At 38.2% G+C, this 284,629-nt stretch overlaps 8 protein-coding genes across 17 annotated transcripts; 3 read left to right on the top strand and 5 right to left on the bottom strand.

The window, feature by feature from the left end:
- Positions 1 to 36,956: 36,956 nt before the first annotated feature.
- Positions 36,957 to 65,357, bottom strand: LOC145977947 (large ribosomal subunit protein mL62). Its single transcript, XM_083110286.1, has 5 exons — positions 65,082 to 65,357; positions 59,522 to 59,567; positions 45,467 to 45,609; positions 44,079 to 44,248; positions 36,957 to 37,201 (listed from the first exon to the last, which is right to left on the bottom strand). Exons 1-5 carry the CDS (start codon positions 65,229 to 65,231, stop codon positions 37,111 to 37,113), a joined length of 600 nt encoding a protein of 199 aa, XP_082966412.1. The 5' UTR covers positions 65,232 to 65,357; the 3' UTR covers positions 36,957 to 37,110.
- An 11,698-nt stretch (positions 65,358 to 77,055) lies between these two features.
- Positions 77,056 to 118,633, bottom strand: gb (solute carrier family 7 member genderblind). 5 transcript variants are annotated; one of them, XM_083110282.1, is made up of 14 exons: positions 118,460 to 118,627; positions 109,821 to 109,893; positions 108,185 to 108,345; positions 103,752 to 103,974; positions 103,243 to 103,358; positions 102,608 to 102,733; positions 100,729 to 100,828; positions 98,922 to 98,966; positions 96,922 to 97,045; positions 91,600 to 91,703; positions 88,624 to 88,720; positions 82,224 to 82,373; positions 78,536 to 78,713; positions 77,056 to 77,503 (listed from the first exon to the last, which is right to left on the bottom strand). In XM_083110282.1, the coding sequence occupies exons 3-14, from the start codon at positions 108,339 to 108,341 to the stop codon at positions 77,451 to 77,453; spliced, it is 1,473 nt and encodes a 490-aa protein (XP_082966408.1). In that variant the 5' UTR covers positions 108,342 to 108,345; positions 109,821 to 109,893; positions 118,460 to 118,627; the 3' UTR covers positions 77,056 to 77,450. The 5 variants fall into 5 exon arrangements, 4 of the variants coding, with proteins under 4 accessions (XP_082966408.1, XP_082966410.1, XP_082966411.1 ...); XM_083110284.1 differs by lacking the exon at positions 118,460 to 118,627 and adding an exon at positions 118,424 to 118,445; XM_083110285.1 differs by lacking the exon at positions 118,460 to 118,627 and adding an exon at positions 118,229 to 118,414.
- A 5,533-nt stretch (positions 118,634 to 124,166) lies between these two features.
- On the bottom strand, positions 124,167 to 130,022 carry LOC145977988 (coiled-coil domain-containing protein 12). The gene is made up of 3 exons (XM_083110342.1): positions 129,300 to 130,022; positions 126,779 to 126,917; positions 124,167 to 124,954 (listed from the first exon to the last, which is right to left on the bottom strand). Exons 1-3 carry the CDS (start codon positions 129,449 to 129,451, stop codon positions 124,760 to 124,762), a joined length of 486 nt encoding a protein of 161 aa, XP_082966468.1. The 5' UTR covers positions 129,452 to 130,022; the 3' UTR covers positions 124,167 to 124,759.
- Positions 130,023 to 130,500: 478 nt separating this feature from the next.
- Positions 130,501 to 144,207, top strand: boca (LDLR chaperone boca). Its single transcript, XM_083110341.1, has 5 exons — positions 130,501 to 130,717; positions 135,457 to 135,531; positions 135,868 to 136,028; positions 142,203 to 142,344; positions 143,848 to 144,207. Exons 1-5 carry the CDS (start codon positions 130,562 to 130,564, stop codon positions 143,911 to 143,913), a joined length of 600 nt encoding a protein of 199 aa, XP_082966467.1. The 5' UTR covers positions 130,501 to 130,561; the 3' UTR covers positions 143,914 to 144,207.
- Positions 144,208 to 150,708: 6,501 nt separating this feature from the next.
- Mzt1 (Mitotic spindle organizing protein 1) lies at positions 150,709 to 157,848 on the bottom strand. 3 transcript variants are annotated; one of them, XM_083111038.1, is made up of 2 exons: positions 157,619 to 157,848; positions 150,709 to 151,073 (listed from the first exon to the last, which is right to left on the bottom strand). In XM_083111038.1, the coding sequence occupies exon 2, from the start codon at positions 151,064 to 151,066 to the stop codon at positions 150,842 to 150,844; it is 225 nt and encodes a 74-aa protein (XP_082967164.1). In that variant the 5' UTR covers positions 151,067 to 151,073; positions 157,619 to 157,848; the 3' UTR covers positions 150,709 to 150,841. The 3 variants fall into 3 exon arrangements, with proteins under 3 accessions (XP_082967164.1, XP_082967165.1, XP_082967166.1); XM_083111039.1 differs by lacking the exon at positions 157,619 to 157,848 and adding an exon at positions 157,338 to 157,535; XM_083111040.1 differs by lacking the exon at positions 157,619 to 157,848 and adding an exon at positions 156,629 to 156,785.
- Positions 157,849 to 158,242: 394 nt separating this feature from the next.
- On the top strand, positions 158,243 to 172,956 carry LOC145978410 (D-ribitol-5-phosphate cytidylyltransferase-like). Of its 2 annotated transcripts, none has more exons than XM_083111030.1 (6): positions 158,243 to 158,324; positions 160,057 to 160,149; positions 160,568 to 160,766; positions 166,522 to 166,769; positions 169,892 to 170,042; positions 170,842 to 172,956. In XM_083111030.1, the coding sequence occupies exons 1-6, from the start codon at positions 158,316 to 158,318 to the stop codon at positions 171,264 to 171,266; spliced, it is 1,125 nt and encodes a 374-aa protein (XP_082967156.1). In that variant the 5' UTR covers positions 158,243 to 158,315; the 3' UTR covers positions 171,267 to 172,956. The 2 variants fall into 2 exon arrangements, with proteins under 2 accessions (XP_082967156.1, XP_082967155.1); XM_083111029.1 differs by lacking the exon at positions 158,243 to 158,324 and adding an exon at positions 158,367 to 158,547.
- A 1,457-nt stretch (positions 172,957 to 174,413) lies between these two features.
- On the bottom strand, positions 174,414 to 189,791 carry Vha14-1 (V-type proton ATPase subunit Vha14-1). Its single transcript, XM_083111031.1, has 5 exons — positions 189,634 to 189,791; positions 183,104 to 183,185; positions 181,424 to 181,506; positions 176,080 to 176,202; positions 174,414 to 174,620 (listed from the first exon to the last, which is right to left on the bottom strand). The coding sequence occupies exons 1-5, from the start codon at positions 189,685 to 189,687 to the stop codon at positions 174,591 to 174,593; spliced, it is 372 nt and encodes a 123-aa protein (XP_082967157.1). The 5' UTR covers positions 189,688 to 189,791; the 3' UTR covers positions 174,414 to 174,590.
- A 552-nt stretch (positions 189,792 to 190,343) lies between these two features.
- LOC145978338 (serine/threonine-protein kinase 11-interacting protein-like) lies at positions 190,344 to 244,131 on the top strand. 3 transcript variants are annotated; one of them, XM_083110922.1, is made up of 19 exons: positions 190,344 to 190,430; positions 190,849 to 191,593; positions 194,192 to 194,385; positions 200,620 to 200,779; positions 203,674 to 203,799; positions 207,070 to 207,450; positions 212,981 to 213,083; positions 215,204 to 215,378; positions 218,203 to 218,353; positions 219,684 to 219,860; positions 222,107 to 222,211; positions 224,027 to 224,168; positions 226,148 to 226,266; positions 227,509 to 227,981; positions 234,282 to 234,379; positions 235,818 to 235,999; positions 237,021 to 237,167; positions 238,789 to 238,934; positions 240,019 to 244,131. In XM_083110922.1, the coding sequence occupies exons 2-19, from the start codon at positions 190,870 to 190,872 to the stop codon at positions 240,217 to 240,219; spliced, it is 3,804 nt and encodes a 1,267-aa protein (XP_082967048.1). In that variant the 5' UTR covers positions 190,344 to 190,430; positions 190,849 to 190,869; the 3' UTR covers positions 240,220 to 244,131. The 3 variants fall into 3 exon arrangements, with proteins under 3 accessions (XP_082967048.1, XP_082967047.1, XP_082967049.1); XM_083110921.1 differs by having other exon boundaries at positions 194,192 to 194,394; XM_083110923.1 differs by lacking the exon at positions 222,107 to 222,211 and having other exon boundaries at positions 194,192 to 194,394.
- The last annotated feature ends 40,498 nt before the right edge of the window (positions 244,132 to 284,629 follow it).

Here is a 284,629-nt window from a genome sequence, read left to right as displayed (position 1 = left end):
AATCGGTAGAAAGTTGTGGGGCACAAATAAAGCAAATGTTCCGCATTGTAGTCGACAAATCATCTAAAATTTTCTCTGTTCAATGTTGAACGCATCTCGGAAAGTACCGTGCGTTCGTTTTGATAAGATCATAGGATAAGATGGCCAACTGCATTCACACATTCCCGGCATAATTTTATTGACACGCAAAAGTTCCTCTTCCGTAATTAGTAAGTTCTGCTCTTATCATGGACGTCCGCAGGATTTTTTCCAAGGAGGGGCAAGAAAGGTTTTTTCCAGGGGGGGGGGGGGCAACATGGCATATTTTCCCCAATAATAGCGTTCATCCCTCAAAAAACATTGCTTAAATTTGAATTTATCATGTTCGTACAATAATTAACACACATTATTGTGGCTGAAATTAAATTATATGTGTGAAATATGCAATTTTTGGTTGACTTTCGATTTCCAGGGGTGCCACGGCCCCCCTTGCCCCCCCTTCCGGACGCCCATGGCTCTTATATTGTATTTCAGTTCGTCGACAGAGTGAGGGTTGTCTCTATAGACTATTTTTAGGAGTCCTCACAAATAATAAAAATTTTCTACAAAGGTCTCGACATGATTCGGTTCCTGCCGGGATAACATGGGAAATAAATATAACAAAATATTCCGGGAATGTGTGAAGGCAATTGACCACACCACTTTCAACAACTCTTATAACACAGGTTAGTACTCGTTATGCAATATAAATACAATTTTCTGCATGCTAAAGATATGTGCGTAAAAATAAGGGGGACGTACGTCACTGGCCTGGTCGAAAATGTCAGCATCCGCGCCTCGCCGTTCTGCAGTCACGCACAGCGCTATTTCGGACAGGAACCAAAACTAACGCACTGTAAATGCATAACTTAAAATTACAAACATCCGAAAATTAATTATAATAATATTTACTATTACTAATTATCAATAATAGTAATAATTAATTATTATGTAGGTTCTAGCCCAATTTAGGTGGCCGCGGTGGCTCAGTCGGTAACGCGCGTCTGACTACCATGCTCAAGGTCCCGGGTTCTATCCCCGGCCGGTTCAAATCCGGAAACTTTTCTAACGGTGGAAGCGGCCCCAGCGTCGAATAACATGGGTACCTGGGGGGTAAAGGCGGTCAGGGGCGTGATGCTGATCACATCACTCCCACTCACGACCGGATCAAGAAAGTGTGGGGCGTTACCCCCACACCCCCTATACGCCTTCATGGCGTGGTGCTATGCACAGGGGAACACTTTACCATTTTTTTTGGTTCTAGCACAATTTATCATCATTACCATAATTTCACAGATTAAACAGCACTTTTCTTATCGGCTGGTTGGCAACGATGAGAGGGATTCACCTACAGCTGAATTCAACCAGACTAGCTGGTTCAGCCGTCATCACAGGGGCCATATAATTGGGTGGGGGACATAAAATTCTTTCTTGGGACAGGATTTTTTTTTTTTTTTTTTTAGAAATGGCGAATCTTTCCAGTCTCGAACGTCGAGATTTTAATAAATTGCAGTCCCGAATTAAAAAAAAAATCTGTCCGACACACGCCTAATTTATAGTGCGGAAATCAGAGAGAATTAAACACTTTTAAACATGATCATTTGGAATTTCCTGACCAGTGGCGGTGATTAGGTTCCAAAACTGGGAGGGCAAGGATTTCTTCGTTTAGCAAAGTGCGGGGCAAAAGTGACAAAAAGTATGTGGCAAATGACCCCCCCCACACACACACACATACACTGTTCCTGACTGTTGGGATCACAAAAAGTTGAGAAATCATTTCACATTAGCCCCTTCTAGTTGGCTGCACTTTTTGACTCGCTATCACTATCTTTGCACCGAAGTACAGCACCCTGAATAACGTAGTGTGGAAAACGACCGAAGAAACTAGTTCCCGAGACGCATGACAACATAGATGACAGTGCGATCAATACGACTGCTAATTTTCTTATGAAAGTAATTCGGCTTAGATTTTGGAATATATTGTGTAATTTTCTTTGTCTTGAATTGGCATTAATTTGGAAAGAAAAGTAAAAAATTAATAAATAAATAGCATGCGTAAAACAAGAAGAAACATTGCAAAGTGATTCCGGATGTCGGGTGTTGGATTGTGTACTAGCGTTTTATTTTTCTATGTTGTTAGAATATAAATAGTATCCTGAGAGATATTTCATACCAAGGCGACAAACCACAAGTGTCGCTTGGAAGGGAGCAGCCTTTCGAACCATAGGGACACAAGCTCTGACTGCACCGTTTCCTCAACGAGATTTTACACCAAAGCAAAACGGGTCCTTCAGTCCAAGGCAACTTTCATACCGAAGCAACATGCGCCACAAGAGCAACACTTCACATCGTAGCGGCATGATGGGAAGCACAGGCCAGTGTTCGGTTGTTGAAATCCTCAAGCGATGAGTGTCGCGTGTTGCTTGTCGCTTTGATGCGCAATCTCCCTAAAGCAAGACACTCATTGTATCGCGCATGCACGAACAGCAAACCACGGCAACATGTTGCAAGCTATTAAGGAAATGGCCCAGTTTGAGCGACGCACAAGCGACAAAGCGACACATGTGGCTTATCGTGTCACCTAGATCTGTTGTTGTAACATGCGGTTTATCGTGTCGCCTATCTGTTGTTCGCACAATTAGCAGCAAACGCTTGCTAATAGACTGAAGCACCATGTCGCTTGTCACTTAGTTGGGTACTCCCCCTGTAGCATGTCGCTTCGGTCTGAGCACCCTTCCTTAAAGGAGCTTTACGACCGAAGTAACAAGTAGCATGCAAATACGCCATATGAATGTGTTGTTCGCTGTTTGGACCCTCATGTGCAATCAATGCGATTTTAGTCTGGAAGTGTGTGTCACTAGTGTGACAGTGTGAGCATGCCGTGTCGCTTGTCCCATTGGCCTGAAAGTTTCCTTACACTCATGTCGATGGCACTAAGAAAGTTTTGTGGGGTTCCCCTTGTCGTTTCATGCAATCATGATTAATATTAGCGCCGCGATTAGTTTAAAGCGGAAGAAGAGACACAGTAAATATCAAAAATACAAATATTTCAGTGTTTATATCTTTAAAAGAAATGATGATGATGATATAATAATGAACATAATTCATACACAAAAATTTAGTTGCCAAGAGCATTCCACACGTATTTTTTCTCCTGTATTATTAACGAAAGTATGACGATAACAGGAAGTGGTCGACTGTCTAGAATGTTCATTAATATCTTCGCGACCACTGTACAGGGACGTAGCTAGGTTGATCAGTTCGGGGGGGGGGGGCAAAACTTAAGATTTTGTTTTCTATCAAACCACATTAAAAACTAACAAACTATTAATAATAATAAAATCGCCTTTATTGGAGCGGGCGTGTTTCGGCCTCTAGGGCCGTTCTTACAACAGACCATATAAGCAATATACCATATAGGCCTACATAAGTATCTGTACAGTATGTGTGTGTGTGTGTGTGTGTGTGTATATAAGTAGATTCGAAAATACTTGGGAGCTGTTTTCATCGATTATCTGTCATTTTTAATTATGATTAATGTTTTTTTAATTCAGTATCGAGGGTGATGCTATTGTTAATTAATCAAGCGACACGTGTCGTGGGTGGAGGAGGAGATGAGTCATCGATGACTCATGCACACGTGGGAGTTTGAAATTAATGGTTTTCCATTAGTGCACAAAAGATACTATTATGTATTCCGTTTTCGGCCTAAGCTAACCCTATATATGCGTTTCTGCCGGATATGAGTCATGGGTGCTTTATACAGACGTGGGAACTTGGAATTAATGGTTTTTCCATTAATGTACAAAAGACATTTTCGGCCTATTCTAAGGCGTCACGTCCGGCCATTTTGGCGTCGGTGGTGAGTCATATTAGCTATAATTAAGGATCCGGATTTACCCGTATTCAACCGGTGTCGACGCGTTCGATCGGAGGTAGAAGATATTATAACACATGTTCGCTTTAAAGGCGAAGAAATTGAACGATGTAGCCTATATGAAAACGAAGTATGCGGGCAGAATCCATGTTATTAATATTAACCTGTTACGGAAGAACCTGTCATGAGTTTGCATTCTTCGCCACCCCATTCCGCGAACGATCATTGATGCGCGTGGGGGAAGAAAGGTTCTCCATTGTTACGGCCCCCATCACTCTTCTTCCGGAGTTGAATGGAAGTCAAGTGTCGCCAAATTTTTACACACGGGTATTGATTTTCTTTGAGGTTCCAATTTTATTTGGTGGAAGTAATATAGGCGATGTTTTCTTCCGCCTTTCGTAACATTGCAAAGACTATTTGACCAAAACCGTAAGGAATTTGGCTGAACTAGGAACAATCAGTTCCTGTATCTACAGGTTAAAGTGGATGCGAACCACTATTTGCTCTTATTTCTGGGTTGCGAACCACGGACCATTTGATTATTGCCTTATAAACATCAGGATTCACGTAAAATTGACCAGATGTTTTTACTGTTAGGGACAATATTTCGCATTTTTTGTGTATTTTTACTCAGAAAACGCTATTTGAACGATTCAAGCAAGAGTTCGCATGGCAATTTAGACACACAAACTGTGTTTCTTCAACTTTAGTTGAAATTTAGGTTTATTTTTTACTCTAATATCACAATTTCATCTATTCAGGCAACATTTTTTATTAAATTTTGGACTCACAAAGACATTTTTCAACTTTTAACTTGTTATTTTAAAAGTTTATTTCCATTTTTTACTCTAACATCACAATTTCTTCTATTCAGACAACATTTTTTATTAAATTTTGGACTCACAAAGACATTTTTCAACTTTAACTTGCTATTTTAAAAGTTTATTTCCATTTTTTACTCTAATATCACAATTTCATCTATTCTGGCAGGAGTGTTTATTGCAGTTTAGACTTGCAAAGATAATTTTTTCAACATCTTTTATTAATTTTTCTATTTATTGCTTTTTGTATCTTATATTTTTAATTCTTAACTTTGAGTTTTGTTCTTTATTTAAAAAATTTCTCTAATCACTATGGAAGAAGTACTTTTAAGTAAAACTGTACCCACAAACTTTATTATTACTATTATTATTAGTATTATTATTATTGTTGTTTTTGTTTTGATGTAGTTGTTGAATCTTATTGTTGTTAGGGTTTATTGACTTCCACTACGCTATTTTTGGTTTGCTTCGTAGGAAAGTTTGTTTATTTTAGAGTTTCCTCGGTATTTTCTTACTGTTAGGGTAGGTAAAGTTTCTTAAATATATGAGTAGGGTTCCATATATTCTTGTTCTTGCATGTTTTTCATATGATGTGATCACCACAACTCTCCAAGTGCTTTTACTGCATGTTTCCATTTTTATTGAGGCTTAGTGATTCCTAGAGCCACTTTATGCATGAGAGAAAGCTTGAAAATTTCGATCTCAGATAGCCGTCAACCTTATGTCAGAGTATTTTCGAGTATATTTTAGAGTTATTATGGGCCACTAGAATATCACGGCTTTCTTATCTTTTAAGTATGTTGCGCAGTTATTGTATTTTTGCTTTTGCTTTCTAGATAAACTGTATGAAATGTTTAATATTTGTACTTTTTTTGCACTTATAAGAGGCCAAACTTTTACTGTAACTAAAATTATTATGTCTCTAAGCACTGAAACCCCTTTACCAAGAGTACTATAACTGAATGTTTATTAATATTGTTTCTTTCTTCCCTTAAATATAACTACTTAACAATATAATGACAAATCACAGGACAAGACGATGTTAGCAGATGACTACTTGGCTCTTAAGTCCACCGGCCAAACTTTTCTTACCATGCTATTTACCCTTATAGTCTTTTATTCTGGGTACGTTTCAAGTACTATTGACTTTTTGAGTGTTTGATTAACACCAGGGGTTATTTGTATCTGTTATGCTGTATTATTTGAGGCTTCTTTTTTATTCTACAATCACTATATGTCCCTGAGAACTAAATTCCACTGACTGAAGCTTAAAGCTTAGGCTCTACAGCATGTTGAATGGTTAAGCACTGGTCAATATGAATTTTACAGAGGCTAGTAGGAGGCATAGGAACACACGCCAGAGCCTTATTAGCGTGCAAGAAGCACTTTCAGGGAGTACTACGAGGAAACGAAGTTGATTTTTTGAGTGCTTTACCAGTTACTCAGCCAATATTTGCTATTTCAAGTAACTACAGGTACCAAAACATTTTACAGCCCAACACTAACTAGACTTCAATTTATACTTTATTAGGTGCTAAATGTAGCAAGAACACTGATTGTACATACTTTTGAGAATCCAACTATTTCAGGATTTTTTCTATGTAAGCATATTTTTATTGATTACTAACTTTAACAGACCAATCAGGAAGACGCCAAAATTCACTAAACTTAGTACTATAGTGTAGGTGATTGCATGAAAAGTAGAAATTATAACAACCACAAGATTTCGCTTCTTTTGCTTTTGTGACTAATCGTGACGCTGAGGATGAATGGATGGCCAAAAATCTTAAGGACTGGATGTATTTTACCACTACAGACGCCTATGTAGAAACACTAGAGTACTGTTAGCTTAAATATTTCGTATTTGGCACGCTTAACAAGTTACATTTATATCCATTTCAGGACAAATATTGCTAAAACTCTCAAATTAATGTGTACAAGTTGATATTTCTGCTATCAGAGGAATTAACAACCCTATTTTACAAACAAAGGGTATTGTTTACACTTTATTTACTTCAATCTGAGACTAATATTTTACAGTAATTGAATCATTCAGCCCTAGTCAATATTTTACTGCATCAGAAAGTTTGTTATTAATCTAATAAGTATGCTATTTTGTGCTATTCTAACGCAAACGTTGTTTAATTCACTGGTTATAATGCAAACGTTTGCACATTTTCCGATATATTCACTACCTTCAAACCAAACAATTGTACTTATTTAGCGCATTTCATTTATATTTCTTGTAATTAACTTATGTTTCTTTTAATTAACAAACTAAACTAATTACTTTGGCATGTTAAAAACCTTATTTTTTACTATTTCCTATTCTATCAGGTTTTATATTGCTGTTTGTATCAATTTATGTAAGACCACACTCTGGTAAATGCACATATATTCTCTTTTATACACTCGCAGGCACGCTACACACACCCACACACACACACACATTTACACACTTATACGAACATACATCTGACGTTTTTCAATATTTTGCTATGAAGTTTGCATCCACGCTATTCAAACAAGGGCAGGCAATGTAGTATTTATGAGTATTAGTAATCCCAAAGTGGTGTTTTTGGTTTCCAAGTTCAGATGAGAGTCTGCTATGTGCCTTTTGCAGGGGATTGCATGTGAAGTGTATGCATATTGAGCATTATTGAGTGTGTATGCTTCCAAGTTTTGCTGTTATTTTCCTATAATTCTGCGAGACTGTAGAGAGTTCTCCCTTTTCAAGCAGTTTTCTTTCATTGATTGGATACTTTTTGGGAACTTAGCAGTTTTTTATGTTATGAAGCAGATTGTTGTAGAATATATTGCATGTTCTTTTGTGATATTGAGTGGCTGCTGTAACGGTAGTAAGTATCTTTCCTTCTTGTGTTGATGTTCTCGTGTAGGTTTCCTATTTTCGGTCAAGTTGCAGTAGGGAACTTAGCAGTTTTTATGTTATGAAGCAGATTGTTGTAGAATATTTTGCATGGTCTTTTGTGATATTGAGTGGGTGCTGTAATGGTAGTAAGTATCTTTCCTTTTTGTGTTGATGTTCTTGTGTAGGTTTCCTATTTTCGGTCAAGTTGCAGTACTTAGAATAATTGCTATTGTCTTATTGATCTACGAAGCTCCTTTGAATAATCATTTGCATGTGACCCTAAACTCCACGCTGTACTTTGTTCTGGGAGCTATCTTTTGAAGCCTTGGCATTCTGCTAGTACAGTATTATTATCGTAGAGGTAAATTAGTTCGTGAAAATATGTATTTCTCTGATTAACTATAGTCGCTTAGTTGTTCTAGCAGGTATAAGTAGTTACTGCTGATGTTGTTAATTTTCTATTCGCAGGGGCTATGTATGATGTAGCGTATTTGTGTTGGCTGTCCCTTTTATTCCTATGTTGTTGAGTTTCTCCATAAGCATGTCCTGTTTTACTCTATTCTAGGCCTTGTTGCTGCTAGATATCTGAGGTATGTTGCTGGTTCATATCTGAAAAATGTCTTTGTGAGTCCACAATTTAATAAAAAATGTTGCCTGAATAGATGAAATTGTGATATTAGAGTAAAAAATAAACCTAAATTTCAGCTAAAGTTGAAGAAACACAGTTTGTGTGTCTAAATTGCCATGCGAACTCTTGCTTGAATCGTTCAAATAGCGTTTTCTGAGTAAAAATACACAAAAAATGCGAAATATTGTCCCTAACAGTAAAAACATCTGGTCAATTTTACGTGAATCCTGATGTTTATAAGGCAATAATCAAATGGTCCGTGGTTCGCAACCCAGAAATAAGAGCAAATAGTGGTTCGCATCCACTTTAACCTGTAGATACAGGAACTGATTGTTCCTAGTTCAGCCAAATTCCTTACGGTTTTGGTCAAATAGTCTTTGCAATGTTACGAAAGGCGGAAGAAAACATCGCCTATATTACTTCCACCAAATAAAATTGGAACCTCAAAGAAAATCAATACCCGTGTGTAAAAATTTGGCGACACTTGACTTCCATTCAACTCCGGAAGAAGAGTGATGGGGGCCGTAACAATGGAGAACCTTTCTTCCCCCACGCGCATCAATGATCGTTCGCGGAATGGGGTGGCGAAGAATGCAAACTCATGACAGGTTCTTCCGTAACAGGTTAATATTAATAACATGGATTCTGCCCGCATACTTCGTTTTCATATAGGCTACATCGTTCAATTTCTTCGCCTTTAAAGCGAACATGTGTTATAATATCTTCTACCTCCGATCGAACGCGTCGACACCGGTTGAATACGGGTAAATCCGGATCCTTAATTATAGCTAATATGACTCACCACCGACGCCAAAATGGCCGGACGTGACGCCTTAGAATAGGCCGAAAATGTCTTTTGTACATTAATGGAAAAACCATTAATTCCAAGTTCCCACGTCTGTATAAAGCACCCATGACTCATATCCGGCAGAAACGCATATATAGGGTTAGCTTAGGCCGAAAACGGAATACATAATAGTATCTTTTGTGCACTAATGGAAAACCATTAATTTCAAACTCCCACGTGTGCATGAGTCATCGATGACTCATCTCCTCCTCCACCCACGACACGTGTCGCTCGATTAATTAACAATAGCATCACCCTCGATACTGAATTAAAAAAACATTAATCATAATTAAAAATGACAGATAATCGATGAAAACAGCTCCCAAGTATTTTCGAATCTACTTATATATATATATATATATAATTTTGTTGGAAGAGAACATTATTTTCTCCTCTAGCCCCCAAAAATTTCTAGACAGTCTTATGTCAGATTTTTGAGACACCAAGAACAATTTCATTAGTCCTTACTCCTTAGATTTGTAAATCTGCTCGAAGAAAATTGAGAAGAATCAGGTGTTCAAGTATGACAACGGTGCGAAAATGAAATGTTTGTGTAATGAGTTCAAGATAGGCATCACATGTATATTGTTTATACATTTAGTGCAAGGCGACACCGTTAACCACTATTCTATGGGATATGCACGAGTCTTTTGTGGCGTCGTACTGTACACATTGGAGAATGATGACGATATATAAGAAAATTTATGAACACGTGTAACTTCTTAAAAGTAATCTTCTTTGGACGTGCAAAACTGAATATATGATGGCAATAGAAACAACAAAATTTCCGCACGCTCAAATTATTCCGCTCTATTGAGAAGCTACTTGAAATCAATATGTAAGCGAATTCCACTCTCAAAACTAGATGGGACTCGATGTGATAACCACACGTCACCGAATGGAAAAACACTTCGGAGGCTTTGTCCTTCAAAATTAATTTTACTGAATAACTGTAGTTTTCTTTAAAGGACCTAAACATGGTTTTTTTGCACAGTACAATTTGTTTTCTTTCACCCTACTTTTATAGTTTTTCATTCAAAGGATTCCACTCTCGAAGCATGAGCATGACACACTACGAAACCAGAGGTCCAAGGTTCGGACCTTGGACAGGTGTGGTTGCATCATGTCTCGCATCGCTATTCCTTCGGATCATCATTCAATGTCATCGTCGCATTTAACCCAAGAGGTGAAAAAACGGCGTAAAATAACGAAATAGAAATTATTGATTGACTTGGTTCATTTTACTTCACTTTTCTGACACTTTTTGGCTAATCGTGAAGATGAGAATGAGTTAAGATTAACTTGATGAAAGGACCATCACAAAGAAGACACATTCTCAGGCCGGGATTCGAACACGGGACATTAGCGTAACCTGCTAACCACTCAGTAGTTATGGTACCGCGTTGAGTCCGAAAAATCAATTGATTGGAAAAGATCGATCAAAGAACAATTGATGACGCAGCAGTTTTTTACGTCATAAAAGGGGCGGGCCTTATTTTGTAAGGATGATTTTGATTGGTTGTGACGTCATAAATGGGCGTGGCTTATTTTGTAAGGAGTGTTTTGATTGGTTGGAGGAGGGAATTCGGGTTTTTCCCGCGGTAGTTTCCGGTGTCAGTAGTGTAATTGGCTATACTACTGGCGCGAGAAAGTATGAACCCCCCTCAGGCAGATTTGGCTACACTTAAAACAAGCTCAACATGCCCATATGAGCTTTTTGCTCAAGTGTGGAACCCTGTCTAATCCAAGATTTTTGTAAAAATGCCCTCGGGAATTTCCCGTGAAAGTATGACCCCCCTCAGATTGATTTGCCTACACTTATAAAAGGCACTTCTGTGAGATTGTTGTCCATAAATTTGTTAAAAATATGCCCTTCTTGATATTTTTTTGGCTACACTTAAAACTAGGCCAAACGTATTAACACACACACACACACATATTTACTTCCGGTCCACTTCAGGTCCACTTCCGGTCCACTTGCGGTCCACTTCCCGTTCACTTCCGGTTCACTTCCGGTCCACTTCCGGTCCACTTCCGGTTTGCCTACTTCCGGTCCACTTGTGGCCTATTTCTGGTTTATTTATATTGCATTATGTTTTGCAACAAATTATTACCCAATATTAAGCAATAAATTATTAAACATGTGTTATATTCTGATTGGTTGGTTAAGACATAATGTGATGATGTGTTATATTCTGATTGACTTATTGTTTCAGATGTTTTCAATGCGGTCTGTGTTTAGGCTATATAAAGAGATTTTGCATTGCATATCAGCCAGTATTGTGAGAGTTGTTGAAGAGTAAGGGTGTGTTGTTGCAGTGCTGCTCATATTTTTTTAAACACAAAAATATTGCAAATTTATATAAATTGAATTACAAATCTATTTGATTTAATAGACAGAATTTTTGACAACCTGTCATAGGTTTATTAAGTATAGAGTTTTGATTTGAACCCCAAGAAATTTTATATAAATACCAAAGCCAAAAATATTCACACACATACACACACACACACTAAATATACAAAACACACTGCCGAACCCAACTGTTTTTTTTATTAAGCATAGAATTTTGATTTGAACCCCAAGAAATTTTATATAATAAACATAACAAAATTCTAATATTTATTTTTGTTTAACAGGAACAACAAGTTCTGAGCACATAAGCAGTTTCTGAGGAATACAAGGCAGCAGCAGCAGCAAGCAAATAACTTATAGAAGGCAGTGTGTATCATATCTAATTGCATGGATAATCTTGACACAGGATTTTTTTAGAGAAGATGTATTTCAAAACACATAAAATCTAAGTCACTTGTTGATGATTTAAAGCTTAGATTCTTTGGCCTGTCCGAGTATGACCTGTTTGCTGTGCAGAATGAAACTGAAATGCAGTGGGTGCTTGCCAGTGACAGGCTATTCCAATGCCTGTATCTCAACTTTATCAGCGAGTTTGAAAGGCTTGTATACAACAAGTACAAGAGAATTGTTGGATTGTTTGTTAATTTTTATACAGACAGGTGCCATTATGATTTAAGGTTGAAATTGTTTGACAATTATTGGTTCAACAATTGCTATGAGCATTGTTTAGAGTATAGGATGTGCATGATTGCATCTCAGAGTTTAAATTGGAGACATTATAAATATTCAAATAAAATTATTAACAAGATATCTAAAAATAAGAAGATTGACTTTGTTACAACTGATAATGGGAATTTGTACAGTGGTGAAGATTTCAATCCAGAGTTTGTATCTTATTCCGACTATATATATTTGAATGAGCTTGTCATGTATTTTATAAGGCAAAAATTTAGAGATTGCACTTATGATTGTATTGTTGAGGCACTGGGGCAGAATAATTTGCATAACATATGCAACTGTGGGAGAGTTTTGTCCAGCCTCTCAGTGTGATTTCAGGCACAGGAATCTGGCAGTTGGGAATCAACCCGCAGCAGGCAGCCCTGATTATTTCAGCAGAGACAGCAATCAAGGTAAATAAATATTTGCTGCAAGTGTAATTTAATTCTCTTCTCATCAGTGTAACACATTTCCTGTCTTATGCAGTTATGCAGTCAGAGGATAGGGACATTGAGTATAAAATCTGTAATCAATAAGTCAGTAATCAATTCTAACAAGTTTAATTCTCTTCTCATCAGTGTAACAAATTTCCTGTCTTGTTTCACATTCAGTTCCAAATCCCTGCCCCATCAGTGCTGTAGAAATATGAGCCAGGCTCGGGTCTGTATGTAGGAAGAGGCAAGACATTTGTTTGAAATCTGCTTGGGTATAATTTTCTGAAGCCTGTACCTAATCACAGCACAGCTCTGACAGAGATAGGGACATTGAGTATAAAATCTGTAATCAATATTGTCAGTAATCAATTCTAACAAGTTTAATTTTTAATAGGTTCTTCTCATCAGTGTAACAAATTTCCTGTCTCATGCAGTTCCAAATCCCTACCCATCATCAGTGCTGTAGAAATATCAGCCAGGCTCGGGTCTGTGTGCAGGAAGAGGCAAGATATTTGTTTGAAATCTGCTTGGGTATAATTTTCTGAAGCCCGTACCTAATAATAGCATCACAGCATAGCTCTGATAGAGAAGCAGCCATTATAAATATACATATAATGCAGATATTTGTGAAAACATTGACAGGCAAGACAGTGACCCTGGAAGTAAATCCAGAAGAGACTGTTGCTGCTTTATAGCTGCTGCTGATAATCTGATTCTGATATTTTCCACCATTGTTCCTATATAAACGTTTCAACGTATGTATGTATGTTTCAACATATGTTTTGTCTGTCAATGTTTTCACAAATATCTGCATTATATGTATATTTATAATGGCTGCTTCTCTATCAGAGCTATGCTGTGATGCTATTATTAGGTACGGGCTTCAGAAAATTATACTCAAGCAGATTTCAAACAAATATCTTGCCTCTTCCTGCACACAGACCCGAGCCTGGCTGATATTTCTACAGCACTGATGGGCAGGGATTTGGAAATGTGAAACAAGACAGGAAATTTGTTACACTGATGAGTTAGAATTAATTACTGACAAGATTATTATTGATTACAGATATGTTTTCAGGTTTATTTTTTTGCATCGATTATGAAGTTGTTAGATAGAACATGTGGCAGATATTATTATAGTGAAGGCAATGTTGCAGAGAGAAACAAGATTGTAACAAGAGAGCCTGAAAAATACAGAAACAAAACATCTCATACATCCAGATTGTTGCAGGTTGTCATATCTTATAGAGGTTTGTTCTGAATATAATTAAATTTATACTCAATGTCCCTATCTCTGAGAGAGCTGTGCTGTGATGAGGTACAGGCTTCAGAGCAGATTTCAAACAAATATCTTGCCTCTTCCTGCATACAGACCCGAGCCAAGCTGAGCACTGATGTGAAGGGATTTGGAACTGCATGTAAAACAAGAAGGAAATTTGTTACACTGATGAGAAGAAAATTAAACTTGTTAGAATTGATTATTGATAATTATTGATTATAGATATATGTCCCTATCTCTGACAGAGCTGTGCTGTGATGAGGTACAGGCTTCAGAGCAGATTTCAAACAAATATCTTGCCTCTTCCTGCAAACAGACCCGAGCCTGGCTGAGCACTGATGTGAAGGGATTTGGAAATGCGAAACAAGACAGAAAATTTGTTACACTGATGAGAAGAAAATTAAACTTGTTAGAATTGATTACTGACTTATTGATTACAGATATGTTTTCAATTAAATTTATACTCAATGTCCCTATCTCTGACAAAGTTATGCTGTGATGCTGTTATTAGGTACAGGCTTCAGAGCAGATTTCAAACAAATATCTTGCCTCTTCCTACATACAGACCCGAGCCTGGCTGAGCACTGATGGGTAGGGATTTGGAACATGTGCATGTGAAACAAGACAGGAAATTTGTTTTATTAGAATTGATTACTGACAAAAATAATTATTATTGATTACAAATATGTTTTCAGGTTTGAATAGTGATGGCAATGTTTCAGAGAGAAACAAGATTGTAACAAGAGAGCCTGAAAAATACAGAAACATAAAATTCAATAAAACATCTCATACATCCAGATTGTTGCAGGTTGTCATATCTTATAGAGGTTTATTCTGAATATTTTATTGATTTATGAAGAAGCACAGCAACATGTCAGATGGGGCAGGTTTTGCAGTAATAATACAATATCCCTATCCTCTGACAGAGCAATGCTGTGATGAGGTACAGGCTTCAAAAAATTATACCCAAGCTGATTTCAAACAAATATCTTGCCTCTTCCTGCACACAGACCCGAGCCTGGCTGATATTTCTACAGCACTGATGGGCATTTGGAACTGTATGTAAAACAAGACAGGAAGAGCCTATTACAAATTAAACTTGTTAGATTTGATTACTGACAAGAATAATTATTAATTGTTGATTACAAATATTACTCAATGTTCTTATCTCTGACAGAGCTATGCTCTGATTCTGTTATTAGGTACAGGCTTCAGAAAATTATACCCAAGCAGATTTCAAACAAATATCTTGCCTGTTCCTACACACAGACCCCCGAGCCTAGCTAATATTTCCACAGCACTGATGAGCAGGGATGGAACTGTATGTAAAACAAGACAGGAGAAGAGCCTATTGAAAATTAAATGTTAGAATTAATTAGATTACAGATATGTTTTCAGGTTTATTTTTTTGCATCGATTATGAAGTTGTTAACATAGAACATATAGTGCAGTAATAATTTTATACTCAATGTCCCTATCTCTGACAGAGCTATGCTGTGATGAGGTACAGGCTTCAAAAAATTATACCCAAGCAGATTTCAACTACAAACGTCCTGCACACAGACCCAGAGCCTGGCTGCAGCACTGATGGGCAGGGATTTAGAACTGCATGTGAAACAAGACAGGGCACTGATGAGAAGAACCTATTAAAAATTAAATATTAGAATTGATTACTGACAATAATAATTATTAATTATTAATTACAGATATGTTTTCAGGTTTGAAGTTGTTAGCATAGAACATGTGGAATTATTGTGATGGCAATGTTGGATAGAGAAACAAGATTCTAACAAGAGAGCCTGAAAAATACAAAAAATAAAACATCTCTTACATCCAGATTGGTGCAGGTTGTCATATCTTATAGAGGTTTGTTCTGAATATTTTATTGATTATGACTAATGTATTGAAGAAACACAGCAACATGTTAGATGGGGCAGGTGCAGTAATAATACATACTCAATGTCCCTATCTCTGACAGAGCTATGCTGTGATGGGTACAGGCTTCAAAAAATTATGCCCAAGCAGATATCTTGCCTGTTCCTACACACAGACCCAAGCCTGGAAGATATTTCTACAGCACTGATGGGCAGGGATTTGGAACTGCATGTGAAACAAGACAGGAGAAGAGCCTTTTAAAAATTAAACTTGTTAGAATTGATTACTAACAAGAATAATTATTAATTATTGATTATAGATATTACTCAATGTCCCTATCTCTGACAGAGCTGTGCTGTGATGGGTACAGGCTTCAGAAAATTATACCCAAGCAGATTTCACAAATATTATGCCTGTTCCTGCATACAGACCCGAGCCTGGCTGCAGCACTGCTGGGCAGGGATTTGGAACTGCATGTGAAACAAGACAGGAAATTTGTTACACTCTGACAGAGCTGTGCTGTGATTAGGTACAGGCTTCAGAAAATTATACCCAAGCAGATTTCAAACAAATGTCTTGCCTCTTCCTGCATACAGACCCGAGCCTGGCTGATATTTCTACAGCACTGATGATGGGTAGGGATTTGGAACTGCATGAGACAGGAAATTTGTTACACTGATGAGAAGAACCTATTAAAAATTAAACTTGTTAGGATTGATTACTGACAATATTGATTACAGATTTTATACTCAATGTCCCTATCTCTGACAGAGCTGTGCTGTGATTAGGTACAGGCTTCAGAAAATTATACCCAAGCAGATTTCAAACAAATGTCTTGCCTCTTCCTACATACAGACCCGAGCCTGGCTCATATTTCTACAGCACTGATGGGGCAGGGATTTGGAGCTGCATGTGAAACAAGACAGGAAATTTGATACACTGATGAGAAGAGAATTAAACTTGTTAGAATTGATTACTGACTTATTGATTACAGATTTTATACTCAATGTCCCTATCCTCTGACAGAGCTATGCTGTGATGAGGTACAGGCTTCAAAAAATTATACCCAAGCAGATTTCAACTATGCCTCTTCCTACATACAGACCCGAGCCTGGCTACAGCACTGCTATGCAGGGATTTGGAACTGCATAAGACAGGAAATGTGTTACACTGATGAGAAGAGCCTATTGAAAATTAAACTTGTTAGAAATGATTACTGAATTATTAATTACAGATATTACTCATTGTCCCTATCTCTGACAGAGCTGTGCTGTGATTAGGTACAGGCTTCAAAACAGATTTCAAACAAATGTCTTGCCTCTTCCTGCATACAGACCCGAGCCTGGCTGATATTTCTACAGCACTGATGGGGCAGGGATTTGGAACTGCATAAGACAGGAAATGTGTTACACTGATGAGAAGAGAATTAAATTACACTTGCAGCAAATATTTATTTACCTTGATTGCTGTCTCTGCTGAAATAATCAGGGCTGCCTGCTGCGGGTTGATTCCCAACTGCCAGATTCCTGTGCCTGAAATCACACTGAGAGGCTGGACAAAACTCTCCCACAGTTGCATATGTTATGCAAATTATTCTGCCCCAGTGCCTCAACAATACAATCATAAGTGCAATCTCTAAATTTTTGCCTTATAAAATACATGACAAGCTCATTCAAATATATATAGTCGGAATAAGATACAAACTCTGGATTGAAATCTTCACCACTGTACAAATTCCCATTATCAGTTGTAACAAAGCCAATCTTCTTATTTTTAGATATCTTGTTAATAATTTTATTTGAATATTTATAATGTCTCCAATTTAAACTCTGAGATGCAATCATGCACATCCTATACTCTAAACAATGCTCATAGCAATTGTTGAACCAATAATTGTCAAACAATTTCAACCTTAAATCATAATGGCACCTGTCTGTATAAAAATTAACAAACAATCCAACAATTCTCTTGTACTTGTTGTATACAAGCCTTTCAAACTCGCTGATAAAGTTGAGATACAGGCATTGGAATAGCCTGTCACTGGCAAGCACCCACTGCATTTCAGTTTCATTCTGCACAGCAAACAGGTCATACTCGGACAGGCCAAAGAATCTAAGCTTTAAATCATCAACAAGTGACTTAGATTTTATGTATTTTGAAATACATCTTCTCTCAAAAAATCCTGTGTCAAGATTATCCATGCAATTAGATATGATACACACTGCCTTCTATAAGTTATTTGCTTGCTGCTGCTGCTGCCTTGTATTCCTCAGAAACTGCTTATGTGCTCAGAACTTGTTGTTCCTGTTAAACAAAAATAAATATTAGAATTTTGTTATGTTTATTATATAAAATTTCTTGGGGTTCAAATCAAAATTCTATGCTTAATAAAAAAAAACAGTTGGGTTCGGCAGTGTGTTTTGTATATTTAGTGTGTGTGTGTGTGTATGTGTGTGAATATTTTTGGCTTTGGTATTTATATAAAATTTCTTGGGGTTCAAATCAAAACTCTATACTTAATAAACCTATGACAGGTTGTCAAAAATTCTGTCTATTAAATCAAATAGATTTGTAATTCAATTTATATAAATTTGCAATATTTTTGTGTTTAAAAAAATATGAGCAGCACTGCAACAACACACCCTTACTCTTCAACAACTCTCACAATACTGGCTGATATGTAATGCAAAATCTCTTTATATAGCCTAAACACAGACCGCATTGAAAACATCTGAAACAATAAGTCAATCAGAATATAACACATCATCACATTATGTCTTAACCAACCAATCAGAATATAACACATGTTTAATAATTTATTGCTTAATATTGGGTAATAATTTGTTGCAAAACATAATGCAATATAAATAAACCAGAAATAGGCCACAAGTGGACCGGAAGTAGGCAAACCGGAAGTGGACCGGAAGTGGACCGGAAGTGAACCGGAAGTGAACGGGAAGTGGACCGCAAGTGGACCGGAAGTGGACCTGAAGTGGACCGGAAGTAAATATGTGTGTGTGTGTGTGTTAATACGTTTGGCCTAGTTTTAAGTGTAGCCAAAAAAATATCAAGAAGGGCATATTTTTAACAAATTTATGGACAACAATCTCACAGAAGTGCCTTTTATAAGTGTAGGCAAATCAATCTGAGGGGGGTCATACTTTCACGGGAAATTCCCGAGGGCATTTTTACAAAAATCTTGGATTAGACAGGGTTCCACACTTGAGCAAAAAGCTCATATGGGCATGTTGAGCTTGTTTTAAGTGTAGCCAAATCTGCCTGAGGGGGGTTCATACTTTCTCGCGCCAGTAGTATAGCCAATTACACTACTGGTGTCTGAAAACAGATGGCGTTGATGAGTCAGAAAGTCTGGGTTGGGGAGGAGGAAAAGTAGGCGACGCGGTGACGGTTGGTTTTCTCGTAAATGGAGTACGTGTTTCCGGTGTCTGAAAACAGATGGCGTTGATGAGTCACGGGTTTTTCCCGTGACGGTTGGTCGGTAGTTTCCGGTATCTGAAAACAGATGGCGTTGATGAGTCAGAAAGTCTGGGTTGGGAGGAGGAAGTTTTTGTTATGTTATTTTGGCATGTGACGTCATATATAAATTGGAGTACGTGTTTCCGGTGTTTGAAAACAGATGGCGTTGATGAGTCTGAAATTCTCGGAATTTGATACGTGTATCCGGTGTTTGAGGAGAGATGGCGTTGATGAGTCATTCTAGGAAATTCCAGGAATTGTGCGTGTCTGTTTTCTGCCTGAAAGGAACATGTTCGAACATGTTTTAAGTTGATGAGCCATTCTTGGAAATTCTTGGAATCGGGTGTGGTTATTTTCTGTCTGAAAGGAACATGTTCGAACATGTTTTAGGCTCGGTCTTCTAGAGGACTATTTGAAGTGTGTTTAACGGAAATCGTGACGTAGAAAAAAGAAGGTATAAATAGAAGGGATACATGATAATAGCGTCATGCGAGGATGGATGTGTGCGGTACAAGACTGTCTGATAATGGCGTGAATTTCTACGAGGTTAGCTACGAGGAGTTCTGGGAACTTCTTCGATCTTGCGGCGACCTGGACAACGATCGAACGGCCCTGCATCGGGTGCTGAGTTATTTCCCGTTTATGTATGTAGCGATACCTGATTCTCCCTGGTGTGGATGTTACCTGTTCAACGGATTAGGAAAAGGAGTCCATCATCACTGCGAGACGTTGAAGGAGATAGAAGAGAGGAAAAGAAGAGCGGACGAGAGAACAGGATTTCCAAGTCACGGGTGTATGTGCGAACTACGTCGCAGGAAGGAAGAGGACAAGATCGGTGAAGCTTTGAAGGAGAGAGTGAAAGAGTGGCTTTCTTTGTTGGCGAACAGAAATTCCTTGTGGTGTTCTGGCTGTGATCGTCCTTTGTTACGTAAATTAGAAGGACATCCCTATTTCCCTGTGGTTCCTGCAGAAGGTTTCGGTGTCCGCAGACGTCTGTTCCCCGACGATCCTCTGGCTGTTCCTTTATCGCCGATACCTGGGACGCCGTCACCTACAGTATCCGATTACTTCACCTTTTATGACGTATGAGAGTGTTTACTTATCACGTCTGCAGGACTCACGCCGAGCCGTATGTTATCAATTACTTATCAGTGAATTCGAGATACAGAACATACAGAAAGTGGCCTATAGGATTACGTCAGACTCCGGAAGAATTAGTGACTGCAGGCTTTTACTATTAAGGCTTTAGCGACAGAGTATTATGTTTTCATTGTTCTTACGGACTTTGCGATTGGACATCCAAAGATTGCCCGATTCTAGGACATTACATGTTGGTACCCCAGTGTCCTTTTATACAGAGAGTTGCGGCGTTACATCGTAACTCCAAGAGCTGCAAGTATTGCGACAGTATAGAGACTCCTGAGAAAACGTCCGATAAACCTAGTGTGGATTCTGTGTGCAAAATATGTTTTGAGAATCCTATGTTGTAATTCTCCCGTGTCGACATTTTGTCTCCTGCGGATCCTGTGCTTCCCAATTGGACAAGTGCGCCGTATGTCGGGGTAGCATCGAAGATACGTTGACTGTTTTCACCTGATGAACAAAATGGATGTCTGTTTTTTGGACGTTCAAGGGCTTCGAGGAGCAGGAGGAGAATTTGTGTGGAAAGAAGTCGGAATTTTAAAATTTCCTTTTGACAATGCATTTGACTGTATAGTGAAATCTCCATATGGTTTACACTGTTTGAGTGAAAAGTATCGCCGAGTGAATGACTGGCTCCGTGCCAACAAACACTGTCTCAACTGGGGAGATGGATGGCTGCCGTATGAGAAAGTAGGAGATCTGTTATATGTTGTGCTTATGAATCAAATAGTGTACGTCAAAGGGACGGAGAAAGTGAAATGGTTTGAAAAATTACCTGGAAAAAAAGGTAAGGGTAAAATATCCGTACGTAACATCGAAGAACTTGAATGTCCAAAATTGAATAGTGTGAAAAACACTTCAGAAAGATGCAAAGAATATAGCAAATGTGAAAATGTAAAAAAAACCTGTGCAGTTGAAAATGTCTGGAAGATGAACAGTTTCTATTGTAATAAGTACAAGAAATAAAAGAGTTTTTTAAAATATACAAATGTTTTATTTACAATCGAGAATATGGATATAGGTTTACAATACATAGAATAACAGAAATGTTGTATTTACAATTGAATATGAAAGGTTTACAATACCTGAAGGGTTATATTACAATACATAAAATAACAATACACAGAAAGAACAATGGTTCATTTACAACATCAGATACATAAAAGTAACAGAACTTATTTACAATGTCTGTCCAAGATTGTTCTCAAGATATATTTCAATCATCAGTTCGTTGTACCAAAGAATATAAAAATAGTTCACTAAATTGGGCACTTCTTTTTTTTCTGAAACCATATTGTTCTTGATACAATATACAAAAGCCTCCATTTCGGGTTGCAATTTATGATAACGTTCGTTCTTTAATTTCTGCAGAGGCCAAAAAAGGTTACACAAAAATAAGTGTAGTTCAGAGGCTGTGAAAATAAAAGCATCGGATGAATGATGCTGATACATCGAGATACAACGTTTCCCGAAAAAATTTACACCACTGACGGTGATATTTCCCGTAACCAAGTAATTGAATCGTCGACCTGTTTCGACGTAATTCAGTAAGTCAGATTTCAAAGTCCACAGTTCTCTAATCTGCTTAGAATCGATGCGTACGGGTGATCTCCCCTGTTGCGAAAACTCCCACACCAAATTGAAAGGGGATTGTTTTTCGAATCCTATTGCTACGCACTTGTTTTTTTCCTTGTTCAGAAAATATGTGTTAGCAAGATAGAGATCTAAACATGCCTCTACGTCGTGTAGTCCAGGACATTCGATTGCATCTGGGGAAAAGCCGATCTCCCTACGCCGTTTTATGAAATCACAGTCTGTAGTCACATCTATTCCCTCGTCCATCGGTTCGTTCTTGATAGGGACAGTTTCGATTTTGATAGGTTGCACACGTTTGCGAGTTTTACGTTTGGAAGCATCATCCTTATGGATCATGCGTTTCACTAGTTTGTCGTGTTTTTCCATTGTAGAATCCCTAGCAGGCTCCATGATGTTTTCACTAGAGCTGTCTCGACGGCACTGAGAGAAAGATACAGCAGCACACATTTATATAGCTTTTCTCATAACACGACACCGGATCGCATGGATAGAGCAACACGATTGATCCCCTCTCGGACACTTGGAATGGGGTAAACATTTGAAGATCTGACGAAAACGGTGTAGGATATATCCATCTTTACTGACACCGGGTGGAAATGCTTGAATGAAATCCTTGGTCGTAACATGGCGTGCTTTGTAATAAGCATACACGCAATAGTAATGTCCGCACGTCGTGGCCAATACCTCCTGTAAGGGAATGTTGTTGTAAGTCCAGACCGAGGAATGACGATTCAGGAAAGTTACGAATTCTGGATAGAAAGGATTAAATCCGTATGAATCGAAATATTCAGCAATATTGTTTTTGCCAAAATAGAAGGCCACCCAGTGTGTACCCTGGAAGTTGGAAGTGTCAGTGTTAGCGATTATCAAGGCAGGGGTAGGAAACGTCCGAGGTAAAAGATCTCTCGAGTAAACACCGTAGAAAATGTTCTTGGTGAAACAGTTTCGAGATAGAATCTCCCTGATCTGCGACGTGTTCATGTTGCCTATGTTTTCGAAAACGTAAAATGAGAGTACAGTGTTCTAATATTTGGGGAGACGGTTGCGTGTCAACAGGTTTGGCGGACAGTACTTCCAAAGAATCACTATTATAAATATCATCACAGGTTAACAGTTCGATGAGTTTTCCCATCTCACGTTACATATGTTTTCATATGTTTATAATAATATTTCTGTCTTTGGTCATTTCTATGAGTCCAGGGTAAAATCTGGCGTCTGGCAGTCGTGGAAGCAAACGTGTGTCAACAGGTTTGGAAGCTGTCACTTTCGAAGAAACACTTTTATGAGTAATATCACGAGTTTTCCGTTCGGCTGGTTTTTCCATCACAGGTAGTATAATGTCTACATCAGAACTGTCTCGATAACACTGCGAGCCAGAAACACGAGCACACATATTTATAGACAATTCGGTCTCACTGATGGAGAACAACACTTCTGTCTTTTGTTATATCTACTGCACATTCGAATTCAGCATACAGAAGGCATGTTATATTTTCCGACAGCTGGGGAGAAAATTGCATCTCGGCTCCGATGATACCTTGTTCCTGGAGACTGGTGTGCGTGTCGTTTCCTGAAGAGTCAGGCGTTATGTCGAAAATTAGGAAAAAGGACCCGTTCTCGAACATTTTCCTTGTGATCTGGTGTCCGTAATTGGCGTGGTGAATGCCTGTACCGGAAAATAGAGTTTGATAGGCACGTGTTATCAATCCGCCGTTTCCTCCTGTGGTGACCCGCAAGGGTTCGTAAGGTACGAGTTCTCCATTTTTCACAAGATGGAAAGAAGATAGGTTAAAACTTCTAAAGTCGAACGGATTTTTCTTACTGTCTCCGAGAAAGCTGGCGGTGGATACCATAGCAAAAAGAACAACATTCGGAAAAGGACCTTGAAAAGCATTATCGATCGAAATCTGCTGCGTTCCGGCAACGTAAGAATAAGCTTTGATGACGCTTCTGGTGAACGGATAATGGGCAGGAGCGTAAGAGAGTGCTCTGTCTATGGCCAAACTGGTGGTAGGAGTAGGAATGATGTGATTTATTTCGAGAACAGCCTTTAAAATTTTTATTCTGGTGGTTGGTGAAGTCTGATCTCCCCAGATGTAAAAAGCATCACGTGACCTGGCTAGATCGATACGTACTTCAACGCCGTTGATCAGGTATTTAGGCTGGTGGAAAAAATCTGTATGCAGTTTTCCCATAAGTTCGACTACGGCAGACACTTCCGTAGGATTTCCGGTTGTCGGAACGTGCTGGAAAAAGTCTTTTCTGGCGGTAAAACCTTTGTTGTCGGCTGTGATTTGATCTTGATGTCCGGGTGTGTCCAAGTACCACAAGGCATTTGTGAGATGCGTGTTCGCAGCATCGCTGCCGTAATTGATTTCTGCTTCGAAGATTGATTTATATGCGTAATTGTTATCGGGAACTGTTACAGCGATACCGTTGAGAGCCACTGTAACTTGTGAAAAAAGTGAATGGAGAGGATAATTTACGACCCCGCAGTTTTTTGTGAGGGCGTTGGAAGGTTCGGAAGCACTCATGGGAGACCCATCTTGATTGACCATCTGCGTTAGCAGACGAAGATAGGCAGATGAAAGATCTAGGTGTTATTCTCCATTATTATCCAAAAAAATCTTTTCCTGCCGCCTTCTGTTTAATTTTCCTTTTGCGTGTTGTCCTAGATTTTGTGGATGTTTTTCTCTGCTTTTTGGATGCGCTTTTTTTACGGATCGTAGATGTTCTAATACGGGTGGCTGAACGTTTTAACATCGACTGAGCAATTTTTGTTGCAGGTTTTGTTCTTATACCGGAACCTACCAGAGAGTCGATTTTGCGTTGTGCTTTACTTTGAAGATTTTGACCCGCTTCACGTACACGTTGACGAACGATAGTTCTCGGAGTCTGTTGGCTTGTTGCAATGTCGGTGATAATGTTAGCGCCTGTTTTTAAAGCTTCTTTCCCGATTGCTTTTGCACCGCTCCAGAGTAGAGGTTTCACTATTCTAAAGAGTCCTGCGAGAAGTGAGCCCAATCCTCTCCCTTTTTTAATTCTAGTTGAACGGTAGATGGGTCCAATTCCCCCACGGATTTGATTACTGTAATATTCGGTCTGCGAATTCATGGTGATTCATTCGCTTTTCGGCATAGACTGAGAAAAATAAAGGCCTACTGTTTTTTAAAAGGACTTTGCTTTTCTACGAAAATGTAAAACAGCAATTGTAGGTACAGAGCCGTTCCTCAAAGGTAGGAGATCTCCTTTTCTATCGTACATCGCAATTTCTATTGTTTCGAAAGAACCTTTATCCAGAGAAACGTAATGAATCGGATTGAAAGTATGATGGGCTACGGGTACTGTGCAAGATGAATCTGTTTCCGAATATAGTTTTCGGGTAAGACGTAGAAGACGTAGCATTTCTCCTCCGACCAATTGCGCTTTCACTAGATCGGAGTAAATGAATATGTAGGGGTTTTTATCCACGACGTTGTTGGACACAGCGTGCGTAGAATAAATAGATTTCAATATGTCATATCGAAATTTAGCATAGTCATCAGTCTCGTCTATGGGTGTAACAGTATTTGTTGGAGCATCGTTAGATTCAGGCTTTGGAACCCCTATCAAGGACAGATGTTTGTACACAGCCTCTTTAAAGAAAAACCTGAGATGAGTAGGAACAGCGACGTTAGCAGGGTTTGTTTTCAGGAAATTAATCAGATCCTCTATTGTGTATGTTGCTGCAGGGAAATAGAATGGTTGTTCGTTAATATAGAGTGTATTATCTGTAGAAACAGAAGATCCCGACGAGTCCCATTGCGGTTCCAACAAAAAATGCCAGAATGTCTCGAGAACGGTTCTCCTTATTTCCAGGTCGTTGGGGAGAGATTCTTCGATGGAAGAGATCAGGTCCTCAGCACTCGCATACGTCCGAACAGGAAAGGTTACCGCTCCAGAATCTGTTTCCAAAACATTGTCGTATAGAGTTGAATAATGCAGTTCTGCTAATCCGACTTCCCACAATTCTGGAGACAGATCGATCCGTTTTGCAAGTTTTACGTTGAAATGGGTCAGCGTGTTGTTCGGAAAATAATTCTCCGATGCAGATGATGGAAGGTAAACCTAGAAATTATCGTCCATTCTCGCCGAACACAAAGAATTCACTGGATCGTGGTGACGATATATTTTGATATAAATATGTTTTGGAAATTATTTTTCTGATAACTGTTTTACGGAAGATGCCTTGATCCACGAATCGAAACTAGGTGGATATCCTAGCCAGCGAACCAGGTATTCCAAATTTTTACCTTTTCCCCGGCTGTTCAAAATCTTATCAATTTTATATTCTTCGTCAGGATCCGAATAAACTTTTTGCAGTTCATGTTTGTAAAATGTACCTTTTACAGGTTCTTCATTTAAATCGTTTAATATGTATACAGGTACAGGTGATCGCTGAACGAGGGAGTGGATTTTGAAAAGTTCTCGTGACCACGATTGTTCGTATCCCTTCTCGAAATGTCCTTTGACGACGGAGATTCGTACGATATCACCAACATTCAGATCTGAAGATGGCTGTGAAATATGTTTGTCAGCTTTGTTGAGACGTTTCCATGCGATGTAAACGTTAGACTCGTTCACATCTCGAGGTGCCATTCCTATGGAACTGTGGATAGTTGTATTGTAACCTTCGAGAAGTTGCGGTAAAATGTCTACGTAACGTCTTGTTTGTTTCGACGTGAAATATTTCCACATTCGTTCTTTCAATGTTCTGTTGAAACGTTCCACTACACTTGCTTTCACAGGATAATTTGAAGCGATCGAAAAATTTACATTTTCATTTTTTAAGAACTTCTGGAATGTAGAATTCGTGAATTCCCTTCCTTGGTCTGTCTGCAGTGTGACGGGTTTTCGCCTGCTTTGTCCGAAAATAGTTTTGAAAGCTTCGGTTACCGAATTGCTTGTTTTATTTTTTAGCGGTAATGCAAAAACATATTTTGAGAATACATCGATCACTGTCAGAAGATATCTGTATCCATCGTTATGTTTTCGTATCGAAGTCATGTCGTTGAGATCAGCTTCCCAAAGCATGTCTATGTTCCACACATTGTAATGATTCCGGAGGAACCTTTTTCTCGCAGGTTTGTGGAGAGTGTACGTTTCCTGGTGCATCAGCCATTTTTCACCGTATTGCGGGATATATTTTTATCCCGTACCGCGTTCCATAAACGATCTACAGATGAGAATGAAGCCCGGTGTCGGGGATCGTAATATATTTTGGTGAGGATTTTATCGTGTTTTAACTTAGGGACTCCCATGACTGATCTCTCTGTCTACGGCTTTTTCTCAGAGGAACCAGCTTGTATGCGTCAGGTGTTCTCAAAAAAGGTGTAGTTTTTCTGGAAACACGGACAGCCACTTTCTTCTTCTTTTTCTGTTTCTGACGATGAGACGGTCCAGGGCTTTCCGTTGACGACGCTGAGAAGTTCAACGTCTTCGGATCAGGAAGTGTTTTTTCCTGACGTTCGTCTATCAAATGTTGAGCCGTAGATTGGTACTCGTCGATGATATTTTGTAACTGATGACGTGTATTACGGGGTAACGTCTCTGCTAGGTTCGGAGGAAAATACGTCGATCCTGGCGAAATAGTAGAAGAACCGTCGTTATCTTGAACAATAGGAATTTGTAATGGTTCTTTGGATTTTCGACTCAGCCATAAATACTCGTCCAGTTCTTTTCTGTAAAGCCGCCATTTTTGATCGTGTTATATTTTTCTTTTTCAGAATATCATTCATTTTTTTATCCAGAACAGATAATTTTTGAGTTACAGATAAGTCGGAACCACGAATACGTGCTAACTGTTCCGGTGAAAGGACGATCATCTTTTTGTAGGAAGATGTCATTTCTCAATGAGGAATGAGGGTACCGAGAAGACCCGATAACAAAGAACCTAGAAGTAAGGGTAGAAATCCTCCTTTTTGCACAAGAAGTTTTCTTCGTTTTTCGATGTTCAGTTTCGGTTTCACGAGATTGCGTAAGACCGACTTGTAAGGTGTCAGACGACGTTTTGTGGACAGTTTAATTTTCACGTTTCCTTTTAAAACGTTCAGGCAGCATTCGCTGATGAAACGAATTGTCTTTTTCGGAGCACTTTTCAATAATGATTTACGGATTTTGGTCGGTGAATTTTTCAACATGTGCAAGAAAGGTGAATGTTTCTTGAAAGAAGACGAATTCCTGTTAGAACGTGATTTGGTACGTGTCTTCCTCGTTCTCCTCATCTCGATGCTTTAAACATTCCTGAGGAAGATATGCAGTTGAGTAATTCTGGTTAAAAATGTCTGTCTGATAACGTAAAGGATCCGGTGTTGACTGTGAAAGATCAATATACAAATAACTGAAAGGTTGAGTGGTAGCATCTATATATACTTTTTCGAGTTCCTTCATGCGGTGAGGATGAAGTTGTCGTGCAAACACAGTGAATTGGTTCATATCTCGCGGATTCTTAAAAATAACGAAATGCTTTACGTTCAGCGAAATGTCTCTGCAATTTTTCCCTTGATGAAAAAGATTCTGTGTTATGAAACCACCGAAATGTTTTTGTGATGACTGCCTTTTGTGAAAAGGCCTTCGACTTTTTCTCCTTGAGCAACCATCATAAGATCATCCATGATTATGAGAGTAGGGGTTTTTCCGTTCCACGACTGCCAATCGACGATACCTTTATGATATTGCACATCTCGAAGATTTTGCGGAATACTGTTTTCGTGATCGTAACACCATACGATTTTCTTGACGGGTCCTTCGACAAGATGAACGATGGAGTCGACCATATTTGTCACAAAAGTAGTTTTTCCACTTCCTGATGCTTCGCAGACCATCATGGTGAAAGGATGGGAAAGTTTAGGAAACATGTTTTATACTGGAGATTTGTAGAAAAATGAAGATCTGACACATTGTAAACACATTTTATACACTGACGGTCCGAAGAAGGGTTCAAACTCTGGACCACTACAGGCATATTTTAGTCAGCACAGCATCCGAAGGGATACGATAAATGTTCATCGTCGAAACGTCGTTTCAACAGTACTGGCTGAAACAGCTTTTTTTCATATGTACTGATTACTTGGAACTGTTTTGTTCTTCTGATCCTGAAAATATTTTCGACCATAACTTCAGGTTGCTCATTGTTTATCATGTCGCACATGGTATCAAAATTGACCAATTCCGATGTGGAGGTATTCAATGTGATTCCTTTCACTTTACAGATATACTGCGGTTCGGAGAACGCTTTTGTTATTTTCATGCTGTAACTTTTCGGTCTCGTTGAAACAAACTGTTCACAAACTGCATCGGGTCCGAAATCTACCAATTCATCGGTGAGTTCTCCTAGTGCGTCACCTGTCTGGGGATGATATTCCATTTCAGGACTATCTACGTAAATTACAGAGTCTGTATCACAATAACATATCCTATCACCCAACTTTTCGAGAAGTTCGTACAGTTTCAGACGAGCATGGCATGTTGTGAAGTCTCCGATAGGAACTTTTACTTTCCTGTTCAGACTGACAGCCTCTTCAACATATTTCCAGTTCACTAAAACTGTGTCCTGATTGATGAATACGACTCCTCCAATCATTATATTTGGATCAGTCATTTTATCGAGAAAATCTTTCGATTCCTTGATGATGGTTGTCTGGGAAAGGTTGTCCCGTTGGCAAAACTTGCCCCATAAAGAATTAAGGCAGAGTTTAGCCAGAGTACGTTTACCAGGATTGACTTCGATACTGTTTTCTTCCAATAGAATACCCTCCTTATCGAAATATTTCTGTATGTACTTCTTATCCTCGTCGTTCTGACACCATGAAGGCTAGCCGCTCGCTCCCGTTTTATTTTTAAAAAGGTGTTGACATAACCAGCAAAAAGTCCTCCAGTTTTTGTGACAGCGTCGTACATCGATGTTTCATACTTCCACACTTCCGACACTGACACTACTCTGTAGCCTAAACTGCAAGCTTTACGCACCTCGGCGATGACCCAAGTCCCCGAAAATGCGCGTTGTTCATCGGAATGGTTGCATGTACCTTCACATTTTAATCTGATAGCACATTTGTTACACAAGACAAACATCAGTTTTCCATGCATTTTTGTAGGTAAAACAGGATGTAAAAGGGCTTTTGGTGGCAGAATAGTACATTTTATGAGCCCCTCCATGTTCAAAACCTCATTCACCGAAGGAATAGAAGTTCCTAGAAATATGGTAGGATGTCCGACAGGATAGGCACAGTATTTGTTCACATAAGGGTACAAACTTGTAAAATCATAGTACTGTAATTTCTCATTTTCCTTGATTTTGTAATACGTCCTGACTGTTTCAACTCTTCCTCCATATAAGGCGTCTCGTGGATTTAAAGGAATGCAGCAAACGATAGGATGCGTCGATAGATGTCTATCGAGTTCAGGATCTGCTTGCAATATTTTTTTGAAATCGCATTCCCACATTGTGACAACATGGTATCCTTCAGAACGTAGAGCCTCAAGTTTACGACACGTTGTCTCGTATCTGAAGGCTGCAGTGTTCAACATGTCACTATGTTTGTCACTGTTACTATCCTGAACGGTTTCATCTTCTTCGTCACCTTTCGGATACATATCCCTGTTAATTGATATGCAGCGTCGACAACCATGCCAGTAGCATCCAAGCGCCTCGTACACCGTCTGCGTCTCCCCGTGATACCCGTCCACTCTGTAACGCCCTCCTATGACATATTTTTCACGAGTACGTCCGCCGTGAAGAAGTATTACATCATTTTGTTCTTCCACGTAGGTTAACCATTTCAATGCGAACTTGGACATCTGATCTGCATGATGGTAACCTCCTTTAGGTATTATTCCTATAGTGTTAGCCGGCATAAATTTCTGCCTGTAAATTAGTGAACAGGCAGATGCTATTGTGAGGCAATCCTTGAAAATGTCGATCTTGCATATGTCTAGGAAATTCTGTCTCAGCTTCAAACACCCTTGTCTCAACAGGGTAACATCCTTGATGCAGTATTGGAGTAGTTGGTTTTTGTTGTTCAAAGGTACATTTTTGCTGCATTCAATGTCATACCAAGACATAAAACGGTGCTGATCTTCAACTGTTTTCATATATTCATAGCCGTATGCAGAAGGAGGAGGCATCGGTCCTATGTAATTTCTATTCTTGTAGGTGTTCCACAGATGCGGATAATAGCCTTTCTGAACAGGCAAACCGAAAAGTTTGGAAAATCCAGCAAGATTTGTCTGAACGTAGTTGAGACTGTCTACAAAATGAAGATTTTGGTATGACATACTGATGATTTTGGTACCGTCTAAGATCACACGAGGTTTAATTTCTCTTTCCAGCATTCTTCGTAATAGAAACGTGCAATCGTAACCTCGTGCATTGTGTGCACAAATGGTTATGTTTGAAAACTTATGTTGCAATTCCAGGTAGGACAGGAATGTGTCTACAGGGTCATCCCAGAATATAAACTCTCTTGTTCCACAAACAGAACATGGAACCGTTAGATCCTCTTTCTTGTAACATGCGTGACAGGCCGTCTGCACCACAATAAGATTAGGAACATGAAGAAAAGTTTTCTCTTTCTCGGAGTGAGGAATATCTGTGTAACATTCAAAATCGTAAAAAATATATAGAAATTTAGAATTCTGCTTAGGTTTGGGGATAGCCATGTAGCAGAAATGATTTATAGGTTTCACGCAGTTGCATACAGTACAGTATTTCATGTTACATTTATGCACTTTTTCATATGTATTGTGTGTTACAATAATTCTGAAACATCGGGGACACTGCTGGATTTCACTACAGACTGTACCGTTTCGGAATGGTGTAGAAACATGATTTGTGAAGCAGTTCTCATTTTTGAAAATTCTGTGACAGTTCTTTTCTGGATCAGTTTAAATAGGGTCAAAGTTCAATATTGAAATGAAACAATTCGCAACTTGGTACGAATTTAGATTGTGCGAAAGAAAAGGTTCCGGTCCTATAACGGAATCCTATAGAACAAATTAGAATGTATGCGTTCCCTCATCTTTAACAATCCCAGGGTTGTTAATGGTCCAGGTATTGTAAATAAATTCATTTCACATCCGGGAGAGAAAAACAGCAAGTGTAAATGGGTTCTAGGCCTCAATTCGGTCCAGGAACATTTTTTCCGTATGAATTTAAATACGGTGCAGGAACTCTTTTTTCCGTAAAATTTAAATACGGTCCAGGAACCTTGTTTTACGGCTGAATTTAAACACTGTCCAAGAACCTTTTTTCCAGGATCAATTTATATTCGGTGCAGGAATATTTTCCGGATGAATTTAAATACGATCCAGTAACCTTTTTTTAATGGAACAATACACTACTAAGACCGAATTTAAAATTATGCGAGAAGAAAGGTTCCGGTCCTGCAACGGAACCCAATAAAACCCATAGAACTTATGGGTAGATGAACCTTTGACAACCCTGGTGGAGGCTAAATGAAGAAAAATCACGAAATATGCAGAATTTTGAAATGTATTATTTCTAGAGCATGCACACTATGTAAAGTTGACTACATACCTCGTTTCCTTCCTTAATTGAAATGTGACTTATTCTTCATCACATGTGAGCAACCGCCCTGGGAGTCAAACCCGGTCTCCTGTGTGGCACCAATTTAGAAAGTCAATGTGTTGGACATTTGGTCGATCAGTCGATCCTACTTCAATTTTTTCGAGAGGGAAACGAGCTGGTAGCTTCACACTCGAAATTTCACTTCGCCTAACACCGTGGCGGAGTGGTTAGGACATCGTGCTACGATGCCAGGTGTGCCGGGTTCGAATTCCGGACTGAGCATGGGTGTTTGTTGTGTCCATTGATCAATTTAATCATATCATCACTCATCCACATCTTCGCAATTAGCCAAATGTGGCATAGGAGCAAAGTAAAATGAACCAAATCAATCGAAATTTCACTCACAATGCATGAAAATGAGATCTCAAGCACTCCGTGATCCTACCGGAATCTCACGTTTACAGAAGCTAACTATGAAACCACTTCTTGGATCAAACTGTTTCTCGAACTAGCTGACAGTCATCAATTGTCGACCAATCAACACAGTAGGGCAAAAAGAAGCAGATGTTTCCTTGAAAATGAGTGGAAAGTTACCAAGGAAGGATATAAAGTCCCTTCCTTGCAGGTTATGAGCACAAGGGTTGAGTGTGGGAAACTGAAGGAACCGCCACATCTTTGCCATTCATCTCCCGCCAGAAAAGAGACAAACAGTAGAATTTTGTCTCTTGCAATTTGAAAAGCCTATGTCCACGCTGAACCATAAAGTAATTAACCCAGAAAGTCCTAGCTACCTGCAGTGCGTTTCGGCGCGGCCGATAACCAGAGCCAGATGAAGAGAAGATTTTGTGGGAAGGGGTGACCTGGCTTAGGCCCCCTGGTGTGAATGAAGGGAAAGTGTGTTTTCAAAAGGTCCCCTACTTCCCAGAAAGGGACGGCCCATAAAATCACTGCATTTCCTACCACTTCATCCGTTTGTGTTCAACCAAAGTGTATGTCACCGTAGGATCCGAGCGCTTAGAGTTCTGTCGGTTGCGGGACTTCTTGAGTCTTTTGTCAACATGGTGCCAATCAGAGTTTCTTTCTGCCAAGGTCGTTGCACCTATGAATCTGCTTTTCAGCTTGAGTGGCAAAAGACATGTTGTACGGAGGAAAGTTGCACCGGAAAAATTACCTTCTTAAATACGATGAAACCTGTAAAACATCCACAGATATTTATTTGGGGGTGGTCCCTTTGACAAAACACGAATATTCTCAAAATTCTTCGAACGGTACTCCAAAAACTGAACCTGCTCTGCAACACAAGGAAAATGCCTCATTTAGCAATAAATGTGCCATTGTTAAGTTGGTAAGTTCAGTACGGCACTACATTTTAAATAATGCTGATGGAATAAATCAATAAAGTTTGTTAAATGACAACGACTCCTTACCACAAGAATATAATTATTCTTTACGAATATCCCCTATAACGGTTGGGGGTTCGACGTGCTGACCCCACGTCACCCCATTACTGGTTAAAGATCTCCACACCTCTAGGTAGGATTGTGGGAGGGACTGGCAGTCGGGAGATAGACCAAGGCCCTTCCGGGATTGTCGAACCACGGGTTATTATTTATTTATAGATGCTTAAATATATGTGCAACCTCACATGTCTTTCCAGTGACTTATTGCAAGGGTTTGTTAATGTACTTGACTCAACAAAATAACCTTACTGTGTGAGGCTGATTCATACGAACCAAAAATACCCAAAATAATAACAATAATAATAATAAGTTACTTCAAAATTACAAAAATGTATTTACTTGTTCTTGTTTAAATTTTCGATTCTTCGAAAAGTTTGTTAGGGAGTTGAGTTGGTGTTTTTAAGTCCACTTTATGCACAGTAAGGCTAATCGGGACTGAACCTACAGTTTAAAGTAAGATCCGGACCACTGTGTACCTCCACCCATGTATCGAACCCGGGACCCCTCGATTACAAGGCAACAACGCTATCACTGCGCAATCGGGGAGGCATCGTTAGTTAAGGAGGATTCTCAAAATCTGTCTTCACGATATCGAGAAAAATATGCGACTCGAGAAATCGTACAGTTTGTGAAGATAATTACTTTTAACACGTTGCGTGTTTTAGACTGTTTTAATAGTAGAATAGATATTTGGTGCGAATAATACTACTTACCCGGAGATATGCGGCATCTTGCCACCATTATACTTATTTAGCATGTATTGCGCTCTGATTCGGGACCAGTTGTAACTGTTTGCATATATGTGGTTTACCTCTGCACAAGCGGTCGTTCTTCAATCTTCTCAAGCTCAAAACATTGTTTGGACGCAACGGCAACACTCAACGCCCAACCCTGCCTGTTGTTGACCTGCGACTGCTAGGGGTGGAAAGACCGCTCCCTCAAAATTCCGAGAAACAACGAAGTTCTAGGTTCGTACACTGACATCCACTATAGCTAGAACCAGGAAAACGAGAAAGAAATGTGGTTTTGGGTTCGTGCCACTCAAATTAAGAACAGTGTTTCTAACTGAAAAACTATTTTGCAATATTTGTCATGAAAGTAAAATTTTCAGCAAATTTAGAACAGTTTGCCGGGGCCACGTGAACGTTTCGTGCCGTTTTCCACACTACATTATTCAAGGTGCTGTAACCGAAGCGTCTAGTTGATTGCACGGTGCAACACAGAGTCGTCTAGTTCATTGATTTCAAGTCAAGTAGTGTATTTGGTGTCTGCACTACCTTCCGGACCAGTGCAAGTGTAGTGTATGGTCATGTGGTTTGTGCTAACTAATCAAATGATCATTTAAAGCAGCAGGCAGGCATTTGTTGAATCTTCTGAACTTGAACACTGCTTTCCGTCTAGTTGGTTGAACAGAATTTCCTTGCACTGGATACACCTGCACTGCTCAGAGTGTCATAAAGTGCAGCCAACTAGACGGGGCTATTAGCACAGTGCAGGAGCAACTGCGCTCCGTAATTGCCGCCACAATGACTGGAAGTTCGTGCCGACTACACATCACCCTGTAAACTGGTTGGATGATCTTCTACCTTGGGTGACTGAATGAGTAGAATCAGGTGAGAGCAAGGCTCAGGTCCCTCAATGAGCTGTTGCACCACACGTTATTATTACACTCCTCACAAAAAGTTTTGTATATTTCTATATTAGACAATAGGAGATAACACGCAGCCTTGGAATTCAACAACAGATGGTATCTGTCTGGTGGACGTCTCATCTTTTCACCGACATATGCCAAACACAATAATATTCCAAACTTTTTGTGAGGAGTGTATATTATATTATTATATGTAAGAGACAACTTCATTCCCTGGGTGTGCTGGTGGTATCAAAGAAAGAAAGGGTGCAAACCTCTGATTACTTCAGTAATGAACATCCAGTACTCCATGAAAGCAGATGAGGAAGAAATTATAGCTTACCTTGACCTGACCATTGACAAACAAAAAGTGTGTGTCAAGTGGTTGACTTTCGATCTTGCCAACAAAGGTCTCAGGTTCAAGACCCGGCCTGGGTATAGGTGTTCCACTGTAGCATTCCAATTTCCTCACAATGGTGGGTGGCCACCGTTCCCATACATACGCCGATAGTTCAGGAGAAAAGTTGTTACGCTATCCCCAGGAGACTCGAACCTGCTTGTATTCCATAGCCTGAGTCCACCTTAGACTGCACAGCCATGGTGTAATGTAGTAATTCCGTAATGGTCTTCTCCAGGTAATGGTTGAATATGATCTCCATTATTTCAGATTCATGATTTCACGTTACTAGTATCTCCTGTGATGGTAAGATATATAAATGAGAAAACACTAGCAAAGAGGAATTCTGCATGTAGGAATTATCCAGAATTGACAGAAAAGAGAATTACTTTGTATAACTGGCCATGTGACACAGTGTGAATCGGGATTATTTAGCTTCTTGCAGAATGTAAGCATTCAAGAAGACAGGTGTAATCTCACAGGTACTTTGTAAAACAATACAGTTAGGTAGCAAACAGTATTGATGAGATGCAAATGTTATGGTTCCAAAGAGCTGTAGAACATATTGTGTTTGATAACAAACCCTGGAGTGACCCAGTGCAGCATTGCAGCACCATTGTGTCTTTTAAGAAAGTGCACATCATGATTGCCAATAATGTAGGGAAAGCAGCAGCATGTGCTGTTTGTACTTTGTCCATCTTTGGTAACTTTGAGCATTGAAACATTATAATTGCACATCCAATTTGTGCTGAACAGCTGTGAATTTTAACTATAGTTATATTCAAATTATATAAATGAAGGAAATACAGTACACTCGCTGGATAATTCAAGGCACTGCAATCATGGTCAGGTTGCTGCATATATCTCATTTCCATGATTTGTTTATATTTACTAACACCCCTACTTCTCTTACTAATTTCTATTATATTTAACACATTGAAGGGTTAAAATAAAATAAAAATATGTTTACATAAAAAATAACATTTATTCCACACTGAAAGAGCCTTATTATGGAAATTTAATGGCCAACCAGTCTTCATAAATTACAGGAAGTATTGCTTCATGCTAAATCATGTTCTACATGTACAAAATTCTTATCTAAAGTTTAAGTTCCTCATTTTAGAAATGTATCTGTGGACTCTGCCTATCTTGTTTAGTTGTTGATCTTACCCTCTTCTCAATCAGCCTCTCTCGAGCTCTCTTCTCTTGCCTAGAAGTAATACAATGGAATTAATGAACGTTTCTCCATCTCTCTCAGGCAGAGGTTGTTTTAGCAAATGAAAGGAGCAAATAATTGAGAAACATGTTAAAATTTTCATCACCTGGTTTTATTAAGAAAGCAATACTTATCTACAAATAATATTTAAAAATTGTCATAGGATGAAAATTTCATCAACACTGAAAAATAAGATCAATGCATGGCTAGCAAAGTAATCAAATATAGATTACTTTTACAAATGTTTCACCTTTTTCTAGCGGGGTTTCTACAATTTTGTAAAAACAAAATTCCCTTACTTTTCCAGGTTTTCCAAACCAAGAACAAAAATTTTCCAGACCAAGTCATTAGAGCATTTTTAGAAGAGGGACACTACATTTTAGCAAAACAAGACATAGAAACCCACGAACGAAGTTAAAGTGATAACAATTACAGACGAAGAAAAAATATCTCCATTCAAATGTGGATTTGACCCAAAACTGAACAGAAATTTACTGTTGGATAGGGGCATCAGGGGTGAACTTCTACATAATACTTGCCACGTATTGACTAATGATAAACACAGACTTGTTTTATATGATCTAATCAACTTCATCTCAATTCTAACTTATAGGCAAAACTATACAACCAAAAATTAAAATGCATTATTTCTTTTTATAATTAGCAATTCTACACTGGATAAGATAAATAAAAAATAAAACACTATCATAAACTGAAAAAAAAGTTGTTAATCTGCTACTGAATTTGTGAAGTTGAGACATGCATTAAAATCGAACTAATGTTATAGACAGGCTATGATAGAGAGAAATTTAGAAGAGCTGCTGTTTTTTATTACTTTAACCCACATTTTTTTTTGTGTAAAAATAAGAAAATGGGCGTCAATCACATTTATGAGCATATATTCTAATAAAATTAAACCATCAAGTGTGATCATCATAACTAGTTTAAGCTGAAATCTGTACAGGAACTAGATTACTTGTATGATGTTGCACTTGAGCAAACTCCATTCTTTTGGTATCAATTGAAGGGCTCGGGTGTAAAACATGGTAAGTGACAAAATGCAGGTTTCGAGATATTGAAAGTTGATGTTTAAATAAAAGTCTGATTTACAAATTAAAATAAATTTCTAAATTATTTACAGCAAATATGATTCACACTTCACTTATTCACGCTAACTTGTGATGTCAGTTCAATAATAATATTTTGACATTAGACTTTTTATAGCAAACATTACAATTTGTAACACAAAAATGAAAGCCTTTAAAAATAATAATTTTATTCAATAAACAATACCTGAGCTACTTGTTGTAACAAGTTTTTACTGTGTCTATGACTGAAATGAACATAATTAGAAAAGTAGATTTCATCATTTTATTACTTTAGTATTTAAAAAAATAAGTTCTGAATAACTGTGATTAAAAATAACTTCCTTATATCTATATGGAGATCAATATTCGTAAAAGAATGTTTATACAGGGTGTTGCAAAATACCTGTTACAACGCTTGGGAGGTGATTCGACAAGTAAAAAAAAGGAAAAAATGCCATGTGAAAAAATGTCGAAATCGGCACCGTTTTCGAGTGACAGGCGTGCGAAAATCGCCTCACACCATGTTTAAAACACAATAACTCAAGAAGGAAGAAAGATATCAATGTCGGAATAAAATAATACAAACAAAATCGTACCTGGCGAATACAATGGTGCATCAATTGAGGCCCAGTGTAAATTGCGCAAGGGGACTCTCAAAGACAGTGGGGAATCCCCTGATGGAAAATACAAGAAATTTACTACTATCTTCTACATAATGTTGAGATCGGAATGTAGTCAGTAAAAAATGACGACGTATGTCCACATGTCCCACTACTGCTGGGACACCGTCCCACACCCGGGAAATAGGAAAATAACTGCAAATCTCCTGTTGTACACGGTTCACATTGCGGTACGAAGATGAAAAAAAAACAATTTGTCGCATGTCTCACTACTGCTGGGACACCATCCCAAATGGAAAAAAATACGGGAAAATCATAAAAAAACGTTTTCAATCCCTTAATGTTGACACACTACTTTGCAGTACGAGAAACAAAAGTTAAACAATGTCGTCAGGCTGTACATATACATATACTACAAGAGAGCTCCCCAAAGAAAGTGGGTAATCCTCGAAGGCATGTAACATTTCCAGGCACAGCACATCTGGAAGGGATTCCACTGAGAAGCGCACAACCTCCGCACATGCAGATCAACGGTATGAAGTACAGCGATATCCAGCATCTTCACTCGCACCTTTCACTAAAGGACACTATGCGGTGCTGATAGGGGATCACAAACACCGGTATACTCAGAGACGTTGTTGAAAATGTCCGCCATTGACTTCAAGACAAAGATGGCATCGGCGAAGCACTGATTGTCTGGTACGCGTAAATACCTCTGGCATGTCAACAATTGTACCAGCAGCGGCACTAACACGAGCAACGAGATCCTCAGCACTTTCCACAGGGGTTTCATACACGAGCCTTTCATTTCTTCCCACACAAAGAAATCCAGTGGTGTGAGGTCGGGGGAACGAGGTGGCCACGGTAAAGGTCCACACCTCCCAATCCAACGATCGTCGAAAATATCGTTGAGTAAGGCCCTGGCTCCCCGGTCGAAATGTGCGGGGGCGCCGTCGTGTTGAAACCTAATACGTTGTCTACCTGCCAGTGGCACGTTTTCCAAAAGTTCAGGTAATACGTCATGTAGAAACACCCGATAATTTCCACCACACAAAGTAGAGGGCAAAATGTACGGGCCTATCAAGTGGTCACCTACTACGCCACACCACACATTCACTGCGAACCTATGTTGATGATGGCGCACAATGATTGCATGCGGATTGTCCATATCCAAGACGTGGCTGTTGTGGCTATTGAACATGCCGTCCCTGGTGAATATTGCCTCATCGGTCCACAAAACTCTTGTTGGGAAATCTGGAATGGCAAGAGTTTGTTGCACGTACCATTGGCAGAAATCCATGTGTAGGGGAAAGTCCGTGGGCAGTATGTGGTGCACCTTATGCAATTTGTATGGGTGCAATCCCTCCTCCTGAAGAACGCGGAACACATTGCTATGGTGGGTTTGTTGAGTACGAGCAATGACACGTGTGCTGGTGTCAGGACGGTCTCGTATCGCGTCCAACAACTCGTCTGCAAATTGCAGTCCGCACAGTGCGGGGTCTTCCACAATCACACCAACGGGGTAGTAGAGATCCAGTTTCACGCAGTCGAGCATCAAGTCTTTGAAAGAGTGCATGTGTTGGTAACCGCCTATTGGGAAAACGTTCGTGATACGAACGCCGTGCTTCACGGCTGTTTCGGTTTGCCTCTCCATAAACGAGATGCATATCAGCAAGCTCGTGGGTAGAGTACTCCACCATTGTCCTGTTCGAGAACTGCCCAGCAACAGGGTACTTTCCCTCCGAGTGACGGGTCACAACTACCATGATTAGCACCCACGTAATGTCACACGCAGTTGTTGCAAACCGAGAAAGAACACGGGAATACGTACTCTACGTGTAATATTCATTGGCGCAATTCAACCACACACACACAAGCCAGACTAAACTCCACACTGCGACATGCAGAACAAATAGGAAGAACAACGGTCGACTACACTCTCTATGTAGTATCCACCAACGCTAATACGTAACAGGTGACCTACACTCCCAGTGCCCCTAGTGGGGCTTTCTGTATCAATTAGCTGAAATCAATCTCAGCGTAATCTGATGGCATAGCGTCATTTTTGGGTGAATTTCCTATTTCCCGAGTGTGGGACGGTGTCCCAGCAGTAGTGGGACATGTGGACATACGTCGTCATTTTTTACTGCCTACATTCCGATCTCAACATTATGTAGAAAATAGTAGTAAATTTCTTGTATTTTCCATCAGGGGATTCCCCATTTTCTTTGAGAGTCCCCTTGCGCAATTTACACTGGGCTTCAATTGCTGCACCATTGTATTCGTCAGGCACGACTTTCTTTGTATTCTTTTAATCCGACATTGATATCTTTCTTCCTTCTTGAGTTATTGTGCTTTACACATGGTGTGAGGCGATTTTCGCACGCCTGTCACTCGCAAACGGTGCCGATTTCGACATTTTTTCACATGGCATTTTTTCCTTGTTTTTACTTGTCGAATCACCTCCCAAGCGTTGTAACAGGTATTTTGCAACACCCTGTATATGAGAGGTTTGTCAGCTTCACATATCTACTTCACACACACAGAGGCTCTATTTATTATCTCAGCATGCCAAGCAGAATGCGATTCACAAGTCTCTCTTGATACAAAGCTATCCAACTTGCATTCAATGGCAATATTAGATTTTTGTGATTCAATAAGCAATTTATACATCAAATAGGGATGGCCTCTTTTCTTTAGGAAAAACTGAAAATCTAAAAATATTATTTTCGAAAATGAAAAGTGGAAGTACGAAAAAATTTCGAAAAACAATTTTTCTTTTGAAATACGATTTTATTAAAAAAATGAAAAACTATTTTTTTTCTTCGAAAAACAAGAAAGCGAGATACGAAATTTTTTTTCCATAAATGAAAAATGATTTTTTTCTCGAAAAATGAAAAATTTCATTTTAGAAAAGGCCATCCCTAGTATAGTTTAAATCTCTATCTTCAAGATAACAATTACCGGCCTTGTGGCGGAGTGGTTAGGAAATCGTGCTATAATGCCAGGGGTCTCGGGGTTCGAATCCCAGCCTGGGCATGGATGTTTTTGAGTGCTTATTCATCAATTTCATCATACCATCATTCATCTCCATCTTCGCAAATAAGCCAAAAGTGACACAAGACACGAAGTAAAATAAAGCAAATCAATGAAGACACAATTATGACCTTCTACACTTTCTGTTGTATTTTCCTTTAACTGGACAGGTTTGTAAAGAATGATTTCAAATGTACACTGGGCTTAAGTTTTTAATAGTTTTCACTGATATTTAGCTCTTATGGATTAAAATAGTTATAATTTCGAACCAAGAAGAAGACATATTTGCAATATCAACAATAAAATAATTTGCTTTCTTCAAAGTCACACATATCATAAATACGAAAGTTAATTAAATTACAAATATGTTATTAGGTCCACCATTAAAATATCATAACTTTTAAAATGCGCATTAAAGATTTATGAAAGAAATATTTTATAAAAAAATTAAACTGTTCCCAATAATTGATATGATTAAGATCAAATTATATATTCCTTAAGTGTAATCCATTTTTGACGTTGCTTGTAAGGCATGATATCTTAAAGCAGCATACCCCATTAAAAATCAAACGAATTTCTATGTGACTACACTTATTTATATCTAGTAGAAGAAAAGTATGTGCTTCTTTACTAGATCGCAGTTCACATCCAGGTACGACAGTACAATTTAATTTGAAACTGCCATTATGACCACTGCTGCATGTAAACAACGGTATCTACAGTAGATACCACGTTTTACATGAAATAGAATGTACGTGGCCATGCTCAGTTTTAGTCGCATTTTTGATTGGCAACCTCTTCATCCTCCTCATTCTTACTCGGTGGTACATATTCCGGGTTATTATGGGAATCATACACTTTCTAACTCGTTCTCATCTTTGCTGTTGCCTCAATACTCGCGAACTTTCTGACACGTTGCAATTCAGTAACATCCGTTTCGCCGCCATCTTTGCTACTTACCATACTTGTACATGAAACAAATGGTAGATACCATAACTTTCAACATGTCTGGCTGTGTCATCTGTTGACGAAACAAAACACTTCGAGTACGATTCGACTCCATTTACGATGGACTACACGATGCACATTGTAACTTCAAAATGACCAAAATGTCACTTACCATGTTTTACACCCGAGCCCTTCAATTCCCAGTTTTCAGTGATTTAAAAAAATATATATAATAATTTCATAAGTATACTGTATTTAAAGAAGGAATGAAAACAAAACAACTTTATTACTAGGTAAATTAGGTGCCATCTTCAAGTTTATTTTAAAAATATTTATCTTGGTGTTGTACCTTTCCCTCACCACAAAGATAATTCACATTTTAGTAACCCATGTTTTCGGCACAAAAGTGTAATTCATATTTTATTGACTTCTTAGTGTGATGTCATATTTTTTCTCAAGTGTGATTCACACTGTTGCGCAATTTCAAAAAGGCAATGATTTAGAAGAGTTATTTTGCTCTTTCACTCATTCACTTTCTCAAGCCTTCAGGAACAGAAGGAAACTGGAAATCACTAAAAGTTTTGGCAGCTATAAAACTGAAACCAGATACATAACAGTTAACTGTACTGTACTGAATTTCACCAAAATGAGAGACCACAGGTGTTATGGTCTGGTCAGCTATTGTGAAATAATCTGATTGATTGAATTGTTGTTTTAAGTCCACTTTATGCACAGAGAGGCTAATCGGGACTGGACCTACAGTTTAAAGTGGGATCCGAACCACTATGTGCCTCCACCGGCTATCGAACCCGGGACTCCTTAATTACAAGGCGACGACGCTACCACTGCGCCATCGGGGAGGCCCACTGAAATAAATCTGAATATACCAAATAGAAATATATATTTGAAAGATTCAAAATAACATTCAATTTTTCCATCACAGTTCTAGAAATTTCAATCACATAGTCACCAAAATGAAAATTGGGTGGTTCCATCATGTGACTTGTGACCTCTAATATTGGAGACTGATGTAAAACATGGTATTCATTAAATCTTATATAACTAAAATCTTCAATAGACAACATTAAATAAATGCTAAATATGGTAAAGTGCATACAAGGTGAACAAGCTGTATGGTGTAAAGATAAGATGGGGAAACAATTTCCATTCCTCACTCACCTGTGTCTTTTCAATTCTTCAGATTCTGGTGAAGGTTCAGAGCCTACTTTTTCTACATTCCATATGGTACTTCGTAGTTTCTCCATTGCATCAGCAAGGTTCAACTGCTGCGACCGGGTCACATCAGATCGAATCACTAAGAAACCATCCTTTGTTATTTTTGTTTTGTTCTGCAAAAAACAATCAAATCACCATTGAAAAATGTATGTTATGTCGTGATGAATTTTAAAAATTAACTAAAGATAATTAATGGATATATGGGCAAGAAAATCACAAAATTTGCAACCTCTAATGTTACTCACTTAATTCTATATACTTATATGTCTTGTTTATTGAAATCTGAAATGAAAATATACCAGGTGGTTATAATTAAAGTGACGGTGTTCAGAGTGGTACAGCACGGGCTGTAATGAGAGTAGCAGTCTGAAACTTCGTAGATATGCTAATGAAGCAATGCGCTCGCGAATTATACAAAAAAAAAAAATAGTTCCAATTCTCGCCACCAGGGTAAAAAATGGCGCTGTAAGCAGTCGAAACGTGGAATTTTCCGTAACTCTGACGTCAAAGTCGGTGACATTGCCTAACCATTGTGTGAGCTCCCTGGTTGTCATTGGTGACGCTTGTTGCTTTTTCCTTTAGTAATGTTCATGTAATTCGAATAGTGAAATTGTAGCGATATTTTATTACAAAGAGTATTGTTTTCTGCGATTTATAGTGTTTTTCCTGTAACTATACCACGTTTCGACTGCTTACAGCGCCATTTTTTACCCTGGTGGCGAGAATTGGAACTTTTTTTTTTTTTTTTTTTTTTTTTTTGCATAATTCGCGAGCGCATTGCTTCATTAGCATATCTACGAAGTTTCAGACTGCTACTCTCATTACAGCCCGTGCTGTACCACTCTGAACACCGTCACTTTAATTATAACCACCTTGTATTTATAAAGGAATTAAAGTGTCTATAAATGAGTTTCGAACAATGAAGTCAAATGTGAGTTTTCAGTTGAATATCGCACCCCATGCACTGGGAGATTACAGTGAATGTGTGTCTCAATGAGGTATTCCCAGGTAGGTGCGACAGCCCTATATCATGCCCATTCCCCCTAGACTCGTGCCGGACATAAATGACCAGGATCAAGGAGTCTGTGATAACAATAAGCATGATCTGCATCATGTGGAGTGAATTTGCCAATAGGCTTGGTGTTGTGAACACTACTCAGGGTGCCCACGTAGAGGTTTATTGATGAGGGGAACATGTTCACTAAAAACTGTTTGAGTCTACTAACGTAATGACGTTTCTTTCTAAGCACTTTTTACAGTAAAAATATTTTGATCTGTTATCCTGTGACTAATTTATCACCACCCTGTACATGCTGTAAAGAAGTAATCACCTTTTCTATCAACTTCCTTCTGGTATCATCAGACAGCCATTCAGCAGATTCCACATGGAAGCGGAGATCGACCTTTGTATTCACTGTATTTACATTCTGACCCCCTGGACCACTGCTTCTGCTATAAGTTATCTGCAACTTATCTGAAATTAAAGATTTTTTCTATTTATTTTACATCTACTACACCTTTGGGACATTCCACATCAAATCAAAACACGGAAAAGTGAAAATTTACAGCATATTGGTTGCTGATTTGATTTAAAAAAAAGTAAAAAACTAGTGTTCCCCTGTGCTTAGCACCACGCCATGAAGGCGTATAGGGGGTGTGGGGGTAATGCCCCACTCATTCTTGATCCGGTCATGAGTGGGGGTGATGTGATCAGCATAACGCCCCTGACCACCTTTACCCCCCAGGGTTTCCCCCAGGTACCCATGTTATTCGACGCTGGGTGGGCACCAAGGCTGCTTCCGTTAGAAAAGTTCCCGGATTTGAACCGGCCGGGGATCAAACCCGGGACCTTGAGCATGGTAGTCAGATGCGTTACCGACTGAGCCACCGCGGCCACTCTTATTTGATTAAAGAATATGCAATACTAATACTCTCTGATTAAAGAATATGCAATACTAATACTTTTTGCATGGTTTAGAAATACATATGGAAAATCAATCCTGCCATCCTATCACCAATATGCACATGTAGACAGTGTCTCCAGCCCAGAAAGTATCCACAAGACATCAAAAACAAAATAACTGTTTTTGTCCCATGTTAGGTCACATGACAAACAATTTTAGTGTCATTTTTTTATAATTTGTGTTGTATACGGTTTTGAACAAACATTATTTTTGTCAGAAGCCTTCCCCCATGTGTTTGGTTTTCACAGAGAAGGCATCATGTATCCCTCACAATGCAGTTACAAAAACAAACAAACAAAATCACCAATTGCAGTCATGGGCCCAAGTTCCTTTTGTTTTATTGTGATTTCATCATGCTACGAATGACATGGTTCGATTTCGATGTACGTCTGTTAACACATACTGTGGAGTCTTAGCGATTACTTAAGGTTTTGTTCAATATATGTGTTGAAGATTGTATATAGTACTGCTTTCCATTCGTCATTTGTTATAATTTTACTCCCGCTGGGAGCTTCTTGCAACAACGTGCAATTCTGGGACTGTGATATTCTAACACAGCAGCATGGTGCATGTCGGCTCGCGACAGTAGAAAGGACATTTTTTCAGCTAGCCTATAGGATGTGGGCTTTAGTGTATTTTATCAGTGTGCAAACGCATTTTATTACTGTATAATGCCAAGTGAAAGGACCTGTATGATAGACAAATTTGTTACTATATCAGTTGTTCCAGCCCTATGGTAAGGTATTCAATATGGCATCATCCCCAGAGGTGCTAGTTTTCTTTGATGGTGATACCTGGAAGGAATCTACAGACATTTATGGTCCTCCGCATTCCGGATATAGTAACAGTTTGTTTCGTGCAGGTCAGTGATCATCAGTTGTGACAGTGCTAATTGTGATAGTGTTACAGAACAAACAGTGTTTTTGGTTTGCACGCATACAGGTTTTCCGCACTTTCGTAACAAACATTGTTTCAATGCATTTTGCAGTGACCTTGAACTCAGTTGCGATTACAGTACCATTAATCGTCACGGTACGGTGGAATCAGCTGTTTCAGGAACTCTCGTTCGCGAACGCATGAAGCAATAGCTGACCTTGAACTTTTCTTCCGTTCTACGATTTTCTTCGGAATCAACAATGAAGCTCTGCGGAGAAAAACACAATCAACTCCCCGTGAAGTGTGTTAGCTTTGGCAGCGGTGAGTACAAAAGTCTGGTTTCCTATAACATTCCTTTTTCTTCATTGTTTCATGCATTCTTGTGTTTATATCTGCATTCAGTTTCGTTTCTCAGCAAGCATGGCAAATGTAAGAGCATTGATCAAAGAAAAAAGCTCCAACAAAGGGAAACTTATACGCATTCAATCGTATGTCAGTACTTACGACGATTCCTCAGCTAAAATACAACAATTAAAAACCCACGTGGATCATGTAAATGATATCTGGAGTAAACTGGAAAGCGTGCTCGACACAATAGAATCAGAAACAACCAAGGGTGAGCACGATGCGGAAAGGAATGAAATCGAAGAAATGTATTTTGATTTAAAGTCACAGATGCAAACATTAATTGACAACCATGATAAAGCAACATGTGTAGAAAACAAATGTGTATCTAAAACTTCAAATATGCAGGTGAAACTGCCGGCAATTGCATTATCACATTTTAGCGGTAATTACACGCAGCAGTGGGTGTCTTTCAAGGACACGTTCATGTCGCTGATACACAACAATGTAGATATTTCAAATGTTCAGAAGTTTCAGTATTTGCACATATCGTTGAAAGGCGAGGCCTTACATCTAATTCAAAATTTGCCAATGACAGAAGCAAATTACGCTATTGCTTGGGAGCAACTCAATGAGCGATACGACAATAAAAGGTTGATTGCAGTCTCACATGTAAATGATATTTTACATATCAATCCAGTTGTGAAGGAGAATTGTCAGGAACTTTGTGCATTTACGAACACTGCAGTTAGCTCTATTTCAGCTGACGACACGTCGTTAACTGAAATAATTTTAGTTCAGCATCTTGTTTCAAATCTCGATCCTGCAACGAGAAGAGCATTTGAACTAGAAAGTAATGATACTGAATTTAGCACATTAGATCAGCTCTTTAGTTTTTTAGAGCACAGATGCCAGGCTCTTGAAAAGATTAATCCAGTTACGAGTGAAGGTAACAAGGTAGCAACAAAATCATCTACAAATATGCACAAACAGTACAGTGCTAAATTTCAACAATCTTCGAAGTCATATGTTACAACAGATTCTTCATTGTGCATGTTTTGTAAAGCAAACCAACATCGCTTATTTTCGTGTGAAGCCTTTAAGAAAGCTATTTCACAGAAGTATAAATTTTTACGTGAGAATCACGTATGTTTTAACTGTCTTAGCAGCAATAATCACGTTTCGGCACAGTGTAAATATGGAGCGTGCAACCAATGAAATCAGAAGCATAGTACTTTACTTCACGTAGATGAAGGTAAATTCAATGTAAACCAGCAGCGTGAAACGTCATCTGGAGGTCACGTGAACCCATCAATGGTAAATAATACAAGCGATTCTTCATAGCATTCAGATCATGCACCTCAAGTTTCTTATTGTTCAATTAAGCAGAAAAGTGCGTCACAGGTGTTACTTGCTACGGCAATTATTCAAGTACAAGATATAGCAGGCAATTGGGTCAATTGTCATGGTCTCTTGGACACGGCGAGTCAGAATAATTTCATTGTTGAAGATGTTGTTCAAAGTAATCGTCTTCGAAAAGTGAAGCATCGAGTTCCCATTCAGGGAATCAGCAATTCCTCAGCTGAATTGAGTTATTCAGTAGAGATCCGTCTGAGATCTAATAATAGCAATTTTACGACAAGTATTTCGTGCTCAGTGTTGCCAACCATCACAGGACTAATGCCTTCAGAAAAGGTTGATGCATCTGAATGGAAAATTCCAACAGATATTCGTTTAGCAGACCCAAACTTTTGTTCGCCGGGCAAAATACAGATTCTGCTTGGTGCAGAGGTTTTCTTTACCATCATGAAGCCTGAAAAGAGAACAAAACCAGGAAATTTCCCCATTCTTCAAGATACAGAGTTTGGATGGATTATTGCAGGGAAGATTCCAGCAACATCTTCTAGCAACAGTGTTACTAGGTCATTTTTCACGAGAAAGGAAGATTCTCTCAGCTCGTAACTGCAACAGTTCTGGATCATTGAGGAGATCCACACAAAACTGCAATCACCAGAAGAAATTGCTTGAAGAGCAACATTTTCAGCACAATGTAACACGAGATGAAAGTGGCCGTTATACGGTCAGGCTGCCATTATGTAAGGATCGTTCAGTGTTAGGTTACTCCTCACACTCGGCATTAACTCGATTTCACCAATTAGAAACGAGGCTTCAACGTCAACCACAATTAAAGGCTGATTATACAGAATTTATGCAAGAATATTACCAGTTGGGACACATGGGAGCCCATAGGAAATTTAAATGATGCACAAACGAATGACGGCACAAAATTTTTCATTCCGCATCATTGTGTTTTCAAGGATTCCAGTACAACGAAAATACATGTTGTTTTTGATGGGAGTTCGCCATCAACAAGCGGTGAATCAATAAATAGCATACAAATGGTTGGATTTACCATACAGGAAGATTTGTTTTCCATTGTTCTGAGATTTCGAACTCACAAGGTGGCATTAGTTTCTGATGTAACAAAAATGTATAGAATCATACACATACATCCTGAGGACAGGCCACTGCAATGCATTCTGTGGAGAAACTCTCCTCAGGAAAACCACTCTTCCTAGATTGGAACTGTGCGCTTCAGTCTTATTGGCCAAATTACTAAACAAGACTCTGACAATTTTGAGACTTAATATTGACAATGTTTATTTGTGGACAGATTCACAAATAGTTCTGGCATGGCTCAGATCGCCAGCAAGCAGATTTAAGCCTTTTGTATCCAACAGAGTAGCGCAAATTCAAGAATTTACTCAAACTTATCAATGGAGACATGTTTCGTCCAAGGATAATCCAGCAGATTTAAACCTAAAGATCTTCATCATCATTCGCTATGGTTTCATGGTCCAGCTTGGTTGTAAGAAAATGAAACGTGCTGGCCATCATCATCATTTGACACAAGTCTTAACAACAAAGATGTTCCTGAACAACGAAAACTCCCTGTAACCACACTGGTGTCTCATCTGCAATCAGAGGCAATAATAAACAATTTTTCTACATTTTTCAAATTGTTAAGGATTGTAGCGCTCTGTAAAAGATTCATTCACAATTGTAAAAATGCAAGTAACAAACAATGCTATCCACTTACTTCAATTGACATTGAAGATGCCACTCAAACGTGCATCATTATGACACAAATTTCGTTCTTTCATCAAGAGATAAATGATCTCACTGCCAAAGGGCAAGTATCCAACAAAATTATCCTCAAGGACTTACACTCCTTTATGGATAATCAGGGAATTCTTCGTGTCGGAGGTAGGCTAGAAAATAGCAACTTGGAATTCAGCAGCAAGCATCAAATCATTTTGCATCCAAAGAGTCACTTTGCCTGTCTACTAATTGCATCAGAGCATGAACGACTGATGCACGCAGCACACCACAGTTGTTAACAGTGGCGGAGCGTGAGCTTTCCAACAGTGTAAGCCTAGCATGATGAAGGCTATTTCCTGTTGTGCTTATTTTGGGGCTGGCAAAATGACCCCCCCCCCCTTTCCAATTTCTTCAGTTCCCTAGAATTGTTCATAAAAGCCTAATTTTTGCACTAAATTTAACCTTACACCCCTTAAAAACAAAGTGACACTACACCAGATTAAAAGTTATGGAAACATCCATGAGCGTGGTGTTTTCATTGCTAGGCTGTGTTTTTCTACATTGAGAGGAATGGTTGGTTGATTTGGTGTTTTAAGTCAGCTTTATGCACATTAAGTATAATCGGGATTGGACCTACAGTTTAAAGTGGGATCCGAACCACTATGTGCCTCCACCAGGTATCGAATACATTGAGAGGAGAACTAATAATTACGTCAGTCTTATTCCTATCTATGAGTAACCTAACAATAAAAAATATGCAAAGTTAGGTAAAATATAGAACGAAAATAGTTCGATTCAGAACCTCTTATCTAAATGAATTTTAAAATAAACATACCTCTTACATGCTACTGTTCCATTACAACTTGTAGTTCAAATCCAGGCAGCGATTTTTTTCGGCAAAGACGTCAATCACAGCATCATGGAAGGTAGGGCTCTTCTTTAAATCCTTCAAGAGTGTTCTCTCTATTGCCATCAGCGATAGCTTAGTAAGTCTCTCCTGGGTCTGTGTGCTGCGCAGGTAGGTGTGTATCCTCTTCAAGGCAGAGAATGTTCTTTCAACAGATGCACTAGTTGCAGGTATGGTTAAAATTAAGGCAGAAAGCTTTGTTGTTTCCGGAAGAGCATTGCACAAGTTTGTTGAAATTAAATATTTATGGAGGTCTAACACTGAAGGTTTCAAAAACTCCTGCGACGAATAAATAGCAGTAAGTTCTGTTTCCAAAATTAGAGGATCAAAATATCGTCCATATGATTTCAATAATGATTCGTAAGCATTTATTGGAAATTTCAGAGAATAATTTTGAAAATTATCAAAATCTAGCAAGGAGAGAAATTCTAGTTTCTGGATATCGAAGAATCTGTTGGCTAATTGGACTTTCATGGTGTCAATAATTTCATAGTAAAGTCTTCGATAAGAAGCTTTGCTCTCATTACTGATGAGAACAATTCTCTGTATTTTGCTTGGCACCTTTAAGTGTTCTTCTCCCAACCTGGCACTGTCACTTTCGGACCACACTTTTTCAAAGTCTTCCCTCTTAGTACTCAACAAACTTTGATACTCTTCTACCTTTCGAGTACAGTAGCCGATGTCATTCACTCTGGTTTGCAAAATTTCGAAAAGTATTTTGTAGCAAAATATCCACGAGAAGAGAGATGCGTTTCTCCACCCCACTACTCTTGGTTCTGTATCACTGATTCAAAGAAATTAATTAGATCTGTTTTCAACTGGGAAACAACTTCAACCAATCTCTCTGCATAGAGCCATCGAGTAGGAGCAACTGATGGCAGACGTCTGCTTACCATTTTGTCCAGCGCTGCTTTCCTCTTTGAAGATTTAGAAAAGAATGCTGCAAAAGCTGACAAAGTTTCAAAAAATACTTTACATTCTTTGATGCCCTCCACAAATTGTTTGAGAACTAAGTTTAACTTGTGAGCATAGCAATGGACAAACAGCGCTGTCTTATACCAGTCTCTTATCAACTTTTGCAAACCATTGTGTTCTCCAGCCATGACAGCTGCTGCATCATAGGTTTGAGCGACTAATTTCTCGCCACACTGGAAGTAATTTATTACACCAAAAACATGGTCTGCCAGGGCAGCAGCCGTGCGATCCCCACTGACATCCTAAAACCGCTTAAACCGCTCCTCTACGTTACCATTTGAAGTTACATAACGTAGCACCGATGAAAGTTGGGATATCTGAGAGGCGTCTACTGTTTCATCTTCGATGACAGACACAAATAATGCTTCTTTCACTTCACTTTTTATTTTGTTCATCATCAAAGTTGCAATTGCGTCAATCAACTCATTTTGGATATCGTGAGAAGTGCCAGCAAAAACTGTAGATGATTCCAAATGATGACGTAGTTTTTCATCATAGCTTGCCCTATAATGAAGCATTTCTACGTAATTACCTCTATTGTTTGAATCTGAACCCTCCAAATGACCTCTGAAAGGGAGCTCTTGTTCCGCCAAAAAACAAGCAGTGTCGATTAAACAACCAACGATGTATCTATTTGCTTTGACTTTTTCGTTGCGTTTCTCTCGGTTTAATTTGAAGGCAAGGTTTAAACAATCTTCAATTCGAGTATTTCCAAATTTCAACAACGCTGAATACTTTTTACAACCACATAACCAAGTATCAGCTTCGTACCATGAGTCACAAAACCGGCGCACTTTATTTTTTGTTTCCGTTACCATGCCTCCTAGAGGACGAGTGGACCTACCTACATCCACAAGTTTCTTCTTTGCAGCAAAATTCTTGCTGGAAAACGGCGTCTTTACAAGTTCTCCACCACACAATCACACTCGTTTTCTTCCATAATGCAGTTCGTATCACACCACAGTACAGAGACAACTGCACCACACCGCCCACTTTTCAATAGATGGAATTCGCAAAAAAAAAAACAAAAAAAAAAAACAAGAGAATTTAACGATGCACACAACAAGAAAGGGGAAACAAACCAAACCCAAAAGCAGCCACTGCCCAAAGCAGTGATATTCTGGACTCAGAGTGAAATATCCATTTTGGAAATAAAAATAAATTCCCTCTCTGGCCTTAAAATTCCCTATAATCCGTAAAAAAAAAAAAAAGAGAGAGAGAGAGAGAGAGAGAGAGAGAGAGAGAAAATAAATTCAAAAATAAAATATAAAATAAATGCTCACTAATTGTAGAAGTTTATATAGAAATTTCTATCAAAGGAGATGTAAGTGATTTCTAAGGGGAGTGTAAAAGAGAGACAGACCATAAATAAGCTTTTCGTGCATTTTCAGAGAGTGTTTAAATTACGTACTATGTAATTAATGAATGATATTTCGTTCACATTTGATATGATAATTTGCAAAACTGGTTCAATCTTAAGTTTTCATCAAACATTTAACTTAAAAAAACAACTTTTTGCACTATTTAGCTCAATTACTACAAGCAGAGTTCAAATTAAAACCAGAGATCTTAATATTTCCTATGTATATACTAATCCTACAAGCAAAAACAAGTGTTAACACATTAATGTATATATTATTATATTTTTTCATTTTCTCGTTTTTTGCTCATTTTAGGTGTTTCTCTTTTTCCCATTCCTGTTAGTTTCTTTGCTTCAAAATTCCCTTTTCCTGTAAAAAAAAAAACTCCTTGAAACACCACCGTCTCAAATTTCCTTTGCAACCACCTCTTCATACATAGTTGCCAGATGCTGCAATTACGATAGAGACTTAGAAAGTCGTCTGCTACTCTTTGACTGAGTGCACTGCATACAGTTCTTGAAGTGAGGAGGGGAGGTGGTGCGGTGGTTGCAAGCTTTCCGATCTTTCCTTCATGGGGATATGCTTATTGGTCTTTGTCAAGTGTGGTCTTGAACAATGTGAGTTGCTAAGACGCCAGCAATATCAAGATCGCCTTACTACAGAATGCACATCTGGCCAGTTTCCACTGTTTCCTGGCTAAAACCTGACAACGCTGTAGCTCTTTCCTCTTGCAGGGCAATCGGTGTCTCGCTGGCCCGTATTCACGGTTAGTCAGTGATGCCACTCAAGCATAATGGTGCTAAATATCGCACAAGTAAGAAGTCGTTGGACAGTTGGAGATATAGTCGTGGGGTGAGTTTTCTCAATCTTTTCATGTTAACGTCGAACCCACCCCGTTGGTTGAACCATTCTAATTTATATTATACAGAAGAAATTCCATATTTTACTTAACTATAGTATGTAGCTAATTAATAATGCAATTTTAAAACTCTAAAATAGATGCATAAATTGAACTTGAAACTAGTCTTCGGAAAATAATAAATTATTGTTTTCTTTATAAATTAATATTAATAATATATAGAGCCTAGAACAATATAGTAGCATGTAGCATAATTTCAGACTATAAACGACACCATCGATGTTCGGAAAGGGTAAGGAGGGGAGGCCCCTCCTGAAAAATGAATGTCAACCATAAATTATATATTTCACACATAGAATTTCATTTCAGTCACAGCAAATTATGTTAATTATTGTAAGGGCATTGCAGAAAAATGTTAAACTTCAAATTGAATTAGTATCTTCTGAGGAGGCAACTCTATTGAGGGGGAAATATGCCTAGTTTACCCTCATCCCCTGGAAAAAATACTTTGCTTAATCCTCCCTGGTGGAAAGAAATACTGCGGACGTCCCTGAACAACACTTTTTCTAAACATGAGGTTTGCAACGCTGCTGTAAGCCTCTGACCGAAGGTCTACAGACCTAGGGTTCTGGCCCGCTCTTCTCCACGCAGATAGGGTAGGCAGAGAGAAGGAGGGTAGGCACTGCTCGCTCGCGGTCAGCAACTTGTAAGGCAAAATTCAGAAGGCTTACAGCTTCCCACAGGCAGAAGGCGGGAGTTTTCCCATGTGCTGTGCCGCCTTGTGCTGAAGTGTTGCAATCTAACAAACAGAATCTTGAACACTGGTGTTGACCCGAGTTGAACTTTTAACTTGTTTAGGAATTTTGCCACATAATTACATACATTTTACTAGATGTATTAAACTGTATGACCGGCTTACATGGACGCTCCGTGCCTGGTTGTTAATCTCATCCATTCGAGAATGGTACTGGATACCTAGATTACGACAAGTTATTAAGCAAATCATTCATCAGTGTTAACTTGTTATTGTTTGAAGGCATCCGCAGCACAACAGCTAATGGGACAGCTCCCATCCATCAGAGTTACACCTAAAGTCGCTCTGGCTAGAGTTTAGACTTGAGGAACCCGAGATTTTTCGTCTCCACTTGTGCTAGTGTGAAAGGGGAGAAAGCAGTGTTGCCAAACGTCTTTTTTTTGTCCAGTCGTACAGGACATCTTTTCCTGTCAACATGCACCCTTCGCTCGCTTGCATTTCAGGCAGAGGCAGGGAGGCGGAGACCCACGCATTCGCTTGCTACACCGCGGCAACCGACTTCGCCGTGCTTGGCCTTTTTGGGGGTGGACTCTCTCGAGGGTGGGTAGGGGGGGGGGGGCGATGAGCCGAAAACTCGGAATTATTGCGGAGGGTTGGAATTCAGGGTATTGTGGAGACTGTTCGTATGAACATCTGCACTGCAATCAAATTTTAGGGTCCAGTTACTTCTCGTGGCATATTTCGTTTTGCTCGCCAGTTGAAATGGCACGTCGAGTTCAGATTACTCAATATTATCCATCCTTTATACTTTATATTAATTTCATTGTTGTCTACACAGCGATATCAAATAGTGAATTGTAAATTGATTGGAAGTGCACTTGTTTTTTACCAGTTATGATAAATCAAATGTCAAATATCATATTAATCAACCGTTCCATGTACAAGGTACATTTTCTGAATGACTACAATTTCATCACATAATGAATAACCAAACATAATGTAAAGTCCCGTACTACACATGTATGTTTTATTAAGAAAAAAGCTTAATCCTAAGCTGTTTCTGGTAATGTAGTTTCGTGCATGAACATTGTAAAAGTATGCATATTTGTTTGTAAAACACAGTACCACGCATTCGGAAATTATTCTTTGCACGGTACATTCGTACAAGTTTTGAGGATACTGTCTAACAGTATACTTGTCCTTTTTACCATTTATGATAAATCAAATATAAAATATCGTATTGTGTTATATATATTTTTTCTTTGAAAAATATTTGTACAAAACAAAAACACAACCATTCAGAAACGTCAGAAACATATGCATGAACGGTAATCATACTGGTAAATATTTTACGTGCCTTCTTTTTTTGTCAGTGATTATTTGGAAACAGTAGATTTCTTGTTTGCAATGCCCCATTCACATGTGACTTGCAATATCTACATATTATTTAATTGCCATGGCACAGTAAGTTAAGTTATGCATGGTGTACATTTTGTGAAATGTTCTCTTTTGTTGAGGAAAATTATTATAGCAAACACACGTTCATTTCCACCTTTAGGCCTCTTTTGCAATGCCATTTTAATATAATTAAATCAACCTCCCAAATATCATTTTTGTCTTTAAACCACTTTTAACCGTGGTATCAGTATCGGAAGATATCGGTTGGATTATATTTACCGACACCGGCCGATACTTTTCCAACATTTTAATCTTTCGCGAGGCTTGCAAATATGCAGCAAGCACTTTCAGGGTGTCCTTGAATTTATGCATAATTCCAAGTTTCCGTTATTTTGAACCAATGTTGTATGGAAAAGTGTATTTTGTGATTACGTAATAGTATTTTCAGAATTTGATGTAATTCTTACGTTTAAAGCACAACCCTAATAAATTGATACACACAATTGGAAGTATTTACTTACACACTAATATTAGTCAATATTTTAAACAGCTTTTAATTAATACGCGTCATTTTCAAACAAGGGTATCGGTGAGATAGGTAAGAGAATCAGCATGGGTGTGGATATCCGTTCAACTCTAATAATTATGAAATGTTTTATTACTTATTCCGCCCCACGGGGAAAAATGCAGCTTTGTAACATCCCCATTTACAATTCCAACCCTCCGAAATAAAATCCTGCTTACTCCAGTGGTACTATAGCATGTTATGATGCGTCTGTTTCCATTAAGCGGGACTTTTCCTTCCCGATGGATATCACGGACGTTCTGATAATTCCCAGAGCAGCTGCTGTTCTCCCAATCACTTTTTTTAAATGGAATCAAGGGGCTATTATTATCTCTTTCATTTTTAAAATAAACTCGCACTGCAGATACTAATTCACGAGTCTGGCCACACAGAGGAATACCATGCCCGACAACTTTTTTTTCTTCCGATTTCGCCAGTGTATTCGCGTTAGGCTCATCATCTTTCAGTATAAAAATCACAGATACAAAAAAAAAAGCACAAAGAAACCGCACAATAACGCCGAACTTTTGCTGTCAGGCATACACTTGACAACGCAGAATACCACGAGAAGTCCCCCGCACCACGACAACTGGTCAAAACAGATTGGTTCAGCGGTTCACGTGACCCTCCCTAACTTTCGACAGAAAAGACAAAAATAGAATTTCCAAGTCCAAACTCTGGGCGGAAGAATTTTAGCAAGGCATTTAATCATGTGGGCATAGACTATGTCGGACCATACGTCATCAAACTAGGGTCAATCAGGAGTAAAATCGCTCTTTTTACGTGCCTAGCCACAAGAGCAATACATCTTGAGCTAGTAACAGACCTTACTTCTGAAGCTTTAAAAGCAGCATTGTGATGCTTTACAGCAAGGCGAGGCAAGTGTTCCACCATTATCAGCAATAATGCTACAACATGTCAAGGAGCTAAGAATGAACTTCAAAAACTTCAATTGCTATTTCAATCACAAGTATTCAGTGAAGACATTCAAAGGTATGCAGCACACGAAAACTTTCAGTGGAAAAACTCACCTCCACGCAGCCCATCATTCGGTGATGTCTGGGAAAGCGCCATAAAATCCATGAAGTACCATCTTCGTAGAGTCGCCAAGAATGCTGTACTGACATACGAAGAGCGGTCAACTCTTTTGTGCCAAATCGAAGCTTGCTTAAACTCTTGACCTCTTACATCCTTACCTGACTTTCATGAAGAATTTAATTACCTCACTCCAGGCTACTTTCTTATTGGTGGTCCACTAACTTCCTTTCCTCAACCAGACTTAACTGATCTCAAGGAAAATAGACTTTCCAGGTGGCAACGAGTTCAACAGTTTCAACAAAGGATTTGGAAAACTGGTCCCGAGATTATCTTCATGGTATGCAACAGCGTCAGAAGTGGACAACCACGCAGCCCAACCTGCAACCAGGACTACTTGTGCTTCTGAAAGAAGACAACCTGCCCCCATTATCCTGGAAAATGGGCATTATAGAAGAAGTGTTTCCAGGGAAAGACAATTTAGTTCGTGTAGCCGTGGTTCGCACCAAGGATGGAGTGTACCGAAGGGCTCTCAGTAAGATTGTGCCTCTTCGAGATGGGAAGATCAATTGAACTTTCATGATTTAGTTTGGATGCTGCGCAAGGGAGGGGGGGGGGAGAATGTTGAAGATTGTATATAGTATTGCTTTCCGCTCGTCATTTGTTTTTATTTTACTCCCGCTGGGAGCTTCTTTCAAGAACGTGCAATTCTGGGACTGTGATATTCTAACACAGCAGCATGATGCATGTTTGCTCGCGGCAGCAGAAAGGCCATTTTTTCAGCTAGCCTATCGGATGTGGGCTTTAGTGTATTTTATCAGTGTGCAAACACATTTAATTACTGTATAGTTCCAAGTGAATTAAAGGACTTGTATCATATACAAATTTGTTGCTGTATCTGTTGTTCCAGCCCTATGGTAAGGTATTCAATATGGCATCATCCCCAGAGGTGCTAGTTTCTTTCATGGTGTTACATGGAAGGAATCTACAGACAATATGCTTTCGTGGTTACGTTTGGTTCCCTTAGCATTAAAACAAAGTCCCTAAATGCATTCTACTAAGATTCTGATTTACTTCTACATTCATTCCCACGGTTCTAGGATATTTACTGTTGCTTGTCGACAATCTTTTTAAAGTGACCAAGATGTAAAAACTGACTTTTACTAACTTTCCTGACTATTTTCTACCCCTGGACACATTTATTTAGTTTATTACATAGCAAATACTCAAAGTCTGAGAACCTACCGATTGGTATAATACCTCCAAATGTCTCTGATGCTTGCACAGGGACCTGAAAAAAGTAATGAATAAGCCCAAATAATAACTTAATACATACAAGTAATTTTAGCAAAGAACAAATGACACTCATTCACCATAAACTGTTGTAAAGCCTTCCCCTACACATTGCAACATGCCATTAAGGCATGTGGAGAGGGAGAGAAAGTGGAGGTAGGGATCCCACACAGCTCTGGTAGAGGTGGTGATCAGCACCATGCGCTGGCTACCTTCAGGTTCCCATGACATTAGAGACTGAGTGAAGCACAGAGCCACTTTATGCAGGGGCATGTTCACATACATTCCCACTGAGATGGACTACCCTAGGAATTGAACCTGATCTCATGTGTGTAGGTGGCATTGTACTACTGTGACTGTACTACTCTGCCTCCTCCACAAACTGTTGTACTTATGTGCTTTATGATCACTAGACAAGAATACATGACAAACAAGGAAATAGAATCTGACCCACGAGCGGTACAACACAATGCGAGAACCAGTGTTGCTAACTGAACAAATAGAAAAATCTCCGAGCCACAGGAAATTAAAGAGCTCTATGTAACGTTGAGTTCTAAACGCCATGCATTATAACCAGGGCTGGGATTAATATGTGCTAATAAGTGGCTTTATATGTACATACATATAACTAAAACTTCGCTAAATATGGACTAACACATGCGTAAAATTACCCAAAATGATGCAAAGAAGACTTCTTCATAGTGCTTCATTATTTGTGTGATTTCAAATAAAGTAAACAATTTTAATTTTTCCATTGCATAATGGACCTGCTGGCATTTTAACTGTTCACTCCCAATAAGCCCGGCCACACTGGTACTGGAACTGCACCGACATGTGATACACGACTGACACTACTACTGGCTTGAAAACTAATAACATGTGATGCGAATATGTTAAACCTTGACAATTGGACCACAAACACCCCTCCTTAAGCAGTATTATTGCCTCTCTGTGGTGGGCGACAGTCTCTGCCTTTGTTGTACATTCACAAACGATGCCGGCTTCCGCAACAATAACAAGTACATATATCACACGATAAGCTGTGTGGCTTTTTTTTTTTTTTTGTTATGAACTTGTCAGCAATCAAAGCATGCCAATTTTAACAAAGAAAACAATATGCATCGCATTAAGCAGCAAAAATAACAGCTTCCTTCATACAATTCCTACAAGAACTCGTGCCGGAGCCGAGAGTTGAAATTCTCATGCATCCACATAATTTATTTCTTTTGAGCAATTATAACGTGATGAAATATGAACAATAGTACTTGAGGCATTATGGAATTTAACATTCACTAACCAAACACATGCACTTTCACACCCACACAACGTCAAACTGGCCAAGTACTTAAAATATTATTTTGGTGCTTCCAATCTAACAAAACTCACTGTCACTTTGTCCTTCTGTGATTGAAATAGTGCTTCATTAATACAGTTGGCAACACTAGTTACTAACTAGCCAATGAAAATGCAATGCATAGAAGAAGCAAGCATTACGCCATGCTATAGTGCCACATTAACATCCCTGTCGAACGGTGTGAACCATGAACTGGAGCACTATTCAATTGCTTTCAATTATGTTTGTGCCAGTGTGTCCAGGAATTGGCAACAATGGCAAGAACAAGTAATGCTAAGAGGGAGGGTGACGAAAATTGGGATCTTATCCCAGAGACTGGTGTGTCGGCCTCTACAAGGGGTAAAAAAATTGGAAGCTACAGAAATGAGTAAAAAATATTGTTATATTAACCCTTACCTACAATCGTATGTCACTTAAGCCATGGGTATCTCAAACCAGGGTCCAAGGTCATAGTATATTTTATACAATTGGTAGGGCTCGGAAGTTCAGGAAAAGTCCTTTTTTCCCCTAGTGTCCATAGATGATGCCCAACATAATATGTGTTCATTTTGGGTCATTGTAGGCCAGAAAAAGGGGGTTTTATTTGTCCTTTTTCGGCTTATTGGTTCTTTTTTACCCTTTTTTTTTTTAGGTCTTAATGGCTTTTTTTTGCAACTTCACCTTCTTTCGACTACGTTTTTACTGCCCTTTCTCAATTCGAATCATCATCAATTCATCACCTCTTAAGCATCCTTTCTGTAGTAAAGAAATAAAAATAAATAAATATATTTGAACTATCCCTGAAACGAGAGAAAAACATCTTTGGACTGAAAGAAGATGCATTTCATTCATATAGTTTTTTGCACTGTGTGTTCCATACCACCAGAATTTTGTACTTTTTTTATTCATTAAATATGTATATGTAATTAAAACTGAATTTATTTATTAATTTGGATCACATTTATATGTCCTTTATTCCGTTTTTAGGTCTTTTTTTGGCAATTTATAGGTCTTCAACTTCCAAGCCCTAACAATTAGCATTGGACTCCAATTTTATTCCACAATTGATTTTAAATGATTGATTTGTTGTTTTCTAAGTACACTTTATGCACAGAAAGGCTAATCAGGACCGGGCCTACAGTTTAAAGTGGGATTTGAACCACTGTGTGCCTCCATCGGGTATCGAACCCAGGACCCCTTTTTTTATTCCACAAACTTCTACATCTACCAGCAGTATTATTGTACCAAATAGGAAAATTGAGAAGTCCCCTCCTCCTTCTTCTCTCTCTTATTTTAACTATGTTTGGGGTCCCATAATACTTTTGATGGGCAAATTGCTACAAGTATGACTTTTTCCTACATTGAAGTACAATTTGGTAGCAAACTCCAGTCTAAAAATAGACCTTGAGACTTCTATTTATCAAGCAAATTTCAAAAACTCCTTAGTGTATCATAATAATGGACTTGGGGGCTCAAAACTTACTATTGTTTGTTTCTTAAGTCACTGAAAATATTGACCCATCTTCGTACTACATTACCTGTTTTTACCACAATCACACACACCTGCTGAATGCAAAACATGCAAGATCTTGCAGTCAATTTGAAGTTTTGCAAGGCTCATATTATCAGAATGAACTCATCTTCATTGCTAATGAAATACGTGGGAGAAACAGAATATCAATATGAGAGCCAGGAGGATCCAAGAAAAATTTGCTTTAATATGAAAGTTTCTGAAAAATACGGCAGATTTTGTCAACCATGAAAATTTTGTAGTTTAAGAATATTGTTGTTGTTATTCATTTACAATTGTTGTTCATTAACATTTTTTGTTGTTTCTGGTTCATATGTTATAGAGGAGTAATATGTGGTTTTGTGTGGTTCTATTTGGATCAAATATCTCGGTTATTTATGAATCCCGCACCCTGAAACAAATTTTAAGTCACATAAAATATTAAAATCTATTAGTTAAAAATATTTGCATATGTGTTTTAAAACATTTTTAGGGTGCATACAATTGTTTTTTTTAATAATAAAAACAGTGAGTCATTTGTGGGTCCTTTCACCCACTGCTCCCCCTTGACAGATTTACGTAATATAAAATTGGTTCCAGCATGCAGAAAACACAAATAATAGAGAGATTTGATTACCAGTTCCATATATTAAAATCCGATATTTTGCGTTTTTCATGGTTCGTACTAACGAATTGTGTAACATTGTTCAAGGTACCATTATGTTTTTTACATGAAAACAAACACAATTTTTCACATAAGAGTAGTTTTTGATATTCCTTTTTTCGCTTCCTAACACACAATATGGTGGGCACAGGTTGACTATCGTTGTCGGTATGCAGTGTTTCCAACCTTATTCCAAGAAAAATACCTACTATTGTGTTAGTCACGTGTGCAAATTGTACATTATGCATGGGTAGCCGACGGATAACACCACGACCCATTTCCGATAAGGTTAGGTTAGGCAAGCATAGTTTAAAAAGAAAGGAGGTTACGTCATCAAACGTATGGAGCATCTGGTTCACGTAGGAAAGCAACGGCAATTGTGCATCGGTGAGATATTTCTCTTGCAAAATACATGATTTCCGGGTCAAATAGATTCCACGATGAAAGAAAATAAGTTGACGAACGTTATAAACCTTAGAGAAACTCATTTCCGTAAGTAGTTTGTTGTGTAAATGAAGAAATGTGTCTCCGATATAAAATACTGTTACCAAAAGGGTTTGTGCGAGATCACACCAGTACCGCCATTGTTTTCATTTGCCTCCCGTACCTAAACCGGATGCAGCGTACGTTTCATGACATAACCCCCTGTCAGTGCTTCCAACCCCTTTTGTTTTCACTATGCTTGCCTAACCTTATCGGAAATGGTCATGGGGCTATCCGTCAGCATAATGTACAATTTCCACCGGTAACTAACACGATAGTAGGTATTTTTCGGTGAAGAAGGTTGGAAACCCTGCATACCCAGAACATGAGTCGACATGTGGCCGCCATATTGTGTTTGTTTTCATGTAAAAAGCATAATGGCACCTTCAACTATGTTCCGCAATACATTTTTGGTAAGAACGAACCATGCAAAACACAAAATATCCGATTTTAATGTGTTTCCGATATACTAAACGGTTACTGTCAAAACTGTTTGGGAGCGAATTTACAATATAGAGAAAGTCTCCAATTTTGTTAATTTTCGGTATACTAACTAATTTTGACCTCCTAATCATGAATCTGTTAAAAAAAAAACGGGGGTCACATCTGAAATTTTGAAAAATAGCAGATTGAATTTTTTATATATATAGGTGTATATGCGTAGTTTTACGAACAAAAATGTAATCTCCTGTCATTGTGTCCAACCACGCTGTTGTTTTACAAGAAAATGATTTATGATGTTCAATTCTAGTACGATCCCTATTTTTTTGATGAATTTAGGGGTGAAATGAGTGCTAATGGAACCTAACCTAACAGGCCTAACCTAACCTCATGTGAATGGTTCGTGGGGCTACCCGTGGATGGATTTTGGGGCTAACGTCAATGGTTTGTGGGGCTACCCGTGGATGGTTTTTGGGGCTAACGTCAATGGTTTGTGGGGCTACCCGTGGATTGTTTTTAGCGCTAACGAACAATTTTTCATCAAAATGTACAATTTCCAGACGTGACCCCCGGTTTTTTACAACAGATTCGTGATTAGGAGGCCAAAATTAGTTAGTATACCGAAAATTAACGAAATTGGAGACTTTCTCTATATTGTAAATTCTTACCACTGTTTGTATGTACACTAAAATAGCGAAAGAACACGCCGAAAGTAACTAGATATCAATACCAATCCTAACCTAACTACGTAAAATTATAGCTGCTGTTGTGACAAGACGTTTTGGGTGCTACATTCACTTGGGTGAAGCCATTGGGCTGTTCTGCTTCACAGTAAAGTAACGTGCTAATGTAACAGGCGTACTTTACTTCACAATAACACATTTCCGAGAGCTAAAATAGACTGAAAACGTTCACAAACCATGCAAGATATTTCACGTTCTCTAGGGGGTACAGAGGGTCAAGGGTACCGCTATGTTTATGCATGAAATGTCATGCTGTCGAAAAAATTAATCGTGCACATAATGCAATTTAAATAGTTAATACTTACAAAGACAAGTGTAATACTGAAATAAATAAATACCTTTTTCGGAGTGTAAAGTTTTAAGCTTGAATTCGGATATATATTTTCCAAACTTAGATTGCTTTGAAAGGCATGTCTCTGTAATAGTAGGAGAGTTTTCAAATTATTTTTATGCACAAGCGCACCAAATCTTCCTACGGATACTGACATTACTCAGTATAGCACAGATATAATGCTTGCATAGAGATATTATGCAAAAGAATTCTCTGCACGAGTGCAGACTACCAAGAAGAATAAACTTGTAAATAAACTTTGCAGGAAGAAGGTGAGTTCAGTGTTGCCAATGCCCAACCGGAATGGAATAATTCAGCTATTTCTGCCAACTGCAGCTGTAATCTGTGGTTTCGATTCACGGGTTGAAAAGAGTAGCTGTATTGTATCCGTGCGCAGGGGGGGGGGACCTCTTATAGGTCTTCAGTGTAGAGGTTCTTATCGTCGTTATTAAACAATATTACGTTCCAAGGAACGATAGGAGGAAATTATTCTGGCAAATTCTTTGCTAGCACACTCACTTTCTCCATTGGTTTGCAGACTGCAGTTTAAAGCGGGATTCAAATCCTGTGCTCCCGTACCCTTCCCGGGGATCAAAGTGGGATCTCTCGATTTCAAGGCGGTAGCGATGTGAACCATCCAACTCGTAAGCACATGTGTCGTAAAAGTTTTGGTTTAAGTTTTTTGTTAAGAGCCATGACTTTTGTATAGATTCGGCTTTCCTTTACTTGGAATGTGTTCCATTTCGGTACCGGAGGTATGGCGTGTATGAGATGGGGATGAGTGATGTTATGATGTATGGACACTCACAAACATCCATGCCCACGCCAGGATTCGAACTGGGGACCGCTGGCGACGTAGCCCGATGTGATAACCACTCCGCCACGGGGGGCGGCCCCTCCACAAGAGGAAGAGAAAAGTGTAGGGTAGTTACGAGAGAAAGAGAGACCCTACAGAGGAACGGTAGGTTGGTGCTCTTCTTTCGCATTCCCGAGTCTCTCTCTGGGACGATGTCGGGGATTCATATGGCGAGAAAGAGGGCAATTCTTCCTTTCTCTTTCCGATTCCCACCACCCGAACGGAAAAGAAAGGGATTTGGGGACAAGGGAAAACGAAGGGGGTGTCCCTCTCCGAGAGGACCCCCGCCTTCTCTCTCCTTAGTGGGAGGCGAGAATAAGAGAGATTCTCATTTTCTCTCCCTCTAGGGTGTTCCTGTTTTGCTCGCTCTCTTTTTCCACCATCTTTTTCTTTATTGTACGTGCGTGTGAGAAATAGATTGATTTGGTTTATTTCTAGCTTTTCTGCCACGTTTGGCTATTCACGGAGATGAGGATGAATGATATAATGAAATTGATGAAGGGACACCCACAAACAACGCCCATGCCGGGATTCGAACCTGGGAGTTCTGGAGTCTTGCTAACCACTCCGCTATGGAGGTTAGCGAGAGAGACACTTATCTCCCGATGCAAATAGAATGGCGCCTTAGTTTCGAAAAGAAAAAAACGAGAGGGGGTGGAGATGGGAAGAAACCACCACCTCTTCCCTCTCTCATTTGGAGGGGGAGGAAGAGAAAGAGAGAGCTTCCACTGCTCCCCTTTTCTTTTTTCCTCTGTTCTCCCTTTGGCCCCGCAACCTTTTTTTTTTTTTATCTCCTCCTTTCTTTCTCTCTGGATCCTCCTCATCCAAAGGGTGGGATGTTTTGTAGATGCTTGTGTCTCTATTGCAGGGGATTAGCAGGAAGGACTATCTTGTCAATAAAGTAGGAGGAGTAAATGCACATCTTGGGATGTGTTCTACATCAAGGTAGATAGAGATTAGGTAAAGCCATCCGAAGATTGCCGATCTTGCACGAACGCGTGACGTCACCAGAGAGGGAGTGAGCTCGGCTGAAGCAGACGGCGTCTAGCATTTATCATGGGGTGGGCAGTCTTACGCATCCACTTTGACGCATCTTTGAGTGCCGGGGTCATCCCCCCTTCTAAAAGTATATTATTACTTTTAGAAGGGGGGAAATATTAATTGTCATCCTCCAAGATGGTATTGAGGCATCCTTTTAATGATTAGTAACATAAATGAAAACGCGCTACTTTTAAAAGGGGGCAAAGTACATGTGAAAAAATGTATTTTGAAAATCCATATTCCTGAAACTTTCTGACCGATGCGCTACAAATAAAGTTGCGTGTTCTCCTTTACAATTTCGTCATTTTACAAATCGTAATATAATTTTAACAAAAACGTAGCATGCTAAAGAAGAATTAAAGAGTTTAAAAAAATAATTGATTAATAGACTTAGTTTATTTTACTTCGCTTATCTGTCACATATGGCTAATCGTAAAGATGAGGATGCGTGATGATATGATGAAATTGAAGAAAGGAAAGTAGGCCCATGCCCGGGCGGGGATTCGAACCTCGGGACCCTTGGCATCGTAAAGTGTTGTGCTAACCACTTCGCCATGGAGGTCAGCATTACAAGGAAATAAACAGAAAATGACAATCATATGGCATCTATCTTTTAATATGCGAGAAACATTTGCGAGGAGGTTATTGAAGTAACAAATAATTATTACTAGACGTTGTATTGAAAATTATTAATATATCTGAAATATCCAGAGTTGACCTTGCAGTCTCTAAATGTACTTTTAGGATTACGCAAAACCTTTACTCAAAATTGCTAGTGTAAATTTATAAGCTATTAAAATTTAGAAGTTATTCCTGTTCGAAAAAAGAAACTGCCAAGTAAAATTAATATTTCATATAAATACATATATTTTTCTTTCATGAGGCCAGGACAGTATTTGGAGGGGGCGGTGGCTTGGGAAGGCTATAGCCCCGGATCTCGATCTTCAAAGGGGCTTCCAGTGGGAAAACATCGTCCAGAAGAAGGGGCGAAATGATTATTTTTAAATGGCTCAAAAAAACAAAGATATAAGTGGACATTTGACAAGCGTAGTCTAAAACTTACAACTGAAATCGTAGATTTGTGTGTGTGTGGGGGGGGGGGGGGTGGCTACGTGAGGTAACACAGTGGAATATGATTCACAATACTAAAATTAAAATATATATGTGGGAACAATAGAAATCAAAATATGTCGTAGCTAGTGACGGCGCAATAGAAAATATGGAGGGGTAAATCGTATTTTCTCGGGGCAATCATCTTTATTATTCCGTTACATACGACACAAAAAAGCATATTTTGGCTAAAAGAGCATTCATTCATTTATTTATTTTTGTCGTTTTACTGGGGGCAGATAAGAGAGAGAGAGAGAGAGAGAGAGAGAAATTGTCGAACGAGAATAGGGGGTCGTTCCTGCCCCCCCCCTGTAGTGTGGTCACTGCCTATAGCTATGCTGGAGAAGAATGCACCAATTAATACGTTATTAAATAAAACAGATACTTTTAAAACTTTTAATCAAATTATTTGTGAACTATGTTTTAAATTTAGAGAGGGCACATACCTGTTTAATTTAATTTGGATGAGTTAACTTCTGAAACCTGCCATTTCCGAGCCTTCTTCCGGTGTAACTGCACTGCCCTAGCTGCTGCGTTCAGGTGGCGGAACGAGCAGAATACTAATTAAAACAAATATGTAACAAATATATATATAAAAAACAACGTGTTGAAGCTATTGACGGCGCCAAAGAAAGACAGAAGAGAAACGTGGAGAGTGCAGTGATATTTTACGGGAAGCAGTCACGTTTATTACACCCTTACATTTACATACCATATTAAAATGTTCTGGTTTTAGATCTCGCACAATGCCTTTTTCACAAAAATGGGCAATCCCGCATTTTTTATAACAATCTTGTCTTTACGTTTACTTACGCAATTACCGACTGGAAAGGCTGTGATATTTTAGATTTCTTCCGTTAGTTTTCTGATAATAGTTTTCACAGCAAGAACAAAATAATCTTATTTTAAAACATACAGCAAAAAGAAATCCAACGCGCTTAAGTTAAAACTCCCTTACATTGGAAGCCTGGAGAGAACAAAGCAGGGGTTCCTTCGTAACACGATTTCTTGAAAACAATTTTACACATTTGAATCAACTTTGTGATAAATTGATTAGAAAGGATGAATCTTAACAGTAAAAGTTGTAACTTGTCAAATATCTCAATATTTGCATAAGGAACCAGCCCTTTCCGTGCCGAGCTTCCACAATTTTTTTGTCCAGGTGGACAGGACAGGTAGACAAGGTGTATATTGTACAAGTTTCACAAACATATCGGTCATTTGCTAAAAGAATGGCAAAACTCAAAACCAAGATTGTTAAATTTTAAATAAATCCAATTCTGGCCCAGGAGAGAAAATCAGCAAACGTAAATGGGTTCTGGACCTTAAAGAACCTTTTTATCTGTAAAGAATTCCAATTCGGTCCAGGAACCTTTTTTCCGGATCAATTTAGATACGGTCCAGGAATCTTTTTTCAATGAAACAATACGCAACTTGGACAGAATTTAAATTGTGAGAAAAAAGGATCCAGTCCTGAAGCGGAATCAAATACAACCCAGTAGAATTTATGGGTTCCTGGATCTTTATCAACCATGCTCAAAACCCACAATTTTGACGAGGTGTTTGCAAATTTTTAATGAATTCTTTAAAAAAAGGGGGGGGGGAAAAACAAGACTAAAAATTTGAATAGTGTTCGATACCATATTTTATTACACAAAACTTTGACAAAGAACGCAGAACCGCTCTTTCTGTAAATGTATCTTTTGATTAATGTAGTATTTGAGGTTATGCCATTGTTGATAATGATACATTTAATTTTTTCTCAGGTTTAAATTTATTCTGAATTGACATTTTTGGGAACATACTGCTACAGAGGAGTGCCCAAGGGGGTTATAACCCAGTATTCCTAAAAAAACATCAAAGGTAGGAATATATGACAAAATGGGGGCAGACTACCAAGAAAAAGTATACATAACCCATCCCTTTCGAACATCCTGGGCATGCCACTGTACTGCTATATACGTACACACATATGTAATGTATGGACATATTGGCTCAACTAGAGGGTCCAATCAGTGTTAAATGGTGGGACCAAATTCAAAATGCATCAATTACATGTATGAATAGAACTATCAAAGTCCATATTTCTACTTGTAGCATAATTTTGTGCACTAAAATTTCATAAAGTACAATAAAGTTAATATCATTAGCTAGAGAGCTTTTTTCTTTCCAAAGTAATCAGTGCTATAGTGGAACCACAAGCAAAACAACCTGCGCAGACCAGCGACTCCTGTGCACCGTACTCCTGCGAGTAGGGGAGGGGGAGAGTTGACCATGCTTCCTTATGGCCCGAGGTGGAGGGAAGAAGGCAAAGCTGCACGGGGACATTTCGTCTCAAGGTTTTTTTCCTTGTGGTCGAACTATATAAGTCAGTCACGCCCCTCAGCAGAAAATAGTTGTACCAATTAATAAGTAAAAAAAAAAAAAAATCCCTAGTTTTTGTCGTCCAGGTCTTGTAGAATTTCCTCCATCCCCTCATTTCAGGATACATTTCGGAGCCGTGTGTTTTCCACCAGAGAGAGGCAGCCCTTTCAATAACACTTCCTTCCTTACCTGTTCCCCTACATCCTTCCATACAGGCATAATATGGGAACAGCAACAATTCTCAACATTCAGTGTAAAAAATAAAATCCTGTCTGGATTAATTTTCTTTGCACTACTATGCATCACATAGACAGAAGTTCTGGTAGCAACCTCGGTATAAGTGGTTCTATTACTATAGTGTCTAGTATTTGAACACTTTTCATGCGATATATTTCACTATTTTTAAAGAAACTTAGAAAATAGCTTAATCATGGAGAATAATATAATAATGCAAAGAGTGCAATAGGCTGAGAATAAATCTGTTGAATTACTGCTCGATATACAGGGAATGGACAAAATATGGAAACACCACGACATCGGAACAGGTGATATCAATGCAATTTCTCCACTTAAAATCGAACACTGTGTGACAGTCTTTTGTTTTGCACCGTGAGATAGGACTCTGTCGGACTGGTAGGAGTAGACAGTTGCACTGTAGATAGTATGCAGTGCAGTTGATACTGAATCATGTTCAAGCTGACAGTGTTTCACAGAGAGCAAGTTGTTGGTGCCCGCCTTGCAGGTGCCTCTGTTACCAAAGTAGCCATGTTATTTGGCATATCGAGAGGAGAACTGACTATCCAAGATCATGACGACATAATAGTGTGTACGGAAAGACATCAAATCAACACCTGCGTGGACGAAAATGTACACTGAGTAACAGAGATAGGACACTGAGAAGAACATGTGACCATGTTTTGCATGAAGAATGGTGCAAGATCCCATTATCCACCATCCAGGACTTGTATTTGTCAGTGGCGATGCTACATAAAGGGCAACTAGGGCACTGCCCCACAACAATTTTAACATAAAAAGTTCATCTGAAGAGACGATCGGTATATACGAGTAACTAAATTTTTTGTTTTTTTCCCTCAACCCCTACGTTGCTGCAACCAGACTTACAGGGTATGCACCCTGTGCGAGGTTAATATATTTCTCCGTCCTGTTGGAGAGTCTCCAATCTCAGCTCTGCCCGGAGACGTGACGTCACTGACTGATCCAAACATTTACAGCATAGGCAAGGGACCCAAGGGACGGTCCCCTCACAATGGAGAAGCGCAAAATTCGTAGCCGTTTCTGGGCAGTGAACGAGGTGCCCTGCCCATTCATGTTTGCCTCGTTCACCGTTCAGTGTTTCCAACGCTTGGCAGGCAGTTTATTCGTTTTTCCAGCCTGCAGCAATAAGATAGAAAAAAATCCCTCGAATGCTCTTCTTCGAGCTTGTTCCGGCGACCTGAAAAGTTAACAACACTTTTTATTGCACAAACTAGTCCCTCGTATTTTAAAAAAGATCCTCCTTTCTTCCCATTGTAATACGGATTTGGATTTGGATTTGAGTTAGTGTGTGAGTTTGCGTTGCGTTCCGTCTGTGCGTATTGGTCGATTATGAAATAATTAGTTTTTCGCGAGTTTATAGTTACTGTACTTCTTTATTTATTTGTGTAATTGTGTTTGTGTTCCAGCAACTTGACATGCAGAATATCTTCGTAAGTATAAACAAACTTTTTGGGGGTACATGGCCAATGTAAAGTGTTGTAACTGAACTTAACGCTGCATCATCTTCATAGTTAGTCATTGATATTAGTGGATACTTGGTGAATATGACATTGAATCATGTAGAAACTTTAATATCTATGCCTTTCAATTCATTGACAATGGAAGAGAAACTGCAGTGTAACATTTTCCTAATCATTCCAGTATCTACCCAAAGTTTAGTTACTGCAAGCGTATAGGGTTCCGACGTCAGTATTAGAGTTTTTTTTTTATTCATGTAATTTGTTCCATACGTTGCTGATTTTTCGTATTCCTACATAGTGAGTATTTAATGCTCTTTGGAGAGATATCTTGATCAGAATGTTAATTTTATTCCAAATTGTTCGAACAATTTACTTCCTCCATATTAAGGAACTCCCCTCAAAAACCTTAAAGAGGAATATAGAGGTTAACTGCCCCCCCCCTCCCCACCCAAAATAAATATGTGCCCTGCCTGACGGAAAAGGAACGCGCCGCCCCTGGTATTTGTCCATTCCTCAGAGTCTGCAGGCCGTTTTGGAAGCTAAAGGCAGTCCTGCACCTTATTAGCTACAGCATTCAGACTTTTCTTCGCAGGTGTTTCCATATTTGTGTCCTTCCCCTGTACATGGATATAGGAATATATTACATCTTTCGAAATTTCAACAGTGGCTGTAGCTAGTTGAAGTTGCTCATTTACTTAAGAGATTTTAATAATGTTTAATTCACTTACTTTTCTATCTTCTTCCATATTGCAATGAACTTGGATTATTTCATCAAATTTATATTTTTCGTTAATCCTTACAGTTAAAAGTTTTCTCTTGTCATCTTAAAGATTTCCATCGCAGTGAAAACTCACGTGAATGTTATACTTGTAATGGTATAATGAAGTTTCTGTTGCAAACAACGAACGTGAACTAAAGTAAAACTAACCGGAGAGCTGCCTGATATTTGCCCATAGGAAACATATATCCCAAACTTACCTAAAGATTCAAAAGAAAGCTTGCTGGAAAAATAAAAACTCACATGATAATTCAAACTGGGAACACCAAATATTCATGTTGTAGTTGTGTTAACCAAAGCTGACTTGTTCATGCGACTGTTTCATTTACAGGGCTGCAGCTAGATATTTCTAAGTCTGGGGCAAAACCAGAATTTGGTGCCTTCTGCAATGAATTTTCATCGTATGCTTATGGTAAACATTATTCTCCTTGATACAGCAAAAATTAAATGGATTTCATCACAAGTGCAAAATTCCCTTTCTGAAGTAAAATTGTTATGGTACAAATTAAAGTACGGACGTGATAAGAAGCGGCGTGCAATCAGAACGCAGAACGTGACCAAATTCTGTCTCCTCATTGGCTGCCATGTGGCTGGGGGGTTTCTACGTTGCCACGTTCGCACAAACACACGGACAGGCTAGTCAGCTGTTGGCAAGCTCGGGAAAAAAGCATCAGGCAAAATTAAGCACGTACGTATCAGTATGCTAATATGTTATTTCCATCATAAAGTGATAAATTTACGAATCTAGAAGTTTGAATCTGAAGTTTCTTGTAGGTTGACGTTAACTTCCAGTGTGAATTTTACATTCTGGCAAGCATGAAACATTGTATCTTCCTGCTCTACACAGCAACCGAAAACCTTCACTGAAAGAACCTTTGTTGTGTTTTTATTATGGTACATTGCAAGCATCAGCTACCGGCATCTTTTTACTTATGTTGTATCGTATCACAATTACCAACAAAAGAAAATGCATCTTGTGTTATGAACAACACTGTGGCAAATCGTTCTCCTTTGATTTCATGCCGCCTCTCTTTGCCTTCTTTGTCACGCCGCGATTGTTGAAGCTTCAGAACGTACAAATGAAATGTATTTCTTGAAAATTAGGGCAAATTACGTATAAACAAATTACTTACAACTTAGTTTCGTTAACACGGTTTTAAATTATATTTCGAGGAACCTACAAAAGTTCACCTCTAAAACAGAATTTTACAGAACTGAGTTACTGTATTACGGAGAAGAATTTATCAAGAACAAATCAATTGTGTGTGAATTGATTGATTGAGTTGGTGTTTTAAAGTCCACTTTGTGCACACTACGGCTAATCTGGAATGGACCTACAGTTGGAAGTGGGATCCGAACCACTATGTGCCTCGACAGGGTATCAAACCCAGGACTACTTGATTACAAGGCGACAACACTTACCCTACCACTGTGCCATCGGGGAGGCACATGTGGGTGTGTGAAGTGAGATAATTTGGGAGCTATATGAGAATACAGGCTCTGGCAATACAGAGTTCAATAAATTACAACGAAACGCTTGGCAATTGCTCGATTTCCTTAACATTAATGATACATTTGGTACATGTGTTATTAATGCTTTGAGCTACCTGTATGTAAAAACATAAAAAATGAATGAAAGAACAGAAGTAGTAGTTAAAGAATCGGTTGTTTTTGCTTACCGGCTACCATTGCAGTGGCACTATCCCAAGATCATCTTCATTGTTGGTTGGTAAAGCAACATCATCTGAGCTACTACTGTCACTGTTGTCTTCCCACCCAAGTGAAATTACAAAATCCTTCATTTGCTGCTCTTCAACTCCCTCCTTTTCCCATGCTTCGGAAATAATCTTCCTTGCATGTTCTATAGCCGAACGCCACCTATCTGCTGTCACATCCCCGATAGCCTGTTCTGACAATTGCAAAATTTTAGACGGTGTAAAAGGAGGCAAAGTGTTCCTCTGTGCTACCAGCCCTTCGACCTGTGCCCAAATAAGTTTGATTGCATTGTACATACAATGATAAGGCGGGAGACGGACCACCGTATGTCCCGCTTCTTCTGCAAGCTTGTCTATTCGATATATGGGGAACTAGGGTTTGTGTAACATAAGGAGCTGCAGTAGTTCAGCCTTCCTCATGTTTCTGTGAGTTCGCGAAAATCCTGAAGTAGGTCAATCCGGCAACAGCGCGTCGCTACCAGAGTGGGTGGTTCCACGCCGCTTGCTAGCGCGTCCCGACTGTAGATATGCACCTTTGATATTATTGGAAAGCCTCAGTGGCCTAGTTAGTAGGGCATCTGACTGCCACGTGGGAGACCCAGGTTCAATTCCTGGGATGGATGATCTAAGGTTGAAATTTTTCCAATTCCTGGGATGGATGATCTAAGGTTGGAATTTTTCCGGCCTTGTCCCAGCACAAATTGGCTCTGGGGCTCAAATCAATGGGCAACCCTAGGGGATAAAGACAGCCAGATCACGGTGCTGATCACATCACCCCCAAATGGCCAAGATCGAGAATGTGTGTTACCCTACTCCCACCTTCCAAATCCCCTATAATGTGCCTTCATGGCATGGTGCATGGGGAACTTTACCTTTGAAGTTATTTTTTTTTATCAGGTAATTTGCAAGGCAACAGTAGTACATGTAGTTCAATTATTACAGCAAATATAAAGGTATTTCTAATAGAAGAACATTTTTAAAAATCATGCTTTAAATACAGTACAACACTAAGTATAATAATTTTAAAACTCATATTATTAACCAATATCAAGAATATTGTTTATGTTTCATAATGTAGCTATTTTCTTAATGTAGTAGTGTGAGCGAAATGAGTAAGAATTTTTTAGCTCTATTTCTTTGCAAACTTACGACACCAGAAATGAACAACGTATACATCATCCTAAATTATAACACCATTAAGCCTTGTTTCCATGATATGAAAAACTCAATATGCTGACCAAGGCAGTAATTTATTTTATTATAAAACAAACTAAACGTAACGTTTCAACTTTCTAGCAAGGTCTTCTTCAGACTCTGCACCAAGTACAAATGTAACAAGATACAAAAACAGGATGATATATATACACACAAACATTACTCCCCTCCAGACTATCAGAAAGTTGTTCTGGAACATTCTAGCAGGTGGCTTTCCCTTGTCAACTGTACTTTCACCTAAAAGGCTAAACATAATTACTTCCATATAGAATGTGGTTGGACTCTTTATCTCACGCTCTTTTTCCTTCATTCTTCTTCCTTCTTCTCTCTTGTCCTTTCCACTCTTTCTAACACCTTCTTCCATTCTTTTTAACATCAGTCCCCCATTCCAGTTCATTGTGTCTTATTCACCTTTCTTCTTTATTTCCTTGGCCTCCTTTCATTTTCTCACTAGTATTCTCTTCTCCCTTCCTGTCTGCTTAGCCTCATCCCACTCTATGTCATGTTCTGTTTCTCTCGTGTGTTTAAATATCGCATTTCTCTCTCTCTCCTAAGTCGCACATCATCCCTATGTTGTTTCAACCTGTCTTTCAGCCTCTTTTTCGTTTCTCCTATGAAATGTTAAGTTTAGTTTATGTTTTATAATAAAATAAATTACTGCCTTGGTCAGCATATTGAGTTTTTCATCATCCTACACTGGCATGGAAAGTTGGTACAATATCATGTGAATTCTAAGACAACAAAAAACTTGATGCTTGTGTGCCAGTTTGAATAGTAGTTCTAGGAAGACAGATCTCAAATATGATGACCATCTTTTACCTGTACGCAAAATAATAACAATAAAAAATAGTGCATTATATGCACTAACCATTGAAACAGAATTATTTAGATTTGCTACAGATTTGTACCAGAACATTGACATCTTATTCCAGGGAGGGAGGGAGAGAGGGGGAGAGAGAGAGGGAGAGGAGAGAGAGAGAGAGAGAGAGAGAGAGAGAGAGAGAGAGAGAGAGAGAGAGAGAGAGAGACACACAGACAGAGACAAGACACAGAGAGAGAGAGAGAGAGAACAAAAAACCCACTTCATTTAAGATGTTATCTTTCAGGAGTTGTAATAATGTTTTCAAAGGGTAGAACTAAACATATATTTCTGCGAAAACTTGTAATGAAAAGCAACAATTTTATTAAAATGCATTTTTGTGTTAAATACAATAAATACATCTCTCACAACCACATGACTGAAACAATCCAAAATCTTCATCATAATACTCTTTCATGTTACTCTTTTTTCTTTAAAAGTTAACTTCTCTGTTGTTATTTTTCAACCCTTCACAAATAAGTGCTGTAGTTAACATGTTTTAAAAAATTAAACCCAAAAAAATACTGTACAAAAAATACTGCACAGATGTCTCACTCTACAACAATAAGTGCCAACATTGTTCTTTTACCAACACTACAATGAGATATTCATGGAGATTCTTGGTCTTAGTGGCAGTATTGTCATTGGTTCCTTGCACCACTAGATCCCAAGATATTGATAAGTATCATAAGACCACGATCTTCACTCTTCCTTCGCAGACAAAAACAGCTTCTGAACTCCACACGTCAAGGAACCTGAGAGAAATATTAAAATTAGAAAAGGCATTTTGAAAAAAGAATATCTCAACTTTTTCCAGGCAATTCTAAAGTATATTTCATACGCATCTTCCCTCACCATCAGGGAAGCCCAGTTAAAGTTTCATAAAAAAAAGGAGATCAACACATCTTCGTTGGTGCGTTTCGTTTTTCAAGGAGGGGGGGATATGACATTTTAGTTATGTCATTTCAGTGCATTTTAAACATTATTTTTTTTCTCACAACAGAAGAGGCACTTTTTAGAATTTACATTTCTTAAAAGCAATATAATTGTTTCTTGCCATTACAAAGTTTCCAAACAACAAATTTGGTGGGAAAAAAAGTAGTCAAGAAAATACTCATTTTGAACACAAATTAAGGGTATGGAATGCTTCCTTCAAGTGTAAATATTTTTACTAGAGAACAACTTGAAAGCTAGTGACAGTTTACTTTAAGTAGGTTCCTCTAGTGTCCATAGAAATTGACAAGGCTCCTCATTGAGCAAGTTTTTGTTGAGAGAAGTAAGTGGTTACATATTCTGAAAGGCCTGAATTTGGGCCTAACAGAGAAATGCAATTAAATAAGGCATAATTTTATCTTCCAATGTTAAAAAAACAAGAATTCAATAAAATATTGAAAATAAATACTGCAACTCTTTCTTTTAATCCAGGTTGATTATCAAATTTCCCTGACATACTGTTCTTTCAAATATGATATTTGATATGTAATTTTATTCTTATTTTCTACCAAAAAAATACACTCATTTATGGCAATGTTGAGACAACAAATTTCAAGACAACATCATAAATAAAATGTTTAATATTACAATTGACTACAATATAAATTATATGTAAAAATAAAGAATAATAATTGGGTATGTTTTCCTGAAGAGCAAAAAATAAGATAGAAAAAAATATTCTGTTGTAGTGTTGACTTGCACAAAGAAAGAAGGATAACATTCTTTTTTAATGTCTCTGGATCAATAATTGGAAAAGAAAACATTTAAAGCAGGTGTCTGGCCATACCACTTACCGAGTATTCTCTGGAACCAGCTTGGCTTATTCTGCCAACACACCCCCAACAAATAGACAGGAACACCAGTCACAGTAATGAGAACACCCATCCCAACTTCCACGGGCCGTACACTGATTGGGAGGATCACAAGGAAGGCACAGATGATGATAAAAACAACAGGAATCCACAACGACACCTGTGGAGAAAGGAAAAAACTGCTTAAAATTTAAGGTACTAACAATATATCTGTATCTCAACTGTATACAAATGAAGTACACAGTATTAAAGATGGAATAAAATGAACATAACAATCCACAATGTATGGAATAAGGCTAAATACAAATTGAACTTTGACACTGAACAATCTGGAAAATTCAACTATTCATACTTGGATTATGGAAGAAACAAAAAATGTAGTATATTGATACATTAATATACTCAAAACAAGTACCCAACTTGTCTGTGAAACTATTAATTTAGTGGCCACTGCCACTATCAATGTAGAAATGTGTTGTTTCAGTGTTTTGTACACTTCCAGTTTCAACTGTTTTGCATGAGAAACACATGCCATAATGGACTGTCACCATGAGTAAAGATTGATATTGAACAGAAGTTTTTTTTGTATATATATACTTTTAAGTGTTACTGCAACAATAAAAACCAAATGGTTACAGACGAACTATCTGCAATAGTGCACCCACCAGTTCTCAGCAAAGCATTTCCACTGGAAAGGTTGCTAAGCATTGAAACAAAGGTTTCGGGTGTCTACCAAAATAACAAATCCAAAATTCTTGACTTTTTTACCTTTTCCCCCCATATACTGTTTGGCAACAACGGGGGACATGGAATGCCAACTGTGGATCCTACCTCCTAAATTAGGATGAAGTACAAGTGTTCAGACGAGATACATTTGTCCAGTGACATTATACCATCTCAAAGTTGTATTCGCAGAAATAATGAGTGTTTGAGTATATTAGTGTTTGGAATATTGTTTCGTCTTTAAAAGAGCAGAATTCTAATACCCTCATTCCAACTACAAACCTCAAGATGGAAGGATTCTTTATGCCTGCTTGTGGAATCGACAAACATATGGAAATTAGCAATGGAAAACTAATCTAATTTTCTTATTGTGAACCGTAACCATGTGTGTCTTCACCACCTTCAAAAATCTGACAACTCCCTTTCTTCCATGCAACCATCACCAACAATTGTTCCTTTTCTCCCCATTGTTGCAGATTCATTCCCACTTGAAAGACGAGGAACACAATTACACAGAACAACCCATATATTAGGAATTGGACAAATTAACTAGCATCATACTGATTTATTGGAAAAATTAAATTTATTGATCTGTAACATATGCAAAATTCTGTAATTTTGTTGATATTCTGAATATGTATCATCTTTTTTTCTAATCTTGTTACATACCTTAAACAACAAGTTGCAATTTTTAACTGGATTTTATTTAACTGGTATCCATAAAATTTATATCAGCACTTAAGAACCTGAATGTATTCATAGCCTTCATAAATGCATGATTTCTTTCTTTAAAAAACAAACTGGAAATTTTGTAAAGGATTTTTCATTAAAAAAATTGACACAAATTTTTGCTTTTTACTTTAACATTATTACAATTGTGGGATCAATATATTGATACACCACTAAAATATGCTTTTATCGTCCTTCATGTTTCATATTTAATCAGGAAATAATTCATTGCTTACGGAGATTAAATCCTACGTTACCTGAATAAAAAAACACCACTTACTTTCACAGTAATTGTGTCCCAACTTCAAGTAATGAGAACTCCAGTCCATCAACTACCATATCTCATCTGAACCAATCCATCCATGCTATTCTAAATCAATCTATTTCCGCATACAAACCACAAGCAGTGAATTTTCAATGTGAAGTACATACCAGAAGCTTTTCAGCAATTTCTTACAACAAATGTCTTCAACTCTAGTCACAGAATATTGCAATTGCCATTCCATGTATTCTACAGGTACCAATTAATATCCTCCTTTATGCATGAATTTCTTTGAACATCACTTTCCATCGAACTACAAGAGATTCTTGCCAGTTGACTACAGAGAAAGGCACAGCTAATAAAAATAACATAAAAGCAATAGTTATTGTCACAAAAAAAATACTAATTGTGTATATGCTATCAATGTCTAGGCTACAGTAATTTCATCCACAATATTTTTTTCTGAAGTGCGAAAAACACTATGGAGATCGATGGAACTAAAGTATACTTGCAAACATAGTCAAGTTTCACACTAGTCATCAAGTGTGGAGTTTTAGGGGGTTTATGCCTATTTTTATCTATCTACGTTAATTGTAATAAGGATACATAAATAGTGAACTTTACTTCCTGGTGCGACAGCTGCATTGAGGGCCTCGCCAATGGCATAAACTGTATGTCCAGTCCCAATTAGCCTATCTGTGCATAAGTGGACTTAAAACAAAAACTTCAACTCCAACAGTCCCTTTGAGGGTGAAGACCTGCCATGAAGATTATCACTGTCTGATGCATGGTTGCATCAAATCCTGTTGCTGCAGGCCATCAAGTCCACTAGTTCTTTTCAATTAGCTACCACCAAGAAATCAAACCTGGGACCCCTCACATCAGAGGCACTAATCATTTGGTTTCATGCGAGTCCTGAACTTGTGAAACAGATGAGAAAAACTCCTAGCAAGTTCACAATCAGAGGTGCAAATCGCAAAATGTGACTGAATTGTATTTTTTTTAACACCCATTCTGAATTACGGTTGCAAATTTTGGTGATTAGTAACACACTGAAAATATGCAGAGAATACTGGAATATAAAGCAACACATTTCATCAATAACTCAATTTGACTCTCCAACACCTCATACAGTGAAACTTCAATTTTACACTTTTCAGTGGACCAAGATAAAAAAAAACAACATGAAATGTTGAATATGTCAAATCCGGGATCATAAACCGAGGTTCTGCTGTATATCTTTTATTTGGTCTATTATACTTCGCTTTTCTGCCACTTTCGGCTAATCGCAAAAGCTGTATACCTAATATAGTAGACATTGCACACTGCAGTTTTAGAGCAGTTTGCTTTTTTTTAAAAAAAGGGTCCTACATATTTTGCAAGAGATGCAACAATTTTGAACATTAAACATTTGAAACTTGATTAAATATATTGCAAATGTACCTCACCACAAAAAGGTGCATATTTGTAGCACAAAAAGGTTGAGTATATAGAAAAGTTTTACTACAGAAGGGATGTTATTTTTATATCCAAATAAAAGTTCGTAAAACATACATGCCAGTATTTAATAAAATATTTATATAATTTTTCTTTGATTTGAAATGGCTTTTTATGTTCTCTTGCCCATTGTGGAATTTGTTGCTTATGAAGTTGGTGAAGTTTGAATTTTGGAACATGATTGCAATACTTTAGGTGAAAAATTGTTCTGAAATGTAATAATACAGTCTCAAACTCCCAAAGCAGCTTTTGATCAGTCTGATATTAGAAATTCTACAAATAAACAAACAGTAAAGGCTGGAATTATGCACTCAATTACAAATGCTACAAGTGAGAGCCACTGTCTTTAAATATACAGTAAGATAGAAAACAAAAACCAAGTGATATTTAAATGCTACAAATTACACACACACACACGATTCGACCAGCAATTAGAAATGAACTAAGAAAGGAACATACTTTTATAGGTCTCTCCATGTCGGGCCTTTTCCACCGCAGCCAAAGGATGCCACCGACTGACAACATGATGAAGAAAGACTCGACGAAACTTGAGTAATCTATCAGAGCATAGATGTCGCTCGTACACAGCATCACCAGGGACAAAAGATTCTGTGGAGATAAATACAAAAGGAATTATTTTAGTCAGAAAATGAACCCCTTTCAAACAGACATGTTTTCAAGTGCACTCTAATTCTGTAAAAAAAACCTATGCAAGTCCCCTTTCACAAATATAATCATAATGTAATCACAGATGTATTTCACAATCAGTGGAGAGGCGTGACATTTTTAAGTAGTCATCGCAAAATTTGCCGAATGTCACGATCGATATTTTAACCGGGAAGAGGGGGATTGCAATAATTCTGCAGGATGATAAACGGCAAGATCATTGCCCTTTCAAATTTAAAAGCTCACTGCAATACAATAGACATTTAAACGACAAAGGAATAATAGAATAAAATAAGCTGTCCCATACAATGAGAATAATCATGAAACAGCAAATATTTGTAGAGGGGGGGGGGGAAGAATAATCTTAACAGGGATGAAGGAAATTTAGAAGAAGGGTGGATCAATTTCCTCAAAAAATGGGACAAAGCCTGGAAGATTGCACCCAATATCGGTTTCCACGTCACTCCTGAAATTATCCAAGCTGCTCGAGAAGAACGATAATTTATGTTGGATTTGTGACGCGATAAGGGGAAATAGGAAAATAAAGGGGAGAGGAAAGCGTTCGTGGAGGAGTCACCTTCATGTAGATTAGGAAGCACAGTTGAACAGGAACCTGCAAGTTAAGTTGTGTATAGTGATACACACGGTGTTTTAGTTTTTTAATGTTTTTAACATGAGAATAGGTTAATTGTGTAAGTTTTTAGTGAACGACGAGCTTTTTATATACGTCTGGGGTGGGGATATAATATTTTAAATGTATCCACACCAACCCTTGTCCACAATCCTTCTATTACATTTCGACGTGGTCCTATGCTAAGTACCTAATTTTTTCATATGAACCTGAAGAAGGGGATAGTTAATCTCCGAAACGTAGTTCTAACGAAAGAAAAATAGGAACAACATACTCGCATACGTAAGTATAGTTTTTAACGTTAATTTTTAACATCTTTTTATATTCTGGAATTGTGAGTAATACGCACCAAACCTGCAAAATGCTATGTACTTGAATATAAAAAAAAGGCCTAATTAAGTTAAAATCTTACTTGTACAAACTTTAGCCTCCCTGCTTTTTTGGCGAATTTGTGAAATCTACGACTCGTACATTTCTTTATTTCCTCTTATTACTCGAAGAAAGGTCCTTTTCAGTGGATCATATGGCCAAACTGCCCATCAGCAGTAATAATAATTTAGCTAAATGGAAAAATTTCTTTAAAAATGTTGTCTAAATTTTCGCTTATAAATGTTACCAATTTACATGGTGATTTATCGTAGTGCAGTTCTATAAAACACTATCAGTTCATTTCTAAGACCTTGTGAATCAAAAACATCTGGATTAAACTCTAGGCTATTTTCAAGTCAGCAATTCAATTCAATTCAAATTTTCTTTATTAAAGGGCGAGGTTCAGCCTGTGGCTGTTCTCCCACCTAACCCTGTTTGACATTTACCTAGTGTACATAAACAAAATCATAAAAAAGAGAAGAAAATACAATAAAAAATGGTTACAAGGAAAGAACAAAGATGAGATTTAAAAAATAAAAAAATCAATAAAAAAATCAAGACAACACGTAAAAAAGAAAGAGAAAAAAACGCATTCACGCACACACACACACACATTAAAACACACATACTAAACATTTCTGAGCAGGACATTCACGCATGGATGTTGAGATTGATGTACATGATTATGGTAGTTTTGTGAGATACGATAGAACAACGCATACGTAAATATTACAATATAGCTGTAGATTTGTCAAGAATTGGATTGGATTGACGAGGCTCGTATGTAATCTAAACTGTATTGTGTAGTGTTACTCGTGGGAGCTTGAACAGAGATATTGTTCATCTAACAGAAAATTCTTTAGGTTATTCTTAAATTTGTTAGGACTGGGGAGGGAGGTAATGGAGGGCGGAAGTTCATTCCATGTTTTTGCCGCTGAAAGTGTAAAAGACGATTTGAAAATTTCCAGTGAGTGTTTGAAGAGTTCAAGTTTCGCTGTTCCTCTTGTTTTGTAGTTGTGTATTTCCCTTCTGGTTTTTAGTCTCTCGAATAAATTTTCGGGAATTTTTTTATGCAAAAGATTCTGTATAAAGCAACAGAAATGAAGTCTGCGATGTCTGTTCATGTTTAGAAGTTTGCACCGTATACTATATCACAGTAGTCTAGAAGAGGGAGAATCAGTGTTTGCACAAGTTTCATTTTAATATTTGTATTTAAGTATTCATTAAATTTATAGAGGGATCTTAGTGCTGCGTAGGCTTTCTTAGTTTGCTCTTGAACATGAAGGTCCCAGTTCAAGTGTTCGTCTAACATAACTCCTAAATTCTTTATACTTTTTGAATGTGGAATTTCGGATGTCTCTATTTTGACGCGTGGATTATTCGGGTTTATCATTGCGAGGCTATTCTTGGAACCCATGACGGTGAAAACAGACTTTTGAGGATTTATTTTCAGACCATTTGCATTACACCAGGTATTGATGGCTGCCAAATCTTTGTTAAGTAATGCTATTGCATAATCTGGTGATTTTGGTGGAAATGGGATTTGAATTTGGGTGTCATCTGCATAAAAGTGTACGGTACTATGCTCTATGTTGGTTTCTAAATCTGCTGTGAAGATTGTATATAGGAGAGGAGCTAGAATTGATCCTTGCGGAACGCCAGTTTCTAGCGGAAGCGTGTTCGAGAGAGAGGGCGTGGCAGTTTTTAGGAACACGTTCTGTTGCCTGTTTGTCAAGTACGATCTGAACCATTTGAGTGCAGGGTGTGAAAAATTATAATATTTCAACTTGCTTAAGAGTAGGTCGTGATGAACCTTGTCAAAAGCCTTTGTCAGATCCAGTGAAACCAGAGCAACTGTCATACCCTTGTCCATTGAGCGAAATATATCATCCGTGACTTTTAGCAACGCCGTCGCCGTGCTGTGAGCAGGGCGGAAACCCGATTGGCATTTCGGAAGGAGATTGAGGCTGTTCACATGATTTCTGACTTGATTGTAAACAATTTTTTCGGTGATCTTGGAAAGGGTGGGTAGTAGACTTATAGGACGAAGATCGTTTAAGGACTATGTTACTTTTTTCTTAGGTAGACGGATCACGCGCGCTGTTTTCCAGCTGATTGGATATTGTCCAGTCCGAAAGGAGAAATTTATTATATGTGTCAGGTGACTTAAGATAAACGGAAGTGATAGTTTGAGCATTTTTATTGTTATTCCATCATTGCCAGAGGCATTGGATCGTATATTATTTACTGCTTTAATTGTGTCATATTCACTGATTTCTTTAAGATGAAATTGTTGTGCACTTTCATTAAATATTTTGGAGTTAAAAAAATTACTGGTTTTATTTAAGGCTGATTTCGAGCAGTCGGCCTCACGACAAATGTTTGAAAAATGTTAGTTTATTTTATCTACGTCTCGTATATCAGAGGGTATTTCATTAGTAGTTTTACTATATACTCCCCACGCCTTGAGTTTGCTCCACAGGTCTTTGTTGTTTTCATTAGATCCTAGGTGATGGTTAAAGAATGCTTTTTTCTCTTGTCGTTGCACCGTAGTTGTAAAGTTTCTTAGTTCCTTGTAATGTTCCCAGTTGTTGTTTGTCTTTTCGCGTTTATATTTTAATAAAGCTCTGTCGCGGAGTTTCATGAGTAATTTCGTGTTTTCGGATATCCACGGAACACTTTTATGCTTAACCGGTTTAGTGTGGAGAGGTGCATGTTTGTCAAAAAGGTGGATAATATTGGTAGATGTATACTGTACCTTATCTTCGATGTTGTCGGAGCTGTTAATTTGTGCCCAATCAATTTTTGCAGCATCATCTTCAAATTTCTCCTTATTGAATTTTGAGAAATTACGGTATGTGACATAATGTTTTTCTCTTTTCGGTTTTTCAATGGCAAGGGTGACACTTACCATGCAGTGATCTGAGATTCCGATAGGTACGGTTACATTTGATGAACGTACAATGGCAGGGTCATCTGTTATTACGACATCCAGTAGTGATTCGCTATTTTCCGTTATTCTAGTCAGTTTATTGATAATTTGCGTAAGGCCGACAGAATTAAGAATTGATCGAAAGTATTTTGTCTCCGGTTTGTGTGGCGAAAGAAAGTCGACGTTTGTATCTCCTAAAATAATCAATTTGTCAACACGCGGGAAAACTTCAGAGATTGCGGTTTCTAAACGTGATAATTTTGTGTAGGATATATTGGGTGCTTTGTATATCCCGATTATTCCCAGGGTTGTGTTTCGAATCTTTATCGCTACGCTTATAATTTCAACTTCATCGTTATTTTCATAATTGGTGGATGTTGAAAGGACCTTGACATTTAAGTCTTCGCGATGATATAAGATAATACCACCTCCACCCTTCGTAGTCCTGTTTTCAGGAAAAATGTTTCTTTCCGAATATGATTTGAATTTTGTTAAATTTTAAAGTTAAAATGAAGCAAGTTCGGCAACAATTAAAAATACCCAGCTGCATGACGTGTTGTCAATAATAAAAAAAGAAAAAAAAAGGCTTCTGTATCTTCATTCAGGCACTAGAAGCCATGCCTGGCTCCGCGTGCCACAACTGCCGAGATCAGCAGAACCATGTCGAACACTACCGAAACATCATGGATGCTCCAGTCTCGGCGCATCGGATTTTGCCTTGGCCGCCGGAATGGCCGCATTGCACTCAAGAGGAACCGTAGCGGGCCTGGGCTCTTATTTCGATGTGCTAAACTTTGCAAATCCCTTGCATATTTCTAGTAGTTTTATGCTGCCATTTGACTAATTTCGCACAAATTTGGGAATATTTTGACTCCATTTTTTGGTTCTTCCCTAACATATTTAAAAAATAATATTTTTATTATTTTTCTTGGTGATGATAATAAAAATATTATTTTTCTTGGTCATCGCCACTTCGCCTCTGTTCACAATCTTTTGCATGAAAAGTTTCTTTTATGACAAGCTGTACCCTATAAACCGTGGATGCTTTTGAATAATAAACATTTCAAATTCCTTATTAACATTACTTTCAGTTTATAATATATGTCTCTCTTTGATTTTTCTTCTCATTTTATTTTTTGTCAGTAGCAAAGACTGACATTTCCAAAGGAGGATTTGTGGATGGTTTCTAAAAACAGCTTTGCCAAACTGGGTTATTTTCTTTATTATTTCTAAAGCTGAAAATGTAAAGTAATAATGCATGTACATTGAAAAAAAAACAACATTCATGCACATAACTTAGAAGCTGTTAGGTCTAAAAAGACTGAAATGACTTATTATGACGAGTGAACGCAGAAAAATTTACAAACCACAATTGATGTGGTTCTGACATTTGGACTGAATGAACTTAAATGCATATACGTAAAAATATTCCACCATAAGTTAGTTTAACAACCCACTGTCAATTCGATTTAAATCCTATACACATCCAACAACATAAAAATAACCAATCTACTGTAGCATACACATTCTAAAGTATGCATGTTTAAGGCTGACTCATTCTAACCAACATACAGGGTAATTTGAAATGAATGGTGTAACTTTACAGTTATTATGACGTTACTATTTATGATATAAAATCAGACAAGGCCTCAATATAAAGAAAAACTCTGGAAGTTTTCTTCTCACTAAGTGGGCTTATGCTGCTTTGCCAGGATCGCCAGTGTTGCAAAATGGCTAGAGACCAGTAGAAGGTGTATTGTGTGTTGGAAGTATCAAGAACTGATTCACTCACAATGGTGCAAAGACATTTCCACATGCGTTTTGGTAGTAATGCACATGTTTCACCTTTCCGAAAGATTTGCCAAAGTTACAACTGTGAATTGTTAGTGTCTTCGAAACCATGGACAATGACTTGCTGTCTCATGCATAGAATGTACTTCATTATCGTTTGGATGTTTCCGCATTACATGTGGTTCCCATGTTGAATCTTTGTAATGTGAGTTATGTGAGTAAAACTTCCACAGTTTTTCATGTTGATGCCTTGTCTGATTTTCTATCATAAATAGTAACATCATAATAACTGTGTAAAGTTGACCATTCATTTTGAATTACCCTGTACATCATAAAACTATGATCAGATATTCCTAAAAAAGACAATTGTAGCAGAGCAATTTACAGAATTATTGGACCAGTAAAATTATCAGCAGTCTACTTCTAGTTCTAACTTAGCACTAGCTTGTAATTCCACATCAAATACTTACAAGAAACACCAAAGAAGGAGTTGGTGTAAACCTGCGGATGTTGATGAAACTTAACATGGTTGGCAAGTGACCCTGTCTGGCACCCACAAAGCACAACCTGGAAGAATAACATTATCAAATTATTATTATTATTTTGAGAAAGGGCTCAGCTAGCACATCTAAGGGAATACTATTTGGTGTAATAAAAAATAGTAACAATTTTTACTGCAACAATGTAGGTGATGTAACGGTGATGACAAAATAGTGAACTTTTCCTCATAAAAGTCTATTCCCTTCATTGCCATTACATTATGTAAAAATTTCCCTTTTAACCAAATAAATCCCACTAGGTTAATTCGATGTTTCGGAAATGTATCGATAGAGGTCTCTGCAATCAGCCTGCAAACCTACTCCTTTCGTCTCGATACCAACAGTACAACACACTCTTATCATTGTGATTTGGCACAGGAGAACTGGTTGCCTGCCGTCGAAACATTGTTAAGTGCTTCGTAACTTGGTACTGCATTTCGATAAGATGATGCGTTGGAGCATAGCGGATTGATTCGTGAAACAAGACTTACAAGCTGCAACTTATGTTCTGAGTTCCTACCAGCCTCGAAAGGATATTGGGTACAATTTCCAGCATGCAGAGTTGAATCCAAGGACGGCGAGTGCATGCTGAGAAGGAAACCTGTAAGCAGAAGAATTCAGAGAACTACGAGACACTGTTTGCCCGAACCCATTCAACTCAAAGTTATCCATGTTCACATAGTGCAGATTGGAAAAGGAAAGGAACGTCAATTAAGAAATGAATGTTGAAGTACTTTTTTTTCTAAATTACTAGTGTCAGAAAACAAGTGAACTTACAAGCAACCCAGTATGGTCTCTATGGTCAAACTAAATAGTTTCTGATCTCCCTCTTACATGAACATAAATGTTGCAATATGTAGAACATGCAGATCCTGACATTTTTGTTTGCAAAAAGCAAGCTTTTAAGATGTGAGTGTTCCTTTATTCTCAAAGTGTATGAAGTCGTCAAAACTGACTCGTACAATTGTTGCGGCAACTGAGAATTGAGAGAATATTCAAATCGAATTATTTTACCATTGTGAGCGAAGACTATTAACGAGACGTTTTCCTTTTCCCAGATTACCTTTCAATTTTCATAATAAGAAGATCTGATACCCACGAAGAGAGCATCTAAAATCGTCAATATTGGAAGAGACATATTTATGCATATTTTAACTGTTGAATTATTGTTTTAATATTCGTAAACTATTGTACAACGTTCTTAAAAGTGGTAATTAACTTGATGTGAATATTACACGTTATTTCAAATTTATGAATTTTAATATTAACTACTTGACGAGTAAAAATGAACTTAAGAATATCCTAATTGTCACATGCTTGAACAAATTAATATGAACCACAATTTCATTGTAATCTATAACCAAACCAATCATGTTGATCTGTCTAGATGGAAAATAAACCAATTAAACCAATGTATTTCCTTTAATCAGAATTCTGGCTGCTGGGTAGTACGTAAGGGCATGTTTGAGGTAAAAGCTTATTGTGGTGTATATGTTGTAGCAATTTTCGGTAATAAACCTAGTTTATTTGTATAAATTACCAAAAATTCTACAATCTTCACCACTGTGTGGTATTTGCGGTCATTCCGCTCTGATTATGAACGTAAAGTGACGTAGTTCACTAAACTCCCTGTAGGTGTCAGCACCTGTTACGCTGTTCAGGTGATTCCTTAATCACACCAGGTTCGCATGACGTAACTTGGAAGTGCCGTGCGAAGCGAGCAGTCACAGCCGAAACAGAACACAGTTCGTATCACGCATCACAAGAGGAAGCAGCAATTGCCAGTAACGGCAGTTCAATTGGTATCGCGAGGACTTTGCCATTCTAGGCAATAGCGATACATGGGGAGTACTATTCAAGCATTTTTTTTTTATAAGCAGCGTCATGAACTAATTCATAACAGGAACGTCTGACTTAACACATAAAATCCAGATGCATGGAGAATATGCGGGGACGGAAACAAGAAAGATTGGTCAAATAATAATAAAAATAATAATAATTTTGGTAGCTTATTATTTTTGATCCATCAAAGCAGAACGTTACAATGTTATCCTGCGGGCTTATTTCTCTAATTATTAAACTAGGAGCTTATCTTGCATTAATTAGATGTAACCCCATTGCAAGAACAACTTTGAATATGTGGTTTCTTGGTCGTGATTATATTCTTACCATCTATAGTTCATTTTTTGGGTCCCAGCATTTATACCTTCCACCGACCAAGGATCGACGTTACAGTGAACAGAGAAAATTACAGACTATAAGATGACTATTTTGTAACAAAATAGTGAATTATGGAAAAAATCCTCTAGCATATGGAATATGCTACCAACATCACACAAAGAAATAAACTCAAATTACTTAATGAGAAAAGTTAGAAGATATATTTAATGTCACTTAGGTTTCCAAATAAATTTCAACTGATACAAAAACAAAGTATGTACATATATTTCAATGTGTAAACTAGTGCTGGGCCAATACCACTGTGAAGAGATACCACTGCAGATACTTGATATTTGCAACTGTGACAATTTAAAGTAGTTCAGAATATTTATTAATTCTAAGATATAAATTTTCCATTAATTTCATAAATTCCAACCAAGCAATATTCCAAAGTTTTGCTTTAAAATATTAATAATTTCAAATTAGATAATTATTTAATCACAAAGTCCATTTCTCCTGACAATAATGTTATGAAAACAATGAAAAATTTACAGGATATTTAGACATGGTATTTTTGCGGGCTCTGGTACCAGTGGTAATTCCAACTGGTACTCATACTGTATTGGCTCAGCCGAAGGTTCCTTTGTTTGTGGTTGCTCTATAAACAACAACTGTAGTAACAAATTGTAAATAAGGTTAACGGTAGCTTTAAACACTCAAAACAAACCAAAGATGAGGATACATTACCTGGAAGAAGTCATTATGTGCACGCTGAGTCCACCAAACGCTGACATGGCCACAAACAATGGCATAATCCAAGCCATGACTCCTAAAAGCTGATTGCCAAAGGTCTGCAGGGGGCAAAAAAAAAAAAAAAAAAAAAAAAAAAAAAAAATTAAACAATGTGGCGAGTGGTGCTGGATAACCCTGGACCATTATATCAACACAGTATGTATCAAAAAGATTGTCAAGAGTTTAAAAAGTTGTTTACTTTTTAAATAACCTGTAGAGAAGTATGAAAAATATATGGATAAAACAACCCACAGGTGTGTCACAAAAGACAAATCGAGGTGGTAGTCCACTCAGTTTTTTTTTCCATTTTTCCACAAAGGCACATAGATGTTCGGAAATGCTAATGTCACCTTTTCAAGGAGGGGAATGACTTTGAAATTGTCTCTGGGAAGTCTATTCAAGATGTAAAAACTGTTTTACACTTCATAAATTGCAGCATCACCATATTGTGAGGTAGGGGGGAGGGAGAGAGAGGGGGAGAGGGAGGGTGATAGGGAACAAATGTGATGGATGTACAAACAAAACTTTCACATCTGCTGTCTTGTTTCTTGTGAACTTTTGAAACTATGCTGGCTATGTGAAACCCTGATAATCACTGTGATACATGCTGTATGGTGATGACTAGATTTAACTGTTCAGGATAACACAATTGAACAACTTCAATTTTGACTGTCGATGTTCATTAGTTAAGTGCAAACATAGTTTTATAGATTAAGATTATGCAACATAGTCCAATCCTATTCATTAGAAATTTCAAATACAGATTCAACTTGTGAGGAGCAGCTAATGAACTCCCGTACACAGTAACAGAGAAATGGATGTTTTAAAATTATGTAACATAAATTAAACAAGTTACTGTTGTGTCTAAAGAAGTAAATTAAGCAGATCCTCAGAACAATACAAGCAATTCAAATCACCACAGTGCTAGTGCTCATAAGCTAGATTTACATACATATCGTATCACGCCGCAGACGTGAATCGAACCTAGGACCCGGGTATCATAAATAAATAAGCTAATCACGTTATAAAAAGGGTCCCGCTGAAGCATTGAAAAAAGAGCTTCTTAAAAGCTCATCGCGACAGCGTCCTTCAGCGGAGTTGGAAAAACTCCGCTGACATTGCATTAGAAAATGAAATAAGGAATCAGCGTTCTTCCTCAGGATTGCCGTTGAGAGAGGACGCGATCGAAGCAAGCGTCGTAACGGCCGATAGTTCAAATTTCACATAAATAGGTCGCTTGAGAAAATCTCATTCTTAGTTGTCTTCCGTCAGTCAGATGAAGTAGTTATTACAAAAGAAATCCGTGTCTAGTTGTTTGCAGTTTACGCGAGAGAGCTCCAAAGGCATCGTAAGTTCAGAAAAAGGAGCAAACGAACAATCGGGAAGTTAAAATTATCGTTAGAATATCGGTCGGCGAAAGTACAGAGTTTGGAGCCCGGAGTTGCTCCCTCGTCCGTTTTGTTTCAGAGTAAGACGCACGCCGTCAGTCTCGCGAACCGCAAATCGGTTCAGTATGTAACCCATCGGTTTAGAATTAGGTTCTGCATGATATTATGTTGTGTTTATTTTTTGGTTGTATACCCATTCTTGCCTTTTTGTATGTTCTCTGGTTTTTATTCAAATATACTTGCTTCTATCCTTGACTGGACAGGATGGGTAGCCGCGACATTTTTTTTTTTTTCTCAATTTAGGCAGCAGGTCTACACACGAAATTAACTTCCCTCCAGGATGAATAGTCGCGCCCATTTTTTTTAATTATTTTTGATTATTTATTTAAGCAGCAGGTTTTCAAAAAATTAACTTCCCTACGTGAACCTAATTTTTTGCCCCAGAGCGGTGTGCCGTATCACGCCGCAGACGTGAATCGAACCTAGGACCCGGGTATCATAAATAAATAAGCTAATCACGTTATAAAAAGGGTCCCGCTGAAGCATTGAAAAAAGAGCTTCTTAAAAGCTCATCGCGACAGCGTCCTTCAGCGGAGTTGGAAAAACTCCGCTGACATTGCATTAGAAAATGAAATAAGGAATCAGCGTTCTTCCTCAGGATTGCCGTTGAGAGAGGACGCGATCGAAGCAAGCGTCGTAACGGCCGATAGTTCAAATTTCACATAAATAGGTCGCTTGAGAAAATCTCATTCTTAGTTGTCTTCCGTCAGTCAGATGAAGTAGTTATTACAAAAGAAATCCGTGTCTAGTTGTTTGCAGTTTACGCGAGAGAGCTCCAAAGGCATCGTAAGTTCAGAAAAAGGAGCAAACGAACAATCGGGAAGTTAAAGTTATCGTTAGAATATCGGTCGGCGAAAGTACAGAGTTTGGAGCCCGGAGTTGCTCCCTCGTCCGTTTTGTTTCAGAGTAGGACCACGTCGATCCAAGGACCAGCGAAGAAGAGATCGCCGTAGAACTCCAGGTAACGAACATTCCTTGTCTTTCCTTCCCCTGCCTGTTCAGTCAAAGGTAGTGTTTAAATATATGTCCGTGTGTTCTTACTTACGGGGCTAGTCCCCTTGTAGTTAAGTGTCGACGTGCTCTCCAGAGCTACCCCTTTCCTTTTACAACGTTCCTCTCGCCTAACAAGCGAGTGGCTAAAGGCTGTCATAGCCTATCTACGATCCCCGCTCTTAGACTTTATACGATATACTGGTCGTATTTCCAGCTGGTGGCTGAACTTCATGGCTATTTCTGGCTCTTTCAGTCACCCTATCATCTTCGAGGGTGTGTGGCTCGATGGGTGTCACCAAACTCAGTTGCAAAGTGAACTAATGTTTTGTCCAGTGGCCGCGGTGGCTCAGTCGGTAACGCGTCTGACTACCATGCTCAAGGTCCCGGGTTCGATCCCCGGCCGGTTCAAATCCGGGAACTTTTCTAACGTTGGAAGCGGCCCCGGCGCCCACCCAGCGTCGAATAACATGGGTACCTGGGGGAAACCCTGGGGGGTAAAGGCGGTCAGGGGCGTGATGCTGATCACATCACCCCCACTCACGACCGGATCAAGAAAGTGTGGGGCGTTACCCCCACACCCCCTATACGCCTTCATGGCGTTGTGCTATGCACAGGGGAACACTTTACTTTTTTTTTTCTTTACTAATGTTTTGCCAGTTGCATACTGACCTGTGAGTGGTCGTTTTGGAAACTTCATTGAGCAGGACCACATGTGTAGTTGTACCATTAACCCCCATTGATTTCTGGTGCTGACGATATGATTGTCAGAGAACTCTGTCGCTTGTCGCTTTACAGTATGTTTGGCAACATGTGGCATACCTATTGATCATTTGTTTCATCCGTCCAACAGCGTTCGGTGTTTTCTGGCTCGAAAATGCCCCATGTCAGTCAAAGAAAATTCAGACGATTGCTGATTCGCTGTTTCCCAGCCTACAGCTGCAAATGCAACCAGTATAGTTGAGTTGCATTCTAAATAGAAATTGGTACAGTACCACTAATATCAGCACTTTGGCTTTAATTCAAAAATCTGAAAAACAACTGCTTGATAAGGGAAGAATTTGATGCACAGAAGTAAATGGAAGGACACATGTTTAAACTTCAAGTGAATTGTCTACGATGACAACATTCTACACTACATACAATATTGATAATGTAAGTCTTAAGCTACAAACAAATTGCCCCTCACCCCTATATAAAAAAAATAGTAATAAAAAAAATTCAAGAGTTAAAATGCACATGCATGGTTAATTCTATATCATTATGCACTAATTTAGCACTAGAAACATAGACAGAAGCATCTACACACTTCAAGCTGGAAACACTGATTATTTTTTCTTTCTTTTCTTGCAAGCAACAGATATACATGAGCAAATGTTTGGATAGACAATAGACCCAACATATCCTAACACAAAAAGTTATTTTATTTTCCAGGAAGCTGGAAATTTTTGTCACCTAATGACAGGTGTGTCACAACCTAAGATTTAACCCAGTCCCTAGAGTTAACATGTGTCGATTTTATGACACACAATGTTCTTGTTTTTTTATAAAATTGCATTGATTTTGGATGTATGTACTTTTCACATATTAAACGATTCCAGAAAATATTGTTGCAAAATTTTCACAGCACTGTTAAGGATAAAAAAAATGACCCCCTCCCCCATTTCTCAAAGAAGTGTCACTAGAGGTGAATGCCAACCTACAGTATCCTGCATATTACATTGAATCTTTTGCTAATCTCGATGATGAGGATGAATTGATGAAGCGGAACTTGTAAAGACTATGACTTGAACCAAGAACCCTCAGTAGAGATCTCACGAGATGACTAATAAATACGAGGGTGGATCATTAAGTATCGAAACATTTTTTTCCCCCGCGATGTTATTGTGGCTGGGACGTTGAAATTTTACATATGTATAGTTTGATCAGGTATAACTTTTGCAGCAGAAGCGTGAACTACTTAGCAATGATGATGCTCATGTTATTGTTCTCAACGTGTGAAGAGCAAAGAGCTGTAGTTCGTTTCTTGTGGCGAAAAGACAAAACCCTAGTGAAATTCTCAGGGAAATGTTGGGCGTGTATGGGGAAGACTGTTTGGACCATAGCAACATCTCCAGGTGGTGCACATTTTTTCAAGGAGCCCGTGCGAACCTTGTTGACTTGTCACGTTCAGGGCAACCAGTAACAGCTGCAACGGAACGGAATGTTACAGCCATTGAGCAGGCAATTCTCAATGACCAGCGGATCCATCTGAGAACCTTGTCAGAGCGCTTCAACATTTCTTACGGTACAGTATGCGATACCGTGCATGATAAACTGAATTTTCATAGGTGGCCAACGCTTCAATTCCGATGAAGAAATGCAATCGGTTGTGTGTAGGTGGCTGTATTCCCAAATGACGGAGTTCTACAAACAGCGTATATTGAAACTAGTTCCACGATGGGAAAAATGTGTTGAAAGACTTGGCTCCTATGTCAAAAAGTAGCTAAAAGATGTGGTTTCATTGTGTATAATTTATGTTGTCTTACCTATTAAACTTCTTTCTTAAAAAAAAATTGTTGTGGGAAACATAATAATCCACCCTCGTACTAAATGAGTTTGGCTTCTGGGGAAGGTATATATGTACTCTTGAAAATTTACAACCATTCTGATAACAGCATCTTCTCACAGGATTAACAGTTAATATGCTTTTCTGACCCCATTCCTAATATAATCCATAAATTGCACAATACCCCATATGTTAAACATAAAAAAATAGCTTGACAATTGCATATATAACAATATATAATGACAAAAAACAATTACAAGCTCGAGTTAGTAATACAGGACAGTCACTCACCACTGCAATAGCATCAGAAGCTCCCATTTCTAGGGGGGAGAGAACAGCGAGATATGAAATGTTGGCCAACACATAAATCAGTGTCACAAGGGGAAGGGAAATGTAGATTGCCCTTGGGAGATTCCTACAAGAGAATCACGGCAGTTTACTTATCTATTCAACACAACATACCTTACACAAAGACACAAAACTGAAAACTGTTCCCACATTTTACAATTCTGTTATAAAAATAAAACTACAAGCTTCATTGGTACCTGATGCATACCATTACCAATATGTCATTTGCATGAGAGTTTTCCTCCTGATGCAATAAATGCCCATTTCCCTCATTTCATACAACTTGAATGCAAATTTGCTTATTTTCACACAATTTACATGCAAATTTTCCACATTTCATGCAGTTTAAATGCAAATTTCAAGATTTGCAAACAATTCAAATGCAAATTTTCCTCTCTTTGTACAATTTAATGCAAATTTTCTTCTCTCTAAGATGTCATCCATGCATATATTCTTAATATCCGTAATGAAATCCACTAGAAACCATTGAAATATTGTGTATGAAATAAATGTGTCAGAAATACCAATTAAACTAAGAAATTTACTCTGATAAGCTTACTTTTCATTCTTCCACACAAATTTTTTTCTCTTGATCGATTTCGCCACCCGACGTGTGGCAAGATCGATCAAGAGAAAAAAAATTGTACAGAAAAATGAAAAGTAAGCTTATCAGAGTAAATCAATGTAAACTGAGTACGTAAATAATTTATTATTTAACAAATTTATTCATTTTTAATACAACATATACTAATAAACTAGAAATGTGATGAAGAGAATATCAGAAAAAAGTGAAATACCGGTACTGGTATCAGAATTCCCAAAATTCCAACATTTCAATTCTGACAAATGTCTCTCTCAAAATTTTGATCACAGAAGACATATTGATGCTCTATTGGCAAGATTAATGCTGTATAAAGCATATTAATGCATTTCTGAAGCTTTGTTTTCTCATAACTTTCTTTATTCGTTCTCATACATGTGTGAAAACTGTCTCTATACCAGTGTAAAATATATCTGGAAGTTTACAATACAAAGATTTTTAACAGAATTTTTACTTTGTCATGCATATCTAAAAATTATCAACAAGTACATCAGAATATGTATATTTCCTGCTTCATCAGATAACTATATTCTATGCAATCACAAAGGATGTTTTAGGGAAACACACAAACTCCCTTCGATAATTTTTTTTAGTGGAGGAAAGATCATATTTATGAAAAAAAGAATTGATTAAGGTGCAGTATAAAATGCACAAGTGCCAGAAAACCAGAATGTATACTGGTTAACTTTCTTCTTACTGTAACAATGAAAAACTAAAAACCGGAATGGTTCAAAGAGGAGATTATGCTTTGTTCACAGGATAATGTTACTTGCACCCAATAGAAATATAGGAGCAGCAACTAACAGATATTTTAAAATCGGAATTTACATACACTTTAAAAAATAAGTAAATCGATAGCAAGTTGTACATGCACAATCTAAAACTTCATTGCATATTAACTTTGAGGGTCAGGCCCTGCCAAGTGGGTTTTCACTGGGTGACATGATTCAGCACGTCAAGTCCCAGCATTGCTGTTTCCTAGCTTTCAAAACTGCTCGCTTTCAAGTGTCTCCCCCAATTCTCCTCATGATGCTGGGTCAAAACAAATTTTAGAACTCTTACCAGTACAAACAATAGTATGCCAATGACAAAATACACCTACAGAAAGTTATAACCTGTGTACCATGGAGCTTTCAGTCAAAACCAAGTCAGACGCTTGGTTTTGGTATAAAGTTTCAGATGTGCAAAAAGTGGTGATGATACACCAGTAAACATTTGACCATTAAATTGTAAGACTTGACAGCAAATGGAAAGATCATGAATTTAAAAGTGAAGGGGGTTTAATGTTTAGTATTTTTCTTTGACTTTAGAAATAATACCTTGAACCTCTTCTATTACTCACACATATGGATTTCGAAGCTCTTCTGTCATGAAGTTCAGATAGTTCCTGAAAAAGAAGAAAGACACGTGGTTATTCCTATTTATTTACACCAATAAAAACATTAGAAATATAGTGGAACCCAGATTTTATATTTTCCCATATTATACATTCAATCTTGATGGGCAAAACATAGCAAAATGTTATAAAATTTTCCTCAATTTTACATTTTCACGCATTTTCAGTTTTTTGTTAATTTAAAGAGATCTTAGACTGAGCATTTTCCTGCCATATTTAGTCTCAAAATTATGTAAAATGTACAAAAAAAACAAAAAAAAAAAAAACCTCTTGCGTTCAAAATTTGAGGTTTATTTGCTGACACAACACTTACTCAAGTCTGGACTATCCTGCTGTTATATGCAAAACCAAGGACTTTGTATTATTATGTGACAAAAATAAACTCCTTTAAAAGGACTGAACAAATGATAGAAGGTAAGTATAAGAATAGAATATGACTATTAGGGTGAAAACTTTCTATTTTGTGTAATAAGTGTAAAATGTCTAAATCAAATTTGAGAATTTATTCATGGTCCCACTTCATATAAACAACAAAATGAATGAATCTGGAAATTATTATTGTCTTTCAGAGCCTTAAAGTCGTATTGTATTAAGGGTTAAATGTTTGTGAATGTACATACTCTGCATACTTCACCAACAAAAGTTATTGGCAACTGCAGTGATACGTTTCACAGACAAATGAAGTCAAACTTTGCAACATATTTGAAGTATCAAATGCATTACACATTTTCATTAACTTTTCATGCCCTCAGACTATGTCAGCATATTCAAGTTTCTTGCATTTGTTTGCAGACACCACCCAGTCCCTCATCAATTCTATGAAATCAGTGCATTATGAATATTTTAATCCGACTGCATGCCTAAAAACCTTACATTTTATCATTTCTCTTTTAGTCTACAGTTATTACAAGCATAAAAACAGTTTTTCGTGATCAAAATTTTTTTAGCTGAGATAATAATAAAACAAGACTGCTAATTTCACAGATAAGTTGCTATATTACAACAATTTAACATTGACAACATCCATTGTATAACTTTATCTTTAATCAAACAAAAAATAAATGTCTGATGAAGGGAGTGTGTGTTCTTCTGAAACGTCACAACAAAAAACTATTTTATGCTTGTAATAACCGTAGACTACAAGAGAAATAATTCTATAATGCAAACAATGCGTACATACAATGTCACACAGAATGCTGGAATACCCAAAACATTTTTATAAACAGCGAATTTGGAACAGAAATTCAGTCTATTTCCTGTTCTGATATTTAAAGGTTTTATTCACCACAAACATGCGTTAATGATCCAGTAGAAAGTGCCTTAACTGTATAATGTCAAGAATGGATGGGGCAGATATGCCCATGTCGACATAGGCATGGCTGTGTATCTATAACATTGCTGACACAAATATTCTGCAAGTTAGAGAAACATACATTTTTTTTGTTATTATTCCTAAAATATGAAGTTTCTCTTTTTATAAGCCTATTTCAGATACCTGGTTTCATATATCAATTAAGAAGTGATTCTCGGTAAATTTTATAGTCACCAACATGAAACACAATTTTAAGTTAAGTGTTCAAGATTTTTTTTTTATTTTCAAAAGTATAATAAAAAAATGGCAGAGTTATGGAAGCTGATGTTAAAAGCCATTAAATAAACTATAATTACAGTAAAACCATGGCTCATTTTTCTCTTAATCACACTTTTTCCACACAAATATCCTAACTGTAAAATTTGATTCATTAAAGCATACCATCCAGCGTAGGAAAATATTCCAGAATAAAAAGACACAGCTATCTGCCCTGGGTCAGTTGCAGTTCCAAAAAATGGATCATCAAAGTTTTCTGTATTGCCTGCAATTTACACAAAATAGACAATTAATGATTTATTTGGACTGGCTTATAGTACAATACCATTCCATACAGGTTTGAAAAACAAGATTTTTAATCTTCATTATTTGACTACTCTTCTACCTTTCAAGGTTTCAAGACAAAAAGATGACTGATTGATTGATTTGCTTTATTTTACTTCGCTTTTTGTGCAACTTTTTGGCAAATTTGCGAAGATGGGGATGAGTGATGATATGATGAAATTGATGAATGAACACTCACAAACACCCATGACCAGGCCAGGATTCGAACCAGGAGAAACCTGGCGTCGTAGCACGACGTGCTAACCACTCTCCCCATGGGGGCCGGCAGAACAAGATGAATGATCAATTCATGATATAGATGATGGGACAAACACACACTAAGCTGATACTATTTTCAACCAATGAATATACTCCAATTCCCAGCAATAAGAACACTTACAATTGTATTGTGAATTGTAACAGTAACAACACAGGAAATGGTATAAGGATAAGAGAGTATGTTAAAAAAATATTAATAAGCATAATAAACAGGTAATGAAAAGAATCCTGTTCAAATATATTAACCTACACTAACAGATGATGCCACCACCTTGTCCTGGAGATATCAAATGATCTCACTACAAAAAGGTTCCAGGTTTGAGGTTCCTTGTGAGTGTCCATATATCAATTCCTTTTAATCATCATTCAACTTCAGTGTCACAAGTAGCCAAGAAGAGCAAAGTAAAACAAGAAATAAAAAACTATAACTAATGACATGCATGACAAATGGTTAACACGATGACAAAGGTAGGAAAATTAATACAGAGGAACCCTAATTATAAGTTTCATCTTGGATTGAGCTAAAACCTATGTATTGGTACCAGAAAGCAACATTTTAAGTACCATCTGAAAATTAAGGGTCCAAAGAAAAAATGAGGGCATAGGTCCAAAGATCGAAATTTTCCGTAATTATGCAAAATTTCCGAACCCAGTTGCGGCACATGCATTACATATCCTCATAGTGTGTTCTTTTGTCGTGTTTCCCTCCAAATTTGGTCCATACAGCATCCATAGGGCCTACTCTAGAAGCAAAATTCCGGACATTGTCCTAGCTGGCAACACTGCTGCTCCATATTTAAATTTTCTTTACTAGAGAAGCATTAGTCTGATTTCCACAAAACTTGGCACGGTTATAGGAATGTACCACCGCCACACACTGCATTTTTTCATTCACTTCGGTCTATTGAGGTGGCAGGTCGTATGCAAATTTTTTTAAAAAATCAACTACTTCTTCGTTTAATATTAATTATTGGGAGGCACATGTATAAATTTTATCTCCGCTAAAAGCACTGTCTTTAAGAAATAAAACAAAACAAATTTCATCTGTGTACAATAATTGGTTCTTGAGTTACGTTTTTTTTTTTTTGGTACCTCGTGACAAGTTTGAAAAATGCGTGCTTGAAAATGTACCGGCGTGAACGAGAATACAGGTACGAGAGAGGTCCGGTGCCTTAAGGTTAATTTGCTACATCATATTTCATTCCCCTAAGCATAATTGATTGACTTGTTGTTTTAAGCCCACTTTATGCACAGAAAGGCTAATCTGGACTGGACCTACAGTTTATAGTGGGATGCAAACCACTGTGCTATGTGCATCCACAAGGTATCGACCCTGGGGCACCTTGATTACAAGACAACAATGTTACCACTACGCCATCAGGGAGGCACTTTCCATAACATGAAAGTATTTTTAGTTCATCCAGAAGATATCCATACTTACCCATGAACAGGTAACTAAGGCCAGCAATGATGATTATTACAAGTGCTGCAATCTTGGCAAACATGAATATGTCCTGCAACCTTGTTGTGATTTTAACATTGAAGCAATTCATGAAAGTAACAAAACCTAAAACAAGAATGAAGATTGCAATTGAAAATATGTCATATCATATGTTGCACATAACAAACTTACTGCCTAATTTTTCCATGCATTTAATGGTTACTTGTCACTGTGAGTAATATCAGTGATGCAGTGTACAATGTTCCTGAATCTGGATATCCTGTGATGTATGCACAATTTACAATTAATAATTCAGCACCCAAAATTGTACGAAAAAGTCACAATTATATAAAATCACAAATCAAACAAGCAAAAATGTTTGAGAAATGGTAAAAGTACATTCAATGAATATATGTCAGATAATTGTCTAGAGAGTTAATTTTTAAATGAACTGTTGCAGAATGACACAGCATTCAAACACATGATAATGGTGCAAACCTTGGGTGCACTAAGCCTAGAATCTATAAAGATGCTTTTTGGAATGTGCCGTATGTGGGAAAGTGACAATCTGAACACAAACTCTGTACACTTTGGAACTTATCTCTACGTACCAAAACTAAAAAAGTAATACTCACAAATAGCTGCAGCAGCTATCATCCTCTTTGCAGCATCCGGAGGGTCGCACGTGGGGAAGAATGGCTGAATCACATAGTTAGCAAATGTTAGTCCCATGATGGCATTAGTTGTAGGCCTGGAAAATGAATCTATTAAGTCCATGGGTCACTTGCAGTCAAAAATCAAGCATCACACACACTAATGTCATCTAATACATGCACAAAGTTACCGATTGAAAATAAAATAAACATTTTTTGGGGCTCTCTCTCTTGAAATGAATGATACCAATATCCAGATGTGGTTGAGTGACAGGTTCAACTCCCCCCATCCCTTCCCCTCATGACACCCATACCTGGAAACTGCAATGTTACAGGCTAATAATGTTCTGTTGTTTTGATCTTATGAGTGCAGAGTACCCCTACATAGCCTCACCTTTTATCACAGCAATTGACATTTTAGCCATGTCTAGGGACGAGCAGTCCTACATAGAATACTGCTGCAAAGTCTAACGGGTAAAATCAAAACTTACACAAAAATAAGATTGGCATCCCACAAATAGAGAAAAGCGGGAAGACCGCCAAAGGCCTCGTGTATGTAAGCGTAGTCTCCTCCAGACTTCAGGATGGACGTCCCCAGCTCGGCGTAACAGAGGGCTCCTATCATAGAGAGGAAGCCACACAGCACCCACACTGCAATGGTCAGCCCCACGGAACCAGCTTCCTTTATGACTCCCTTCGGAGATATGAAAATACCTGGAATACAACAGAGCACTTTGGTATCCTCACATATGAATATGAATCAAACTCAATTGTTCAGTACATGTCTCTGCATATTATGGATGAACCACAGTTCTTACTGTATAATAGTAAAAAACTTTCATGGCATGCATATGACCAACTTTTCTTAGAATTGTCCTAGTTAAAGCCATAGAAAATTGGTAGTACCTATGCTGCATATCCACAGGTATACTTACACAATTAAGCCTTGTTTTCATGTTACAAAAAGGCAGTTCTATTTACATAAAAATCACTATACACGTAACTTTTCGATCGTGTATCAGGGTCTTCTTAAGCCTAAGAAACAAATTCAAAAGAAAAATATCACATTGGAAGATTATGTATACACACAGCTATGCTATGCTATGCTTCAGTCAGATAACATATTACATAATATGTTACTGATACAGTATCCTAATAGAAGAAACATCTGCAATACGAAATCTGCACAATTGTCCTTCCCTCAAATCTTGCATATGCTATTTTATGCTTTCGCATACATAATATCTCCAAGTCTTGGTTCTTCCCTTAAATCTTGCATATCCTATTTTATGCTTTTGCATACATAATATCCTTACCATTGATTGGTTTTTCAAATTTACATAAATACTAAAATTTTGTTTTGGAAGCTTGGAGGTAGGCAACAAACAGCCTACAGTTACAAGGGCCACTATTTATATTTTGAGCCTTGGCAACACTGATTGAAGTTAGGTGCGATTTGACGTTTGCACGGAATCGTCTGGCATTATTGACCGTAACGTACTTCAAATGTTTTGTCAATAGCTTCATTTGTGTTGTTTATGTTGCCTTGGAGATTGCGCAACAACAATAAAATGGAATTAACTCGTGAACATTTTCGTGCGATGATTTTTTACGATTTTCGACGTGGATTATCAAGACAAGAGTGCATCGATCAACTTACTTTTACATTTGGCGATGAAGCCCCATCCTTTGCCACCGTGAAACGCTGCTATAACGAATTTAATCGTGGCCGCCATTCGCTCACCAACGAGATTCGCGAAGGTCGTCCAAAATCAGTTGTTGTTCAAGAAAACATTGATGCTGTGCAAAACCTAATACTGCAAGATCGTCATGTGACATACTGTGAGATTGAGGCAACCATAGGCATTAGTTCCACCAGCATATATAAAATATTACATGATCATTTAGCTGTGAGAAAGGTATGTTCTCGTTGGATCCCACACAATTTGACAAAAACTCAAAAAGATGCTCGCGTCAATTGGTGCAAACATTTAGCTGTGAGAAACGTATGTTCTCGTTGGATCCCACACAATTTGACAAAAACTCAAAAAGATGCTCGCATCAATTGGTACAAACAAATGCTCAATAAATACAATCGTGGTGCTTCAAAAGACGTATATAAGATTGTAACAGGTGACGAATCATGGATATATGCACATGAGCCGGAACGTAAACAGAAGTCGACTGTATGGGTGTTTCAAGATGAACCCAATCCAACAAAAGTTGTTCGTGCTCGAAGCACATCGAAACAAATGGTCGCCTGTTTTTTCGGGAAAACTGATCATGTGGCAAATGTACCTTTAGAGGAACGTAGAACGGTCAACTCGGAATGGTACACAACAATTTGTTTGCCAGAGGTCTTCGGTCAAATACGGAAAACAAACAAACGCTGTCGGATCATTCTTCATCAAGACAATGCCAGCTGTCACACATCTCGTCTAACAACCGACTTTATGAACAGTCAAAAAATCGAATTGATGGGTCATCCGCCGTACAGTCCTGATTTGGCACCCAATAACTTCTTCTTGTTCCCGAATGTCAAGAATAAATTGCGTGGACAACGATTTTCGTCTGCGGAAGATGCCGTTGATGCGTTCAAAAACCATATTATGGAGGTGTCTCAAGAAGATTGGAAAAACTGCTTTGACAAATGGTTCGAACGAAGCAAAAGTGTATTGACCATAAAGGAGAATACTTCGAAAAACAATAAAGCAGTTTTCAATGCCAAATTCCTGTTTTTTCATTGTTAGGCTCAAAATATAAATAGTGACCCTCGTAGTGTGTTAAGAAATTAATAATAAAGCTACTGCTACACATTTCAACATGCTGTGATGGCATATAAGAGAGCATGTAGAGCTGTGTATATTCACAATCTTGCCCATTTTCCAGAGGTGATGTGATCAGCAACATTCTCCGGATGCCTTTACTCTTCCCCAGGGAGTTAGTTTGAATTTGGAGTATTATTCCGTCAACTCGCCACTACAGCATTTAAAGGCACCATAATCCATTTCAAAATATACATATTTTAGGGCCTCGCTGGACCTTTGGCCAATTTTCGAAAATTCCTAACTTTTGAAAAACTGCTTTAATATTCCAAATTCTAAAAAATTGCATCTGTTTAGAATTCCTTGAACATTCACATGAATTTTTGTATGGCTTGCCACTGCTGTTGTCTAGATATCTGTGATGTGCTTATGTAGCCATGACACTATTGCACATACAACAGGAAATGCAAACCCGACCAAGATTCACGTGAATGAAGGAATTTTATGCATTTGTAATTTGTCAGAATTTGGAATATCATACAGGTTTTTTGAAAGGAGAGAAATTTTCAAAAAAGTTTGGCTCACGTTGGCCAAAGGACCTGACTTACTATCTTGGTTTTTCTGCACATATCCATTTCTATCACACTATTTCAACTGTTCCAAACGATCATCATCAGATGATTTGATATGGAAGACTTTGAAGTTGGGCTCAAACTCAACTAACAAAACAGTTTGACAGGAAATAAAACAATTGAAGAACCAAGCACACTTCTCACAAGTGTTATTCGGTGAGCTCCAATCATGCACTGGATATCAAGACAAAAGCCCATCAAACAGCAGCTGCAATTACCAAGTCAGGAGAACTTTACTTCACACGTATAACTAAGGGAAAATCTCTAAATTAATTGTGGATGTCATTAAGAGTAAAGTGATATAGAAGCAGAGGTGCCCATCCCCCCCAAGGCCAATGGCGCAATCTCCCCAAAATCATGTCATGCATCCCCCCCAAATTATATTATTCACGCACTCAAACCATATAGTAATCCCCACAAAGTAAAGCTCAGGGCGATAATATATTACTGTTCCTCTTTCAAATAACTCACCCCCTCCCCCTGTTTTCTTGGGGTAAATATAATTATTTTAGTAACCCATAACAATAATTACGTGGATTTTATCTCATTGCAAATTTAACTCGTTAAAGTAAACTTTTTCTGTGACGTGAAGTTAGAAATGCGGATTCGATGCATTTTTGTTCCAAATGATGCACCTGCTATAAATTAAGCAGTAGCTATACCAACACTAAGCATCAAGCGATGTTATTAATGAATATCGAGAATATCGCTTACGTCTTGTAATGCACCTATAGTATAAAACTTCACATTCACCAGCAAAGCGCCAAAGAAAGACTCAATCTTGCAACACATTATTGCGAGCGAAGCGAGTAAAACTATTTTTATATCAATCTCTTTCCAGGATTTCAAGAATATTACTTTAATGGGGTGTCAATACTTTCTTAGGATCCTGAGATAATTAATTAGTCTTTTCCAGCTTCTCTTCTGGCACGTTCGGGGTCAAAACATCGCTAAATACAGTCTTCGAAATTTAATGTTTGAACTCTCTCTCCACTACAAAAATTCCTTGAAAACGTAAGATTTAACACTATATCAAAAGCTTCCTACTTACCTCTTTAAATTTAGTACTCAATCCTAACCACCATAATTTCCAAGCCAATTTTAGACTTACTGTTGATATAGAAGAGTGGATATTGTCTCCTCCAAAAAATTAATTCTCAGTCTCCACACAAGAATTTCCCAACAGTCTAAGGCAATAGTAATACCCAAGAATTGGATACCCCCTTCAATTTAATGCTCAATCCCCCTCCAACTAAGATACCCGCCATAATCTAAGACAGTGGGTTGGATACTGCCCCCCCCCCAACGTTTAATTCAGAATCCCCCCCGGAACCCAGGTGTAAAATAGGGCCTAATATTTTGGAGGTGGATATTTCTCCCACCCCCCTCCCTTCGATAAGTAAATGTTTAATTTTATATTATTTGAAGGTAAAAAAACTCCCCCCCCCCAAATTTCAATGGCGCAGATAATCCCCCCTGTGGGCACCCCTGTATAGAAGATATTTAGCAGATAGTTCAATTCCTCACCTGATCCAAAAATAATTCCGAGGATGATTGCTACTCCTTCCAGTAGACCCAGTTCCTTCTTCAGCTGGATTCTCTCTGGTGCCTCCTCCGAACCACACGGCGTCATCAACTGAGTCTCTGTCGGGGACCCCACTTCTCTTTCACCGGTCTTGCCCATTTTCCTAAGAAAGTGATTAAATTACAAATACAGGGTGTCTGGTCGCTATGGCACCTAGGTTTTCAATTTCAGTTCTAAAAAAATATTTTCCTTAATATTTTGAGTTCCTTTATGAAAATTTTATTACTTTTCTATTATAATAAATAACAAATACAGTATGTGTTTTTTAATGCTTGTGTGTTTTCTGTATCATGAAATCAGAAAAATAAAAATGCCATTATAAATTTGTGCAATGTTGCTATGTGAATTTAAAAATCTACAGTGATATGGTAGAGTTGGCTATATATTAGAATGTATTGCATAGTTATTCATGCTGTTAGCAGTGATCCTTGTTTGGGAAAGTCACACCAGCTCCAGAATCAGTTACCTTTAATCCAATCTTGTACTAATTAATAAATTAAATTTCAAAGTGTAGCTTTATCTTAGTTGGATTCCTGGTTTTCCTAGTCCGTAATTGAATGGAAGAAAAAAAGAAAAAAACACCACCAACCTGGTGCCTGTATTATTTTCAGTTTTGTCTAAACCTGATCTGTGTTATTTCTGTATATATAAATGATATATTATTTTCAGTTTGTCTGGTAAATATTCATTAGGTATTGTAACACTTGTACTGTAAGTTACAAAAAAAAAACATTGGTTTAATTTATGTTTATGAACATTTTAAAACAAATACAAAATATGTCTACTAAAAATTTAACATACAAAAAAATATAATGCAATTATGTGCAACAAGATGCACCTCAACATGACATATTACTGTACAACCTGCATTTAAAGCCACTTCAGTGTTGTAGAATACTGAGAGATCGATTTACCTGCCATCCAAGTTTCCAGGTTCAATTTTCAGTATGGGCACTGACATTTCACCTAAATACCATTGAAGTGTCTCAGAGACAGAAAAGTAACAATCTGAGGAAAATACATTTCCATTTTCAGTATGAGCAAAATCAGGTTCATTGATCATTTTTTTACGAAAGAAAAATTACTTTTTACATTTGTCCTCTAATAGGAATAAGATGATATATTTCTCATGGAGACTTACAAGTACAAGGTGCATAACAAAAAGTATTAGGAATCCATGTTTAAAACAGTTCGTGTCATTTTTTTTTAAAGTATCTTATTACTTCATCCTCCCCTACTTTAAATTCTTCTATTAAAAGTAAAAGTTAATTCATTACAGGAACAAGTTCCAATAATTCTCCAGCACAAAACTAGACTAATTCCATATCAGTTATTTAACATTTCATGATGAATGTGAGCCATCAGCAAAGATACAGATATGCCTTAGCCAGGGTTTGAATCAGGGACCTTTACATTCACACTGCATTACACAGAGACTGGTTAAATTCACTGTCAATGGATAAAAGATAAACATAAAAAGAACCTGTTATATTTATTTCAATGAGTACGAACCATATCAATATTGAATTGGAATTTAATGTAACAAAAAATAATTGTCATATATATAAAAAAGATTACCTTATACAAATGCGTCACTTGCAATAAAATTGAAAACAGCTTCTCATCAGCCAACACACGATAAATATGGGACCTGAAACATTACAAGCATAATTAGTAAATTTCAAGAAATTGCATCCATCTACTAAAATACTATGACACACAAAACTGAACTTTACCACTGTAACGACGGACGGGTCTTTTAGGCCCGGTTTCAATTTTTATACCTGTCTAATTTTTTAATGCCGCAAATGAATGTGTTCTCCTTCCGTGACTTTTCATCAATTTCGAAGGCCTTTGAAATCATTTATTGTAATCTTTGGTTATTTTTTAACTTTGGTCAGAAAATGTATTACTCGCGTTGCAGACGGACGGGTCCTTTAGGCCCGATTTTAATTTTTAAATATATAGGCCTATTTCTTCTACTGCACAAATATCCCTCTTCGCCTCTGTGACTTTTCAAGGATAGTCACAACCTTGAAAAGCATATTCCTGGACCCCGTGGCTTAGTGATTAGCACATCACACTGCTATGTCAATGGTCCCGGGTTCGAATCCCCCTCCGCAAGGTTCTTTGTAAATGTCCATTCATCAATTTCATAATTTCATCACTGATCCCCATCTTCGCAAATTAGCCAAGAGGCACAAACGGCGAAGTAAAATAAAACAAATCAATTAATTGAAATCGTATACAGTACCCTTTGCCTGTTCAGTTTACCCAGGAAAAACAAATAACCTAAGTTGCAGACGGATACTGCAGAAAAGGATTTTTTTGTTTGTTGACAATAGTCTGCATAACTATTGTTGGTTATTTCAGTTTGTTGGTTTCAAAGCACAGGTTCTGCAATTTTCCGGAACTTTCTGAACGAATTTGTTCATTCTCACGAGTTCTTGTGTATAATTGAAGAAATACAATGGCTCGCGTACCAAATACATGAAAGCTTAGGTCTCGTGTCTCGTCTCCAGGTAAGCTCGAACCTACAAGAGATGTATTCGAGACTTGGACTGTTTACTTCCGAGAAGGGTACATTCCAGATTGCATCATGACTGTATTCGAACAACTGGTCAATTTTAGAGGGCGATGCCCTTTTAGACAGTGCATGCCGTCGAAATCTGGTAAATACGGAATCAAGCTGTGGCTGATTTGTGATTCTCAAACAGCTTCTGTTTTGAAGGCTCAAATCTACAAAGGAAAGGAAGCTGGAGTTAATAGGAAGAAAAATCAAGTAGAGAGAGTAGTGGAGGACTTAGTGAAGGAAATCGAAGGTAGTGGAAGAAACATCACGTCCCATAATTTCTTCACCAATGTATCTCTTCCAAGGGATCTACTTGCCAAAAAACTTACTCTGGTCGGCACGATGCGAAAGAACAAAGGAGAGCTGCCGACAGAGTTTACTGCCACAAAACAGCGAGTGTGTTGCTCCACTTTGTTTGGATTTCAAGATGATCTCATGATAGCATCATATTGCCCCAAGAAGAACAAAGTGGTGATTCTACTTTCTAGGTTCCATGAACAGCCTGCAAAACATTATGGTGGGCGATAGCGTACTGGTTCATGGCAAGTTGTGCGAGTGTTTTGTCAATTTATGCAGTGTTGCAACCTTGTTCACTGGAAAATACTACTTTCGTGCCCGGATTTGAAATTATGCTAATACCTCACAGACCATTGACGTTAGCCCCAAAAAACATTTTCCGTTAGGTTAGGTTAAGTTAGGTTAGACAAGCATAGTTTTTAAAAAATAATTTAAAAAACTAGACACGTCATGTTCTAGTGAAAACACAGCGAGTTTGAAACACTGACTATGTGGTTACGTCATCTAACACACGGAACATTGTGCTCTCGTGAAGAAAGCAAATGGCGGCAGCAGAAACAGCATGTCGGACAGAGATTTTCGCAGAAAACAATATGTATTCACATTAAAATGGATCAAAACTACATTCATAAACTTCCACAATGTTACAGAAAATTATTTCCGTAAGTACTTTCTCCTGTAAATTTGAAGAAATCCGTCACCCCTATACTATAATGTTACCAAAATTTGGTATGATTTTACAATACCGGATACTTTCCCAATTTCTTTCATATTTCACATACTCACTAATTTAGACCTCTTAATCACGAATCTGCACTTAAAATTTGGCACTCAGGAGTGGAACTTGCAAGATAACGTGTAGAAGGTTGTAATTTTACAATACAAAAAAAAGGGCATAATTTCGCTAATAATTTGAATACTCACTAATTATGGAGTCCTTATGACGTATCTGCAGTTAAGATTTGGTGGTCACATGTAAAATTGTAAATTAACATGTAGAAGTTGTAAAATAACGTTGTGAATTACCATGGTGATTGTTGATACATAAACAACGAAGAAGCCATGTTTTCTGATATGAACAAGTGGCGTTTGAAATTCATTACATTGTGTTCAGATGGTTGCTAAAGTGTTGTGCAATAAGTGAGACCCGTTATTCGTTATGTTACGTTCAGTACACAAAAAGGTTGATAAAGTATTGTGCGATAAGTGAGACCTTCAGTTCGTCAGTTGTTCATGTGAGGAAGATGGTGTCTTTTGAAGGAAGGAAGTAATGTACGTTTCCGTACGTTTTGCCTTGGAAAAAGCCACTTTTTAGTCAGTTTCGGTTGGGTAAATATTAATAATATGGGTGCATTCGTTCATATTTTGCATACTCACTAATTTAGGACACTTGATCACAATTCTGTGTTAAAATTTGTCGCTCAAGTGCTATGAAACTGACACTTTTTGATGGTGCCTGGTCGCAATTAGAATTAAACCCCTCGGACGATGCACGGGTAGCCCCACGAACCATACACGCGTAGCCCCACAAACCATGCACGGATAGTCCCACAAACCATTCATGGATAGCCCCACAAACCATGCATGGCAAGGTTAGGTTAGGTTAGATTAGGCAAACATATTCAAATTTTGGGGTCGTAGTAATATCAGGAATATATATTTCGTTCTTTAAGTATTTGAAATACAAAATCTTGCGATAAATAATGAGCAATTGTACACTGTCGGTTGCGATAACTTACCCCTTATTTTGCAAGTTCTACACGTGAGCGCCAAATTTTAACTGCAGATTCGTGATTAGGATCACTAAATTATTGAGTATGTAAAATATTAACGAAATTGGGGAAGTATCCAGTATTGTAAAATCGCTCCTAAAATTTAACATCAAAGACCTTTTAGAACATGGAAACTTGTTTTTATGAGCTGTTCATCAAACAATTACATTTTTCAAGTTTCAACTGTGTAATTCTTTCTTGAAAGTGTAGCCTAATAAAAAGACTCATATCCTGCAATTGAAAGTTGGGTTATCCAGTGTTACGTACCCGCACATTAAACCATATGGCCAATGATTGAAATAAGGAATCATAGATGGCAGCACGTGGAAGAAATATTAGGATCGCAGATTATAGTAACATTGCACACGCGAATTGAATGAAAGTGTTTGGGAGAACCGAAATTAATTGTGCTTACATAATTTTATGAACTGAGATAAACAATGGGGATGGATAAAGAAATGATCGACACGTGCGGCATATGTTGTTGTATGTAAAGATTAATGAAGTTAAAAAGTGATTATAATTTTATATCTCTATCATCTTAGTAGGAACGAGCTTTTCTACTAGACATTTTTTGGTTGTTTTCCCCGGCGTGGCACCAACTCAGTGGCGGTCCCCAAGCACTTCCGTTGGGGCTCATCTATTGCTGACCCGGATCGAGGTCGAACACGGGACAGGCGGTGCCCCTCGATTAACACCTTTTCTCTGCTTGTATAGAATAGAAGAATAAGTATATTGACTAGTAGAAGAAGCCTATTAACCAACTGATAGAAGGAGAAGTCTATTAACTAATTGATAGAAGAAGCCTATTAACCAATTGATAGAAGAAGAAGTCTATTAACTAATTGATAGAAGAAGCCTATTAACCAATAGATGAAGAAGAAGTCAAATACAGAGGGGAAGCTTATTAGTGAACAGAAGAAGAAGCCTATCACGTATCCATTAAGGAAATAGAAGAAGCAGCTTCTAATATATATGCAATATATTCAAAAGGAACATTTGTTGTGAATAACAAACCGGCAGCTTACATACTACCATGTATATATATCTAATGTACCACCAAAAAATTAAGAATATACGGAGCATTGTACCTTCCGTAGTAGGTTAAACAAGTTGTTTCCATTCTCCTTATAAAATAAGTTATCAATCAGTTTTAGTTGCCCTGAGAATCTCATTTTTACCCTGGCCTAAGCCAGACTGGTGTCACCCTCTCCAGGACATGACACCAGTTTCTTCCAACACAAATGAAATATCCCACATACACGGTAACAATAAAAAAAATGGTGGCTTCCTGGAAAATACATATGTGGGACAGAAGAACTGTGTGCACCAATTACAGGGCAACAACTACAAGTAACCCTCTTCTGTGTGTGGTAAAAGAAATAAAAAAATATGATTCATGTAGGGGAAATGTGTGGTATAATTAAATCAGAACTATACAACTGAACCTTGGGTCAAAAAATGTCACAATTCAAAACACATTCTGAGGTCCACCTTTCTGCGGCCTCCCCGATGGCGCAGTGGTAGCGTCGTCGCCTTGTAATCAAGGGGTCCCGGGTTTGATTCCCAGTGGAGGCACATAGTGGTTCGGATCCCAATTTAAACTGTAGGTCCAGTCCCGATTAGCCTTACTGTGCATAAAGTGGACTTAAAACAACAAATCAATCCAATCCAATCCACCTTTCTGCAATCTAAAAACTTTTGACATTACATTAAAAACATGAACTTTCAAGAGAAAATAGATTTCACAAAATGCCCCAAGTTCCTTTTGTTTTACTGTGATTTCATCATGCTACAAATGCAATTTTTACATGGTTCGATTTCGATTCACGTCTGTTAACACATACTACAGAATTTTAGCGATTACTTAAGATTTTGTTCAATATATGATTTCGTGGTTAGGTTAGGCAGGTCAGGTTTCGTTCTCTTAGCATTAAAATAAAGTCCCTAAATGCATTCTACTAAGGTTCCGATTTACTTCTACTTCCCCGGCCGGTTCAAATCTGGGAATTTTTCTAACGTTGGAAGTGGCCCCGGCGTCCACCCAGCGTCGAATGACATGGCTACCTGGGGGGTAAAGGCAGTCAGGGGCGTGATGCCGATCACATCACACCCACTCACGACCGGATCCCTATGCACCTTCATGGTGTAGTGCTAAGCACAGGGGAGTACATTACCTATATTCATTCCCACTAGTCTACGACACTTACTGTTGCGGAAAATACATTGTCCATGGGAAGCGAGCATGCTTGAGTACAGTAATTTTTAAGTTGTTTCTTTCAACATAAATAACTTTTTCTCGAAATCCAAACAGTGCCAATTACTTTAAGGAAGGTTCAAATTTCGTGTGACAAGGACTTCCAAAATTCTAGGATAATTAGTCTTTCTGCTTGGAGAATTTGAAGAAAAACCATAAAACAATCGGAACCCTTATACACAAAACTTCGTACATCAGTCCAAAAGTAACGCTGTAGTTGTGGCGCTCGTAATTTGTCCCTGGATTAAGGAAGTTTTCTGTCCTAAAAAATGTTATGTTCCTACAAACTGAGAGCAATTCATTAAATACTAAGAAAAACTAGCTTAACTTACTAAAGGTTGCATCCAGCAATGTGAAGTTGGTTGTTTGGTAACCGTTCGGGTACTAGTTTACTATCCTTCGGACAGATTTATTCGTTTCTACAGAAGAAACTACTTACCATAATAAGTTCCTGTAGTATTGTCTAACATCGGGAAGGTGTTTTGTGTGAAATTCAGGGAAGTTTTCCGTATCCTGGAAACAGATTTCTTCAAATTTAAAAGTTTAGGTCTCATTTGGGGGCAGGTGACTCCGGCCAATTTCTAACATGCCTTTAACATGGGAGTCTATAGAAAAATCCGGGGAGCCAGAACGGAGTGGAGGTGGGGCCACGTTAGCGGTTGGGGGTGGTAGGTCAATCACCCCAGGGGCGGAGCCCGGAATCGGTGGGAAATTTCGACTCGAAAATTTTAAACGAAAATGATGAAGAATTGCAATTACTGTGATCAAAAAAACGACAATACACCTTAAGGAATGTTCCGCGAAGCTGATACGTAAGTACGAATGTCAAAAATTGACGAAATGAGGAATTTATAGGTGTCCGAAGGATAGTAAATTTTTACCGTGTTTTGTAGATTTGGAGTGGGTATGCAGTGTTTCAACCTTCTTAACCAAAAAATACCTACTTTCGTGTTCATTATGTCATCACAAACCATTGACGGATAGCCCCAAAAAACCATTCACGATAGCTCGAACAAACCATTGACGGATAGCCCTAAAAATCATTCATGATAGCCCCACGAACCATTGACGGATAGTCCCATGAACCATTGACAGATAGCCCTACGAACCATTGATGCATAGCCCCACGGGCCACTTCCAGCAAGGTTAGGTTAGGTAAGCATAGTTAAAAAGATAAAAATTCTCGTAAAAAAAATGGACGTTTGGAGAAACTGGCGAGACCGCGCGACTTTCGACGCTCGCGCCATCTGCAGGTACATAATGGAAACAACGGCATAATGTTGTCGCTTTACAGAAAATGCAAGTTCCTTACATAAAAAGCTATTATTTCTTGTTCTGCAGCATTCTATGGTGAAGTTTTGGTAACACTTGACTATACCGGAGATGGATTTCTTCAAATTTACAGGAGAAAGTACTTATGCAAATCATTTTCTGTAGCGTTGTTGAAGTTCGGGAATGTAGTTTTGATCCATTTTAATGCGAATGCATGTGGTTTTCTACAAAAATCTATTTTCGATGCGCTATTGCTGCCGCTGCCATTTGCTTTCTGCTCGAGAGCTTTCTGCTCTCGTATTGTCCGTATATGCTAAATTGAATGAAAGGAGTGCTAATGGAACCTAACCTAACAGGCCTAACCTAACCTAGGAGGCATACCTCCTCCCCGTGATGGTTCGTGGGGCTATCGTGAATTTTTGGACTAACGTCAAAGGTTTTTGGGGCTACCCGTGGCAATGTAAAAAATTGCGAAATAAATTAATGATAGATGTCTCCGGTATAGTAAAGTAGTACCGAAGTTTTCAGTTTCCGAGAAAGAAAATACCTCTAAGAACTTCGACAATGCTACAGAAACTGAGTTCAGTAAGTAGTTTCGGTAAATATGCGATATCGCTCAGGCGGATTTCTTCATATTTACAGGAGAAAGTACTTACTGAAATGAGTTTCTTTAGCATTCTGGATGTTCTTGTAGGTATTTTTTTTCACGGGAAACTAAAAACTTCGTATTTGAATGCTGCCGAACAAGAATTAATCACTTCTTACGTAAGAAACTTGCATAAAAGAAAGGTAAACTGTTCCCCTGTGCATAGCACCACGCCATGAAGGCGTATAGGGGATGTGGGGGTAACGCCCCACACTTTCTTGATCCGGTCGTGAGTGGGGGTGATGTGATCAGCATCACACCCCTGACCGCCTTTACCCCCCAGGTACCCATTTTATTCGATGCTGGGTGGGCGCCAGGGCAGCTTCCACCGTTAGAAAAGTTCCCGGATTTGAACCGGCCTATGATCGAACCCGGGACCTTGAGCATGGTAGTCAGACGCGTTACCGACTCAGCCACCGCGGCCACAAGAAACTTGCATTGCTTGCCATATTATGCCGTTGTTTCCATTGTGTGCGTGCAGATGGCGAGAGCGTCGAAAGTCACACGGTCTCGTCAGTGTTTCCAAACGTGCATTCTTTTAAGAGGATTTTTTTTTTTAACTATGCTTACCTAACCTAACCTTGCCAGAAATGGTTTTGGGGTTATCCTGAATGGTTTTTTGGGGCTATCCGTTAGTGGTTTGTGATGACATAATGAACACGAAAGTAGGTATTTTTCGGTTAAGAAGGTTGAAACACTGCATACCCACTCCAAAACGACAAAACACAAGCACGGCGCGATGACCCATGAGTGCATGCCATATTGTGTTACCCAAGCGGAACAAGGAAGACAAATAATCACTCGTAATGTGAAAAGTTGACACAATTTTATGGAAAAAGGCATAACTTCACCTTAAAGAATGTTCCGCAATGCAGAAAAGGTAAGTACCAGTGGTAAAATTAAGGAAATAAATGAGTTAAAGGTGTCCGGGCGTTATCGCATATTTACCGTAGTTAATTTGAAGTGTCTCCGATATAACGATCTGTTACCGGTTCTTTTCTTACCCACACATCAAAAATCAAGATACCTTTCGATGCTTACTAATTCAAATGGAATTGGTCGATTGCCCTTACACTTTGCTTTACAATTGTACATGCCCTCGAAACTTACAACGGACGCTTCAAAATGTTTTTTATCCCATCGTGAGGAAAAAAGAACAAGGCTACTTACGCTATTACTGTAAAGTTCTTACCGACGGTACAATAAATTCAATATTATGCGGCATGAGCGTGCAGGCAGATCCACAAGCAATCTTCCAACCATCTGTTTACTGATCTGACATACATGTCTTATACAAATGTAATAATTACTCTCTTCAGTATTTAATTAATCCGCAAACATATGTTTCACTTCCAGGGCTGTTACCTATCTCAATCATATCGGTGCAAGATATACGTATACCTGATACAGGATGGCACCCAGCAACACCTGAGATACGCAGCACATGTTCATCCTGTAAAGGTAGTCTCCATTCACCTACCGAATGTATGTTAAAATTGCGTACCAAATATAACGTCATGAAAACTTGAGTAAAATGTAACTAGTAGTTGTAAAATCACGTAATTATGAAGTACATAAGACTTCGTCATCTAAACGCTTGAAACAATAGCAGTATCAGTAATTTTTTCATTGTAAAAAATATTTAACAAGACGAAATAGTTTGAGTATTTAAATTCTCATAGTTGTACGAACGGTGAAAATTGTGACGAAGAGTAGTCTGCGCGGGCGTCGTACACAACCCATATAAAAATGCAGACGCCAATCAAATGACTTCATTTCACACTCACGTTACATCAGAAATCTGAGAGAACAATAAGCGTCAGAATCACTGGCATACGAATTTACGATAAATTTTTAATTACAAACCGTGGTATCCCCGGCCGGTTCAAATCCGGGAATTTTTCTAACGTCGGAAGCGGCTCCGGAGCCCACCCAGCGTTGAATGACATGGGTACCTGGGGGGTAAAGGCGGGTGATGCTGATCACCACCCCCACTCACGACACCGGATCAAGAAAGTGTGGGGCGTTACCCCACACCCCTATACGCCTTCATGGCGTGGTGCTAAGCACAGGGGAGCACTTTACCTTTTTTTAAAAAATTATTATTGGATTTTGAAGAATTCCCAAATTTATATAATACAATGCCTACAGTCCCCATTGTATACGTACACGCTACACGCAGTACACACCGCACAAGGTCCCTCCCACACGTTTTCTATACATGCAAGATATTGTTCTCTTTAACAGCGAAAATTGTATTATTCTGATAAAACATTTCAGATCCAAGTTACACGTCAACAGACTCAGCACAGACATTGACATAAAAACGACGAATGAGTGTGTATTTTACGAAATCGCCTCAATAAAGTAGAATCCAATTAAGACCAGCGATAACTATTATTTTGGTCTTTTTTTTTTCTGTTAATGTCATATAGTAAATAAATGCTACTACATCAAATCTCCGCGAATACTAAATATGCAGATACGCGATTTTGCACTTGCTGCTGATAAGTATAACTTCTTTCCTTTATCTATATATAGGGACGGCGCTACAGGGAGGCTAATTTGTAGTATGGTAGACGCATTTTGGACGACGTGTTCTACAATCAAGGGGAGGGGGGTATATGCAGATATGCTTGGATAGCAGTGGCTACCTTTTGATACTACGTAATGAGCCAATCCTCCCTGCCCTGGTTATCTAGCAGCAATACTGCTGCCTTGAAATTAAAGGGTCCCGGGTTCGATCCCGGTGGAGGCACATATCATTAAGTAGCTCGGATTCCACTATAACTATAAGCTGTAGGTATCATCCCAATTAGTTTCTGTGTATATAGTGGATCTTAATACAAATCCAATCAAGTAAACATTTTTGCATACGATGCAGAAATCAACACGCTTGGGCAAATTTCATTCTTCGCAGGCAGGCCTACAAGCTAATTTATTATTATTTGTGATGCTAGAAAATAATTACTGCAGTACCGTCAAAGTGGCCAAATTTGATTCCGTGCAGAAGAATCATTCTTTGAAGCACATCTCATAAAACTTGATCCAATTCTGATCAATATTCAGAACATAATATATTCGGGAATAAAATTATAATCTTCAGCAGTAACGTCTCTAACCAAAATGCCCAGTGCAAGAGTTGCAACTACATATAGCCCTATTCAATGATTTTATGTCAATATATTTGTCTTGTAATGGAGGTGGTTTGTAGTGAAAATATTTTTGTTCCTTGAGAGAGGCACGTTTCAAGTGGACGATATTTCTCACATACTCTCCATTTTTAGCCCTAAGTTCTGAATTCCAGTCATTGAACAAGAAAAGTAAGATATTTCATCATGGAAGAGAAAATGGTATCATTAATACACTTTCTATACAAGGGTGTTTTCGCTTATTTGATGCCTACTTTATTAAATTAGTGGCACTTTTCCGAAGCATGAAAAGCTACAATCTTTATACACTCCCTACTCTTGTGATTTGGACAGTTTAGAGTCATGGCACACTATGAGGCAGAATGGAAGCCAGAATAAAGACCTTCAGCAGCTGCTTGCAATGATTGAAACATTCAAAATTTCCATTTACAAACTTGATAAGCTTTGTGTTATTGAAATGTTCATATCCCCATCAACGGTTGCTTGCGACAAACTTTCGAAATCTAATTGATGATGAGAGGTTGAGTGCTCTATCTGTTCTGAAGAGCTTGCAAAGTCTTTGGATTTAAAAAAGGGTGTGGCTGCTCATAAAAACAGACGTATCTTATCCTAGTTTCTTGCTGTGGCTCATTTTCTCATTTTAGCAAGAAGTTAGTCACACTGTTTACATAGAAATAGTGTTACGTATAGTATTTATATGAATATCCAGTGAGTTGATAATGTAATGAGTGTAGTTTCTATGGTGTATTTTGTACTCTTCACATGAATAGTAAGACACTGATATTATTCCACTCAATAATGGCTTAGGAAAAGAAACAATATAATTATTGCATTTTATTTGACATAAAAGATTTGTGCCTAAAAGTACTTTTGTATATGATGGAACAAAATGCAACATCTCATTGATTTATCTTGAGTTCTGATTGTAAAATATGCAAGCAGTATAAGTACATTTTAGTCAGTATTAGTTAGCAAAGTCCAAAGTTGCCTTAGCTCCGATGAAGACTGCTTGCGGCACAGCAAATACAAGCGTTGCGAACAAGTAGATATTATTATAATTGTAGTTCGTTTTAGAAACATAATGGATGGAGGGGGACATGACCATGTGAACCATGCCTGACTGCATCATAATCACCAATGTGAGCTGAACGTAGAATAAGCACTGAGATTATGTTTTTATCATGTCTGATCACAAATATTATACAATTTACAATGTATACAGTAAATATTAATTATTATCATTACATTCAGGAACCAATCCATCTTAGTCCAGTCACATGAATAGAATTAAATTTGGAATATAGAACTCATTATGGTTACACAGAAAAACTTCAGTTCACTATTATTATTATGTATATCCTACTTTAACCCACAATCGGTTGCAATCGAGTGGCATGCCCACTTTCAATTTTAAATAAGTGCCACATTAATTGCATTTAAAATAATTTCCTGTGGTGCTCTCTAGACGACTTTTAGTGTCTCAAGAGTGACCTAGTCACATTCTAATGACATAAATGGCAGTATGAAGGAGACCATTGTTGTGGAAGGAGTGCTGCAAAAGAGTGCAGAGCTGACCCACGAACAATTCAGTTTTTGTATCTATGTTTTTGTCGTCTTAACAGAAAATACAAAAAATGTCAGAGTGATTTTTATTATATTAAATTTGTGTAGCACAAATGGAACTTCATCAGAGTTCTTCAGGAAGAAAACGTAATATTTTTTAGCGCTGAGAGCTGTTTGCTTCGATGACGTATTACACTGTTTGTAAACAATTTTGAAACCAAAATGTAATAAAGAAAAAGAAGGAGAGAAATAATCAACAGATCTCTGGAAGTACAAAAAATATTTAAAAAAATTTAATGCAGTATAATATGCCTGAAAAGCAAGGATGAGCACAGTGCTCACCAAGGGTGCTGACTTTCCAAAATTTCTGTGGGTGCATATCAATGGCGGTTAGATCTGTAATTATCAAGTATTGTATACTTTAAACAACCGCTCAGACATACAAGAAGTAACAGGTATAGTTAAAATCACAAACAAGAGAAGAAAAAATCAACTATTGAGGTAGTCGGTCACAATCGGTTTCTTTGTGTTTTGGTTTATTCTTTATTAGTGCTCAATATCGGCAAGTAGTTATTTTAAAACAAATGTTGACGAATGGAGTGGGTGTATTGTAGTGTGTCACTTGTAAGGAAACATCAAAGCAAGCCGAAAAGACTGGATTCTATTCACAATACAATATACTTCCATTCTTATTTTGGGACTGCCTTTGACTTGGCCAGAGACAGGCAAGGAAGGGGGGAATGTGTTGCTTGGTTGCCTTTGCACAAACACATTTGAAACAATTATGTTTTAGAGGTTAGAAATTTTAACTTCCATCTCAATGTTTTAATTGATTATTATTTTTTGATAATGGCAAGTGAGAAATATTTATTTTATTTTGTTTTTATCAAACTAAAAATCTTGTGGGTGCGGTGCACCCACAAGATTATTTATGTGGGTGCTCGAGCCCCGGAGCACCCACGTAGTCGGCGCGCATGGTGCTCACCCACGACCGATGACATGACTCGATGATTGCAACCTGGGTTAAACTGTTGGTCCAGTCCTGATTAGCCTATATGTGAATGAAGCGGACTTAACAATACGGCAGATGCTTGTAAGAGAAAAATAAAATACTTTAAAATACGGCATTTGTTACAACCATATTTTTCATATTCTGTTGCCCACAGAAGCATCCTTACTGCATCAATCTTTGTGCCCAAAAGCACAGTACGTGCGACAGTTGAGATTTGAAAGTGTTGCCACACCATTTCCCTCTTCTTGTCTGTTGGCAGCCAGCCTTCTTCTGGGTCTGTAGTGTATGTGTAGTGATTGGTGCATTCTGGAGCAAGGAACTGGCACCACTGGTAGAGTTAAGATAGCCGACAGTATAATGGTCTCTGTAAAGTTATTGTTCGTAGACGTATTTAAGTACAATAAAACATGTTATTTAATATAACGTGTCTTAATAATAACAAGAACAAGACATGGTCACTGCATCACCCAGCATCATGTGAACGAAAGACGGTTAAAAATGAGAGACTGGACTGAATCTTTTGCAAGCTTCAATCAACTGAATTAATGTTTTAAATCCGCTTTATTGTACAGATAAGCTAATCAGGACTGGACTCCAGTTTCAACTGGGATCCAAGTCACTGTAATGTGTCTCCACCGGGTATCAAACCCAGGACTCCTTGATTGCAAGGCGACAACATTACCACTATGCCATCAGGGAGGTTTGCGAGCTTCGAAAATGTGCTTAAGGGAATAAGAGAAGAACATCCACCTTCGCTACCCTCTCCCTGTCCTGGAGGGAGAGTGGCAAGATGCTTGGCAATGCCCCTTTGTCGGTGTGTTCTACACCTCTAAATTTATGACTGTGGTTTTTCCTCCAATTGGGTAAACAAGATATTTACAAAAGTCGATGGATTGAATAATAAACAATTCACACACAAAAATGTATGCTTGTTCACAGTTAGATAACCAATAAAAAATAGACTAAAATGATTTTATTTAACCAGTTCCAATATTTTCATTTTTTCTTTTTACAAAAAAAAATGTGCATATTAGAAAATTTATTTGAAAAATACATTTATTTTCACACAAACTTTGCACTTCACTACAAATATGCAATGCACCATGTCATGAAGGCACATAGAGTGTGGAAGTAAGTGTTCCAAGTTCTACACATCCTCAATCTCTACCATAGAGGAGGGGATGTAATCAGAAACATGCTATGCCTACCTTTATCCTTTGATGAGAGGCTAGATGAGCCCCAGAACTGCTTACGCAGGAACATTGATCAAAACGTTTCATTTAAGATCATGTACTTCGGGAATCAAACCTGGATCTCCCAAAGGGGTAACCGTCACCTTGTGGCACTCAACTAGGGCAAATTATTAAGGAAAGGGAAAAGATCTGGGTTCTCTTATTAATTTATTTTGCACTATGGATATCAACAACACGTTAGAAATATGTTAAATGCTACAGTATCACCATGGATTTACAAATTTTTATCATACAATGAAGTAATGAATCATAATCATACAATCAATTGGTGAATTCCACTGTTCATTTATTGAGATTAGCAAGAAAATTGATTTGTTGCTGTTATACCCACTTTTCGATTCACATGCATGTTCATAATTCCATTTTAAAATGTATATTGTTAATCCAAAGTGTCAAACTTCATGTACGTACCATATCTTCACACATGATTTATAAGAGTACTTGTAGGAAAACGGGCACAGTTTATGAAAGTACCTGATGGTGATGTCTGTAACAGGTTTCTGGCAGCAAATAAAACTTTTTCCTAGCCAATTAATTTGAACAACTTTAGTTTATCTTCCATTGCTGTTAAATGCCTTCTAGATAATCCAATTCTTGCCTATGCTTAAAACTTCACCAGGCCATCTCATCCTGAAAGGCATTACACTCTCAAAATGTTACACTGCATTTGTCTTAACCTCCATCTGATACCTACAAAATTCCCTTCCCTGTGTTCCACCCATCAATCATCAGGAATCTGATTAGCGGTTGCACCTGCGTTGACACTCGTCACCATGTCCTCCTGCCCTTTCTTCAACCTCTCACGAATGAGCTCTGCTATAGCTTTCTGCGTCCGCCTCTCCAAGCGCTCCAGCTTCTTGGCCACATCTCTCTTCAAGTCCCAGTCAGGTTTTCGAGGGGCCAGATTGGCAAGGTCCTGTTGAAGAAAGAAGAATGACTTATCTGCTACATTGCTGAATGAAGCTCAAAAACTGGACAGAAGTTATTTTTAGGTAAGTAAAGTAAAATTAATAACAATAAAACTATATGTAAACATTCCCCAACTCTGAAACTTTACTTTAATCAATACAAGAAAATTACAAAAAATTGTAAGTGGTGTGGTTTTTATAGGAATGGGTGCAGAACATTTGCATAAGAGGTAGCAAATGTACTACTGGAAAGATACTGTATTCAGGACCGAATGTACAAAAATTAAAAGGTAAATGTATTGATATGTGGAGTAATTAAAAATTTTAATCACTACTAGTGTTTTTGTTCTGCTATGGCACTACTTGTACAGTACTTTCCTAGAATTATTAATAATTCCTGCTAAAAAGATTCTACTTATTAAACGTAACAACAAAAATATAATAAACATTTTTTTAGCCCACTGTTATAATTAAAATGGCATATACTGTCCAACCTTATAAAATGTGCTACTTTATGTGAACAGGAGGGTGCAATTTGCAAAAATTTAAGGTAAAATACAAAATATATATGTTTCTACCCTGGTGTTTCGAGGTACAGAAGTTAATTGACTGAAATTAAAATTTTGGGTGCGTCAGCACTAAGGCTATTTTGCACCCGTCACATTATACGGGGTCCAGCCCCTTATCGTTACAAATAGCAACTCTATCGTTGCAGAACTAAAATCATAAAATATTAAAATGTTCTGACTTTCGTTAAAAGCTGAGGCTGTACAGGGGCACTCAGCACGCATAAGGACAAAACAACAGGACAACACAAACAAAATTATACTGGCCATGGGGCCAGTCGCCAGAGCCTCGTTAGTCTTCAGTCCAGGGTGTACTAACGTGGAAGTGAGGTTGACATTTGGGTGTACTACGTGGAAGATCACCCCTTACACCCCTGTACAGAAGTTAAAATGTACATAAAACATATTTCAAGCATTTACTAGAAAGATGCACAAAGAATGGTCTATGTACAGTAACAAACTTAAAAGGGCCTTTGCTCTTCTATTTGCTTCCCTACCAGTTTTACAAAACTTTATTAAGCTAATATACAACTTTATATGTACTTTAGTGGGTACCATACATGTATGGGTGTTTTGTGTACATCTTGGTACCATTAGTTTGAAGAGTGTTCTGGGTCACTGTAATGAAACGTCATTAAAAAATAGGAGCCATTTTCAAAATAAACCGTATTATTAAACATATTTAGAGCCATTGGGCCTCTGAACATGCCACAAAAGAAAATATGACAAATAACTAGTATATTATGAACTTTCCAACTACCTTCCAAGATTGTGGTGCCCCCACGAAACTATTGGCAGCCTATTAAATTAATATCATACGGCTTGCAAAATGAGCCATGGTAATACCGTTGGTAGGGCATCTTACTGACACACAGGATACCATGAAGCATGGTGCTAATCACATCACTTCCAGTATGACCAATGTTGAGAATGTATGGAACCCTACCTTCACACCCTGTATGTGTCTCCATAGCACTTTTTTCTTAAACAGTTTAGAATCAAACTATTTAAGAACAAACAAAGAATCACATACAGGGGGGAAAGGAAAACTGGAAGACATCTGACATTCCTGTAAAGTACACCAAAATCTAATAAATACACATTGAATCCTGTAGTGAATTTCACCCATGATCATTAGAACGGAGATGCCATAGTTCTTGGGTCAGTTTTGTAATACATCAATCATCAATCATAGGCAGAATGCTCACTAAGCTTTCTAGTTGCCATTCCATATAAAAAAAAAACAAATGTGAAAGGTCTACTCACCAACTCCTCCACGACCACCTTTGCCTGAGCAGATCCAAGCTGCTCCTCCACCTCCGCTTCAACATCTCCAGGCTTTGCATCTGGCAGTTTGTTCTCTTTCAGGGCCTCGTCCTGCGGATTGTAGCTGCGGAATTTTGGGCTGCAATAAGACAAGACTTCAATTACTAAATTTGTAAATTGTAAAATGCAGTGTCAAAAATCTGTCCCAATCACAGATAGAAAAACAATAATTAATACCATTTTCAATTGTATTACTTTCCAATATTACTCATTAATAATAATGTTGCAAATATAAATTCTTATTTAAACTGTTTTGATAATGAAAATTCCATTAAAGAGACAATCAAGTTTGACTGATCAAAGTCCTTCAAACATATGTGGATAATTTATACGTTTGTTAACTTCTACTATAGTGCAAAAGCTTCAGAATTTTCAAGTATTCCTTCTGATTATGAAGTGTTTTAGAATACTGGATGGTTGAAGCTTGGAGAAACTAATTAACAGTTAAAAACCTCATTAAGCATTAATTACAAAAGAAATTCTGATTAGAAAAGTAGCTTACGCAAGCATCTGCTCTTGGTTTCCAGCCATCATTGATACAGAATACTGGCGCATTTTAGTGCAAGGCTCAAAGAAAGTTAGTTTTGTGTTTGAGGCACATGCATTATGGGATGTGGTGTTCAAAGCATTTAGGGATGCAACAACTTTAACATCTCACATCATGTGATATAGTAGCAGCCGCAGCCTGAATCCAAAATGTTAGCAAATAAATGGCTGCCAGCAAACAAATATGCACATAGGAGTATACAAAAGGGGAAAAAAATACAGAAAAATTGCAATGAGTAAAAATCTCAACCTCTAAATTATGTGCTGATAGACATGAATGAAATGATTTTATTCTACTCGCTTTTCTCTCACTTTTGGCGAATTGGGAAGATTGGGGTCAATGGTAATATAAAACTGATGCACGGCCAATCACAAATACACATGGACAGCACACAAGTTCCACAGAGTATTATATTGACTGTGAGCCCAGACACCAGACAACTCCGTTGGTCTGCAGTTAGCAGGGTGTATGTATTACATGGAAGTGAGATTCAATTTTGGGTGTGCACCCATAAACATAAAGCGAAAATTGGAAAAAATCTGTGTGAACTATGAGTAGTTTAGAATTATACAATATGAGTTTGGACCATTAACAGGCCTTGTGCCTTCCTCTGCCCCCTACTTAACTTTCTTTGTTGGCATATGTATACACTGAGTGACTACCAATGTGGTGGCAGCTACTATGTGCCATTGGATACTGTTAGTATTGATCATACATACATATACGAACCCGGTACCTTGTTGGTAGCAGTTTCATATCGGCACAACGTATTTCTTCATTTTTACAGAAGAAACTACTTACAGAAATGAGTTTCTGTAGCATTTTCAAAGTTCGTTCAGGTATTTTCTTCCATCTTGGAATCAATTTCACTGGGAATTAATGTATTTTTCAAGAGAAATATCTCTCCGACGCACAATTGCTGTTTCTTTTATTTCCTTCCTCTACGTTAACCGGATATTGAGTTTGATGACGTAACCCCCATCAGTGTTTCCAACCACGCCGTTCTTTCGCAAGAGGACGAAAAAACGACATTTGCATTCCTGATATTACTACAACCCCAAAATTTAACTATGTTTGTCTAACCTAACCTTACCGTGAATGGTTTTTGGGGTTATGCGTGAATGGTTTGTGGGGCATTTTTCGGTTAAGAAGGTTGGAAACACTGCATACCCACTGATGATCCACAACGCTGGTCAAGCTGTGCCCGCCATATTGTGTGTTACACAAGCAAAAAAAAGGAAGAACAATAATTACGGTAAAAATTTACTATCCTTCGGACAAATAATTTTTTCGTTTTGTCAATTTTTGCCATTCGTACTTACGTATCTGCTTCGCAGAACATTCCTGAAGGTGTATCAACGTTGTTCTGATGAAATTTGAACTATGTTTCCTAACCTAACAGAACTAACCGGTACTAGTTTACTATCCTTCGGACACATTTATTTATTTTTACAGAAGAAACTACTTACCGTAATAAGTTCCTGTAGCATTGTCGAACATCGGGAAAGTGTTTTGTGTGATGTGGGAATGTTTCATAGCTCAAATTCATGTTGTTCGTTGAAAATTAATTCTCCGACGGAGAATAGCTAGCCCCACGAACCATTGGCACGTGGATAGGTTAGTTCTGTTAGGTTAGGAAACATAGTTAAAATTTGGTGTCGTGTTAGTATCAGGGTAACACTTTACTATACTGGAGACGGATTTCTTCGATAGTAAACTAGTACCATAATTACTCGTAATGTAAAAAATTGAAATTATTTTCGTGGAAAAAGCATAATTCCACCTTGAAGAATCTTTCGCAATGCAGAATACGTAAATACGAATGTTAAAAATGACGAAATAAACGAGTGAGAGGTGTTGTACCCATACGAAACTGGTACCCTGCACATAATAAGACAAATTTATGATTCTTACCGAGGAAGGACATCCCTAGTTTCAGACTGACTGCTTTCCTCCTCTTTGGATTCAGTGCGTTCACTTTGTTTTTGTTTCAATGCTTTCAAACGCTCTTTACGTCGTAATGCTTCTTGTTCCAAATTACCAACAGTGTCTTGATCTCCTGCCATACTTTTCACCGAATCTGAATCAGCAAAATTTCGAACTTTCTTGTATTGTGTCCAATACTCTTTCGTACAATTACATGTTGCTTATTGAAGTTTACGATTCCTTGTTTGACGTGACTAATATCCTGAACGAAACAACTACAGATACAAAAAGAGATGCCATTGATAGACAACACAGTATCACAAATTGACCTACATCACACAGGAATCGGCAAAGTCAAGCTACTCAGTTCGTTTCTGGTTTCTCCGTTAATCTATTCGTGCCTGCTTGATGAAGATTGAGAAAGATTACAGTTTTTGGATGTAACAGCTGAAAATATCCTGTTGGAGGAGTACATCAACAACTCAGTTTCTTATGGGGCAGAAACATTTTAAAATCCACATATTCTGATGTTAAAAATTTGCCATTCTTCGACATTTCCAGGATCGGAAATGATCGAAACTTCCAGATACTACATAAGTCTCAAATTTTACACAGTATTCCCCAACAAGAAGGTTGTGTTTGCATTCATGATGGAATAAAAACTGCCATTTCCAAGAAGTTTCATTCACTTTGTTTCTCTGGTGTGCGGCTTGGGACAATTATTGAAATCCTTACATTAATGTTACAATGGGATGCATAAGTTTAGCAAGCAAATTATCCGTCATCGTGTTCATGAGTTTTATTTACCTAGAGCTTCAAGAAATGAAACAAAATTCTAAACAAGCTACTGACAACTTCTGCACCAGCATATATAAAAATGTATTTCTCAAAAACACATATGATGCAAGAAAAGAAATGATGAAAATAACCATGGATAATTTGCTAAGCAATGCTTGTACAGTGGGATCCATGAGTATTACCGTGCAAATTGTCCACTACCATGTTCGTGCACTTTATTTGACCCAATAAGAGCTTCAAGAATTAAAAGAAAACTCAAAACAAGCTGTTGACAACTTCTGCACCAGTATACATAAAAATCCATCGCATAAAAACACAGGATGTAAGAGAAGAATTAATGAAAATAGTCCTGGACAATTTGCACAGTAATACTCATGGATCCCACTGTACATCCTGTTATTCTTGTGAAAGAACTGCTTGCTGTTCATTTGTTGGTGTACGAATGTTGAAACATGTGTAATTCGAATTTTGTAATTGTATGTACTTTATTATTGTGCACTATAACCGTGTGCAAGAAATTTTCTAACAAAGATAAACCAGCCTGGGCGAAAAAAGATATTCGAGACTACACCGATGCTGATTTGGAGAGATTGTATGATCAGTGGGAGGTAAAACTTGTTTATCTTGCAAAAAGATGAGTGACGTGTTCTTTGTGGAGATATTATGTGCAAGGATTCTCTGTTAATGCTGTTCATATTGCTGCCAATTTAATAACAAGCCCGTGTTCAGGAGAAAACATACTGTCGAATGAACCACACTAACTCCTATTTCTCTCTCCTCTTGACTTTTAAACAAGATGTGAACGTATGATAATGCAGAGTAAGATAGATTAAAGCATTTATAATCTTCAGTTATCACTTTTATCAATATAGTTTTATGAGCCTAACGTATCTGCCTCTTAAACACAAACTTTGGTTCACAAAAATTTGCCTCTAAAATGAACGCCAAATAATATACCAAATTAGGGTATAGAGACATGGGTAACATTATCGTATGAGGGAAACGGATTCCTTCAAATTTACAGGAGAAAGTACTTACGGAAATCATTTTCTTTAACGTTGTGGAAGTGCCTGAATGTAGATTTGATCCATTTTAATATGAATGCGTGTTGTTTTCTGCGAAAATCTCTGTCCGACACGCTGTTTTTGCTCCCGCCATTTGCTTTCTGCACGAGAGTGCAATGTTCCATGTGTTAAGATGATGCAACCCCATAGCCAGTGTTTCAGCCTCGCCGTGTTTTCATTAGAACATGACGTGTCGAGTATTTTTAATTTTTTTTTAACTATGCTTGCCTAACTTAACCTAACCTAACCTTACGGAAAATGTTTCTTGGGGCTAACGTCAATGGTTTGCGACGTATTAGCATAATTTCAAATCCGGGCACGAAAGTAGATATTTTCTGGTGAACGAGGTTGCAACACTGCATAAATCGACAAAAAACTATCAGAACGCCCCCCTAAACCAGTATGCTGTCACGGCCATAATGTGTTACAGATTCAAAACAACAAGTTACAGTAAGTACTCGTAAATCTAAGAAATAGACATTGATATGCATTATTTCACTTTAGGAAATGTTCCACATTCGAAAATAACACGTTGGCAATGTAAAGAAGTCTGAAATATATGATTCGTAGGTGTTTCCCTCATACGATAATAGTACCGAGACATGTAATTCATAAAAATAGATAATATGAATTGTATCTTTCCTGGCAACGTGATTCGAACAGGTGTTCTCGAGTTACCAACCAGGTTAGTTTGGAGTTAGCTTCCAACGTTTGAGTGCATACATTGCTCTCATCATCAGGAAATATAGATTTTGTTTCTGTGTCAGCAATTGTTAAGTCAGCATCTTGTTTATTTCATTTACTGGTATCACAAATACATGTATCTTTAAAACAAAAAAAAAATATTTCTTACATCAACTGTACAAACACCTATCGCAACTGTCGTGGAAGGTTCTATCGACAGTGTTCCCGAACAAAGATATTGACAATTAACAACATATTGGACAATACAAAACAAACATCAACAAACACAAACAAAAAACAGAAGAGGTCAGATGGTGGACAACAACTCCCGAAGGAGCTGAAGACGACATTTGCATCCTTGGTCCGGCGTAGGGCGTGGAGTCCTTCCACCAGTGTCTGTAGAGGTTGGAGCAACAGGTTGAGGAGACGACGTAAAACTAAGTTATCGACTCTTTGCGTTGATGGTCCCGAGGAGGAGGCCTGAGATTGGCTGGGAGAAGGAGCAGCCAATGTATCGCTAGTATGTGGCTTCGGAGGTTGAATGGTGCTCGGCTGAGGAATCGAAGATGGTTGAATGGCGCAGAGCGGTGACGGCGCAGGTGGTTTGAATGGAAGCAGGTAAAGTTGGAAGAGTGGGCGATTTCTTCTTCTCCTTGTTGGTGGTGGCCCTGGTGGACTGCTTGGAGCCTGGAATACGGGAAGCTTGTAGAAGTCGTAAATACAAGGGACAACCCTTGTAGTTCGCTATATGCATCCCATCACAGTTGACACACTTTGACAGGAAATCGGGTGATCTATTGGGGCAATCTTCTATGCGGTGCCCCCTTGCACATTTGATGCACTTGGGAGTCAAATAGCAGAATGTCTGTTCGTGACCATATTTCTGGCATCTATGGCACTGTTGAATTTTTTGAGGCCGCAGTTTTTCCACTTTGACTTTGAAATCAAAAATGGACAACAAGATTGTAGATGTCTGAGGAGGGACGAACCCCCTCGAACGTCAATTCAGCACGTAGTATAGTAACTACAACCAGTGGTGATTGCACCTTCTTGGAGTCCCAGGAGGTCGGACTGGGCATACTTGTTGCTGTCTTTCATAAGGACGTCGAACGGTGTCTACGTAGAAGCCAAGCTCCCCTAGGACATTGAAAATGCTTTCCTCGGAATGGTCCGGAGGAACATGTCGAAGAACTATCTTTCAGTAGCATTTAGATGCAGAACCTGCAGCCATGGGGACAGGGTTTCCCTCCTCCCAGGTTTGCCGGTACGATGAGACTTTGTTGAAGTCTGAAATTGATTTGCAGAGAATCTTGAGCTGACTGATGTGGGCGACGTAGTAGCTACCTTCATCAATCTAGCTGCAACAGATGAGTGTTGGAAGGTATTGACGAATATGGGCCAAATAAATTTTTCGGAACCAAAACAGACCAATGTTGCATCGTTGGAAACCATATTTGGTCTCCTGACCACCTATATTCAAAGCTTCCCTCCAGGATGGTGAGTCCCTGCGGCGCTTAGCCTGTGACTCGGACGTCGAGAATGAGACGAGCAAGACATCCTGTCTCAACTGGTCCAAGGCTGGGAATAATAGAAATGTAGACCAGTGTGGGGTTAAATATATAACAATTATAGTGCAGAATTTGGGTTCTGTCTTCTTATTGGCTCGCTCTGGATCCTGTTGTTCTTATTGGCTGCAGCATTGTTTTTACGGAGGAGCGAATTCTAGGCGTGACTGAAAATAAAACCCTGTGTTCCTCTGTGGTGCTGTGTTCTGCAAGTCCTGACTTTTCAGGTTGAATAATCTGATGTTACAATGATGTTTATTGCGTCGTTGTTCAATAGTGCATCCTGTTTGGCCTATGTATGGTGTCCCACACTCGCAAGGAATACTACGGTATACTTCTGGAATCCGTAGCTCCAGGTTATCCTTGACTGAGCGGAGAAGAGCCTTGGGCTTGAGTGGTGGTCTATGGATGGTCTTCACTCCGTGTCTTGCGAGAATTCTACTTAATTTCCCAGAGGTGTGCCCAAGAAAAGGTAAAACTATTGTAGTGGGACATTCTCCTGTGTTGCTGCTAGCAGGGAGGCTGTTTGGTGAATGGACTACATCCCCATGTTTGGAGGGTTCGGTTGTTGAAGAATCAACCCTTTTTGGGACCACGCTGTTGTCCAGGGTTGGTTTCCGCTGAGATGTCACTGCCTTGTTGATTGTTGATTGCCATGTTGATGTCCCTGATGTTGTATTCATTCTGTTGTAGCATGGTTCTAAGATGGTTGAGTTCTGATTGTAGGTTATCTTCGTCCGAAATGGTTACTGCTCTGTGGGCTAGTGTGTTGAGAACCGCAAGATATTGAGCCTTGTGGTGGAAACTATGGGCATTAAGGTAGAAGTCGGTGTGCGTGGGCTTTCTGTATACACTATGCCCAAGTGTCCCATCTGGTTTGCGGCAGATTAGGATGTCCAGGAAAGGGAGGCAACCATTATCTTCTATCTCCATAGTAAACTTGATGTTCGAATGGCGATTGTTAAGGAAATCAAGGAAACTAAACTATGTAATACCGGTCATCCATGTGGCCACACGACGAATGTGTCATCCACATATCTGTAGAAGCAGGATGGCGGATGCGGTGTGTCCTTCAGTGCTTCGTGTTCAAAATGCTGCATGTAGAAATTCACTATGGCCGGTGAAAGTGTACACTCCATCGGTTTGTGCATAATATTTCCTGTTGTAAAGGAAATATGTCAAAGTAAGCGTGTGGCGAAAGAGGTCTACTATGGCCGGTGTGGCCGGTGGAAAGTGCCTCCCCAGAAGTTCTAATGTGTTTTTCACCAGAACTCTTGTGAACAAGAAAACAATGTCGAAGCTGACAAGGATGTCATTTTCGGAAAACTTGAGTTTCTTCAGTTCCTGGATGAATTCAGTTGAGTTCTTGACATGATGTCCACATTGTCCGACTAGAGGTTGAAGCAGGGATATGAGGTATTTGGCAAGGTGGTAGGTAGGACTGGCTATAGCACTTAGAATGGGTCTCAAGGGGACCCCTGCTTTGTGTATTTTTGGTAGGCCATATAATCTGGGAGGCTGGGTTTTATTCAAACCTGAAAAGTCAGGACTTGCAGAACACAGTATCACAGAGGGACAGAGGGTTTTATTTTCTGACAAAATTTATAGCCAAATGTGCTGGGTACTGGGACCGACGAGTAAAAGAAGCCATACCCATATCACGGGAAAGCACCAATCTCAACAGGGACGGGGGACTCCAGCTTAGTCACGCTTAGAATTCACTCCTCCGTAAAAACAATGCTGCAGCCAATAAGAACAACAGAATCCTGAGCGAGCCAATAAGAAGACAAACCCAAATTCCGCACCATAATTGTCATATATTTAACCCCACACTGGTCTACATTTCTATATTCCCTGATGATGAGAGCAATGTATGCGCTCGAAACATTGGAAGCTAACTACAATCTAACTGGTTGGTAACCCGAAAACACCTGTTCGAATAAAAATCGATTTTATTGACTTGTCTTGAATACTTTAAACATCATGTTTAATTACTTTGTAATATAGTGACATTTTCATTTCACTCTCATTCAGGAAGACGATGAACCTTTGGAAGATGATGAGCTACCTGAACATTTACGCCCTCAACCAAAGTTGGATTTAAGTCAGGTACACTTTGTTTAATTATTATCTCTTTCTGCATAAAGGTAAATAAATGTGTTTTTGAATGAAAAACTAAATCTTGTCAAGTTTCGAATTTGAATAATGTATAAAAATGACCTACCTTTTTCAAGACTCTATCCAAACTGTATTAACACTGAAGTAGATTCCATAATTTGAAATACAGGATAAACGTATGTGATAACCTTTATTGTTGATATTTCTTGCTTTCATAATTGGAAATTTTGCCCTATTTCAGCTATGCTAGGACTGATCTTACTTTTGCGAAGGAGTACAGAAAAGAGCAAACAATATGACACTTATTTTACTTGTATGTTTTTACAGGTGGATATGTCAAATCCAGAAAATATTTTGAAGTTGTCAAAAAAAGGAAAGACATTGATGACATTTGTTGATGTGGCAGGAAACCCAACTAGAGAAGATACAGAGAGAATAACAAAACTTTGGCAAACCAGTTTGTGGAACAGTCACATACAAGCTGAGAGGTAACAGGCATTCACGTTACTTCCTATAGGATAAAGTTCTTGTTGGGTATTGATTTTTACAAGTTGTAGAGTTGGATGCCTAAGTATTACCAATAAATTGGGTAAAAATCTGATATTCCCCGGACACCTATAACTTCTTCGTTTTGTCAATTTTTGACATTTGTACTTACCTATCTGCTTCGCGGAACATTTTTTAAGGTGTATTCACGTTTTTCGTCCCGGAATCAATGGGAAATTTAAACTAAAAAAAAATATTTTTGTTTGAAATGTTTGAGTCCAAATTTCGCACTGATTCTGGGCTCCGCCACTGGGGTAATTGACCTACTGCCCCCAACCACTAACACGACCCCGCCTCCGCTCCGGCTCCTCAGCTTTATCTATAGAGTCCCTGTTAAAGGCATGTTAGAAATTGGCCGGAGTCACCTTACCCCAAATGAGCCCCAACTTTTAAATTTGAAGAAATCCGTTACATCACACAAAACACCTTCCAGATTTTAGACAATGCTACAGGAACTTATTACCGTAAGTAGTTTCTTCTGTAAAAATGAAGAAATCTGTCCGGGAATATCAGATTAGTACCATAAGTTGCCCATCACCACATTTATTTTCTTTGTTTTACGCAATGAGAGCTTCAAGAATTAAACAAAACTCCAAACAAGCAGCTGACAACCTCTGCACCAGCACATGTAAAGAAATCCATTCCTTAAAAGCACGTAGGATGTAAGAGAAAAGTTAATTAAGATTTTCATGGAGAATTTGCTGAGCAGTACTTGTGCATCCCACTGTCAAAGAGGTGGAGAAAATCTGGAAATGAGTGTGCAAATAAGTGCAGAGAAAAACTAATTTGCACATTTAGACAGGTATTATTTTGTGAAAAATTATAATATAATTAAGCCTTGTTTCCATATTGAAACCAATAAGTTGCTGACCAAGGCAGTTTATTAAGGTAAAAACACTTAACACGTAACGTTTCGACCCTGTATCAGGATCTTCCTCAGACGAAGAACTAAACTAAAATGATGAAATAAACTACACACAGAAAGATTACATACACATAGCAGGGTCACAAGCCACACAACAACAAATCAAGTTGACAGTCCTTATCTAGGAAGATTTCTACAAAGGAATTAAACATATCACCTCCTGACAGTTGTTGACTAATGGGTCTACTACACTGACAGGTGATTGGCAGGTCAAGATCAGCAAGAGTCTAAGAACCACCTGCTCACCACTCCCCCACCCATCCTGCCTTTCTGCTTATGGGTGAATACCTCCTCCTCTGGTCTTCTTCTTTTCTCTTCTTTCTTCCTTCTTCATACTTCTTTTTTCTTCATTCCTTTTCTTCATCCTTTCAACTTTCTCTAACACACTCTTCCATTCCTTGTTTATCTTGAGCCCTCCATTCCAATTCATGATGTCTTCTCCTTTCTTTTCTATTTCTTTGGCCTCCTTCCATTTTCTCACTAGTTCTCTCTTCTCTTTTCCTATTCGCCTAGCTGAATCCCATTCAACTTCATGTCCTGTTTCTCTAGTGTGTTTGAATATGGCATTCCTGTCTCTCTTCAATCTCACATCATCCATAAGACAGGTTAAAGCAACACATGGATGATGTGAGATTGAAGAGAGACAGGAATGCCATATTCAAACACACTAGAGAAACAGGACATGAAGTTGAATGGGATTCAGCTAGGCGAATAGGAAAAGAGAAGAGAGAACTAGTGAGAAAATGGAAGGAGGCCAAAGAAATAGAAAAGAAAGGAGAAGACATCATGAATTGGAATGGAGGGCTCAAGATAAACAAGGAATGGAAGAGTGTGTTAGAGAAAGTTGAAAGGATGAAGAAAAGGAATGAAGAAAAAAGAAGTATGAAGAAGGAAGAAAGAAGAGAAAAGAAGAAGACCAGAGGAGGAGGTATTCACCCATAAGCAGAAAGGCAGGATGGGTGGGGGAGTGGTGAGCAGGTGGTTCTTAGACTCTTGCTGATCTTGACCTGCCAATCACCTGTCAGTGTAGTAGACCCATTAGTCAACAACTGTCAGGAGGTGATATGTTTAATTCCTTTGTAGAAATCTTCCTAGATAAGGACTGTCAACTTGATTTGTTGTTGTGTGGCTTGTGACCCTGCTATGTGTATGTAATCTTTCTGTGTGTAGTTTATTTCATCATTTTAGTTTAGTTCTTCGTCTGAGGAAGATCCTGATACAGGGTCGAAACGTTACGTGTTAAGTGTTTTTACCTTAATAAACTGCCTTGGTCAGCAACTTATTGGTTTGAAAAATTATACTGTGCAAAATGACCATGCTTATAGGCTGCTGCTATATCATGTAAATGTTATGTGCACATGCTAGAGAGGAAGGAGACTGGAAATATTAAGGCAATCCAACTTATCAATACTAATATACTCAAGACATGTAACCAGGAAATCATAGGCATGCGCACGGGGCAAGTGCCCCCCCCCAATCATGGACATCTGTTGTTTTTTTTCACAGAAGAACAAGCAAGGTCTTTTTCCATGGGGCATATTACCACTCGAATTTGAAATTATCGCATTAATGTAAATTACTGACTGAAATCAAATTATACATGTGAAATATATACTTTTAGGTAGACATTCGATTTCTAAGGAGGAGGTGTGGCCATTCTTGCTCCCCCTTCCAAACGTTTATGTCCCTACATTATTATACTTTCACCTAGAAATTTAGTGTAGAGGAATCTTATTGCCGTTATTAAACGATATTATACTTTTATTGCCCCTCCCCAACCTTGGACAGAAATCAATTCTAGGGGGGCAAACATTGAGATAAAACAAAGCAAGTCTAGTAGTATCTGAGAGTAGCAGGACAAAAATATACTCAAGATGGAATTTGTTTTCACGTCTTTCTTGCATTATTTCTTCCAGACAGCCAAGAGCACTTGCAGGGGGTACATAGGGGAAATTGCACCCCTTGGTATCAAATTTTGTACAGATAAAAATACATTTCATAAAATTTTCTTATAGTCTTGTCAAGTTCAGAGCCATAGCTAGGGGAGTTGGTCCTTGATGCCAAAGTGGGAATGTTGTAAAAGAATAACACGGCGTCCCATGAAATTTTTGCACCATATTAAATCAATATTGTTTTCAGTTTGCAAAAATTTGAATCTAAAAATTTTCTTGCTCGCTTCGCTCGCATGTTCTTTGTTTTCAGTAATGCAATGTAAATTGAGAGAGAGAGAGATACATACATAATACATTTCGTAAAATTTTCTTATAGTCTTGTCAAGTTCAGAGCCATAGCTAGGGGAGTTGGTCCTGGACGCCAAAGTGGGAATCTTGTAAAAGAATAACATGGCGTCCCATGAAATTTTTGCGCCATATTAAATCAATATTGTTTTCAGTTTGCAAAAAATTGAATCTAAAAATTTTCTTGCTCGCTTCGCTCGCATTTTCTTTGTTTTCAGTAATGCAATGTAAATTGACAGAGAGAGAGGTTATAACTACCAAGTACTTCAGGCTCTTGCTGCTAAACAGTTTTGTCTTAAATGCATGGATACAATTGTTTGGAAAAAATGGAGCGTAGCACATTTCAGAGACAATTTATTTATTCATTATGGTGCCTCTATGTTGCTACATTAGACCATATATATATAATGTATAGCCCAGGGGTTCCCAAACTTTTTCGTTTCACGGCGCCCTTAGTGCTTTCCCGTGATATGGCTATGGCTTCTTTTACTCATCGGTTCCAGTACCTGGCACATTTGGCTATTATTTTTATGTCAGAAAATAAAACCCTGTGTCCCTCTGTGATGCTGTGTTCTGCAAGTCCTAACTTTTCAGGTTGGAATAATCTGATGTTACGCCGATGTTTATTGCGTCGTTGTTCAATAGTGCATCCTGTTTGGCCTATGTATGGTGTCCTACACTCGCAAGGAATCTTCATGCTCCCAATAGAGCATAATGCCATAAAATTTTCCCGGATTTTACATTTCTTTCCCGACTGAACTTTCATCAAGGCTTTCCCCCCCCCCTCTAATCTGCGCACGCCTATGCTGAAAATGCATAGGAGTATCATTATTATGCTAAGAGCAACAGCCCGATTGTCGAAATTTTACCCAACCACATGTTAGCACACAGCAGTGATTAACGCATCATTTCTTGAAAACTATACACAGTATTTCAGTTATGTCTTTTTTGTTCATTAGTTTACATATAAATGTATTATATACTGTAATTACAAAACAATACATCCATTGTTACTATTACTAATAAGTGCCATTTGAAAAAGCCTTTCGTTGCTATGGGATAAATTGAAGATAAAAGACCATAATTGCTGAACTACTGCATCATTTTGAACCATTTAAATTCTAAATGTAAGAATGAATATAAAGCAACATTTTAAGTAACATCCGAAAATTAAGGGTCCAGCGGGCAAGTGGGGGCAAAGGACCAAAGTTCGAAATTTTCCATACCATGTAATTTCCGTATTTTTTTCAAAGTTGCTGCATGTGCATTACATATTCTCATATAGTACTCTTTTGTTGTGCTTCCCTCCAAATTTGGTCCATCCAGCACCCATAGAAGCGAAATTCTGGAGCTGGCAACACTGCTGCTTTATATAAGATTATTATTTTTTTACTCAAGAAGTAGCAGTCTAATTTCAACCAAACTTTGCACGGTTGTAGGAATGTACCACTGCCATATACTACATTTTTCATTCACTTATATCTATTGAGGGGGGTACAACTTTTTTTAAAAAATTCAACTTTCTTCTTGTCTGTTTAACACTAATTAGTGGAAGGTACAATGAATAAATTTTACCTTTGCTTAAAACCCTATCTTTAAGAAAGAAAACAAAACAAATTTCATCTATCTACGACAATTAGTTCTTGAGTTACGATTTTTTTGTACTTCACAGCAAGTTTGAAAGTGTGCGCTTGAAAATGCGCTGGTGTGAACGAGAATACAGGAACGCGAGAGGTCTGGCGGCTAAAGGTTAATGTGAGACTTGCGAATGATGCTTAGAGCACAAATGTTTTGAAATCAGGCCTTACAGTTAACAATGAAACATGCATATCATCGTCAAGGTTACACAGTCTATTTCTTGCTTTGGATTTTGCGGCACCCCTACGCCGATCTCACAGCACCCTGGTATGGGAATCACTGGCCTAGAGGATAATTGTAAACATGGCAACCTGGAACATTTAGGCACAAACAAAAGGAAGCAAGAAGATACAACAAATGAAGTGTTCACTTTACTTCACAAGTTCGGTGGGATTTTTCTCATCTTGGTTGAGCTGTACTTTCGTGTGCCTGCCATAAATTAAAAGTATTCTACAAGGGTTGATCAAATGAAAAGGTAGAAAACGACACTGTCTGTGTAAATGAATACTTTATTCAAAGTATCCTCCATAGGCCTGAGCACATCGATCCCATTGATGAACGAGCCGAATGATTCCTTTTTCCCAGAATTCCTTTGGCCATGACGCGACCCAGTCCTTCACAGCATCCTTGAGTTCATCGTCCGAGGTGAAGCGCTTTCCTTTGAGATGCTTTTTCAAGGGACCAAACACATGGAAGTCACAGGGGGATAAGTCCGGACTGTAGGGCGGATGGTCTAGCTGCTCCCACTTGAACCTGGCCAGTTCCGCGTGTGTGACCCTGGAGACGTGTGGACGTGCGTTATCATGGAGCAGAACAACACCCTCCGTGAGCAGCCCCGGTCGTTCGTCTTCCCCGTAAATGTTCACCATCCGGCAATGAATATCGGCCGGTTTAACACCTTTCGCTGTCAGAAAACGGATAACGCCTCGCTGCTCCTCAACAGTCGAATTTGCCAATGTTAACGCCATCCTGTCCGAACACGCACTGCCGCGTCACTTGGACGGCGCTCTGTATCGGAGCCTCTGCTCTCTCCTGCGCATGCACGTTCCCCTGCATGCTCCGATGCCGTATCACGCTACGTTTTCCCATCGCGGCATCGGTATTATATAAACGATTCCGTTGTTACGACGTTTCGTACCTTTTCATTTGATCAGCCCTTGTACAATTCAAGCAATACATGCATACAAGAAGTGTAAAATGATGTTATTAGAATTAGACAATGGGAACTAGAGTTCTAGTATGGTTATTATCCATGATAGTGTATGACAATTCAGAACATTCAAGCCATCCAATACAGTAGTGTGTTTTTTTTACAGGTACTTGATTGATGACTCCCGAGCAATTTTTCTTTTCAAAGATGGCTCCCAGGCATGGGAAGCAAGAGATTTTCTCATAGATCAACCAGAATTGAAAGAAGTCATTATAGAAAGCAAACCATACCCTGGAAAATATTACAAGGTAAATGTGACCATGTTTTACTATTTTGAGGTAGAGTGAGGTGGGGTAAATGGCCATCTTATTCTCCCTTTGTCCAGTATTTTAGTTAATATGGCTTCTGCAGGTTCATTTTACATTAATTTTCTTTCGTGGCAACTTATGCTAATTGTATACCTTCAATTGCGAGCACTATTTGTGAGCAGACTGTAGGATGAAAATGGTTGTTATATAGGCAACTTGCATAGACAAATGTAATGCGTAATATGTCTCAACTGAGGTCGGTGTAGCTGTTTAACTTATCAGTAAATGGCAGCACTAAAGCACTTCCTTATTCAACATCTCTAATTTTATTTCATGGCCATTCTTTGGATTGTCCCCTTCTTTTCTCATTCTACAAATCTGTCATTCCTGGTTCAGTCTTTTTCTTGTTGACCCAGTAGTTGTCGTGAAGAAAGCCTTGGTGAATGTTCATTGGAGGAATGGCTACACACAGACGTTGGTAGGGTTGTGGCTGTCAACCCCCCATTCCTCCTGGAAATTGCCATTCTTAATTACAATTTACATATAGACAGAATTTTTTAGTTCTGTTGTTCATAAAGTTCAGTTAGTAATGAAACAGAATAGCCAAAGTTAAAAAAGTCCATTAGATAGAAAAAAATGGGTATAAAATGAATTCCAGGTGATATATTTTCATATTCCACCATTTGATCCAAAGAATAAATGCTTCCATAGATTTCAAAATTTGAGAAATTAAATTTCAGGTCACACTGTTAACTTTAGGACTAACCTCCCCCCCCACCTCTTAATTTTTTTATGGAATAAGGTGTAAAAGTTAACAGATCAAATAACTATGCATTTCAATATGTTAACTGTATGAAAAGGAGGTAATAATTATAATAATGGGTTGGCAATAAAGTAAATTACTGTTGTTTTCAATTTTATTTCAACTCCCCGGCCCCATCTCCTATCTACAAAAATTTCTGGTGTTGCCCATGGCTACACCCTCTTTGTACAACTTCTCTCACTGAAATAAAAGCAGGAATGTCAAGGAATATGAGTCCCCCTGCATCGTGTGTTGCCATCTACTGATGTATTTCGGTGAAATCTAGTAATTTTTACAGTAGACACTATAGTGCAGGAGGCCTTAGAAAGATCGTTTCGCGGGCTTGCAGCAGACGACAATATGGGGGTGTGTCTGTGAGAACCAATCAGGCCCGCGAACGAGTGAGCCCGGTTGCCACAGCTAGCTCGCTGCACCCTTCTGTAAGGGTGAGTGACCTCTGCCTCTTGCTACTTCGGCCTGTTTGTTCGGCCGAGGAGCAGACGACATAAGAGTATCGGCAATAGTGTGCGAGCGACGTCTGCTGTTAGCCCGCGAAATGCTCTTTCTAAGGCCTCCTGTACTATAAAGATCTAATCAACGTGACATAGCAATAATGACAATAGGCAATTTTCATTCGTTGGAAATAAGACCAATGTGTGAAACATGAACTGTAATTACTATTTATCGTTTCTCCTCTCCAGAAAGAAGAAAAGGAAGAGGATGCGAGTTCTGAAGAGAATAAAATTCCACCAAAAGAAGACTTGTAGCAGGTTCTTATATTCATTATTGAAAGACAACTGATCTATTTTTATATGGCTTTTGTTACGTATTTATATAGATATGACCGACTCTGTGAATAGAAGATTGTGCATGTGAATTACAAATGTTTCTAGATAAAGTTTTGTATAGTTTTACTGGATTACAATCAATTTATGTTAATGAAAAGACAAACTTACATTAAGTGGTTTTTTTTTCATATTTGATTACCATTCCAAGGTAAAACGTGAAAAATAATGTTAAGTGCATGTGTGTTTGTGTGTAAATAAAGTGAATTGGGAGAATGCAGCTTGTTCTTTGTGTAGAAGTGAATTTCTCCACATCTGCTCAACCTTCATGAGGGCACGTAAAATCATGTCCAGTGTTATAGAAATAAATAATGTATCTTATGTTTAAAAGTGAATAATGAGTATTATTAAAAATATGAAGGAACAAACCAATTGTAAAAAATATGCTAACCTATTCATAGGATACTCGTTCAGTTGGCCACTCTAGGATCATGATAAAGTTCAAGTTTAATTCCCAGTTTTCAAGGCAGACTATTTAAATTTGCCATTTCACATACTCAGATTTGTAATACAAGTCACATGTTACAGCATATACTAATCTACAAAAAATGTTAATTGTCCGAGAAGAATTTCAAACTGAAGTTTACCTAATCAACTTCAAGATGTCTTGCAATAATCTTCTGTTTGTCAGATAGATTGTTCTGCAAAGGACACTAGCAAAGTTAAAAGGATTGAGAGAATTCTGTTAAGTTTCCATACAGCGTTCTTTCCCTTCCTTGATAAAAAAAAAGTTAAACTGAAAAAACTTGCCTCAGGGCATTTATAAATATGTATAAATTCAATGGAATTTGAATCAATAAAAATTGCAATTGTCTACATATACGGAGCAGCCACCCTGTGGTTGAAACTTGCAAGTTGAGTCAACTATAACCACATTGGAACAAATGAGTGATGTAAAACATGGGTACTCGCAGCAGCTATGATTTAGTACAAGCAATGCAACCACTGCTTGCACTATTAAAATATTATTTAATGTACTTAATGTTTTAGCGTTATTTAGTTTCCATTACAATCGATTTCACAAGATTTTACGGCCTCAAACTCCTTCAGCAGCCCGTTGCAAGCAGCTTACTCCTCTGCTTGCGCTGCCAACATGGGGAATCAATGTATCCAAAGGATCATATGGCGAAGCTAGAAATCTTGTTGGGGAAACAGGCCTCAACACTCGCAGAAAAGCTGAGCTTCGTAGTGCTTCTCGGAAAGCAGAAGGAAACATTGCTAGCAGACCAATAACCAATGTGTGTCTTCATGAGCACATAAGGAAGATCACAATGATACTGATAATTAATAATCATAAAATAACTGAAATAAAACCATTACCCTAAATTCAATGTAGGTCACTTAAATTACAAATTATTTTGTATTTTGCGAATTTTAAAATTTGTCAAATTTGACATTGGTTGAGGCAAAAGGTGGAAAGGGTGAGCGCTTGTGTTCCCAGGCAGTGGAATGTCTGCAGCCTGCGTCCAGCTTGAATTACATCACCGGTGTTGGCAACTGTCAAGTTATTTACACGGTAATTTAAGAAATTTACAAGTTAATTCAATAAATTGATGGCTTTGAATAGAAATTGGGGTGGAAAAAAAGTATCTGAAAAAGGGACTATCTTCTGATATTTGTAAACATCACAATCTAAATCGTATACATTGTACACATTAAAACATTTTATATTATTATGGGACTGTATTACATAAACATTGTATACATACTCTTTCTGTTGTAATGATTCTGATTCCACAGCATAATTTCTATCTCCACCAAACTAATATATCTTCTCTCCCGTGAGTGATAAAATTAAGGAAATAGGTTGGTATCACTTTCTGTTGTTTCAGAGCTTTTCAAAGTGATCTCGTTTGGATGCTTTGTAGTTGGGGAAAGAATCTGTGAAGAAGTGAGTGTTTGTTGCTGGTGGTTGTGTTCTGAATTAATCGAAACTAACATGATTTGGGAGTGCTTGATACGTCAAAGTGTGGGTGCTTTACGGTTTGTTTGAGTTGAGTTATTAAGTTCACTTTTTGCACAGATAGGTTAATCAGGACTGGGCCTACAGTTTAATGTGGGATCCAAACTACCGTTGAATATGGCTCAACCGGGTATTGAACCTGCGACCCCTTGACTACAAGGCGACATTACAAATACGCCATTGGGGAACCGAAAGAGGTGAGTGTATTATTTAGTAATTTATATCTGCTTCGCTTCGCTCGAGGGAGAAATGAAAATCATGAATGCGAGGCGACCAACATCCAATTTACCTGACTTTAAAGAATTATCTCTTGGGAGACTTTGTGCGACACTTACAGGAGTTGGAATTTATTGTGGTGAGTACATCGTCCATGAATGTGTTTCTCTTGGATGGAGATTTTAATGTTTATGTCCCCTGATTCAGAAGCACCCAACCTTAATATGAATGGGGGGGGGGGGATTTGAATCAACAATTATATATATAAATATCTGTCTCTAATCGCTTGCCTTCTTCGTCAGTACATGCTTCGCTACTGGGTACTCGTTATTGGCACTCTTAAAGCCACTTCCAAATAAGAAACCTAAGAATACACAATAGTTATTTAACAAATAACTCCAAATACAGTATGAAGCTACATTGGAACAAAATGGCACAGGACACTAATAATATAAAGTAAAATTATGTTACAATGGAACCTCGAATTTTTTTTTTTCAGGGGAGTGTAAAATCCGGGAAAATTTTATGGCAATATGCTCTATTGGGACCATGAAGATTGAATGTATAATGTAAGAAAATGGAAAATCGCAGTTCCACTGTAATTCTATATTTCTTTGTTCTTTAAACAACATTCAAAATCATTCATACGAGGGTAATCCCAAAAGTATGGTCTCATATATATTTTTTTAAATACAATGAAACTTTTTATTTGGCAGTTGGCAACACTGTTGTGTTGGTTGCTTCCCCTACTCCCAAACAAGCCTGCGTGCATCTCACTGGCAAGATCAGTCTTGGCTTGGCAGCCGTTTGTAATGGAGCTCCCGCTCGGCGCTACCGCCAAGTGCGAAGTCCTCGCAGTTATTCAGTTTGTGAACGCAAAAGGCATTAAACCAATTGAAATTCATCGCCAATTGACGGAAGTGTATGGCGAGTCTTGCATGGATGTCAAAAATGTTCGCAAGTGGTGTAGGAAGTTTGCAGCTGGTTGTACTGAAATTCACGACTAAAAAAGAAGTGGGAAACCGTTAATTTCTGACGAGACAGTTGCGAAGGTTGAGCAAACCATGTGTGAAGATCGGCGGATCACTCTGGATGATCTCTGTACGTTGGTTCCTGAGGTTTCCTGAAGCACCATTCATAGGATTTTGACAGAAAAGTTGCAATATCGGAAGGTGTGCATGATGGGTTCGGCGAATGCTCACTGAAGAACGCAAACGGTAACGAGTTTACACTTCCTGCAAATTTCTTCGCCACTATGCAGACGAAAAGGACAATTTTTTGGATTCGATTGTCACGGGTGACAAAACCTGGGCATTCCACTTCACACCTAAGACCAAACAATAATCAAGTGATGGTGGCATTCCTCTTCGCCCAAGCTGCGAAAATTAAAACAAACACAGTCATGGCAACTGTGTTTTGGGATCGAAAGGGGGGTATTGTTGGTCAACTTCATGGCTTCTGGGACCACAATAAATGCTGACAGTTAGTGTGAGACACTGAAAAAACTCAAGACAGGCAATTCAGAACCAGAGAAGAGGAATATTGAGCAAGGGCGCAAGCATTCTCCATGACAACAATCGCCTCCACGTCGCTCTCCTGCAACAGTTTGGATGGGACATCATCAACCACTCATCCTATAGTCCAGACTTGGCACCCAGTGACTACCTCCTGTTTCCCAAGTTGGAAGAACATTTGGCCGGAACGTGCTTCAGCAACGACGACGAGGTTCGACGCTCCTCAACGACATGGCGGCGAGCTGGTATGATATGGGCATATAAAAACTGCCGCAGTGCTTACAAAAATGCATCGACCGAAATGGGGATTATGTAGAAAAATAGATAAATTTTCAAGCTTTAAAATGATGTAAACATTATTGACAATAAACGATTATTTGTATTTTTTAAAAAAATTGGAGACCTTACTTTTGGGATTACCCTCCTATATGTATATGAGCCTAGGGACTGGATGTGTCCAGTTTGAGAATAAACATGTAATTGTATTTTTTGATAGAATGACTTCCGACATTCACCCATTACAGCAATATGATGCAGAGAATGTGTGTTTAATCGACTGGTATATTGGATAATAATATTGACAATGATCCAAAAAGGGACCACAAACAAAATATTCCTTGCACATATTTCCCCTACATCCATTTATCTCAGGCCATTCACTACCCTGTTAATGGTTGGCACACAGCTTGCCATTCAAATGTACCCCTGCACACTGACATGTTGTGCTGAAATGATTGCAATATTGCCAATTTGTTGTCTTATTTGTAAGTTGTTTATTTCAAATTGATACATAAATATTGTTTTCCCATTTTTTTCTATCACAGAAAGAAATAATAAATTCTACACACCTTTGAGTTACCTTTATTCCATATCTGCTTCACTTGTTTCTGAATCTTAGCTGCTGGAATCAGAATCAGACGATCTCTGTTCCAGGTCATAAACAGCTTTATCCATTAAAGCATCATTTCTCCAGTACTTGCTTTGAATTTTAACTACATGGTCACAAAACTTTTTCCACTTATCAACTAAATATTCCAAAAATAACTGTTCGCAAAGTTACAGTTTAACTTGAGGGATTCATATAGGCACACGCTGACTACTTATGTCAGCTCAAACAAGGTTGATAGGTGACAAATCAGGATATGGTGGCCAGTGCATAGCTGTATGACCAGAATCAACAACTTCATTCCTGTAAAGTAGGTTCATTTTGCACATATTTAATCAGCTCAACCAGAGTTATACACTCTTGGGAAAGCAGCATTGTTAATACCAGAAGTCATTCCATAATAGTGTAAGAGATGACGTCGTTTTTTTTGTTATCCTGCATATTATGGAAATTCGTATCGTCTTCAACAGAACTGGCAAACAGATTTTGGGATTAGCATTTTGCAAAATTGTCATAGTTCATGTCTTTTTAACAAACATTTATTCCCCATCTGCATGCACTATAAATAACCTGGGACCCTTTCTGGTTGCTTTAGCACTTCCAACTTCTGTTTCAGACTTTTAGCAAGATGGAACAGATAGTGTTGAATGGATATAAGTTTCATTGAAGTAAACTATATTTCTTTTAATAAGCCTATCTTGTCCGATATCTCTCACATATCTGGGTCTCGCATGACCTTTTCATTGCTTTCAATTAAAATTTTAAGGGATGGCTTCAATCCCATTGTTTTCAATAATTTTCAGATATTCCCTGCCACAGAACAATGTTTTCATGTTTCAAAAACTCATTAAGACACTTTAAAGTATGTATTGTTTTCTTGTTAACATAATATTTATGTATTTGACATCTAATGACTCATTTTGTAAAATCGTCTACAACCATTATTTTTATGACTGGCCTTTTTTCCAGTTGGTATAGAACATCATTATACTTAAGGTTGTGGAGTTGTTTTTTTGTTCCCATAAATGTTTTACATTATAAACAATTTCCCATGCTTGGCCGTTCAACAGCCTTCCAGATGGACTAGACAAGCAGAAAGCCATATAAAGTAAAATGATAATGGAGCACACCATTACCTATGACATAGATGTGATACATTGTGTGAATAAAGCCGTGCATTGCATATAGGAAAGCTTGCTCCACTCTACCCCATCCCTCCATGCACAATTTGATGCACAGGGCACACAAGTCTGTGCAGGTTCTTTGGTTAGTGGTCCCACAATATAATATTTTTTTCCCGATGAAAGTGGCATGTTGTTAGTGCCAAAAAAAATCATTATTTGCAAAAAAATGTGTTTAAATCGCAATGTCGACTCAGACTATCTCCATTTTGAGTTTATATTTTAATTCCACTTAATGCACATATAGGCAAATCGGGACTGAACCTACAGTTTAAAGTTGCATGTAAACCTCTATGTGCCTTCACCAGGTATTGAATCTGAGACCCACTGATTACAAAGCAACGATGTTCCAACTGCGCCACCGGGGATACTAGACTCTCATCCTATTGGACTATTTACGATTTCCAGTTTTAAAACAAGCCCTTTTCTTTATCTTTAACAAAAGTTAAAAATAAATTTGATGCTACATGTAATATTTCTTCGTTTTGTAGTATTCTGTAATGTAATTCTGTAATCACCAAGAAAAAAGAACTACTAGACAGGGTCTAGATTATATTTATTAACCCTATAAATAGAGACAGGTAGTCATATTTACTCTATCTTTACAGGTTTACATTTTTACTAGGATAATCAGGCATAGTTATAATGCTGTTGCTTTCTAGGCAAGGGAACCTGTGTCCAGTCCCCAGTGGAGACACATTGTACAGAGGTTCAAATATGACTATGAACTTTAGGTCCAGTTCACCCTCTCAATAAAGACAATATTATTATGGGCCAATAACATATGATTTGATGTATTACCCCTACAACTACAAAGTATATAAAAAAAAACTAATGGCTAAATTAAAGAAATGTTGGCCACTTGCATAAATTGTTAATCAGAAAATGCAAAAAAAAAAAACAAATGCTCTAATTGTGTGGTGTTTTTTGAATGGGCATTGTACAAAAAACAAAAAGAACACAGAATGGATTTACTATCCTCAAAGATACATTTTAGCTAGGTTGCACAAAGAATGAATTTGAAAGGAAAAACATTGATCACAAATAAGTCACAGAAATGTAACAGTCATATTTATATCATTAAAAAAAATCAGTTGTGATCCTCATCTTCGGTGTTCTTTAAAGCAGCAACTTCTCGCCGTAGCTCCTTCACGACATTTGCTAAGGCTTCAGGATTGACACCACTCTCACACAGCCGAACGCAGATTGTCAATGTCTCTGGATCGAGGCCTGTGTTCAGGAGCCGAGCCATATCTAGAAGTGTCTGGAATGTTTCTTTGGCTGCAAGTATCTGGCTGTTTCCTGAATCGGCCATTTTTCATCTGAAGAGAGAACAGCATTCATTACATTTGTAAATGCTACATTTAGTGTTAAGTATAGCTTAATTTAGTGTGTTCAACCATTGGTTTGAGTACGTGTTAACAGAAAAATCTTGATTTATCTAAGATCTCTTTTGGACAGTACGTGTTTTTTCGCATTACCTGTCTCTACAATGTTAAATAATGGTTATTACCGACTTCAGTCATTGATTAATTTCTAGATTTCCTGTATAGAATAAGCAGTCATTTAAAAATACCTCAATAAACAAGACTTCATAATATAAAAATCCTGGTCCACAGTTATGTGATATACAATGTAGTTATTAATCCTAGGTAGGATCTAAGGTAAAATGTCTGTACAGATCCTACCTATGGTATATGTATGGGCAAAGATTTTTCCTTTAGGTAGGATCTGTACAAAACATTAAGGATTTTTTTCTTCATATGAACACATGTAGTTTCAGATACATACATCAACTTGTTGGGATTATTCATAATTGGGAAAAGAGACACGCAGTAGTATATAAATACGGAGAAACTAGTACTCACTTTTATCCACGAAGCTGTTTTTTCTTCTTTTTCGATTAATTTCAGTGACCACTGAAACCATCCTCGTTGGAACTTGCTGTACTGTTGCTTGGTGTGCGTCTTTTGTTCGTAGTTCTCTGGCTGTTGCTAGGTGCGCTGTTGTTAACTGTGTGTCTGGGTTTGTGTTATCTGCTATTTCTGGGCAATAACTGTTGTAGTAGGGGAATCCAAGCGTGGTGTGCTTGCCCGCTATCAATGTTTAGCTCGTGCGGGAAGTGCATTATGGCATGTGTTTCCTTGATTTTGGTATCTACGAGCGTGTGGACAGTGTGTTTGACTTGAACCATTTGAATTTTATGGCTATTGTATTTGCAAGCTGACAGTGCAAAATTAGCCAGCATTGACATAGTAGATATGTACAGTTCAATCCCCATAGACATAGCGCTGCATTCAGTTGAAAGATGGCTGACAACAAACAGAATCCCTGCTCTAGAGGTACAAGAGATAACCAGGCTATTGGAAGTTTGTCTAAAACACAATTACTTTCAGTTTGAGGATAAATTCTACAATCAATCCCAGGGCCTTGCGATGGGCAATCCGCTATCAGCTCCTTTAGCCAACATCGTCATGCACCTGGCTGAAAAAGAGATACTCCACACTCCAGAAATACAATACATCCAATATGGAAGATACGTGGATGACACAATAGTTGTATACAAAAAGACAGAAGAACTCAACCTTCTAGTGAACAAGTTAAAATAGCATCCACCCCAGGCTCAACTTCACCGTAGAACAAGAAAAACATGGTAAAATCAACTTCCTGGACATCACCATCAGCCGTGCACTTAACAATCACACTACAGAAAACCGAATGCAGGCAACCAGTACATACATGCTTTCTCTAGCCATCCCCCAAAACAAAAAGCCAATGTGTGGCTGAACTTTTATCGAAGACCCTTCTCCTACTGTTGCAGAGAAGAGGATCTATGAGAGGAGATAGCCACCATCAATGAAATAGCCCTGAAACATGGCTACACTGAAGCACAACTTTCCATTTGGTGCAGTAAAGCGGAAATACAGGTCAAGACACCCTAACCAACCACAATCAACCCATCTGCAAGCAACCCAGCCACAATCAACCCGCAGCGGCCAATATAAATGGTTTGCCTTCCCCTACCATCCCACCAGTTCCAACCGCATATCCAAAGCCCTTCTCCCATATGGCATCAAAGTAGTGCACAAACACAATTCCAAAATAGCTGATAAACTGAACAAACACAAAATACTTCCTCTCCCCCTTGATAACCCAGGTCTATACGATGCAGTGTGTGAATGCCAGGCTCATTACATCGGCAGGTCCATCAGATCTGTCAATGAAAGAATCCAACAGCACCTAGCAGATGCGAAAAAAGCCCAACCCACTACTGGTCTTGCTAAACATATCAAATACATTAGCCATAAAATTCAAAAGGTTCAAGTCAAACACACTGCCCACATGCTCGTAGACACGAAAATCAAGGAAACGCACGCCATAATGCACTTCCCGCATGAGCTAAACATCGATAGCGGGCAAGCGCACCACACTTGGATTCCCCTACTACAACAGTTATCGCCCGGAAATAGCAGACAACACAAACCCAGACACACAGTTAACAACAGCGCACCTAGCGGCAGCCAGAGAACTACGAACAAAAGATGCACGCCAAGAAACAGTACAGCAAGTTCCAATGAGGATGGTGGCAGTGGCCACTGAAATTAATCGAAAAAGAAGAAGAAACAGCTTCGCAGATAAAAGTGAGTACTAGTTTCTCCGTATTTTTTGTTGGGATTAGTAGTCTTCTTTTTTAAGATTAAATCTTATTAACAAAATAGAACAAAAGAGCATCTGATATGATATATGAAAGAGAGAGTGTGCAGGATTGGGTTTGGTGACTGTGGAAATATACAAATACATGCTTGCGCATGTGGTATTCTTCTGAGTTTCAACATATGTTCCAGCCTCGGAAGAATTTAATGTGTTTTATTCCATGCTTCATATCTTGGCATGGCAAAAATGCCAGATAATCAATTTGACAACAAAATTGATCGTTCTTCTTAAACATCATTGAGAGGTCAAGTTCTTGTATAAAAAAAGAAAGGAAAAAAACATTCATGGCAACACTATGCCGAAACTTGTGTATCGCATTGTGAACTGCAATTTCAAAGTTACCAACAACATTCTCTGGGAAAAGATGCCAACAGAGGCTCTGATCCCATAGGCATGCACAGACCTTCTGATTGGGAGGGAGAGGAGATACTTTCTGCACCTAAAAATACCTCAAGAAGTGTATACATTATACCTAAAAAAATTCTTGTCAATCTTGCACCCCCCCCCCCCCCAAATTTATATGAAGTTGCCACCTCTGGGCAAAAAACTTGATGAAAGTTCAGTCAGGAAAGAAGAAAAACCTCATACCATCTCACTGTTTTACTGTATTCATGGGTACGAAACCTGTATATACTGTGTGTCCGCACCAAGCGAAAATCCCCTAGTGTAATTCTAGGCATAATATAGTTCAATTACACATGAAATAATACACACCTCTCCCCCGTAGTTGTTTGGAACTTTCATATTTGAAAATACTTCAATTTCTTTAAGAGTATAATATCGTTCGATAAGATTCCTATACACTACATTTCTAAGTGAAAGTATATAGGGCATGGATGTCTCCCCCTGGAAAATGAATGTCAACCTGAAAGTACATATTTCACACACATAATTTGATTTCAGTCACAGCAATTTACATAATTATTGTAATGGGGATGAAGGAACGTGGTAATTTGCAACTCGAGTGGTGTTTTTTGAGAGGGGCAACACTATAATGAAGGCTATGTATGCCTCATTTCATTTGCTCCCCTGGAAAAATGCCTTCGTTGCCCTGCAATGGGAAAAAAAATCTGCAAACGTCCATCAATGGGGGGGGGGGCATTGGCCCTCCCCCCATATGCATGCCCAGTACTCAAAAAATCTTCTTCAGAGCTAGGCGCCAGCTCTGAAAATCAGGCACTAGGAAACCACAAACCAGCAATTGTGCATACTATAAGAAGCTAAGAAACTGAGCCGGTCCCCGTCGAGGAGTGGTTATCACATTGTATGCCAGGGGTCCCGGGTTTGAATCCCAGCCTGGACATGAGCGTTTGTGAGTGTTCATTCATCATATCATCACTGATCTCCATCTTCGCAAATTAACCAAAAGTGGCACAAAAAGCAAATAATTCTATAAGAAGCTGAGAATCATCGTATTCAAGATATCACTAAATCATGTGAGAAAGCGGGAAATGGGGGGTTGCGGAACAAAGAGTAAGAAGTTGTTACTGATTCTCTGGAATGTTCACAACGTTGATAAAAAATAATTTGCTAACTTACGCAGTACTGCAATTTGAACTTAGAATCAAAATTTTGTATATACAATATTACAGGAAAAGATCACAGTCACCAGGCTGAAATTTTTAGTTGCCATGGCAACCTGGATTTTTCCCTGTGCATGCCTATGGTGTAACAACCAAAGAGAAGGAATTAATATCTCACAGCAATGTAATCAGGTGGATGTATAAGAAAGAAGAGCTTCTTCCCATCCTTCTGAAATTTAACAACTTCCATGTAAGCATACAATTATGTGGGTCGCATTTCAGGACCGAAAGCTGGTTTCCACATTTTGAAACAACTTTTACATTAAATAAAACATCATTGTTTAATTCTGAACGAATCATGGTTCATATGTACTTTCTACATGGTTCAATTTCTATCTCATCTGTTAAAGCTTACTTCGGAAGAATAGTGATTACTTAGTGGTTGTTTTGTAGATAATGATTTTTTCCCCTTCAGTATACTCCTATATACTTATTATTTGATGGCAGCCATTTGTTAAAATATAACTAAATCCTCTCGTTATGTTAGGTGGGACAGGTTTAGGACTCTTAGCATTAAAATAAATGACTCTAAATGCTTTAAACACCTGATTACATAATATATGGTCTCGAGCACGAAACCCCGTTTTGAGCCTCAAATGCAAATTAGCAAAAGCTTGTGTCAGAGTCAACCGGAAACCAAGAACGCCTGTTCAAAGTCCCGGATTTATTAGCCTTTGCTCCTGCCAGATCTTGGTCAAGTTCTCATGGAGGTGAAGCATGAACTGAATTCGTGAGAATGGTCTCTTTTCTGAGTTGCCCTGATTGTTGTAGAAGTTGTGACTGTGAATAATGTATCCATTAATCGCTGCGATGTTGATCATATCATAGAAAAATGAGATATTATAGAAAAAATTCACGCAAATCTTACGTGAATACAAATGGCGTTATTACTACATGCACGTCAAAATTACGTGCAAGATTTTTCTTCTGTTACTATCGCTACGTATTATTGACGTACAGAGTCCCACATAACGCACAAACTAAAGATGTTCACTGCTTCCGCCCTCCTTACCACAGTGCTGCCACGCACCAGACAATGCCCGAGGAATACCATAGGTGGAGGGGTAGGTGGATGTGATGTGGGAGGTAGGGGAGGGAATTGAGCATGAAGCATACATAAATTTTACGTACGGTAGTGTTCTTGGGTTAAAATTCTAAGGGATTTAAACCTGACTCTCCTAACCTAACTACGAAAGCATGTATTGAACAAAATCTTCGAACTTTTTGGTGGGAAGAATTATATACGATATGGAAGTGAAAACCAGCATCAAGGAAATATGCAGTAAGTAATCGCTAAAACTCTGCAGCATGTGCTAACAGACGTAAGCCGAACCATGTAAAACATGCATGCATAACATGATTAAATCGCAATAAGACAAAAGGAACTTGGGTCCATATTTCTACACATAATGGTATTCAAAATGTGTTTTGAACGTTAACTTCCTCTTAACAAGTTCCTGCTTGTGTCTATGGTTTTTAATGTATTTTCGGTGCATTTCACGTTTATTGCTTTCTAGTAACGGTAAATGTTTGTTATATCAGAGACACTTTTCTTCAAATTTACAGGAGAAACTACTTACGGAAATGAGTTTCTGTTGCATTTATCAAACTTCGTGAAGGTATTTTGTCACTATGGAATGCTGCACAACAGAAAATAAGCACTTTTGATGTAATAAAGTAGCCTTTTGTGCGAAGCGACAACATTATGCCATCGTTTCCATTATGAACCTACAGATGGCGCGAGTGTCGAAAGTCACGCGGTCTCGCGAGAGGAAGAAGTGTTTCCAAACGTGCCTTTTTTTTACCAGAATTTTTTTTAAAATTTTTTTTAACTATACTTACCTAACATAACCTAACCTTGCCGGAAATGGTTCGTGGGGCTAACGTCAATGGTTATTGGGGCTATCGTGAATGGTTTTTGGGGCTATCCGTCAATAGTTTTTGGGGCTATCGCGAATGGTTTTTGGGGCTATCAGGAATGGTTTTTGGAGCTATCTGTCAATGGTTTGTGATGACATAATGAACACGAAAGTAGGTATTTTTCGGTTAAGAAGCTTGCAACACTGCATGTCCACTCCAAATCGACAAAACACAAGCACGACGGGTGATGATCCACAGCTGTGCGCGAAATATTCTATGTTCCGCAACGGAAGAAAGGACCCAAAAGAATTACTCGTAATGTGAAAAATCGAAGTTATCTTCGTGTAAAAAGCATAATGGCATCTTGAAATAGGTTCCACAACTGAAAATATGCGTTAGAAATGTGTCTCCGATATAACAGACAATTACCTTAGTAACACAGCAGGAGATGTGTTTTGGTAACCGTTCTGGGCTAGAGTCTAGTTTACGTCTTTCTTCCGCACTCCTTCTTGCCCGTCTGATGTTTGGTAAGACTTACATCGAGTTTGCATATTAACGATTTCTCCACTTTGCCAATACTTCCGTAAATGATGATTATTGCGATTGTAACGGAATAAACGTTACATTTGTAATGTCATTTGGTACGGCATGCTTTAGAACAAGATTAATAAGTGACTACATAATGGTAATTAGAACTCGAAAATACTTACTTAAATTTCAGATTAAATTTATTTCAGTCTTCTACATTTCAGTGCACATTCAACAGCATTTTCTTCTGCGAATGCAAAATACTACGAAAGCTAAGAAAGAAAAACATAACAAACATTTCGAATTTATGTTTCGATTTTATTTTTATCACGTGACCTTACAAATTCCCACCGCTTTCCAGAATTCACCTAACGAATACATATAATGTAGCAGAGTTTCGTCTGTCGTCGCATGGAGGTAAGAAAGCTGGCAGTGGTAGCAGTCCTCACATATGCTACCACAGACTTTGTAGCCCCGTCTAGTTCGCTGCAATTTTTGACTCTCTTTGCACCAAAGCGTCTACTTGTATTTGGTGTCTGTACTACCTTTCGGGTCGGTGCATGTTTGGTGTATGGTCACGTGGTGCGTGCTAACTTATCAAATGACCGTTTAATGCAGCAGACAGGCATTTGTTGAATTATCTGAACTTGAACACCGCTTTCCGTCTAGTTGGTTGGACGCATTTCCTTGCACCACCCTGACACTGGACACACCTGCACTGCACGTAGTGTCAAAAAGTGCAACCAACTAGACGGGGCTAGTATTTGATCAAGAGGGTTTCTGGATTCAATCCCAGAGGGCAACTATATGATCTGTGACAACTCTTCTCAACTCTGGTTCGATGTTGATTAGTTGGAGCCCATCTAACTGATATAAGTGATGAGTATGGTAATCACATTGTGAATAAGCGCAAATGTGCTGTAATGTCAAACGGTGCACAAGAAATAATAAACCCCCATTAATTTTTTTGAGCCCGAAATGTAAGAATGTGGGCAATTCAGACAGAAGAAATGTCACTAGTAGATAGAGAATCACATTATGCAATGTGATTTAGTCATAAATGTAAATGTCTGTTTATGTTATTCAGTATTATCCCATTATGACATCACCGGTGAGTGAAGTTCGTATACCTATATCGTTGAATGTAAATGCAACCTGTCTGGAATAATAATATTGGCTTGGCTGCAGTATTTCCAATGTTTTCGTTTAATTCTGTGGTAGGATCTGGTTAATTTTATATACAGTCTTACTAGCGTATTATGACACACAAATTCCGAGATGGCAGTAGAAGCTTTCGACCTGGTTACGGTAAAGAAGAATACACCCTAGAACCTTCACAAAAGTGTTATCAATTCTTTTTAAAGTGGATTTTTTGTTAGACTGCACAATCGACCCTTGTGTTTTACCGTTTGAAAGTTAAAAAAGATACCAGAAAATTACCAAAAATACTACTACATTACTTGCCGTAGCTGGTTTCCTTGAACCTAATCCATGTTGTAAACACACAGTATTGCCAGGTAAGACTAGTTTACGTCCTTTTCCTAAGGAATACGTGTTATATATCGTTGGAAAGCTTATTCTATAAGGAATTCAACAACGTAAATCCCAATGCGAGGAACGATTTCCTGGAGGAGTAAATCGAGAAAAAACCGATGTTGTCCGGATATGCGTACTTGAGCGTACTGATGAATTTTTTCGATGATGAAGCACATATTTAGGGGTGAAATGAGTGCTAATGTAACCTAACCTAACAGGTCTAACCTAACCTCATAGGCATACCTCGTCCCCGTGAATGGTTGGTGGGGCTATCGTGAACAGAAAGTGTAAAAAGAAAAAGGTACTTACCCGAAGAGATGCCGGCTGCTGCACCACGAACGCGCACCGCGAACGCAAAGAAGCAATCACCATGCAGATAAGGACGTAAAGTAGAGTCTAGCCTATTGCCAGGTCGAAATTTGGTTTTCAACGGGAATATATATACGAATTTACACTAGGATTCAACTTTTTTAAAATCATGTTTTCATTCGTATTTTTTCATGCTTTCATTCAAAGGGACTCTAGAAAAAGCCGGAGCGGAGGTGGAGCCACGGTAGTGGTAGGTCAATTACCCCAGGGGCGGAGCCCGGAATCGGGGGGCAATTAATACTACTTTTCTTCGACTTCCAATGGTTTCCTCGCCTTAAATTTTACATTTCTGGAATCCTTGATTCATACCCTTTCCAATTATGTATCACACATATTTTTATTAAGAAGGGTCGATTTGACATCCTTGCCGGTTTTTGAGTCACGGATATTCATAATTTCGTAGATAATTATGATTATGTTCGAAGTTTCTATTAAGCTAAACCTTTGGGTAAGAATTCCAAATCTGTTTTATGCAGAAAAGGTAACGAGTATAAAAAGCTTTTGTGCTTCTTCCACACATAATGTTCCAAATCCATCTTACAAAATATATGATTCAGAATATTAAAGAGAACTCTGAAACACGTGCATACTTTTTATAATGAACGCTGTTTGAGAATCATATGAGACAAGCATAGAAAAAAGCCTTTCTTTATTCTGCAATCCACTGTATGATAGCCTATGACATTTTATGATCATGTGATTATTCATTTTTCAGGTGATAAACTTTGATGTTGGAGTTATTCTTCCTGCCGCTGGGTGTGGACAACGAGCAGGCGGTCCAACACCCAAACAGTATAAGGAAATTCTGGTAGGTCAGGAAGTGAATTATGCAATTTTCTCTTTTTGAAAACATTTTGTAACTTGTAGCAAGGTGCTGTCCTTGGATAAGATGGCATCGAGAACATTCCACCAGCCTTGTTGTTTTTTTCAGACTGGTCCAAATGTATAATATGGACACAGATACATTAAAAATAAAGAAAATGATTGATTGAACAATAATAGTGTGCATTCTGTTTTGTAACACAGAATTACTATTTTTATGGAGAAATGAGTAAAGATTTAATTGCATTTTGCATGAATAATGAACTGCCACATTTATAATGCATGAAATTGTAGTAATTGCCACAGAGACATGCTAAGCAAAATGTTTAGTCACACATTTTACACTATACTATCGCAGAGAATTTTTTTATGTCAAATTATTTGCCCTTTTTGTATTTTTGAAGGGTAAGCCATTGTTCCTGTATGCTCTTCAAGAATTTCATTCACTGAGTTGGGTGAAACAGATAGCTTTAGTTTCCGATGACCCACCCCAAGCAAAGCAGCTGTTTGCAGAGAATGAAGGTGGGAAAGTCCTCTTTGTGGAAGGAAAGAGCACTCGGCACAGATCCATACAAGCAGGGCTGCATGCGTTGATGAAATGTGGTATGTGCTTTTGTCTTTAATACAGATATGTGGAACAAAAAGATGCATATCTCATGAAATATTATCAATACATTTCATTTTATGTTTTGTTTGCTCCTTTGTTACCCCTATAGGATTTGTATTTCTGGTAATGTGTAGAAGACTATAGTGGTAATGAATCTCCAGTAATTTTTATATAGTTCTTATAAATAAGAATGCGTTCTGTTCTTCCAATTAATTTGTAAATGTAATTGTACTTCAAATTCTTAGCAATTATCCATTTTATCACAGTGTTCATTTTTGCCCTCCCTGATCACATAGTGGTAACATCGTCACCTTGTATCAAGGGTCCCAGATTTAATACCCGGTGGAGACACATAGTGGTCCGGATCCCACTCTAAACTAGATCCAGTCCAGATTAGTCTTCTGTGCATAAGGTGGACTTAAAACTCAAACCAAACCAGTGTTCATTTTATACATCTGAATTGAATGTAAAAACAATATTCTTTCTGTGGTATAATGCTTGTATATCCACAATGTTTCAGTACTACAATATTGCCAATGCAGTGGAACCTCAATTTTACGTTTTTCAGTGAACCAAGTTGAAATATGCAGGAAAGTATAGAATTGAGGAAAATTGTATAACATTTTACTGTTATGTCTGGGAATGTAAAATCGGACTTCCACTGTATATTTAAACAATGCATCTTTCAATATTGCCCTTGAATTACACAACAAAGCCTCTGGCTCCAGCTTTACCCATCAGAGGTGGATTCTAAAGCTCAGAACTATTGTTTATTTTCTGCATGTTGTACCATTTTTTTCCATCCACAAGAAGAATCCTTATGTTGTTAATTTCAATTCCTGTAAGCGAAAAATGCCGAAATTTTGTTCCCATTGACCTCTTCATATGATATTGAAGCAGAACCATGTTTTGTGATGAGTTGACTGGCTGAATACATTCAATGGTCAACTCGCTACAACGGGTTCTAGGTTTGAGTCCTGGCGTGGGCCAGTGGCGTATGCTGGTGCTAACGAGTGGGTAATCTCCGACCCTTGATCCTCAAACTCCAAAACTTTCCGTGCAATTTATGTCAGGATCCATATTGGATTTAGGAATATTGTGTCGGAGTGTTTGTCTTATTGCTACGACCACAATCAATTAATTCTCATTATTGCAGTTTAATATACGTGTAGAATTTCAAATAATAAAACAAGACAGTATTATAAAACTATAAAAAAACAACCTGTGCAATATAAAAAGAAAGACGTGCACTAGTGAAATAAAAACCCGCAATATTAATTTAAGTGCAAAATTCAACTTACTCCAGGACCCGATTACTTTTGCTGTACCACATCCAAAGCACGCTGTTTGTCCAGTTGCACGTCAATACGTGTCTGTGCGAAAGATTGCAGCTTAACAAAGGAAGTTATGTGACTTTTTAATTTTTCATGTTTGGCACACTACCTGTATTAACAATTTGCAACTTCTCCTGAAAAGATCTTGTTCCAAAAGGTTTCACCAGCAAATCTTGTATCACATCCATTACCCTTTAACACATCACTATCACGACAAACACTAACACCTAAATAAATAATAAACACGAAGCACAGCACGAAGCAAACGACTACACGCATTCAGTTTCACGTGCCAAACTTCTGTTGTTGTGTTCCTGGCTCAGAATGAAATTCCCTATGAATGATAAAAAAAAAAAATCCCTTTCCGAGCTCGAAGTGACAAGTTTTAAAACTTCGAATCATTGCAGGCCAGAGCCAGAATTTTATTTCGGGATGGGGATCATCCCTTATTAGCAGCCGCCACATAAAGTTGAAACAGTGGGGTTAGAAGTCCTGAAGATGAATCTCAGATTATTACAACGTATTATGCAAGGTGTTTAATCCTGCTAATGAAGTAAAATTAATTACCACTATACACTTTTTAAATTAGATATTTGTAGGATTTCGGGGAGGAGGTTTCAGCCCCCCGAGTCCTCCACCTGGCTACGTGCCTGATGTTTTTTTTTTTCGTTTTATGTTTAATTCGTTCATCTTCATCACTATTAATCTAAAGACGCGGAATATAACTTAAATTAACTAATATATATATATATATAATTTATTTTTTATATCTTTGCCTTTAAAAATATTCAGTTCCGTGAAAGTAGTATTCTCGCTGGTTTTGAAGATTAGAGAGGAGAAACAATCACTATTTTTGTAAACACAAGGATGGGGGGAGTCAGCATATAGGTGCTTTAATTGCTTAAGCTTTGAATTTTAATTTAGTTTGCTTCATATTCAATATTTAAAAAAACTAAATATAACACCATTAAGCCTTGTTTCCATGATTATGAAAAACTAAATATGCTGACCAAGGCAGTAATTTATTTTATTAAAAACAAACTAAACTCAATATTTAAGCTTTTTCATTTTGATAAATTTATGTTCAAGTAACAGACATCAGCAAGACAAAAGCAAATGCAAAGTGTAAATTAGCGTAGAATTGGTTTGCCCATGTTATTCAATTTTCCTGTTCTTCGCATTCTACCGGGTATGTTTTCCCTAGCTCAGCGGAGGGAACGGAAAAGGCTCTGAAGGTTGAGAGTGCGACCGGTGGACTCTCACAAGAAGGAGAATACCCTGGCCATGGAATCACCGCGCCTGAGAAGCAGTGTTTCCTCCCCCTCTTTTCTCTCTCCTCCCTCCTCGCCGAGGGTTATAAGGGAAGAGGGAGGAATGACGTCAGGGTGAGATTCCCTGAAGTCATTCCACTGGCTGGAGAAAGGTTCCCGGACATTCAGCGGCAAACGGTTGGAAGCATTCGCGTGCTGGAAGCAAAGAAATTCATGCATCGAAATTGGTTTGGAAGAATATTGCCAAGAAATGTGTGTGTGTGTATATATATATATTTTTAAAAAAATACAGCCGGGTCATCTGCGATTACCTAGATGACCCAGAGTATATGCTGCTGGCGTGGGCATCTCTTACATATAATCAGTAGCTCATCCTTGTTGTAACCAAGTGACAGAAAGGTGATATAAAATGAGAAAAATACAATTTTCTACTTGATGAAATGCCAAATATATCAGTGTCCTTCATATTTTTCCCCCCATGAGGGTACATGACTTCCACCATTTTTCCAACACAAATAATTTGACTACATGTTCTGTGTGAGAGTAACAGTTGGGCTGAAAAGTTCGTAGGCTAACATAGTAAAAAATATTTTTTTTTTGACAAAATTCGATTTTATTATTCAATATAGTTGCCTTTGAGGGCGATACAATGATTATAGCGGTCATACAATTTTTCGATGCCATTTTTATAGTACGATTTCTCTTTAGCCTCAAAATAGGCCTCAGTTTCGGTGATTACCTCTTCATCAGTGCTAAACTTCTTTCCAGCGAGCATTCTTTTAAGGTCTGCAAACAGGAAAAAGTCACTGGGCGCCAGATCTGGAGAATATGGTGGATGGGGAAGCAATTCGTAGTCTAATTCATATAATTTTGCCATCGTTTTCATTGATTTGTGACACGGTGCATTGTCTTGATGAAACAGCACTTTTTTCTTCTTCAAATGGGGCCGTTTTTTCGTGATTTCATCCTTTAAACGCTCCAACAACACTATGTAATAATCTCAGCTATCTCGATCAAATTCACTTTACGATCATTTAAAATTATTTTGTGGACTTTTTTGATGTTTTCGTCGGTAACAGCCTCTTTGGGGCGTCCACTGCGTGCATCGTCTTCGATGCTCATTTCGCCTCGTTTAAATTTAGCAAACCACTTCTCAACGGTTGATTTTCCTGGTGCAGAGTCCGAATAATGTTTATCGAGCCAAGCCTTGGCTTCAACCGTATTTTTTTTCGCCAAAAAGCAATGCTTTATTAACACACGAAATTCTTTTTTATCCATGTTTTCACAATAACAAAAGCTGCTTCACTCACAATGCTATATCTCACGAACTAATTATCCGGCAGCTGTGAAATTTATACACGTATCTTTTGAAGGTTAGTACTAAGTAAAAATCACATGGATTTAATTCTAGTAACGCCATCTATGAGTCAGCCTACGAACTTTTCAGCCCAACTGTTATTGCCTCATGAGCAATGGTACAGTAGCAGTTACACAGGTGTGTGTAATATAAACTATTTCAAACCCTAATTCATCCTCCCCCAAGGAAATTAGTGGGACATCCTGAAAAATCCAACCACTTGGCAGTAACAGGACATTCAGACCAGGTTGGTCTGAATGTCCTGTTACTACCAGGTGGTTATCACAGTAGATCTAATATAATTTGTTCTCTGCCTTCAGATGGTTCACACAGTAACTATAGTGTGAATGAATGATGAGCAGTGTGTGTATGGACACATGATTTCCAGACAGTAAAAGAATAAGGGAAGTGCAGTATGTCTTCATTACAAGATTTATCAAAGAGGCCAAAACAAGACGATTTATTCCCAATTCAGGAACTATGAAAATTACTATTAAAACAGTGCTTCTTCAGGAACTGGTATATACTAATTGAGTTGGATTTTTCAGTGAAATGTCTTCCCAACTCAGGACGTCCTACTAATTTCGTTGGGGGAGGATGAATTAGGGTTTGAAATAATTTATATTACACACACCTGTGTAACTGCTACCATAACCTAACCATACCATTGCTCATGAGGCAATACTCTCACACAGAACATGTAGTCAAATTATTTGTGTTGGAAAAATGGTGGAAGTCATATTGACCTTCTGGATCGGTAACTGTGTAAATCGTGCTGCAGGGAGTAACAAGACTTTTTGACCACCCTGTACAATGATTTCCCAGTGTGATGATAGTCTAGAAGTTATCCGAGTATAAGCGTGCTTGCACATGTACTGTAATTTTGCTGGGGTAGTTTTCCGCGACAACGCCAACCCCGGCAGTGTGTTTTGCACACGCAGCAACAAAATCGGAATTCTCGCCAAGACCTCGGAGCGAACGCACTAAAGCTTGATGGCTCCTACGTTGCAACCTCCCGATAAGAACAAGTTGTTTAATCTGTAATATTGTGCTAGGATCTAAATAATAATAAGAATGAATTAATATTGATAATTAGTAACAGTAATTTATTATTATAATTATTTTTCGGATGATTGTAATTTTAAGTAATGCATCTATTTTCCGATATGAGTTCAACATTGAACTAGAGAAAGTTTGAGATGATTCATCGATTACAAAGCAGAACATTTGTTTTATTTATGCCCCACAACTTTCTATCGATTTCTTGCCATGAAATGTTCCTCGCGAGGTAATCTGGGGAGAATAAGGAAAAGAGAAGAGTGTGTGGTTGGGAAAGCATATCCGTGGATGGGAAATATGATCTGGATAACATTTCATTGTTATTTTCTCAAAATATCTTTCTTTGAAGTAAATTTCTCCCTCCCAATGGAGCAAGTTTTCAAATTATGCTAGATTTTCATTATGCAAGCACAGAGTGCTAGGTGTCAACGAAACTCATATTGTACTAGGTTTAGCATCATTATGCTAGGGTTGGCATTGCTGCCTGCTTCAAAACAAAGGGTGCTTCCAGGAAGTTTGTCGAGTAGGGCTACGTGTGCTACTGTCCCATTTACCCCCGTTGTTTCTTGGTGCACACGATATCGAGGTAGGGAACGTCATCAATTTTACCGGTACATGTGCAAACTTGCTAAAGCAAATTATGTTGTAGGATAGTCATGTTTACCGGTGATCAGGTCTATCACAACTGCAATTATTTTGTGGGAGATGTATATGAATGATTCTTCTGCAGGATCTCCTCTGAAAGTGATTGTGGTCCATGATGCAGCACGACCACTCGTCCCCCTTCCCTTCTTGGAGCAACTGGTGGTAGCTGCCAATCTCCACGGGGCTGCCGGAGCCACTCGTCCACTGGTATCCACCGTGATCTCGGCAGATGCCAACGGCTTCCTCGACTGTGCACTTGATCGCTCAAAATATGTGGCCAGTGAGACTCCGCAGGCGTTCCAGGCTGAAGTCTTAAATGCTGCATATGGCAGGGTGAGAGAAATTGAATTTTGCATAGAAAATAAAGTTCAACCAGACCTCAAACTCAACTCTGGCTAACTTGATTGTGCAGACGGTAGAGCAGGAAGAGTTCTGGTTGAGCTGCTATTTTGCTTGTGATTTTGTAATTCCAGTCGACCGTATCTAACTACAGTAGATACCCATTGTTAGCTAATACATATCATGTATATGTAGTAGTTAAAAATTCAACAATTTTATTGTACCATTATTTTTATATGTTTGTCATTCTTCCAAAGATAAAATAATCTCTTCCCAAGTGCATGGTTGTACTATCTCAATATTACAATAATACTTATCAGTATCTAAAAAGTACATTGGGATGTGTAAGTATTACCAGGCAAATTGTCCATCACCATGTTTTATTCTATTTGTTTTATGCAAGAAGAGTTTCAAGAATTGCAACAAAACACCACCCGAGGTGCTGATAACCTCTGCACCAGCATATGTAAAGATACTGACAAAGACCTTTCTTTTGTAGTATTTGGTGATAAAGCAAGGGTTGGTGATACGGTCATGGCAATAGGCAATCCATTTGGCTTGGGTGGCTCTGTAAGCACAGGAATTATATCTACAAGATACAGAGATAAAAACACGTAGAATGCAAGAAAAAGTTAATGAAAATAGTCATGGTCAATTTGCCAAGCAATATTATGTATCCCACTGTACTTCATACTTGTTCTGCCTTTATGCAAATATAGGAATATTTATTTTGAAATGTGCCTGCCTGATGGCATAGTGGTAACGTTATATCCTTGTAAGCAAGAGGTCCTGGGTTTAATAACAATGGAGAATATAACAGTTGGGCTGAAAAGTTCGTAGGCTGACTCATAGATGGCGTTATAGAATTAAATCCATGTGATTTTTACTTAGTACTAACCTTCAGAAGATACGTGTATAAATTTCACAGCTGCCAGATAATTAGTTCGTGAGATATAGCATTGTGAGTGAAGCAGCTTTTGTTATTGTGAAAAAATGGATAAAAAATAATTTTGTGTGTTAATAAAGCATTGCTTTTTGGCGAAAAAAAATACGGTTGAAGCCAAGGCTTGGCTTGATAAACATTATTCGGACTCTGCACCAGGAAAATCAACCGTTGAGAAGTGGTTTGCTAAATTTAAACGAGGCGAAATGAGCATCGAAGACGATGCACGCAGTGGACACCCCAAAGAGGCTGTTACCGACGAAAACATCAAAAAAGTCCACAAAATAATTTTAAATGATCGTAAAGTGAAGTTGATCGAGATAGCTGAGACTTTAAAAATATCAAAGGAACGTGTTGGACATATTGTGCATGAATATTTGAACATGCGAAAGCTGTGTGCAAAATGGGTGCCGCGCGTGCTCACAATCGATCAAAAGCAACAACGTTTTGATGATTCGGAGCAATGTTTAGCGATATTCAACCGTAATAAACACGATTTTTTCCGTCGATATATTACAATGGATGAAAGATGGCTCCATAACTACACTCCAGAGTCCAATCGACAGTCAGCCAAGTGGACTGCACGTGATGAACCGAATCCAAAGCATGGAAAGACGCAACAGTCGGCTGGCAAGGTTATGGCATCAGTATTCTGGGATGCGCATGGTATTATATTCATCGATTACCTCAAAAAGGGTCAGACCATCAACAGCGATTATTACATAGCGTTGTTGGAGCGTTTAAAGGATGAAATCACGAAAAAACGGCCCCATTTGAAGAAGAAAAAAGTGCTGTTTCATCAAGACAATGCACCGTGTCACAAATCAATGAAAACGATGGCAAAATTATATGAATTAGACTACGAATTGCTTCCCCATCCACCATATTCTCCAGATCTGGCTCCCAGTGACTTTTTCCTGTTTGCAGACCTTAAAAGAATGCTCGCTGGAAAGAAATTTAGCACTGATGAAGAGGTAATCGCTGAAACTGAGGCCTATTTTGAGGCTAAAGAGAAATCGTACTATAAAAATGGCATCGAAAAATTGTATGACCGCTATAATCGTTGTATCGCCCTCGAAGGCAACTATATTGAATAATAAAATTGAATTTTGTCAAAAAAATATTTTTTACTATGTTAGCCTACGAACGTTTCAGCCCAACTGTTATAGTGGTTTGGATCCCACTTTAAACTGTAGTCCCAGTTCAGATTACCCTTTCTGTGCATCAAGTGGAGTTATAAAAAAATCAAACTTTGTTTTGAAATATGCTCATCTTGTGAAATAATGCTGACAATAGGTCAGGTTTTTTGAAAGTTTAGGAGCAAAAAAAAAAAAAAAAAAAAAATGAGCATTGTATTAACACCGACAAAGTTTTATCCAGTCCCAGTTAGCCTATCTGTGCATAAAGTGGATGTAAAACTGAACTCGGCTTATTGAGGACTGATTTACAAGACATGAGCCCTTGGTGAATATCAATATATTTTAGATATATATGTATGCAGCTATATGTATGTAGCATAGATTCATGGTTGTTATTTACATTTACTTTCTCCATCAGAAAATATACATAAGGAGTTCATGCTATGGAAACATAATCATATTTTTGTGCTAAAGAAGGACTTGATAAATTTCGTTGAGTTGTAGTTACACTCAACAGGATCTTGCACTTCGATTGGTTATATACCCTGTCTGCGAATCTATGATATTTCTGTGATTGCATACATAACAGAATAGCGAAGGCTTGTAGCAGTGTTGTATGACTGCACATTGTTTATATCATGTGCCCCATCTGGAATTCTGATATTTTAATTTTCTAAAATTGTTTTGTTTTGGAAAGGTCTGTGATCAGCATGCCTGGATCCCCAATATCCAATCAATTTGCACTGCAGAAGTATGTTCCATGCATGACTTAGTTCCCATCCAACATTTCTGTTCGTTTGTTTTTATCCCCAGGATAACTATGGCTTCTTTTGTCCACCTGTCCCACTAACCTTTGTTCCATTTTTAGACGAGGCTTTGCCATTTCTCGAAAGGTTAACGCAAACACCACGTAACCAGGATAATGACCTGGGAAGATGTATCACGAGGTTCTGAATGTATCTAAGAGTTTACCATTTTCTGAAGATGATTTGAAGTGTGTGTGTCAAGCAACTGAATTGCTTCTCTTCTCTCAGTGCACGGAATACGACTTGGAGTATGGGACAGAGTGCCTTCACTTGGCACTTGAGTATGCAGGTGTCAAGGCGAAGCTGCTGGAGGGTCCAGCTGACCTCTGGAAAGTCACCTACAAGAAGGACATTTATGCTGCACAAGGCTGCTTAAGGGGTAAGCACTTATGTTTGGTTCAGCCTGCTTCTTCCAAAACCCTGAGCTTTCGATCAAATCCCATACCACAAGTCATGCTCAAATTATTTGAATCACTTTTGTTCATTATCTGAGCTTGTTTTTTTATGTGCACATTAAACATGTTTCTAGCTTTTGTGAACACAATGAAGCTGATTTTATTGGTTAGAGCATTGTATATTTATTTTGCCCCCACATAAAGTGGCTCTGGGGCTCACCCAACCTCAAATCAATGGGTACCTGGGGGCAACCCTGGAGGGTAAAGATGGTCAGACCATGGTGCTGATCACATCACCTCCAAAATGGCCTACATCGAGAATGTACAGGGCCTTAAATGGGCCCCTAAAATGTGCCTTCGTGGCATAGTGCTACATGCATGGGGAACTTTTCCTTTACCTTTTGGAGAAAACATGGTCTAAAGGTATGCTTTGGCCATATTAAATGTGTTTTTAATATTGCACCTAATATTGTTCACAAAATCTTATTTGTTATGGCAATATACAGCATTAAAGAATGTCTGAATTTTCCTTTTTTCACTCAAAAGCTCTTTGTAGGGTCAAAAATATGTTATAAAGAGCAATACACGAAAATAAATTAATGATTTTGTAAAATACTTAAAGGCATATGTTATTAATTGTTAGCTACATGTTTTAGGTAATAAATATAAATGCATGAATATTTGTAGTTTTTAGGACATGGATATCAGTCCTGATCTTTACAAAAATGTTACCTTTATAAACCATATTTTATTTATAATATAACAAACTTTTCTTTATTGCAGAAAAGTTTACAAGAGTTTGCATCATTGCACAGGAAATTAGCAAGTTACTCCAATATGTAAAGAGTTCTTTGTCAACAAAAGTGGAAGTGGTGCATGCAGCATGTGTAAAAGAAAACCCCGTTGTTGATCGGCCAGTTTCTGATTTCAATAGACTTATTTGTTTCCACCAGAATGGATTTATTGATGAGGGAATAATAAAAACTGCAAATCAGATTGAAGTCCAAGTTGCCATTCATGTAATAGAAGATGCAGAAAGTAGGAATAGTGCAAAGATGCTAAATGACAGAATATCTCAGAAATGTAAAGCTAATTCAACGTTTGTGCATTACAAATCAAGAGGAAATGAAAAGGAACTTGTGGACCTTTTGTGCAATTTAGTTCTAACTGACACTGACTGCTTTTCTGGTCAAACATTCATACTGTGAATTAGGGATGGAACTGATTGCCATACATTAGTTTTTTTTAATCCTTTTTTGATTAAAAAGGGTTCTTAAGATATGATCTCAAAAATAACTGATTTTTTCACTCGTGAAAACACTTTTTATGTGTGTACTTGTGGAATCGAACCTGTGACCTGGCTGATGGTATTAGCCACTACATTACACTACTATTTGTTCTAAAACAACCTCTGTAACACAAAACTTTACATTGTGAAAGAATTTTCACCCGTGGCCCAAGTTCTGAAAGTTTCATTCCGAAGCAATTATGGTACACATGCAATTTTTACATGGTTCAATTTCAGTTTACATCTGTTAACACATTCTTCATGGGTTTACTGATTACTTACTGCATGTTTTCTGGGGAATGATTTTTCCATTCCGTATACTCCCGCGTGCATATTTGTTTGCAAGCAGTCATTCTTATACTGTTATCTTGGATACTATACTATGTAATGGGACATGTCACTAGATGCTTTCAGTAGCCTTATCTAGTTCACTGTACTGTTTGACTCTCTATGCACTCGTGCATCTAGTTGCTTACACAGTGCAACACACTTATCTATTTTGTTGATTTGATGTCACACCTGGTTGATAGCCCGAGAGAATCTTTTCATCATTCGTTGCCAGCAAAGTTTCAAGACTTACTTAATCAAATGAATGTTTAAAGCAGCAAACAGGCATTTGTTGTATCGTCTGAACTTGAACACCGCTATTTGTTTACTTGGTTGAACGTCATTTTCTTGCACCAGCCTGGCACTGTGATACATCTGCACAACACCTAGTGCAAAGACTAGATTTTAGTATTGTTAGGCAGGTCAAGTTTAGGGCTCTTAGCATTCAAGTAATGTCCCTAAGGGCTTATAAATATCATCTCGAGCACGAAACCCCCTTAGAGCCTAGGGTGAAATTCAAGTGGTACTCATGTTGGAGACGACAGTAAATCAAGAACTACTGCTTGCTGGGCAGTAGGGATGCTCAAGTAATTATTTTCCAAATCATAATTTCTCTGGTAAGTGATACTTGGTGAAACTTTGAACTGTGCTACTTAGTTTCACCAAGCTTGCTTAATCCACCAATTCTATTGAGTATTTGTGAGTAGCATTACTTTGTAAACACGCAACCCATGCAGTATACTTTTAAGTGCAATAATTCACATAGATCTGCTGATATATGAGGTGCAGTCAAATGAAAACTGAACACCCACCATAAAACACATTCCTCGCAAAAGTTGGCAACACTGTTGTTACGTATCGATACTGCCATCTGTAGGGTAGGAGAAATGCATAGTGAAAACGCACAGGTCCACACAGTTGCTTCATCATTGCTCAGGAGGTGAGTGTGGTGAAAAGTGTGTTCGTCCAGCATTGGAAATGGAGGCAAGCAAAGAAGAGCAGAGAGGTGTGGTTCGTTTCTTGGTGGCTGAGGGTACTGGAACACTCGAAATTCATGTCTGCAGTGTATGTCCCTGACAATTGTGCACGAGTGGCAGAAGAGATTCCGCGAAGGAATCACATCACTGCAAGACGATCTGCGCCCGGGACAGGTCCATCGAGCCATTACGCCTGATGTGATTGAGAGGATCGATGGTCTGATCCGGGAAGACCGACGAATCACAGAGGAAGAAATTCATGTTCAGGTTGGCATTAGTCATGGCTGTGTGCATGCCATTATCAAAGATCACACAGTGGGTTCCGCATCAACCGACAGAGGGACAAAAGATTGACAGAATGACTGCATGGCTGAGTCATTTGCAGCGGTACCACGAGAAAGAGTATGCTTTTCTGTCACGTATCGTCACAGGGAACGAAACGTGGTGCCACCATTTTGAGCCCGAGAGCAAACGGCAAAGTCAACAATGGAAACATGTCAATTTTCCCCACCAAAGAAATCCAAGGCTGTCCATAGGAGTTCCGGTAAGGTCATGCTGAGCTGCTTCTTCGACTGCAAGGGCCCTCTGCATGTCGACTTCCTAGAGCATGGAGCCACAATCAATGTGCAGCACTATGCAGACACGCTGCAGAAACTGCGACACGCTATGAAGTCAAAATGCCCTGGAATGCTGTCGGACGGAATCATCCTTTTGCATGATAACGCCCGTCCCCATACTGCCAAACTGGTGAGGGATAATCTTCAGACATTTGGCTTGGAAACACTTGAACATCCTCCGTACAACCCCGATCTTTCCTCTTGTGACCACATTTTTGGTGACCTGAAGAAAGACATTCGTGGATGTCGGTTTCATTCAGACGAGGAAGTGCAACAGTGAGTGATGATGTGGATCCGTCAGCGACCTACCTCTTTCTACAAAACTGGAATTGATCGTTTCGTCTCCCAGTGGGATAAATGTCTTAACACTTGTGGCAATTACTTTTGAATAAAACTAACTCCATTGTCACTTTGTAGGGGGTGTTCGGTTTTCATTTAACTGCCCCTCATACATTAAAAAATAGACATCTCCGAAGCTCTTTGCCTGCTCCTTTTTTAACAGTTCAATTTGGTTATTGGTTAATAAAATATTTTGATGCATCACTAATGACTGATAATGGGAATCATTATGTTTCCTAAAATTAGAATCAAACTCGAAAGTTGCAATTTTGGTTGAAGAAAGCTTGACTTTTCTCGTAAAGTTCTTGCATGTCTTTATGCTTTAGTTGAACCTAATTTTTTTTTTTATCATGCTTTAGAGTTGAAAAGTATATATTTTACACACACAACTTCATTTAATTACAGTAATTTGTCAGTTATTATAAGGCCATTGCAGGAACGTAACTTCAAACAAAGTGTTTTTTAAGGGGGGCAACACTATTGTGGGGGAATATGCCTTGTTTGTACAATTTACCCACATGCTTCAGTTGTTTGTGTATAATTTTTATTGTGCCTACAATAGTAGAATATAAAAAGTTTGGTGATGTTACCAATGTTACCCTATTCTGAATAAACTTATGTTCTAAAACTTATAAATGTAATTATATAAATTTGTTATGGCTGAACAAATGTATTTTTGATACTTTTCAATTTATAGTATTTCCATGTAAACATGTAGAAATTGATTCCCTGCATTTATTGTTCATCCTGTATAGTGCCAATAAATATAGTGTGCATTTTTATTATGTATTGAGTAGTTCTTGAGTGTGCAGTTTTCATATTTTATTTTACCAACAATTAGAAACTAAGCTACAACAAATACAACTGGAATTATAAATCATATCCACAATTTACAAATTTACAGCTACTTCTTGACTACAGTGCATACAACATAATACTGCAAGTGACTCTGGATATTTACAATGGAATGCATACAGCCTCGTCTTAGCGCAGGTCTTCTGGATTGAACATACCCTGTGGAAAAAAATTCAAATTAACATTTCTTAATGATATACATATAGAACACACTGTATTAATTAGCAATTTTTATACCTACAAGATTCCTGCAAATTCTCCAACAGAGAAGTGCTGAAATTTAATTAAAAGTACTTCAGGTTGCATTATAGGGAATCTTTTACGTGTATTAACAACATGGTGCCCTGGGACAAATAAAAAAAAAATAGATTAGAACCATTTCCACATGTTGAAGTATGTGCCACTTTATTTGAACAGGAGTGTACACAAAGGATAACTTGACAGTGAGCTAAGTGCTTAACATTTCATTTGTTTAATCTTGCCTTCAAAGGTAACAGAGAGCATTTGCAATGCAACAATTTGTGGAAAAATCTGCCTTAATTTGGATTTTTGCTTCCATATTCTGCAAGAAACACTAATTGCATCACCGTATACATATTTACAGTATTTGAACATTTATTTTAAAAATACAAGACTTATTTTACTTACGTTTTGCAAGTATCTGGTTTTCCTTGAACGACATTTCGATTGATTGATTGATTGATTTAGGTTATTTTACTTCGCATTTTGTGCCTCGTGGCTAATTTGCGAAGATGGGGATGAGTGATGAAATTGATGAATGGACATTCACAAACAACCAAGCCCGAGCGGGATTCGAACCCGGGACCCTTGGCATCGCAGCGCGATGTGTTATCCACTCGGCGAACAATGTTTCGAGAACAACTGTTCCCTTCTTCAGGTTGAGGAGGCATCCCACAGTCAGTACGGGGTCATGAAATGGAAGTCGCGTTTTTATAATTTTATCATTTTTATTGGGAAGTGTTCTTTAGCCTGAGGGCTTGTTTTAAAAGGTTTTAACATGGATTCAATTTTTCCTTTTTTAATAACCAATGCCATATCCATTTTCTGGAATTTTGGGAGAATTGACATGGCTATGGTGTATTTTGGATAGCCTACGTAATTTAAGAACCTGAAGAAGGGAACAGTTGTTCTCGAAACATAGTTCAAGGAAAACCAGATACAAAACGTAAGTACAATAAGTCTTGTATTTTTAAAATACGTGTTCAATTGGTAATAGTGAGGAATTCGCACAATTAACTATGGATATTTACAGTACTTTTGATACCAGTGCCTGTCGAACAATTCTAACTACTGACCTCTTCGCAAGCCACAGTTATTAAATTGAATATTCAGTGTGCTCCAATTGTTTTGAGGTATTGCCCCAGCTATCACCACTTAGTTTTGTAGCTACTTCCATCTTTACAAAAGAATGTGATGAAAAACTGACAAATTGCATATTAATTATCACAGCAACAAAGTACCATTGTGAAAATTCATGAAGAAAAAGCAGAGCAAGATTTTTAGAGAATAAATAATTAAGGTTTTGGGTATGTATAAAAGTCTGAAGCTGTGCAGAAGCCTAGCTCTATATCTGCCAAAAGGCTAGCAGGATCTTTACCTTGGCTCTTCTCAATATGGAATCCTTGGATGCATCATAAGGGTGGTCCTTGGAGGGGATCTCCAGAACAGATGGGATGGGCTGCGTGTGGCCATCCACCACATGGCGGATCAACTCTGCAACCTGCAACATAAATGCAATTTAAACCGAAGGCCTGTTAAAAATATGACAATGAATACAAATGTTTTGCCACAGAGTACAAATTTGAATCTCACCCTTTACAATGATTTTCTACAGCTTTAGATTAATAATTAGGATGATTGATGAATGAACAAACTTTCGCAGGATGGACACAGCCACTGATGTGGTTACACATGGATGCAAAAACAGAAGAAGAACCAAACTATGGTTGCTTCCTAGAAATCAGGCAGATAGATGCTTTGGTATTCTGCAATTTGCCAGATTAAACCACACCATTATTTTGCACCAGAAGATGCATCAAAATGTATTATCTCCTGTGGTACTTGTTCTTAATATATGTTCTGTGGGCAAGGTAGGGTATATCATGCCAGGGTGAATCCAACAGTGGATTATTCTGCTATGTTATCTGGTTTACCACTTGTAAATTGGTGCAAAATTTGAAGTTGTCAGATTTCTGTTTTTGTTTTGCTTGCATGCCAGCATTGGCCTTATATTTCTATTATATCTAATTAATACACAATAAATACAGCATAGAGTAAACAACTTATCAGGTTTATTATTAAAAACTTATCAAACACCACAATGAAGTTTGTTGTACAAGAATGAGAACATCTTTGTTTTGTTGTGCAAGACTTGTAAACATGGTAATTGTGGTGCTGGTGTAGTGTGAAGTGGGAACTTACACAGGTACAGAAAAAGCAAGCTGTTTCTTAAAGTTCAATGAAAGTCAGTCCGCGATGGTTCCATACTACCTACAAGAAGCCAGCACCACCACCAACAAAAAATACCAGTGAGAGAAATATTTCGTAGAAATTGGTTGTTTGTGTGCGATGAAATACAGGAAGACCACCTAATGCAGAACATGTTGAGGTGGGGGAAGTGTTCCAACATAGTCCACAAAAATCAACAAGGAGAGCAAGCAGAGGATTGGCTGATGTTTCTCATTCCACAGTTTGAAGGGTGTTATGCAAGAGATTGTCACTCAGACCGTACAAGTTCCAGTTGTTACAAGTTGCAACCTGGTGACCAGAAGTGTGGCAAGAACTAGAATTTTGATGGGATGTGTGTCGCATAACTGACTGAAGGCACTTTGAACATTTGTAGACATCATAGAAACTTAAAGTGTTACTGATCGATACACAACAAGTATCATTCTTGTCCATATAGTTTAGTCGAAATAAATTCTTAAAGTTGCTTACTCTATGATACATCCTGTAAGTATATATACAAAAAATAAGAATTGTTGTGGTAAACAGGTCAAATTTTCATAATACACCACTGGAATCCAGTAGATGAAGAGCTACCAAGTTGACACTGTAAGTATATGCATGCTTGTGTGTGTTGACGTATTTCACTTGTAGAGGACGACACCAGGTAGTACCAAAATATATCAAGTTCCTACATGATATATGCTTCGTGCAGTTTTATGAACAATGAGTAAATTATGTATTTCAAAGTAAAATGTTCAAAAATTATTAAATTTGGGTCCGAGTCTAGACCACTTTGAACCAATTGCAATCTATGCCAACACCATTACAGTCCTCATTAGTACTGATACTTGAACATTGTAACAAATAAAATTATACCACAAACAACTTAGTGAAGCAATCGTTTAATCACATAATACCTGTATAAATTTAACAAAAATTTAGATTTTTTTGCATATATCCCAGGATAATTAGACTGCAAAAGTGTCGCATGCCGTTCTTGCAAACCCTACATGATACCTGGGCATTGGAAAAAATATCATCAATTAAATTTGAACCATGGAATACAGAAGGTTGCCCATGATAAAAAATAGTTGACTTTGAATTTCGCAACTGGCTAGTAAATCCCCTTGCGCCACCACCAATTGTGTTCGATGTGAAGGCCACAACCCGAACGATCGCCCGGCAGCGTAGTTTCCACTGTAGCAAACTCCTGCGTAGAATGGGAAGGGGAATGTCTTGCCATACTCCTTTAGCAACTTTCCCAAGGCCCTGCAAGGTACAGGGACGGCATCGAGCAAATGCCTGTGCGAGGAGTCCAAACTTACAGTAGTCCATTGGTGAGGCATCCGGGGATTTCACAGGGGTGCTGAACCTCTCCTGTATGTGACACTCTGTGAGGTGGTGTCCGCGTGCTTTGTGACATGCTTCCAATGAGAGGTTCTTCAGGATGATGTTGGAAACTGTGCCTTTTGAGATACCGTGGCGTATAGCCAAACTTCTCTGCGTTGGGGGATTGTCGTGTGTCACTGATGTCCTAATGGCATGCACTGTATTGGGGGTTCGAGCGGGCTGGGGCCGTGATCTCCTCACACTTTCGAGCTGACCACGTACAGCAGGGGCCTGTTGGGCACATGATCGGATGATGAGACCCACACCAGCTTTGCTGACGAATAAATCCTCTTCTTTGCACAGTTTCACTATTGCTGAGTGACTATAATGGGCAGCGGAAAGTCCACAAATGAACCCCTCCCAGAAAGCTGTCACTTTTACCTTCATCGTTCCACGGATCGTGCTCAACTGATACTGTTATCTAGTACAGGCCCCAGCTCTGTATCGGGACATAACATCAGTTCAATGTGTCGTTCGCGATGGCCAGCCAAAGTTGACTATTTTTATCATGGGCAAACTTCAGTATGGCAAGAAATTCACAGTTTTCTAGTTAAAAAAAAGTAAACAGTGTGACACTCAAAATTTACACAATAGTCCAAAATGGTATAATTCATAAACTTATCTTTTCATTTTCTGTTCTTTTATTTCATTATACCATAAATCATGATTCATCATTTCCTGGCACTCAATTGAAACAATGCCAAGTAATAAAGAAGTACAGTTCTATTACCTCGATTATAAACACAACTATAATTAAAATTTCAAAATCACTCTTTTTCGTTGAATGAACAAGATTAACTCCGTATATAGGGCAGCATGTCGGGAATGACCAGAAAAATCAACAGGTTCAACCTTACCGAGACCTCATTAGGACTGCGGACAGGAATTCCAATTTCCTGAAAACTATCGTGACTGGTGACGAAACGTGGTGTTTCTAATATGAGCCATTAACAAAGTGCCAGAGTTTGTTGTGGAAAAGCCAAAGGTCCCCAAAAGCCAAAAGTTTGCCTACAGAAGACCTGTAGACATCAAGACAATGCTCATAACGTTCTTTGACTCTGATGGGTATCATTCATAGAGAATTTGTTACCAATGGACAACGGAGTTCTGACTTGAGTTTTTGAAGTGTCTGTGGGCATGTCCACAATACCGACAACAGGGCACATGGTCCCTTTTAATTAACACTGCACAAAATCACCGGTCTGTGGTTGTCCATCAGTTTTACGCCTCCAAGGGGATTGTTTTACTTGATCATCCCCACTATTCTCCCGACCTGTCTCCTCCTGACTACTTCCTTTTCCCAAAACTGAAATTGCAGATGAAAGGGACCCAGTTTGATGCTGTTGCAAACATCCAAAGAGCTTCGATCGAGTATCTCAACACTACTCCCTTCAAACACTTCCCGAAGTGTTTTGAATAATATACAGCCAAGAGTGTAAATGTGTGTGTGTGCTTACTGTTTTCTCATCAGTGTCCGGAAAATTATGGGACACACGTGTCCCACATGATATACACATTGTCTAAAAGCAAGTATCTGCGTAACTGTATATATATATACTGTTTATATAGCTCTATTAATATCAGTGGGCACTGCCACCATTCCCTCAGGAGAATGTTCCCAGTGGCCACCGAAATCATGCATAAGTACATGCTTGTAGTGTATTAATTTGCTACCACATATTTTCATTTCCCAAAACATGAATGTCTTCTTCAATATTATTGAAGTATTTCATACTGACTATTTAACTAACTAACTCTAGCCTTCTTAAACCCGAAGGTTCATGGCTGCAGCAACACAGGCCTTCCATCTCTCCCTATCTTGAGCAAGATCTATATACTCTTTTCCATCCCTACCGATTTCCTTTAGGTCCATCTCAACGTTGTCCCTCCATATTCGTCTTGGCCTTCCTATAGGTCTCCTACCATCAGGTTTCCCAACAAGAATCCTGCAAACTCCTCTTTCCTCTCCCATTCGTGCCACATGGCCTGCCCACCTAAGTCTTCTTGATTTAATTATTCTAATAATATCTGGACATGAATACAAATTATGTAGTTCTAAATTATGTAATTTTACTTTCTGTTTCACTGGTGCATACTTTTATCATACTAACAAGCTTCATATGTATTCCAAACTCGACTAATATATTATATAATTTATCTCTTTTGACCGAATCATATGCTTTTTTGAAATCAATGAATACCTGATGAACATTTTGGTTATATTCCCACTTTTTTCAAGTGTCTGTCTGATGTGAAAAATTTGATCTGTTACGTTTAAATCCACATTGATAATCACCTATAATTTCATTAGCATATGGGGTTAGTCTTGTTAAAATAATGTTAGATAATATTTTATATGTTATTGAGTAGAGAAATTCCACGGTAATTATTGCAGTTCATTTTATCACCTTTTTTAAACACAGGAACAATTATGGATTCTTTCCACTGTTGAGGGATTTCTTCTTTATTCCATATTAAACAAATTAATTTATGAATATGACATATTAACGAATTTCCACCATATTTAATTAACTCAGCTGGTATTAAATCAATGCCAGGTGCTTTGTTATTCTTTAGCCTTTTAATAGCATTTTTAACTTCAGTCAAGTTAGGTTCTGGAACTAAAGGTTCTGCTGTGTGCACTTCATTTACTTCTGATTTATCTCCTACATGAACATTTAAAAGGTCATTAAAGTAGTTCTTCCATCTATTTAGAATATCGCTTGGGTCAGGTAGAAAATCACAGTCTTTATCTTTTATCAAGTTTACTTTAGGTTGCCATCCCTTTCTAAATTCATTTACACCTTTATATAAATCTCTGATATTTTTGGTCTTGCTGTTTGTTTCAATTTCGTTCATTTTGCTTTTCAAGTAATCTCTTTTTTTACTTCTAAATGTGCGGTTAACTTCTCGCTTTATTCTATTATAATTGCTTAGATTTGTATCATCAGAGTTATTTAACCACCTAAGTCTAGCCTGATTTCTTACTTCTATTAGATTATGACATTAATTATCAAACCATGGTTTACTTTTTCTCGGTTTATGGTATCCTATACTTTCTTTAGCTGCTGATTCCATTACATTACGTATTTACTCTTACTTACACTCTGATTTATAAGGATTATGTCTATGTCATCCCTCTTTATAAATCGCTTGAAGCAATCTTCTATTTCACTCACACTTGTATCTGAAATGAAAGAATGCATCATATTAAGAGCCTTACTGTCAAATGAAAGAGGTGAAGGAAAATACAATGAGAGCTGTTACAGCAACCATGTTGAACATGTACTTAAAGTTCAATTTTAAGATTCTCTGGCATCAGGATGGCATTCTTTTGTGTTATTACTAGGGAGCAGATTTTTAGGTTAAAAAAAATCTTACCTGTTGCATCGGAAGTCTGCTAAACTTTTATAGAGTGCCGACCATATGGTTGCAACTCAATCTGCAAAGTCTTATTTCACATAAAAATGCATAATTTAACCTTTAGCACAAAAAACACAATATTTCTGGTGAAAACATAAAATGTACATATTTTAGACATTCCAGACAAAATAAATGAAGTTAACGCATAAAATAGACAAATTAAAAAAGTAAAGTGCTCCCCTGTGCTTTGCACCATTCCATGAAAGCATGCCGGGAGTGTGGAGTTAGGACCTCACACTTTCTTGATCAAGACTGAAAGTGGGGGTGATGTGATCAGCACCACACCCTTGGCTGCCTTAACCCCCCAGTTTCCTCCTGGTACCCACTTTATATGATGCTGGGTGAGCGTGGAAGCCTCTCGAACAGGTAGAAAAAAATCTCAGTTCTCCCCTAGTCTCTTTCATGATAGTCAGATGCCCTAACAACTGAGCTACCGCAGCAAATCTAAGTTTTTTGTGGGGTGTGCTAGAAAAACTGAAAACTTCCACACAACTGCTTTGCAAAACAGTGAAGGACATTAGTGCAGTTGAAAGGAAATTGTCTATTAGGAACACACTTGCAGGTGCTTCGAGACAACGTCTGAAATCTGTTTAAAATAAAAAGATACCAAAAATGTGGAAAGTTATGACATCCCTCATTTCAAATGTGCACGTCTGACTATGTGTGATGTGGAAAGGTACTTCTCGTAAACAAATACTTTGTTCAGAGATAATCAGCGATCATTTAATGGACAATTTGGAAATGTGCTTTGTTGTTTATTGTAATAAATAGAATGCAACAAGCATCTAACACCCTGTTGTCACTTGTGAGTATCTATTTATTTGTTTGAAAGTTTCTGAATAAAAATATATTTCACTTTTAGCCACATACTTTCGCTGTTTATAGAACATAGAAAAAAAATATTTTAAAGTTTCTTTAGCTCCTAAAAATCTGCTTCCTAGTTATTACCAAGGTGAAATCTGGAAGTTTCCAGACTTCAGAGCTGGAACTGGAAATGAGAAGTTTGTAAATTCACGTGACTTGTGTTTGTTGAGCCTGATGTTCCATGAGAATTCAAGAATTGCTCACTTGAAAGCACTAGCCTTTTAAAATGAAAATCAAAAATTTCAGGCAGAAATTCTGTATTTGAACTGATATAGGTAGACATGAAGAACCCCCAGAATGCACCTGGCAAGATGTTTCAATGAAAAAAAGAAACACATCAAGCAATAAGCATAATGCAATCAAAATGGATATAATTATTGCAGAATACAACAAATATTAATCTGAATCCTAATTAATTCTTATCTTGTTTTATGTCATGCAATGTGGATAATATGTTTGAATCATATGCAAAAGGGATATATTTTTGAGTAACTTACTTTTATCAACCACCATAAAATTAGGATGCCTGTTCTTGTTTATTTCTCCAACGCCACCTAGAAGAAAACCCACACAAGTGTCCTGTAAAGAAAAAGAAAAGAGATTGAAAATATCCATTCAGTATTGATTGATTTGGTGTTTTAAGTCCACTTTATGCACAGTAAGGTGAATCGGGACTGGACCTACAGTTTAAAGTGGGATCCAAACCACTTGTATCTCCACCAGGTATTGAACCCGGGACCCCTTGATTCCATATCCATTCAATATGAATGTAAAATAAGATGCAATGAAATGTAGATTTATACCACTGTATATTAATGGTAAACTCTTTATTAAAAATATATACACTGTGATTCAGAAGTGATTGTGCAAAACGAAAGACCTGTAGCGAGTGCTAAAAATGATAAGCGGCCAATAACAAAAGGAAATGAGGGTGCAAGGTCATAGGTTTTTGTGTGAGGTAGTGTAGCTAAACACCGTTAGGAGCGCTACTCTCAAGATGGCGACATCGAAGTAAGAAAAAGAATTTTGAATGTTGAAACCAGATTTACGCCCCAAGATATCTTTTTGGGGGATATATATCAAGGAAACAGTGTATCTGCCTCCAATGCCACAAAATGTAGACAAACTAAATCAGAGCATCTCTGAAGCAGTGGAGTTGATTTCTGAGGACATGCTGGGACGTGTCTAGGCAGAACATGAGTACAGTCTTGATATATGCCAGGTCACCCTCACCACTGGCGCACACATTGAGCACGTGTAATGATGAGGTAAGAATTTTGGATAATTGAATTTTCACGTCAATATGGTTGTGGTGTGTCATTCCATGTCAGAATAAATAAAATTTAAGTTTTTACCATTATTTCTGAATCACCCTATATTTTTGATTCCACTTTTAACTATAGGTCCAGTACAGATGAACTTTTCTGTGCATAAAGTAGACCTAAAAATAAACTCAAACCATTAATTTATTGCTTATTGGCCTTTGAGGAGTAACGAAGTAAACAAATTTTGTACTAAACGGTAGTTTAAGAAGGTTGTGACGCTCATGAATTTTAGCAGATGTGTTTTCGCCGCGACTATTTTCACTAGGTCGTCAGAATAGCATGTAGGGCTATTTCTCACCAGTTGCTGGGAACAGCATATGTGGCTATTGTCACCAGCAAAAGTAATTACCTGAATCATACCATAACATTGTCTTTTATCTTACTTTATCAGGGTGTCTACTAAATGTGTTTTTAAATTCCAGGTTTGTCCAGGTCTATTTATATTATTTTCCAGGTCTATATTTTTTTAAACAAAGAAAAGCTGTTATTGTTAATAATCCCTACCAGAAGACCACATGAGAAAAATTTGCAGCAACAAACAAAAGCAAGCTGAGTTCTCACCTTTAACTGCCGTGTAATTCATATCCCTTGGTAGTAGTATATTTTTTACATTTTGTTTTTACTACAAAAGTTTTAAAAATTATTAATTTAAATTCTAAGCATATGTTAATTTATATAATTACATGTTACTGCATATTCTTCTTGGATTGGGAATGGCCAGTTTCTTTATTTTTACAAAATTTACTCATACTCAGTACTCGAAAAATCTTCTTTAGAGCTAGGCGCCAGCTCTGAAAATCAGGCGCCAGGAAACCTCCTACTATACTAAGGTGCGACCTATCTTGACAGTGACGTCGTAACAGCATTGCAAACCTACAGCATTCATACTTTCACTGTCTGCACTCGGAAAAAAGATTAAGATACAAGGGAAGGAATTTCAAAATGTCACAATGAGAGGATTTGTGCAGAATATAATAACGTATAATAAATAACCATTAAAATGAGCACGAAACATAAACATAATAAACTGTACGAAACTGATTTGGATTCAGATAATGAATGTGGGATGGCAACGTGCCTTCGAATGGCAAGTTCACGAGACTTGAGCACAAAAATATAGTTCCTTCGCGGTGGCTCAGTCGGTAACGCGTCTGACTACCATGCTCAAGGTCCCGGATTCGATCCCCGGCCGGGAACTTTTCTAACGGTGGAAGGGGCCCCGGCGCCCACCCAGCGTCGAATAACATGGGTACCTGGGGGAAACCCTGGGGGGTAAAGGCGGTCAGGGGCGTGATGCTGATCACATCACCCCCACTCACGACCGGATCAAGAAAGTGTGGGGCGTTACCCCCACACCCCCTATACACCTTCATGGCATGGTGCTATGCACAGGGGAACACTTTACCTTACCTTACTTGAAGCACGTTGCATTGCATACAGTACATGGAAATGTACTACAGATGCCAGATTCTGAAAAACCTTTTGAAATGAAGATTATCTGGTACGACTGTTTGCTGCAAGTCAAAATTTTAAAAAAATATGCGTGGGTTCGTTGACCCGAATCTCGGAGCAGGGTTGCAGGTCGAAGTGAGGGTAAGAGCGACTCTAAATTTGTCTACTGGTTGCCTCAGTGAGCGAGATCCGGGCAAGTGTTCCGCTTCAATCGCTTGCGTGTTACTTTAAATCGCATTGTAAAGGGAAAACTTTGAATAGTCATATGGGGGGGGGGGGGATGAGTAAACGTATTCGTATTTCCGATCTACTTCTGATGAAACGCCGATTTCAATTGTCACAAAAACGTTTAGGGGCAATGGGAAAACTACATTTACAACAGTGGGAAAAGTGGCTGCTACAATTGATTGAGACCGTGATCCATAAGCACATCAACAATGAGGGGTATTTTGTACGACCTGGGTTTGTATTGAGATAACGAAGCGATCGTAGACGACATTGTTGCTTGGCTCCACCAATGTCTGCGCCAATAAAGCGATATCGAATTGCTGTGAAAGTGAGTTAATGTCGGATTCGACCATTCTGTAAACAAAGCTTGGGAGAGCACAGCAGTTGTTTCACATGCAAGCATGTATTTAGGGGGTTCCATGGGAATCGCCCCCCCCCCCTGAAGACTTAGCAAGTACTACAATTAAATATTCAAAATTGTTTAGCATTTGTTGTACAATCGATGGTTATACCCCGCCAGCAGCGCCGACTTGTCAAAATTCTTGGGGGGGCTCTGATCACTGAATTAAATGAATGAATGACTCACTCCCTCCCTTTTTTAAAAATAAAAATTACGTCTTTGTATAGCAGTTCTTAAGCAGCTATTATATTCCTCATGCAAAAGATATGTAACATAAAAAACATTTAGAAAATGTTTCGAAGTCTTTTATGTCTGGTCATTTGTTTTTTAGATAACAATTAACATTTTTATTGAAAAGTATGTATTTACATTAAGAGGCCAACCTAATACTTTTATGCCGGCCTCGGTAGCCGTGCGTGTTGGGTGGTCGAATCAACCCGCTTTGATCCGGAGGTCTCGGGTATCGTACATATCAATATTGCCTGAAAGTCGTGTTTACGACCTTAAATTGTTCAGAATTCACTAAACAACATACTGGTATAATTGTCATACCAACTCGTTATTTTGAAACTCTTTTTAGTAAAAATGTTAACAATACTCATAATTATATATTTAGTATATAGTAATAAGTCGTGTGATTTGCTGTCTCTGGTCATAGCCCCTCCAAAGTTGATGGTTTAGCGGTCTCAGCCCCCAAAGTTGATGGTCTAGAACATTTCAAATGTGCATTTAAAGTTAAGTTCATGTGGCACAATTCAGAGTAAACTTTACAAGAGAAGCAAATTAATACATTAGATCCTCTTAAGCAAAATAATTGGGGGGCTGTGCCATCACATCGTTAACATTGGGAGGGCTCGAGCCCCCCCCCCCTCCCAAGCTCCATGGAGTCGGCGCCTATGTACCCCGCTGAACTTATTGAAAGGCAAGGAATTTGGCTCATACGGCTTCCAAAGATTTATGCACACTACTACGTATGATAATATGCATGAAATGTTAATCACAAAACTTACTTTTAGTCAATTCCAATAGGCAATTAAAAGCGATCACAGTACAATTATTTTTGTCTATTACAATACGATCTAAGTCCTTTTTTTGTTATTCAAAAAATATCCAATTCTATGTCTATTTGACATAAATTTCCTTGCCAGGGCTGTTGCTTTTACACAAATTTTGGCGATATTAACTACACGTTACATATTTTTACCGCTGTTGGTTTGACATGAAATGTATATGTGTGATCGTTATTTGCAATGTTTATATATATTTCGGAGTGATACATCAGTTGCAGTGCGGTCCCAGCTGACGTCACTGTCAAGATAGGTTGCACCAAGGTATAGCAATTGTGCATACTATAATAAGCTGAGCCAGCCACTGTGGTGGAGTGGTTAGCACATCACGCTACGATGCCAGGTGTCCTGGGTTCGAATCCCAGCCTGGGCATGGATGTTTGTGAGTGTTCATTCATCATATCATCACTCATCCCCATCGTCGCAAATAAGCCAAATATCAATCAATCTATAAGAAGCTGAGCATCACTGTATTAAAAACATCACTAAATCATGTGAGAAAGTGGGAAATGGGGGGTTCGGGGACAAGGAGTAAGAAATTGTTACCGATTCTATGGAATGTTCACAACGTTGATAAAAAAAATCATTTGCTAACTTACGCTGTACTGCAATTTGAACTTAGAATTTTCAAAATTTCGTACATGCAAACTTAGAAAATGGCAATATTACAGTCGCCAGGCTTACATTTTTAGTCACCATGGAGACCAGAATTTTTCGAGCCCTGCGCATACTCATACATACTTGGTCATACCCAGGACCCAGCTTTCACAGACTTTCTCAAAATAATAAACGAATAAATCCCTTGAATCACAGCATTCAAGTGGAGGCAGTGACACTCTGCTCAGGTATCCCTGTGGTCGCCATCCACGTACTTACAAAACATAAGCCTGTAAGTGAAGTGGACATATGTAGTGAAAATTGTATTTTTGAGAAAAATCCAGGTTTCTGGTTAAATTCCAGGCTTTTTCCAGGTTATCCAGGTACAAAATTAGATTCCAGGTTTCCCAGGTCAGTAGACAACCTCTTTATTATATTAATTGGAAGTGTTGCTGAACTTACTGCTAAGAAGTTATTTTAAATGAAAAGTAAATTAAACTTCTGTCACCAGGTGGTGAGAATAGAACAAAGTGCTGAAGACCTGAAACTACATGATCAGGTGTTGGGAAGTATTTACAGACGTAATTTAAGGTATGAATTTACAATACCGGAAGTATCTCTAATTGCGGCATGAATTTACAATACCAGAAGGGAGCGATTTTACAATACCGGGAATTTCTCCATTTTGTTTGAAATTCGGCATACTCACTAATTTTGACCCCCTAATCATGAATCTGCAGTTAAAATTTGGCGCTCACACGTGGAAATAGCAAAATAATCTAAATGAAGTTCTTATTTCTACACCCTCGATTTCCAAATTTCCCACCGAATCCGGGCTCTGCCCCTGGTGTAATTGACCTACCGCCCCCAACCGCTGACGCGGCCCCACCTCCAGTCCACTCCGCCTTTCTGTATCGAGTCCCTGTTAAAAGCATGTTAGAAATTGGCCAGATTCACCTGCCCCAAATTTTAAGTGCAGATTCGTGATCATGAGGCCCAAATTAGTAAGTATCCCAAATTTCAAACAAATTGGATAAATTTCCTGTATTGTTAAATTATACCAAAATTGGCGGTCATGTCTAGATATTGCAAAATAACCTTGTCAAATTACCGCTATGATTCTCCATGCACTAACATGAAAACCATTTTTCTGATATGAAGACGTCTTACTTTCCACACAACGGTCTTGCTACCAACGTTGCTCAAGTGTTGTGGAATAAGTGAGACCGGTTGTATGGAGGGTTGATTTGCATGTGAGAAAATGGTATCTTGCGTAAAGGTCGAAAACATGTTTGCCCCACGACCCATTCATGGTAAGGTTAGGTTAGGTAAGCATAGTTAAAATTAAGGGTCATCATAAACATAGTTTTGAAACGATAATCATTGCAAAAAATAGTTGTTTTTTCATAAATCAAGGGTTTTTAATCCCCAATTTTTTCGACTTATTTTGAAATTTCTAGACGTGACCGCCAAATTTTAACTGCAGATTCGTGATTACGAGGCCAAAATTAGTGAGTAGGCCGAATTTGATAGCAATTGAAGATACTTCCGGTTTTACTCCCCTAACTTACTAACGTGTGCATTTAGAAGGTAAATCATATTTCTTCCGTCTCAGTAAAGCCGTATACAATTTAATAATAATAAAAACTGGAGAAATTTAAGTACATAACTCAACTTGTCTAGGTTAGGCAAGAAAACCCATGTTTCATACTGTAGAGTGGTTATTTATTCCTAACTTCCGAAACTTGGTTAAGAGGCCGTTCGTTTAGTGTAACATCAATCTATAAGCAAAAGCGTTTAAAAAAAAAAAACACTTCGCAAATGAAAAACATTGCAGTTTTCTTGTATTCGATATGAACTCCTATTGCTACATCGCTAAAGCTGCTGGGACTACATCAATGCAATGAGGTCATCACAGCTCGAAGAACATTTTTAATGTATGTATCACTACACAATACCTCATCTCCAATTACTGCTACCAATTTTCCTTTAACTGCCGAATGTAAAGCCATAATGTTCAATATATAACGTTCTCTTTACGTGCACTCCTTAATATTGAAGAAAAATCATATGATGTTTTCGTTCGTTTTCTTTTAAGTTTTAACTGTGCATGGCAAAGAATATTCACCCGCGATTGTAGCACCAATCTCCTTTAAAAGCCAAAAATATAGTTTTCTAGTGTAGATCTCCTTGCACATTCAATTTGAGACGCTAATTTCTTACTCTCCATCTATTTAATCCTATGTTCATTCCTATGTTGTAAAACCGGAATAAACATTTCATATGACGCTGTATAAATTAAATTTATCTTTATAGCCGTATCCAGTATAATGCAAGTAGGGGATAGAGAAGTAAGCGCTATACATCTTTTAGACGTTGTCTTCGAAGAACACTAGAATCTAATGACGGATAACAATTGAATATCTCGTCAGGCCTGGAAGTGAGATGTTACAAAATAGTTAATGATATAAAAGTAATCCAATGCAATTGATTGTTAGGAAACAGCTGATTTACAATTAAAATTTCAGTAACCGCGATCTACATGTAAACAGAGATGTTAAAGTCGAGTTGTCAAACATGGGATATGCTACCATTGAACTGCTGAGAGTGAGAACAAATGCAGAGCTGTAGTTGCTTTGGTGCAAGTGTTGGCCTGCATAAATGAGCCGGATGGAGCACAGTTGGGCGATAAATATCTGAAACACAGGTGAATCAGCTGTGTTGTAAAATCACAACACAATGTTAAATATTTCTGGTACGTATTCCTATTTGTTATGTTTGTTAGAACATAAATATGTAATTAATACTTCACTGACTGAGTTTGACGTATACACTAATATATTCACGTTGTTAAAATTTTCAGGCTGAAACTCTTTCATCAGAAATATAGGCATATGTAAATTCTCAAATATTACTACATCTAGACTTTCGCCATAAGCAGTAATTTTCTTTACATCAAGAAGAGATACCATGTAGGATCAGACAATGGAATAATAAGATATTTATAAATGCAGGTGGGAAAATCCCACCAGGAATAGGCGAAAAACTTCTTTGACTAGGTTAGGCTAAGCCTGTTCAGGTTAATGTTATTTTTTTTATGCTACAACATTTATGGTACCATAATTAACTTGTTATTTGTGTAGTAACTATGTTACCGTATTTATTCTTTGCAGATGTAATATGGTTTTGGAAATATGGAGAAGATTAACATTTCGAAGTTGGCGTTCCTTCTTAGAGAGAATGGGGACAAAGTGCTAAATGGATTTAGCAAACTTTCACTCTCCGCAGAGCTACTGCAGGAACTGAATAACTCTTTCCATTTGGTGGCTGAACAGGAAACAAGCTCCTCCTTTCAAGTCCTGAAAACCAACAACTCCAATGTGGAACTTTTCTATGATCTTCAATTTTTGCATGACTTTGTGCAAAAAGTTGGTAGCCTAAAAATTAGCAATGCACGTATTACATTGGAAGGTGGTGTTGATATTACAAAGTTCAAGAATTTAAAGTTCCTCGAAATAAGTAAGATTCCCATACGATGTGTCAGTGGACTTCAAAACGTTCGTTGTCAGCTGAAAGCAATCATATGCTTTCGCTGCCTCCATTGGCTGTCAGACTTGTTGGTGGCATGTGGAGGTGACCAGACTGAACCTGCTGTTTGGGATGAACTGAAGGAAGCTATTTTCAGCTACAATTCGATTGTTTCATTGGATCAGTCATTGACTTGTGTTCCATGGCTTGAGGTGCTGGACTTGAGCCATAACAAAATAAACAGTGCACAGGGCATCCAGTGCTTGCCCAATCTGAAGTATTTGAATCTCAGTTACAATCGACTTGAATCTATTCCGCCTTTGCACAGGCATGCTCAAAAGAAGATACGTGTTCTGTTTATCAAGAATAACTGCCTTGAACAAATCTCAGGTATGGATTTAAATAGCGTTGTTCTTAAAAGTTTGGGTAAAAATCTGATATTCCCCGGACACCTATAACTTCTTCGTTTTGTCAATTTTTGACATTTGCACTTATCTATCTGCTTCGTGGAACATTCTTTAAGGTGTATTCACATTTTTCGTCCCGGAATCGGTGGGACCTTTAAACTAAAAAACTATTTTTCTTTGAAATTTTTGAGTCCAAATTCCCCACCGATTCCGGGCTCCACCCCTTGGGTAATTGACCTACCGCCCCCAACCGCTAACGTGGCCCCACCTCCACTCCACTCCAGCTCCCCGGCTTTATCTATAGAGTCCCTGTTAAAGGCATGTTAGCAGTTGGCCGGAGTCACCTGCCCCCAAATGAGCCCCAAACTTTTAAATTTGAAGAAATCTGTTACATCACACAAAACACCTTCCAGATGTTAGACAATGCTACAGGAACTTATTACCGTAAGTAGTTTCTTCTGTAAAAATGAAGAAATCTGTCCAGGGAATATCAGATTAATACCAAAGTACTAGCTTACTATCCTTCGGACAGATTTCTTCATTTCTACAGAAGAACTACTTACCGTAATAAGTTCCTCTAGTATTGTCTAACATCGGGAAGGTGTTTTGTGTGAAATTCAGGTAAGTTTTCCATATCCTGGAAACTGATTTCTTCAAATTTAAAAGTTTGGGGCTCATTTGGGGGCAGGTGACCCCTGCCAATTTCTAACATGCCTTTAACAGGGAGTCTATAGAGAAAGCCGGAGCGGAGCGGCGTTAGCGGTTGGGGGTGGTAGGTCAATTACCCCAGGGGCGGAGCCCGGAATCTGTGGGAAATTTGGACTCAAAAATTTCAAACGAAAATAATTTTTTAGTTTAAATTTCCCACCAATTCCGGGATGTATACCCCCAAAAACCATTCACGGAATGTTCCGTGAAGCAGATAGGTAAGTACGAATGTCAAAAATTGACTAAACTAAGAAGTTACAGGTGTCCGAAGGATAGTAAACTGTTACCACATTAATATTTGGTATACTAACTAAATTTGCCCTTCTAATCACGAATCTGTTGTTAAAATGCCGCGGACGCATGTAAAAATTCACGGGTAGGCCCACAAACCATTGACGGATAGCCCGAAAAACCATTCACTGATAGCACCATGAACCATTTCTGGTTAGGTTGGGTTAGGTTAGGCAAGCATAGTTAAAATTTTGTTCATAAAACTGCGAAAAAGTTTTTTTTTTTTAAAAAAAAATGCATCAGCTTTTTTCATGATTTGCAGACGTGTCCGCAGCATTTTAACAACAGATTCATGATTAAAAGGTCAAATTTAGTTAGTATACCAAATATTAACGAACTGAAAGGCATTCTCTATATTCTACATTCGTTCCCAAAATAATACAATTATGGAGCGAATTTACAATACCGGAAGTATGTCCAATTTGTTTGAAATTCAGAATCCTCACTAATTTTGGCCCCCTAATCACAAATCTGCAGTTGAAATTTGGCGGTCTCGTCTAGAAATTGAAAAATAAGACTAAATAAGTGGGTCCATCAACGGAGTAAACATCCTTTATTTATGAAGAAAACAACTATTTTTTCAATGATTTATAGTTTCAAAACTTTTATGATGACCCTTAATTTTTACTATGCTTGCCTAACCGAATCTAACCTTACCGTGAATGGTTTGTGGGGCAAACATTTTTTCCACCTTATGCAAGATGGCATTTTCTCAAATAGCAAACTTCACTTGTTCACATCATCAAACATGGCTACCATAATAGTATATCGACAATCATACTGTTAATATGTTCATGTCATTTCGCAATTTCTGGAAGTGACCGCCAATTTTTAACTGCAGATTCTTGATACGAGGCCGAAATTAGTGAGTATGCGTAATTTCAAAGCAATGGGAGATACTTCCGGTATTGTAAATTTATACCACAATCATTATTGATTTCCAGTAATTCTTTATTGTTATTGCAGCAGTTTGTTCTGGTTCACTGTACAGTGTAAATTTCAAATTATGGAGAACCAACAAAAATAAGGAAGCACTTTAAAATGTATTATTTTGGATTTAAATATTTCTTCAGTGACTTATCTAGCCAAAGAGCCAAAAACTTTTAGTTACTGGGAGAACTGGATATCTTACATATACATAGTACCTGTATATTCTGGACCTTTGGGGGATACTTTTTCACTTCTCCCTGCTATACAGTGTACTCTTCTGAATCCACCGTCAGTTATGTTCCCTGCCCATGGTTAATTATAATTATCCTGATTAACATATGTTTATTATTTATCTTTTTAAGTACATTTTATACAGTAAACATTAAATGTCTTTTATGTACTCAGTACCGTAACTAATCTGTTACTTTTACTGACCTAACAGCCTCCTATGCAAAGAATGGTCAAATTAATAATGAGCTACTGTCATTTCCAGTAAAGTTGTATAAAAGCACTGTTTTGTATGGTAACAGAAATATGGATGTTTTGTTAGTGAACCAAAAGAAGCACATTTATTGAAGTTTTGAGGATACTGTATTGAAATGATAGTAAATCCATTCATTATTAACTAAAGTTGTTTCTTTTTTCCCTCCAGGACTGGCTGGGCTGGAGTTTCTGGAGGACCTGGATGTGTCGTTCAACTGCCTCATGAGCCATGAGGTGCTCGCTCCAGTATCCCAGCTGCCAGCCCTCCTTTGCCTTTCCCTCAAGGGGAATCCCCTCAGCTTCCACCCTCGTCACCGCCTCAAAGCAGCAGCCTACGTCCACCGTGGAGCTGCTTCCAATAAGGTGAGCAAGGTGAGAAGTCGTTTCTAATATGTTTGCTTATAATGATGTCTCAGGTGGTGGTGACCCTCCATACCCCTGTGAGAAAGTGGGAAATTTTGCATGTTTCTTTGAAGTTTATATTGTATCAGATCAGTTTTCTCTCTTTTTTTGACTTGTGGAGATGTGCTATACTTAAATAATGAGTGGTTTTATGTGGTATTATTTATTGTGGTCACAGAAAGGCTAAGTGAGACTGGAAAAACAGTTTAAAGTGGGATCGGAAACACTATACAGTTCACAGGTAATGAACCAAGCTACACCATCATTAAAGCTGTACTGCGATCTGTAAACTGCCAAAATTCCGACAGCCCTATGTAATGTTACCAACAGTGGTGGCAATTGTATTCCAAAACTTGGGGGGCAGCAAGGTGGCAAAATTGAGGAGGCAAGGACAGTTTACTTTCCCTTGGCAGATGAAGTTTAGCATAGTTCCCCCCCTAATTGCAGCCACTGGTTACCACAAACATAACACATGAAATTTACATCTCAATACATTTTCCATTCTCCTGTTAGGCATGATGTGGCACACACACAATAACAACATTTTGTAAGCAACACTCCAAATAAAAATGCATAATATACGAGGGGGGCTGGAATGTTCATGAAATCACCCAGAAGAAATACAGCTGGAACAACCATTTTAATACATTATTCAACGTATTCCCCCCCCCCCCCCCCCGAAGCTCAATACACTTTTATAAGTTATAAGTTATAACAATGGTTAGTATTTTTTTTAAACAAAAAGAATCCGTTATATAATGGATGTTGTCAATGTTACATTCTAACTTTCCACTTCAAAAAATTTGGCACTATATTGTTTAACTTGAATCTTCTCAAAAATCTGATTCTCTGTTTTGTTTGTTTGTTGTTTGAATCTCGATTTGATATTTCTGGAATGTACGTACCTCTCTCTCCGTAATAGATGAATATAATAGTTTTTCTTGTATGTACGCATTGCTTGCATTATAGAATTATTTTCCTGTAGTTTACGGTTATTACAAGCATAAGAAAACAGTTTTTCTTTGTGACGTTTCAGGAGAACTTTCCAGCCCCCCCCCCTGTATACTTTACCACATATAGCAGGACACTGACAATGATATAATAAATTGTTCCACATAAAACCACTCATTATTTCAGCTTAAAGTTGACTTTAAAACAAATTGAAACTGTGAAGTTTGGATGGGAAGCGTACTTGTATTGTGAACTACGAATCAAATGGAACTTGCCTGTGCCTCAGGCATGCTATACTGTACTCTGGCTATGCTATATTGCTTCTTAATTTAAGGTAAAAGGAAATTTTCAGAATTATTTTGGAATTTGAGATGCATGAATTTTTCAAGTGAGGTGCTGACACTATATTTTTTTGTTGTGTTGAAAGAGGAAGGGAGTGCTGTGTTTGTAGTATACGATTCATGTATCACGTAACACATTTCATCATGCAACAAAAAAAGGTTATATTTACAAGGAATATGTGATGTTTCTGTTTCATAAGTGATATATTGTTGTTAGGATAGGAGAGTTGAGTTTGAAGCTGTTTAATACTTTTAGTGATTTTTCATTTTTTTTAGAGTGGTTAGCTTCGGTACTGTTGGCATTGCCACTCTTTTGGGGATTTTTGTGTGTCCATAAAACAGGTTTTCATGAAAATAATAAGTGAAAGTACTGTGGGATACACGTTTTCTCTTTGTCACATTTTGTGTCCAACTATCATGGTTATTTGTGACTTCTGTGTCTGGGAGCAAATTTTATATTACATACAACATCAACATCTATTGAATATATAGGGCCTCCCCGATGGCGCAGTGGTAGCATCGTCACTTTGTAATCAAGGAGTCGCAGGTTTGATACCCGGTGGAGGCACATAGTGGTTTGGATTCCACTTTAAACTGTAGGTCCAGTCCTGATTAGCCTTACTGTGCATAAAGTGGACTTAAAACACTAAATCAACCAACCAGATCTATTGAATATAAGAAATTCGTCAGATTTTATGTTTTCCTGTAATATACATTTGATCCTCATTGTGCAAATAGAGCATAATTTTGTAAAATTTTCCGAGATTTCACAATTTCTTACATTTTAAGGTTTTTAATTGTGATCCCCTGATGCACAGAAATCAAGGTTCTACTCTGTCTTGGGCCTCACCTATGGCGCAGTGTTAGCATCGTTGCCTTGAGATCAAGATGTCCCGGGTTTGATACCCGGTGGAGGCACATAGTGGTTCAGATCCCACTTTAAACTGTAGGTCCAGTCCCTATTAGCCTTACTGTGCACAAAGTGAACTTGAAACACCAAATCAAACCAAATCTACTCTGTCTTGATATGGATGTCATTTGCAGTAAAATAATGTGCAGTTAAAGTACATGTTTCACTGTGATGTTCAGAGTATTACAACATTATTTCCTTGCATGTATTTATTTTCCCAGTTTTAATAAAATGGGTTTTCGACCCCCTCCCCCCTTTCCCTTGGCCGAATGGTCAGCACAGCCTGATATGATGCCGTGGGTTCCAGGTTTGAATCTCAACCTGAGCATAGGTGTTCTTCGTGAGTGTCCCTTCATCAATTGCATCATATCATCACTCATGCTCATCATTGCAAGCAGCGAAAGTGGCAGAAACATAATGCTAATTAATAAATAAGAATAAAATGATTATTCATTTTGTAATAGTATACAGTTATTCAAAAACTGGTGATGGGGATGATATGATGAAATTGACGAATGGACACTCACAAATATCAATGCTCAGGCTGGGATTTGAACCTGGAACCCCTGGCATGGTAGCATAATGTGCTAACCACCCTGCCACGGGGGCTGGCCAACAATATCATCTAAATGCAGAGGCGTGGCGTGCATGTAGCCGCTGTTACCGCAGGTAACACCAAAATATAAAGAATTGAAGAACCTGTCTTAAAATATTATTACGTACATAAACTGGTAATATTATCGTAAAGTAAACATTGCAGACTGACATTTTTTCTGACATCGGCAAAACCGAAGAGGAGGACTGATCCGGTACCCTCCTCAGTCAACATGAGGAAAGGGCCCTGAGCCCACCCAAGGAAGGCTTTCCATCGCGGCAAAGACTGTTACGGCGGGAGGAGGATGCGGGTTATTGGCATGACTGTTTAGCTGCCGCAGTTGCCGGTGATCCTTACCGGATACAGATCAGTGTTGCCATATTCAATTGACAGAAAAGAGCTAAGTCGCCTAATAAGGTTTATTTTACTCTGAAGGTGTCCAGTCACACTGGGGAACAATGGCGCAGTGGTAGCGTCGCCGCCTTGTAATCAAGGGATCCCGGGTTCGATACCCGGTGGAGGCACAAGTGGTTCGGATCCCACTTTAAACTGTCACGATTAACATTACTGTGCATGAGTGGACTTAAATCTCCAAATCAAAATTTAAAAAAAATCAAATCACACTGTGGGAAAAGCAAACTACCAAGTGATATTTTGTATTTACTCTAAATATCAGTGATTACGAAAGTTCTCTTTGTCCTTCTTCGACATCATGGGCGAGAAGGAGAGGGATATGTATGTCCTTCTAAAAATGTCTACCTAAAATTCTATATTTCACACATATAATATTATTTCGGTTACAGGAATTTGTGATAATTGTTGAAAGGGCCAATTGAGATTGACATATGTTGTCACAGGAATGCGATAATTTCGGATTGAAGCAATGTTTTTGAGGTGGTAGAACTGTTTTTGGGTGAAAGCATTACTTACAAGCATAATTTCCCGATTGTTATCTTAGCACGCTCTGAAGTGCCAGGTGTCGCAGGTTCTAATCCTCAGCAAGAAATGGTTATTTCAATGTTTGTTGTTATTATTTTACTTACATAATTATAAAAATTAATAATTACATACACAAAGAAATAATAATTTTATTTCAATAATTCACCATGCATCCTCATTGTCACGATTATCCTATAAAGCGAAAGCCTTAAAGGTAGCAAGGGACGTAAAATATATACGAAATAGTAGTGGTGTCAGAAATGAGATTTCAGTGGATTTAGTGAAACATGGGAGTGGGAGTAGTTAGGAAACAGATGAAGACTACATCTACTCTACAACGTCTTATTTGAAACAAAAAGTTTCGCCATTTGGTCAAATCTGGTTTGAAAAGAACTAAGATGGCAACAGTAGTAGAACTGGACTTCTTGCAGGTTTCGAAGGAAATATTGGGGAAGCGCCGATGCTGAGAGGGGAGGGGGCAAGGATGGTGGTTCACGTGTTACAAAAGTAAACAACGGTTTGCAGGAGGGACTGTGCACTGCGAGTTTTGTGAGTGGTGTCTTTCATCTTTATGTTGTTTTCGGGCATTGTCAATTAATTAACAAGCGGAATGTAGTTTGCTCCGAGTTCCGAGGTGGCGGGTTCATCCTATCTGAACAGTGTGTGTAATTGTGCGATAGTAGATATTTTGAAGCAATCTTTTGGTTTGTTCTTTTGCAGAAAAAAGTGAAATTGTGGTGAAAGGGAGGCCAAAGCCTATTATGAACGATTTAAAAACCAAGTCGTCTGCTGGATATGACCGACATTTCAATGTTTCGTGGTATAACGACTATCCGAGGTTATGTGGATGTGCGCATTGTCGAAACTGTTTTGTTGGCCATTTTCGGGTGAAAAAAAGTGTGGAATTCAGGTGTGGATAACATGGACGATGACGCACCCAAAAATTCAAATGAAAAACTTCACTTTTTAACAGCATCATAGAACTTTTTGATTTGATTTGATTGATTTTGCTTCGCTTGTGCCACTTTTGGCTAATTTGCGAAGATGGGGATGAGTGATGATATGATGAAATTGATGAATGGACATCACAAACATCCATGCCCAAGCCAGGATTCGAACCCGGGACCACAGCATCATATTACTATTTTCAAAGATGAATCATCGGATTGATCTGCTCTATAAGTAGCCTTCGATGTTTCTGTAAGTATCAAATTACGTATTATTGTGTCAACAACCAATGTTTGCGATTTCATTTCAGTCCTTATGTCAACATTTTTTTTCCTGATTAATAACTTTACCAAAATCTAGTATTGAATTGCAGACGTACCACCAGATTAATATTATATGAACTACTTGGAAGACATGGGGAGGTGCCCAAGTCTTACGCCTCCTCCCTTAAATGTCCTACTGATAACCGGTAACACTTTTAAAAATCCCACGCCACTGTCTAAATGATACTCACAATCCCAGAGCCATCTATTGTTCAACTGGGTAGACCTTTGGCATAAGATGGGAGCACATTGTATTTTGTTTTATACATTCTATAAGGAGGGGCAAAACAATGCGTTGGAATTGTCAAATTTGCATAACCTGCAAATATTAGTCTCCGATATTTTTTTTGTAATGAACATGATTTGTTTAGTAAGTTGCAAGGGAACAGTCTTCTGCAAGAAGGAGGGAAATTCATCACTAACTCTCTCTTGGTAGAAGAAGGTGTGTTGCTTGCATATGTTGATGAAAATAGTTTTGTGGGTGAATATTTCAATGCCGTACAAAACCTGCAAGCTGGTCAATGTTGTAATTATCTGGTTGTGTAGCGCAGCAGAATTTATTTAATTTCATGTTAGCATTTATAGATAATAAGGTTGGATTCTCGCTTGTATGTACAGTGGAGTTGCCATTAGAACCAGTGCCCATTCACATCACAGAATGGTTAATTTGACAAAATCCTGTTTCCCTTCTGATTGCTTTTTGGAGAATGGATTTTAAGGTTGCCACTTCTTGCTCAAGCAGTAGGTTTAATTGGTGGTTTCACCGCAAGTTCCTTCATAGGAAAACGTGGCAACAGAGGGTCACTGCCATAAAGATGTGTCCCATGCTGGCTGGAATACCGACTCCACTGTGGTATCTTGGTGGGTTAAAAGTTGAATTTTCTTGTGATGTTTAATGCTCAGAAAAGTTGATATAGTTTTAATCTGTGCACTATTTCCAATGTGAATTTCAACCTGCAACCAACATGTTTTTTTTCTGGAGCAGATATGATACGTGGGGTTGAGAAGGAAACATCATAAAAAAAATATGAATATTCTTCTCCATAATGTTACTGATGATTAAAACAAAAAATAAACATGAAATATTTTGATATCTAAAGCAACCACTGTGTATGCAATAAATTTCATTTTTTCTCTAGTTCAGTTAGTTACTGAATCCTGTGTAAAATGGTGTTTTCTTCTTGTTAGTTTCTATTGGATGGAATGTGTCTGTCAAAAAAGGAAAAATGCCATGCTGGAGCAGCTCCTGCCCCTGTTGAGTTAACGGTCGCTTCCTCCTCAGCCGAAGAAGAACGCTTTATTAGTTCTGCTTCATATGACGGGAGCTTCATATCGGATTCTGGGAATGGTAAGGTATTTTTCAATGTTGTAGTGCTAAAATATATTGTTACTTGCATGTGCAAAATTGAAAGTCAGGATTAAAAATAAAGCCTTTTTTTTTATATCACAATTTTTCTTTGTTTCTGGGAGACTAGGGTTATGTAGACCAGTGCATACTATGATTTAATTTGATTTTTTATATTGAGTGTTGCTTTTCTGACACATTTGGTTAATTGTGACAAATGGGAGTGATGATATGATGTAATTGATGAAGGGACACTCACAATGAACAGACATGCTCAGACTGGGATTGGAACCTGGTACCCTTGGCGTCGTTGCATGCTGTGATAACCACTCTGCCATGGAGGTCAGTGCATATTATAATGATTCACCCTGAAGGTAATACCTAGAGGCATGCATATTTCGTTTTTGATGAAAACATGAAATAACACATTGTAACGTTAATTTTTCATGTTTCTGAAAGGTGTGATGTGTATTTTCCTAACCTGTCTTGTCACGAAATTATGCGAAATAGACTCTTAAACAGGAAATTTAGAGTTTATTTACTAACGTGACACTTTCTGAAGTTTGAATTATCCTGTGAGTTATGCAATTCATGGAAAAATGATTAATTCTGCTGTAAATATTTGAGAAGAAAGATGGACCCCCTTTACACAGGAATAAACTTAATGTTCTGGTAACAATATAAATGTGTTGTTAGAATGGATATGTATTCTCCATGTTTCCACCCTTTCCGGCAGTAAACAGATTTTTCTCCCCCCCCCTTTTTTACACCTTTAGCTTTATTTAATATATGGGAAATCGTTTGAGACATATCATGATATAATATATCACATCATTATATATGAGATATTTTCTGTCACTTACAATAAAAACAAGTCACTGTGGTATCGGCCGATACCATCACATAAAACATCTGCTTCCCAGGAGGGAGGTTTGTCCAGCATTTCTCGGAAAATCTACATGGAACTTCTTGTGCTGGCCTTTCAACCTGTCACAAGGAAGGGTGAACAAACCTCTTAAAAAAAGAACTTAAAGACTGGTTTATGTAGCCACTGATCATTCTCCAACGCAGCCTGTTGATCGGGTTTCTACCCCAGTTGTATGCAGGAGGATGAGGGAGCTGAAGAGAAATGAGTAGCTATTTAAAAATATGGAGCCTGAGTGTTTCTTTCTGTTTCTGTGCCATGCTTGGTAGAAGCAGTGTTGCTACATGAAAGGAAATTCAGGTCTAATTTTTGGTGAAAAGGGAAATTTATGAAAAATATCGAAATTGTCGGAAAATTTTACTTGTATGCCTGCTTAGGTGTTTTATTTCTGTTCTTTCTAATTTATCTAGATAGATGTGTAAATACAGGGTCTGTATTTTAAGTAATGAGAATAAATCCAGAAAACACAATTTATTACAGACATCGCTACAAACCTTTAGTAGTCTTCGAAGTATGCCCCTTGAGTGTCAACACACTTCTGCAGACGAATTTTCCACACGTCGTACGCTCCCTGAAAGTCAGCAACTGGAACAGCCTTCAGAGCACGCGTGCAAGCTGCTTTGACCGCATCCAGGGTTCCGTGGTGGTGTCCTTTGAGGGCTGTTTTCACTCTGGGAAAGAGGAAAAAATCTGCAGGGGCAAGGTCGGGGCTGTAGGGAGGCTGAGGAATCGTTGTGATGCCAGATTTCGTCAGGAACTCTCTAACCACGAAGCACGTGTGACATGGCGCATTGTCATGATGGAGCTTCCAATCGGCGGCAATTTCTAGTCGCACTCGGTTGACCCGTCTCTTCAACCTTTTTAACACCCCCACGTAGAAGGAGCCATTGACTGTCTGTCCTGCAGGCACAAAATTCGCGTGGACTACACCTTTCTTGTCAAAAAACACAATCAGCAATGCTTTGATTCTTAACTTGGACATGCGCGCCTTTTTTGGTCGAGCCGACTGCGGAGTGTGCCATGCGGCTCTGCCGTTTCAGCATGCCTGTCCGCGTTCAGCAAATCTCGCACACGTTGTTCGTTGTCTCTGGTTCTTGAGCTTGACGGGTGCCCTGCGCGGGGTTCGTCCTCCATGCTCTCCCGGCCTTCTTTGAACATTTTGTGCCACCAAAACACTTGCGCTTGTGATAAACTGTCACTGCCGTATGTTTGCCGAATCATTTCCAGCGTTGCTGCACCAGATTTTCCAAGGCGCACACACAATTTGATCGCGTACCGCTGTTCCATGCTTTGCTGCATTTTGCTCTTGCACACACTACTTTGCAAACGTCCACGCCACGCGTCATCATGCCTCAACGGATGCCAGCAGGCAACTGCCGCTTGGAGCGCTTTCAAGGTCACACCCCCCCACTACCGACTCCAACCGCTCCCAGTGCACTCTGACATCTAGTCGCGGCAGAAAAAAAATATTCTCATTACTTAAAATACAGACCCTGTAAGTAAATACAGTAAATTCAGGGCTGCAGTAGCTCAGTTCATAGAGTATCTGACTACTATGCAGAAGACCCAGGTTGGAATCCTCTGCCAGGTGATCTGGACCAGGAATTTTTCCAGCCATTTCCCTGTTTCTACGTGGCTCAGAGGCCCACTCAGCCTCATGTAATTGCGGAGGGTAGAGGTGGCCGGGCATGGTGCTGATCACATCATACAAACTATGTCAAGATCAAGAATGTGTGGAGCCCTCTATACCTTCACATCACCCCACGTACCTTATTTTTTTCCCAGTAATTAAGAATGATTGCGGTATACCAGACCAGGATACACCACTGCCATACATTACCGTGGGCCCAGTCACAATTAACTTATCTGAGCATAAAACAATAAGAGCTAACAAGCACTGTGTACCAATTAGTTGGTCCCCATTACTTTGTATTCAGCAAAAGTTTTGTCAGTGCCCTTTCCATTTGTGTAGAATCATCCAGAATGGCACCAAAAAGGGGAAAGAAGATCAGTAAGGTGCGTAAGGCTGTGATCGCAGAGTGCAATCCGGATGAAGATGCAGAGAAGATAGTAGAGGATCCAGGCACTTCCAACATAGGTAAGAGTTCCTGCAAACTGTCTCATAAATTGCTTTTGTGACACTTAAATGGAGGCATTCCTAAGAGGAATGTTTTAGCTCCCTACTACAATTCCTGAATATGTTTGACATATTAAGTTGCTCTTAATACTTTTAAATGCCACTGTACTACAGTTTTGTTCATTACAATTGTTTATGAAAATAAACCTTTTTAATGGCAGTAGCTATATTTTGTAGTTGGTTTGTGTAATCACAATGATGATAGAACTAATAAGAATTGCATTTTTCATGTCATGACTAAACCTCTTTATTCATCTGTGTGTTTTATCAAGAGTTAAGAAGAGAACAAAATGAAAAAGTATATTTTATTTCCTTCAGAACTCTTGAAATTAATGTTAAAAAGTTGTGGTCATTACAAGGTAAAATACAGTGTTTTATTAGTTCTACATAGCTCATGTTTCCCACTCTCCCACTTATTACAATCGATAGGTAAATAAAACAAATATGTATTGTCACCAGCTTTAAGTTTTGTTAGTAGGTTAAAAGTTTATTTGCAAGTAATATATTTACTTCTTCTTATACTGAAAAGTTCGGTAAGTTGTATTAGTAATATTGTTATTGAATATATAGTTAAAACTTGATACACTTGCCCAGAATTCTTGTAGCTTACACATTTAGTGTGAACTTCAAATGTGAAACTGTTCATGACGGAAAAAGCACCTTTATTCAAGTTATAACAGGAACAAATACTCACAAAGCTAAGCAGGAGCACTGTGTGTTTATCCATCATCCTTATCTTAACAACATGGATGAAATATACTTGAAACATTGATAGCACTTTGCAACAATTTGTTTTAGGTTCTTTTGTGTTTTGTTCCTGTATCCTGATTATAATATGTTAAGATTGTGTACATTTAGTAGAGTTCACAAAATATCTTAGAGGTACTAGTGATATATATATATATATATAGGGCTGAGCCTGTTTTGCTTTAAACTGATACGGATGCAGATACTCTCACTGTTTCCAGCTGATACCGATGCTTGAAAATTGTAATATTAAAAGCTTTTCCAAAATATTGATAATATTAGTGTGTATGTATTTCACTCTAATTATATGCATCAATTTACCAAGATGTTTGCTTTAAAATATTCAACAATTTCATCAGACTATTAATTAAATTTTATGTTATCACAATTTTTTTTTTTTTTACACAAAACTGGTGCAAATAAAATGAAACATCGAATTTTGCATCATTTCCGGGATAATCGGACTCCACAAAAATCTTGCTGAGCCCATGAAAGACCAAAATGCCGGGAAAGTACTGACCGGTATCGGTAAATAAATTCCAACTGATGCTTTCCAATGCTGATACCAATACATCACCATCAGCTCAGCCCAAGATATACAGATGGGGGACAAAATAATACAAACACCTGTGAAATTAAATAAAATCTTTATTAATATGGGGTTGGACCACCCTGTGACTGCGGTGGCTAAGTTGGTAACGCGTCTGACTACCTTGCTAAAGGTCCCGGGTTCGATCTCCGGCCGGTTCAAATCCGGGAACTTTTCTAACGATGGAAGCGGCCCCAGCACCCACCCAGCGTCGAATAACATGGGTACCTGGGGGAAACCCTGGGGGGTAAAGGTGGTCAGGGGCATGATGCTGATCACATCACCCCCACTCACGACCGGATCAAGAAAGTGTGGGGCGTTACCCCCACACCACCTATACGCCTTCATGGCGTGGTGCTATGCACAGGGGAGCACTTTACCTTACCACCCTATGACTGAAGTACACTCTGTATGTGACGTGGGATGGACGCATAGAGGTCATGCACAATGTTTAAAGGAATATGGAGACATTCTTCCTCCAGAGCAGTCTCCAATTCCGAAAGTGTGGCTGGAAGCGGACTTCGAGCATGCAGTTTGCACTCCAAATATCCCCACAAATGTTCTATAATGTTCAAGTCAGGAGACTGGGGAGGCCATTCAAGATGTCCTATTTCATCGTCATGTTCTTCGAACCATGTTTGGACAGACCCAGCAGTGTGGATAGGAGCGTTGTCGTCTTTAAAAATCGGCCGCTCCCCAGGAAATAAAGTCTGGACAAAAGGATGGAGATGATCCCCCAGAATGCTCCAATAGTGATTGACGTTGATCTTCCCATGCAGAAAAACAAGTGGTCCCACACCGTGCCAAGATATCGCACCCCATACCATAATGGACCCACCTCCATGCTTCACAGTCGGCAAGAAGCAGTCAGGATGAAACGCATCTCGGGATGTTCTCCACACATAAACATGCCGGTGGTTTTAAATAACATGAATGTTGATTCATCAGACCAGACGACTTGTTGCCACTGTTGTGGGGACCAACTGCTGTGAGCTCTGCACCATTGGCGTTGCTTGACAGCATTACGTGATGTCACCAACGGCTTACGAGTTGCCACTCTGCCATGAATGTTTGCAGCATGGAGTTCCCTTTTGACAGTTTTGGTTGAAATGGGATCCTGGAGATCCCTGTTCATTGAAGATGTTATCTCGGATAACCACTGTTGTGCTTTGAAGATGCCATCTCACCTTGTGTTGTGTACGCTGTCATAACGGCTGATACTGTTCTCCTTGCACATCCCACAAGGTTTGCGGTTTCCTTCACTGTGGCTCCAGCTGAACGTGTTCCAACAATCATGCTGAAAACATTTTTGTCTGCCAATCCAGTTCCTTGTTGTAAGTAAAATTTTGGTTAGGAGGATGTATTAGGTGTAATTTTTTAAAAAAATAGTCATTTAATAAGAGAACCAGAACAAAGCATTAAAATGCAGTGTTGAACTCTTGATATGGATTGCGATTTTGTATTGCTACCATAGTTTCTTGCCTTCTTTTGTCTTAAGAATATGCAGTGTGGTGTACCAGTTGCACTCCACTTTGGAACTCTGTCAGGTCTGACATTGCAGCGTCTCTTGAGAGCAAACGATAGACTAATGTACCACCAATGACTGCTGTTGACAGACTAATACCTTCCCCTTCACAGCCACTAGGGGCAGACTTCAGTGCCAGGTGGTGCTGCTGTACTGCCGGTGTGAAATGTGGCGTACATTTTCATAGGTTTTCGTATTATTTTGTCCCCATCTGTATATCATACCTATACTTTCTACCAGGATTATGAAAATTTATAAAGTTTCACTGAGGAGCATGGGGCGATCAGAACACCATATACCTTTTTGACTTCATTTTATGAAAAAAATTTGGCACTATAATTTATTATTTAATATCCTGTTTCCTTTATAGAATCCCCTGCTGAGCATCTGGAAACCAAGAAACAGATGGAGGCTCTGAGGGAGGCTTTCGGGGAGGAGCACTGGCTTCACAGCAAAGGAGGGAGCTGCGTGCAGGACCTCCTGGGCTTGGACAAAGTGATCCCTGCAGGCACGCCAAGCCTAGAGGAGATCCTGCGTCACTACGAGCTGCAGGAGGCAGCCAGCAAGGCTCAGGTGGAAACTACAGTGGAGAGCAAAGCAGAAGATCAGAATGAAGCTGAGAATGCCAGCGCTTCGAAGTCCGAGGAGTTGCCGAAGATTACAGACTCTGCCTGCTCCGAGGACAGCCTGTTCGGGAGCAAGACTCTGTCCCCACAGCCTTCGGAAGAAGCTCTTGAGGAGTGTGAGGAGGGTATGAGAAATTTTGTGTTGCAATCCAGAATTCTTCCTTGTAGCCCATGTTTTGTGCTTGTGTGTCTGTTGTTGCTTTTCTACCTCTCCCGCCACTTGGAATGAAGATATTCTCTTGGGACAATGACCATGTCAGTTCCAGGTAGGCTTTTTGCGATCAGTTATTGAAGGTGAGGTCTGTTAGGAACAGTTCTGGTTCATATTCCGAGAGATTCTCTGCCAGGAAAGCTTCAATAATTAGCTTCACTGTAACAATGAATTTGAGGCAAGGGCATTCAGGGGCCAACCCAATGGCATAGTGGTGGTGATGTTGCCTTGTAATCAAGGTGTCCCTGATTTGATACTCAGTGGAGGCACATGGTGGTTTGGATGCCACTTTAAACTGTAGGTCCAGACCCAATCAGCCTATCTGTGCAAGGAAGTGGACTTGAAACAAAACTCAAACAATTGCTTTCAGTGATTGACTCCCAACTGAAGGCTCTGAGTTGGAGTTATAGTCTTGGTATCGATCTCTTTATTGGCATCATCTAATCATCATTCTCATCATTACAGTTAACATGAAAAGAGGTAGCCAACCTCCATGGTGCAGTTGTTATCGCAGCATGCTATGACACCATGACACCCATCCTGGGCATGTTTTCTTTCTGAGTGTCCCTTCATCAATTTCATCAATCATTCTTGCTGACCTGGTGGAATGCGAATCCTGGCCTGGGCATGGGTGTTCTTTGTGAATATCCCATCATCACTCATCCTCATTGTTGTGATTAGCCAAAAGTGGCAGAAAATTGATGTAAAATAACAAAATTCAGTCAGTCAATCAAATCATCACTCATCCTCATCTTCACAATTAGTGAAAAGTGGCATAAAAGCAAAGTAAAATAAACCAAATCACTCAATCAGTCAATAAGAGGTAGAAACGCAATGTACAAGAATATCTGCAATGTGGATGAATTATGAAATGAAATAAGTATGTCGTGTACAGGATTAATATGTAGAACCTAGAACTAAACAGTGCATCATAGATGTCACCATGTGTTCACATGTGAATGTCAACACTGTTAAGCCTTGCTTCCATGTTAATAAAACATTAAAATGCTGACCAAGGCAAAATTTATAGTATAAAATATATACACTAAAAATGTAACGTTTTCACCCTTAAGAATTTATTGTGAATATTCGTCTGAAGAAGACCCTGTTAGTGTATTTTTAGTGTATATTTTTATACTATAAATTTTGCTTTGGTCAGCATTTATTTTAATGTTTTATGTTAATGTCAGATATTAGACAAGATCTCTGGAGGCACAAAGTGGTTCGGATCCCACTTTAAACTGTAGGTCCAGTCCCGATTAGCCTTACTGTGCATAAAGTGGACTTAAAACATCAAATCAATCAATAGACAAGATCTCAGGTTCTGAGGTTCAAATCCTGAGAAAATGGTGTATTCTAATTCTCCACTTGCACCTGACCTCCATTTGACGTTGCATAATCCTTATGAAATATAGAACAAAATGTCAGTTATGAACTTTGCTGTTTTGAATATACAGGCTGATCTGTTTGGGTATGGATAAAAAAAAAAGGATGTGAAATTTTTTTTGGTCAAATGTAATTACCTGAAATATTGTATACAAAAGAATGAAAGGTGGGAGTATTTATTTTTATACACTACTAACAGTTTGGTACAGTTTTAAGTTTTCTTTGTAACGAGTGCACTCACGGTCCCCGAAATGACGTGTCAATCATACCCCGGTACGGGGCCAAACGTCGTTATGTGTACGGGAAACCGGTCGTGACTCACGGTCCAGTTATCAAGTTCGGTACTGAGACGGTCGTTTATTGTCATACTATTGCGAGGCGGAGGTTAATACCTTGAAATGTTACACTGTTTTGTTTACCTTTGATATGTAGATTCGAACATTCATAACACACTAATAGCATAATATCCGGTACCTGAAAAACGTCAAATAACAACACTGACGAACGGTAAAAAAGTGAATATATATTGTAACAACAAAAAAATATTGCAATCAACAACTGTTTACAAAGCCTCCTCACTCTCACAACATTCACTCTATCTCTCTTTCACACACCTGAGGTATTTTTACATGTGAAGTATGGATACAAATCATGGATCTCATTAACATATCATTCCTTTTAATTTTTAAACCTTTATGTGAATTTAGGGCATTTGTCTGCCAGCTCCTGTGCTCTTTTAAATTAACTTAAGTGCCAGCCCTCGGAAAGCGGTTAACTAAGACAATTGGGTCGGCGTGGTTAAATCTTTCGTTCGAATGAACGTTTGCACCCAGTCGTAAGCACGACATTATACAAGTTTCTCGGACGGGGGTAATACACATCAGCCTCTCTCGTCCAATGAGAACAACTACACAATTACATAGTGATGCAAAAACTTAATTGGCTCCAGCTGCCGGAATACACAAATCAATCGTCGGCGCGAGCAAAAATTACCTTAAAAACCACTATGCAACAAATAATACTATTTCACGCACACGACCTTGCAATAAAAACAACTACGCTTTCCACAATTAAAAAGGACTCATCAGTCAACTATTGACAAATTAAATGGCGCGACGGGGCGGTCGGTTACACAAAAAATGGAGCACACTTTGACAATTTATACTAAATATTAAAGAAATGAAATGGAGCTTCTAACCCTGAATGCAGACAATTAAATTAGAACATCTGAACATGAAATTACCCTTTTTTATAACAATACCAAAACAATTTTTAGGCGCGGAAGTTAGGTTTGGGTTTTCCTGAGTAACTTTGCAAATAAGTGAGACGTCGGCGTTAACTGTATGGTGTTGATAATAACGGCGCACGTTTACATGTACATGAGACCCTCTGAAGTATACTGTACCAGACTCTGCTACATGGCGTGGTCCTTCATCTCTCCTGGACGCGGGACTTGCACACGGTTCCTTTGTGGCGAAATTGTCCTCCGAGGTCGATCGCGACAAAGAATAATTGCGACGATATGGTGTACTTGCACCCCCTCAGAACTTCGGGCGTTCCTCTTGTCACTAGCGTCGGGTGTACGTGGTCACGCGTCGGTTCGGAATCTCTCTGGTGGCGGGCTTCGATTCGGCGTCGTTCTGGAAGCGTCGTTCTGGAGTCGTCCTTCAATCTCTCTCTCTGGTGGCGGGCTTCGATCGGCGTCGTTCTGAAGACGTCCTTCGGGCTTTGGGCAGTGTTTGGCTTTGATGTCGTCTTTGGCGTTGGCTGACTGGCTTCATCGGAAGATGGCGATGCATCGTTGCGGGCGTCAGGGAAGTCGACAGACTCCCTTCTCAATCTCCTTTAGCCGCCCATAATTATGTAGTTGACGCTTGGCAAAAAAACAAATCACCGCGTAATCTTCACCAAAATAAGGCGCACACCGGTAACCCTCTATCTACGATTCGCTCACGGTACGTAAGGAAACAAAGTCCACGGACACAAAACAATGATCACGTGAGAGTGTAGCGCGGAGATGCTCTCTCTGTGAAATCCGGGTAAAAACTGTGTCTGGAATCATAGTACTGCCTATATATAAGAGATTCGAATTCTTCCGTTGAAAAGGACGCTCTAGTGGCTTGGCTTCTGTTTCAGAGGGATGGAAATGACCTCTCTCCATTGTCTTGAAAGGCGCGGTCGGCGACGCGTCCTGGATCCTTGCAGGCTTGAGCTCCAGCTGGTTTTCCTGGTCATCCGTGAACATGGGTTCGAACGCCCGCTGCGACTCGAGCCCGGTAGCGGCGAAAATAATCTTTCCTTATCTCCGTGTTGGTGCAAATATGTCATGTTCTAAGCGGCGGCTGTCACTCAAGAAAAACCCGTCCCCAGCTTCCGACGTCTGGCTCGGATACAAGTTTATTCACAAAATAAGATCAAACCTCACACTTTCATGTTTGTGCATAAAATGAATCAATAAACAAAAAATAATTTATATCGAACTGCGTTTCACATGTCACTAGATACCGTGACATCTTCATGGCCTCCAGTGCGAACTCTGCACAAATCATAACGGTGATTCAATTCATTCCACGTCTGGTGTAACATCTCTGGGGTGATTCTGTCGAAAGCCTGTGTGATTTTGAGTTTACCACAATAGTATGGAATCGTATTTCAGTACTTTCCCGTTGGACTTGTGTAACACTCTCACACTTAAAACACCAAAGGACACATTTAGCCCCTTGCTGGTTCATAAATGCCATTTTAAAAATAACGAATCAGTTCAAACTTCATTGTTGCCTTCACACCACAGCAAAACTGCCATGTTTCATGCACGAAAACACCAACATGAAAATTTTCCTACTACCACATTTACGTTTCTATTAATGTTTTATTTTATCCATACCCAAATTGATAACCTGGTAAAATAGTGCTTCTCTTGTAGTAATTTAGTTTTCTTAACGTTTCAGTGAACCTGCTTCAATTCTCAGTGATCCTTGTTTATGTGGTTCAAGTTCCACTTCTATTTAGTGCCTCTTTTGGATAATTGTTTTAAACATACTTTGACAGTGTACCTACATGATGTATTTAAACAATATTATTGATCTTCCTGGTTCTTTAAGTAAAGTTAACTTTTATTTTCTTCTGTGTGGCATCAGATATTGAGTAAATAAAAATAATTTTATCTTTGTTTTAGTTGATTTTTTAAATTTTATTATTTTGCACTATTTTTTGCCACTATATTAGGTAATTGCTATGTTTGGATGAAATTAACAAAGGGGCACTAGAAACCAGGAACCATTGATTGTGATATCGTGAATCAACTACTGAACATGCTCACCATTTTCAGTGAGTTAATATTTATTGTCCCTCACAGTTCATTTAATTTCAGCATCACCTTCTTGCAAAGAATATCAGTGGGGAAAAGGTGTGTATGGTCACTCTTATCCTCATATAATTTCCTCATTAAGGTTCAGTTGGACCTTTGGCTGGCACCAGGGAAGGTCAAATATAACAAAACGAAGCATGCTTTGCATTGTGCATCAAGTTGAGGTGAATAATTTCTGCACCACAGTTATTGCTGCTTCTGTGATACTATTATTTTCCTGTAGTTTACGGTTATTACAAGCATAAGAAAACAGTTTTTTCTTTGTGACGTTTCAGGAGAACACACGCTCCTTTCATCAGACATTTATTTCAAAAAAATGAAAATAAATGTCTGATGAAAGGAGCGTGTGTTCTCCTGAAACGTCACAAAGAAAAAACTGTTTTCTTATGCTTGTAATAACCGTAAACTACAGGAAAATAATTCTATCATGCAAGCAATGCGTACATACAAGAAAAACTATTATTCTGTGATACTGCTGTCTGATTGCATTCTTGCGACTTCTGATACACTGTCAAGTTTGCTGAGCTTTCGAAAACCGCTACACCAAAATCTGGAAAATGACATCTGCTCAGAATTCCTTCCACTACTTTTGTGGTTACGTAAGACTATTAAATTGTCATATGTAGTAATGGAGTGAAGTTATTTTTGCTGCGTGCCAAATGCTTGAAGTGGTTGCTTTGCTTTATTTCAGATGAAGGAGAGGAGGATCTGTACGTTGTGCAGAGGGAGGTAGGGAATCTGAACGGAGTGGAAGTAGATGGTGTGGAAGAACTCATGCTTGCAGTTACTGAGAGGTTAGTTAAGCTTTTTTATACTATGCCAGTCGTGGTTTTACTGGATCTTTTGCTCCCACTGTTCTACCTATGGAGTTTTTTCTGTTGGTAACTGCAGCACGATCTGTTTGCCTCTGAGACACAGATGATGTCAGCAGTTCCTAGGCCTGGGTACAAATCCTGGTCAAAGCTGCGTTTTTCACTTACATTCGATGGTCTTCTGAGAATGTAATATTACACTGTTATGACTGATGTAATCTTAGTTCTTTAGCTTCCACAGTACCCTTTGGGTAGTTGTGTTGTCAAAAACACACAGGAGGGCCATAGCTATCTGTTATATTTATCTTGAGTAAGTTTTATGTGCTGTTTAGTTGTTCTTCCTTTGTTTCACACATCCTAGCATGTCTGGATTCTGGAGCTCATGCCACCTGTAAGTGTGTCCTGCAACTCTGTTTTTCTTTAATGTTGTAGAGACATGGAACAGAAGCAGGTTACATCGTCAGGTGTAGGCAAATGCCAGGTGAGGGCTTTCATACAAGTCATATGAGCAAGCCTGACCCAAATTCCACCCCAATCAATCCAATAAGTCTCCACATCTCATTCTTACAGTGGCGTATTCTCCCATATTAATCTGATTCCCACCGATTAACCAACTTTTTTCATGTACAGGATGGTCCATATTGATGGAACACATTTAAAATGCAAATTTCTAGGAATGGAACAAGCAGTTTTATTAATCACTGTGTGCAATACATAACCAAGATATGGGAGTTTACAATAATATTTGTCATTTGGATAGACAATCCCGTAGATGGGCTCCATCTCGAAGTCATATTGCATCATAGCAAATTGGCCCGAATGGCCTCCATCTCCCTCCGGATATTTCCTTTCAGTTCAGCAATTGTTTGGAGTCTCGTGGTGTACAGCCTTTCCTATAGGTAACCCTTCAGGAAGTAGTCTTGTGGGGCTAGATCCGGTGATCTGGATGGCCAATTGATATCGCCAAATCTGGAAATGAGGCGACCAGGGAAATGGTTTCGAAGGATTCTTATTGGCACTAATCCTGTGAGACAAGTGGACACATCTTGTTGTGTCCACATTTTGTAAGAAAGAGCCGCTTCAGTTAGGGATTAAAAAACATGATTAACATGTCGTTGGAGCTCTCATCAGTGACCGTTATGGTTGGGACTTTGCTCAACTGTATTCGTCAAGCGTTCAATGATCTCTGCAGTACGAGATGTTTGAGGTAACCCAGATGAAGGTTTCTTGTCAGCATTAGATGTCTCATAGATGTCTCATGCACGTTTCTTGAAATGTTGTCGGAATTGCCTTTGGGCTGTAATGATGGAGCATCCACTAGTGAAGAACTCTTCCACAACATAAGTAATTTCAACAGGAATCCACAGCAGCATAATTCAGTGTAACAATAAAATGAAGAATGAATTAAAATTCTGGCTTCCAAATACACTGCATTTGAACAATGTTAGAATATTCCTATTGTCTGAAAATATAAAATAAAATGTGTCCCATCAATATGGACCACCCTGTATATAGAAATTTTTGAAATTGGCTAGGGAGCCATGTTATTTTGTTTCAACTACATATTTTCTCTTGACAGGCAACCTTGCAGGTCCAGCACTGTTTTTGTTTTACTTGCATGCCCACATTGGTGTTCTATTTCTATTATACGTAATTAATTAATATATACAATAAAAAAGAATTGTTGCAGTAAACCAGGTCAAATTTTCAAAATATGCCACTGCATTCATTTTTCCACTTCTCCTATACTACTCCTGCTCTTCCATTTGCTTATTTCAAGATTGGTTAGGGAGCCATGTTATTTTGTTTCAACTACATCTTTTCTCTTGACCTGGTTACCTTGCAGGTCCGACACTGATTCCTTGTATGCTGTCCTTTATTTACATTGCAAAAAATATGAACAATAAAGAGTTCAGATTAATTTCCTCCCTGGTGGAGCCACACTGTGCAGTGGTTCACCTTGTGAGCATAAAAGTGGACTTAACACAAACTTTGCCATTAGGTATGGATGAATTTCATCTCAGAATGCGTATGCACCTGTAACACACTCCATAACAAGTGCATTTGTGAAGGAATATTAAATTGTTTCTGAACTGTTGCAGCCACATCAAGGAGCGGGATGGCCTAAGTGGAAGAGTTAGGGTGAGCTGGGAAATGGAGAGTCTTCAGAGCTGTGTCAGGATGAAGAACAACCCTGTGACAGTTCAGCTGACATTTGACACTGTGCGGATGGATCGGCAGGAGAGGGTCTACCTTATGCAGGACGAGGATGCTCAGGTGAGCTGCTTGCCTTAACGTGTAATAGGTGCTGTTACCAAGGAATGCATTCTGTACAATTCAGTATACAGTGTAGAGTACCACTTTTGCTTGCTTGTAATCGTCCAAGTCTCCCACCCTTGAATATGCTGCGTTCAAGTATATACAATGGAACATCATTTTAATGTGACAATAATCATGCACACCTATACAGTCCAGCTGCCTTCGCCGAAACCATGGAAGTGCGCATGCGCCAACTGGTCTTGTTCAATGTCAAAATAGGGGTGACTGCAAAGATCACAGACCTCTAATTACAGACTGAAAACAATGAGCTTTTGTTTGAAGCCGTGCATACTCCTGGCGCTAGAAATATGGCGGAGATGCACATTAGAGCTTGTGAAGTTTTCATTTTTGTACTCACTTGTGGAGTGTAATATGTAGAGTTATATACTTCTTAGTAAAGTTAAAAATTACAATCTTGTGTGGTGCAATGACTCACAATCTTCAAAATAGTTGTTACAAGTAGAAATATGAAGGTATGGTCGCTGCCATGATAGTGTCTCTACGACCTTTTGGCTTAAAGTTGGCCCATATCAAAAGGCTCAGGTTTCCGGTCTGGTACCTGGAGGTCTGTTGTAGCAATGACATTTTGGAAAGATAAGGGTTCTGTGAAAATTGTTTGCTGTGAAGTAAGTAGAGATATGTTTCAAATTATGGAAGGGTTCAGAATGAAAATAAAAACAAGCAAATCTATATAAACGAAATGTCACATCGTAGTTTGGCTGGTGCTTCTACCTGTTTCACAGTCTCACATTTGGAATAGACTTTTCCAGGTATTTTTCCCTTCCCTGGCTGGACTGTATGTAAAATATCTGCCTTGGTAGTTTCAGCCCATAATCATCTAGTTCATTTTCATATATCACTATGTATTTGTATGACAGACTAAACTACATTTTAACATGGAGATAATGACTATGTTTACTTAAGTTTCAATTTCACTGTGTCTTTCACTTTGCGATCCATATTTGAGGCCCCACTACCACAGACAAATGATGGTCATATGTGTACTGCTGCGCTTTGACTGTATACTGCTCGTTTAGCTTGTTCAAGCATTATTCGCTCGAGTGAAGAAGCTCTCCATTCTATATACTATACAGCGTCGTCTGTGCAAACTATTTGGCACTCGCGTGAAATCCTCTCGCTGCAGGACTCTAATACAGTGCATTCCCATAGAACATTTTAAATCGGTAATTATAAGAGTCTATAGCAATGAGCTCCCAAATGGCTGTTGCCAGTCACTAAAGTTTCTCCTTTAACTGGTCTGGCAAGTTGAAATCTTCAATTTTTGTGCAGAAAATTGAAGGTGCCTCTGGAAACTTAACCAACTTGCTTTCCACATGCTTTTTTATTAGTTCCACCGATTTCATTCCAATTTCCCCTTTGTTTTTGTTCATTTTCTCTCCCCTGTTTATGCATATGTGCTTTGTCTCTGCCACTTTTTTTTTTAATTTAATCTTTTCTCCTTCATTTGTACTTTCTTAATCCTGTGCCCAAGTGTCAACATATGCTCACTTAATGCTGATCTTGGATCTTTGTCTTTAATGTCTCTCCTATGTTCTTTGCTTCTCTCGTTGATTCTTCTTCCTGTTTGTACATCCACTGCATTCTACTTCATATACCCCTGCCATTGCCATTGAAATAGAGAGAAACGTGGCAGAGACAAAGCACATGTGCATAAGCAGGGGAGAGAAAATGAACAAAAATGAAGGGGAAATGGGTGAAACTAATAAAAAAAGCATGTGGAATGCAAATTGGTTAAGTTTCCAGAGCCACCTTCAATTTTCTGCACAAAAATGAAAGATTTTAACTTGCCAGACCAGTTATTGGAGAAAGGGAAGGTCAGTGCCACCAGAATGAGGAGGGGGAGGGAAGACAAGAAGAGCAGGTCACAGGATGGAGGTGAGGGGGAGAAACAGCCAGCTATGACACCTGCAAGGTGGAAAACCAGTTGGCCTAGGAGGAAATAAGGACACACATTATTCATTCCTTAGAAGTGTAGAGTGACTAGCCGTGTGAGTATCTTGGTGTAAACTTGAAAAAGTTCTGGGAAACAGGATGAAACGTCGCAGATAAAATAAAAACCACTAAAAATAACTGTATTAGAATATTTTGCATCTACAAAAAGTGGTTATGCAAACCTTTAAGGAGAACATAGATATATTGCAAGGTAACATATGTTATTGTTTTGGGGTTGATTGGTGTTGTCATAACATGTTTTAATGGAACTTGAATGCTGTAACCAACCATCTTTCAACTTGTGTGTGCTGTGCATACTGGTATGTGTGAATTGTATTTCAGAAACTGGTGAAAATGTAAAAAAAAAAAAAAAAAAAAAGGTAAAGTGTTCCCCTGTGCATAGCACCACGCCATGAAGGCGTATAGGGGGTGTGGGGGTAACGCCCGACACTTTCTTGATCCGGTCGTGAGTGGGGGTGATGTGATCATCATCACGCCCCTGACCGCCTTTACCCCCCAGGGTTTCCCCCAGGTACCCATGTTATTCGACGCTGGGTAGGTGCCGGGGCCGCTTCCACCGTTAGAAAAGTTCCCGGATTTGAACCGGCCGGGGATCGAACCCGGGACCTTTAGCATGGTAGTCAGACGCGTTACCGACTGAGCCACCGCGGTGAAAATGTGTTGATTGTATTTTCACAAACTGGTGAAAATGTGTTGATTGTATTTTCACAAACTGGTGAAAATGTGTTGATTGTATTTTTAGAAACCAGTGAAAATGTGTTAATTGTACTTTCAGAAAATAGTGAAAATATGTTGATTGTATTTTCAGAAACTGGTTAAAATCCTTGGTGATGTGTTGGAGTCACGGCCTCTGTGTGCCATGAACCAGAGAGTATTCCGCTGCATGAAGTGTTCTGCTCAGTTCTCACATGAAATTGGCCCCAAGACAGTGGTCGACTTGAGTGATCATGAGAAAGCAGGTATTACTAGTGCATATTTACCTGTTCTTAAATCTCCACTCCAGCCTCCTGTCAAGCATTTATCAGAGTTTAAGGATGTTTGATTGATTTGTTGTTTTAAGTCCACTTTATGCACAGTAAGGCTAATCAGAACTGGACCTACAGTTTAAAGTGGGATCCGAACCACTATGTGCCACCACCTGGTATCAAACCCGGGACCCCTAGATTACAAGGCAAGACTGTGCCATCGGGAAGGCCTAGTTTAAAGATGTGTAGAGTCTTATCTTTGCATGACCATCATTATTCTTTATTTAAGCAATATTTCTTAACTTGGGTTCAGATTGGAGAATACTTGTCAATTAAAACAAGATTCTGTGTTATAGCTTGCGTTGGCTAATACTTTTATTACTATTTAATATTGTAAACAGCACAATCATCCTTGTTGAACTGTAGTGATCCGGTCGGCAGGGCATATCACCCAGGTCCTGGTATAAGTGATCTCAGATAAATATTTTTAGAAGCATGACCCTGTATTAGATGGCTCTGAGGTTCACCCAGCTTCTAATAAAATGGTAACTGGTAGCACCCCTACAACCAGATCATGGTGCTGATCACATAACCTTCGCAATGACTGAGATCGTGAATGTGTGGAGCCCATTGCTTTATCCCCACTCTGAACCTCTATAGTTTTAGTTTTACATTCCTTCTTTTTATAAGTATTACCAGATCCAATGATGTTGAAAAAGAAATTGAAGATAAGAAGTTATTTCAAATAACATACCTGCAACTATGATAGCATGTGCTTTATCACAAATAAACAACCAGACATCAAGTATCCATTTCGACACTCTGCATAGTTCATCATACTGGTTTCTTCTTTCAACTCCATAAGCTCTGGTAGTACAGATAAGAAGTTCATAAAACTTCATCACTTATAATGAGCAGAATGCATTGGCCTCCTCGATGGCACAGTGGTAGTGTCGTCACCTTGTAATGAAGGGGTCCTCGGTTATATACCTGGAGGAGGCACATAGTTGTTCGGATCCCACTTTAAACTGTAGGTCTACTCCTGATTAGCCTTTCTGTGCATAAATTGGACTTAAAACAAAACTCAAACTCAAGTGGAATGAACTTTTTGTAATATTAAATAATGAATAAAACATGACAGAATACGAGGAACAGTACTTGGGTCACTGCATTTTAGCGTGCCTATATAACTTTGATATAATATCAGTCAACTTTCGATTGCCACCCATAGAAACATCTCATTAAATATTTCACCATATTTACAAGCATTATCCAAAGTAGTGATCACAAATAATTATTTGGTATTTTGTCGTTCCCATTGAAGGTTGCACCTCTGAGATGTGTTGCCCAATGTGTGGAAGCACCTACGTGTTCGAGACTGAGGATGTTCCCGAGCCTTCGCAGGAGAGGAAAATCGTGGTGACCACTGAGTCTGTGGAGCCGAGCAAACTGCAGCTTCCTGCGGGTGCACTGTCACATTCACCATCGCAGTCAAGCATAGGTAAGATTGGAGGAAGTCATTGATATAAGTGCTTTTTGTCTTGTTTCCAAGGACTATGATCACTCCAGTGTTCTACATGAAAGCAAATTTTCATTTTTTATTTTTTTTTATTTTTTTTACATTAAGGGGGTTCTAAAGCCATGTAAAAGCATAGGCCCAAATTTTGATGGATAACCGTACAATTAATATAGATTCGGTAAGGAAGAAATTTTCCGATAAAAAAGATTGTTTTATTCACTAGAACTTGTGTTCCTTATAATTTTGTTACGATTGAAGGTGATGATGTGTTCTGGTGTCCACTGGTGTGCTTTTGCTCCATGACAATGGGAGACCACACACTGCCAGTGTCACTTTGCCTACCATCGAGAACCTAAAGTTTGAGTGCTTACCCCACCCTCCATATTCACCTGATCTCGCACCTCCGATTTCCACACCTTTGGCCCACTGAAAGATGCACTAAGTGGATCGAGGTTCCAGAATGACGACTAAGACCAGTCAGCGGTGCATGAGTGGTTATGCACGCATTCAAAAGTTTTTTTTCCCTGTGGAATCAATGCCCTTATCAAGCGCTGGCATACGTGCATTGAAACATAGTACAGTAGTTCTTTTATTTTCCTGTAGTTTACGGTTATTACAAGCATAAGAAAACAGTTTTTCGTTGTGACGTTTCAGGAGAACACACACTCCTTTCATCAGACATTTATTTTCATTTTGACTAAAGATACAGTTATAACAATGGTTAGCAATTTTTTAAACAAAAATAATCCGTTATATAATGGATGTTGTCAATATTACATTGTTGTAATAGAGCAACTTAACTGTGAAAAGAAGCAGTCTGTTTTATTTTTATTTCAGATAAAAAAAATTTGATCACATTATTTTTTTTATTTAAAATTATGAATCCCAAATATCATCAGGTAATTCAAAGTCATCATTGTTTTCACAAAGTCTCTTGATGTTTTCTGTTACATTAAATTTGAAAGATGGTGGCTTACTCCATTTGTGAAAAAGAAAACTCCATGCTGGATCTATGTTACCATTTTCATTAATATGAAATTTTTTATCTGAAATAAAAATAAAACAAGACTGCTTCTTTCACAGTTAAGTTGCTATATTACAACAATGTAACATTGACAACATCCATTATATAACGGATTCTTTTTATTTAAAAAATTGCTAACCATTGTTATAACTGTAAAAAAAGGTAAAGTGCTCCCCTGTGCTTATCACCATGCCATGAAGGCGTATGGGGGTGTGGGGGTAACGCCCCACACTTTCTTGATCCGGTCGTGAGTGGGGGTGATGTGATCAGCATCACGCTCCTGACCGCCTTTACCCCCCCCCCCCACAGGGTTTCCCCCAGGTACCCATGTCATTCGAAGCTGGGTGGGCGCCGGAGCCGCTCCGACGTTAGAAAAGTTATAACTGTATCTTTAGTCAAAATGAAAATAAATGTCTGATGACAGGAGTGTGTGTTCTCCTGAAATGTAAAAAAACAAAAAAAACTGTTTTCTTATGCTTGTAATAACCGTAAACTACAGGAAAATAATTCTACAATGCAAGCAATGCGTACATACAAGAAAAACTGTAGTTCTTTTGGTGCTTGTAATAAATATTTGTTACATCATATTTCTGGTTATATATTGAATGAGCCTTGTATATTATTTTTAATGAGATTTTCTTTGCTTCCTTATTTCAAAATTTGTAGGATGTAAATATTACAAACCATGGCATAAGAAGAAAATGTCTGTACTTGGTAGTGCAGGGGGAGGGTGGGGGATCACCAAACCACAATCCTGCGTAGGATGCCAAAATGTGTAACTACGGGGCTGTTAAAATATGACAACTGAAGAGGCTACATGATGCTGAAAACCCCATGTAAATATCGTTCCCAGTTTTAATGTTGGAAGTGATCATAATTAGGGTGGTGCATCTATTGAAACATTCTGTGTTAACTGTGATAAATACTATCCAATATTTACTAGTATACATATTAACTGAGCCCTACAACTAATGCAACCACAGTTTCTCTGAAGTCCAAAAGATATTTCAGTTTCAGTAATTGTGCTTTGAATCGAAAATGCCAAGTATGAAGGAAGAACAAGTGAAAATTTTGGTCACTTTATTTTGACAATTTTTTTTGTGTGTGGCATGCTTATTATTAAAAATGATGGTGATAAATGTGAGTGTGTGTGCGCTAACACCGAGACACTAACTGTGAGTGCTGCATGTTGCATGACTTGCAGGAGCCCCAGGAACAGAGGCCGTGCAGATGCTTCACGTGGTGGCAGACGTTCATGCAGCCGAGCTTGCCTGCAGCTTGGAACAGGATCACGCTTCTGAGACCGTGTGTAAGGAACCTAGCATATGTAGTAGACGCTTACTAACCTCCTTTGCACTAGTGTAACTCCTTGTACCTCTACTAACAGACCTGTAGCATATGATGCCTGCATTTGTTAGATTCACAGCTTCATTCAACCTTCAATTTCAGCCATAATTTTAAATTGCCAGTTTGTTGAGTATGAGATCTAAAAGTATCTAGCTACAGTGTCTGACAAAGTAACCATGTAGCTACTACGTTTCTATCTTTCTTAATAAAAATATGCCATTATCAAATTTTTATTCATACTGGTAAGCACAGATATAAAATTGCAGATGAAAATAAACATAAGAAATGTTAGGATGATGAGAAAGCTAATCTCAGAAGTAAAATAGTTTATTTTTAAAATCAGAAGTATAAATGTCATTTTAAACACTTTTATAAAAATGAGTAATTAAAACATGGAAAGTATGCAAGAACTGTACTGAATAAATAAACAAATTAATCTTGAATGGTAAATATTTAATTGAAAATAGCAATGGAGAATTTTATCTCGGAAAAGTTTATGTTTTTTTATATTATTCAATTATTATTTGCAGATTTTGTTCCTAATGTATTTTTGTGTCTTCAGAAATAATTTTTCAGTTAACATGATTCTAATTTTGATGGATTTTGAAACTCTTCAAAGACGTTAAACAGAAAAGTTGTACATATTGATAATACAACTTTTAATTCATGATTGGGAAAAGAGAGACGCGGTAGTATATAAATACGGAGAAACTAGTACTCACTTTTATCCGCGAAGCCAAGCAACAGCGCAGCAAGTTCCAACGAGGATGGTGGCAGTGGCCACTGAAATTAATCGAAAAAGAAGAAAAAACAGCTTCGCGGATAAAAGTGAGTACTAGTTTCTCCGTATTTACAACTTTTAACATAGAGTTTATTTCAATAAAATAAAGTTTTGCAGCTCCATAATTGAGCATCTCATGTTTCGAAAATGAATCTATGTTCAAAAATTGGTTTCCAATTATTGAAGTTAATTGCAAGACTCTTTATGCTATTTTGTTTGAAGACATTTTTCTCGTAAAACTTGATAAGTTGAATCACTAATATCATGCATGTGAATCTTTATTTTGACAATTTATAAAATAATAAAAGACGATAGAAGTCATCCCAGTACTAATCTGGAGCAACTAACAAAAAATCATGGTTGGGTGTAAAAATTATTCTCTTTGTTGTGTAAATTTCCTCCACTTGCATAATCAGTTTTAATATTTTTGTGTATTTGAGGTAACTTAGTTGTAGAAAGAAGTAAAGATGATTCTAGTAAATATGAAATTATCTCTTTTTGACACTTCACATGATATAAATGTACAATTATTAACTTAGGTATTATGTATTTGTATTAATAGTAATTTATACCAACCCATCACATCTTCCACTTACTCACTTGCGCTTCTGCATGATACACAGTTAAGAGTTAAAATAATTATTATAAACAAAATGCTTGCACATTTGCTACAGTAATGTAGATATGAAATGAGACTAGGTATTGTGATATTATTAAAGTGAAATTTAATTTTAATGCTTATATTGTGCTTTATTACATATTAGATTCATTGTTTACAATACCAAAATAGTAATAAAATTCCTACATGTAGGGGTTAAAAAACAAGTTTGACATTTCAATCTTTTAAAAGAAGGTGTTTATCAGAAACACGCAATTCTGGATATTTCAAGGCCTTTTGTTAATCCCTCCAGGTACAATTTTATGACTATTTTATTATTATAAATGTTGTAGCAGACAACTGCCAAGAATTTAAATGATTGATTATCTGTCATGTAGGTTCTGCCACCTCTCTGGCGAAGTCCATGGAGTCCAGTGTGGTAGGGCTGGTGAAGCGTTCAGACAGTGACATAGAAGTCCTAAGCAACCCCAGTCAGAGCAGCATTGAGGTGTTACCAGTCGCCATCGATGATCAGCAGAGGTTGGTTCATTTGGGTACTACATACTCACTTTGTGCACGTGCGTATGTATGTTTGCATTTTTCTACTCAGTTCAGTGTGAGTGGAACGTTCTTTTCCTTAACCCTTAGTACGCCGTGCGTACTGATGAAAGTAAGCCCAGTATCGCCGAGGCTTTGAGCGGGAAATTTGAATTCGTATACATAATGGAGAAAAATTGTAATAACTCTGGCACTATGGGACCAATCTACTTCGGATAACTTTTGTTTTGCAGGCAATACATCGGTGTATGCAACAATGTAAAATTAGATGCCCCAACCATGCAGGGGGGGGGGTTACGGGCGGGGGCTGCATCCCCCGAATATCAATGAAAAAAACATAAAAATGTGGAGTTTGCCCCCTCTTCTCCAGCTACTTTGGGGAGAAAACCGGAACTTTTGCTTTTTTTTTTTAAAGAATGGACCTTCCGCAACAGAATGAAACTTGATTCATGTTCGTGGGTGCAATACAATTTGAATAATAAGGCAAAACGTAAAACTCTAGTGAATTTTAGCCAATTTGCATATTATTCATAAAATTGTTATAACTGACACTATGGGACCAATCTACTTCAGATAACTTTTGTTTTGCAGGCAATACATCGGTGCATGCAACCATGTAAAATTTGGATGCCCCAACCACGGGGGTGTTACGGGCGGGGGCTGCCTCCCCCGAATTTCAATGAAAAAAACATAAAAATGTGGAGTTTGCCCCCTCTTCTCCAGCTACTTTGGGGAGAAAACCCAAACTTTTGTTTTTTTTGTTCGCACTTGCATCTTGTGTAGCTACTGTGAATCTATTTCTTCCCTGTTGACTCGGCTCTTTGTGGAAATATGTCCGGAATGAAACGATTGTGCGTTAGGGAAATCGATGAGCTGTTATATGATACGAACTGTTTATGGTGACGCCTTTCCTAACAGAGGAGGGAAGGAAGCCTTTGCAATCGTTTGTTTTGTCTATACTTCTGGATAGACGCATGCTTTAAACACATGCTTCTGGCCTCTGGCTATCGTTAAGCTTCATTGCATTTCTAACATAGAGGCGACAGAAAGCTGACACCGCCAAACCTCATCCAATCCCCTCTCTCCTTGCCCTACCCCCCCCCCACCACCACTACTTCAGCTGGATCACCAGGTCTAAACACAAAGAAGAATGTGTGCCTTATCAGTGCTAAATCACAGCGTTGGAAGCTTGGAGGAAAACAGCATCGTAAATACCAAGTATTTATTGTGTCTGTCAAGTGACGAACATGTGTTTGGGTGATCCCAAACACGTGACATATTCCGAGAAAGGAGGGGGGGATTTGGAAAACATGTTCCCGAATGAACGGTCAGTGTTTCAACCTCAATATACAAATATAAGTGTGGCAAACCCTCGATAATTCTATCTAAAGCTGTTTGTAACATATATGTTACAGCAGCTACAAGGGACATACTTTTTTTGTAACATATATGTTATGGCAGTGAACTAAGGGTTAAATGTTCAATCCCTAAGGTAGGTTTGCTCAAATTCGTTTTCTTGTTCTAAATTTTACCTGTAATGTAAAGTTCATTTTTCACAAAGATAGAAGGGCAGAGGTTTCACACAAGGCTCGAGGTTGAAGTCCACGAAGGCGGGAATTCTATTGGTGGGGGAGTTGTAACTGAACACAGTGACTCTTCCAGGATTACCAGGTTTTGTGAATTTCAGGCAGTAGGTAAAAAGGAGGAGTTTCTCTGGAGTATGGTGGAACCAGTCCACAGTACACAAATCATAAAAAATCATGTTAATGTCACCACAGTTGTCTGGTCATATATGTTTGTTTCTCATTCATTCCCTATCCTGACTGTTTATAGTGAAAGAAAGAGAAAGAAAAATCATCACCATCGCATTTTTCCAAGCAAAACTCTTAGGATCTCAACAGCACCAACAAACATCTGATGAAATAAAAATTGTGTAAAGTAAGTTTAATTTCTATTTACAGGCAAGCTTCCAATGCAGCGGAGGATAGCGAACCCGTTCAAGTGGTGGCCCTGACCCCTGACCCAGATGAGAGCAGGGATGGGAAGGCCCATGTGGGCCTAGCGGACAGCAGCTCTTCAGGTAAGCTGGTTTCTAATACATCAGAAGATTAACATACTGGAATGGTACCCTCGGAGTATTTAATTTTCATTTTTGGAATTTTGGAAAGGTGTGTGACACGTTTTTCTACCATATTTTGTCAGGAAATTATGTGTGTGAAATAAACTGTTAAACATGAAATTAGTTTATTTACTGCCACAATGGTTTTTGGAGTATCATGTGAGGTTTGCAAAATCGTGGAAAACTGAATAAACAAACAAAATGTGGGATGGAAAATGGATTTCTTTAGACAGGAATAAGCTTGATACAACTTCAGTAACTATGTAAGTGAATTTTAAAAGAAATATTCTTATATTGCTACAAAAAGTGCCAAGTTGTAACACTTACATAGCAATTTTGCTTCATTTAAATTGCTGAGAAATGTCATGGTGGCAGGAGTCATTAAAAGTACATGCACTTGTATCAGCTTGGCTGTATTTGCAGAGGTTGTGAATGTACTATTAGAATGGAAATATTTATTTTATGTAATGTGCTTTCAAATCAAATTTGAGATTTTATTCTCCATTATAACATGGAAATGTCATCTTATGTATCACTTTTGAACCCAAAATGTGCTCTTCTTCTTTTCTCTTTTTGGGTGATGTTTTATTTTCCACAAATGCCATCTAGTCAAGGCCTTCCAAAACAAGCTCATCATTAATGTCTCCATAGGTATCTTCCAGGTACCCATCTATTTCAGGCTGGGCACCTTTATGCAGGGTGTAATGGTAATGGGAAGATATTATTTAGCCATATAAAAATGGAATTTCAGCAATTTATCGTGGAAAAAATCCTAGGAATATACTTGAATTTTGTCACTGGCTAGAGAACATCATTTGCAGCTTTATCAGATCATTCTCTTTGATTTCCAGCATTCTTATTATTCTGTGGATGGCGTACAAGCGATGCATGTGAAATGGTCAAGCATAAATAATGATTGCATCGTGATTTCTGTACTCTGAGAATTCAGTGTGCCTGAAAGAAACCTTTGCCCACACAGAGTGTATTTTAGTTCCAGTTAGTTCATATAAATCCATTGTCCACCATAAGCTGTTTCTCTTAACTATTTCCACTTTGAATACTTTCTAATATTTATAGCTGTACAAAGTAATCTTGTATAGCTGCAGTATTGAAGTAGTGTTATTGTTAGAATCATGCCTGGCCTGAAACTGAGTTAGTGTTGTTTGTATTTTTCATAAACAATTTACATTGTGAATTTTTCAGGTTCCTTGGCTGAGAGTATCTGCACTGCTTACGAGAACAAAACTAATTCTCAAAACCAGAATTCCCACAGCACGGATCCACCTGTGAGCAACGGAAGCCAAGCAGAGACCGTAAGTCCGGAGAAGAGCTCTGTCAATAAGGTCCAGTGGGGAAACGTGTTTGCCCACTGGGACATGATTGAGAATCTCCGGAAACCAGAGAAAATTGTCTCGGAAACAGATTCCGTGGGGAAGTCACCACCGAAACATGGACAGGTGAACTTTGGTTCTGTGCTAGAAGGGCTCCTGCAGTCGGTGTCCCGGTTAGGCTCCAGCCCTCCAAGGACGCACAAGCTGGAGGAAGGGAAGAGGGACATCGGAGACAAGGTTGTGTACTCCTACACAGACTTCAGTGTAGTGGATCACAGGGTCAAACTTTTCCTCTATGCGAGTCTTTTCAGTGAAGAGCAAGAGGAGCTAGTCGCATTGTTAAAGGTAAGTTGCTTGTTTTTAGTTTGTCTGCTTGTGGTCCTATTGCTTAATCAAGAATTGGATGTGCAGTATGAGTGAAACCCAAACCACTGTGCAATGTGTGTACATTAGGACTTGTACCTGGGTCCCCTTGACTACAAGGAATATGCTTGTTACAGCCAGCGGCAGCGCCAGGATTAATCATCAAGGGGTGCTGAGGGGGTGCGGAAAGAAATTTAGGGGGTGCTATGCCGAAAGTAAGGAACACACATGCAACCTTTCAAAACTGGGGAGCGAGGTACCAAAATGGGGGTGGGGGGGGCAAGGACAGTTCAGCATAGTGCAGGGGCAAAAATAGCAAAATGCGGGGGCAACTGCATCCCTAATTAACAAAAATTACTGACTGAAATGAAATTGTATGTGTTAAATATAATAACTTAAGATTTACATTCATTTGCCAGGCTGTGCCCCCCTTGCCTTCCCCCTGGACTTACATGATGATATGTATTAAGTTTTACCCTATACTCCAAGAAAGTGGTCATACAGTGTAAACATTCAGATGCACGTTGCAGTCTTAATGAACTATGTAGTTAAAAAAAATTAAATTATCCTTGTCTTTAAAAACACAATTTTTGAACCTTTTCAATATAACCAATGAAGGTACCAAATACATAGTACATTCCGTTTTCCACTTCAGGACAAAACACGAAGTGCACAGCAACTTCGTCTTCGTTAAAATCCCTTCTGCCGCACTGTCCCCAACAACGAACTGTAAAATTTGTTCGTGAACATTGGGCCTCTTTGAAAAAGCCTGAAATGGTACGTTTACTAGACATGTTACGCGGAACAAATACACAGAACATATTAACAAGAAAACTACACGTTACAAATTGCGTTAAATGAAGGACTCGGGTGTAAAACATGGTAAGTGACATTTTGTTGATTTCTGATTTCATTAGGAGAAATGGTTATTAGAAACTATGTAAATAAAATGTCATGTTGTGTTTACCAATTTCAGAAGGCTTCACTGAGTCCAATGCAAATTGTATGATATGACAATTTCACTCGAAAATCGAAGGATGGCACATTTTATATTGTAACTCCAAAATGACCAAAATGTCACTTACCATGTTTTACTCCCGAACCCTTCAAATAATTTCCCGAGCACAACTTGGTCAGTGACTTGGTGATACCTTGAAAGCAGCTGAAATTTTTGCTCCAGTGTGAGGAAGAACAAATAGGCAGAAAATAAACCGTTTATCAACAATGCAAAATAAAAAGAAATAAAAACATAACTCACATTAATCTGTAGGCATTTATCGACAACCACAAACAGACCACTTGAAGAAACAAAGGAAGAAAAATTCATAACAATAATGCTGACAAAAGAAAAAATACGGCTGCTGATCTTTATAGAGGCTGCCGCCAGTACAGGAAAGTATATATATCGGCACCTCTTTCAGTGCTTGCCTGATGTGTACAATAATAACGGTCTTACTTCAGTACCTAACATTCGACGCTTGATATGATGACATAAAACAATATGACACTCAAAGGGTTAGTGTTTTCAGTTGAACATAGGGGGTGCGGAAGAAAAATAAGGGGCACGCAAGCACCCCCCTGGTGCCGCCCCTGGTTACAGCTTAACCAAAATGAGAAAACCTCTGTGGTGCTCACATTGAATTTTCAACTGCAAGTGAGTAGAAGAAGCATGGGCAGTGCAATCGAGCTGTTTACCGTGTAATCCTGCCCCTGCTTTGCCAAAATGTGCGGCGTTCTTCTTAATTAGTGCTAAGTTTCTGTCATCATGATGGAGAAAACAATATACAGCAAGAGTAGAGACATAATATTTAACGTTGTCGAAGTTTTTGACTGAAGCACCCGGGCACAAGTGAAGGGGAAGGGAGAGGAGAAAACAAATAGTACTTAATGCATTCCAGATTGACTTGCCACTGGGTTTGAGGCCTGGCTTGGGTATGGGTGAGAGTCACTTCATTAATTTCATCTGATCATCATCTTGGTCACCCTGGATTGCATTTTGCAGACTAACGAGGCTCTGGCATCTGGCCCTATGGCTAGTATAATTATGTGTGTTGTCCTGTTTTTTGTCCTTGTGTGTGCTGAGTGTGTGTGTTAGTTACAGCCTCAGCTTTTAACTGAAGTCGGAATATTTTAATATTTTAGTTACACGACATTACAGGTATGTTATTATAGTTATGGTAAGGGGCTGGGCCCCATATAACACGATGGGTGCAAAATAGCCTCAGTGCTGACGCACCCAAAATTTTAAATTCAAATTCATCATGTTTGTCATGATTAGCCAAAATCGACATGAAAGTGACATAAAATAACTAAAATATAAATACATATTTAGTGCAAATTTCTGCCATTTTGTTACTATTATAAAGTTATAATTCATTAACCTTGGTTTTCTCCTAGTAGATTATGGTTGTTTACTCTGGTTTTGTAAACTAAATAAATTATGAATATTTCTTCTAAAGGCAGAAATGCACTTGAATCAACTGGTTGCATTGGTTCATTACAGAGGTGAATGAACCATTCAGGGTCTTCATTGAACGTTTGTAATTTTATATTGAATTGGTACAATGTTGGTTATTGGTATCAGTAACTGATTAGATGTTGTGCCACTAAAGGAGCATACAAGGTGTGGCTAGAAAGAAACCGGACTGTTGCTATAAAATCTTTTATTGGTTATTTTGTACAATACAATCATTATCCTCTTCAAAGTACTCCCCTGAACTATCGACACACCGCTCCATACAAATCTTCCATTGCTGGAAATCATTTTCTGAAACCATGTTCATGATCTCCGTTGCTTTTCTTTTCACAGATCCTACAGTCCTAAATCTGGTTCCTTTCAGTGCTAATTTGACCTTTGGGAATTAAAAAAAGTTGCACGGAGTGATATCCGGCAAATAGGGTGGAGGTTCTAACACTGGGATCCCATGCTTGGCCAAAAAAGCCTTGACTGACAATGCCATGTGGACAGGAGCATTGTCCTGATGAATAATCCATTACTTCCTTTTCCACAAATCAGGTCGTTGTCTTCTTAGTCGCTCAAAAAGAGTTGTCAGCACGGTAATGTAATAATGTTGGTTGTTTTGCAATAGCTCGAATACTCAAACGACGATCTTTTCGAATCAATTCACCGACATTTGCAATGTTTGACTCCGTTTTTGACGTGCAAGGCCGTCCAGGACACAAGTCGTCCATAATCACTTCTCTTCCCTCTTTAAACCTTTGAAACTACTCAAACACTTGCGTGCGTGATAAACACGCATCTTCGTATACTTCCTTCAACAAACCATAAGTTTCTGTGGCGGATTTTCCGAGTGTCATAAGAAACTTCAAATTAATATGCTGTTCCACTTTCACACTCAACATTTTTCCGACGGAGCACAGATGTACGGTTCACTTCGTCCAAAGCTACAGCGGAACTGATCGCCACGCATCCTGGGAAATCACACAGTCAATAAGCAGGATATCACGTTATACACTCATTCACCACTTGACCTTGACGCGCTTGCTGTTTGTCGACAGCAACATCAATCCGGTTTTTTTTCTAGCCACATCTCGTGTGTCACAGTGAGCTAAACAGAAGGAAAAAACTTTTTTCAGTTGATATACATACACAGGGTGGCTACCAGTGATTAGAATGCTACATTTTATAAGTAGGTTCACTACAGCTACTCTTCCAAAATGTAGGTTTGCTACAGCTACAACTACATTTACCAGAAAGTAGCTCACTACGCTATTCCTGTTCGCTCTTCGCTACTTTTGCGCTACTTCTGTATTAAAAACTTAAAACAACCATATGGCTATTCAAAAGAAGCCCTAGTATGATAGTTGTACGTACTGAAAAAATAGATTCTGTTATTTATTACCATGATTCCCTTCATTCTATAATTTTTATATCAGTGTTACTTCAGTTACATATTTTTAGTAAAGTGTTTGAGAATAAAGTACCTTTGTAAGTGGCATATCAATTCAAAAAACTAGGTCTTACATGTATCCATGTTGTTCTTATTGTCATATCAGAAATATTTATATGACAGACTTCTTTTTAAAATTAATTGGAAGAATATCACGTGTATCGAAATAAACTATAACATGTTGCATAAAATGGGAATAAGATAAAAATGTGATATTGATCAATTTAATCTTCTTAACTTAATGTTATTTGGTAGATGGCGGATATTTGCTCGAACCTTGAGGATATCTGGGGGATGCTTCTAATGGTATAAATGAGAAACAGGTGGAGCAATGCTTTACGTAAGTTTGTATGTTGGAAATGCTTCCCCGAAGACACGGTGGAAATTGTAATTGTCACCTTGTATTCAAAGGGTCCAGGTTCGATACCCAGTGGAGGGCACATGCTGGTTCGTATCAGTATCAATCAGCTGATCTGTGCATAAAGTGGACTCAAGCCAAATACTAGGAAATATGCCTAGTTGGGAGGATGGGATTCTCCTGCTCCTCCATTCCCCACTCTGCTCATCGTTCATCATTCTTCCTCATTCTCACAATTAGCCAAAAGTGGCAGAAAACGGCCATATATTTAAGAGCATAACTAAATAAACAATGCATCCTCATTGCCATGATTAGAAAAAGTTACAGAAAAGGGATGCAAACGTAGGAAAAATACTTAAATTTGAAAACTATGTATTTTAACAAAAGAAAATTGTAATTTCTGCAGGAAAGTCAATAACTCGTACATTCTGTTACAATATGATAAAATATATTGAGGAAACTGATGTGCAAACCCGAGTGTTCTAAACATATTGTAATTTTAAAATTTATGAACAAACATTATGATGAAAATAATTGTAATTCCAGAAACATTATAGTTCTTGTAACAATAATTTCTTGCCGGTGTGATCCTATACACCAATGACAATGATCAATGCTGTTAACGTACTGAACCATTGATTGCTGGCACTATTGCTTTGTCAGATTAGTAGAAAGTGGATTGCTCGTTTTTGCACTGTAAGTTGTGTTTTACACAGTAATTATCGATATTTTGCTGTCTGTTATGCCATCGATAACATTCGAGGCATAACATTCGTTCCAGGGGTGGCGCAAACGGGGCATTTTTTCCTGGCAGTGTAGCAAATGAGGTATGATTCTCCACAAAATAGTGATGCAGATAAAATAAATGGCTATTAGCCAGAATATATTCATATATGCCAGTTAGTAATCTGGATATTAGAATTATTCAGATACTAATGAAATAAATTATGCAGATATTTATAACCTGCGATATAAAGATATTTATAATCTAGATTATCTGCATTTCCATGTAATGGACTTTGTCTTTTTGAGGATCTTGCAAAAGTAAGCAATATTGTTGTTTATTTAAAAAATTACCTCAAAATGCTGAGAAAAATGTAGCTGTAGCGAAATTTTCGCTACAACTACAGGAAATTTGTAGCTTCGCTACAGCTACAACGACATTTTAAAAAATGTAGTGCTGCTACAACCTACAGTAGTGACGCTACAAGTAGTGTGCTACTTTGCGCTACTTCCGACCACTGGTGGCTACTCACTGGAAATTCCTTGAATTCCAGGCATTCTGCATGAATTATTGACTCCGGGAATTCTGCATGAAGTGTTCTCCATAGATGTGAACAATTGAAATTTTATTAATCCAAATCCCATTGAATTTATACATATTTATATATGCCCGGAGACACGTTTTTCACAGTTTAGTTGTTTTTTTTTATCGAGGAAGGAAAATAAAGCTGCGTGGAAAATGAAATAGAACTCTCTCAATCCATTTACTTGGTTAGTGTCCTTTGCAGAACAATCTATCTGACAGAAGGAAGATTATTGCAAGATAAGATATTAGGTAAATTTGAGTTTGAAATTCTTATACAATTGACAATTTTTCATAGATTAGATTAGTATATCCCGTAACATTTGTGACCTGTGTTTGTAGATGTTTTTTTGAGTCTCAGTATGTGAAATGTCAAATGTAAACTCCACACATTAAATATTTTAAATATACCATTTAATTGAATTAGAATTTTTGAATGCATTGCAATCATACAGACCCTTTATATTGTTAATATATTTGTGTGTGTATGTGTGTAAGTGGTGAAAGGTGGTAATATATAAGATTGAAATAGAGAAAGCATCTCCTTGAAAACTGGGAATTAAACTTGAATTTTATCATGATCCTAGAGTGACTACCCTCATACGTGAATTACAGTATGTTTGTGTATGTCTTATTTAAAACAACCTTTATACACACCTGTGTGTGTTTGTGGGCAATCATTTATGTGTAAGTTGTGTTTCCTCCAGGCCTTGGTCCTAGGGCAGTCGAGCAGCGGACTGTTCCCAGGCTGCTTGGTGATCTCCACAAGGAAGGTGTATGTGCTACATGTGGTTGGTAAGGAAGGGTAAGTGATCCATAAGTCATGTATCATTAAATTTAGATAATATACGTACTTGTACGTGACTAACTGAAATTTCAAATATTGTACAAGTAGTCATTTGTTCACGGCTCATTCCATGCCAAATCAACCTGGGTCTGACCCTTGGCATCTCAGAAATTGATAATTTTTGGTGCAGTGGTAGTACCATAGTACCAGTAAAGCTGACGAAAACTGTCAAATTTCAGATATTTTCGGGTCTTAGTTTTTGAGTTATTGACTTTCAAAAGAAGGAAAAATCCAATTTTTTAAAAAAGAAAGATTTTGGGGGATTCCCCCTCCCCATATATACGCCGAATGTGCATAAATTTTATATTGTCTGAATCTGTGATTCATTCTGCGTACAACAGTATATCATTCATATCTCTAGGGTAATTAACCTCTGAGTTGCAGTCATTTCAAGGTAACTGCATTTTGAAGCTTGAATCAGTGGCATGCTGACCATTCCTTTTGGGGGTACAACTCGCGTTACATTGGTCATACGATAATAATGCAAATATTTTTGTGTTCCTTACATGCCAGCGATAATTTCTATGTGCATGTCGACACTGTCATATACTTTTATCTTGGGGGAGGGAAATGCCCATTTTTTCCCGAAATTTTGGGGGTTCTCCCCTCCCCCCATATATACACCGAATGTGCATACATTTTATATTGTCTGAATCTGTGATTCATTCCGCGTACAACGGTATATCATTCATATTTCTAGGGTAATTAACCTCTGAGTTACAGTCATTTCAAGGTAACTGCATTTTGAAGCTTGAATCAGTGGCATGCTGACCATTCCTTTTGGGGGTACAACTCGCGTTACATTGGTCATATGATAATAATGCAAATATTTTTGTGTTCCTTACATGCCAGCGATAATTTCCATGTACATGTCGACACTGTCATATACTTTTATCGTGGGGGAGGGAAATGCCCATTTTTTTCCGAAATTTTGGGGGTTCTCCCCTCCCCCCCTGCCACATATACGCTGAATTTGCATACATTTTATATAGTCTGAATCTCTGGTTCATTCCACGTACAACGGTATATCATTCATCTCTCTAGGGCAATTAGCCTCCGATCTACACTCAATTAATTGAAACTCTGTATTTTGCTCAAAATCGGCTCTGGCACCAAGGGGGTTGGTTACCTGTGAAAATGGCCTTGTGTTCCAAAAGGTGTTACTACTGTAGATCAAAAACTAGTTGACATAGAGAGCTCAAATTGGTGTCACGAGAGCCATAACCTGTTTTTTTTTTCCTTCCCTACAATAATTTTGCACCTTAAAATCCTTTCAATATCTATAACCATAATCATAGTGAGTCATAGGGGAATAATTTTTCACCATCCTTGGATTGGTAAAATTACCAGCTGATTCTTTTATGATCACATTCCTGATCGTAATTGCTATTTGCAGGGATGATCCTGAGACATGGTTGAGCAAAGTGGAAGCCTGTGCTCTGAAGCACCTGTCGTGTGTGTTCGCCCTGCCGTGGCAACTGGGTGTGGGCATTGAGTGGGAGAAGAAAGGTGTTCCTCCATTTCTATTTCTCCTGCAAGACTCCGAAAGGACAACCAACTTCATTACCTTCTTGGCAGGTGAGATTATAAGAAGCATTCTCAGAGGGATCGTATTTTGTAGTTTATATCCTACTTCAATCTGTATGTCCATTGTCTGTGCATGCAGTGTTCGTTGGACAAATTTAAATTAACAAGTGAGTTGTCAAATAATTCAATACATGAAGGTGTAATATTACAGGAAATGTAATGTATATTCTTAGTGTTTCGTAATTCGTCATTCTTCCTATTAAAATTTACTGTCAATATTTGATTCTAAGGTTTGGGGTGAGGAAAGAAATAATAATGGACAATGGTTGTAAAAGGGGGGAGGATTGAGCATTGAAACAACTCCCCACCTGTCTTCATGATTCTCAGAACACACCTAACATTTCCTGGATTTTATTTACACCAGATACAATAAACTCATGTTTTCTGTGTCAAACATTCCCCAAATTTATAAGAAGACAAGTATATTTTGTTTTTGACCGATACCCAACCGAGAATGTGCGATTGCTGTGTCATAGTTTTTAGACAATTTTAAAAGGTGGATTGTTTTTTTTCCTGCCATGTTTTAGAAAATGGTGTGAAATTTTGTGAAAAGTGCAAAATGTAGTCCTACCTGTAAGTTATGCATCTAACATATTTCTGGAACATTGATTCAATCTGTTGAAAAATGAGAGAGGTGAAACAAACTTTAAAAATGAGTACACATTATATTTTGTGAAACATAAACTTTGAAAATGAATAGAATTTATAATAATCATTGTCTTTCACATGTATAATGCAAGGTGAAATTGATTAAATAGACTATTTCAATGAATATTTTTATTTCATGTAGTAAACGTTAAGTTTTCAAATCAAATTTGAGATTTTTCCTCCTGTTTCGGGAAAAATAGATGCAGTAGTATAATTAATACATGTAACCATATTGTTATTCTCCATAACAACACCAAAAATGTCAATTTATATGTATAATGTAATCCAGAAAGTCCATTTGTGTATTGATTTTTTATTTAACACAAATATGTGTGCCAACTGATTCATATTATTTTACCCCTAGATGCAAAATGCTGCAGTGTGATGCTCGAGTATGAAGACAAGGAAACAGATCTCCAGCAGCTGATCCTCACTAGTGCTCGAGGAGGAGACATAGATCTCTCGTTGCAGCTCTGCACTTTCTGTTCATCATGGGTGCAGAGGGATGAAGGTGAGCAAGGAGCATTCAATTAGCCATACCTTTGCGTTTCTCTTTAGGATTTATCCACACATCCCTTTAAAATATTTTGCAAAGGCCCAGTTTATGGTCATTTTGGCTCTTAATGTACCCTTACATCACCCTAAATATAAATGTACACCCTCTATGGAAAAATTATGGTTAGGGCACAGCTAGAAAACCTCATTAATTTAAAATTGAAGGCACGAGGCACTGTTTACTTGTAATCAAACAAAATTTCAGGATAGCCCAAATTTTGCCCTTAATTCTCTGAAGAGTAAGTAAGCTCTGTGCCATATCTTATTATTTCAAGTTTACCTTTCTACTTCTTACAAAACATTGCCTTTTTTTTTTACTTCTTTAGTGAATATGTACAAAGCTCATTCAATAAATAACCGGAAATATGTTTGGAACAAATATTTATTACAAGCACCCGAAGAACTACAGTACTATGTTTCAATGCACCTACGCCAGTGCTTGATAAGGGCACTGATTCCACAGGAAAAAAATATTTTGTGCACGTGAATAACATGGGTACCTGGGGGAAACCCTGGGGGCTAAAGGCGGTCAGGGGCATGATGCTGATCACATCACCCCCACTCACGACTGGATCAAGAAAGTGTGGGGCATTACCCCCACACCCCCTATACGCCTTCATGGCATGGTGCTATGCACAGGGGAGCACTTTACCTTTACGTGCGTAACCACTCATGCACCGCTGACTGGACTTCGTCATCATTCTGGAACGATCCACTTAGTGCATCTTTCAGTGGGCTAAAGGTGTGGAAATCGGAAGGTGCGAGATTGGGCAAATTTGGAGGGTGGGGTAAGCACTCAAACTTAGGTTTTCGATGGTAGACAATGTGACATTGGCAGTGTGTGGTCTCGCATTGTCGTGGAGCAAAAGTGCACTAGTGGACACCAGACCACGTCGTCACTGCAGAATGGCTGGTTTCAATTTTTTGCACAAAAGGTTGGAGTAGATGGTACTGTTTACATTATGACCTCTGAGCATGTAATGTTCAAGAATTGGCCCCTTGTGGCCCCAAAATAAAGTTAACATGACCTTTCCAGCAGTGACAGAGCAACCTGGACATGGAGAATCTTCAACACTGGTTGCCCTGTTTGAACTTCTCGACCCACTCGTACACTTGTGATTGACTCATACAGTTGTCACCATACTGAACTGTCATGCAGCGATGAATTTCAATCGGTTTCACGCCTTCACTCAACAAAAAATTCTCTCGACACTTCGTTGCTCCAGCTTGGAGCACTCCTGCAAGGGTGCCGCCATCTTGTGTAACTGTTTCCCGTTCACGAGTCAGGCATGTCAGCCCCAGCTATGAATAGCTTACAGATGCTTTCAGAAAATAACAAACATATAACAATCACGGTCATATTGTAAATTTTTTATACTACTTGTCCAGTTAATTATTGAATGCACCTTGTATATCTTGGTGTAGAATATTCAGACGTCAGTGGGAAGTCACTTCCCACTGACTTTTCAATGAATAGCTTGTATTATTGGTATCAAAATGCACCTTCACCTTCTTTTTAAATCTTTTTTTCTTTCGAGTAAGATTTCTTTGTTAATGAGTTACTTCTGCTTTTTCAGGCTCAGAGAAAGTGAGGTGTGGGTTGCTGGTGGTCAGTGCAACGGACATCATAGTCACTCAGGATGATCTGCGGTGGCTCTTTCCTCAGGCGTCCTTGAAACCTGCTCCCAGATATCAGCAGAAGATTAGCAACTTAACTGGAGCGGTAAGTTTTCTCTCCTCCTGTTTATTGACAAAATGTAGTCATTCTTATATAAAAATCAAAGAAGGTAAAAGGAGACACTCACCGGACAGTGGAAAAATTCAAAATTTTAGCTAACTTCGTAGCATCATCGGTGTGAGAAGAAAGAGAAGGGGACCTGCCATGCCTCAAACCTAATCTACATCCTCACCTGCAACACCTGTGGTGATTTTTACCTGGGGGAAACATTTACTGCCCTTAACCTCTGCATCAATAACCACCGTTCCTCCAACCAAAACAAGGACTTCACTGTCGCCGTCCACACCAACCACCACAACATCCGTTCCAACGACTGCTTCCGGGTAGCAATCATCCATCTCCTACCCAAACCAGCCAGTGCCTCTGTTCACAAAAGATGGGAGAGGGCCTATATATCGGCCATGAGTGCAACCACTCCTCTTGGCCTGAACAAGGCCAACCAGTAACGTCCCCAGTGTTTTTTCGTTCTACGCACTGCTTCTTCTTCGATGGGGACCTGGCAATTCTGCAGGGCCCCAACTTCCGGTTCCATTTCTTTCTTCTCACACCGATGATGCTACGAAGTTAGCAAAATTTTTGAATTTTTCCACTGTCCGGTGAGTGTTTCCGTTTACCTTCTTTGATTTTATATATATATATAAATATGCTCTGTGCTCTAAATTAATTTTTCCCCCAAATGAAACCCCCAGACTTTGTAAAGATAAGCCATTGAGCTTTCTTATCTCATACTGACATAGCAGTTCTCAGTTACAATAGGTTTCTGGTCTTGTGCAGATACACAACTTTTAAAACTTCAGTTTGTGAATGGGTCCCACTTTAAACTGTAGGTCCAGATGCAATTAGCCTTACTGTGCATAAAGTGGACTTAATACAATCAATCAATCAACTGATAACTAGCAAAGATCATAGAAGAGTCGGGAATCAACCCATGAGGTAAAATCATTCTAATGTCTGTGAAATAGACCCATGAGTAATGAAATCCTTGATAAGTCATGGGGAAAGGATTCATACTAATTTTGTCATTAGCTCAGTAGGTTAAGTTTATTTACAAAGGTCCTATTTTTATCAGGAACTGGTAAGTACCTCTCCCTTCATCCTCGTGCTGCACTTCTTCGAGGAGGAGACACGGCTAGTGGAGGACCTGGCCATCTGCGTGGAGACAGAAGCCGAACTGCGGAGGCTGGTGGAATCTGTTCGCAGCCCATGGGAAGAGCTCTTCTCTGTCAAGTTCCATGTGACTTTTTCTGGCGTCTCAGAAATTGTGCTGTGATCATACTTGTAAAAATGAGATAATATTCTGATAACAAAGTGCCTGTGTTCATAGGTTATTGAAATTCATGTGTCATGTTGTTATTAAGTAAAGTATTGGGTGAGTATAAATTATGGGGGTTGAAAAATGTAAACAATAATAATACTATGGAACTGTTTGCTGTAATTTTAATTGTGTGCATTAATTGTTCAATGTACACTTACAGTAGATAAAGAGAAAGAAGAATGTTAGACCTTGTAGTATACGCACACAACCTGAAAATCGTAAATTATTATAACAAGCACAATGGTGGTTTCGATAATTAATTTTAAATGGATATATATGTTTCCTGATGATTTTAACATTGAAAATTATAAACAAAATGCCTCTAATTTGTGTAGTAATTTCATATTGAAATTGCTGTTGTCTCAAGAGACATTCTTCTTATTATAGTGCATTGTTTCATTTTATGTGTGTCATCTCACACCACATGTTTTCAGTGTTTTGTAATTGCATTTTGCACTAACACTTAAATGTCACCTGAAAGGAAAGAAAGGATACAGTGCTTTTTAACATAAATTGTTTTTTTTTTTTATTTTCTTGACATGGTTAAGACTGTCTCTTATATTGAATACCAATGTCTCAGCTGAACAAAGCATCATGTAAAGTGCAGAAATATTATGTATGTAATAATTTGTCTGCCTTTTATAATTTTTCTAGTGTTTTTCTGTAACTAACAACTGCCCAAAAGCATGATTACAAGAGAAAAAGCTTTCTGTTTGTATTAAACTTGGAAGAAGTGCGTTGCCGTACTTTAAATATTGTAGCAAACAGTTCTTTTGCATATATTACTGTTTACCTGTTATTAAGAATTTGTTTTAAAAAAAATGGACAGAGAACCATATTTCCATGATTTTAAATGAGTGAATGCAAGTTGAGTTATACACCCCTCACAGAAAGTTTGGAATATTGTTATATTAGGCACAATTTTGGAATGTTTTTATATTAGGCAATGGTGATAGGCACGTGTGGCATATGTGGGCGAAAACACGAGAACCTCCAGCAGACAGATGTCATGTATTGTTGCATTCCAAGGCCGTGCCTATCACCTATTGCCTAGTTAAACAATATTCCAAACTTTCTGTGAGAAGTGTATCATCAGTCATTAGCAATTGGAAACATAGCATTGCTGTCGATGGATAATGGGAAGACAACTTGTGCTAATGATGTGGACACTATTGCAGACACAAGGACATATTCTTGTAAGAAAATATTAAACCTTGCACGTGGTTTCTTTTTCATGATTACCTTGCACGTGGTTTCTTTTTCATGATTCTACCATTGAAGGTTTATTGTAAGCTTTGTTATCAGTAACCGAATTGGCATTTGTACACACATGTAGTCAATATCTAAGAAGTTGATTATATGTGAAGTCATTGGGTGCAAAGTAAGTATGAAATTGGAGGACATGCTCACTTCTAGATCACCTACTGTGTTTCTGTTGCTTGTGAATGATCCAAAGCCTTCCATCGAAGCATAAGTCAAATTATTTGGGAATAAATTGGTGATAAAAGAAGATCAAGAGAAGAACATATCTTTAGAATGTATTCCATGGCATATGTAAGCCCCGAAACAATTTCTTTTTTATTCCTTATAACTTTCTGTACATACAACTTTTATCGGATATTATTTTCATTCAGTCTTTGACTGCATTTTAAGTCCACTGTGTACATAGCTCCCTCCATTGATCATGTGTCTATAATTTGTCAGTAAATTATCTCTGTCCATTTTTTTGTTCTGAGAATATACACAGTGATTTATTTCATTTGAAATTGACAAGATAGGGAGTTTGTAGAAAGAGTCATAAGCCTTAGATCATGGCAGTTCCTTGAACTTGAATATAAAGTCTTCCCCATTTTCTTCCATTTCAAAACATGGTTTTATGCATATATTAATACATTTGATCGATCACACATCAGTCAAATATATTATGATTAAACACCAATTAAATACATTTCTTTTCCTGTGTTCTCGTAGTCTTTGGATACGTAACTATGGTACACAACTTTTCAACTAGATAAATTATCATTTTCATTGTTTCTTCTCAATTTCATAGTTACAAAATATAAATAAGTTTAAAACACGCACATATTTACTGTTTGAAATTGTGAAATATCTCATACTTCATGCAGTTCCTTTTTCAAGACAGAATTCTTTAATAATAAACAGTTGTTTGATGTTCGCTTTGAATGCAATTTTACCTCCCCTCCTTTTTTTTTCTTTGCCCTGGTAAAATGCTGATTCAAGTCCTGGCAGAGCCACTGATTTTATTTGAAAGTTTTATTATTAAATGTTTATGCCACAAATGGACTGATAAAACACTGTGAGATATTTTTTAGTCTTTTAAATATAGTGTGATACTTTTGAAATTGATATATCTTAACCTAAACACACACACACACTAAACATGTATATAATAAACTCGTTATACTGTGATACAAGTGTCTGGAATATAATTTGCTGATCGAAGTATAATACATTCATCGTAAATTTTCCACTGTTGCCAGACATATCCTTTTTTACCAATGAAGATTAGGTGGTGATCACTTTGTTAGTTACTAGTGTGGATAAAGGCGCACCTGAAGTGTGTTGAAACATTAACGATTTATATCATTTTTACTACTTGTTAACGAGAATTTAGTGTCTTTTAGAATTCTACTTGGCATACTTTATGCCAATTTTTCATGGTGATCTTTCAAAGCTTATAGCATTTCCCTTTACACTGAAATGAAAACTTTTGACACATCCTTAATGCAAAATTGCTTTCATAATAAAGTGCATTCAAAATAATATATTTTTACACCCTCTTGAAAGTATGCCTTTATTTCTTCTGCATTGCATAATTTCTTAACAATACCAAGTGACATGGAATGGTTAGATGCGTGCCTCTGGTTCATATCCTAGCTGTGTCAGAAACTTGTTTTCCTAGGGAAAAATTCATGCATGTAGAAACTAATTGATATGTACATGCAGTATGTATAAGTTGCTGATGGAAGTATGTATGTACTTTATTGGATAATGTAACAATGAGATCAAACATGATCACCAGGCATTTTGAATGTAACCTATGTTTCGTTAGTATTTATTTATAGGAGAATATTTTTAAACTCTGTCAAAAATATTAGAGTCAAGCATATATATGTAAATATTAGGGCTGGGCCAATATCACTTTGAATTGATACTCATACTGATGCTGATATTCTTACCGATAATGATGCTTGAAAATTGTAATAATTAAATGATGCAAAATGTTGATTAATATTAGTGTGTAAGTATTGCATTCCAATTATGAGCATCAATTTATCATAGTTTTGCTGCGCAATATTCAATAATTATGTCAGAATATAATTACCTCTTTATGTAATAATAAAGTACAGTTTTTCCGCACAATATTGGTGCAAAATAAATCGAAACTTCAAATTTTGCATAGTTTCCAGAATAATTTGACTCCGTAAAAGTTGTGTGGCTTTTTTGCAGACCCTGCAAAAGACCAAAATGCCTGGAAAATATCGGCTGGTGTCAGTGAATAAAATATAACCGATACCACTGATGTTGACCGATTCCAATATATTGGTGTTGGTATCTGCTCAGCCCTAGTAAATATGTATTTGATTTATTTTCTCATAGCGTATGCATAATTATTTGCAAGAACTGCTGTTTCATTGCATTGAGTTTAATAACATGTAAGCTGTAACCAAATATATAATATTTTTCTGTTTCGTTCGTTGAGCTGTATATATTGTTAATCATCCTCAATATTGATCCCCATAATGGCAGGCTGTGAACAATGCCTTTTTCTAAGTAAAGCGGATGTATATGTGAATGCTTATTTTGTTTGTAAAATTTTATTGAAAATAAAGTGGTCATCTTATATTTATTGATATTGTTATAGCAGTAAGCTCCATGCCCAAATATCTGACCTGCAAGACCTTGTCATTTTGTCTGAATGACATTCTTTCCATCTCTTGCCATTGAACCCTCTTCTGCTTTGTTAGCAGAATTCCCAAGATGTTCCTTCTAGGACCACCACCAGCCTTTTTTTGCAAGTAACGATACATAATAACTAGGGCTCGGAAGTTGAAGACCTATAAATTACCAAAAAAAGACCTAAAAATATTAAAAAAAGGACCTAAAAACGTAAAAAAGGATGTATAAATGTGATCCAAATTAATTAATAACTTCAGTTCTAATTACATATTTAATGAATATACGCGACACCTCCTTATCTGACTTGAGATCTTTTCAGGCGCGTGCTGTCTGGTCGTATACACCGTGCTGAAACCTTCAAAACAAGATAAAGTTGCCACTTACACCTTCCAGACAAGTTACGGTTAAAGGACCTTGTACCGTCCCTGCTTCAGTCGTCCAAAAATGTTTTTCTCTCGTTTCAGGGATGGTTCAAATATATTTATTTATTATTATTTTTATTATTATTTCTTTACTACAGAAAGGATGTTTAAGAGGTGATGAACTGATGATGATACGAATTGAGAATGGTCAGTAAAAACCTAGTCGAAAGAAGGTGAAGTTGCAAAAAAAAAGCCGTTAAGACCTAAAAATAGGCTAAAAAAGAACCAATAAGCCAAAAAACGCCGAAAAAGGCAAAAAAGGATGATTAAAACCCACCTTTTTCTGGCCTACAATGACCCAAAATGAACATATATTATGTTGTGCCTCGTCTTTGGACACTAGGAAAATAAAGAATTTTTCCTCAACTTCCGAACCCTAATAATAACCATGATTAGAATTTAACTCAAAGGTAACACCAGATTAAGCTTGAACCCCCTCAGGAAAAGAATTCCAAGATGAAAAAAATTGAGATGAAGCCGAGCTAGCCTTTTAAAAATAGCTATGAGGCAAAACTTGTCGAAACAGGGCTGAGAAAAGATGAGAATACAACACAAGTATGTACAACTGGAGACAAGGCAGTGACAGAGGTAAATCTCCTCACCTACATGACAAGAGGAGAGACTGACTGACAAGTACCATTCCCATACCATTCCTGCTCTACCCTCTCAGTTTTCAATGCTAGGAACTTGACTTTGGACTATATGTTATTAACCTGTGCATTTTGGAAAATATAGCAAGAAGAAACTGAAGAATCGGATATTTAGACACACAGGAAATCTTGTTCAGTTTCTTGATATTAGCCAACATCAGGTGAGAGACAACATAGGTCAGGAAGGTGCATTCAATTTGGGTAATTCAACACGTGAGACCGTATTCTGCATTTCACATAAGTCACAGTAGCCAACAAGTTGTCTGAGCTTATTCAGGAAGAGATCAATTTTCGGTTCGAGGTTCATTGCAAATTCTGCAAACTTACTTCCATCTTTGTGGATATAATCTCTCTTTAAAAACCAGGCACAGCAATTTTGTTTTTCATAACTTAAATATTGTTGAAGCAATATATCATGTATTTTGTGTGGATACATACTCTATAACGAGGAATCAAGGAGAGCAAAATGTGTCTGGGAATGATGTACAAGCGTAGCATAGATTTTACCAGATTGATAATATCTGGAGTTTGATAGTGAGTAATTTTATTGTTTTACATCATTATCATCTGTCACCTTCATGATGATGACATTCTTGAGTTCATATTCTTCATAAATTTATGCGTAAGTATTAACGCTTTATATTATTATGCATTTCCAAGTGTGAAAAACACCACATTCATACTCCATGATTTTTTGTTATAAACTAATTCCCTTACGGAAATCTATGCTATACATGTACATCCAGTCTTGTTAAGCCCCTGTGTGGATAGTGTTGACTTTAAATCAGATTTTTGTCACTTTTTCTCTTATTGAAAGCGAAAATATTATGTAGATTGTACCCCCCCCCCCTGATATTTGCATAGTATTTTTTTAGGTTTTCTTTTATAGCAATGAGATTCACAATAAATTTCATGGTATCCATAATTCCCTAGGGTCATGTCCATTCTGTACTTGGAAGGTAAATCTCTTTTATGCCAAGTATATTTTCCAAGTTTTGTGATGGTAGGTTATAAGTCCGCAATATTGAAACACCTCGACTGATTTCCTTCTAATAAAATCCCAGATATGTAGCTGCTATAAAAATGAAAGTTCAGTATCTAATTTGAAGGCAATTACCGTACTCAAATCATTGGTGACAGCAGAGGAAGTCATCGGGAGATGCGGCGATGACAAAGCAAAATAATAGAAATATTGCTTTTTGAATATTTTAGAGAAGAAGTAAAAAATAAGTCAGAATATTTGCATATTTGAGCGAAATTAGTCAAGCAACATCATGAAACGACTAGAAATTCTTCAGAGATTCACTAAGTTTAGCGCATCGAAAGGAGAGCCCAGTTCTACCCCCTGTGCCCAACCATCCCACTACTTTTCCTGTTGAGTGCAATCAGAGAGCTGCACATCGGCCAGATTTGCTTACTAGACCCGCCTGGCTGGTGAGCAGGCAAGTAAAACTATAGACCTGGCTTTTGATCTGTCAAGCATCGAAAGCCCACGGTTAACTGGAAGGCCTTGCAAGAGGAAGCTCCCTTATCTTCAGTGAACGCTCATTCTGGTTTTGCACAGTCTCCAGATACATGAGTCACGTAGTCACCATTGCCAACTTTTAGATTCTAAACTGGTCAAGGAGCACCTAAAATGTTCATCACCTTTATCAATTTGAAATTGCAGAAATTTATTCCGTGGTAGAAAACATTTGTATCACTCACACCCAGTGGCGGCGATTGGGTTCCAAAACGAGGGGGCCAAGATGCAAAAGTGGGGGGGCAAGGACAGTTTAATTTATCTTGGTACATAAGGTTAGCGTGGTGCAAAAGTGGGGGCAACTACCCCCTCTTCGCCCCGCTCCTAATCGCCTCCACTGCTGACACCTGTAAAGGAGTACGAACCAAGTTTTGTAAAACGTGCCATCGTAAATATTTTGAAACTTTGTGTGACTGGTGGTTGTTCTACATTAAACAATTTTTAGGGGTGCTCCCCTATGGCACAGTGGTAGTATTGTTGCCTTGTAATCGAGGGGTCCTGGGTCCCGATTAGCCTTATTGTGTATAAATTGACCAAATAAATGAATCAACAGATTTTCTCTCTGGTGTAATTTTGCCAATTCAATACCCGAATTAGTTGCTCAAGATACCCCTTCCCCCCTCTTGAACACTAAGGCACGATGGTCCATAATTTGCATTATAAAAGGTTTTTGAATATTGTCATCTGTTTCAACAAATCAAATCATCGTTCGCTCATGTTGTTGCTAGTTATCTAGTTGTACAGACCGCATTGATAGTAATACATACAATGCAAAATATAATTGTTAGCTTGTATCTTCATATTTACACATTTCAACAAACAAGGACGTAAATATGAAACCGAGAGATGATTTGCGATTTCAAGACCAGAAAAGTAGCATATAATGAACAAGACTCAAGACACACAAACCTATTTCAAGACCTTCGAAACAAATTTGGAAAATATGTGGTAGTTGGTTTGACATAATAATGAAACTAGTTTGAGAAGTTACAAAATCTTGGGTACAGTGGCGAAGCAACATATCACGAGGCCATGATGAGATTAGAATGCAAGGCCTCATCCGTTCTTCAAGTTTGAAATATCAGTATGAATCGATACACAGTCATCAAGAAAACGTCAGCAAATTATCATATTTATATAATTTTTAAAATAGAATTTCCCAATTTAAATCTTGATTGAAATCAAACCACCTTGCTTAACAGAAAGCTGGCTTCTGGGCAGCGAATGACACTTTTACTTCACAACATCATTAGATGTTGCCCTTTATCGTTCAAGAGTGAGATTACCGAGTCCGCTAAATTTGGGCTGCATCATACCATTCTCCAATACCTTCCACAAGTTTTTTTCCTATGCCTCCCCAATAGCGCAGTGGTAGCGTCGTCGCCTTGTAACCAAGGGGTCCCGGGTTCGATTCCCGGTGGAGGCCATAGTGGTTCGGAACCCACTTTAAACTGTAGGTCCAGTCCCGACTAGCCTTACTGTGCATAAAGTGGACTTAAAACATCAAATCAATCAATCAGAAGTTTTTCCTAAGTTTCAATTTTGAAAAAGATAAGTTCTTTTTTTCTAGGTTGTTACTTGAAGAGTAGGAAACAAACAGTAGCGGTACAGGATACAGAGAACGCTGGAAGCTAGTGTAGAGCTATCAAGGAGATGAAACTTTGCCAAAGCACTTGATTTCAGATTTAAGCACATTCCTGTAACGTAGAACTTGATCAGGAAATTCGGAAGATAAATCATCTTCGTGCCCGTTACAGAGGGCAATAGCTGCATTTGAAGTTGTAGGGAGAAAGTAAAAACTGCTAATATTCAGTGGCGTAGCGTTATAGTACGCCCGGCGTTCCCAGATTTAAAATTTCAAAAATGCTTAAATGCTGTAAATATAAAGTAAAACGTGACTAATTTCATATATGTTTGACCTTCATGGCATTATAATAGCTATTATCGCGATCCGCTTGCAACGCTCCACTCTCAACACTCGTTCTAGCATCTTTTTCAATGCCTTTCCTGACCGGACGCCGAGCAGGTTCGGCGTAAAGGACCCTATATTGCTTGCTGCCTTTCTGGAGGGAAAGCTTCGATTTCTACAGCACGTGCGTAAATGCTCTCTCGTACGCCAGCGTACGGAGCAGAGAGGTCTACCGTGATTGGTTCATGTGACTTCCTGCCTTCTGATACAGACGACAGCGGTAGAATTCCTACCCGGTTCTTCGCACTCGTGCAACTCGTGCTATGTGATGCTACAATACGCAATATTGACTGACGTAACTTTACCAATCTCAAATATACCGCTTCTTAATGGCCACTGCATTGTATAATTTATCGCATTAGAAACTAAAAGATCAACACAGTATTTGTCAAATAAGTTGGTGAAGTCCTCGTGGTAGAAATTCAGCCTGTGGCTGCTCTACCACTTAACCCGCAAGACTCTTATTTTTTATATTGTTATTATTTTTCGTTATTATCTAACTGCTTAATATTGTGTCAATGGAAATGTTTAGCATTCATTTGAAAACTCTTAACATCGAATGGTCTCTGGACAAAATTATTTTAAAATGTTTATCAGCATTCTCAAGATGTAAAAACAGTGGTCTGAATTACTAATCGGCACTGTTACGTCAGTAGAGTGTACGATATTTGGATCATCCACTGAGCTTTGCACAATGCGCCAAGACGACAGAGGTCCCTGGTTCGAATCCCGGCGTGAACACGGGTGTTCTTTGTCAGTGTCCCTTCATCAATATCATCACTCATATTCATATTCGCATTTAACCAAAAGTGGTAGAAAACAGTGGCGATTTCTCTGGGTGTGTAAGTCGTGTGTCAACGGCCAAAGGAAAATGAAATAAAGAAGAAAGTATCTGTACTCTTATAAATTACGATTTTGAGCGTTTTCCTTCAATTGTCAGTCTCGAGCGCCCGGTAGTTTTCGAACGCGGCGCAGCGCGCAGTGGTTGTCAGGCAGGCAGATCGGTCCCGCATTGCTAGGACGTTGGAGAGGATCATGGTGGAATGACAAACAGGTGGATGCACGCGCATGGCTCTCAGCCATACGTCAGAGCTCTGACGTCAACATAGTGGCCACAGCCAGGAGAGGGGGTGCTTTTCAGAGGGTAACAAGTGGAGTTTCCGGGTTTGTTCTTTTCTGTAGACCATTGAACTGAGTGTTTCTTTTTTTGTTGTCTTAGTTTCACTTCTAGTGAGAAGAATCTAAGTGCATTGCGAAAGAAAATATGCCTAACTATGCTATTTACGGCTGTAGCAATCATTACAAAAAGACGAAAGGAACGAATATCAAGTATTTTGCGTTTCCTGTTAAAGAAGAAGAATTTTCTTACAAATGGGTATTGGCTTGCAGGCGAAAGGACAAAATAAACAATTTTATCTCTCTCTCTCTCTCTCTCTCTATATATATATATATATATATATATATATATATATATATATATATATATATATATATATATACGTATATACACACACACACATACATATAATATATATGTGCATGTATTATGTGCTTTCACATATCACATTTTACGTTGCTTTTCTGCCTACTTGGGCTGATTGCGGCAATAAGACTTGATGATCATATGAAATTTGATCAAGGGACAAACACAAATACTCTTACCCAGTTCAGGATTCGAACCCGATAACTTCCGTGGCAATATCGCGAGTCGAGAACCCGGCGCCCTCAGTCACCGAAGCGACTCACGTATATGTATATATGCAGTCTTAGGTGTGTGTATATTTACGTATATGTATGTATACGTACTATACATATGTGTATATATAGGGTTATTAATGCAGTCTGTGTTATATGCTCTTTCATGCCTCAAATTTATTTCTAAGTTCCCCGTGCATATAGTACCGTACCATGAAGGCACATTTTAGAGGTTTTAGGTGTAGGGACCCACACATTCTAGATCTCGGCCATTTAGGAGGTGATGTAATCCGTACCACGCTCCAGCCGCCTTCTCCCCCCGACCCCCCGTGGAAGGAAGTCTTCTACAGAATACAGCTGGATCGCGAAACAATTATTGCACAGTAAAAACCCTTCCGTTCCCAACACATCTAATGTTTCTTCTTCCAATATGATCAAATGCTTACTCATTTAGGTATCTCCAGTGACGTGCCCAAGGGAGGGTTGGTGGGGTCATTACCCCATTTGACACAGTCCTTAAAAAAAAAAGTCAAAAACAGGTAAATATCGCAAAATGAGGACTGACCACCAAAAATAGTATGCGTAACCCCTCTCCCTGCCGAAAATCGTTGGCACGCCACTCTTTATCTCGGACACAGTTTTAAAAAAAACTCACCAGAAGTTTTTATAATTTCGTATTACAGACTGAAGTAAAGCACCTTTAACACGATCAAATGAATCATGAACAAGTCTTTGAATTGAACGCTTAAAAGGAAATGATGTCAGAGACAACGCCATTTTTCTCTTGGATCCAAGGTTCGGTCAAAGAATTTCTATTTAAGAATGGTTCTAATTAACGCGCATTTATATCCTCAGTATATTCTAGAACGTTGCACAGATAAATGATTTATAAATATTGCCAGTAGTTCGACTCCACTTATTGAAGAACATTTCCCTCTCGCGCCTTCCAGATTAAAAATTACAACGAATCGCTCTACGTGTGGCGATACCTTTGCTGTGCAGCTTCCAAATGCTGACAAACATAGTGCTCAAGTTTGCTGCGACAATACTGAAAGCTCAAGAAAAGTTTACGTGCAATATTATCAACAACAAGGTTATAGAACATTCTCCGTCTTGCCTTGATAAGTATTTCTCCCCTTAAATTATCGTCACATTATTCAAATAGCAAAAATCCTAGTTTTATCTAATGTAAACAGAAATATTTCCTGAAAGTGTGTGGGAGGGGGGCTCGAGCCCCCTGATTCCCACCTTAGATACGCGCTATTAACAATAACAGGGTTATAGAACATTCTCCGTCTTTTCTTGATAATTATTTCTCTCAAATTATCATCACAAAATCCTACTTTTATTTAATGTAAACAGAACAAAATCCTGAAGGTTAGGTGGGGGGGGGGGGCTCGAACACCCTGATTCCCACCTTGGATACGCGCTATTAATAATATGAGGGTTGTAGAACATTCTTCGTCTTGCCTCGACAATACTTTCTTCTTAAATTATCATTATATTATTCAAGAAGACAAATACCTAATTTTATCTAGTGTAAACTGAAACATTTCCTGGGGGGGGGGGCCTCGAGCACCCTGATTCCCACCTTGGATACGCGCTATTAACAATAACAGGGTTATAGAACATTCTTGGTCTTGCCTCGATAATTGTATCTCTTTAAATTATCATCACATTATTCAAGAAGACAAGAACCTAATTTTATCTAGTGTAAACTGAAAAATTTCCTTTCCTGGGGAGGGGGGCTCGAGCCACCTGATTCCCACCTTGGATACGCGCTAGTAACAATAACAGGGTTATAGAACATTCTCCGTCTTTTCTCGATAATTATTTCTCTCAAATTATCATCACATTATTCATGAAGCCTAAATCCTAATTTTATGTAGTATAAACAGAAAAAAAACTAAAGGGGGGGGCTTGAGTTCCCTGATTTCCACCTTGGATACTGTTACGTACCCAATAGGACCAAGTAATGTCAATAGTTTGCCAAAGAAGATTAGAGATGGCAGCACCAGGCGTGCATGGTTAAGAATTGGCATAATACGTATATGTGAATAATTTTACAAATAAGAACAAAGCAAATTGGAAAGATGAAAAACAGTAGAATATATTATAAGAATACAAAGAATAAATATGAAAGAAGTAAATTAATATATATATATATATATTTTATAAATCAAGTCAGTTATCACATGTAAGTTAATATGAAAATTAAGGAAGTCAAAGCACTGATACAAGTTTGTGTCTTTGAACAGATATTGCATCTGTATGATTGATTTACCATTCCTATAGGGGAAATTTTGTTTACATCAGTAGCGAGCGCATTCTGATCGACGCCCCACAGCACTTTTTGGTTGCGCGGTTTAACCGTAGCACCTACTTGGATGCGCATGTCAATCGGCTGCACCAAGTATACACTCTGTTGTACCTAGTTAGTGGTGGCGCGTTCCAATTGCAGCCCCAAGGGAGGATATTAGTATTATTCCCAAAGCTTAAAGGAAAAGGATAAAGGAATTCGTTAAATAGTCAAAACCTAAATTGAAATCCATAGGGAAGTTAACAAAAAAGACGAGAAGGAAGTCCCGATCCAGACCGTCCATTAAGAAGGAAGTCCAGATCCAGATCTGTCCATTGAGAAGGAAGTCCAGATCCAGACCGTCCATTGAGAAGGAAGTCCCGATCCAGACTGTCCATTGAGAAGGAAGTCCCGATCCAGATCCAGATCTGTCCATTGAGAAGGAAGTCAGGATAGAAGAATATTCAAATAGAGAAAATAAATAATAAAAAGCATATTGAGATGAAAATTGACTGTAAACAAGAAAATTATAGAAGAATGTAGCTTATCATGTAAATATTCTTACTCCATGTATCATGTGTTTAAATAATATATTCGTTTAAACGTCTCCATTGGAAGGCATCCTGTCTGGTTTCGTTGTCTACAAAGAACCCTACCCTGTAGATAAGCTAGCTGAGTTCTAAGATTAAGGTTTATGTACCTTTGCACCAAATGAAGGTAGCAATACGCACTATTAACAATAACAAGGATACAGAACATTCTCCGTATTGCCTCGATAATTATTTCTCTCCTTAAATTATCGTCACATTATCTTATTTCCAGTGGTCAGAAGTAGCGAGCTACTTGTAGCGTCGCTACTGTAGCTAGCTACAAAATTTGTAGCTGTAGCTGTAGCGACGCTACATTTTGAAAATTGTAGTTGTAGCGGTAGCGAAGCTACAAAATTCCTGTAGTTGTAGCGAAAATTTCGCTACAGCTACATTTTTTCTCAGCATTTTGAGGTGAATTTAATGTGACAACAGCGTCAGAAAAATCGACAATAACCCTTAATTTTGCAGGAGGTTCATTAAGACAGTCTGTTACATGAAGACACAGATTATCTAGATTGTAGATTATAGATATCTGCGTAATTTATTTAATTAGTATCTGAATAATTTATATATCCACATAACTAACTGACATATATGAATATATTCCAGCTAACAGCTAACGTTTTTTTTATCTGCATCGCTATTTTGGAGAAAAACATGCCTCGTTTGCTGCACCGCTGGAAAAAGTGCCTCGTTTGCTTCACCCCCGGAACAAATCCTGTGGATATCCACGGTGTAAGATACATCAAAATGTCATTAATTGCTGTGTAAAATATAACTTGCAGTGCAAAAACGAGCGATGGATTTTCCACTGCACTGACAAAGTTATAGTGCCAGCAATAAATGGCTCAGTACGTTAACAGCATTGATCATCGTCAGTATACAGAATCTCACCAGCAAGAAATTATTGTTACAAGAATGATATACAGTTTCTGGAATTACAATTATTTTCGCGATAATTTTTGTTCACAAATTTTAAAATTACAATATGTTTAGAACACTCAGGTTTACACGACAGTTTCCTAAATATATTTTATCATATTGCAAAAAGTATGCAGAAACGACAATTTTCTTTAGTTAATATACATTGTTTATGTATTTTTCCTACTTTCCTGTAACTTTTGCTAATCATGACATTCTCATCATCATCATCCTTCGCCGTTTCCTGCCTCTGGCTGGGTCGGCATAGAAGTCAAGCCTCTTCATTTTTTCCTGGTCTTCCACCACTCCTCTCTTTCTACGGTGTTCCAATCTTGTCCTCTTCTCCTAACACTCTCTGCTATCTGCTTTTTTCACCAACATCTTGGTTTCCCCCTTGGCCATATTCCCACTCCTTTTGCATTATAAGCTCTTACTGGTAGTCTTTCTGCATCCATCCTCTCCATGTGTCCGAACCATCTCATGTGTGCCTGATCTAGTCTGTCCTGAAGCTTCACCACACCCACTGCCTGTCGGATCTCCTCATTCCTTATTCTATCCCTTCCTCAAAAGACTCCTTAAAAATTTCATTTCCACTGCCCGCATCTTCTTTTTGTTTCTCTATGACATTGTCCAAGTCTGTGATCCAGTAATTACTGGCACATAGTATGTGTTATATATTACCTTCTTGCATTTCATAGGTACACCCCTGTTCCATATTAATCTTCGAACGCTTTGGTATAGTCCACCACCCATTTGTCCTCTTATGTTTACCTCCTCATCTATTCTTCCACTTCTCTCAATCATGACAATGATTATGAATGGTTTATTTAATTATTCTCTTATCTAGTCGCTTTCTGCCACTTTCCGCTAATTGTAAGTACGAGGAAGAAAGTTGAATGATGAGCAGCGTGGGAAATGGAGGAGCAGGACGATCCCATCCTCCCAACTTGGCGTGTTTCCTAGTTTTTGTTTTGAGTCCATTTTATGCATAGATAAGCTGATCGAGACTGGATCCGAACCACTATGTGCCTCCGCTGGGTATCGAACCTGGGGCCCTTTTGTAATCAAAGGGCTCCAGGTACTTTTCATTCAAAATGCTGCCTTCCTATCAGTCTACAAAAAATGAAATATTTATTCTGAAGAAAAATATGTTGTTGATGTGAACATGAATACGTAATCCTACCAAATTTTATTTGTGATAGTTGTAATCATTAATTTGGATAACACCCTAATTGCAATATTCATATATCAAATTTGAATTGATATGCCACTTGCATAGGTATGGTATTCTCAAAAACTATAGTAAAAATAAGTAACTGAAGTAACAATGCTTTCAAAATTATTGAATGATGGGAATAATATTAATAAATAACAGAATTTATTTACCAGTAGTAGGAGATTTTTAATACCCATCCATATGGTTGTTTTTAATTTTTTTTTATGCAGAAGTAGCGGAAAAGTAGCGAAGTAGCGAGTAGCGCACATGAGTAGCGTAGCGAGCTACTTTTTGGTAAATGTAGTTGTAGCTGTAGCGAAGCTACATTTTGGAAGAGTAGCTGTAGCTGTAGTGAAGCTACTTTTAAAATGTAGCGTTCTGATCACTGCTTATTTCACACCACAAGAAACCAACAACCTCATTTTATCTAGTGTAAACCGAAAACTGTTGGGGGGGCCTCGAGCCCACTAAGCCCCCTCCTTGGATACGTGCCTGGCTCAGTACACCACGTATGGTTATTCCGCGTATTTTGAAGTTATATTGAGTCTGTAGTTGAAATTTGTTTCACGAAGAACGCTTCACTGTAAAGCGAACGGACTGCCTGTATACCGCGTTTGGTAGAACCTGTCCCGCTTCCCGCGCTAGGGAGCGCTCAACAGTTTCGGTGCCAATGAGAAACGAGGAAAAAATCGTCTGCTGGGCAGCGAGGAGCGAATGAAAGCCAGAAGAGAGGCGCTTACGTAGACGCTGTTGCGTATTTTAATTGGCTGCCTGGCTTTGACTTTCCCCAGCACCGAGAAAAGACAGGGAGCAACTAGCGCGGGAACCGGGACAGGTTGTAACAAACGCGGTATAGTCCTCTCCTGCAACGATGATGACGTCATGCGCCGGAAGGGAGAGTTTTCAGGATCGGCTTGCATCCACCTCTTAGTCCATGGGAGAGGATATACAACGTCTTACCACTGCCAAAACATAGGATGACCGCGCATGCGCACCCTGCCACCCACCAGCATGGTTGCCTTGATTCGCCCCGCGTTCCGCGTTGTTTTGCTCGTGATTGTTGTGTATTATTTCTTAAACGTGTGGTGTGAAGTGATGTGATTATTTTAAGATGGAGAATGGTGAAAGTGTTGTGCAAAAGTATTTAAATAATTCATTTTCTTCGCTTTCGTATTCAGAGAAGAAACAAGTGATTGACAATGGTCGACCACGTCCGAATCTCACGATGTCAAGATATGTTAAAGGAAAAAGTGGTGCTGGAAAAGGTTTTGAGAGACATTTTCGAAAAGAACTATGAAATTTCAGACTGGCTTTGCGGGTGTGATGTGGTGAATAAATTTTACCGTTGGACATGTTTATTATTCTAGACTAAAAAAGGTGTTGGGAATTATCAAGGGTATGCGGATTTGAATTATCTCAATACTGCAGTGAGAAAACACAGCGAGTCTGAATTGCATCTTTATAGTTTCTTTAAATTTAGTAGTTTTGTTACCACCCCTACTAGAATTGGCGTTCTTTTGGATACTCAACGAAAAGCTGAAATAGTGATACACAATGAAAAAGTAAAAAAGAACAGGGAAATATTAAAGAGGTTGATTAACGCCGTCTGCTATTTAGCAAAGAAAGAATTTCCATTCCGAGGCCACGAGAAAAATGCAGCATCTGTAAATAAGGCCAATTACATGGAATTCCTTATTGCAAGTGTCGAGTTTGATCCCTCATTAAAAGAACATTTATTAAATTCTACAGTTTTTCGCGGTACTTCGGCAGGCATTCAAAATGATTTAATAAATTTAGTTTCGGATGTTCTGAGAGATGAAATCTACAATGAAATTCAAAACACAGACTTTGTGGCTATCATGGTCGATGAAACATCAGACATTAGCAAAAAATCCCAGGTGTCAACAGTGTTACGTTTTTTTCGGCCTCACAGAAAAAAAGTAGGTAATTGAAAGATTTCTTGGATTTCATGACATGAGCGCCGATAAAACTGCAGGAGCTCTTTTTAGTCACGTGACTGAAATAATGGATAAATATAAGTGTGGGGATAAATTAATTGCCCAGACATACGATGGCTATTCTGTAATGAGTGGTCATTTGAATGGCCTTCAAAGTAAAGTTTTGGAAAATTATCCGAAAGCTTTTTTTACGCATTGTTATGTTCATGTCATGAACTTGGTGCTGCAACAATCGTTGGAATGTAACAAAGAGCTTAAGGTGTTCTTTTGTGGTCTTAAATCACTGTCTACGTTTTTCTTTCATTCTCCAAAGAGGTTTCACGAACTTTCTGCTTTCATGTTCAGAAAGCTCCCGTCATTAGCTCCTACCAGATGGAATTTTACCTCTAGTCTACTGTGGACAGTCAATGACAACAGAGAAGCACTGCTTATGTTTTTTGAACATGTTAGTGAAAGTGGAGACTTCGATCATTTGACTGCAATGACTTCAAGAGGTTTTTCTAGCTTCCTGAAAGATTTCGAAAATATATTTTTAATAGAGGCTTTATCCAACTTGCTTGCCTTTTCAGACGTATTATTCAGTATATTGCAGTCTAAAAATGTTGATATTTTGTATTGCAGTAATAAAATAACTGAATTTCAACAACAGCTGAAAAAGGAAAGTGAGAATTTCGAAACACTATGGAATTCTATAACTGATGCAGAGGTTGTTGAAATGAAAAGGAGGCGACTGAACAACGAATCACAGAAAGACCACTGCCGGAGGCTTTACTTTGAAATTGATAATATCAGCAACCAGATAACAAATAGATTCGCATCATTTGAAAAATTGCAATATTTTGATTTACTAAATCCCACAAAACGGGGCTACTTGAATAAAAGAGAGAACTTTCCTCACCATCTCGTACATAAATTTATGGCAGTCTGTTTAATTTATCCAAACTGCAGAATGAACTTTATGTTTGGTATGCTTCCACTGAAGGATCAGAGAAAACACCAGTTGAGATTGTAAATTATCTACTGGACACGAATCTGAGTGGGTGGGTTTACGGAAATATATAAATTAGCAGTGTTGAACGCAACAATTCCTTCCACGACGTCATCTGTCGAGAGATCGTTCTCATCATTGAAGAGGATCCACACATTCTGCCGCTCTACTCAAACTCAGAACCGGATGACGAATTTAAGTCTTATCTCCATCGAGAAAGAATTACTTTCTATGCTGGGAGAAGGGAATAAATCCAAATTTTATGAGGCGGCGATCAGCGCATTTCTCTCTAAAGAAAGAAGAATAGAGCTGGAATTCAAGTAACTGTTAGTGTTGTCCACGGGACGAGACGGGACAGGCTTTTAAAAATTCGAGACGAGACGAGATTGACCATGTGTCATGAGACAAACAAATATTTTCGAGACGAGACAGCATTTCCACGAGACGAATCCACGACTTTTGCACATTACGACACCGTCGTATGCGACACTAGCATTTCTGCCGTCATATGCGACACTGTTATGAAAATATATTCCACGACAGTTGCGACACCGTCATCTGCGACACAAAGTTTAAATAGCTTCCCGTCACACTTTATCCAGGTTTAGGACTTCAGCATCATGGAAGCTGGTGTGTTTTTGAAAACCTTTATTAGTTTTCCTTCACACTGGCATCATGGAAGCTGGGTGTTTAAAAGCTGGATGTATTTATCCTTTGTCAATGACGGATTGTTTAGATCCCTTGTCAGTATAGGAGCAGACTGCAATCCCTTGTCAATGTAGAAATGTAGAATGTGTCGTTTCTCTTGTAGTTGAACCAACATCTTACTATTTTCATTCTAATTTCTGAACGTACGCCATTCTCCTCAAAAAGCGCCTAAGATCTCTATGCATTTCATAGTCTGCAAACGCTCTTTGTATTCTCTCATCTAATGTATTGTACTGACGTCGTCTACGTTTCCCTTTAATATTAAAGGCCCTCCTCTCACATAAGTAGTCGTTGTACACAGCTTCTAATCTTAAAGTCTTCACTAATTGGTACACGTTAGGACTTGACTCTTCCGTCAATACATTAACTGTATGGTTCCATCCCTCAACTGCATTGTTAGTCCTGTGCCGCTGTTGGGAGCAGTTTCAAATGGAAATGTCGAAAACATAGTTTTTCATCCACTGTTCAACGAAATAATCCATTTTTTTTGTTAACATGTCGTGGTTTTGCGCATCTTCCATCACACACAGCCATCCATCATGCACCTTTCGCCACAAACATTGGTTGAAGTGATAATTACAACCACTGATTTGAGCCTCTGGAAATACTTTCTTCAGAGACGCTATTGCTGCTGCACGTACGCAAATGTCGCTAATTCTGGTAAACAAATTAGAAATCGTAGGGGAAAATCCAAGCAGTGTTGCTTATGACGGGAAAAAAACAGTTTATGCCTTAGTGTCGCAAATGACGGTGTCGGAAATGTCGTTACTCCCCACGAGACGAGACAGGCCAAAGTCTCGTCTCGTGGGCAACACTAGTAACTGTAAGTAATGAGCAGTTGATTTTTCAAAATTTACTTTTTGGAAGGATAAATGAAGGGTAAGGGGAAAAACCGGGAATGTGCATGTGCATTTTAGCGATTTTTCAATGAACGGGTCATTCTTATGTCCACGGTGTTTTTTTGTAGGGGTGATGGGAGTTCCACCAACCACTCTGGTTGCAAACTCGTGCTTTAAAAATTAATTGTATGGCGAAGTATTGAACATGTTAATTTTCTCCTTACCCTTCAAATATATATTAATACTTTAAATGAAGTATTTACTTCATTTAAAATAATTTAATGTTTTTCTAAATATTTATAAAATTACACGAAAAAGGTACGGAGAAAATTTGTAATATTGGTTCACAGAAATCAGGGGGGGGGAGGGGTTAACATTTATTCTTTGCCAACGCCTGAAGTTCAGGGTCAGGAGACGCCACTGGCAGAAAAGCGAACCAAATCAATCAGTAGTTGGATCATCCACAACAATGACGTCTACTGTTGTGCAGAGGCGCTTGGGATTCAGGTAGATTTTTAATGACTTGCGTCATGCAGAAAGATATAAGAGAAGGTATAAAACAAGTAGTGGGTTTTGTACTACGGACAGGACCGGAAAGTACGAGCCCCCCTCAAGCAGCTTTGCTACACTTAAAACAGGCTTAACATGTCCATATGAGCTTTTTGAGCAAGTGTGGAGCTCTTGCATAATCCAAGATTTTTGTAAAAATGCCCTTCAGAAAGTACGAGCTCTTCAGATTGATTTGCACACACTTATAAAAGTTGCATCAGCCAGATTTTTGTCTATAAATTTGTCAATTTTTGACCATACCAGAAATTAAGCTTATTCTGTCAAAATCCCAGGAATTTTGAATTGATATCTATTGGGTTCTGAGTGGAGTGTAGTGTATTGCCTTGTAATCAAAAAGGTTCGGGTTTGAGTCCTCATAAAATCTGATGGCAAAATGTTAATATTGTTGTTTTGTAAATACGGGGCTTTGGGTTCGAGATCAAACCCCCCTCAAGCAGATTTACAAAATTGCATCAGTTTGTCTATAAACTTGTATCCATACCCACCTATACATATTTACTTCAGGTTTAAGTTCAATTGGATACTATTCAATTTGCTTATCTAATATTAAAACAATGTAATATGCAGAGCCTACCTCTAGAATTGCTTCGTGTTTGCATGTTTCTCCTCTGTGGCAATGTGCGCAATTCCCGAGACGGTAGTATTGATTTTTTTCCTCAGTATTTACAGAAATTCCCGATTATTGCATCAGCTAGTTATGTGAGAGTAACTGAGGGGAACAGACGTGTTGATACAGTGCTTCTCATACTTACTGGTTTAAATTCATATTGAACATTATAAAATCTGATATTTGTTGTAATCCACTCATATTTAGAGTCAAGCTTATATTTGTCCCAGCCTGTTATATATAACAAGGTTATTGCTATTCAAGATATGCATGTTTGTGCAGGCATTTGCGCTGGGTCAGTGTGAATGATTTTCCACTTGTGGGCTATTGGCTTTACAACCTGTCATAAGATTAATATTAATAATATTAATCCATAGAGATTAGATTTGAATCCCAGGAAATTTTATATAAATACCAAAACCAAAAATATTAAGTGTATACACACATACACACATATACACATACAAATCACACAGCTGAACCCAACTGATATTTTTTATCCAGTATAAAGTTTTGAATTGAAGCCCAGGAAATTGTATATAATAAACAACAACAAAAATGCCGAATCAAAAATATTGTAATCAGTGCAATAAGAATATATCCAGCTCTAATTGGGCCAAGCATCAAAAAATTTGTAATCCAGACAAATACAAAACTCCCACAATAATTTGCCCCAAATGCAATAGAAAATACAGCATGCAATACTTCACATATACACATAAAGATACTTGCTCTGTACAACCATCTACATCTGGTCTGAAAAGAAGGCACGAAGCACCTGTTAATGCCAGAGCAGCAAAACAGCTACGTCATGAACCTATCCGTAGCAGTTTTAACGGCCAATTAAGAGATCACCGGTTTGTATCAGAGCCAAGATGTGGCATTGAGAATTTCTTGAACAGTATAAATTCTGATCTGCAGGCAATTCTTAATGCACAAAATGGCTCTTATAAGCTATCTCTCAAATTGTTTGTACAATATAAGAAACCAAATGGCACAAAATTTACACAGCCCCACATAACAGAAACTGTACCTGTATATTCAAATTCAAATTCAGACACAATAATAGGCAATTTGATAGATCAATTAAATATCAAACACTCTGAATTTGCGGCAAAAGAGTCAGGATGGAGCCTGTGCGGTTCATCACACAAGCTCTATGTTAATATTTCTGAATTCACTCCATTACAAGGATCCACTTATGTGCCAATACCTGCTAATATCAAAAACAAAAGAGCCGTGGTCAATATAAAAAACGCCGACCAGAAATGCTTTTTGTGGTGTATATTAGCTGCTCTGTATCCAGTTTCAAGCCATCCTGAGAGAATAACTTATTACAAACACCATGAACATCTTTTTGACGATGCAATGGAGGGTTTGGAATATCCAATATCTATTCCGAATATTGACAAATTTGAAAAAAGGGCCAGGCACATCAATGGCAAACAATTATCTATTAATGTATTTATTTGTTCCACTGGCAATTGCCCGATAGCACCTCTCAGAATCAGTACACTTGATGATGAAGCTGCAATTCCGATTGATCTGCTCTTAATTGAAGGAGATGATACACACCATTATACTCTAATACATAATCTTGAAGCTTTAGTGAGAACGCAACTAGACAAAACTCATACAATATTCAAGTTGTGTAGAAGATGCTTAACTGTATTTGATGGTAGAAAAATGGTGAATGGTGTTTGTGAAAAAAATGCAGAAATTGCTAAAAACAAGTTAATTGAGCATCTGAAATACTGTGGGAACCATAAACCTGTTCATATGGTGATGCCTAATCCAAGTGAAAATTGCAAATTCAAAAAGTTTGAAGCCTTGTTGGAACACCCAGCATTTATTGTCTATGATTTCGAATCGAATCTCAAATCTCTTGCATTCTGTAGCCCAGATCCAGAAGAATCTTCAAGTACACCATACCAGCTACATGAACCTTCCAGCTTTTGTTTTGTGGTTATACGGGATGGTGTTGTTATTAAAGAATATTCATACATGGGACCAAATGCCATCAAAATATTTGCACATAGAATAGAAAATGTGTGCCGTGACATAGCATCTAACATCTTATTAAAATCAAAACCCATGTTGCCTTTAACAGAGGAACAGATTGAGGATTTCAACAATGCAGAAAAATGCCCTGTATGTGATTGTGAATTTTCAGATACAAATATCAAGGTACATCACCATTCTCATACAGATGGTCGATATAAACAGGCCCTGTGTAATAGCTGTAATATTAAGATCAAGAGACCAAGATTTATCCCCATATTTTGCCATGGAGCATCCAATTATGATTTCCATCATCTGATCAGGTACGAGGGGTTTGACAAGCAGAATTTAAACATTTTAGCTGAAAATGATGAAAAATATATATCTATTAGCAAGATAATTAAAGTTGATGGTGTTTCTATTCAATTAAGATTTCTTGATTCTTACAGATTTTTACCTGCTGGCCTGGCTACACTGGCCTCTCAATTATCTGATGATGACTTGAAAATCACACGTGCCTTGTTTCCAGATCAGGACCTGAAATTAATTAGGCGGAAGGGTGTATATCCATATGACCATGTTACAGATTTTTCTAAATTTGATGAGTGTTCCCTGCCACCACAAGAAGCATTTTATAGCAAAATCAGAGGATCTGGAATTACTGATGAAGATTATCACCATGCCAAGTTGATGTGGAACAGTTTTAAATGCAAGACATTTGGTGATTATCACATGGCTTATTTGAAACTTGATGTCACTCTCTCAGTTGATATATTGCAAACATTCAGAAAATCTTCCATGCAAAATTATGGACTGGACCCAGTGTATTTTTACAGTGCCCCTGGTCTAGCATGGGCTGCAACGTTTTTGAATACCAAAATGCAATTGGATCTGATCCACGATCAAGATAAGTATCTGTTTATGGAGGAATGTATAAGAGGAGGGATGGTGCAATGTTCCCAGAGATATGCCAGAGCAAATAACAAGCATATGCCTGATTATGATCCAGCACGGCCATCAAATTATATACTTTATGTGGATGCAAACAACCTCTATGGTCACGCCATGATGCAAAAACTGCCATATGCAGAGCTTGAGTGGGTTGAAGATTTCAAAATTGAGGATCTTCAGAATTTTGATGACAGTGAATATGGCCTATTCTTAGAGACTGATCTGAAAATTCCTGATGATTTGCACAACAAATTTTCTGATCTGCCCCCAATTCCCGAGGTTAGGTGCCCACCTGGCTCTAAACAGAAGAAGCTCATGATGACCCTGGAACCAAAAGAAGGCTATGTCATATATTACAAAAACCTCCAGTTCCTGATGAAACATGGTGTTCAAGTGACCAAAGTTGGAAAAGTTTTGAGGTTCAGGCACTCAGAATGGTTGAAACCCTACATTGACACAAACACGGAGCTTCGAACATCTGCAAAGAGCCAATTTGATAAGAGCTTGTTTAAATTGATGGTGAATTCAGTGTATGGCAAAACAATTGAAAATGTCAGAAAACATACCGATGTTAAAATAATTACTGACCCCAGCCGGAGCAAAAAATTGGTTGCAAAGCCCAACTTCAATTACAGAAGAATTTATGATGAGCACATGGCACTTTTCAACATGATGAAAACAAAGATCAAGTTTGATAAACCTATTTATGAAGGGGCTGCGATATTGGAATCGTCCAAATTACACATGTTAATATTGTATTATGATGTGCTGAAACCTTTTTATGGTGATCGTGTAAAATTATTGTACATGGACACGGATAGTTTTATTCTTGAAATTCAAACAGAAGATGTTTATCAAGATATGTCACAGCCTGAATTGTTTCAATACTTTGATACCAGTGAACATACATTAGTTCAACCCCACAACAAAAAGGTGCCTGGCAAGTTAAAAGATGAGACACTTGGCGATGTTATTGTGGAATTTGCTGGGTTAAGTGCCAAGATGTACAGTTTTAAAACATGTAGTGCTGTTGTCAAAAAAGCCAAGGGCATTGGCAGAGTTACTGTGGAAAAAGAGCTTGTATTTGAAGATTATAAAAATTGCATCAAATCACAGAATTCAATCAGAACATCAGAAAATAGAATTCAGAGTGAGAATCACTTGCTGACTTCAAATATTGTAACAAAAGTGGCTCTGGACCCACATGATGACAAGAGATGCATTTTGTCATGCGGCATGCATACTTTACCTTGGGGGCATTGTGATTTGAAAAATGGGAATCAATGCCCAATTACAGAGCATGATTTGAAATAAATAAACATGCCTATGAACTTATTTGGGTTCAAAAAACAGGCTATTATGGACCTGCCCACACCACAACCCTCTCCTGATTTACAATCTGTAATGTCTAAACTAAGTGGCTTGTTAATTATTCATCTGAACAGCATACTTACAGATGTTGATGAAGAAACAGGCAAAACATTGTACATATTTAACAATAATTTAAATTATTACCAATTACCTGTAGGTGGGCAATTGCAATTTATTACAACCCCTGAGGGTGATGTCAAGATTTCAATAGGGGGAAATATTTATAGAATTAAGCACTCAAACATGGTTTCTGGCACTGTATATACTGTTTCCGCTGGTGACTGCTTATATATTGAGGTCCCTGGATCTTATGACAAGCTTATACCCTTTTTTATAGAATTAAGAATCAGATACTCTATAATAAATAACCACTAAAACAAAATGCCTAATGATATATTTGGCCACACAAGACATGAAGATCACAGTGATGAGATTCTGATGCTTGATGTCAGAGTCAAGAAATTAAGAAGTGATTTACAAGCTTTACAAACCACACTCAATGCCAGTCTTCAATTAGAAATTACAAATTTACAATCACAATGCATGGACCCTCTTCTTAAAATTGATTCTGAACTCAAAGTGCTGCTTCAGAAATATACTGATTTGGCAACATTAGATAATTTTCAAAGTTTAGAAGAAGCTGTAGCAGCTCTTCAAGCCAAATTTAAGACCCAGGCCACCAACTCTGAGCAATTGAAACAACAATTGGAAGAGCAAATAAATAATGTCCAGGCACAGCTCCAAACAATTGTCAAAAGCATAAAATCACAGGAAGATTTTGATCTAGTTATTTCCACTCTGAAAGAACAGATTCAGTCACTCCAGATACCTAACCTGGATCCTCTACACAATGCCATAGCCGAGGTTAAAGAAAAAATTGAGACACTTGAAAATTTTATGAACAATTTGCCATCTTCTGATGCTTTGAATGCAATAACTCGGAGTGTAGCAAACATTAAGCTGCAACTTGAAACATATGAAGATTTTGGAAAAATTCAAAGTACCATAACTCATCTTGAAGGTACCATAGCAGCAGTGCAAAGTGATTTGGCAAATGTACAAGAAACTCGCCTGCCTGGGATTGTAGATACTCTTGTCAGTGTCCAGCACCAAATCACAAAGCTTGAAAACCTCAACACTGAATCTGAGCTATCTCATTTTCATCACTTGATCGATGATATCCAAACAAAACTTGAAATTTTACAACAATCCACACCCTCTCAGGCAGATATAGCCCTGCTCCAAAATGCTATGCAAAATGTGGCTGATGCTTCTGAATTAAATAATGTGAAATTGGCACTTGAATTTTTGCAAAATACAGTATCAAATCTTCCCACATCACAGGAACTTAAAAATATTAAGAGAGCAGTGAATAGGATATTGAAATCAGAAGATATCAAGAATATCCAAGCAGAGATCAAACAACTCACTCAGACAGTGGCCACTCTTCCAACCAATCAACATATTAATGAACTGCATGCCCTGTTTGAGGATATCAGAAGACAGGTCCATGATCTTACTGCTCAAAATTCAAAATTGGCAGTTGTTGAAAATTTGCAACAAATTGTAGCTAATATCAAGCAACAGCTAGGGACCATGGAATCCAATCAAGCAAATGCTCTGTCTGTTTTTGCCACCCAGCTTCAAGAGATTGTGCAACAATACAAGAAACTTATTGTGGACATAAAAATTAAGCCAGGCCACGATGATGTTGTTAGGACCATCAATGAGCACCTTGAATCTGTAACAAGCAGATTGCTTACAGCAGAAAAGGAAATAACAGGCATAATCGAGAATCCAAAACATACAGTAATTCTTGAATTGTACAGCATCCCCAACAAAGAATATGATTCACCATTTACACCAGGTGGCAAAATATATATGCTGTCCCCTGCACAATTTTATTACCAGTTTTTTGTTGGGGGCACATTGAGACCAATCAAGATCAAATATTGGCATCAGCCACAGGCACACCACTACCCCACCTTATCAATAACAAATGCTGAGAACAAAGTGAAAATCACCAGTGTAGAGTTAGAGGATTTTACAGATCCCAACACATTAGAAACATCTTATGCTGAAGATGATGGCTCTCTGGAATTTAAAATACAAATAGGGGACAAATTATATTTAGAAAATCCTGCAGTATCAGCTGCTGAACACCCCATAGTTGCAATATTCCTGTTTACATACTATGTCTAGACAAATTATTGTTGATGAATTACACAGACAGGCCAGACATAATTTTAAGAGACTCCCAGTAGTCACAAAAAGCATAGATGATTTATGGCAGAGCGACTTGATTGAGTTGTCAAGTGGACAGCTGAAAAACTTAGACAAAATCAACAAGGGCTACAAGTATCTACTCACTGTAATAGATACATTTTCAAAATTTGCCTGGGCTGTGCCACTCAAATCCAAGACTGGAAAATGTGTTACAGAAGCCCTCAGGACAATCATCAATCATTCAGGAAGATCACCGCGCTATTTGCAAACAGATAATGGCAAAGAATTTTATAATTCAGTGTTTCAACAATTTATTAAAAGCCAAGCAATAAAACATTACTCGAGTTACAGTGATCTCAAAGCCTCAATTGTAGAGAGATTCAACAGAACCTTAAAAAATCTTATGTATAAACAATTTACACTTCAAGGTAATTATAAATGGCTTACAATCCTTCCAGAACTTCTACATAAATATAACAACTCTGTCCATTCCACAATCAACATGAAACCCTCTGAAGTAACTTCATCTGATGAGCAAAAATTGATCAGGACTGTTTATTATCCTAGATACCAGCCAACAACAAGAAGGGCCAAATACAGGGTGGGTGATCAAGTAAGAATCAGCAAATATAAGCACTTATTCAAAAGAGGCTTTACAAGAAACTGGAGTACTGAATTATTTACAGTAGTTCAAGTTAAACCCGGAACCCTTAACACATATATAATAAAAGATCACCGAGGAGAAATTCTCAAAGGCAGGTTCTATGAACAAGAGCTCAGCAAAACTAAACAGCCTGACACATATCTCATAGAAAAAATCATCCGCAGAAAAGGCAACAAGTTACTTGTCAAATGGCTGGGTCATCCGGAAAACAGCTGGATCGATGCAGACAAAGTGATAATATGAGCACCTGGGATGTTATAAAAAGACTGCCAGAACCTGAACAGCATAATAAGAGAAATGGCAACTTGCTACCTGATAATATTAGGTGTCTTATTGTTGGGCCATCTGCTTGTGGCAAAACTACACTAGTAGTTGATAATTTTTTATTGGCACCCAACTGGTTAGACTGGAAAAACAGGCACTTGTATATCTTCTCTAAGAGCTTGGAACAATTAAAATATCAGCAGCTGATGAAGCTTTATGATGGATTGGATATAGCCACTTTTGAACCAGATGTTAAGCCACTTCATGAATGTCTCGATAATTCTGTTGTTGTGTTTGATGATGTTATACTGGATAATCAAAACAAGGTTAGAAATTTCTTTACACAGGGGCGGCACAAAAACATTGATTGCTTCTACCTGGCACAGACTTTTTCTAAAATACCGAAGCAGCTGATCCGAGACAACAGCAATTTTATATGTGTTTTTTATCAAGATCATACCAACCTCAAACACATACATGATGAATATGTAGGTGGGGACTTGAGCTACAATGATTTTTCCAAGTTTTGCAGCAAGTGCTGGAACCAGGACAGTTATGGGTTTGTCACAATTGATATGACAAGAACACCCAGTAGTGGCAAATACAGGAATAAAATCAACGATTTTCTAGACGTTGAGACGTATATAAATAACCATGAAAAGGCCAATCATTGATGATCTTAAGTTAAGAGATTATCTTGTAAAAAGATTCAAGGGATGGAAATCAGAGAATCGAGGAATTTATGAAAAACACAAGCAAACAGAACAGCCTGTAATTGATGCTATTAATAATTTAGGTAAGAATATCAAAACTGTTACAGAGCAAAATCAAGATTTGATCACAGAGCTTGTGCCTGTAGCTGCAAGGAACATATTAGATTATCCATTCACCCCACTTTCCAGTATTCATACACCTAGTCCTGTTGCTCCTAGAAGAATTGAAGCTACACAGGATCCTATTGAATTGGGTCTTCTTGCTCAAAAATATTTAACCACACCTAAAGACAACAAAGATGAGGTGTTTGGCTTATATGCCGACACAGAGCTTGATGGTAGCATCATACATAGAATTGGCAATTTCAGAGTAACATTTATGGGAGATGATATAATTGTATATTCAGAATCTCGTCTCGGAGAAAAAGGTGGTTTTGTTAAGTACCCCGGAACACCTGGATTGTGGGAACTGATGACTAGGAAAAGGCCTGGCAGCTATACAGATCAAGATTATGAACACTACAAAGAAATATTAATAAAATCAGATGCTCTATACCAGAACAATGATCCCACACAAAAAAGAGTCAAGTCGAGCAGTGGAGCAAAATACAATAATTTAATCAAGCCCATATGGTCACAAATCAAGACAGGTAGTGGAATCAAACAATACAACACCCTGCCTAAAGAATTTGTCTGGGTTGATGATGTCAGGAAACTTGTAGATAGGTTATTGGTGATAGCTGGGGAGGAAAATGCTGGCAACCACAATTTTTACAATGAAAAGGTTGGAATTATGGACATGATAAGCACAAAATTGTCTAATTTTATAGTGAATGACCCTAAGGGGATTGGATATCTCATAAAAATTATTAATACTCTACCACCTAAATTTTGGAATATTTCTGAGGGCCGGGGGCTTGTTAATGACATTATAAACAAGCTGCCATTTGAACTACACATTCCAGGCTATCAGTATTGTGGTCCCGGTACAAAATTGGATCATAGATTAAACAGAGGGGATCCTGGTATTAATCCCCTAGATGCTGCTTGCAGAGACCATGACATAGCATACAACACACATACTGATCTAGACAAGAGACATGTTGCAGACAAGAAATTAGAAGAGGCTGCATTTGGTAGATTTGTAAGCAAAGATGCTTCTTTAAGTGAGAGAATATCAGCATTGGGAACCACCATAGCTATGAGCACCAAACAAAAACTGGGGTGGGGGTTGTAAATAATAAACCTACAATGAAGGCCAAGGGTGTTATGTATCAAATACCTTATGCAGGTCTCAAATCTCTTAAAACTATTGACAGTCTTTTAACCAAAAAGCAGCGCAAGAAAAAAAGCTCTTGTCTTGCAAAGGGCCATGGTATGAAATTGTTGCTTAGTACCCCCCAATTAAAAAAATTACAGCAATCAAGAAAAAAATTGCATACAGGGGGATTCATATTTACCATCCCTGCCATCTTAGCTGCTCTCGGGGCTGTTGGGAGCTTGGCGGGGGGGTCAGCCGCCATAGCAAAAACAGTAATAGATGCCAAGAAAAATAAGGCTGAATTAGATGAGCAGAGGCGCCATAACCTGGCCATGGAGAAAAAAGGCAAAGGTGTTAAGAGAGCCATGAGTAAGTTTAAAAAAAACAAGAGCCGCTTACAAACCAAGATATTGAAGCTTTAATCAAGCCACTGGGCATCAAACATTTTAGAGGTGTGTACATGTCTGATTCTTTGCCAGAGCAACCACTCAACAAAGAGTGTGGCATAGTTAATTTGGATAAGTACAAAAATCAGGGCACTCACTGGATCTGTTATCTTAAATATTTAAAAAATAAGGCATTTGTGTTTGATTCATTTGGAGGTGTTCCACCTGAAAATTTAGTAAAATATCTAAAATCAGCTAATCTTTATTACAATAATGCCCGTCTTCAAAACTTCAAAGATGTTAATTGCGGACATTTGTGTTTATCTGTTCTTAGATATATGTCTCAAATAAATAAACCATCAATTGAAGATTTTCAAAAAGCCTTGTGGTATCTGAAACATCATGGGGGTATTCCATCTCACCAGCCAAAATTCAATATTGAAACTCAAATTGCATGATGACATAGTGTATCCCAAAACAATAGCTCTCAGAGCATTTTACGGCATGTACCTGATCCCTAATATTACGCACCACAACAACACAATTGCAGTAGGGGATCAAAAAATTGTCATCACTCCAGGGCAATATAATCTGTCCACTCTAAATGCTCAGTTACCCAGAGGTGTAGTGTTAAGTCAAAATTCTGTCACTCACAGAGTAGAGATTGTATCTGCTACAGAAACAGTGGATCTGGGTACTATAGGAGAACTGTTAGGCTTTGAGAACAACACAAAACTTGAAGCGGCCATCAAACACACTGCTATGAATATACCTAAATTCTTAGCCATAGAGACTCTGAATATTCACTGTAATGTGGCCGAGGGTATGATCACCAAATCAAATGGCATAGGCACTCACAAACAAACTGGCATCATTGCAACATTCAAACCTAATTCCGAATTCATGGAGCCAATCATCTACAATCCATCCCCAACATTATATTTTCCTGTGTGTCATAATAGAATAGATTACATTGAATTGATGGTCACTAATGAAAAAGAAGAATTAGTTGATTTTGCTGGAGCCACAACAACTGCTATCATAGAGATTAACATTTAAATAAAAATACATACAATGGAAAATATTGAGAGTTATGAGCTACAATCATTCCCCCCAAACAGGAGGACATTTGCAAATTTAAATCAACCCAACACAGAGATTGAGGTTGATCTTGATGTAGGGGATGGCTTTATACACCCCCACAGAGCAGATCTATACATCAAATTTGATGTTGTAAAGCTCGATGGTACAGATTATCCGGCAAATTCAAATATAAGATTGGTTGATAATTTTGTGCCGCATCTATTCTCTGAAATTGAGATCAGAAAGCATGGCGTTGTTATAAACAGAGTAGATTATCCCGGCATTACCTCCACGGCTTTGGCCACTCTAAAATTATCCAAAACCGAGGCTTCTTACTACAAAATAGGTGGATTTGAGGCTGGTGATAAGATATTAACCAAGAGCCACACTGTACTGTTCCCCATGCGCCTGTTGCCAGGATTCTTCTCGGATTACAAAGATATTATGTGGAAAGGCGGGTTAAGAATTACATTTAGAAGAGCTGCAAATGATAATAATGCATTGATGAGGTACAGCACATTAAACTCTACAGGGGAAGCTTTGCCTAATACCTTACCTGATGCAGGCAAGTGCCTTATTCAGACTATGGAGCTAAGAATCCCAGTTGTTGAATATGAGGCCAGTTACGCTCTTAAACACAAAGCTGATATAGTAAAAAATCCACAGATTCCTCTGCAATTTTACACATATCAATGCGTACAGAAGCCCGCATCTGGCACATATTATGAATTTGATGCGACAAACTCATTCTCCAGTATTCAATACGACATGCCCGATTTCGTGGTGGTACTGTTTCAGACCGGAAGACACAATAATCAGGAAAAAAATTCAAGTAGATTTGATAACTGCAACATCAAGAACATATATCTTAAAAATGGTAGAAATGAGGTTTTTCCTAGAGAAAATTACAATTTAGACATGTCCAAGGATGATTTTCTCAAATTATATGAGGCTTTTTCTTCCTTCAAGCGCGTCACTACTGGCAATACTGACCTGTACTACACACCAGATGAATTCAAAACACAGAGACCCATGTTTGTAATTAACACCTCAAAAAGAAAACAAGTTGTGGTTAATGACAGAACAAACATTAAAATTATCTGTGAATTCCACGAGGCATTACCTGAAGACACCATATGCAGTGTCATTCTCATAGGTGAAAAATCATATATTTATGATGTGAGAAATGAGAGAGTCACAGAGCAGTTCTAGAAGCACGATTCAGGGCTTCCCCCATGGCTTCCCCCATGCCTCGTAATCAAGAGGTCCCGGGTTCGATACCCGGTAGAGGCACAAGTAGTTTGGATCCCACTTTAAAACTGTAGGGCCAGTCCCGATTAGCCTTACTGTGCATAAAATAGACTTAAAACAGCAACTCGAACTAGAAACACGATTTAAACACAGAAACCCTTTGGATATAAAACAATACTTTACCGTCAGTTACCTACCCATTTTATACCACCTCCGTTCGTAGCAGATACCTATCCAAAATACAAAAGAAATACAGAAATATTGCAATAATTATTCTATAAGTTACAGACTTATGTACAACAAGACCAAGCCTAAATGCAATTCAGTTTGCAATGACAATATCCAGAAGACAATTCCTCAATATGATGGATGGCCCCTGAAAGAGTACATAGTATAGATAAGAATTTCTCTTTGAGTTCCATGACAAATGACATGTAATTTCCCTCGGAAAAGGCACAATAGAGGTAATATCAACAGATATAATCACTCAGGCATACAGAAAGAAGGCAATTACTCTTTAATAATAAATAACTCTCTGAAAAGACGCAGTATAGATTATATCTGTTGGCATACAACCCCCGGCCATGCATAATTTATTGTTGGCCGAAACATGGGATTGATCAAAAGATTAGAAAAAGCATGCAATATTTACCTGACCTCCATTCTAATGTATTGATCAGGCAGTTTCGGCCGTATTGTTGTTACCCAGATAACAAAACTCTGGCGATTCTTAATAGAGAATAGAGAATTTTTTACCAAATTTAAGATCTGGGAGCTATCAACAGAGCAAAATCTCACGTATGGAATACCACATCTCTCAGGACTCGAACCCAGAGCCCCGTATTTACAAAACAACAATATTAACATTTTGCCATCAGATTTTATGAGGACTCAAACCCGAACCTTTTTGATTACAAGGCAATACACTACACTCCACTCAGAACCCAATAGATATCAATTCAAAATTCCTGGGATTTTGACAGAAAAACATACTATAAGCTTAATTTCTGGTATGGTCAAAAATTGACAAATTTATAGACAAAAATCTGGCTGATGCAACTTTTATAAGTGTGTGCAAATCAATCTGAAGAGCTCGTACTTTCTGAAGGGCATTTTTACAAAAATCTTGGATTAGGCAAGAGTTCCACACTTGCTCAAAAAGCTCATATGGACATGTTGAGCCTGTTTTAAGTGTAGCAAAGCTGCTTGAGGGGGGCTCGTACTTTCCGGTCCTGTCCGTAGTACAAAACCCACTACTAAAACACCAGAGTTCAAAACATTTGTGGCATAGTGAGGCATCTAATTTTCTAGCTAAAGCATGCATGGATGATGTTTTATTGAAAACCCAGCTGACTTCAGGCAAATAAACAATACCTGTGGCGACTAATACCATAAGTAAATTATTAAGCAAGAAAGGGCCGACCCTTCCTTCGGACTTGGCGTTCCCACCCGAAATGTCCATGCTACGCCACTGCTAATATTATCCATGCCCTTCTTCAGTTTAAAACAACGGAAGCATTTAAATGCTCCATACTTTGCTCCGTGGCAGTTTGAGGTGCTTTATCATTAACATATTAAAATCGGAAGAGGCGTAGCGTGCATGTAACCGGTGTTACTGCAGGTAACAGCAAAATGTAAAGAAATTAAAGAGTTTTTTTCTCGATAAAATAACAACATTGTTAAATAAGTTAACCTACAGCGTTGCAGTTGAGTGTATATTGCAGAGGACATTTATTCTGCAGCCGACAAAAGCGAAGACAGGCCGTTCCGCTACCCTCAAGAGGCAACAAGAGGTAAGGGTGCCCGCCAATGCAAGGGAACAGCGGGGAAAGACTTGGAGGCAAGTGTGCTAGGGGGTTATTCATATACCTGTATAGGGGCCCTGTTGCCGCTGCTGCCTACCGGATCAGCAAATGTCACATTGAAAAGAGCTAAATCCCGCCTAAAACGGGGATACTATTTCTCTGAAGCAACAAGAGCTAGTGCAAAGCCAAAGCTGGATTTAACTACAACTGAGACCGTTTAGTAATAGACGAAAATATAAGTACTTGATGCGATTCGTGATTTGGACAAACCTTGCTCCAAAAAACTAAGTTGGCAACAATAGTACGTACATCTGGACTTCCTCCCACCGCTGGAGGAGGGGAATTCTGTCGTCTCCTCAACGCAGAAACGTCAAAGTGACCCGAATGTGTGGTTCTTCTTCCCCTTTCCACCTCTTTGCAAAGAAACAGAGATGGTTGACAAGGCTCGACTACTATTCACTGGATTTTCGCGGTAACTCTCTCTCTCTCTCATGAGTGGTAGTTCTTTCTAGGAGTGTCTGTGGCTAAATAAATCATTGAGCGGATTGCCAAAAAAAAAAATCCAGATCAAATGCATGTTTTTTGGGGGACGGTAGGGTGGAGATGATAACGTCTGATGGCCGGTAACACTTTTGAAAAAGTCACGGCACGCCACTGAAAATCGGGTAGGTTATGCAAGCTCACGAGACAGAATAAAAGTCAAGACAGAGCGCTTTTTATTCAAGAAAAGAATAAATGGATAAAAATGTTAATGCGTTAATGTTTCACACGAGAAATGAGAATTATTTTCACTTCTCAGAATGTCCATCACTATAAAGCATGCAACGCTCTTGTTTTAAGAGAGAACACATATTGAAGAGCATCGCAACGCAACTTGCATAGAATACATGAAAGTAATGGTGCTTGTAAAAAACGTAAGTAAACAAAAGCATAAATTTCCGCACGGTTAGTGCTAGAAAGAACTTAAGTTATAAAAGCAGTTCTGGATCCATAGTATTTCTCCTTTTAATTTTTTTGGAGCCTGTGGTTCAAATATCGATTTTAGAAATAATTGTTCTTGCTATACAAAACACGAAGTACTTCCTGTTGTTTTGTGTTTACTATGCTTACAAATGACAAGACTGATCGAGATTTTTGTTCTCGAGGTGACAGACATACTTACTCGGACAAAACCCTTTTCCTAACATATCTTACTTCCACACCAGGAATGGCCAAAAATATCAGGATTCCGGAAAATTTAAAATCTCGATTTTAAAATCTTGATTTGGAAATTTTACTACCCAGATTTCGGAGAGAGAGAGGTTTAATAATTTTTCCATTTTTTTCGGGCAGAATTTATTAAGAACGTTTTGTCTTCCTTATTTTACGATCATATACTCCGTAGAAAAAAAAGATTTATCCATCTGCACTACACACGTCATGTACGAACACTGTTATAATCATTATCAATGTAGTAATTGATATATATAAAGAACAAAAAAATACATTATAATAATAATTGCACACACACATATAGTACATGTATATGGGGGATATTGTAACAATGGGTGGGTTGATTTGAAAACTCTCCCCTTCCCTTCCTACTCCAGAATAAGTTCTTATATTCCTGCTTTGGTTTATTTTGAATTTGTCTCCTTTGCAATCAGAAATCTCGTGTTATATTTTAAATTGTCCATAAGACTAATTTCACCTCTCAAATCTTCTCTGCAGTGTATTTTATTGAAATTATCCATGATTATCGGAAGAATTTCTGCTGTCAAAAATGCTAATAGAAATTATGCCATTTAAACAAAATTCCCGCGGCCTTCAAAACGGAGCGTTTGCCTAGCTTCTCTGAGGTTGTCCAGATATACTGTTACGTCATAAAGTCCACTTTTAAACTGCAGAGTAAATCGACTGTGACGTCAAAGATTATTTATTAATCGAGGTCCCTCGAACGGCCTTCAAGAATGGGTGCAAAGATTGCATCAGCTGTACCCTTGTTTGTGCAAATACGAAGGAGACACAATTCTGACACGTATTTTAGGAACGTTCTTTTTTTCTTGAGAAAGCCTCTTCCCTCCCTACGCTTTGCATTGAAATTCTTCGACCGAACTAGATTAGGGATTGCTTTTGGACTATGCAAATAGCAGTCTCCATAATAGTTATTAAAATAATGCCAGAAGTTAGTAGTAGTAACCTTGAAATCAAGGTTTAACCTTGGCCCTGGGATCTGTTCCGCTTGGTGATTCAGATTTGATTTAAACTGTAAGCCCAACCGTACTTAAACCACAAATTTAACTTCAATGTTTGATCGCATCCATTTCGCCTGAAGTGAGGGAAATTTTGACGGTGATCAACGTAGACACTACACAGTTCGGAACATGTGCCGATGCTCGCCTTGTAATCAAGGGCTTCCGGGTTCTATACCCGGTGGAGGCAGATAGTGGTTCGGATCCAAGTTTAAACTGTAGGTCCAGTCCCATTAGCGTTAATAAAGTGAATTTAAAACACAAACTCCAACTCAGTGAGTCGATGCTAATTACGAACAGTCAAAAGGTAAAGTGCTCCCCTGTGCTTAGCACCACGCCATGAAGGCGTATAGGGGGTGTGGGGGTAACGCCCCACACTTTCTTGATCCGGTCGTGAGTGGGGGTGATGTGATCAGCATCACGCCCCTGACCGCCTTTACCCCCCAGGGTTTCCCCCAGGTGGGCGCCGGGGCCGCTTCCAACGTTAGAAAAGTTCCCGGATTTGAACCGGCCGAGGATCGAACCCGGGACCTTTAGCATGGTAGTCAGACGCGTTACCGACTTTTTTTTCATTTTAAAGGAAAGCCCCCTATGCGGAAGCTTCCCCCATCACACTTCATTCACTCATATAATTTCATTCATATTTCAATTTCAGGACTTTTCAGGACAGACAATCACAAACATCCATGTCCGAGCCAGGACCCTGGCGTCGTAGCGCGATGTGCTAACCACTCCGCCACAGGGGCCGACTTCTGAGCCACCGCGGCCACGAACAGTCACATGAGCCAAATGGTCAGGTAAAGGAGCATTGTCCCACAATCCAGCAGGTGCGTTTGTCGTATTTTCTACAAGACAAAATAATATATATATATATATATATATATATATATATATATATATATATATATATATATATATATAACTCCATTTCGTCTATCTTTTAGTAGGCAGAGACGATCGTTAACACGTCCCCGCCTGAATCTCTGTCGTTTAACCGGATTGCCAATTACAAGCAGCTTCATTGACGCTTAATTTCCTGCTTGTTCTTGTTTTATCTAACCTAACGCAACCAACCATAACCTAACTAGGTGTGTGACATGAGAACTAAGGATGAATTAACATAAGTTACATAACAAAACTGCACGTAGCTCCCTGTTGTGAGATCGTTAAATTCCCCTCTTTTGAAATATTTCCCTTTTAACCAGTTTAGGTAAAATGGAATTTGGTGAACGGAGATATCCTGTTTCCCCTAAAATGGCGACCATGTTATAAATTGCATTATATTGTGCTGATAAGCAATTAGGCGAAACGGGACTACACGGAATATTTTGCCAGACGTGGAAAGGGGAAGGCACCACCTCTGTTTCACAGGTCGATCACCGATAGAACACAGAAAAACTAGATAAATAAATTAGAGATGCTATTTTAGCCCAACAATGCACTTTTTGGAGCCGTCTCTAGCGGGGCGAAGTGGGTGCGCCGAACAAGTAAATAGGGAAAAAATTGAGAATATTATGAATGGGAAAATATTTTACTCTTTTTCTTCAGCCACGGATCTGGGGTTAGAATCCCGGCCTGGGTATGCTGTTCTTTCTGAGTGTCCCTTCATCATATCATCACTCATCTTCGCGATTAGCCAAAAAGTGGCAGAAAAGCGAAATAAAAGAAACTAATCAATATTTTTTCTTCACTTCTCTTTTTCTTGAGCATGTTTACATTTTTAATTTCCATATGTTTTGTTGTACTTTGTGCATTTATTTCTGAAATTTTCCAGGACGACGTACATTTAGCTTTCAAATTTGAAATTCAAACACAGTGAACTGTGAACAACATATTTCTAGTGCCACCATATCTGTTGCTATGTAGAGGCCGTGAATCACCTGCATCATAAGTGTAAAGCACGAGTCGGTTTAATCTTTGGCTTTGCAATCATGCCTGAACTTCGAACAGCCATTGTCACCATACTCCGAAGCAGAATTCAGGTGATCTCTATGTTACATTATCGTTCTGGAGGCAGCAGTAAAAGCGGAACGAGTATATCTCGGTAAGTTATAATGCTCTTGTTTTTTACTTCTCCACACTCCTTCGGCGAGGAGTTGACTTTTGTCTTTTTCAGTAGTGCCAGGTCCGTAGCCACTCATCTTTTATCAGCAAGCGCCATCTAAAAGTGTGCAGAAACCCTGAAGATGAATTTCTCAGTATATTACAACTTATTATATAAGATGTTTAATGTAAGGAAGTAAAATTAATTACCACTGTACTATTTAATTAGATATTTGTAGGATTTCGGTGGGGCTTCAGCTCCCAAGCCCTCCCTCTGGCTACGTGCCTGAGTAGTGGAGTTTGAAAGCACAAGTGTTGGTTGAGTGCATATAAATTTTATGAGAGGGGTTGCGACTTTCTCTTCTAGCGTATTTTCAATGTTAAGAATAATATTAAATTACATAGAAAACATGTTGAGAAACAGTGGTAAATGCATGTAGTGTTTCCGGGTCAGGGAAACGTGCAACACTTGCATTTGCACAGGGTGGCAAGCTCAAGGGAGCGGCAAAATGTATAAAAAATGGAAGCTGAATTATTTGAGGCATTTTAGTCTTCTTGGGGCGGAGAAAATTCAAATTAAATCCATTTGCATAAGCAGTATAAAGCAGAAACGGATAAGAAAAGCAAAGAGTACCTGCGAAAGAAAGCGGTGCCGAAAGTTTATATTAGTTGTCCTCTTACAAAGCAGCTATTATTGTATTGTCTGTGAAAATGGTAAGCAACGTCTACTGTGCGTGTGAGATGCCAAGTTACAACGCTATCTATTGTTTGATCGCCCGCCAGTCCTCCGCCCACGACCCCTGTTATCGAGGTTTGAGTTAAACTGACGTGTCGGAGTAGTCGGAAAGAGCTGCATTGTTCTTTGGCGTGTTGATCGCGAAAGGTGGTGATGATAGGTATTGCCGAATATAGCTAAATTAGAAACTATGGCCACAAGTGAGATTTTAAGAAAATTTGGAGAAAATTTTAACACACGAGGAACACCAAGACATTGATGCCACTGAGTAATGCGATGAACTGAAGGTACTTTCCCACTTAATAGATGATAGAAGATGATTCGCATCCACTTGAAGTGTTGCGCTACGTTATTGACAATTGTTTCGCTTCAAATGTAGCCGTAGCTTTGATAATACTGCCTACTCTGCCGGTAACAGTTGCAAGTGGTGAACGTAGTTTTTCGAAACTGAAGCTTATTAAAACTTATTTACGTTCCACAATGGGCGAATCGCGGTTAGAAGGACTTGCCATGATCTCAATTGAACATGAAATTGGTCAAAAATTAGACTATGGTTCTGTTATTCGCGACTTTGCAAGTAGAAAAGCTAGAAAAGTTCATTTGTAAGCTTTCCAACTTAAGGGGGGAAAAGGTACAAAGTGAATAGTGTAATCATGAAGAAATCGTGTTGGTTTACGAGGCGTACATAATTGTACATACATAGTTTATTGTAAATAGTAATGAAGTGAAGATATGTTACTTCATGTACAACGTTCTGGAAAATGTACCTAATTCTGTACAGTATAAATAGTCATGAAGAAATAATGAAACAAAACAGGAGAGCTGAGAGTTCTGCACGTCGGCAGAAACTATGGTGAGTAAATGCAAGAGATATTTTATTATTACTACTATTAGGCTTAAATATATATTTTATTTTTTGTTTATGAATAACTTATCTTCTCACATTATGTATTCTTTCGTTTTATTATGTTAAAAATTCGTTATATCATGTGAAATTGCCACGGATAACAAGCTTAGTTGTTCATACATTACGTTTTCTTTGTATGTATTTTGGGGTGGGGGCGGCAAGAAGTAAAATTGCACGAGGCGGCAAGATTCCTACGGCCGGGGCTGTTCGGCGTACGAGTCATTGACTGTGTGCCACACGTGATCCCCGAAGTTACCGCTTGGCGGCACTGTATATACCCGTTGCAGTCGGGTATGTGCCGAGCGCTGATTCAACACGCCAGTAGTTGTGTTCGATACATCACAGACAGCGTACACACAGCAGTGTTGTTGGCCAGATTGTCAGTGCACGTGTAGGAGAATGGCGCAGAGACACTATATGGATGATTTCATGCGTGGAAGATTTGTCGGACGACTGGAGAGGGGTCAGGTGCAGATGGAAGTGTCCCATTAACTGGGTGTTCCCCAGAGTGTCATCTCAAGGGTCTGGCGACGATTCCAACAGGGTGAAAACGTCACACTGAGGTTTGGCGGAGGCCGTCCAAGGAGTACCACCATCCAAGAGGACCGTTTCTTACGCCTAACAGTCAGGCGCAATAGACACAGCACCGCCTCGGATCTCGGTAGAGATCTTTCCGCTGCTACAGGGACCATCGTTTCAAGGTTTACAGTGTACAGACGGTTATCTGAGGAACACCTGTATGCCAGAAGACCAGCAAGGTGTGTTCCATTGAACCCAGTGAAAGAAGAGCCCGTTTGAATTGGTCCAGGGAACATCACACATCCCATATAGCACAACATGGTTTCAGATATGTTACGGATACGTAACTCGTGAAACATTGTAACATTGCAGCAACATTGCGTGACATTACTGTGATGTTTCAGGTATGTTTCAGCAATGTAAAAATGTCCGCGAATCTAACATAACATTCGTAATGTTACAGAAACATATCAGTGCAACATTACAGAAACGTGTCAATGTAACATTGCAGAAACATGTCAGTGTAACATTACAAATACATTTCCGTAAGGTTTTGTGATATTTCAGCTACATTACAGTGATATAATTTTATATTACGGTTATATTGAATGGAATCAGTACTGTATTCACGAGTGAAATATTTAAGGGGGCCTATTGGGGTTAAACCCCTTTATTTCAATATTTATTTGTAAATCATTTCCTGAAAATAAAATTCACAATGTTTGATATCTAATTAGGAATGATATTTAATTATATTTATTTTACCTCTCCTCAATTGACCATGTATCTCAATTGCTACAATTATTCTCGAGGGGGGAAAAAGTGCATAAAAGTACGAAATACACATTCATACACACCAGACAACAGTTACAACTAAAAAAAGAAAAATACTCGTATTCGCCACTAAATCCTAAACTACCTTCAAATGTGTGTAAAGTTTTACATGCAATAATAAGCTCTCCGTGGTTTGTTGCAGCCTGTCACAAAGAAGGTGGGATTTGAGTTATGTGATCAGCATAATGCTCCCGTCCCCTCTACTAATAGATGAGAGGCTGGAAGCATTTTAGTGTTGCATGAAATTCATTCATGATTCTATGAGTCACGGTCATCTGAAAATTCTACTCTAATGTCATGAATCCACGACTTTTGCGACACCGTCGTATGCGACACTAGCATTTCTGTCGTCATATGCGACACTGTATGGAAAATATATTCCATGACAGTTGCGACACCGTCATCTGCGACACAAAGTGTAAATAGCTTCCGTCACACTTTATCCAGGCTTAGGACTGGCAGCATCATGGAAGCTGGTGTGTTTTTAAAAACCTTTATTCGTTTTCCTTCACACTGGCATCATGGAAGCTGGAAGCTGGATGTATTTAACCTGTGTCAATGACGGATTGTTTAGATCCCTTGTCAGTATAGGAGCAGACTGCAATCCCTTGTCAATGTAGAAATGTAGAATCCGTCGTTTCTCTTGTAGTTGAACCAACATCATACTATTTTCATTCTAATTTCTGAACGTACGCCATTCTCCTCAAAAATCGCTTAAGATCTCTATGCATTTCATAGTCTGCAAACGCTCTTTGTATTCTCTCATCTAATGTAATGTACTGACATCGTCTACGTTTCCCTTTAAGATTTAAGGCCCTCCTCTCACATAAGTAGTCGTTGTAAACAGCTTCTAATCTTAGTCTTCACTAATTGGTACACGTTAGGACTTGACTTTTCCGTCAATACATTAACTGTATTGTTCCATCCCTCAACTGCATTGTTAGTCCTGTGCCGCAGTTGGGAGCAGTTCCACATGGAAATGTCGAAAACAGAGTTGTTCATCCACTGTTCAACGAAATAATCCAAATTTTTTCTCAATATGTCGTGGTTTTGCGCATCTTCCATCACACACAGCCATCCATCATCGACGTCAGCCACAGGGAGGGAAGCCAGAGCTGAACACATTCTTATACACAGCCGCACGTCTGGATCTGTTTTGTAATCGTTTGTCAGTCCCAACTCCTGCACCTTTCTCCACAAACATTGGTTAAAGTGATAATTGCAACCACTGATCTGAGCCTCGGGAAATACTTTCTTCAGAGACGCTGCAGGTACGCAAATGTCGCTAATTCTGGTAAACAAATTAGAAATCGTAGGGGAAAATCCAAGCAGTGTCGCTTATGACGGGAAAAAAACCAGTTTTTGCCTTAGTGTCGCAAATGACGGTGTCGGAAATGTCGGAACTCCAATTTCCTATCTGTATGAATGAAAACATTATTCCTGTACATAATACATGTTCCACATGTATGGTTTTCAACCTATATGGTGTTCGAACTTTCAGAATTACACAGCAATGTTCCAAATTAATTTCAAACATCACGAATTGATCACATGTCTTCAAATATAACTTTCGGATACTAAAATTTACTATGTGACATTCTCACCTTTTACGTATCTCAAATAAAAATTCAAACTGAATGTAATGATATCCTATATACTTACATAATTGGAGATATGTAGGTACACTTTGACCACAAAATAAATTCAGTAAATGAACCAGTAACCACAACTGGGAAATAAATATCAATTCACAAGTGCAAAGTGGAGACAAGCTGAACTTTAGCAATTTTTAGGCAGTAAGAATACGAATAATATAATTGAATAATAACTAAAAATTTATAAATTAATGAAAAGTTTTGACATTCTCTATAATATTAAATGTGCAGTGTGTATCAGAGTTTGTGGTTACTAGTTAGAAAAATTAATTCTCTTAATGTTACTTGTGAGCAATTTCCATTGAGTTATTACTTCAAAGATATAATTATATGTTCTCATTTCTATTATTTTTTAATTATTTATATTTCACCCATGTTTCACTTTCAACGTTGTTATGGTGGTTAGGATGGGTTGGTCAGTTTCAGAATACACTGAGAAATTGAATTAAGCTCCTTGTAATGAAGGGATTTCTGGTTCGAAAATCTGGTAGAGGCACATTGCAGTGATACGGGTCCCATTTTGAATTGTACGTCCAGTCCCAAGTAGCCTATTTGTGCATAAAGTGGATTTAAAACATCAATTCAAAGA

The sequence above is a fragment of the Lepisma saccharinum genome, chromosome 24 (assembly GCF_977018435.1).
Source record: "Lepisma saccharinum chromosome 24, izLepSacc3.1, whole genome shotgun sequence".
Lineage (NCBI taxonomy): Eukaryota > Metazoa > Arthropoda > Insecta > Zygentoma > Lepismatidae > Lepisma > Lepisma saccharinum.
The sequence above is the reverse complement of the archived record's forward strand: the minus strand, read 5'-3'. Positions and strand labels throughout refer to the sequence as shown.

Coding starts and splice junctions, on each gene's coding strand:
- LOC145977947 (XM_083110286.1), bottom strand. CDS start 65,231: ATGTCAGTATCCGTAGGAAGATTTGGTGCGCTTGTGCATAAAAATAAT. Junction 59,568..65,081: donor AACTTTACACTCCGAAAAAG/GTATTTATTTAT, acceptor TACTTTTTTCAG/GTCCCTGTGCAAGCATCAGA. Junction 37,202..44,078: donor GAAGAATTGAAAAGACACAG/GTGAGTGAGGAA, acceptor TATTACTTCTAG/GCAAGAGAAGAGAGCTCGAG.
- gb (XM_083110282.1), bottom strand. CDS start 108,341: ATGGGCAAGACCGGTGAAAGAGAAGTGGGGTCCCCGACAGAGACTCAG. Junction 102,734..103,242: donor GATAGCTGCTGCAGCTATTT/GTGAGTATTACT, acceptor TTCTTGTTTTAG/GTTTTGTTACTTTCATGAAT. Junction 78,714..82,223: donor ACATGGAGAGACCTATAAAA/GTATGTTCCTTT, acceptor CTTTCTCCACAG/GTGTCGTTGTGGATTCCTGT.
- LOC145977988 (XM_083110342.1), bottom strand. CDS start 129,451: ATGGCAGGAGATCAAGACACTGTTGGTAATTTGGAACAAGAAGCATTA. Junction 126,918..129,299: donor ACTAGGGATGTCCTTCCTCG/GTAAGAATCATA, acceptor GTCTTATTGCAG/CCCAAAATTCCGCAGCTACA. Junction 124,955..126,778: donor AGGTGGTCGTGGAGGAGTTG/GTGAGTAGACCT, acceptor TTTCTTCAACAG/GACCTTGCCAATCTGGCCCC.
- boca (XM_083110341.1), top strand. CDS start 130,562: ATGTGTAATTCGAATTTTGTAATTGTATGTACTTTATTATTGTGCACT. Junction 136,029..142,202: donor AGTCACATACAAGCTGAGAG/GTAACAGGCATT, acceptor TTTTTTTTACAG/GTACTTGATTGATGACTCCC. Junction 142,345..143,847: donor ACCCTGGAAAATATTACAAG/GTAAATGTGACC, acceptor TCTCCTCTCCAG/AAAGAAGAAAAGGAAGAGGA.
- Mzt1 (XM_083111038.1), bottom strand. CDS start 151,066: ATGGCCGATTCAGGAAACAGCCAGATACTTGCAGCCAAAGAAACATTC.
- LOC145978410 (XM_083111029.1), top strand. CDS start 158,503: ATGTCTGTTTATGTTATTCAGTATTATCCCATTATGACATCACCG. Junction 160,150..160,567: donor AACAGTATAAGGAAATTCTG/GTAGGTCAGGAA, acceptor GTATTTTTGAAG/GGTAAGCCATTGTTCCTGTA. Junction 160,767..166,521: donor GCATGCGTTGATGAAATGTG/GTATGTGCTTTT, acceptor ATTCTTCTGCAG/GATCTCCTCTGAAAGTGATT.
- Vha14-1 (XM_083111031.1), bottom strand. CDS start 189,687: ATGGCTTTACATTCGGCAGTTAAAGGAAAATTGGTAGCAGTAATTGGA. Junction 183,186..189,633: donor TAGCAGTAATTGGAGATGAG/GTATTGTGTAGT, acceptor TTTTCTTTACAG/GACACTTGTGTGGGTTTTCT. Junction 174,621..176,079: donor CCATATTGAGAAGAGCCAAG/GTAAAGATCCTG, acceptor TTTTTTCCACAG/GGTATGTTCAATCCAGAAGA.
- LOC145978338 (XM_083110921.1), top strand. CDS start 190,870: ATGGAGAAGATTAACATTTCGAAGTTGGCGTTCCTTCTTAGAGAGAAT. Junction 200,780..203,673: donor CATATCGGATTCTGGGAATG/GTAAGGTATTTT, acceptor CCATTTGTGTAG/AATCATCCAGAATGGCACCA. Junction 207,451..212,980: donor TCTTGAGGAGTGTGAGGAGG/GTATGAGAAATT, acceptor GCTTTATTTCAG/ATGAAGGAGAGGAGGATCTG.